Genomic DNA, 231,602 nt, shown 5'->3' with positions numbered 1-231,602 from the left:
AGGTTTTATCAAAGAAACCCTGGGTTTCTACCTGGCTCCGCCCACCTGAACACTTTAATAAACCTTAACACTTTTCTCTGAAACACATTAGTAACATCACACACCACAGACGTGTTCACATCATTAATAATGTTGTGTTGATTTATGTTTTTTTGTTTTTGTTTTTGTGCTAACAGTAGTTTTCTTTCTAACATTATAGATGTAGATCATTAAGTGAAAGTCACTGAGAGGTTGATCTACATTAAAACATCTACTGACGTCTGTAGTAAAGTTCACTGAATACAAACCTGTGGATAAAATAAAGGAGGAGATGATCATTTAAATAAATCAACTTTTAAGGCTCGATTATTATTTTATATTGTTATACAGTTAAATGTGTAGATCACGTATCTTTGAAGATATGATGTCACAGTGAATTGTGACGCTGCTCTTGGAAGCAATGGGTCGTGGGTTTGCTTCCCGCTTCAGTGATTTTTTATGACATTTTTTAGGACGTTGAGATGACTCTGGTGATAATATTACATTAAAATTCAATATAAATTATGTGATATCCAGTGTAACAGGAGGACTCTCTATGTAGACATCCTATGCTGCTGACACGTCTCCTCAGACACATTTTATTCATATTATTCACCACTCGTCACGTCACTGAAGCAATAAAGTGATGAAGCGACCAAAAAGTGTGACTAATTTTGTGTGATTTAAACCACTATAGTCACTGAAGACTGAACACATCTTTAGAACAGGCTCATATTCATCAAACACCGGCTTATTTCACCATCAGGGTGAATAAATCACTCTCTTCCTTTTGGTTGTCATGGCAGCTCAAGAAAATCTCTGATCCACTGATGATGGCTTTTTATCACGCGCGTGCACGTCAGTAACCCAAGGTTTACATACTCAGGGTTGATTGATCCACTTCATACCAGCTTTAATGAATCACTCCCATCACTGGGAAAGTCTGGGTCTATCTGAGTCTATCCATAAACTGAGTCTGAGACTCTGAGATAGACTCAGAGTTTGTTAAACCTCCTTTATGGAACACACCTCTGGTGGACTAGTGGTCCTCACAGTGGAATAAAGACAGAGAGAGGGTGGGAAGGAGTTCATGGAGGACTCAGAGATTAAACAGGAAGAGGAAGAAGAGGAGGCAGTGAGGAGGAAGAAAACATGTCTTCAGGCGACAGAACGTATGAGACGACCCCCAACAACAAGTAAACAAAGTGTGTGACGTGTTTAATCACTGAGCCTCTGATTGATTAGATTCATTTTATTACCACACACACACACACACACACACCCCTCTGTCATTGTTTCTGTGAATGAATGAATTCCAGTAGCTTCTAAAGGAGATATTTAATATAAATATAACCTGAAGCCTCTCTCTCTCTGACACTGAACCTCGCTCGCCCTCAGAGGTCAAAGGATCACAGTAACACAGAGAGAAAGAGTTTTATATATATATAGAGAGAGAGAGAGAGAGAGAGAGTGTACATTAACCAATGTAAAAATGTTTGTAATGCCAATAAAGCTGTTTTGAATTGAATTGAATTGAGAGAGATAGTGTGTTAGAGAGAGAGGTAGAGATAAAGAGAGAGAGAGAGAGATAGAGTGTGTGTTAGAGAGAGAGAGAGGGGGGCGCGCGCGGTCCTGAGGTGTCCTCGGAGCGCGCGTGTAGCTGGCTCCTTCAGTTAGCCTCTCGGTGCTAAAGCTAGCTAGCCATGTCTGTGGTGGAGGTGAGCCTCTGTTAACGGGCCGCCCTGGACTCCCTATCCACCCTGCGGTGCATCATGCCCGGCTGGAAGAAGACCATCCCGGCCTGTCTCCAACCGGACGAGGAGGGAGGTGAGAACCGGGAGCCACCGGTGTGTGTGTGTGTGTTCGTTAAAGACACCTGCCTCTGCGTGCGCGGTGTGTAGGTGTGTGTGTGCGCGCGCTAATTATCACCGGTGGAAGCGCTCGTGCTGCTGACTTGGGCGCCGCCGGTAGAGCTTGAGCTTTTCAGTGTCCGCCGGTAATAAACGAGTGAAAGTTACCCGATACCGTGTGTGTGTGTGTGTGTGTGCGCGCGCGCGCGCGCGTGTGTGTGACGCAGCCGTTCAGGTGACGTTACGGTTAATTATTTTTTTTCTACATGTCTGTTATCGTCACGAGCGATCAACGCTGACCGTTAACCGGGCGTTAGCAACAAACCGCGCTAACGGACGGCTACACCGTTGGTCGGCCCTTGTCCGTTAACGGTTCTAACGTCTCACCGTGAAAAATGAAGGTTTTCTAAAATTAAACACCAGATAGCTGTACCTCCACTGTGTTCATTACACCAGTCAGTTTACACAGGACAGTGCTGAGTAATGACTACCATCATGTGACCTTCTTCATTACGTTTAACATTACTATGTCCAATTTTATGACTAAAAACTGTCAAATTTGTCATTTTTATGTCAAAGAAATACATTTTCAAGTATTATCTGTGTTTAAAGAAACACATTAATTTAGAAAATTGGTGTCTTTTTGTTTTTTTTTTAAAAAAGGCACCAGGGAGCTCTACCTCCTCTGTTTTCATTACATCACTCACATTTACTGGCTTCAGGCTGAGTAATGAGTAACATGGGCTCCTTTACCAACCATGCCAACCAGTGACCTTTAATTCTAACATTACAATACTGTAATTATTGATTTTTTCCCCATTCAATCACCTCCACATCCACAAACAGTAGAAATTATTGCTTTCATTAAACACACACACTTAGTTAACTCTTTACTTTATTTGATTTTAATCAATGATTTAATTGTATTTCTTCCAGTGAAATGTAACTGTTGGCCTGCGAGTGGTAACGTTTGAATGTGAGTGGAACATTGAAGATTTTAGTGGCAAGATGCAGCTATACCTCCACTGTTTTCATTACACCTGTCCTTTTACACAGCCTGAGCATAACATGACTGTATTTTCATATTTCCCCTTATTTTTTATGACAGTGTGTATCCAGCATTGTTGAATCCTCTCTATGATATTAATTTATATTTAATGTAATATAATATATATATATATATATATATATATATATATATATATATATATATATATATATAATTATTAGGGATGCACAGAAATGAAAATTTGTGGCCGAAGCCGAATAAAATATAAACTCTTGGCTGAATACTGAATATCAAATACGGTTGTTAAGTTCTTCACTATTCTTTTAATAGTGCATAAATAGCCTAGAATACATTTTTAGACATGTTTTTTAAAGAAAGTAAATGTTTATTGAATATTCTGATGTTTTTTAAATATTCCAGTAACCTTTGCTTTTCAAAAAAGTACAACAAAATTTATCATTTATATTAACCCTTCAAATAAAACAAAACATGCATTACAAAAAAAACTAAAGTGCATTAAAGGTGAGGTATGATGAATAAATGACTTTCTAATGGTTTATCTACAGTAATAAACATAATTTAGCCTCATTCAGAGGAACAAAGTGTAAAAAGTTATGTTTCCTCTCTTGTTATTACATATTTTATATAAAGTCAGCTTTAAACAGGGCAGTTGGATTTTGCCCACGTTGGCAGGTGGCCTCATAGAACACGCCTCCTAGAATGTTAGCTCCTCCCTCTCCAACTATCTAACAGCTAAAACAAACACTGCTGTTTAATATAGAATATATATTATACTTTATTATCATATATGTAAATACAAACTGCACTACTTTTTCTGCTGCTGATCGTGTTGGGAGTCACTGCTTGGAGCCACGGACCCATTGTTTACTAGGAATGTAACGATTCACTCAACTCCCGATACGATTCGATTCACGATACTGGGTTCACGATATGATTCTCTCACGATTTATTTTACAAAATGGGACTGTAGACGCTAGCAGACAGAGCTAATAGAAAAACGTGACTTTTACAGATATTCACGTAATATTACAGATATTCTTTCGGTGTTAAAGGGGTAAGGAATCAGTTATGAACATGTTTAAGAGTAGAAGGCAAGGCAAGGCAAGGCAAATTTATTTATATAGCGCATTTCATACTCAAGGCAACTCAATGTGCTTTACATGATAAAACATTCAATTGTTTAAAATCAATAAGAACATTTAAATCAATAAGAACAATTAAAATCATCAGTAAAATCAATTAAAATCATCAGTAAAATCATCATTACATCAACAACATGACAAAAAATCTCTCTCTCAATCATATGCAGTAGAGAAAAAAAGTGCCTTTAGCTTTGATTTAAAAATGTTCACATTGGATGCTGACTTCAGCTCCGCTGGCAGTTTGTTCCACTTCTTTGCAGCATAACAACTAAAAGCAGCATCACCATGTTTACTGTGAACTCTGGGCTCCACTATCTGACCTGTGTCCATAGATCTGAGAGACCTGCTGGGTTCATACCTGACTAACATGTCACTGATGTATTCTGGACCAAACCCATTCACAGATTTATACACCAGCAGCAGAACTTTAAAGTCTATTCTGAGGCTGACTGGGAGCCAGTGTAAAGACTTTAAAACTGGACTAATGTGTTCTGACCTCTTTGTTCTGGTTAAGACCCGAGCTGCAGCGTTCTGAACCAGCTGTAGCTGTTTGATGCTCTTTTGGGGGATTCCTGTCAGAAGACCATTACAATAGTCCAGTCTGCTGGAGATAAAAGCATGGACCAGTTTCTCCTGATCTTTCTGAGCCATTAAACCTTTCACTCTGGAGATGTTCTTTAGGTGGTAGAAGATGTTTTTGTGATAGATTTGATCTGACTGCTGAATGTAAGATCTGAGTCAATCAGAACACCAAGGTTTTTGACTTGGTCTTTAGCTTTTAAAGATCGAGACTCAAGAAGGCAGCCAGAAAAAGTAGCAGTTTCCTGCCCGCCGCCTGAGCAGTTAGACAAGAGAAGGATAAATATATAGCGCCCCCTGCTGTTTAAAAAAAGTACTGCGATTCAATTTTCAGAAAATCGATGTCAACCGTGATACCTATGAATCGATTTTTAACTGCCTTACGATTAATCGTTACATCCCTAGTTTACACACATCGGCTGTTAGCACTAATGCTACACCAGTCTATGCAGTGACACCTGGTGTAGTTTGAGGAGGAAACAATGGGGATGTTTACGGATTCATGGCTCACAGCGCTAACAACGGACTCTGTTGTGGAATTGGACGGTTTCCAACTTTTACGCAGTGACGGAGAGCGTTAAGGAGAGATTCTGGATGTGTTTGTGTGCGTAAAGGAGGAGCTGCGCTGCTGGTTCTGCAGCAACGCGCACATACGCAAAATCACTGCACGTTGTTTGATTGCGTCATTGTGTCACACACTATTATTTGGCCTTGCTTTCAACTCACTAAACCGAATATATTTGGTGGCCGAATATTTGGTGAATCCCTAATAATTATAGTTTTAATGGCCTAGAATCAAACCCTGTGTTAAACTGTTAGAGGTTTTTAATTAAAAAGGTTTTTGTTTTTTGAAGCTTCATTTTTCTTTTCACCTCAATTTTTTGTGTTTGTGGTTTTTGTTCATCCTCATAGTGCTCGATGAAGATGAGACGGTGATTTCAGAGCTGTGTAGTGTGTGTGTGTGTTTCTGTGTGTGTGTGAGATTCTACAACTACATTCACGCCCAGGATCATGGGAGGCGTTGGAAGGCTCCAGAAACAGCGTTCTGAGAGTGTCGCCACTTTAGAAGAGACGTGACAGAGTGTGTGTGTGTGTCATTACATGACATCATCCACCACTTTAAGCTTTTCAACTAAGAAGCGGAGAAAATAGCTTTAACGTCACCACACACACAGTTACACACCACTATCACCACTGCCACACACACACACACACACACACACACACACACACACACACACACACTCATGCTGTGTCCTTTAAGAGGTGCTGATGTCACAACTCTGCACATCTTTGTCCTCAGGATTACTGAAGCAACACACATTGTGTGTGTGTGTGTGTGTGTGTGTGCGTCACTGTGTGTTTACATCCATTTTCCTCAGCTTAATGTATTTTTCCTCTCTGACACATTTTACAGGCCGCCCTCTCCCTCTCTCTCTTTTTTCCATTTCTCTTTCTGTGTCAGTGTCTCTCGCCCATCATGACCCTGAAGAACAAACTGCTGACTGTGTGTGCGTGTGTGTGTGTGTGTGTGTGTGTCTTCACCTGTGTGAGGCCCGCTCACAGCATCACGTTAGATTTGAAGTAAAAAACACTTTTTTAAAATGATTTTCCAGTATCTGAACATCACGTTTTAAACAAACAGGAAGTTGTTTGTGCAGTTAGTGTAGTTTGTGTTTTTCTGTGTTACGTTAAGACGTCAAACACGTCTGTCAAACCGTTTCCAGTCTCAGATAAAGAAGTACATTTACTGTCTCCAGAGGATTTATGACCATACAATAGTTACGCTAAAATCACGTGAAATTACAATGCAAGAGCTTCAAATGTCCGTTAGCCACAATGCTAACTTTTAGCGACTCATTTAACAGGAAAAATCCCACAGAAATGTGTTAGATGATCACAAAACATTATTTTTAACTTGTAATATTCTTTCCACCTGTGATTGGAGACGCTTCTGCCGAGAGGTGTCACCGGGTAAACTGGTCACCAGTTCAGCTAATACACCATCAGAAACTATGTCTTTGTAGCAGAGCTTTTTCACATTTGATTGCAGTCATAATAATGTGAACCAACACTTCAGATGAAGCTCTGCGTTCATTTTCAGTCACAGGATAACACGATCACCAGTCGAACTGTAACATAGTGAAGGATTGTCATATTCATCTTTTTGCAACACATGCTAGACATTCTGACAGTTTTCCAGGAAATATCTGTGTAATGTGTGATATTGTCTTAAAACATGCACGTGAGGCATTTGTGTGTTATATGATTTTAAATAAAGAGACGGAGCAAAAAAGAAAAATAGTTCAGGTTGATTTTTGTGTTTCAGAATGTAAATTCCGCATTTTCTGTTTGTTTTTTTTGGTCACGGAAAATTGAAGTCCCCACAAATGGTCCATTGGGCCTTAATCTGTGCCGGGAACCACAGTTTTACCACCTTGAGAAGAGGATGGCGTTAATCAGTTACACCATGAGGTGGAGCGTGGAGCCAAACACTCATTTTCTTCTCTGTGGAGCCCAGCGTGTAAAGGAGCGGCTCTAAACACTCACTAACACACAAACACACTCACACACACAGTGTCAGCCTGTGGAGAGCTCAGCGTTCCCGTCTGTCTGCTCTGATAAATGTTTCCTCTCTTGAAACAAAAGCCAAAAATCCACCTCCAGTCGACTCCAGCTCTGCTCGTTCAGTCTGTTCGTTTGCTTTCCCTGATTAACTCCACTGTTTTTAACTCCACTGTTTCCTGCTTTGGCAAAAATAAGCTTTTTTTTTAAAAATGTGCTGAAATATGAATCATAACCTGTCTGCACACAGAACTACAGTTGTGTGCGAAAGTCAGGGCACCCCTTTAAAAACAGCATATTTTATATATTTAAAAAGTTATATTCATATTTACTGTCTCTCTGGTATATGTGAAAAAAAAGACAATATTGTCAGGAAACATTAATGCATAGTTACATTTTATTTTATAAATTGAACAAAATTACAAAAATGAAAAACATAATTTTGGCATGTGCAAAAGTCAGGGCACCCTGAGAGTTTCAAAGTGTCATATTCTTTTTACAAACTCAGACCTCTACCAGCTCATTGGTCCTGAAGCATGTGTCAACAATTGTCATTAGGGAGTGCCAGCTGGTGCCAATTTGAGGGTTTCTTAAATACGGCGACTCCACAAACCTTGTACAAACACTCAGCAACCATGGGTTCCTCTAAGAAGCTGTGTAAGACAGAAAAAATGAAAGTAATTGATGCCCACAATGCCGGGGAGGGCTACAAGAAGATAGCAAAGCGTTTTCAGCTTGCAGTTTCCACAGTGCGAGGCATAATTAAGAGATGGCAGGTGAGGGGAACTGTGGAGGTCAAGAAGAGATCTGGAAGACCAAGGAAACTCTCGGAGAGAACAGCTCGTAGTCTGGTCAGAAAGGTAAACCAAAACCCACATTTGACTTCAAAAGACCTCCAGGAAGATTTAGCAGACTCAGGAGTGGTGGTGCACCCTTCCACTGTGCGCCGATACTTGCACAAACAAGACCTTCATGGAAGAGTCTGTAGAAAAAAACCTTATCTATGACCTCATCATAAAATACAACGTCAAAAATATGCAACAGAACATCTACAGAAGCCTGATGACTTTTGGAAACAAGTGCTGTGGACTGATGAAGTTAAAATAGAACTCTTTGGCCACAATAAGCAAAGGTATGTTTGGAGAAAAAAAGGAGCAGCATTTCATGAAAAGAACACCTTGCCAACTGTTAAATATGGGGGTGGATCCATCATGCTTTGGGGTTGTGTTGCAGCCAGTGGGACAGGAAACATTGCTCGGGTGGAGGGAAGAATGGATTCAATTAAATACCAGCAAATTCTGGAGGCAAATATCACAGCATCTGTAGAAAAGCTAAAGCTGAAAAGAGGATGGCTTCTACAACAGGATAATGATCCTAAACATACCTCCAAATCCACCATGGACTACTTCAAGAAACGCAAGCTGAAGGTTTTGGAATGGCCTTCACAGTCTCCCGACTTAAACATTATCGAAAATCTGTGGGTAGATCTTAAAAGAGCTGTGCATGCAAGACGTCCTAGGAATATTGCAGAACTGGAAGCCTTTTGCAAGGAAGAATGGGGAAAAATCACAAATAATAGAATCCAGAGACTTGTTGTTGGCTATAAGAAGCGTTTACAAGCTGTGATATCTGCCAGAGGGGGTGTTACTAAGTACTGAAGGTACTGATGCTGTAGGGTGCCCCGACTTTTGCACATGCCAAAATTATGTTTTTCATTTTTGTAATTTTGTTCAATTTATAAAATAAAATGTAACTATGCATTAATGTTTCCTGACAATATTGTCTTTTTTTCCCATATACCAGAGAGACAGTAAATATGAATATAACTTTTTAAATATATAAAATAGGCTGTTTTTAAAGGGGTGCCCTGACTTTCGCACACAACTGTATACATGTCTTAGGAATGTTCTGATTAGATCAGCTGTGTATGAGACAAGACTTTAATATAATATTTATTTCATTTATTTAGATTCATTCAATTTAACATTATTTTAATTCAAGATGTATTTACCTTATTTAATTCAATACATTTTCATTTTAAGAATTTCAGTCGTAATTATAACAATGATTTAATTTAATAATTACATTTAATGATTTAATTTAATAAGTTCATAATGTAATGGCAATGTTCCAATTTTTGTTCCTCTGTTCCACTGATTGACATTAACAGGTAGGAGTGAAGTCTTACGCAGATGCAATCAATGATATTCCATCAGGGCTGTACACTAACTTTTCCAGTTGAACACGCAGTGGCTGAAATAACAGGTCATTTACTTTAAATAATATTTAAAAAATGTTGCTGGTGGCGTTGGTGTGGGGTTGCGGTGCCTGGCTGGGGGTGCTTAGGTTTGCCTGCCTATTGGTCCGTGACTGGCGCGGTGGCCCTGCTTGGGCGGTTGGTGGCGTCCTCTCTCGTCAGGAGGGCCGGGGCCGCCTCCCTGTGGAGGGTGCTGTGCCGTGCAGGCCTGTGCTGGCCCTGGTGTGGGCGCTGGCCTCTCTCCCACTCGGCCACCCCCTGCTTTGGCGGGGCGGGCCGCTCTGGGGAGGCGGGGCTCTCTTTGCGGGGTCTCTCCGGGCGGTGCTGGCCTGGCGGGTCGTGGGGGTGCCTCTTCCCTTCGGGTGTGTCTTGGTGCTTGTTTTGTCTCCTGGTTGTCTTGGGGGTGCTCCCCACGGTGTGCGGGGGGTGGGGGTGGGTGCTGGTGTCTGCGCCGGGGTTGTTTGGCACTCAGGGATGATGCTCTTTGCTGGGGGGGGGGGGGCTCTAGCTGTTCCGGTGGTTGAGGTCATATCGGGCGCTTGGTAGGTCTGTCCTGCTATCTCCGGACTGGTGGGTGGGTCCGGGGCGCCTTTGGCTGGGGGCTGCTGCTCCGCACCGGTTATGTGCCGTTGGGGTGCCTCCTTTCCGCAGTGGCGGCCGCCGGTCGCTCGTGCCCCGGTGGGGGGCATTGCCCAGTGGCTTGCGCTGTCTGGTGGGGGCGGGGCCTGGGATGCTGTTCTTGCGCCGGCTGGAGCTGTGCAGTCCTGCTGGCGGGGGGCCCTTGGGTGGGGGGTTGGGGTCGGTAGCAGGATGCGCTGGGTGCTCGGATCCTTGGGGCTTTCTCGGATGTGTGGGGGGCGTGGGCTGCTTCACAGCCTGGGATCTCGGGGGCATCTGGGGGGCTGCTCGGCCATGGGGGGTGGCCTGCGGCTCCTTGGCCCCCACTTGTTTTTGCACATACACTGGTCTACGATGCACTGGCACGCCTTGGGATGTGGGATAAAACTCATACTGGGCTTAACTTTAGACACATTGATCCCAAATACATGCTTTAGGTACTACCACCATTCCTTCTGTCTCTCCACAGCCACCACCATTATAGCTAAGCTTCACACTTGTCACCAGTCTGGCTTGATTACACAACATAATAAGCACAATATGTTCTACTACAACTTCACATCTCACTCTCACTGTAAAATAATCTATTTTTCCCCACCCTGTATATTTCCTGCCTAGAGTCTCTCCTCCCAGCTCCCTGCTCCCTTCCCCCTCCCCCTAGGTGTAACACTGCTCTCCCTTTTTATATCCTCCCTATAATAAAATGTTTCTTACCCTTCCTTAGGGAGGGCTGGTGATGGTCACAATTAAGCAATAGAATAAATTAATTTATTTCATTGCAATAACAAAACATGCATTGCTGTCTCATAATGATTGCACTTCTTGTAGTGTTTACCTTTGACACCATGTGCAAAAAAAAAAAAAAAAGAGAGAGAGATGTGCACTCTGTTGGACGTGATGAAGCGTTCAGCCGCTTCGTCCAAAATAAGGTCACCCATACGTATGATTTGTCACGGCAAATTTGCGGTTGACCTCATTTGGAGACATGATTTATTGCTCTGGTTGAGTGATGGAGTCCAGGCGAGGCATTGATGATTTTATAAAAAAAGGTTTATTATAAAACTAAGTAAAAAAGAGGACAAAGATGGACAAAATTAGTGACCGCCCGGGCGGACGTCCGATGATCCAGTGGCACAGTTCTAACTCATCACGTATATTCCCCCTCAGTCCCCCTCCCTCCTCCCCCCAGGAGATAAAGAGGACAGGGTGGAGGTGAAAGAAGAGGGTGAAAAGAGACAGTTTCTTCTTTGGGTCAAAACAACCAGTTCTCTGGTATCTCCTGATTGTCGTGAGTGTTGGAGGTGTGTGCGTGTATGGTGTTTGTGTGTATGAATGGATGTGTATTGGGTGTGTATGTGTGACTATGTGAGTGTGTGTAGGCATGTGACTGTGTGATGCCTCCGTGTCCGAGGGATAAGATGTGTTTTGGGAAGCTGACCTCGAGAAGAGAGCAGAAAACATGAGACAGCAGAAATGAAAAGTCTCAACTTAAAGCCTTAAAAAGAATAAGGTCTATGAGTAAATATGTTAATAAACATAACTAACAATTTTGGCCCTGACAGTTTATTAAGGTGGAATTTATACATGAGATTTCAGACAAAGTTTTCGGTCACAAATCACATTCCCTGTCATTTTAACTCTAATAAATCCTGCTGAGGGCCACATGGGTTGCTCTAACAGGACATTTTTGGGCTCTGGGCCTCGAGCTGTGAAAGTAGCATATAAATTCATGTGATATTGTCTTAAAACATCCCATTTTTTAAATAATTAGAGAAAAGGTTGAGAATGCTTTTTCTGTTTCAGAACGTGAATTACATGGTTTCCCTCTGTTTTCTGTGGTTTTCTGTGTGAAAATCAGAGATCACCTGAGTGTGTGTGACTGTGAGATCATGAAGTGTCTTTAGTCATCTTTGGCGTGTTTCTGATCTCTCTGAACGTCTGTAGTTGAACACGGGTAGCTTGCATGTTCTCTGCAGCCTTGGTCCAATGTGTGACACATTATTGTCGTGTTCTGTTTAGGAGTTTGACAATATCTCGATATGACGATATTTTGCAATGTTTCGTCTAGCGATACGTTATCGATTCACTGGCGCCAAACATCGATATTTATTTATTTAAATAAAAAAAAATCCCTCCCCTTATTACACAAATTAAGCATATGGCCCTATAAAATCCACTTTAACGGAATCACGGACAAAATGAAATGGACAGAATCAGCATGAAATGCGTCTCTGTGAGAAGGAAGGAACTTTTTTATGGGGAATACGTGTTTTTGGGGAGCACTTATTAGGTGCGCCGCCCTCCCGTGACTCCTAAACACAGACAACACCAGTGCCTGCTTAACTTTAATGTGCCTCTGAAACTCACTCTGTTTCTCGTGTAGAGCAGAAGCTTCACCTGCTCAGTGTGTTAACATCTCATCAGAGCTACAGAAGATCTGTGGTAAAAGTTGTGTTGTTGTGGATGAGACCATCAATACCAGGTTAATGCACTTACTGAAATATTCATTTTTCATTTGCAGTGAAATATTCCAGTTTTCGTAAAACAAGTCCATTCAGCACTGAAATGATTATTTTCTGCATTATTTTGTATCAGTGTTCCCTTAAAGACTTAATCATAACACAAGGACATGTGACTTTTGTGGTCAGTGTGTGTTAAGAAGAGTCACTGTGGGGTGGTGTTTAGCTCAGTGGGTAGAGCGCCCACCCCATGTACAGAGGCTATAGTTCCTCACCTGCAGCGGGTCCAGGCTCGATTCCCGGCCTGGGACCCTTTCCTGCGTGTCATTCCCTGCTCTCTCTGACCCCCTTCCTGTCAAGCAACTGTCATATAAAGGCCACTAGAGCCAAAAAAATCCTTTAAAAAAAAAAAGAAAGAAGAGTCACTGTGCTGTACACACTGTGTTTTACTGTCATTCATGTGAAATTTATTGACAATGTTTTGTAATTCCTGTGAAATGAATTCAGTGCAGTAGATAAATTCTGAATTTCTTAAATGACAGATATTGTGATGTATCACGGATTGATTTCCCTGTAATATATCAATTATTGCCGTATCGCGATTTCATCATTATCGCAGGCAAAAATATTGTGATATTTTGTATCGCGATTTACCGGGTGATACCCAGCTCTAGTCCTGTTTGTGCATCTGTAGCTGTTCTAGTTTGTGATGTCATGACTGACTTTGTCTCAGATGTCATGGATTTCTTTGGCTCTGTGTTTGATGAAGTTCAGACGAGGCCGAGCCGTCAGGGACTGAGTGTGTGTGTGTGTGTGTGCGTGTGTGCGTGTGTGTGTCCATTAGGATTCAGGTCAGTCACTCAGCAGTCCATTACGGCCACAGTCTCTACTCTTTTGTTGTGTTTCTGGGTCCCTGTCCAACCTCAGGCTTCATCGATCACCGTCTGCTGCTGCTCACCTGACCCATTGCATCATGGGAAGTCTCATGCACTTTACAGCAGGGGTCTCACTAACATGTACGCATTTTAACCAATCAGAATGATCCAAAGTAATATTAGCATTGCTAGCATTGGTGCTAGCAGCTCAGCATAACCAAAGGAGGACAGTTAGCTGACTCACCCTAAATCACCCTCCCTTGTCTCTTTCTCTCTGTGTGGTTGACGTTTTACCATCAACATTTTCTCCGAGCAAACAACCCGAGCCCTCTGAGGTCAGAGGTCAAGTATTCCCATGAGCTGAGCAGAGGTCAGAGGTCACAGACTGTTCTCTGTCACTGGGAGACAGCAAAACATGCACGAATATAAGAGCGACAAAGACAGGAAGTGACATTTAATGTCCTGGTTTCCTTCCGCCCGTACCTCCTCATCTTTTCCACGCATTCTTGTTCTCTTCTTCACTTCCTTTTTCCCTTCCCCTCTTTGTTTCCTCATATACTCACTTCCTTGTTTCCTTTCCTTCCTCTATTGTTCCTTCATGTTTCCTCACCTTCTTGTTTCTCATCTCATTTTGTCCCCTCCTTGTTTCTCTTCCTCGTTTCCTTTCCTTTCCTCCCTTTGTCTTTACTTTTTTCTCTAACTTTGTTTCCTCGCCCACTTGTTTCCTCACCTTGTTTCATCACCCCCTCTCCCTCCTCCCTTCCCAGTGCGACGGTGATGATGATGATGGGAGGAGATAACAAAGGGAAAAGTATCGGATGAAGGAGAGGAGCAGGAGGAGGTGTTGGACACCTCTGATTGGCTGAGCTCTGTGAGATGGGGGGGGGGGGCTGCAGAGAGCGTACAAAGAGCAGGAGGAGGAAACCCATCCTGCTCCATTTGCTCGGCTCTGCCCGGTTCGGCCTGGTCTGTGAGTGTGTGTCTGAGTGTGCGTGTGTGTGTGTGTGTGTGTGTGTGTGTGTGTGTGTGTGTGTGTACTCGGACCGATGGAGCGTTTCACGGCTCTGCTGCGGCTCCTCAGCAGGAGGAGGAGGAGGAGATACCGGGCGGATGACGACTACCAGGAGGGATACGAGGAGGTTTACTACTACAGCACGCAGCTCCTCCGTGAGTGTGTGTGTGTGTCTTTGTGTGTCTGTGTGCGTTTATGCTGTTATATTATAGATGAATGTTTGCTTCTCAGTTACACACACACACACACACACACACACACACACACACTCTCTCTCAGGTATCCAGGTAACTGCTACCTGTGTGCGTGTGTGTGCGTGCGTGTGTGTGTGTGTAATGACAGAGCAGGAATTGTGAGGAATGTGAAACATGTGGGAACGTCCGGCTTCATTTCACCGACAAAACAACCAAAGTTCACAGAGACTCCACAGCTGTTCCCTCACTGCACTCATTCATTAATATTAGTATTATTAACGTGAACAGGAGTCGTAATAATTAATTAATGATGCTGTTAACAGTAGTTTATGAATCCCTGGCGCTGCACTGTTGCATCTACGGTCCATACATTTTCACTCCCTGATTTTTTTTTATTCCCAGAAACATTTTTGTGAAACTTTTGTAACGTAAAACTCAGATTTCCTTCAAAGGTCTGCTCAGGTGTAGTACGAGGAGGTTTTTTATTATAGTTGTGTGTCATATATGTTAAGGTTTCATTTATTCAGACAACTGTTCCTCAGGAAATCCACTTTGATCTCCTGACATGTTTCGACTGTCAACTGCCAGTCTTCGTCAGAGGCGTCTGCTGATCGCTATAAAGTTTCCATTGATGTTTTCTTTTGTAGTTTCTTTAACTTCCGCGTATAATTCCAGCAAGATTATTTTTGTCTTCTCTTTGAATAATATGTAAAGGTTTCATTTATTCAGACAAAAACAATCATGCTGGAATGACTTTGTGGATGTCAAGGAAATGTATGCACCCATTGTTTCACGTTGAGATTTGTTGTAAATCTTTTGTCTTTTGTAAAAGACTAAACTTATCTTGCTGGAGTGTGTGTGTGTGTGTGTGTGTGTGTGTGTGCGTGCATTACAGTCACAAATATAAATTAATGTTATTGGGATTAGTCGGGCCGCCTCCTAATTTTCTATTCAAAATAGGATTTTGTTTAATCGGCTTTCCCTCATTTGAGGGAATCACTGACAAACGATACGCCCCAAAATCATGCCCTAAAGTGCGTCATTGAAATCAATGAAGTCAAGCTTGAATTTCACCAAAACTCCCTCAAAGGAACGGTTTAACAAGATTTTCAGTTACATATGAAAAGTGCGTCTCCTTCAAACACATTGGAGCACACATTTAGTTTAAACTGGGAGAAGGACGGACGGACACACACACACACACACACACACACACACAGTGCTGTGCAATATGGACAAACTTTTATTATCACAATAGGAGTAATTTTATATCCTGATATAGTATTTTTTTCCCCTAAAATGACATGAAATTAATGGAATTTCATCTTATCTTTCTCCCGTTTATTTATAGAAACCATATTTTATATATCAAACACAATGAAATATCTAAAAGAGATGTTTTCTTTCTTGCATGTTGAATGTGGGGTTTTGTGTTTTGATCCTTCTTTTCCACAGTATAATCTGGGGTCATGTGTTGGTGTATGAATTTAGTGATGGAGTCTGTCTGCGAGACTGTTGAGCTGCTGAAAGATCCAAATTAAATGTGTTTTATCATTGAAACACAAAGTGCATTAAAGTTGTTGATGAAGAGCAGATTCTCTGCTTTATCACAGTCTCTCTAGCTGGGATTCATTACAGATTTTTGCAAAATGAAAGCAATATTTCTAAATGTCAATAAAGTATAATTGTGCTTTGAACGTGTTTCCACTGAAGGTTGTTTTGGAGCCTGGTAACTTTGGTGAATTCTCATCCCGTGAGATTTCTCTGCAGGAAGACAGACGCTCCTAACCTCTTTATAACACATTCCTTTGTTGTTTCACGTCTAATGTGGCACTAGTCATTTTTAAGTATAACATTAATACATGTTTGGATCTCTTCTTTTGTTTACACTGTCATGTTTACTCGAAGAGCAGTGGTCATGTGACCAGGTACGTCACGTCCTGTGACGTGTATTTGCGGGAAAGGTGTTTCCATAGCGCTATTGTGACACATTTCAATATGGAAACACCTGAAATTCCTTCTTGTGAAAGCGTACACACTTTTTTGCGATATTTGAGGGTTTTTTTTTCTAAATTTGGGTGTTTCCATTACTGGTTTTTATTGCGCTGCTGTCAGCTCTGAGCTCCGCCTCCTGCTCTTTGTACGTCTCCAACAGGTTTCTGTGCATCCATTGCAACGTGGATCATTTGTTTAATTGGGATTAAAACCTTGTTTTAATCCCAAATCCAAGTAATGATCTTTATAAAGTCATGGATCAAGTACAGTAGTGATGAAGTACCGAGAATCTCTGCAGCTACAGTGTCAACATGACACACAATCATGAATCTCACCTGAGAGAGAACTTTTCTTTGTTTTCAACCTCCTCTTAGAGGAGGCTTTAGTGCTCAGATGTTGTGAAACACAAATGCTCCGCAGACATGTTGGCTCGCATCCAGGCACTCACGTGCTGATCGTAGTCTTTTGTCCCGTCATCATATCCTGTTTTGGTGAGTGAAGTGTTTGGACTAAAAATTAGGGACCTATAAAATCCATTTTATTTTTTCCAAATTCCATGTTTTCCACATTTGTTTTTTTTATTTCGTTTTTTTTCAGAAAATATTTTTTAACTCCTGTGAGGAAACAAAATAATACTAATAAATAAAAAAAACCATAATTAAACAAAGATGCCAAAAATTAATTAAAAGGTAAATATATGTTGTACTGACATGGATTATTCTGACTAACCTTTTTAATTATTCATGTCAAATATGTATGAGAGCAGCATTAATGTCACCCAGCTCCCTTTCAGGGATCAATGGTTTACTAAATCTGAGCAGGTTTATTGATTAAGTTTGGATCAACTTAATTTCAATTAACTTTAGGTTATGTATATAATCCCAGTTCTATGAGTATTGTGAGTGAGATGTCTCACTATGGGATGAAACCTCTGTCTGCATTCCTCAGAAGCATTATTTCAATCTGCCAATCCTGATTGACCGGTGAAGCGCATCCGTCCGCTAGGGGAGACCCACCTCCTACGGGTGGTCCCCGGAAACATTTCCCCACATGGTTACAATGTGTTATGCCGATTCTGTCAATTTCAACAGTAGATTATGTTTTCATTGGTTGATTCCATGATTCCGTTCGCAATTCCGTTAACGTGGATTTTATAGGGCCCTACCAAAAATACATTTTTTGGCCATTTTTGGACGAAAATTTTTGGTGGCCGAATTTTTCGTGCATCACTCAAAATACAGATTGAACAATAGAGGGTTATGTTTTTATATCACACTACGACATATGCTGTATTGTTATATATCTCGCGCGCACACACACACACACACACACAGTGATACAGCACCAACCTGGGTGTCCTCATTTATGTCATTATTGTTTAATCACTTTAATTTAGGTACATACACATGCACACATTCACACGCATCTGTGTGTGTGTGTGTGTGTGTCCTTTCATCCTCTGACTCGCTCTTTGTGTGACGCTCGTCGCTCTTTTTCCCCTTTCAATTATTCATTAGCTTGTTTCCATGGTTACTGTTGCTGGCGTGCACATGTGGGCCGTGTGCGTGTGTATCACGTTGTCTCGTGCACACAGTCCAAGGAGTTTTTGGATTCAGGGACTGTAATGACAGTGTGGTGTAATGTCACATTTCTACCAGTAGGAGTTTTATCACAGTTCATTCATTCTGTGATCAGCTGCACTGACAGTAGCACATGTTGCTTCAGGTTCTAGTTTTGATAGTTTGAAGTGGAGAACGGCTGCAGTTGAGGTTTGGATCAGGATCAGTTCCACTCTAATGTGAGGTGTGCTGTGGCATGTGGTCCATCAGGGGGCGGTAGAGCTCAGACTGACTGTCACTGGAAACCAGAGACTATTTTGATTACAGCAGGAGCACAAACATGATTGTATCTGATCTGAGGGTCACATGATCAACATTCATGTCAGCATTAGAATAATGACCAATTATGACCAACCAATTTTTATTTTTTTTAATTGTATTTGTTGTTTTCTTCATTTTTGCGTAATTTTGTTATGTGCTTGGTATCATTTAGTGCATTTCTCTCATTTTGTGTTTAATGGACTAATCCTACAGACACACACACTAACCCTACAGACACACACACTAACCCTACAGACGAACACACTAACCCTACAGACACACACACTAACCCTACAGACGCACACACTGACCCTACAGACACACACACTAACCCTACAGACGCACACACTAACCCTACAGACGCACACACTGACCCTACAGACACACACACACTGATCCTACAGACACACACACTAACCCTACAGACGCACACACTGACCCTACAGACACACACACACTGATCCTACAGACACACACACTGACCCTACAGACGCACACACTGACCCTACAGACACACACACACTAACCCTACAGACACACACACTGACCCTACAGACACACACACTAACCCTACAGACGCACACACTAACCCTACAGACACACACACACTGATCCTACAGACAGACACACACTGACCCTACAGACGCACACACACTGACCCTACAGACACACACACACACTGACCCTACAGACGCGCACACTAACCCTACAGACGCACACACTGACCCTACAGACACACACACACTGATCCTACAGACACACACACTGACCCTACAGACACACACACACTGATCCTACAGACACACACACTGACCCTACAGACAGACACACACTGACCCTACAGACACACACACACTAAACCTACAGACGCACACACACTGACCCTACAGACACACACACACACACACACACTGATCCTACAGACACACACACTGACCCTACAGACACACACACACTGATCCTACAGACACACACACACTGATCCTACAGACAGACACAAACTGACCCTACAGACACACACACACTAACCCTACAGACGCACACACTGACCCTACAGACAGACACACACTGACCCTACAGACACACACACACTAACCCTACAGACGCACACACACTGACCCTACAGACACACACACACTGATCCTACAGACACACACTGACCCTACAGACACACACACACTGACCCTACAGACACACACACACTGATCCTACAGACACACACACACTGATCCTACAGACACACACACACTGACCCTACAGACACACACTGACCCTACAGACACACACACACTGACCCTACGGACACACACACACTGATCCTACAGACACACACACACTGATCCTACAGACACACACACACTGACCCTACAGACACACACACACTGATCCTACAGACACACACACTGATCCTACAGACACACACACTGATCCTACAGACACACACACACACACACACTGACCCTACAGACACTAACAAACACTAACCCTACAGACACACACACTGACCCTACAGACACACACACACACACACACACACTGATCCTACAGACACACACACACTGAGCCTACACACACACACACACATACACTGAGCCTACAGACACACACACATACACTGATCCTACAGACACACACACATACACTGAGCCTACACACACACACACATACACTGAGCCTACACACACTGATGCTACAGACACACACACACACTGATCCTACAGACAAACAAGCACACACACACACACACACACACACACACACACACACAGAGATCCTACAGGCACACACACACTGACGCTACACACACAGACACACACACACACACACAAGTTTAGAGTTCCTTTTTAGATTTTATTATTATTATTTATTTATAATGCTAACAGGTCAAAAATCAGCTGTAAAATACACTAAAATCTAATATCTATCATCTAATTTATTTCCTATTTATTGATTACCTTAGGCTTCATAATCACTGAAAATATGGGTTTTAATATTTATGGTGTGGGCGTCGGAGCCTTTTTTGTGTCATTATATCCTAGGGATGTAACGATTAATCGTATGGCAGTTAAAAATCGATTCATAGGTATCACGGTTGATATCGATTTTCTAAAAATTGAATCGCAGTACTTTTTTTAACCAGCAGAGGGCTATCCACAAGTGTAGGCGGCGGGCGGAGTCTGCTACTACTTTCTTTCTGGCTGCCTTCTACTCTTAAATATGTTAATAAATGATTCATTACCCCTTTAGCACCGAAGGAATATCTGTAATATTACTTGAATATCTGTAAAAGTCACGTTTTGCTATTAGCTCTGTCTGCTAGCATAGCTTCTCTTCTTCACTGCAAGATATCTGCATGCCAACCGACCACTGTGTTACCAGCGCCCTCTGCTGGTCCAAACAAATATGACGTAAATCAGTGTAATCACTGTTTTTTTTTTTTTTTAAAGTCCAATTGTTAAGGCACAAAATACATTTTCAGTTGCACTTTTAAAAGAAAAAGAACTATTATGCAGTTTTGCATTGTTTATTATAGAACCAGAATTTAAATTAATAGGCTTCATTTTCATTTGTATTATTCCTTTATTTATTTCATTCAAGATTTATTTTTAGTTAAATTGCATTGTTTTGAATAGTTTATCAAAGAATTCTTTTGACAATGAAAAATAAAAGGAAAATAATACAGTATTTTCTAGTTTTTTTCCCAAAAAAAAAATTTGTCTACAGTCCCATTTCCCAATCGTGAGAGAATCGTATCGTGAACCCAGTATCCTGAATCGAATCGTATCGGGAGTTGAGTGAATCGTTACATCCCTATTATATCCCTAGATTTATATATTTTTAAATGGTAAAATGTGTGAAAACTTGATAGGAAACATATTTTAATAATTAACTACACGTGTATAACTATCTATAACAGTTTAGAATTAAATTATAGTTGACATTTTTTATTGAGTTTTCATGACAATTACAAAGTCAATTATCTGAACTGTATGACATATTAATTACAATTACGAGAGTAACACATTTTTAAAATTATAATTACTGTATAATTATGCCATAATTGTAATTAATCATCAATGACGTGATTACATTTATAATGACTCAACCCTACCACTGACTCACACTGGCTCTCTCTGTGACTCCACCCATATTTCAAGTCATAATTCCCATAATGCCGCTCACTCTAATCCATTCCCGTTTGGTTCACTGACCTACATGTTCATCATTCTTTCTAATCTTTCATTTTTCCATCTCTCCTTCAGTTTGTTACACATTCTCTTTTATTTTTTCTTTCCCTTTGGTTCTAAATATATTTTCCCTCATCCTCACATTAACAAACGTTGATTATTAGCAGATTTCTTTATTTTAATTGTTTGATTATAAGATTTGAACCCATCGTAGCTCCGCCCCTTCACCCTTTGACCCTGGTCATCCAGCATGGCTACGTGCTAAGCTAACTATATGGACTGGTCTCTGACCACGTGCGTGAAACAGACGCTGCACAGAAAATGCCCTGAAACATCCATCCATCCTTCTCTTCATCCATCCATCCAAACTTACATCCTTCCCTCTTCCCTCTTCCTCCCTCCTTTCTTCTTTACTTCCATTTACTCCTTCATCCATCCTTCCCTAATTCCATCCATCCATCCATCTAAACTTACATCCCTCATCCCTCTGTCTTCCTCCTTTCATCCTAACCTCCATCCACTCCTTCATCCATCCTTCCCTAATTCCATCCATCCCTCCCTCCATCCCTCGCTCCATCTGCGCAGGCTCCTCCCCCTCCTGCTGCACATCTGCAGCCCCTCCTCCTCCTCCTCTCCTCCTCCGTCTGTATCCGTGCATCAGGAAGAGCCTCCATGGCCGACTCCGTCTAAGGAGGTCGTCCTCTGAGGAAGAGGAGCGCTCATACGGATGAACCGTGCGCCGGAGGGGGCGTCGGCTTCACCATGATTGCCGTGTCTTTTAAATGTCGCTGCCAAATCCTGCGCAGGGTGAACAAAGGTAGAGAGACTCTGTGACACAGAGAGAGAGAGAGAGAGATTGTGCAGTATTTCACCATTTAATGGATAAACCAGTGTGTGTGTGTGTCTGTTTATAGACAGACACACACACACACAGATTACATGTATACGTAGACAGTGTGTGAGAGCGAGCAATGTGGAGCAAAGTGTGTTTTCTGTGAACTGACGTGTGTGTGTGTGTGTTTGCGTGCGTGCGTGTGTGTGTAATTCAGAATTACGCAGTCTAAGACCTTGTTAGCATGTGTTACCAAATAAAGAACAGTCTGATTATTCATGAATGTAATATTCATGATGTGTGTTAACGTCGGAGAAACGAGAGCAGATGAAGAACAAGGAGGTGTGTGTGTGTGTGTGTGTGTGTGTGTGTGTGTGTGTGTGTGTGTGTGTGTGTGTGTGTGTGTGTGTGTGTGTGTGTGTGTGTGTGTGTGTGTGTGTGTGTGTGTGTGTGCGTGCGTGCGTGCGTGCGTGCGTGCGTGCGTGCGTGCGTGCGTGCGTGCGTGCGTGCGTGCGTGCGTGCGTGCGTGCGTGCGCGACACCTTCCAGTAGTTTTGTTGTTGTTTTTATGTGGGAAAATATCTAGAAACAAAGTAATTGTTTAAAACTTAGGAACCAGAAGCCCTCCTGCTCTATATTGTGTCTCTGTGTGGGTTATTGTTTCTTCTTGTGTGTATTTCACCTCCTGTATGATCTGTGCAGGGGTCTCGGGTGAATTAATTTTTGGGACTCATTTCCTTACATGCAACTCACTTCTCATTGGTGTGATTTTAGCGTTGAACATGTTAAATTTCCTTATGTACAACTCTCTCATTTCTATAATTGCACGATACCTACGATACCCCGCGGTGGCAAATTGTAGCGGTTCCTACTATACTAGAAATTCTACACGACGGTACTACCGTGGGTTACGATACTACCGGTACCAGTTTCCGCTACATAGCGGTTGCCTCTACTCTCCTCCTGGCTTCTCACTACACAGTCTAAGCTCACTGCACACTATTCACTTGAAAACACACCAACATGGCAACCGAACTCCACAGCTGCTGAATGATTGGCTGTTTGCCTGTTACTGGTGACGTACGGAGATATAGGCTGGGTCCGCCCGTCTGTAGCTGATTGGCTGTTTGTGTGTTTCTGCCGTTATGAAAGAACTGAAGACAGCTCCTCTTCAACAGGAACTCAAAACAAACAAAAAGCTAAAGTTCTGTCTCTCCTGGATGCGTGCACGGCGTACAGTCACAAACACCAGACAACACATGGCAGAAGCACCAGGCCTGAGCAGCGAGTCTGCCACGGCGTCGTCAGTAGCATCACTAATTTTGCTCAAAAAACCAACTTCAAAAGTCCCATTTGGAACTATTTTGGCTTTAAACGAGGCAGAGACGGTAAAGCAATAGGAGATCTACTGTACAGGCGCTGTCACCAGCTATAGGAGCCAAAGGAGGAACACTTTTTTTTTTCCCGCAGGGACTCAGAGCGATATTTTTTTTTTCTTTTTTCTTTTTCTTTTTTATTTGCAGAGATATTTACAATGTACAAACAATATTTACAAATTATATACATACAAAGGAGGGATCATATCCAATCTCATAAAACACCAGCGACGTCACCCAGAAAATACGCAAATCAATTCCTGTTTATTGTATTTTATCCTCTTTGATTTGTTATGTTGGAGAAGAAGAATTATTGTCAAATAGTTTTTTTTTTAAATACAGTGGATTTATTATCCTAAGTTGATTATTTATATTAATTAAACATAAATTGATGTGCAAAGGAAACTGAATGATTTTTTTTTTTTAATTTCAACAATATAAATTCTAACTTCATTATATGCTTTTGTTCATGTACTCTTCATGCACCAAACAACACTATAAGTAATTAATAAGTACTAGATTACATTCTAAATCAATGAAAATGGCATTACGTCAAGCAAAATCCCTTCAAGCGACGTGACTCACGATTCCAGCGACTCAGGATTAAGTCACAATACCGACTATAGTGAATAGTGAGCAATTACACGGACAGTTTAATGGTTTAAACCAGGGGTGTCAAACTCCAGTTCTCGAGGGCCGGATTCCTCAGACTTTTAGATGTGTCCCTGCTCCAACACACCTGAATCAAATGAATCGCTCGTTATCATGCTTCTGCAGAGCTTGATCACAACACATTGGTCTCCACCAGGAGTGTTTGAGTAGGGACACATCTAAAAGTCTCAGGAATCCGGCCCTCGAGGACTGGAGTTTATGATGATTTCAAATGACTTATTCAGAGAGCTCCCGTTTTTGAGACGCGACGACAGAGGAAGTGGACTCGGTGACCCGTGACTTAAAGGAAGTTTGGGATCATGGGGAAAATGAAATATTAACTTAAATAACTTTTATCAGTACAAAAATGTTTTTTAATATTGACTTTTTTTTTTTTTTTTTTTTTTGAACTTAAACACTGCGACACAGTGACGTCATGAACCCGGAACCGGAAGTAGCGCGCTCATTATTGTGAGGGCCGTAATCTTAAAATTAATGTTTTGAACGTTTTGCTACACCAAATTACTCCAAAATAACAGATGCACAAACTCGGGGTATTTGGAAGCCGTTGACAAAGTTTCAGGTTGAACAGGCACCGTATCGGGGAGATTTTTGCTCCACACACACACATGCACACAGACCTTTCTTGCATTATAGATAGATTTCTAACTTCTACAAATACATTGCAGATTATAAAAATAATAATTTAAAAAAGGCTTCAGTATAGCAATATTACCTGGAACCGTGATGCTTTGTCTGGTGTAGTATCGTGGTTACTCATTTTGGTATCGTGAAAACTCTACTCATTTCCTTACAGCAGGGTTTGAGACTGCGACCAAAATACTCATACAAAACTACGATAAGTTAGTTAAGTCAATTATTCATTAACATGTATGGCTATGCTGTACACTCCCCCCCTACATTCATGTATTTCCCAGCGTGAGTTAATGACCCTCATCTGTTCTAAAGTCCTATTGATTCATATTTTTTTTTTTTTTTTAAACGACCCTCTTGTCGTGCCTGTAGGTGGCGCTCTACTCTACTCCACTCTAATCTACTTTACTCTACTCTACTCTATCTGCTCTGTCTTTGCAGATGTTGGGAACGTTCCATTGTCCCGCTGGTTGTAAATCATCTGCTGGAGCCTGAAATCAATCGCTCGTGTGTGACCTTGCTTTGACAAATTTAGCTCAATGATATAAAATGATGAGCGTTATGTAACGTGCACTCTGTTTGTGTGTGCGTGTCTAAAACGTTGCTGTCCTACATCTGGAAGGCTTTCATCTTCCCTTGGTGTGTGAGTGGGGACTAGTGATGTTGTGAGGACCGGAAAAGTTCAGATTTAAATTGAAACGTCTCCATAAAGACAGAGGAACATGAATGAAGTGAGCGCTCTTATTTACTGATGTTCCTTAAAGCCCTCACAGTCACAACATGTTCCTTCACACTGGGATACATGTGTGTATGTTTGGTGTTGTTGGGGTCTTTGTGTTTATTGTGTTGTGCACCTCATATTGTGTGTTTTATTGTTGTGTATTTTTCAGGTGAGGAATAAGATTGATTAATCTTTGTATTGTGCAGATGGTTTTCATTTCTGATTTCTATAATTTATGTATAAATGACCTTAAAACTCTGTAACTTTGTTCAAACCACAGGAGAAAAACAAAAGCCAATTGTTCCAAACAGACACAGTTTGGCCAAAAAGACATGTGGCTCTGTCTGTGGATAATCATTTTTCTTACTATACTACTGTATCTTGGACTAATTATTAACTCAACTGAACTAAATACATAATGTATTAATAACAGATGTGATCATCGTTCTTCTCTATTAAATTTAGCTCCTAATTTAGGGCTCTATTCTCTCGTCTGACTGAAGCATTTTTTACGCACCTGCAGTTACGCTCCTCTCTCCTGCTTGTATTCTCTGGTCCAGGTTCCTGACACGCCCACCACGCGTAAGTAGAGCAAAAGCACGTAGTCTGTGAATGAAGGCGGTCTGAAACAAAGGAAGCGGACTGGGTCATGATGTCATTTATTTGGGGCTGTCTAGAAATCACGGAACATGGAGTTTTCCCAACGCTTGTAAATGTCATTGAAATCTGTGAAAATTATAAAGTTCACTTTTAATTTGAAACACGTGCTGTAATGATCGCTTTCTGAGGACTGTCCCTTTAAGGGAGCCATGGTAACGTGAGGTCAGAGTTGAGTCAGACCTGCCTACTTCCTGATTTGTAGTGAGCGCATGGACGGAGTTTAATGTTACTTTTCTGTTACCGTCTCGTCTGAAACGACATTAGAAGCAGTATTTCATCTTCCACTGCTTACAATAAACGTGCAGTGTGACGGTAATCAGTTGTTTTGAGTCCTGTTTATAATGTTATTGACCCACAGAGACCTCTGGATATATACAGCGCGTACACACACACACACTCACTCACACACAGTGACACTGAAGCAAACAATTTCCAAATTGTTTAACCATTATTTATTTTTTTTATCTCTTTGTTCGACTCTGTCTTTAATATTGTCGCTGCAGCTGCTGGGGTGAGTGAGAGGAGGAGGGAGGGTTTGGCCAGTGCGTGTGTTGAGTTTCACTCAGGGACAGAGCGGGAGAGAGGCGGGGTTAAGATAGACAGGAGAATAAAGCATAATGGCAGCTTTACAGAAAAAACTGTTAATGTTGCGTGAATTATATCAATATTACGATATAGTCCTGTGCTATATCTCTTAAATAAATATATCGATATTTATTAAAAACTCGATATATCGCCCAGCCTTAGCGCATCATCATCATCTGTCATCAATACGGTACCTGCTCTAAAGCATGACATAGTGTGATGTGCTGGAGGTTTAAGGAAATAATCCTGCAGAACGTCCTGCTTTAATCCAGAGGAGACAGAGATGTTTGCAGTGAAACAGAACCATGGCTTCCTACATGTCAATGTCAACTTTATTTATACAGCACATTTAAAAACAGCTACAACTGCCCAAAGTGCTGTACAGCGAACATTATAAAGTACAATGTAAAAACAGTCACAAAATATACAACATAAAACAATAATAATAAAATACATGGGATCTGCTCAACTTGTGTTGAAAGCCAAAGCAAAAAGATGGGTTTTCAGCAATGACTTAAAAACATGAATGGACTGGGCCATTTTGACATTCAGCGGAAGGCTGTTCCAGAGATTCGGAGCCGCTACGGCAAAAGCCCGGTCTCCTCTGGTTTTGCGCTTAGATTTTGGCACCACCAGAGTCATTTGTTTGGAGGATCTCAGTGTTCGACCTGGATCACGGATCAACATAATACACAGTTTTAAATATAAATAGTTTAAATCTTTATGGAGCTGATGTGAGCGAGTCTGAACTAAAGATGAGCCTCATTTAGATATACAGTATGTGAGAACAGTTTCTGGTCCATCCTCTCATGCTTATTTCACCTACCTCCGCATATGATGGCTTCACTCATTATTCACTCTGTAGCAGCAGCTGAGGCGCAACTCAGGTGATCACAGCTGATCAACTCCACGACGCACAACCCACCGCCTCTGCAAAAAAAAGAGTGGACGGCACGGATAAAATATAATGAAATGTAACACAATTTGTACCGTCTAGAACTCTACATATCTGTAATATTACGTGAATATCTGTAAAAGTCACGTTTTTCTATTAGCTCTGTCTGCTAGCATAGCATCTCTTCTTCACTGCAAGAATTTCTGCATGCCAACCGATCACTGGGTTACCAGCGCCCTCTGCTGGTCCAAACAAACATCTGATGAAAATTGAAATTACTGTTTTTTTTTGTTTTTTTTTAAAGTCCAATTGTTAAGGCACAAAATACATTTTCAGTTGCACTTTTAAAAAGAAAAAACTATTATGCAGTTTTGCATTGTTTACTATAGAACCAGAATTTAAATTAATAGGCTTCTTCTTCATTTGTATTATTCCTTTATTTATTTCATTCAAGATTTAATTTTAGTTAAATTGCATTGTTTTGAATAGTTTATCACGTAGCGGCACTGGCCGAGCAAGGTCAAAGGGTAAAGGGGCGTTGCCACATTAACAGATTCACACATGGCACGTCCCTCTGTGTTGCAGATGAAGGGCCGTACACCAAACACTCAGCCGGGTCCAGACCAGGGGACGGCACGCTCGCCATCAGGAGGCAGAGCATCCCAGGTAAACTTTAGCTCCGCCCATTTCAACACATAAGTTGATTCTTCACCTTTGAAAGTTCTGAAAACATTTGAAGCGAGAAAGTGACCAAGTACAATATCATGTGCTCATTTGATCCATAAAACTCATGTAAACACATTTCACACATTTTAAGAGACTCTACATTGGTCTACTGACTACACTTTCTTTTCACTTCAAAATAAGAGCCCTATTTACAAAACAGTTAAAAAAAACAAAACAAATGGAAGACAAGAAGAGATGCTTTTATTTTGAAAAGGGGATGTTAGATTTATAGCTTGGAAACCAGTCCCAGGACCATTTTACATTCAGCTTTCCAATGCATCATGGGACGGTTTAGTTTGACTTGTGTGCCCACCGTGCATGAAGTGTTACCCTATTAGGGCTTTGCATGGCCATCAATCTGACGATATGATATGATTCACAATTTGCATGTCACGATACAATATATCGGCATCTCGATAACTACAAATTTTACCTTTAAAAGTACAAAATGGTATGAAATTCAATTTATTTCATTTTTTTAACTAACTGTAATTCAATCCAATATCAAAAACAAGTGGTTTGTTTATCAAATTAAATACAAATTTTTTAAAAAAGTTTAACTTTTGCTTCTACAACAGATTCTGATTCTGTAAACTTCTTAATTTAAAAAAAAAAAAGTGACCACATACATCTGTTTTATGAAAATAAAGTGCAATCAACTTCCAAGAGGAGTGTGAAGTAGTTTAACAAGGTTTGATGTGGTTGAAAAACACGATTTAAAAAGTTGATTGGTAAATTTTTTGGATCGTTAATCGTGCGGTAAATTATCGCAGTATATTGCCTAATCAATTTTGGCTGTGGTTAGTGGACAGAAGGACCAATAGAACAGGATAGAGAGATAGAACATCAGAGTGTTCCAGACTAGTTGAGCCGTGAACCACAGATCAGGAAGTGACATCATCAGCTTCACGACACCTGAAACAGAGCAGAGGGAGAAGAACAAGGAGAAGACACTGACTGCAGAAAAACATGATACATTACTATCAAGTCAGCCTGTCTTGGCCTTGGGCCTCACTCCCAGTGCCTAGTCAGCACTTATTATAAAGGTGATCAATATCCTCCTGTTTATTGATAAGCTAACAGTGACTCTAAGGTCTGTAAATGTGACCGTTTACAGATGAGTCCATGTCGCTCTAGTGGTTAGGTTATGATTCAGTCCTGTTTACAGTTACAATACAGCGTGTGTCAGAAACCAGTCACAACATAACATGATTACTAGTTTAACCAAAACTCCAACAGGTAAAAAAGCTCACTGTGTCAGTGTGCAGTCATAACAGGGTCCTTCAGATCATGCTGATCATACAGACACACACACACAAAGAGAGCGACAAACGATCCATTAAACTGGTCCGTAGACGCTTTAAAACCTCTTCATCATGTGAGCAGAGCAGAGTGCTGCCTTCACTGCCTCCTCTAAGTGCTCATTTACTGCATTTATGGAAGGAAACCAATGAATTACTGTGTGTGCGTGTGCTTATGCGCGTGCGTGTGTGTGTGTGTAGACGAGTTCCGGGGCTGCACGGTGGTGGAGCTGATGAAGAAGGAGGGAACCACACTGGGACTCACCGTCTCAGGAGGCATCGACAAGGACGGGAAACCTCGCGTTTCAAACCTCAGACAGGGAGGCATCGCCGCCAGGTAACCATGGTTACCCTCCATCACAGCAACACACAGGACATGACCAGAGGGGTATTCCATAAAGTGGCTTATGTTCTTATTCTGAGTATGTTTGGGCTCAAATGAGGGAAACTCTGAAGGCGAGGTATGTTCTTCTGAGTCTGTTGCCATGGAAACATTATCCATGAACTAAACCTGCTCACTGGCAGGTTTAGTCTAAGAAACCCTGGGTTTCTCCCTGGCTCCGCCCACCTGACTACTGCTTCTGTAGGAACACTTTAATGAACCTTGACACACATTAGTGACATCACACACCTTTGTGACATCACACACATTAGTGACATCACACACCACAGACGTGTTCACATCATTACTAATGTTGTGTTGCTTTATATGTTTTTATCAAACTATAGTTTTCTTTATAACATTGTAGATGTAGATCATTTAGTGACAGACACTGAGGTTGATCTGCATTAAAACATCTACTGACGTCTGTAGTAAAGTTCCCTGAAAACAAACCTGTGGAGAATGTAAAGGAGGAGATGATCATTTAAATTAATACACATTTAAAGCTCGACGTTTACATTATTTATTACTGTAATACATCTGGATGTATAGTCATCACAGTTTGAAAGTTACGCGGGCGCAGTGGGTAAGAGGTGTGCTTGGGAGCGTAGAGTCGGGGTTCGAATCACGTCTTTTTTAGATGTGCAGACGACTTTGGTGACTACATCATATTAATAATCAATATACTGTAAATGATGCCATGTCTTTATAGCCACTATAGTGGGAGGGCTGTACACTTCCTCTACTTACTGGGGCCAAAGAAAGTTAATACTCCTTGAATAAACCTTTTAAATTATAATAACATTATGAGTGAACTCATCCTTTATAAACCCTGTGAGTTGATCATTTATACCTTAAGTTCAGGTGGAGCTGTCTATGATAAGAGCTGTAAACGCACGACAGCCCTCCCAGCGATGATGCCCCGCCTCCTCAGACATATTTTATTCATATTATTCCCCGGTCGTCACGTCATTAGAGCGATGAAGTGATGAAGCGACTAATCACAGGTGATTTAAGCGACTATAGTTGCTGAAGTGGCGCTCTGTGTGAACATCTTTAGAACAGGCTCATATTCCTCTATAAACACCTGATTATTTCACCATCAGGGTGAATAAATCACTCTCTTTCAGGTGGTTACGATGGTAGTTTGTGTAATCATTGATCCATTGATGATGGCTTTTTATCGTACACGTCAGTAACCCAAGGTTTACATACTCACTTGACCCACTTCATACCAGCTGTAATAGAATCAGATACCCAGAGTTTATCGCAGGGGGGTATGTTGACCCAGAGTTTATGGATAAACTCAGAGTTTGTTGAACCTCTTTTCTGGAATACACCTCTGTGCTGTTATCATTACAGAACTAACACTAGCCTCCCGACTCAGACATGGGAAAATACACACAACAAACACACGTTAATCAAAAAAAATACAAAACTACAGTGACAAAAAAATGTAGCGAATGAAAAACACACAACACAACAACAAAAAATTCACAACTGACTCCCAAAACACACAAAATGACCATAAATACACAAAACAACAAAATGAAACCACAATGACTTCAAAAAACACGAATGGCTCCTAAAACGCACACAAAAATGAATTCAAACACACACAAATGAGCAAAAAATATACAAAAGGAAAACAAAAATACACTAAATTACTTTAAAAACAGAAAACAACAACGAAAAATACACAAATGGCTTCAAAATCACACAAATGACTCCTAAAATAAACAAAACAAACACAGAAATACACTAAATGAATCCAAACACACAACAATGAGGGAAAAAAACACAAAAAGAAAAAAAAACACAAAAGAAAAACACAAATTACTTCAGAAATACAGAAATGACTAAAAAAAAAACAAAACAGAAATGACTCCTATAATAGACAAAAGAAACCACAAAAATACAAAAAATGAATCCAAAAAATTTACATAAAGAAAAAGAAAATACACCAAAGAATCTAAAAACACAAAAAACAACAACGAAAAATACACAAATGAGTCCTAAAACAGACAAAACAAACAAATACACAAAATGAATCCGTATTGGTCATTATTATTCTAATACTAACATGACCGTAGGTCATGTGATCCTCTGATCAGACACAGTCACATGTTTGTGGCCCCGCCCCCTGTGATAATAACAGTTGTGCGTGTATTCAGGAGCGATCAGCTGAACGTGGGCGACTACATCCGCTCAGTGAATGGAATCAACCTGTCAAAGTTCAGACATGATGAGATCATCAGTCTGTTGAAGAACGTGGGAGAACGTGTGGTGCTGGAGGTGGAGTTTGAGCTGCCACCTGTGTGTGAGTACCACACGCACACACTGAGTGTGTAGTACTGATCCTGTCATTAAGTTTTGTTTTGTTATGTATATATATTTTGCTCATTTTGTGTGTGTTTGGATTCATATTGTGTGTTTTGGGAGTCATTTGTGTATTTCTGAAGTCCTTTGTGTTTTTTTAGTTGTTTTGGATGTTATTTTTCTTTTTGTGGACTTTTGGGCTCATTTTGTGTGTGTTTTCTGTGTTTTTTAGGAGTTCAGTTGTGTATTTTTGATTTCTGTGTTTTCATTTTGTGAGTTTTTGGATTAATTGTGTGCGTGTGTGTGTGTGTTTTACAGCCGTGCAGGGCTCCGGCGTGCTCTTTAAGAACGTGGAGGTGACGCTGCACAAAGAGGGAAACAGCTTCGGCTTCGTCATCAGAGGTTGTTTGTTTGTTTGTTTGTTTCTGTAAATAAACAAAAACAAAATGAAGCTGGTGATGATGATGATGATGTCATCCTTTAGGTGGTACCAGTGAGGACAGAAATAAAACACGGCCCATTGTCGTGACGACCATCCGGCCGGGCGGACCAGCTGAGCGGTACGTTTGTCCATCTGAGGCTCCCCTAGCCGCAGCATTAGAATCATTGTTTTTTCTTTATGTTTGATTATTAATTATCGATCGGTAAACAGGGAGGGCACGGTGAAGCCCGGTGACCGCCTGCTCAGCATCGACGGTATCCGTCTCCATGGCAACACGCTGTCTGAGGCCATGAGCATCCTGAAGCAGTGTGGACAAGAAGCTACGCTGCTGCTGGAGTATGACGTCTCCGTCATGGGTCCGTTTATTATTTTATTATTATGGGTCCGACTTCAAATTTACGTCTCTTTTTTCAGCTTTATTTAAATATTATGTCATCGTTTAAAGCGGGTGTCAAGCTTACTTTAGTTGAGGTGTAAATACGGACCAGTTTCAGCGTAGGGGCCACAGATTATATGCAGGAAAAGCAGCAAATTTAACATTATTGGTTTGCACTTAATATAAATGATAAAGTTTGTAAATATATCAGTCCCTGCAGGATCTTCACTTACATTTCTCTGACTTTGGGAATTTGGGGAAATTTCTTGGAATAATTTGAGGAAAATTTGCCTAATTTTGGAAACAATTTGAGATTAAAAATTAAGGATGTCCCGATTCGAGAGTTAGACACAAGTTCTCAGACGTTTGTGAATAAAGGAGTTCAACATCAGGTAAATCACTACAACGTTTGTTCTGTTTGGAAGAGACCAAACGTATTGTTAGCCTCTCTGCTAACTAGCCTGATGCTAGTGTTTGTGCGCACTGATGTTTGAGGGCGTTTTTGTGTGCTCTGCACAAGTGTTGGTTTGCGTGTGCGTGTGTGTGTGAGAATAGACCATCTTAAGTCAATCTACTGCAGTATTTTCTAAATCAGCGTCTACAGCAGGACGTGCAGGTGTGTTCTAAATCAACCTCTATCTGCAGACCTCACACTTTATTTAATAATACTTTACATGATCTAAACCTGCAATACCAACAAAATGAAGTTGTCATACTTTTCATCATAAAAACATACATTTTAATGTGTGAAACTAAATGAGGAGATTAAACATTAAGAGTTCCTAAAAGTTCATTACTGGCCTTACTTTACAGCACTGTGGTACTTTTATTTTCTTATTTGTTAACATGTCTGTTGGGTATTTTAAGATGAGGCACTATTCATTTTATATTAGACATTTTTATTTAATATTATTTAATCTTACACTAAAGTCTGAAGTGAATTTTCTTTTTAATTTATTGTGTGATTGAAGCTACGTCACAGAAGTGTTCTGTTTAGGGTTGAATGTTAAAATAAGGTGAATAAAATAAATAAGGGACATCGTGTATTTTTGCTTTTCTTTATCTTTTTAATTTATTATAGAAGTATCCGATCGGGACTCGGTATCGGCCAATTCTCAAAATCAAAGGACTCGGGGGTCAAAAAAACCTGATCAGGACATTCCTATTAAAAATGGCTGCCGTCATGTGATATAGGAAGTGGAAGACTGAGTTCTGCAAATGTTGTAGATTTGACTCAGTCCGTTGAGGGTTTGGAACCAGAGTCCTTGTCCTTGTGAGACATCTCACTCATATTACTCATGGACCAGGGTTACGTAAATAACCTAAAGTTCTATTTCATAACATTCATTTCTATGTCTCACTATGAGATTATCGTAGCTCCCGTACTGCAGACAAGCTTATCGCACGCTACACCAGCCCGCAGGGCAGCAACATACCGATCAGGAAAGGAGACCCGCCCATGCCACACATGGATCGGAGACATCCAGACAAAAGTGCGGGGGCGAGGTCCAACTTGCCACAAATATCGTGAACAGACACTTCCATGAACATGGCCCAGGAAGTGACCAAACCCTGAGTCGAATGTGCACGCAAGCCCACAGGCGGCTGCAGACCCTGACTCAAATAAACCAAAGCAATCACCTCCACTACTCAGAGTGACAGGCTTTACTTAGTAACAGGCCTCCCCTTGGAGCCCAAGAGAGGAAGAGCTGATAGCTCACTCTGACGCCCGCTATCAAATCCATATACACACGCATAGCACGTACATGACACAGCAGATGAGACCCTTGCCCACCCTGTGGGGCAGGGAAAGCCGTGAGGTCAGTTGGAAAACACCAGCCCAAGTCCTTCGGCACAAAATTTCAGATGTCACTGACACGCTTTATCATAGTCAAAGCCAGTAGCAGCACCGCCTTCAGGGACACAAAGGTTAAGTTTGCACGTCCCAGCGGTTCAAAAGGGGGGCGTTTAATGCTGCGTTCACACCGTACGTGTCACGAAATGTCCGTATGTCTAGATTACAAAGTCAATGGATAGATGAGTCTCAGATTCAAAATATTTCCGGTGCTGCAGTGCAGTCTGATCCGCACGTCAAGTGCATTGGCCGTGCGAGCGCGCTCCTGATTTTACTCATATCTGCACATTCGCAAGAGTTGAAATCATTGAACTCCTGCGACTGTTTCGCATGCTAATCAGAGCCTTTGTTTACGATGACGTCAAGTCAACACTGACACCGGTCTTAACCCATTCAACCATGGAGTAGAAGCTGTGTGTGACTACCTGGAGCTGTAGGACACGCCTTTTATAACCGGGACCGGACTAGGAAGGATTAGGTGTGGAGGAGAATCAGTGAGTAGGTGGTAGTAGCAGGTTTAAAGTTCTCTCTGTAGCACTGAGCTAGCATAGCATTAGCCGCTAATCACATCGGCTTTTTTCACTGGCGATTTATGTTTATGAGAGGAGAAAAAGGAGCACAGCTCCTCGCTTCAGCAGGCAGTGAAAGTCACCGAGTTGGATGTGTCGCTGGTGGGCGGGGCTTTGCTTCAAAGTACTTATAAAATCATGTATAGAAATAATAATAATATAAATGTGGGTCACCTGCTTCCAGACTCGGTTGCCACGGCGTCCGGGCCCCTGCTGGTGGAGGTTGCCAAGGCGACGGGCTCCAGCCTGGGCGTGGCTCTGTCCACCTCCATGTTCTGCAGTAAACAGGTGATCGTTATCGAAAAGGTGAAACCAGCCAGCATTGCCGACAGGTGAGTTTATTTTTTATTTATTTACTTCTGTTCTCTTGTTTTTACATGGAAATGTTGAGTTTTTATTAATTCCTTATTAACTTCTAATTCTGTGAATGTTTTTTTGTGTTTGTCACATTTTGTGTTATGTTTTTTTTTGTGGTTTATCAGGTTTTTTGTTTTGTTTAACAATTTCTAAAATATATATATATATATATAAATAATTTAAAAATGAATATGAGTATTAAACATAGAAACAAGTATATTGTTTTGTGTGTTTTGTGTAGATGTGGCGCTCTTCATGCAGGCGATCACATCCTGTCGGTTGACGGGAAGTCGATGGAGTTTTGTTCTTTGGCCGAAGCCACTCAGCTTCTCTCTGCTTCCTGTCAGACGGTTCGCATGGAAATCCTCCCTCAGCACCAAACCAGACCGGCCCTGAATGCACCACAACAAGGTACGTACCCTGAACGCACCACAGAGGAGACCTGGCGTTCCAGGCTGCAGCCCCCAGACTCTGGAATGGTCTGCCCCAGTCTCTCCGGGAGATGAACTGCGTGGACACTTTTAAAAAACATTTGAAGACTTCGCTTTTCAAAAAAGCTTTTAGTTAACAAGATTTTATTTTTAATTTTTACTGCCCTTTTATGATGCTACACATGTGATGTAAATGTATGTTTATTGTTTCTGTGTACAGCACTTTGTGATTTTATCTGCGAAAAGCGCTTTATAAATAAATACTTACTTACTTACGTACCTTGAATGCATCACAGTACTGTGTCACGGTCTGAGTTTACCTTGTACTGAGATCGATTATGAGTATGCGCACTACCGGAAAATGAATTTATGCTACTTCCGCTTAGCTTTTTGCTACTTCCGCCGTGCTGAGATTAAAAATTAATTTCAAAGCTAATGTTATTTGACAAGTGCTAAATGGCTCCTTTTCTTGGGGAAAAATGTACAACTGCTCCATATACGAGGCAGGAGAGATTCCAACGCCACATAGAAAGGATAGACGGGTTAATCTTCATGGTGAAGGGCACGCCATCACCAGACACCATTGTGTTTGGATTGCAATATAAATATACATATGTATGTGTGTGTGTATATATATATATATATGTATGTTTTAAAATGTATACTACGCCGTTTTTTTATTATTACATGTGTTCTGTTTGAATTTTTAGAATTTATTCTTCCTTTCACTAATTTCCCATGGCAAGCTCAGTATGGCATTCTGAGTGATCTCAGTTAACAACTTGAGTCAGTAATGGTGTCTGATGCAGCAATCTCTATATGAATAGGAATAGTTTATTCTCCAAAAACAACATTATTATAATAAAACTCCATGCAAAAAGAAATAATTTATTTAAAAAAAAAAACATGATTATAATATACTGTACATTGCAGTAAATAACAGTTAACCTAATATAACTTTATTTTTTTAAATCAGTATAATCCAGCACGGGTACATCTCATTACGTAGCAGTCACGTACTGAGATTTTAAGAGAATCTCAGCACGGAGGTACAGTCAGACTGTGACAACGGTACGAACCCTGAACGCACCACAACACGGTAATCTGTGATATGAACACATTGACCTCTCCTCTTGTCATGACCTTAAAACCCTTTCGTGTGTGTGTGTGTGTGTGTGTGCGCTTGCGTAGCTAAGGTACAGCGTAGTCTCCGCCCCCTTCCCTGGGAGACTGGTGGCTCCACCCCTCTCCTCCCTCCTTACCACTACAACACCTACCATCCCGACCAATCAGGGGGCAGATCGCTTGGCCGCCACACTACCAACCCTCGTACGTCCCCCCTCTCTCTCTCTCTCTCTCTCTCTAACACTCTCTCTCTCTGTCTCTCTCTCTCTAACACTCTCTCTCTAACACTCTCTCTCTCTCTCTCTCTCTCTCTCTCTCTCTCTCTCTCTCTCACACTCTCTCTGTCTCTCTCTCTCTCTAACACTCTCTCTCTCTCTCTCTCTCTCTCTCTCTCTAACACTCTCTCTCTAACACACTCTCTGTCTCTCTCTCTCTAACACACTCTCTCTCTCTCTCTCTCTCTCTCACACTCTCTCTCTAGCACACTCTCTCTCTCTCTTTCTCTCTCTCTCTCTCTCTCACACTCTCTCTGTCTCTCTCTCTCTCTAACACTCTCTCTCTCTCTCTCTCTAACACTCTCTCTCTAACACACTCTCTGTCTCTCTCTCTAACACTCTCTCTCTCTCTCTCTAACACTCTCTCTCTAACACACTCTCTGTCTCTCTCTCTCTCTCTAACACTCTCTCTCTCTCTCACACTCTCTCTGTCTCTCTCTCTCTCTAACACTCTCTCTCTCTCTCACACTCTCTCTCTCTCTCTCTCTCTCTCTAACACTCTCTCTCTAACACTCTCTCTCTCTCTCTCTCTAACACTCTCTCTCTAACACACTCTCTCTCTCTCTCTCTCTCTCTAACACTCTCTCTCTAACACACTCTCTGTCTCTCTCTCTCTCTCTAACACTCTCTCTAACACACTCTCTGTCTCTCTCTCTCTCTAACACTCTCAATTTCAATTTCAAACAAGTTTGCATTATATATATGTAGAATATAATTCCTGGTTATAATTTAAGGTTATGTACAGGGTTTTACATATATCAATATACACACATGTACATCTGGTTATACAAGTACGTACACATATACATATACACAAACACTTACATATGTGTTTATATATATATACATACATGAATGGGCAGACTATCTATATATACATTGCTGGACTTCCCCGAGCAGGTAGAGGAGTTAGTGGATGTCGGATAGGTTCTGAAAGTCTCTCTCTCTCTCTCAGCTTTGGGTCAGTCATTCTCTCTCTCTCTATCTTTCTCTCTCTCTTTCTCGGCCCTGGGTCAGTCACTCTTTCTCTCTCTAACCGCCCCTCCTCTCTCTCTCTCCCTCTCTCTCTCTCTCAGCCCTGGGTCAATCATTCTCTCCAGGATCGATGTCAGCCTACAGCCTGTCATCTCTCAACGTGGGTTCTCTGCCCAGGACTGTGTTTCCCAGCAGCCCGAGGAGCTCCATGATGAGGAGGAAGAACAAGAAGAAGGAGTTCAAGAGCTCATGTGAGTCACAGACTCAATGTGACATCACCGTCCTGCTCTTATCACATATAATAACTCACTTGTGTGTGTGTGTGTGCGTGTCAGTGTCCCTGGCATCCAGCACGGTGGGCTTAGCAGGTCAAGTGGTTCACACAGAGACAACGGAGGTTTTGTTGCTCGGCGACGGCCTCGTGGGCTTTGGTCTGCAGCTGCAGGGCGGAGTCTTTGCGACGGAGACGTTGTCATCGCCGCCGCTCATCGCCTACATCGACCCCGACAGCCCAGCCGAGCGGTAAGACACAGACCCAAGCTGGACACCGTCGGGCAAAGCCCAGCCGTCTGACCCTCTCCTTTTCCTGTAGATGTGGAATCCTGCAGATTGGAGACCGGATCCTCTCTATCAACGGTGTTCCCACTGAGGACTCCACGCTGGAGGAAACCAACCAGCTGCTCCGAGATTCTTCCATCACCGCGCAGCTCACGCTAGAGATCGAGTTTGACGTGGCCGGTAAGGAAAACAACAACAGAACAAGTCACTTCAGGGTTCTCCTGATATTACTTTGATGTCTTAATAATGTTCTCCTTATGTTCTTTTGATGTTCTCCTGATGTTTCATTGATGCCCTCCTGATGTTCTCCTTGTGTTCCTTTGATGTTTTCCTGATGTCCTACTGATGTTCTCCTTATGTTCTTTTGATGTCTTCCTGATGTTCCCCTTATGTCCCTTTGATCTTCCCCTGTTGTTCCCCTGATGTTAACCTTATGTTCCTTTAATTTTCTTCTGATGTTCCTTTAATATTTTCCTGATGTTCTCTACTACCCAGAGTCGGTCATCCCCAGTTCAGGAACGTTCCACGTGAAGCTCCCTAAGAAGCCGGGCGTGGAGTTGGGAATCACCATCAGCTGTGAGTTTTTCACTTGTTGGCTCCGCCCACTCCTCACTTTGTGCTCACCTACAGTTGTTCCTGTTCTCTGTCTGCAGCTCCTTCCAACAGGAAACCAGGAGATCCTCTCATCATCTCTGACATTAAGAAAGGCAGCGTGGCACACCGGTAAAACACACACACACACGGCTATGTATTTTGATTCTCCTTTAATGGACATGACAAATGGTGAATGTGGTTAAATTGTCAAAAATTAAATATGGTGAAAAGAGGTTAAAAGTGATGGGTCAACATATGTGACATTAGGTGTAAAAGTGGTAGAAAGGGTTTATAAGTGATGAACATGTCTGGAAAGTGGAAAAAATGTGCAGAAAAGTCATTGAAATTTGATGTAGAAGTGTCAGAAATGGGAGAAATGTAGCAAAAATATATAAAAAGCAGCAAAAATATGGTTAAAAAAAAGTGATGAAAATAGGTTAAAATATAGTGAGTTTGGTTTAGTTGCAGAAAAATGGTAAAACTGGGCTCAAATTGTTCAAGGTTGAGAACCTCTGCATTAGCCTCTGCATTAGATAGTGGAAATTCATGTACATCACAAGGCAGATGTAGTTAAATGAGACGTTTGTTTTCTAAATTGCTGCTGCTTTTTAAATTATTTGCACATTTATTTATGATTGTTTACATTGTATTATGTTTTTTTTGTTTTATTCAATATTTGAAATATTATGCATGTGTATGTTTGTGAGTGTGGCTTCAGTACTTGTTTCAGTTTGTGTGTATGTGAGACCCACTAACGTACACGTTGATGTTTCCATAGTCGGGAAGTTTTTTTTTTATCTACTTCCGTGTGTGTGTGTGTGTGTGTGTGTGTGTGTGTGTGTGTGCTTGCGCGTGCGTGCAGGACCGGGACCCTGGAGCTTGGAGATAAGCTTCTGGCCATCGACAACATCCGAGTTGAGAACTGCTCTATGGAAGAAGCCGTTCAGATCCTCCAACAATGTGAAGAACTCGTTAAACTAAAGATACGCAAAGACGAGGACAACTCAGGTACGAGCTTCACCTTTAATGTTCTGTTGGAGAACTTTCTGAAACATCTGCTTTAGAACCACCGACAGACACTACAGGGTTCCTCACAGTGATCCACTGCTGAAACTCATTATTAATAATGTTATTAATATTATTGTTGTTATTAATCTATGTTCTCGTTACCAAACAGTACAGATAAACGTAAACAGCATTAAAGTTACCACTAAATATAATGGTCCTTACATGAACTGATACACCACACACTCATCTGATGATAGCTATGCATTTATTTTTAGTGTCAAACTTGGCCAGGGGGCCATATCTGGCTCTTTAGATCATCCAATTCTGCTCACAGGATAAAGTAAAAATAACAGCGAAAACATGAATCATTGCATAAATGACCAAATATTTAAGTTGTAGACATCTTTTTCCATTCAAATACACAATGTTTGGAGGGGCTTTTGTTCCTATTTCACAAATTAATTAGAAATAACTCAATTTTTCTGAATTCCAACATTTTTCCCACAAAACTCTTGTAAATTACTAAACATTCATCACAAAAGTTGATCTGATATCCGTCACTTATTGATTAGATATTGTCGGCGCCTTGCACACTGCATTGTTATACATGGCAGTTAAAACTATGGCACATTAAAATGTACAAATTTATTTTTGACTAATCTGCGGCCCACCTGAGCTCAAACTGCACTGTGTTTGGCCCCTGGCTTACAACAACTGTCTGTATAACCATGAACCAGTCACAAGATAACATGGTCACCAGTCTCTCCCTAACAGTGTTTGCTGGGGTTCTCAACATGGCACCCTGGGACCCACATTAGTCCATGGTCATTAAATCGCAACCCACTTTTTTTTAGAATTTAACCAAACAAATACATTTTTACAAAATATCTATAAATAATAATAAGAATATTATCTATATATAATATTTTTGAAAACATAACTCTGTATATTTTGCTGTGCATCAAGCATTTCACAGCATGCCTGTCAAAAAGAAAAGTTTTTTTCAAGTTAAACATGAGAGACATTAAGTATTTATTTATTTTTGACTAGCTGTCCACAACTCACCCAGTATAGGTCCATGACCCACCAGTTGAGAATCACTGTGCTCCAGTGTAGATGGTTGGTCTGTGTGCTGACCCTCTCTGATTCCTACAGATGAGCAGGAAGTGTCAGGCAGCATCATCTACACGGTGGAGCTGCAGCGGTACGGAGGTCCTCTAGGAATCACCATCTCTGGTACGGAGGAGCCGTTTGACCCCATCATCATCTCATCTCTGAGCAGAGGAGGACTGGCTGAGAGGTAGGAGGACGCCATGGTTGAAGTAGAACAAGATCATAAGGAAATGTTCAGTGCCCTCTGCTGGTGGTGGAGGATACTGCACTGAGTTTTGTGTGTAGTTCAGATCCTGGCTATTGTTGTGTAGTTATTGTGTTGTTGGTTTGTGTGTGTAGGACGGGAGCGATCCATGTGGGTGATCGTATCCTGGCTATAAACAGCAACAGTCTGAAGGGGAAACCTCTGAGTGAAGCCATTGTTCTGCTGCAGCAGGCTGGAGAAACGGTGACACTGAAGATTAAGAAGCAAGGAGAGCGTACGCACACTCTCTACACACACTGATCATCATACACACTGATCATCATACACACTACACACACTGATCATTATACACACTGATCATACACATTACACACACTGATCATTATACACACTACACACTGATCATCATACACACTACACACACTGATCATTATACACACTGATCATCATACACACTACACACACTGATCATTATACACACTGATCATACACACTACACACACTGATCATTATACACACTGATCATCATACACACTACACACACTGATCATTATACACACTGATCATACACACTACACACACTGATCATTATACACACTGATCATACACACTACACACACTGATCATTATACACACTGATCATCATACACACTGATCATCATACACACTACACACACTGATCATTATACACACTACACACTGATAATTATACACACTACACACTGATCATCATACACACTGATCATCATACACACTACACACACTGATCATTATACACACTGATCATACACATTACACACACTGATCATTATACACACTACACACTGATCATCATACACACTACACACACTGATCATTATACACACTGATCATACACATTACACACACTGATCATTATACACACTACACACTGATCATCATACACACTACACACACTGATCATTATACACACTGATCATACACACTACACACACTGATCATTATACACACTGATCATCATACACACTACACACACTGATCATTATACACACTGATCATACACACTACACACACTGATCATTATACACACTGATCATACACACTACACACACTGATCATTATACACACTGATCATCATACACACTGATCATCATACACACTACACACACTGATCATTATACACACTGATCATACACACTACACACACTGATCATTATACACACTACACACTGATAATTATACACACTACACACTGATCATCATACACACTGCACACACTGATCATTATACACACTGATCATCATACACACTACACACTGATCATCATACACGCTACACACACTGATCATTATACACACTACACACTGATCATCATACACACTACACACTGATCAGCATACGTGACTGCAGTGTGTGTGCGTGTGTGTGTGTGTGTAGAGTTACTAAAGGATGAGTTCACCCAGAATGTAGCCTTATTCAAGAAGTTCACAGCGTTAATTTAGCCTCGCTAAATGAGGAAGTGTAGGACAGTCCTCTGCTGCTGTCATCTCTTTGTAGCGGAGGAGGGGCTGCTGCCTCGGCTCTATAGGCAGCTTTTTTAATTTATTTTTTTATTGACACGTGCACTCCATTCAACTATTACAATATATACAATTCACACATTTACCCGTTTATATAAAGCATAAAAATTATTTACAGTCATATACAATTTACATATGTACATAAAGAAAAAAATTCTTAGGGTACTTTTACTTTAATCAACAGAATTAAGGATTAAAAAATATCCTAAGTTTCCACTGCTCTTTTGTCTTTTACTCCATGTAAAGACGTCTAATATTAGTCTATTTTCTTTATGCAAAACTCCATACCCACTTATCATCCTTAACCTTATACCGACTACATGACATTCAACACTTTATACACTCTAATCAGTCATAACATTATACACACTGAACATTTAAGTATTATACCCTTTTATCAAACACACACACTAATCATTCATGTACACACTGTTTATACAGAGCTTTATACACACTTATTACACACACACTGTTTATACAGAGCTTTATACACACTTATCATTCACACACTGTTTATACAGAGCTTTATACACAATTACTCTATTAAATAGAACATTGTATGCAATTATTTTCCCTGCAGTGTCCAGCCCAAAATCCTGCGTGATTGGTCCAAACATGGGCCTGGGGGTGGGACTTAACCCTGACGGTCCAGATGGAGAGGAGGAGCCTGTTGTCATGGTAGCACCACTGACCAATCAGAGGGTGTTCAGTACTCTGCCGTCAGTGGACAGCGCTGTGGAGTCATGGGATGGATCTAACATGGACTCCAGCTTCACCAGCCCCGGTACTCATGACTTCTAACCTCTAACGATGACCTCAGCAGAGGCGGAGCTAACAACAAGGTGTTTTTGTTGCCGTAGCGTTTCAGTCGTCTCCGTACACTTTCCATGAGTGGCGCAGCGCCAAAACCGCCAACAGCCAATCGTCTTCTTCAGCTCGGCAGAAAACCAATCCTCTGTCAGACCTGGGCCTGAGCGATGACGACTGGGACCGCCCACCGATGGGAGGGTAAGACCTGACCCCTGACCTCATTGGTTGAACTTTAACACATTGATGGGCTTAGTAATGTAGTCCATGAACATTACTAATTTTACTAATTGTGGTCCATGGTCCTCTTTTCTGATGAAAGTAAAGTGTGTCTTTCATTCTGGAATCAAGATCCAAGGGTTTGAAGGAAGACGTGTGAGGAACAGAACCCAAGCTGCTTGAGGTCCAGTGTGAAATATCCACTGTCAGTCATGATTTGGGGTGCAATGTTCTGTTCTGTTCCTCACCCGTCTTCCTCTAACCACTGGCCAACAGTCCAGTCCTTCGTCTTCTCTTTTTTTTCTGCAAAAACTGAAAAATAAATGGTGATTTCTTCACAGTATTCTAATTTTTTGAATTTCTGTGGGTTTTATGACCTGGAAGCCCAAATTATGTAACAATAAAGAAATAAATCATTTAAATTGTGGGCCCTGAAACTATAATCTATGACAGTTTAACTTTTTTAATGGAATTGTGGAAATTAAACAACTTTTCCATGACATTCTAATTTTCTGGAAAGGGTCTGTAGGCCGCACTCTATTGGCTGATGAGGGTGCCCTTCAGACGACTCGGCAAATCAGAACAGGCAGGTAGGCGGGTTGCTACACTCAAGTTAGGTTTAACACAGATTTCCGTGTTTCAACCAGTTTCAACTGATGAGTTTCCTTCTCCACCTAAACTCATCTCCTCGCTGCCCCACATTTACATATCAGTCCATTTACAGCTTTTTATGGTCACTTTTTACTGGAACCAGCCTGATACACCACTCCCCAAGTTCGGACTCTTCGGTCAGAATACGGACGTGACCGCTTCTGAACAAAATAAACGTGGTATTTGGCAATATTATGCTGTTAATCATTTCCTTTTCTGCAAGTGAGTATCGGATACGATACTCACTTGCAAAAGTATTAATACTAACAGCGCCGTGTTCATCTCTTAATATATCTATGGTTCATCTCTAGTTTTTTTTTCCTCGCCTGTTTCAATTGACACAACTTTATTCGCTGCTGCAGACACAAACAGACACATGTGTAGCCCCTCCCCTCAGCTGCAGCTGAACACACTACTAGGGCCCTATAAAATCCGCTTTAACGGAATTGACCAATAAAAACGGTTAAACCCTGAAATGGACAGAATCAATATGAAACACTCCGCCTACCCTACCAGCCCTTTTGAACCGGCAAAGAAATATGCAGCCAAGTCACTCGAAGCACAAAAATAAACAGGGCTGTAGTCGAATACTTAAGCATACTCATTTTTTAGCCTATTTAAATACTTTTCCTATGATCAGAACAGTTGTTTTTAAATTTGGCACATTGTTCTTAAAAAATATTTAATAGTATTTGTTTTGCACTATGTTCTTAAAAAACGTTATTTAAGTTTTTATTGCTGCTAAATTTTGCTATACTTTTTCAAAGAAGTGTAATAGTTTTTGTTGTTTACAAGTGTTGTTAAATATTGCACATTTCACTTAATTTAAAAATACTTTATATGTTGTTCATAGTTTGTATTCTCAACTTTATAAAAGGAAATTATGCTTCTAAATTTTGTCTTTTTTTTTTGCCCTGTGGTATCAAAAATGGTATCGAGTTTTAAGTTTTTTTCTGAGTATTGTTATTGAGTTTGAAATTCTAGTATCGCGAAAACTCTACTCCTGAACAAGACTATCGCGGTGATTTAACAACTTTAAGCAGTTTGTTTCCTTCTATTACAAACTCTTACTGAAAAAAAACTGAAAAAAGCCACAAATTAGCCATGTTACTGTTTAAGCCGCAGGGTTTAAAGTGTGGGAAAAAAATAGAGGCTTACAGACCGGAAATTACGGTAGTTGTGTGTCATCTGCATAGCTCTGATAATCAACCTTACAGTTCTGTCAAATTTGTCCTGGAGGAAGCATATAAAGGCTAAACAGAAGGGGTCCAAGAACAGAGCCCTGAGGAACCCCACAGGACATTGGTAATTTGTCAGATTCAGAGTTTCCAAGCTTAGGCTGAACGACTAACCTGGTCGGCACCAGGTTTTGTTCTGTATAGGAGTACTAAAGCCCCGCCTCCTGACCAATCAATTCTCTTAGAAAACGACCTGCCCATTGTTAGAAGATCCTGGTTGGTGCAGATCTTTTATATATTCATTTTAAACTAAACACCTAACCTGGTCGGGACCAAGTTATGAAGTAGATCAGATCTGAGCGATTATATAAGCCCCGCCTCCTGGTGCACTGCACTAACACTGTTGCTCTTTGTTGTCATTATGGATTTATTATCATTATATTTGTTTAAGATCATAAACTGTTCCTCCTGTAAAGACGGTCGCTCTGCCAGTTCTCTCCTTCATTGGTCAGACGCTGCAATCTCCACCCCTTTTATGTGAACACACACGTACCAAGGCTGAAATCAATTAGCTTAAGTTAGCATGTTGTTATCGACCGTCATAAGACAGCTTCTCACTGACAGGGAATGTTTGGTTTGTTGAAGCCCGCTAACAGGGATTAATCCAGGATATAATTCTCTAGATTCTTAGCATAGGGCCTTAATGACCTCTTTCTTACAGGCGTGTGTTTGTGTTTCAATCATGTTATTAATGATGTCTGAGGATCTCAGTCCACTGTTGTTTGGTTGTTATTGGTTTGACCTCTGACCTCTCCTCTAGGTTCTCTGTGGTTCCGGACGGGACAGAACCAGACCAGGAGGAGAACTTCTGGTCTCAGGCTCTGGAGGATCTGGAAACATGTGGACAGAGTGGAATCCTGAGAGAGCTGGAGGTCAGAGACTCTTCATCCTTTAACAGACAACTGGGTGTAAAGTAAAATATGGTAGTGGTTTAGTTAGTGACAGCACTTCCTGTTTTCTATCAGCTTTAATGAGTACAGAGGAAGTATTTCAGCTGATCGAGGAAAAAGCACTTTGCCTGTGGGTGTACCACTTCGAATGGTCATCATTATAACTGGTGACTCTTGTTTACATCACGCATTCATTCACACTTTCTACTATAAACCAATCGCAACATTAGACGAACACCAGTCAAACCATAACACCAAACAAAGTCACCAAGACTGTTGCTAGCTTAGCTCACGTTAGCATTAGTAATGACGTGGAAATGACTGCTTTTCTTCCAGGACTCTGAAGAAGAGAAAGAGGAGAGGAAGCTCCTCCCCCTGGTATCAACCTGCCTCCTCATTGGTCAATAACAACACGATCAGGGGTTGTTTGGTGACCTCTGATCAAAGTGTGACTCTAACATTTAACACACAGCATGAACATGTGACAGATTGAGCTCATGCAAGGCCTTATGGGTAGTTTGCTATGCTTGCTTCTGATTGGCTTTGAGCTGTGTGGGATGATTCTGGGCGGGGCTCCTCCCCCTGGGTCGGACCAGGACCAGAGGGTTTTCTGTTTGTACACGTCTGTTGAATCTGTCACTTGGTTTGGTCCTGTTTTAGTTCCTGACTCTCTGATTGGCTGTTCCCAGGCAACTATCATGTCAGGCTCCACCCTCAGCCTGAACCATGACCCCACCCCTCTACGCAGCACGCTGGGTCGACAGGCAAGTTTCCAGGAGCGCAGCGGCTCCAGGCCTCAGGTAGCCTCCGCCCACTCTCCCACAAGTGTGCAGGTGTAGTGTGAGTGTCTGACCGTGAGCTCCTTAGGTGACGGCGCGCTCCAATACGCTGCCCTCAGACCCTCAGCGCAGAGCCTTCGCCATGAAAAAGATGAGGCAGGAAGTCAATGAGATCCTCAACCAGAACCCAGTAGAGCTCCACAAGGTAACGTCTAGAACAGGGCGGGGCCACTGTTATCATTGGATCACATCCTGAGGGTCACATGATCAACATTCACATCAGCATTTAGAATAATGACCAATCAGAGCATTGGCAGAAAACAACATAGACTTTGTGTGTTTTTGTTGTCGTTTTGTATATTTTTGGAGTCTTTCTGTGTATTTTTGTTATTTTGTGTATTGTTTTTTTCTCATGTTTTTTTGTTGTCATTTTATATGTTTTTATGTTATTTTTATGTTTTTGTTGTCATTTTGTGTGTTTTTTGGAGGAATACTGTGTTATTGTTGTCATTTTGTCTTTTTGGGGTCATTTTTTTGTATTTTTGTTGTTATTGTATGTATTTTAGTTCTCATTTTGTGTGTTTTTCTGTTATTTTGTGGTTTTTGTTGTTATTTTGTGTATTTTTGGAGGCATACTGTGTGTTTTTGTTGTCTTTTTGGGGTCATTTTTGTGTTTTCTCTTTTGTCATTTTTGTTGTTATTTTATGTATTTTTGTTCTCTGTGCGTTTTTCTGCTATTTTTGTGGACTTTTTTGTTGTTGTTTTGGGAGTAATTTTATGTATTTGTGTTGTTTCTTTCGTGTATTTTTGCTATAGATTTTCAGACTCATTTTGTGTATTTTTTGAGGCAGTTTGTGCTTTAAATTTGGGGTGCTACACAAAATTTTTCTGATATATAGATATATACGTATTCAATAATAAATACGCTGCGACTGACAGACTGCATATTTTTCTAAAGGCGTATTTTTTTATTTGGTGAAACTGATCTTTCTCGTGGATTTCCAACTTGTGACGTTTGTTGTAACCATTTGTTGCATCTTCAGCTAACTCTGGAGAAAGACTCGGATCTGGAGGACTTTGGCTTCAGTGTCTCTGACGGGATGTTGGATCGTGGTGTTTATGTCAACAACATCCGTCCTGGAGGGCCGGCGGAGAGATACGGTCTCCAAGCCTTCGACCGAATACTGCAGGTAAGAACCGAACGATGACCTCGACGAATGCGCCATAACGCATCACATTCTTCATTCCTTTTTTAACCCGCAGATCAACCACGTTCGGACCAGAGACTTCGACTGCTGCCTTGTGGTCCCGCTAATCGCAGAGTCTCCGAACCGCTTGGAGCTCGTCATCAGCAGAAACCCGTCCTCCATGACGTCCCTGCTGGCTAATCACAATGACAGCACAACCAACAATGGCCACGTACCTCAGCCAATCAGCAGCGAGCTGGGACCCTCCGAGGACGGCACTCCCATCAAGTGGACCCAACCGGGAGACGGACTGGTTCCCCTCAAGGGTGTGGTCACTAACACCTCTTTATAGCAGGAAATGAACTGGTTTACTCTGAATTTAACTGGTTCTAACCAGGCTGGACCAGATATGTCGGCAAACTGATTTAGGTCCATTAAAACTGGTTCTGAGTGCTACACGACCTCTGGAGAACCTTTGATGCCGACAAGTTTGAAAGCACACTGATAGTCCTGAACCAGCTCTGTATACTGGAACCACACTACTGATCCCACTGGAACCACTACTGAAGGTACTGACTGGACCAGTTTAATATTTATGGTTACTGTACCCCAAGAGCCACTAACAAAAGCCACCACCGAGAACTGGGTTCTACCAGTCCTGCTGAATCCCAGAGCCACATCCAGTGGTCCAGTTGTTCTCGGACCACTGGTCCCTGTTAAAGATATGAAAACAGGGCTCTACAGGGACTTGAACCATAAGAGAAGCACTCGGCCGCTCGATCGAAGTCTTTACTGACTGAGACATGGTTCTAGTTCAAGCAAGGGAAACAGGTAATAGTCTTACTGGTTGTCAAGACCATTGGGTTATACCAGTCCTGTTAAATCCCAGAGCCACAACCAATGGTCGTGTTCTTTTCGGACCATTTGTACTGGTTCTAGCGGGAACTAGAACCATGTTTGGAGGTCTTTACCGCTGTACAGTAGATCCATCAGTTTTTTTTCTGGTTTTAGGATAATGTGGTTTTTATCCAAAGCAGCACGAATGCTAGCGGTCTGACTGAATCATGGTTCTAGGTTTTGGCCTCAGGGTACCGGAACTGGTCCTACTCAAGCCAGGTAAACGGTCAATGGTCTCACTGGTCCTTAAGGCTAGAACTGGGTTGTACCAGTCCTGCTGAATCCCAGAGCCACTGCCAATGGTCCTGTTGTTCTTGGACACCTTGATACTGGTCGTAGAAGCTGAGAAATGGAAATGGTGGACTACAGGAATTAGAACCAGGACCAAAGGTCATGAATGCTCTACATCCAGTATTTTAGGGTCTTTGTTTCCGAGCCACTACAAGAGGTCTGAGACATGGTTCTACTTTTTGGTCTCATGGTGACAAAGCCTTCAGCACTGGCAATGGTCTTACAGGTCCTAAAGACTAGAATGGGTCTTTAGTGGTAGCAGAACTCTGCCATCTGCTTTACTGACATTAGAGCCACAACTAGTGGTGTTTGTGGTTCTTGTTTATGGTCAATAAAACCATATTCACTAAGCCTGAGCAATAGCCACTGGACTCACGGTTCCTGAGCTATAGGAGTCTCAGCCGCACAAAAGACAGAAGGGAATCAGATCCAGAATCTACTAGGAGAAAATAAAGTCTTGTAAGGATCTAGGGATGCTCCAATCGAACATGCACAAGCTACCAATTGATATTCGACAGTCTTCCTCTTCGTGCTCAAATCACCGGTCTAGGAATGAGTCTTCTATGCTGCTATTGAGGTAACCACAAGTTCACACCACAGTGGAGGTCAGTTTTGTTTTTCTTTGAAAAGAAATATTTTTAAAGTTGATGCGTTGGTTTCTAAGGGTGCACTCACATAGACGGACCCTGATGTGTTTAAATAGCTTTAGGATTTGTTTGGTCTGATAGTCCTCTTCATTTGGTTGGTGTGAACACGCAAACACAGTCTAGAGTGGATCAAACAGGAAAATTCTAGAGCGATTGTTTCTGCCAGTCTTGTAGCATTTCCAATCGAAGTCTAGAGCGATTAGGTTTGCTGTGAACACTAGTGCACTTGTGGACTTAAAACAGGAAGTATCAGAGATGACGTTGACCGCACAGCATTTTTGGTGGACAGGAAGAACTGGCGACGGCCCAAAACAGGCAACAACTGGAGAAGGAAGAAGTTTGTGAGCACTTTACAGCACTGGCTTTGACCCATAGACCAGAGCCTCTTCTTCAGGTTTCTGTTTCTCTGCCTAGAGAAGTCTCTACTCCTGTAACTAGTTACAGTAACTGTTTAGCTCATAGAACTGTTTACAGTAACTAGTTACAGTAACTGGTTAGCTCATAGAACCAAAGGCTGTTTGGAGCAGATCAGAAGTTGTTCTCTGAACGCCAACCCAGACAAAATTATCAACTGTTATCCACCCATTCAGACCTAGTCCACCACTAAACCGGTGGTAAAGCGGCCTTAGAAAGTGGTTGGATATTTCTAATGAGAGTTATTGTACCGATACTCTACAAAAGGGTTAAAAACATAAGCTGGTTTTCCAGGTTTCATTCAATAAAACATGAAGAAGAAACTCTTTAACTTGATTAACAACTCATAGTTCAACACATTACATTGTTCTTTAACAGTTTCTCACTGCTGGCTATTCTTAACCACACACTGTTGCACTCTTTCCAAAATGTTTTGCCAGAACAGAACCAGGGTTCCAATGCCAAAACCCAAGACCCACGTCTGTGAGAAAAATGCTTATTTCAGGCCTACCTTAAACCAGGTGATCCGTACCCGGCCCAAGCTTTTTAGTCACCTAAAGTCGGGGTTATTTAGTTGGTGTCAGTGGAACTGTTCTCGAGTGAGTATGTGGTGAGGTCATGTGCGCCGCAACTGTCCATCCACAACAACGATAGCGCAGACAGCATGATAGAAGTGGAGAATCAGCTCAACGACCATCTGTAGAAATCCATGTCAAACTAAAGGAGCAGAAATGAGAACCAGTTTGTAAATATTTTCGTGTTCACACCAAACCTATGTAGCAAAAACCATTGCAAGAAACTAATTCTGGTTTGTTTAACTTAGACCAACCAGAACTGGAGTTAAAATCAAAGACACAATGGGCCGGTCAAACAATCTCTGACATCCAGGATTTTATTTTGAAAATCAAAAAGGGAAAAGTTTCAGTTTCTTTACTTTCTTTGACTTACTTTACAATATTTATCAGCTCTTAGCGACTGGAGCATCCCTATAGGAGCAAAAACTAGGATTTTAAAGTTCAGATTTTGGTTGTGCCATAACCTCGATGATGATGAAGATGATGAAGAAGACCGCAGTTCTTCTTTTTTCTACTGTTTACACTTGTCCGACTGGCCACACTGTGTACATGTGTGTGTGCGTTTCTGTGTGTAACGTGTATGTCCAACAAAAGGCCAGTTAAGCCCCACCTACATCCCATATTTTCTTTTTGCCTTGACCCCGCCCCCTTTCCTATATATTTTTTTCCCCTGCGACCAATTTGCAGCCAAGTTCTGAGCGATTTAGCTGATTGGCTGGAACCAATCGGAACGAAAACTATCCTTACTACTTTGTGATTGGTTCTCCAAGACACGCCCACACACACACAAAACAACCAATCAGAAGCCAAGCATGATGCCTCTACTTCCTATGACACTAAACATGCTAACAGTTGTTGTTTTTGACTGTTGTCAATTTGTTTGTTTGTTACCATGGCAACTGAAACTTGAAAAATGTCAAATGTTTAAAAAAAAAAAAAAAGCGAAGCGGTTCGTGAAATGTTCAGTTTTTTTAAAAAAAGCATCCTGATCATAACCCTGCCCCTAAAAAACAACATCTGAATGGAGTCATGTGATGTGTGTTTGTGGTGTGTGTGTGTGTGTCTGTGTGTGTGTGTAATGATGTCAACATATTCCCGCTCTCTCCTCAGTCTGAACTTACGTTTCAAACCGGCCAATCAGAACCCTCTGCAGCAATGACCAATTAGGAGCTCTGTGATTGGTTTGGAGCCAACTTCAAAAATTGCAATTTGGGGTTTTAAGCACAGAAATGAGGCTAACTATGCTAACAATTAGCCAGCACACTGCTACGTTAGCACAAAGCCCCAAGGTAAAGCGGGTTAGCACCAAACGCACAAAGCTAACGTTGAATTGTTTACTTACAGGAAACACAAGATAAATGCTAAGCTAACCAGGGCTGCAGCTATCCTTTTTTTTTTATAATCAATTAATCTTTAGATTATCTGTTGAATTCAATTAAACAACTATTGTAATAGTGAAAAAGTAATTCATAAAACAATGAAAATGATAAATATCTTTGTATCATTCTGGAATATTCTGGAATGAGCTAGAACGACAAAATGTATGAAATTAAAATAAAATCAGGGCTAACAAACAGATGCACATTTAGTCGTGACGTTAAACTCAGGGCTAACACTGGGTCAGAACCCGATTAGCACAAACAACGTAAATAATACCTAGAAATAATTCTTAGTTAGCACGCAGCACATTTCCTGTTTATATTAGCCTGCCTAGCACGACGCTAATGCCTGGAAGTAGATTTATTTGTTAAACCTGAACTAACAGGTAGCACCAGGTTAATTTTCCTCTATTGTTAGCATAGCACGAAACGGGCCAAAGGAGGAGGCTTATGACCCTGACAGGAAGCTAGCTTGGCTAATTAGCTTCATTAGTATACCTCACAAAGCTAACTGGTTTTGTACAAAACATCTAGCTAACACAAACACATGAACCAGTTATAAGAGCAGTGACTACAGGGCTAATGAGTAGTTATCATTTATCAATGTGATGCTAATATTAGCTACACAGCTGCTATTTATGAGGCTAGCACACAGAAAACAAAGGGCAATACTAGGTTAGAGTGTGGGGGCGTGGCCTCTATAGAATGGAGGGCGTGGCTTCATTGAGACTGAGGGGCGTGGACTTGTTTATGTTAAATAGGGGCGTGGCTTTCGAAGGGGATATATACTGTAGATGAGGGTTTGATGAGGGGGTGGAAACTCGTCAGGGTTTGACAAGGGGGCGTGGCCTTGTTAGTGTTTCTGACTGAGATTTAAAGCCATACACACTGTTTTGTGTTTTCTGCCTGTGTGAAACAATGCAGGGATTTCCACTGTAATTATCCAGCATCACACACACACACACAGCATATGCACACACACACACACCTTTATGCAGACACACACACACACACACACACTGCCATTGGTTTCCATGTAGCCTCCAACCAATCAAACTGTATTTTCTTTAAAGGAACAGGGATGTCGTAAAGTATTTTTGTACAAATTTAATACGTTGGTAGCATGATGACGTTCCTGCTGTTTGTCAAATCAGGCTCCAACACACACACACACACACACACACACACACACATGCCTCCCCTTTGTATGGACAATTACTGAGCAACAATAAACACCACAAAGACCTGAGCATGTGTGTCTGTCATTACTTCACTCAGGATTTACAAAAGTGTCTGCAGAACGTGATCCTTTATTAAATATTTACACATTAATTAATCATCTCTATTGTTTATTCACCATCATCTTTACAACAAAATGACATGTTTGTAAGTACGAGCAGCTCCTCCAACTTTCTACTGTGATTAAACATTCATAGCTTTAGCTTTGTTAGTAAATAACTACATTTACATTGCAGTTAAACAGATTTGTTTGTGGAAAAATGGGATTTTTAAGATTAAAATGGGGGGGGGGGGGGCACTGTGTACATGGTGGTGGTGAACCAAGATGGCAGCATGTCTCATGTCTCTTAAGTGTTTGTCTATGTTTTATTATTTTAAAAAAATATTCCATAGTTCTTTGACAGGATTTTATTGTCTTTTATCCTACTTAAACATGGCAGTCGGTTATATTTAATCTGTGCACATTGGATTTGGAGGTCTGAGCCTGAGCCTGCTACTGTGAGTTCCCTTCTACTGCTGCAGCTAAGATTCATGACACTGCCATTGCCACTCAGGTCTGTAATCCTCATTACTTCATCATTACCTGTTGTGGATGATGGCGAAAGTTCTTACTTTTATTTGCTTTATGGGATCTAACTACAAACTGTTGTCTCTGCGCACACTGGAAAGACACTGACAATCACCTCAATGTGAAAAGTGTTTTATTCAAAAGCACATGCCCTATAGCTTCTCTTTATCCAGGGACACCTCCTGTACAATTGGAAAGTGATATAAACGTGTCTCCAGCCCTGCCCAGAGACCAACCTAAACTCAAGTGTATATTTTCTTTGTATAACTATCTTATCAATCCATTAAATGGAGGGGCTTCAACATATCAAAGAATTGAAAGTAAATCTATTGCTAAGCAGAGGTTGTTGATTGCTTTGCTTCTACTTTTGTCTGGAAATGTGCAACCAAATCCTGGAGCTGAGCTTCTCTGCTCCCAGACACCCGCTGATTTTAAATCATTGCCTGGTCTTAAATATGTTCATCTTAATGTACGGAGCTTACTACCAAAGATGGACATGGTCAGAGTTTGGGTGAAATCAACAGGTGCAGATGTTATGATCTCAGAAACTTGGCTTACTAAGTCAATTACAAATGAAGACATTAACATTCTTGGGTACAATGTTTACCGCACCGATAGGCCCAAAAAAGGTGGGGGTGTGGCTATTTATGTTAAATCCAGATTTAATGCTTCAATTGTTCTTTCCCAGTCAATCCGTAAACAAATGGAATTTTTGGCCTTAGATATAGAAATAGTTAAATCGCTACATATTACTGTGGTTGGGTGTTACAGACCTCCATCTGCTTCAAAGGAGGCGCTAGATTCACTAAAACTGCTTTTGAATCAGATAAATTACACTGAATTACTCATGGCAGGTGATTTCAACTGGGACTGATTAAATGCAACTTCTGATGAATTTAAAAGGTTTTGTGATTCTGTTAATCTCACCCAGTTAGTCAACTTTCCCACAAGGCCTAATCCCAGAAGTCCTGATAAATCTACTTTGATTGATTTGATTTTAACTAATGTGCCTCATAAGTTCTCTTCCTTGGGTGTCTTCTGTAATGATTTAAGTGATCATTGTGTTGTTGCTGCTTGTAGAAACACTAGGATTCCAAAGTGCAAACCCCGTATTGTTTGTAGAAGGAATCAAACATTTGAATGAACAAGCCTTTCATCACGATTTGTCGATGGTGAACTGGAAATATATAAATCTAATCCCTGATGTAGAGCTAGCGTGGACTTTTTTCAAAGACACTTTCATGCAAATTATAAATAAACATGCACCTCTGAAGAAATACAGGGTGAAGGGGCGAGAAAATCCTTGGTTTTCTCCAGAACTGGCCGACAGCCTTCATGAGCGTAATAAGGCCTGGGACAAGGCACTGATTGGTCCTTCTTCAGACAGCTTAGAAATAAATGCACTTCGCTTATCAAAAAGGCCAAATCAGGATACTTTTTGTCGGTCACCACTGAGAACCTCAACAATCCACAGAAATTCTGGAAAGTGATCAAGTCCCTGTCTTTGAACAAAAACACAGAGACTTTTCCTACATTTGTACTTAATGACTCAGTCCCAGTTTATGATAGAACTGAAGTCTTGAACTGCTTTAACCAGCATTTTTTAACATCTGGTTCTATTTGATTCAAAAGGAATAACGACAATCTTCCATGTTTTCTGGAGATCTTTTTAATTTTAATCCTTTTACTTGTCACGAAGTGCACAAAGCTCTAAAAACATTAGACCACAGAAAGCCCCCTGGACCTGACTTGATTGAGCCTTACTTTTTAAAGCTGGCAGCTGATTTTATAGCAGAGCCACTTTCAATTTTTTTTAATCTTTCAATTAGAAACAAAGATATTCCATCTGTTTGGAAATCAGCTTTTGTGCTCCCTTTATTAAAAGGAGGTGACCCAGCAGTTCTTACCAATTATCAGCCAATTTCAAATTTATGTGTTTTATCAAAAATCCTGGAGTCGCTTGTCTGTGATCAGTTGAAAGAGTTTCTTTATTCTAATGAAATCCTCTCTAAATTGCAATCAGGCTTCAGAAAAAAGCACAGCACTATCACTGCTACTATGAAGGTGATAAATGACATTATTGATAAAAAACAGTTCTGTGCTTCACTCTTTATTGATCTCTCTAAAGCGTTTGACACTGTAGACCATGCTATTTTAAAACACAGGCTACATCTCATTGGACTGTCAGAGCACACTGTCGCTTGGTTTTCAAATTATTTAGAAAACAGGACCCAGTGTATTAAATACGAGGGCCATTGTTCTGAATTTGTTACTGTTCACAAGGGGGTGCCGCAGGGATCTGTTTTGGGGCCCCTCTTATTTATCTTGTACATTAACAATGTCGAACAAAATGTTTCTGGTGCTAATATGCATTTTTATGCCGATGATATAATTATTTATTGCTTCGGATCATCTCTTGAACAAGCTGTTAATTCCCTGCAGAAAGCCTTTGTTTGTCCAGCATTCGCTGATTAATGTAAAACTGGTTCTCAATGCTGAGAAGACCAAGCTAATGTTGTTCTCTAACCAGGTGCCTCTAACTCCCCCAGTCGTGTCCACTCTTGAAGGAAATGTCATAGAAGTGGTACATGAATATAAATACCTTGGTGTCGTAATTGATGATTCCCTCACTTTTAAACTTTTCATTGACAAACTTGTGAGGAAATTAAAACTTAAATTGCGTTTCTTCTTCTGCAATAAGACGTGTTTTTCTTTTGGTGTAAAGAAGCGCCTTGTCTCTGCCACATTCTTATCTGTGTTAGATTATGGTGACCTTTTTTATATGAATGCTTCTTGTACATGTCTTCTGATGGTGGACTCTGTTTAACATTCTGCTCTGAGGTTCATCACAAACTGTAGAGCCATGACACATCACTGTGAGCTGTACTCTAGGGTGGGATGGCCATCCCTGTACACTAGGAGGCAGTGTCATTGGTTTACTTTTATTTATAAGGCTCTCCTTGGATTACTGCCCTCTTACATCTGTACATTACTTACAAAGAGAAGCACGAACACTTATGCGCTAAGATCCAATGATTTTTTTCCTGGTTAAATAAAGGTGAAATAAAAAATAAAAATAAAAAGTTCATGTGACAATAAAAAACATTTATTTCTCATTTTAAAATGAATACAAGTTTTAATTATGACTAGTGCAGTGCCCATAGGAAGTATGTGTTGCTATAGAAAAGTGGGAGGGTAGGAAGCTTTTTCATGGATGGTCAAATGAGGTTGTGTTTGAAGGCGGGACTTCATCACTGTAGAGGTAGGACCAATGTTCTAACTGATGACATCATCACTGTAGAGCTAGGACTGATGACATCATCACTGAGACCATAGACTCAGGAGGTGCGGCGTCCAAACAAATCCTATGTTGCACACCCTTGAACCAAGCAGCAGCCATGTTGAAACTCTCAGATCAGTCCGATCCCGATCTGATATTTGAGGAACACACACACAGAGATTCCTTGCTTTGATAGAGAATTTTTTTTTACATAAGAAGAAAAAGTTGTTTTTATTAAAATCTTAATAAAAGGTAATAAAAATAAATGCACATTAAATTAAAACAAAAAATGACAAGCACTAAAAATCAAAGGTAAGGCTTAAAAGTGAAAGAATATAGGTGTGTATATAGTCGAGACTGTCAGAATGTGGAAGAAACTGAGGAAATGCTTACAATTATAGTAAAATTATATGTAAGGCAAAGAAAATTGAAAAATGGGGAAATCTATATAAGTTCCTAAAACTAGTAAAATGTTGAGACACACACTAAAATGGAAGTCATGCTATGTTCCAGAGTACACAGAACTCTGGATTGTCAGACCTCCGACCCGGAAAAAGTTCATTTGAACGTCACCTGAAGTCGAAGCTTCTTCAGTAAAGTCGGGAAAAAACTTTTTCTCGACTTCTTCTATCAAACGTCAAATGTCAACGTCAAACATTGATTAGAAGAATTTTAATGCCAAAAAACATTAGTAAATAATATACAGTTGTTAACATTTACAGATAATTCAGGCTGTATTTATATCCTTTAAATGAGCTGTTTACATTAAATTGTGGGCATTTTCTGTTGGGCCAAAAAGTAAAATAATCGTAGTTTTAATCACACAAACATTTCCTTTATTGTAAATACTGTCAGATGTGTTTTGAGATATTTCGACGTGCTGCTTTTGGAACGATTTGAAGACGAAAAACCAATGTCCGAGTTTCATCGAACGCAGCACCAGTGCTCGAGAGTTCTGTTCCGTGTTTGATTGGAAAGCCTGTCGTTAGCATTAAGCGCAGCTTTGCTCCGTGAATCCGCCCGGTGGGATTTCTTACCGACTTCCTCCGCTGGAACCCGAAGCTTTGAACCGGGACGAAAGATGTCCACCGCCCTGGAGAGCTACATCAACCGTATCCTTCTGTACAACATGCTAATAGGCTAACAAGCTAACCTCACGTCCAAATGAATGGAGTCATGCTAGGTAGCTTAGCTAAGCCTAAAACTAGCCGCTTTTTAAATCACTAACATCATTAAAAACGAATTTTACTGCAGCCAAAGACACGCTACACTTTATTGTTAATATTTAAACGTTTTAATCGTTTCCTGAAGTTTTAAAGGAACGTTTTGATTGAAGAAATCGATGACTTTCAGAGTAAAAGTCGAGCAGCTTCAGACTAAACCACAGGGATAATATGTTCTTAGTGACTTTTTAACAGACGAACTGGATCGAATAGATTCAAAACGGACTTTTAAAGCAGTTTAACATGGAATCGGCATCATTTTAAGCTTCAGCTGAGGCTGTTTTAGGAAAAGAAATCTATTTAATCTCTGATTTATTATCGCCTTATTACTCTTTCACATTATTGTATCGGTGCTGAAGTAACTGCACAGTTCACATCGGCTTCTTCTCACTCAATTTATTTAATAAATATCTTTTGTTTGGTTAATATTTTGCAAGAAAGTGATTTAATGTAAACCCTAGCATGAACATTTCAAAATAAGAGCCTAACAGTGCTGTCCTATTGGTTTGATTAATTTGTGTCTGAAATGCATATTTTGTTGTTTATTGTTTATTGTTGACGCGTCTTTAACCGATGCTACTTCAGGGACCGTCGCCATTGTCACCTCAGACGGCAGGATGATCGTGGTGAGTTCAGGGACCGTTGGAGAAAACTGTTAATGTTCCTCTGGCTTCCTTTACAGGATGTTGTTTGTTCAGGGCACCCTGAAGGGCTTCGATCAGACCATTAATCTGATTCTGGATGAAAGTCACGAGCGCGTCTTCAGCTCGTCTCAGGGAGTAGAACAGGTTGTCCTCGGCCTCTACATCGTCAGAGGAGACAACGTGTGAGTGACATATTTGTTGTTGTTTATGATCCACTCTATAACTGATGTCGCTGTCATTTTTTTTACCTTGATTGTGTGTTTTATTCCAGTTGACATTAACCTTTTTGTTGTTTACATCTTGTTTTTTTCATGTTGTTGTTTACATTGATTCTTTGTGTTTTATTTTGTAATTGTACATCTCAGTGTTTTACCTTTCTCTTTTTTTTTGTTTAGTCAAATTTTCTCATTTTGTGTTTGTGTTAATGTTTTTGTTTGCCTTCTTTTTTTTGTTTATATCCCCTATTGTTGTTTACAGATGCTCTGTTGTTGTTGTTGTTTGCCTAATTGTTGTCGTTTATTCTGTTGACGCTCTTGTTTTCTTTACCTTTCTTACAAGTTTTTGTTTCAGTTATTTTTACCTTTTTGTTATTTACATCCTGTTTTTATTGTTGTTCATGTTGTTGTTGTTTACATTGATTCTTTGTGATTATTTTTGTAATTGTACATTTTTGTTTGTTAGGGGGTATACTACTAAACTAAATAATTATATCTTGGATTTATCTCCGTTAGTTTCACCTATCCAAACATTGTCCGTCAGACAGAAGCTGTCCTAATCTAGATTATAACTCTCTACGTTAACCTGAGGGGTATTTCATCAAAGTGTTCTCAGTAGAGCCAGGCTTATTGTTTAAACCTAAGCCGTCCGTGACCACGCCCCCTTTTACCATTTCATCAAACTCTTCTCAGCTTGAATTTCCCCAGCTCAGCCAATCAGCTGACGTTTTAAGCTTAAGTGAACGTCTTCATAAGACCCACGAGATTGATCACAGATGTAATGATTAGGGAGTGACGGATAGGGTTGGGCATCGTTTGGATTTTACCGATTCTGATTCCGATTCCAATTCTCACTTTCGATTCCTGTTCTAGACGATTCTCGGTTCCGATTCTTTGAGTTGTACAGGTCACAGATTTCACAGGATAATTTTTTAATTTGAAAAAGCCTTTAAACAGGTATTTTTTTTATTAATTCACTTAGTTGATATAGTTTAATTTGGTTACTGTAATGTAATTAGGATATTCAATTACAAAGGTCCCCAGCTATAACTGTAAAAGTGAAACTTTCTGAAATAAAACTACAAACAAGTTGTCATCAGTGTAAAAAAACATAGATCTACAGGTAGATGTGAAACTAAATAAAACAAACTCAAACCCTGGAACAGTCATGTGACAAATTAATCAATAGTTATTGTTGAGAATTATTATGATTATTTTGGATACAGTGGAAACAGAAACTATAAAAATAATTATATTGTGAACCTGTTTATTTGGGTCATTCTGCGCTTGTGCGACTTGCGGCGATGACGCGCTGGTGACGACATAATCCAAGATGGCGGCGGCCCGGACTACAGCCGATACTATGTAATAAAAGCCTAAAAAGACATGGATATAATGAAAAGAGTGGATGGACAGAGACATAAACATGCTGACTTTCACATGGACACACACAGACTTATTAAACACACACAGACTTATTAAACACACATGGACCTCGGTAAACACGGTAAACAGAACAGGCTTCACCAGACGGCTAGCACTAGGACCCAGAAGCAGAGTAAGTGCGTCCCCTATCCAGCCTTCACAGGCTGTAATATCATCAGTTTATCATTTTACCAGTTGTTAGAGCTACTGTCTTTACCAGGGAGATAATATTTATTACTGGTGATGGTTTTCTGGAGTTTTACTGAGATTTTTTACCAGTGATTAGTTCATATCTCCTTCTGCTCCACGGTCCAAACTGACAGCGTGTGTTATTGTTGAGCTGCTGATTCAAAATAAAGGTGAAAACAGTTCTCATGTGTGGTGTTCTGTGTTAAGTCATAAACATGCAGACTTTCACACGGACATATTAAACACACACGGACCTCGGTAAACACGGTAAACGGAACAGGCGTCATCGACTGGCAGGCACTAGGACCTGGAGGTGGAGTAAATGCATCCCCTGTGCTGCATTCACAGGCTGTAATATCACCAGTTTATCATTTTACCAGTTGTTAGAGCTACTGTCTTTACCAGGGAGATAGTTTTTTTTATTGATTAGCTTCTATCTCCTTTCCGCTCCGCCGGACCAAACTGAAACTGTAGCCAGACACACACACACACACACACACGCCAGAGACACACACACACACAGCAGTCGTGTTCTGAACGCATCTTATACAAACCCTGTGTAAACAAACAGATCAAGCCGCGGAAACAAACTAGTGCAGGTATTCAGGAATCGAAAAAAAGAATCAAAATGAAAACTTCTTCGTAACTGTTCTGGAACCGGACGTTAGGAACGGAACCGGTTCTCGGTGCCCAACCCTAGTGACGGAGCATGTGCTGCAGCTTTTACGATGAATGAGAAGCCAATAGGAAACAATGCTGAGACCAACAGGATGTGACATCATCTGTTACTGAGCAGTGAAAATAAATGACGGACACATTAAAAAAAAAAAAAAAAGGTCTGTGGTTTGAACATTTTAAAAGTAGTAAACGGTTAAAGAATGTATTTAGTTAATATATCATATAAAGAACAACTGATCATGTGCGTTTGAGAAGTTTTTTTAACATCTGTCAGCGTTTAATAAAAGAGATGATGTAACACAATTAAATAATATGTAATTAATGACACTAGTGAGTGTTTGATGAATAGTTTGTTGAACTCAGCCCTAAGGGCTCTATTCTCCCATGTGTGTAAGTCCAAAAAGCCACACAGCAGTGCTGTTTCTGGCCCCCATACGGTCAAACATTATATTTTACTAGAAATATGGACTTAGTTACATTTGAAGCCACACAGACTCGTGCGTCGTGCAGCAGCAGCTCTGATCACTCAGCTGCTGCTGCACGATTAATTAAAACTGTGACAAACACGGACTTCTGTCCACGTTGGTCACAGTGATTCAACTATTTTCATACTACGTCCAACGTATAGTCACAGTTTGATCCACTACAGAGTGAAACATGCTGTCATATGCAGATGAGGATGGAACACAAACTGTTCCCACAGCAAAACCTAATCCTGACCAGGCTAGTCGTTCTGCCTGTTACCATGGTGATTTAGTCCCATAAAACATTAGCCAGCTTCATAGTCCAGCAAACACTGATTGAATCCAGGAAGTTAGCGTGATGAGAGGAAATCTAGCTTTGTAGTACAGTGGTGTATTCCATAAAACAGGTTATGTTCAAACTCTGAGTATGTTCAGGCTCAAATGATGAAACTCTGAGTATCTCATTCCTAAACGTGAGGGATGTTCTTCTCTGAGTATGTTACCATGGTAACATTGTCCATGAACTAAACCTGGTCCCTGGCAGGTTTTATCAAAGAAACCCTGGGTTTCTACCTGGCTCCGCCCACCTGAACACTTTAATGAACCTTAACACTTTTCTCTGAAACACATTAGTAACATCACACACCACAGACGTGTTCACATCATTAATAATGTTGTGTTGATTTATGGGTTTTTTTTTGTGATAAAGGTAATTTTCTTTCTAACATTGTAGATGTAGATCATTAAGTGAAAGTCACTGAGAGGTTGATCTGCATTAAAACATCTACTGACGTCTGTAGTAAAGTTCACTGAATAAAAACCTGTAGATAATATAAAGGAGGAGATGATCATTTAAATTAATACACTTTTAATGCTCGATTATTATTTTATATTGTTATACAGTTAAATCTGTAAATCATACATCTTTGAAGATATGATGGAGCAGTGAACTGTGACGCTGCGCTTGGAAGCGATGGGTTGCAGGTTCGCTTCCCGCTTCAGTGTTTTTTATGACATTTTTTGGGAGGTTGAGATGACTCTGGTGATAATATTACATTAAAAATCAATATAAATGATGTGATATCAAGCAGCATTTACTGTGTTTATATCCAGTGTAACAGGAGGACTCTCTATGTAGACATCCTATGATGCTGACACGTCTCCTCAGACACATTTTATTTATAATATTCACCGCTTGTCACGTCACTAAAGCAATAAAGTGATGAAGTGACCAAAAAGTGTGACTAATTACGTGTGATTTGAACCACTATAGTCACTGAAGACTGAACACACCTTTAGAACAGGCTCATATTCATCAAACACCGGCTTGTTTCACCATCAGGGTGAATAAATCACTCTTCCTTTTGGTTGTCATGGCAGCTCGAGTAAATCTCTGATCCCTTGATGATGGCTTTTTATCGCGCGCGCACGTCAGTAACCCAAGGTTTACATACTCAGGGTTGATTGATCCACTTCATACCAGCTGTAATGAATCAGTTACACAGAGTTTCCCATGGAGGGTATGTTGACCCAGAGTTTATGGATAGACTCAGAGTTTGTTAACCCTCCTTTATGGAACACACCTCTGGCCTTTGGAGTGTTTGTGTTAATGTTTTTGTTTGATTTCTTTGGTTTTGTTTACATCCCCCTATTGTTGTTTACAGATGCTCTGTTGTTGTTGTTTGTTTACAGGGCCGTCATCGGGGAGATCGACGAGGAAACGGACTCTACTCTGGATCTGGGAAACATTCGAGCAGAGCCGTTGAACTCTGTCGTTCACTGACCTTCGACCGCGTGTCCATGGCAACAGAGGCAGGAAGTTCCACCGTTGGTTGACAAAATAAAAGCCTGTCAGTTCAGCTCCTGTTGTTTGTTTTTGTTTTGATAAAAGTTGTTCATATTGACTTTTTTATGCCAATTGTTTTTGTGAAGATGGTTTAATAAACGTGTTCTGACCTTTGACCTCTGTGTCCATTGTCTGGATGTTTTTCTCGTTTCTACGGCAACAACAAGAGCCAATCACGTGGCTGCTGCTGTGAGGTTTCTCTTCCTTCAAACGATCATTTCTTAATTTTTCGACGTATGGGTATGTTTCAGAAAACAACTTTGACTTTTTTCTAAAATTTCAAACTTTTTCTTAAACTTGGAACATTTTTCTAAAATAAAAAATCAAATAAATCTTTGAAAATTTTCTAAAATTTGAAATTTTTCTAAAATGTAAAAAAATTCTAAAATTATTGTTTTTTTTCCCCTAAAATTTGAAATATTTTCTCAAATTTGGAAATTTTTCTAAAACAAAGTTATACTTTTTCTAAACGTTTAATTTGTTTTCAAATGTCATGTTTTTCTATAATTCTGACTTTTAAAGAAAAAAAACATTTCCGATTTACAATTTTTTCATGATTAAGTTTTACTTTACCTTTTTGTTTCTGCGGCAACAACAGATGTTTGGTTCAGAAAGGGCGGGACATCCCTTCAAGAGCCAATCAGGTTGCTGCTGCTGTGAGGTTTCTTTGTTAATGTTGACTTCTTTCAAACGACCATTTCTTAATTTTTAGTTTTTAACACTTTAGAAACATTACAAAGTTCAGCTTTACACACACACAGGTTTGGTGTGAAAGTGTTTGTATTATTTCTGAGGCAGCAGCAGCTCCTTCACCACAGTGTGTGTGTTGTGTGTGTGTGTGTCTGCTCGCACACACACGGCGTCCTGGAGGCATCTGATCTGCTCGTCTGTGGGAACGCGATCATCGTGATGAAGACGAAGCCAAGGAACGCCTGGAAATACACCATCATCAGTTCATTCTGTTTAAATCAAAGTGAACATCATCATCCTCACCTTCCTCCACCTGCTGTCCAATAGAAACCAGTAGCTCCGCCCCCACGCTGTGATTGATTGACTCTCCTGCTTTGGAACGCCCCGCCCCCAATTTATGGAGAATCTTTGCCAACACCAAACCATCCACGTCCCCCACCGTCCCTGCGTGTGTGTGAGACACAAAAGTCATTTTAATTGTCTACATCAGGCATAAGCAACTGCCGGCCCAGGGGCCACATGCGGCCCTCAGTCTAATTTTGTGTGGCTCCCAAAAATAAACACACAAAATGACAGAAAAATAGCCTATAGAGAGTTTTAACACCGCATCATCAACCTGGAAGTCGCCATTTTGGAGATAAAGCAGCAGGTCTACAAACAGCACGTAGACAAGAAAATCCAGAATTTTGAGAGAAAATGGTGAAGAATTGCTGTGTTTTAGGCTGTACCAATCGATCAAATGGTGAGACATATTTGGAATTTTCTAGATTGCCAAAAATCATTACAAATCAGGGAGAACAATCTCAAGTTATCAGAGGAAAGGAGGAGCTTGTGACTAGCAAAGCTATTTGTTCGGCCCGTTTCTTGTCAGGTAAGTAAATTATTGTTTGCAGCTGCTCTTAACTAATTTACTAGTGTGATGATATAATATGTCTCTAATGAACGCTAAACAGTCAAATAGTGTCAGACCTGTTGGTGTGAAATAACCCTGGAACTAAACTGTAACTGAATGTATCCACGCACACTCGTTAATGTAATTACTAAATAAAGATAATCACGTTTACATCATCCTTTTGCACTACTCACCACTGCAGGTTAGTTTTTATTCTGCTGATCAGCGATATTCGGATGTTGTCCAGATTTTTGCCTCGTAGATCCTGGTTTAGCTTTGCTAGTCACAAGCTCCTCCTTTCCTCTGATAACTTGTGAGATTGTTCTCCCTGATTTGTGATGATTTTTGCCAATCAATGAAACTCCAAATGTGTCTCACTGTTTGACCGATTGGTACAGCCAAAAACACAGCAATAGTTCACCGTTTCCTCTCAAAAACTTGTGTGCGTGCTGTTTGTAGACCTGTTTTATCTCCAAAATGGCGACTTCCGGGTTGATGACGCGCCATGAAAACCCTCTTCATTTAAGTCAAAAACTCAGAGGACGACCACAAAAATACTGAAAAAGTATAGAAAACACCAAAAATTACACACACACGACTCACGGGCAGCCTGTTCTTTTAGCAGGCTGCCCAAGCAAGTCGCTTAAGACACTTCAGCTGGTTCAAAATGCTGCAGCACGTGTACTGACTAAAACTAGGAGAAGAGATCACATTACTCCTGTATTAGCCTCTCTGCATTGGCTTCCCATAAAATATAGAATAGAATTCAAGATTCTTCTTCTCACTTATAAAGCCCTAAATGGACAGGCACCAGTCTATCTCAAGGAGCTTGTAGTGCCATACAATCCCCCCAGAACACTACGCTCTCAAAATGCTGGACTACTCGTTGTTCCATTTGTCTCTAAAAGTAGTATAGGAGGAAGAGCTTTCAGTTATCAGGCCCCACTTCTCTGGAACCATCTACCAACCACGGTTCGGGGGGCAGACACCCTCTCTACCTTTAAGGTTAGGCTCAAAACATTCCTCTTTGGTAAAGCTTTTAGTTAGGAACCAGCTCATAGCTCATAGTTAAGATGCAATAGGCATAGACTGCCGGGGGGGGGGGGGGGGGGGGTCTGGCATGCTCGGTTGGAGAGAGGTTGGAGAGGGCGTTAAGAGAGAGGTCATTTAGGTTAGAGAGGGACCGGAGAGGGTCCCATTCCTCTCTCTAACACTCCCTCTATGTCTGCTTCTTCCCTTGTGTGTTTGCTCCTGTTCTCCTTCTGGCTTTTGTCTTGCAGGTCCGTGGGATCCTCAGTGTGGAGTTACAGAGTCTCAACAACTCTGTCTCCACCCTTTCCTCTGCACACACCCAACACAGCATAACGTGGATGGCTGTTCATCATAGGAATGGGATCCACACAAGGTTCCTGCTGCTTAACAGAAGGTTTTCCTTGCCGCCATGATGAATTCATGTTGGGTGTGGGATACATATGTATGTGTATATACGTATATATGCATATGTGTGGATCCATAAAATGAAGAGTCCGTCCTTAAGACTGCTCTACTGTAAAGTGTCTTGAGATACCATTGGTTATGATTTGGCGCTATACAAATAAAAGATTGATTGATTGATTGATTGACTCATACAACACAGATTGATTCAAAAAACAGAGAAAAGCATAAAAAATGACAAGAATGACAGAAAACTTTACAAAACTACGACATATTACATAAAATGACTTGCACAAAAACACAGAAATGACAATAATAACAGAAAAACAACAACAAATATACACAAAACGACTCCAAAAACACATGAGGATCACAAAAATAACAATAAAAACATTTAAAGACACAAACCCCTTTTTTATCTTAATAAAATAATAATAATAATAATAATAATAATAATAATAATAATAATACAGGTACATCAATTTTATATAGCGTTTTTTTGGACTCTCAAAGTCGCTTTACATATTTAAGGGATTATTCTTTCACTCCACACTTAGTGGTGGAAAGCTACTATTGTAGCCACAGCTGCCCTGGGGCAGACTGATGGAAGCTACCATAGTGAACCATTAGCCCCTCCCACCACCACCAACACTCATTCACATACTACATTCATACTAGGCAATGTGGGTGAAGTGCCTTGCCCAAGGACACAATGACCGATACCACTGGGGTGACTGTCACCCCATCTTGTAGATTGGTCATTATTCTAAATTACCCTCAGATCTGAAAGTCACATTTTTGTGGCCCCGCTGCAATTAAACTACACTCTCAGGACCCTAAACGCATCGTCATGTTTTACCTCCTGATGTAGTTTTCAGTTCCAGCTGATGCTCAGATTTCCTGAGGACAGTGAAGTAATCATTGTGGGCGGAGCACAGGGATCGAGCCGTCTGATTGGCCACGCCCTGCGCCTCCAGCATGGCCTGGAACTTTGAGAGTGCGGCTCCTCCAATCACAGCATCGTATATCTTCCTCCTGCCCTCTGATAGGTCGGACACCAAGTCAGTCATCGTTAGCAATAGGCCTCCTACAAAATAAAATACCCACAATGTTAGAATAAATAAAACATCCAATCTGACGTTGAAACCTGACAAGTTACATTTATTTGACATTTTTTATCAAGCATTGTTTGTAGACAGTGAAATCCCTCCTTCAGAATAAAACTCCACTCATTATGAAGGTACTTTATTGTGAAGGGGAGTGTCACCCAGGGTGGAGACAAGCTCCATCAAGTCCTCAGGTCCTCGTCCCTTCAGCGTCTCCAGACTCTCCATCACCTCCAGACTGTTCCCCACGCACCGACCAATCACTGCGTCCATACAGCTGAGGGCGGCGCCCGTACGGATCCCCAGGGCATTTCCTGTTTCCACCTGGAAGCACAATGATGTCATCATCATCCTACTCGTCCTCCTGTGCTCAGGGTCATGTGACTCACTAGCAGCATCGCTAGCTCTTTAGCACTACGCAGGTCTTTATAAAGAGCAGCACGTCCAAACTTCACATCCAGAACCAGAGCGCTCAGAGACTCCGCCCCCTTTTTAGAGAGGATTGACCCTGAACACAACACAGAATCAGTCAGTGAGTTAATGAGTTAATGAGTCATTGAGTCATTGAGTTAGTGAGTAATTTACCTGCGATTAGCGCTAAGCTATCTACGGTGCTAGTTGCGTCTCTGATGGCGTAAAGAACTCGATCTGCAGGAACTAAAGTCTTGGTTTGACCCACGATACAACATCCTACTGAGTCCAACATCTGCAGGATCTGCAACATCATCATCATCATCATCATCTATAAAAACTATCGAATGATTTATCGACGTTAAAACAAACCCTGTCTGCTGATTGGTTGATGTTGAATCCAGGAATCGATTCCATTTTGTCCAGAGTTCCTCCAGTGTGAGCCAAGCCCCGCCCACTGATCATTGGGACCTATAAAAACACAGAAGCCCCGCCCTCTCAGTGAATCAACAACCAATTAGAATTTAAACCATAAAAATGTTGTATTGATTTTTCTGAATATTTTTGTCTAAAATTTTCAACTTAAAATAGATATATATAATAAAATTAGAAAAAAAATTAGAAATTTGAAACATTTCCTGAAATTTTCTGAAATTTTTCTGAAATTTGAAGAATTTTCTGAAATTACATTTTTTTCTGAAATTTGAAAAGAAAAGGAAATTCTTCTCAAATTTGAAAATTGTTCTGCATTTGTTCTGCATTTTGAATTTTTTTTTTACTGTTTCTGAAATTCATAAATTTTTCTGAAATTTGTAAATTTTTCTGAAATTGTAATTTTTTGGAAATTTGAAAAAAAAATTCTGAACTTTTTTAAAATTTAAATGTTACCTTACAACCGCAGGCTGCTAGCGCCGGTGCCAACACAAGGCTTACTTTGTCGCCCACCCCTCCTGTGGAGTGTTTGTCTACCACCCGCCCGCTCCACTCGTCTGGCCACGTCATCACGTCTCCTGACAGCATCATCTGTCGGGTTAGAGTCTGGGTCTCCGTGGTAACCATTCCTCTCTGCCAAATGGCCATCAGCATAGCACCTTAAAAACACCAACGTTAGCGTACAGAGCTAACTGACGCCCCATGCTGTTGCTCTGTACCTATCTGACTTTCCTGGATCGTCTTCTCGGTGACGGCGTCAACGAAGGCTTTGACTTCATCGTCCGTCAGAGTTTCTCCGTCTCGTTTCTTCCTGATCAGCTCTGGGAAGGACAACATGGCCGACAAGATGGCCGCCTGCAGAAAGGAAGAAAAACTAATGAAAACTGTCCTCAGATTGAAACTATCGTATATTTATTCACTGAGGGCCTTTAGTCTAATCATGAGACGTACACTAGTTAGTAAGTAGTAAGTACATTTTATTTCTATAGCTTTTCACAGATAAAATCACAAAGTGCTGTACAAATAAAGGTGAAACTAAAACAGCAGCAACATTACAAAAGGATAATAAAACACAAGATAATAAAAGTTAAAAGCTATAAAACATAAATCTTTCTGAAAAGCGTGATCTTCAAGATGTTTTTTAAAAGATTTGACACAGACAAGCTCACAGAGGGACTGGTGTAGGTTATTCCAGAGTCTTGGTGCCACCGCCTGGAACACTGTCACCCCGGGTTTTAAAATATGTTTTTGGGATCATGAGGAGACCCTGGCCTGACTGAAGGGTGTGTCTTGAAGTGTAGGGGTACAACAAGTCAGTGATGTATTGAGGGGTCTGACCATGCATAGCACGGAAACTAAGGACGAGAATTATGACAATTTGAAAATGAACTGGAAGCCAATGAAGAGTAGAAAGAATGTGGGTAATGTGGGAGGTTCTGGGAGAACCGGTCAAAAGTCTGTCAGCAGCGTTCTGAACAATCTGAAGTTTCTTTAGAGTCGATTTGTTAAAACTGGAGAAAACCGAATGACAGTAATCAATGCGTGACGAAATGAACGCGTGTATGATCAATCCCAGATCTGATTTGGAAAATAAATTCCTCACTTTAGAGATATTTCTCAGATGATAAAAACAGTTTTTGATCAATTGTGACCTTCTAATGACATTGATTTATCAAAAACAAGAGACTGAGACAGTTTTTCACAGATGAGCCCAGTGCACCAAGGGAGTTCTTCATCAAAGGGATCTTTTTTATCCGGAGCAATGATCAGAGTTTCTGTTTTGTTAGAATTATTGAGAACCAGTTTTTAATAGCAGAATTCAGATGAGAAGTGAAACTCAGACTCATTGAAAGAGAAATACAGCTGAATATCATCTGCATAGAAATGATGAGACACATTTTTAAAACCATGGATCCACCAAACATAAAGATCCATTTTTTTTATTTCGACATGAAATTAAGCTGATGCTCGTGACCAGCAGGTGGCACTGTGGGGATATGCTTCTTCTTTGCAGGCATGACTTCATGAATGTTCACGTGTAAAAAAATACAGTAAACACATGAGATGGAGATTGTGTTTTTATGAACCATATGGTTTACCCAGCGATGTAATTTTGGAGCTTTTAAATGAGCTCAGAACAGGCTTGGTTTATTTGTTATTATTCTTATTATTTTATTTTATCAGCTTGTATTTAAATTTGTATTTATAATTACTAAATAATTACAAGATCAGACACTATATGATACCATAAGGCAAATCTATACAATATAAAAAGTCCAGTGTGTTACCAGGAAGAAAACATGGGCACAATGAACATCGTAGTAAAAGGTCAGAGTTACTGTAAATATCTATAAGTTAAAAAATGAGATAAGTTTCTCCTTTTTGTCATTATTATTATTATTATTATTATTATTATTATTATTATTATTATTATTATTTTATTATTTATTTATTTATTATTATTATTATTATTATTATTATTATTATTTTTATTATTATTTTTTTTTTATTATTATTTTTATTATTATTATTATTATTATTATTATTATTATTATTATTGTTGGACAGGCGTTGACCAGAAAATCTTGTTCTAAACATTTGTCTTTACAACCCAATAAACATTTAGATTTAGATTAAACATTTAGGGCCTGTACTACAAAGTGAGATAATTGAAGCCTGGATTTATCTCCATTAGCTGGATTCACCTAACCAAACATTCTCCGTCATACGAAGCACATTATAAACTTGAAAATTGTGAGATTATCCAATATTAATCTATGAGATGATAAACAGACAGCGCTATTACAGCACACACATGTTTTATTCACTTAGTTTTTCACACACACACTGGGATGAGAGCACAATGTTAGTTCCTGTTGTCAGTGTCACTATAGGATGTAGTGTATGTAGGAATGAATGATCAGGATGCAGCTCATTCCTGGTCCATGATCATTCCTTCATCTACAGCTGACTGTAGATCAGTCCATCAGATGTAAATCTTTTCTTAACGGAAGTCAACAGTAAACAAAAACATTGCATTTAATGATTAATAATCTTTCTTTCCTAAACACAGCTGTCGGATCTGCACCAACCAGGATCTTCTAACAATGGACAGCTCATTTTACAGGAGAACTGATTGGTCAGGAGGCGGGACTTTAGTACATGCTCAGATCTTTTCCAGCACTGAAACTGGTCCCGACCAGATTAGGTGTTCACCCTAAGTTACCATGGTGATTTAGCCTGGAAGGAAGCATCATAGTATAGGACACGCCGAATAAATTCCGTAAATTAGTGCGATAAGAGGGAATCCAGATTCGTAGTACAGGCCCTTAGATTTAGATTTAACATTTACATTTAGATTTACCATTTATATTCAACTTTTATGTTTACACATTATTAACAATGATATAAAACATTCTGTTTTATATGAATTTGTCTCAAATGAATGAAAAATGAGTTAAATGTTCAGCATATATCAGCTAAGTTTCCGTGTCTAAGTTTTTACATTCTGTGTCTATCCAGCAGGAATTTCACTGCCTTACACCCTATGACTGCTGGGATTGGCTCCAGCAACCCCTGTGGCTCTGTACAGGAAAAAGCAGGAGAAATCAGCCTATCACACTCCACGCAGCATTGACAGCAGGGCTGTAGAGGTGATCAACATGGTGCAGTTAGCAGATCATCTGGACTGGTCACTACACACTTCATCTATGGTCTAGTAAACATCTGAACCTGATGTGTGGGATGTCCACCACATTCTACTGAACCATCAAGCTGTATGTTTCTCTGCTTCAGCAGCTTCAGACAGAAGGTCTACAGTGAGTGGTGATGATGTCACAGTGAGTGGTGATGATGTCACAGTGAGTGGTGATGATGTCAGAGAAGCTCTTTCATCATGTGGTTCTTTTATCTAAGAAGAGGTTCCACAGCAGGGGTGTCATAGTTTAGTTCAGGGACCAAACATGGACCAGTTTGATCTCTAGTGGGCCACAAATTTTAGGAAATTTTAACATTATTCTGCCTTATAAATTTAATATAAAGTAATGGAAGTTATAAACAATATCTAATCTTTCAATTTCCTTCAGTTTGTAACTATCTTTTATTCAATTTAAAGGAAAAATGTCAAATAATTTTAATACATTTTGGAAAAGATAAAGCTTTGTTTTTCAACAATTTGTGATTAAAAATGACTGCCACCATGTGATATAAGCGTGGGAAAACTGTGAGCCGTGGCAAATTTTGTGGATATTCATTGAATTTATGTATTTGGAAGGTCTGAGATATCTACAACTGAATGACTTACAGTAGTTCTACACAATGATTCATGCTTGAGTTTGACACGTGTTCCACAGCATCAGACCCAGAATTAGTCGGTCCTGCAATAGTTTTATGTCCCAGGTCATCACAATTCTGACCTCACAATAAAGACTTCAAACTGTCTTTACAAACTGTAAAAATGCCCTTTATTAGGGCAACTTTCAGTTAGTCCAGGTATAAAAATGTAAATAATAATAATAATAATAATGATCCTGACAAATGTTCTATAGTCAGGAGATGAAAGAACTATTACTAAGCACAGTGGAATCTATGAAAATGTATATAATGTGTTGTAAATGTACCAGATATGATCATACATTTGATTAATGATTGCCATTATATAATGACCTTGTGACGTATGAACATGTGACCATTCATGAAATCATGTTTGCAAAGCAGAAACACATCCCACAGTGGAATATTTTCAATTCTAAAAAGGAGAAATGAGAATAGAAAACTGCTGTTTCTCAGTTTTTAATTCTAAAAGGAGAAAGAACACATGACCATCGAAAAAACGGGTCAATATTAGTTTGTTTTATGGTTTTTTGTTTTTTTTTTAATTAAAACGGTTTTCTTGTTTTTTGTTTTAAAATGAAAGGAAGAAAAAACGTTCTTTTATTTTGGTTCACAGATTAATTACGGATCATCCAATGACGCCCAGACCGTGGACGAGCTTGTTTATGTTGATCCCTCTCGATTTATGACCCCCCACCCCACAAAACACCCCGACCCCCACCCCCAGGTCGCGCATGCGCAGTTCCAGAGTGTGAAAAGGCTTATCTCCGTAAATATCCAGACGTCACAGAAATAGAACAAGTTTAAAATAATAAAAACAAAAGAGAGAAAATCGCTGCTTATCTGGTTTTTGTTTTTTCTGTTTTCATTTTAAATCAATAAAACAAAAAACCACACTGTGTACTTGAAACGGAAAAACCAAAGAACGATTGTTGTGTCCGTTACTCACCGATTCGTCTGTTGCTGCAGTTTCTAAACTTCACCTGAAAAAGAAACAAACTTTATGACGAACTTCAGCAGCTCAGACGGACTCTCAGCCAGTGGGAGGAGCCAAGGAGGAGCCAGCCAATGAGAGGCTGAGCTGGGAGCATTTCTTCATCACTTCATGAACTTTGTTGATTTTTATGTTGACATTTGAGCTGCTAGTAATGATGATGATAATAATAATATTACTACTAATAATAATAATAATATTAATAATAACAAAAATAATGACAAATAAAACATAAGAATCTGGTGGGATAAAAACTATATTTTAAAAGCGTGATGTGCATTCAGATCAGAAAACGTGTTATTGATTATAAACAATTGTCATTATCAGTCATTACAATTGACAATTATTCTTTGTATTAGCAAGAAAATTACTTAGAAAATAAAATTGATACATGAAAATAAAAAATAATTAATAAAATAATAAAAATACTACTACTACTACTACTACCACTACTACTATTACTACTACTACTAGTACTAATAATAATAATAATAATAATAATAATAATAATAATAATAATAATAATAATAATAAATAAATAAATAAATAAAACAAAACATAAGAATCTTGTGGGATTAAAAACCATATTTTAAAAGCGTGATGTACATTCAGATCAGAAAAACGTGTTATTGAGAATAAACAATTATTAACAATTATTCTTTGTATTTGCAAGAAAATTATTTAGATAAATCAAATTAAATACAAAATATAATACAAAATTAAAATTAAGAAACATGTGGGATTTAAAAACATATTTTCCAAGCTTGATGTATATTCCGATTTTTGCTGTTATTTGAAAACAAGTCTTCGTTTTTATCATAAAGTGTTTTTTATGGTGAAGTTGTGTCAATGTTTGCCTTTAACAGTGGTTCACTGTGTGTGAGATAAACATCCAACTGTCAGTGATTAACCAGTGCAGGTCCATCCTGAGCTCTTATTGTGAAAGAACCACAGGGGTCAAGGCCAGGCTTGGTTATAAATCTTTATTAGAAAGGTTACACTTGGTGTCACCTCTCGTAGTTTTTGAGTAAAAAGAGGATTAAACTACACGTCACTCACGTCACTCACTCACTCAGGAAGAAACCATCAACAAACCGTGAGAAGAAGTAAACAATGAAAGTATGTTTCAGTAAATATCAGGAGGAGAACAGTTTCACACATTTAAAAGGAGAAAACCTACACCGGCGGCCATTTTGGCTCCCACTCACCCACTCAGTTTCCTGATTGTAGCTCATTTTTGTACAAACTGAGCGTTGTTCAGGAAAACACGGAAATAAAAGTGAAACACTAACGTAGGTTCATTTAAACACACACATCTAAAGTGTTGGCGGCCAAAAAAAAAAAAGCGTTGGCGGCCATTTTGGCTCTGGTCAGTTTCCTAATTTTAGGTTATTTTTGTGGAAACTGTGTTTGATTCCAGAAAACTTTATTTTGAACATACAGAAATTGGTTTAAAACAGCAAATAAAAGTTGTAGTGTTGTTAAAACTTGTAAATCCAGCAGTGTTTATTGATTAAAAGTGACCTGAAGTACACTTTATGTTGGTAGCATTGTATGTCGCCTGCTGTTGGTTCAGCCTAACAAAGCGTCTTAATGGTTGATTGTAGCAACAAAAAGAAAACAGTAAATAAACTTTCTGAAACAGCTTTTTACAAAATAATATTGATTGTATGTAACGTGAAAAGTCTCGGTTAGCTACTTTATTTCTACCATCGCACTGATGCTCCCGAATAAAATCCTGAAGCTTTGCACAATAATCGCGATTATATCTCGTACACCGTCGCCATGGAAATAGGCACCGATGTTTGATTGTGCTTCCAGTGTTTTTAAAAAAAAAAAAAAAAACGAAACATCAGCGCTAAGCTAACATCACTGCTAAGCTAAAAGTCACTGCTAATGTATGCGCTAAGCTAACTGATTGTTGAAAACGTGGAGGAAAACGCGCTTGTGCTTTTTTTTCTTTCGACGGATTTGTGCAGTTCTCTTTTTTCTGTCGGTGACTTTAGTTTTTGTCCCAAACAGAAAAGTCTTTTTCAAACACATTAAACCAGTTTAAGACCCATTTTAAAACTGGTTTAATGTGTTTTTTTCTAACCAGTTTCAAGCAATTTTTTTAATGTTAAGGACAGTTTTTGACCTTTTTTTTGGATAGATTTTTGAGAAATTGTTTGAAGGCATCTTTGTATGAGTTTTAAGCTAATTTTCAAACTGGTTTGAATCTAAAATATATTTTTAAAGGAATGGAAAAAAGAAGAGAAAAATCCCAAAAAAGTGATGTTTTAAAGTGTGTTTAAAACACTTTTTGGATCCATTGAAAGCAGTTTGTGTCACTGGTTTAATAACATTTGTTTTTTTTTAACTGCTTTGAAGCAGTTTTAGGACCAGTAGATCTAGTTAGAGTGGTTGTTAGTGGTTGAAGGAAACAGCAGAAGGTGAACTATGAACTATGAACTATGAACTATGAACTATGAACTATGTGACATCCTGCACTGAAGCTGGTTCTCGCTGGTCTGGAAGAAGAAGCTCCACGTATGGCGAGGAATACCTTTCCAATATGGCAGCAGGAAGCTCCTGATTGACCTTTGACCTTGATGGTTTCCTTCCTCACATGTAGATAAATTTATATTTATATATATATATATAATTCTTTATAAGGGGCTCTGTACAGATGGCTTTAGGCAGGTAGCACCGAGTACAGTCAGCCCTCAAACACACACACATCAAACTCTGAACTAACACAAACTCTAAACCACAGCTTCTCAACTCGTGGTACCAGACCCAAACCAGGCTCATGTTCACAAAACAAAACAAATATAATGTGCTTTTATTTTGAAGGGGATTTAAATGTGCTGAATTATAAATATTAAAAAATCCGTGCTGCCCCCTGTTGGTTGGATGGCATTCTTTATCCAAACATTTAATCACATCTTTGGGCAGAACGTGTCTGATATTTGGACAGTTTATCACACAATTTTGAAAACCACTAAATTACACTAAACACAGCTGGTTTTTTAATATGTAAAAAGTTTGTTAATGTGATACGTCAAAGAACGACACGAGAACATCGAACTGTTCCTCAGTAGCAGAGAAAGCTGTTAATCACACGTAGAATAGCGACACAAATTACACAAAATTAAAAGAAAAATACACAAAAGACAACATAAAAACACACAATGACAAAAAAAAATAAACAAAATGACAAAAAAAAAATTCTAAATAGCAAAAAAATATGCAAAATGAAAACAATATAAAATATACAAAATGACAACAAAGAAACAAAAATTGACAGAATAAATGCACAAAATGACAAAACAAACATACTGTCGGAAAATAACCATATTGCATGTGATTGATCATTCCTCTCATTTACAATTCAACTGAGGTGATTTTCTACACATACACAAAATGACTCAAAAACACAGAAAATAACCAAAAATGACAAAAACACACAAACCATTTGTTCTTCCCTGTGTTAAAGCTCAGATTGGTCATTATTGATCATGTGACCCTTGGATACAAAGACATATGTAGTCAAAGTTGCCCAAACCTTCATAATAAAAGCACATTTTCTTGACCTTCTTTGTCTGTTGCTCATTTTGAGGTTTTGTTTTTGGAGGAAACTTCTTCCCTAAGTTAAGCTGAGATACTGAGAGTAAATGGAAACGTCTCGTTATGCAGCACAAATGTTGGTTTGAAGGTAAACCTGTGGTTTAAACATTTTTCCGCTGATGTTGTTGTTTTGCTCTATGAATGTGATCATGTTAAGGTTTTTCTTCAGATGATGAGACCTCAGCAGGCGATGATCAGTAACACAAAGTGTGAAGGAAAGTGTCTCCAATAATAATCCACCCAGACGCCAGACGCTCAAACCAGTCTGTTGTTCCAGTGGACTGGGCCACCACAAGGAAAACCAGTAAACCACAGTAAACCACGCTCAGAGCGGAGCTGAGTGCTAACAACACGAGTCAGAAACTAAGCAGAGTCTATTTAAATATAAAACAAAAAGTCAAAAACTGAAAATGCTAATAATAAAAAAATATTACTGTGTTCTCAAAGTTTTAAAAAAATGTCTGGTAAACATAAACAATTAAGTTATGAATATCAACGTAAAGTTAATGAACAAAAAAGAGACTGCAAAAAATAAAAGTGGAAAAATGTCCAGTTTTTCGCTCTAACGTGAATCTTTAATTCTTGTGGTAAATCTTTATTAAGTTTGTGCCTTAAAACTTTACGTAAGTGTACATTACATTTGCTTCATCACGTAAGTTTTAGGCAGCGTGTTTTACCATTACTCATTTCAAGTTTTGCGCAAATGCTTATTGTTTTTACAAACAAACTTAAAACCTTTACACAAATGCGTTTTGTCTCTACGCGCTCATTCTAAAATCTACAACCAAACACGTATTCCCATTTCAGTTAAGTTTAATGCAAACGTTCACTTTTACAGTTTCACACAACTGTAACCCCTGTAAAGGTTTCCCACTCATTTAACGATAGACGCACGCATGCAATACCAGTTTACGCAGTCACATTAACAAATGATCTTCACTGAAATGTTGCTCATGGGCGTAAACATTTCACGGTTTTACATAAAGCTCATTAAACTTGTGCTTCGAATTAAAACGCTAACATAACCAAAACAGTAAAGGTTTTTACGTTTATATATAAACTTTGCTATTAAATAACATCTACAGCTCAGGATATACATCTGGATTGATTCATTAAAGTTTTTAGGAGAATGCTAGCTAATGCTAATGCTAAGATAGGTGAATAACCAGGATTACTTACGGTAAACTCAAAGCGAGACAAACGGGTCAACGCATGGACAAAGAGGCAAACTCGTGATTGGAGGATTGTCAGTTTGAATCCCTGGATTGGCTGAAGAGCGGCTAAAGTTATTATACACCACTGCCACGAGCCCTAGAGCAAGGCACTTAACCACAACACGCTATGGAAAATGGCTGCAATTTAACACAATTTAACAAATATTTTTAAAAACAACAACGGGCTGTAAACGCTGCAAAAGGTGGAATGTCAAACATCATAAATACCAATAAAAAGTAAAAATTCATTAAAATGTGTCAAATAGGGAACTCTAACATACTGTGGGGTTTAAAATAATTTTAAAAATGTGAATAGAAAGAAAAATAGACAAAGCTACGATGCTCAATATCAAGCACAGATGAAAGTCTATAAAACGAAAAGATGAACTAAATAAAGAAAGGATGGGCTAAAAATGTGGGAATAATCTCAGATTGTAACGTTTATACTGAGTGTCCTGATTTACACGTGCATGTGTGGAAAAATAGGGGGAGGGGCATATTAGTAATGAGGTAGTTAGGGTTTAGCTAGCGTAAAGACCGGGTATCAAAGGGTGTAGGAACATAGACAAAAGGTTAATCAATAGTATTAAATCAAATGTGTACTACGTGTGATAAAAAACAGAAACATTTTGGCTAAAATCAGTAGTTATAGATATTTGTGGCAGAAAACAAAAGCTGGAATTTTGTCCACTTTTTTAATGAAAGGTTTGAATTGTGATGGAATCTTATGTTGGGAAAAAAAACGTTTCGTAGACGCTAAAAACTTTGAGTGTCGTAAAAATAAAACCTTCTACAGTTGAGTGAGTACAAAACGTGACGCTAACGTCTCAAACTAAATTACTGTAACAAAACGTCAGACACCAAAATACAACAATAACTGACAAATTAGTTCAGTTTGTTGACAATGAAGACAAAATGTCCACAAACTGCAGACAGCGTCCAAATCTGAATTAGTACGTCAAAGAATTCGGGAAAAGATCAAAGTTGTGAATGAAAGACAGTTGAGAATCATAAATAAGAGAAAAAGCATTACCAAGACAAAGACGTCTGTGCTAATGCTAATGACAAAGACTAAACACTGTCGCTGATCGTAGGTTTAAAACTCAACCCTGCTCGTGTAGTTTTCCTTATTGTGGCCCAAAATACGTCCAATCAGCTCTTTGATTGAGTCAAGAACCAGAACTCGCTCAGCGTTTGGATCAAGCAGAGAAAAAACGTGGCGAATCCTCGAGGACAAAACATGTTGAATATTACAAAGATCTGATTGCCGTACACCAAAGAAATCCTGAAAGATAACGACAATTTGGAGAACTTTGCCAAAATCTTTGAGTGTTGTAACAACTCTTTTAAACTACTTTTAAAGGAAAAACTGATTTCCTAATTTGTTGAGTTTATGGTTACGTTTGTCTTTAAGCTGGTTTAAATTTCCCTCGAGGCGTCCTGGATCAAAGATGGACGAACCATGAAGATAAAGATCTCAAACTTTTGACCTAATGTGATCAAGATCGTAGAAATAGAAGAAGAGGAAATGCGCAGCTGAAGGTCGTATCTTACAAGACTATCAAACGCATTTCCAAGACTTTGCATCATTCGTGAACTGTTTCGTATTGAACTGTATCTGAGTAAAGTAACATATTGATCTGGATCAGGTTTTTTAGAACTTGTTTTAAAATAATTGAGATTGCTTGCGTACTCGAGCTCGGAGCGTAAAATGTGAACGGAGGTTTCACTTTAAGTCGAACTCGTTGAAAGTGGAATATTTGGCAGCAAAGTTTATAATCCACCATTCCCTTCGGTTCCATTCTGGTTCTGGTTCTGGAGATCAAAGTGCCGACCTACCGGAAAGATGAAGAACTCTAAAGTTTCAGCTTTCCGGTTTGTTCTCGAGCTCGCAGGGTTCAGCGTTGGAGTCTACGGGTGGGGTCGAAGGTCAGGTGGGTCCATCCAGAAGCTGCCTGAGCGCCCTCTCGATGTTGATGCGGTGTCCCAGGCGAGTAACGCCAAGCTCCACATAGTCTTCCTTGGTGAGTGCCGGGAGGTGAGAGCCCTCAATTTCGTGGTCCTGGAAGCGCTGCCGGTGCTCGGCCAGGCCAACGCTCTCGAGCCAGTCGCCCACGTCGTACTTGTTCCACAGGTTTAGTGGCCTCTGCCTCCATGGCCGCAGGGCAAGCAGCGGTCCACTGAGGACGGGCGACGGGCATGGCGAGGCATGCGGCGATGGCGAGGGGGAGCGTGATCGTGTTCGAGCGCTCGCGCTGCGCATGACAAAGCGGACCTCCTTGGGTTCGGAGGGCAGGCTGAGACTGGACGACTTCAGGATGGGTAGACCACGACCGGAGCTCAGGTCGGGCCTTTCGGGACAAGAAGTGGGCGATGATGCCAACGCCCCGGACCTGTCAGAGGGAGACGGCGAAGGGGAGGGGCTTCTGCGGGTGACGGGGTATCGGCTGCCGGGTCGGACGGTGTAGCTCGCTCCGAATCCTCGTTGGGAGATGGTATGAAGTTCACCGAGACTGGAGAACAACCTGAGCAAAAACAGACGACATCGCAGTTAGGACTACAAACCTGAAACTACAAACATGGTCGACCAAAAACAAAATCAGCATGCAGCGACCTATGAAACTTTTAACCTACTTGCACTGACTTTGAAAAGCCTTTCACATTTCAATGTTTTTGCTAACTGTCGAAATAATTCACATTGGATCAAATTATATCAATAATTTATTGATTATTAGATTCTAGTGTTTCTCATCAGAAACCAGTGAGATCTTTGTATTTTTAAAATAATAGTCTATAGTTACTAAGAAATGGCAAATTTAGAAAAGGGCTTTTAATTTGAAACTAAAATATTATCTTAAGCTTCGCCTCCGATTGGTTAGATTTGACTTGACGAAGCTTTAATTGAATGTTCTCGGCTCTTCAGGCGAGATGTTGTTACTGTTAGTTTTTGTTGTCAGTGAAGTCGTTGTTGGTTGGATGCTCGTTAGTTGGATGCTCATTAATAAATTAGTTAATTAATCGTAGCAATAACAAGAAATGTTTACCAGAGATAAAAACCTACGATTTACGTTCTCCACTGAGAGAACATCTGAAACAACACAAACACAAAGAGTTAACTACAAAAAACACACAAAAAAACACAAACAAACAGACACACACCTGGCCCCGCCCACTGGTGATCTCCGTCCAGGGTCCAGAGGACTTGGCTCTTCCCCCAATGAGTGGCTGTCCTTGTTTAGCAGCTGCAGCCGATTGGCCAGATCCAAGCCTGACCCCGCCCTCCCGCTGAGCTCCAGCGCCGACGCCGACCGAGCCGTCAGATCTGCAACCGACGCTGAACTTTGACCTCCGAGGGCAGCAGGGCGCCCCTCCTCCGGTGCTCGCCGCTCCTCATCCCCTCCCCCCCACAGCTTGGATCGCCTCTGGAACAGATAGCGAGGTTGCCGGCCCCCACCACAGGGAGTGAAGCCGAGTGGCGAGGGGGGCGTAAATGAGGATGGGAGGAGTTCGCTGTCCGACGACTGCTTCAGCAGCGGGTCACGCAGCGCCGAGCGGCCACGGCCAATAGGGGAGCGGAGGCGGGGTTTCAGGGCAGACGGGGAGGTGGCAGTGGACGACGGGGGGCCGTTCGGTGAGGTTGGGCCGGGTGGGGACACCAAGGTGATGGAAGGGGGGGAGCGAGCTGGGGGAGGAGCCATCACCAACTTCGCTGACCTCGCTGAAAGACTCAGGGACACCCTCCCCTCCCCCTCCTTCCCCTAGTCGCCGTGGCAACATGCCGAGTGTGGGGGGGGCGGCAAAGGCAGGGGGCGGAGCCACAAGGCCGATCCGGCGTAGCTCCTCCCTTGTCTCCTCATCACTGGATGACAACAACGCCGGTGGCAGCGTCACAGTATAAGCCCCACCCTCCTCCTCCGAGCTGCCCACTGTGAGGCTCCTGCGCCGGTCGATCAGGGCGGCGTGGCTCTCATTGGTCAGTGTCGGCCTCCACTGACGTTCAGGTGAGGGGCCTGCAGGCGAGGTCATGCCCCCCTCCGTCTCCGGGCGCTCCACCTGTCCATCTGGGAAAAGGGGTGGAGTCACACGTTTGTGCCTGAGCTCCGGACTGGTCTGAGGAGTGGTACGCTTAGTTCGCTGCTCCGGGCTCGTCTGAGGGGTGGCGCGCTTCGTCCGTGGCTCTGGGCTGCCCTGAGGGGTGGGGATAGGGGTGCGCTTGTGTCGGCCCTCTGGGCTGGCGGCCGGGGTGGGGATAGGTGTGGTGGAGCCGGAGGCGTGTTTGGTTCGTGGTTCGGGGCTCGGCGTTCGGGCAGTGAGCGCTCGTTCTCGTGCAGCAAGAGCCAGAGCCAGTGGCGACGACGGGTCTGTGGACCAGAAAAGAAGTTAAAATAAACAGCACACTGCTGGTGTATCAGTTCAACTGGTGATCATTATATTTGGTGACACATCATGGCAGAAAGCAGCTCCTTCTGATTTCTCACCTAAAGGTTTCCCCGTCAGCGGGTGGAGGAAGGTATGAGGTGTCGGTGATGGTGACAGAACCGGCGCCGGAGGAGGAAGCTCTCCGAGGTCATCCATTGAATGGCTCTGAGTCAGAAGGGGGGTGGCATGATTGTCAGACCCCGCCCCCTCCACTGACAGAAAGAGAGAGGAGCGACGGCCCTGAACCCGAGCGCGCTCAGACAGAACCTGCTGCTGGTAGAGCTCCGCCCTGCTGGGGCTGCTGGGCCCGCCTCCGTCTGCTTTCCATGAATCGTGTTCTTTCATCCCCAGACCTGAAGCAAAAACAGCCAATAAGTTAGAAGACGTCTTTTCTACCTGATGCTATGCTATGCTATGCTATGCTATGCTATGCTATGCTATGCTATGCTATGCTATGCTATGCTATGCTATGCTATGTCACGTATTGTGTTGTTAACATCTGGATCCTGATTGGTTCTCACCCTGCTCCTCGACAGGAAGCTGCTTCAACAGAGGAGACTTCCTCCTCTGAGGCTTGGTGGGCGGTGCTTGTTGTCCCACGTTGGCGTAAGGGTTTTCTATTGCTCGCCCTCGGCGCCGTGACCCCGGAGAGAGTCCGAGGGCAGGGCTTGTGCTGTGGAGGGACAGAGTGGAGGTGTGCGTCGCCGTGTGGGGAGTGTGCGTCGTGGCTTGCGAAGAGTGCGGCGTGTGCATGGCCGAGTGGGCGGAGCTGTGTGGCGTGTGCGTGGCCGAGTGGGCGGAGCTGTGAGGCGTGTGCGAGGCATCAGGCTGCAGAGAAGGGGAAGTGTCCTGCAGGATAATCATGGACCGGGCTTTCCTCTGCCGCTCGGCGTGGGCGTGGCTGCGGGTCGGGGAGTCGCACAGCTCCTGCAGTCGAGGCTCCGCCCCCGGTTTGAAGCTAGAGCGGGTCAGGCCCTCCCCCCGAGCAGGAGGAGGTGGGGGCAAAAAGGAAGGCGGGGGGCCAGAGTCGAGGAGGAAGAGCGGTGATGGTGGAGGGGGCGGAGCTGTCTGCGGAGGGGGCGGGATGAAGCTGTCCGTCAGAGAGGAGCTTCGTGGAAACCGACTCTCGTTAATTAGCGCCGAAATCCTGTCGTCCTCCGGGGTACCTGGTGACCATGGAAACGGATTTTACACTTATAACTAAAGTTACTCCACCTGTAACTGCAGTTACTACCGCTGTAACTTAAGTTACTATACTTGTAACTAGTTACTACATCTGTAACTAGTCACTAAAGTTATTACACCTGTAACAACAGTAACTCAATTTAATTCACCTGTAACTAAAGTTAATTCACCTGTAATTAAAGTTAATTCACCTGTAACTAAAGTTAATTCACCTGTAATTAAAGTTAATTCACCTGTAATGACAGTAACTGAAGTTACTTCATCTGTAACTAAAGGTTACCATGGAAACGTTTTTAAACACTGTAACATACAATTGTGATGATCCTATCACAGTGACTGTTCCTGACATGTCAACCTATATTGTTATCATCATAATAATTACAATCTTTTAGTACAATCATGAGCTCATCTGATTGGTTGAGCCGTCATACCAAAGCTCTTGGTGCGAGACATTCCTCTTGGTAAAGCCATGGTGCTTTTCTCTGGCAGTGAAGGAGGAACCAAACCCTGACGCTCAAAGAGCGACTTCACAAACACACAAACACAGCATGTCAGCTTGTCACAGCGTGGGAACAAAAGCTCATGTTTGGACTTGTGACTCCGCCTCACGTTGATCTCGGCCTGTGTGATTCGACGACTCGTCGGTCGCTGCTTCACCGTCGCCACCCTGAAGTCGTCCGTGGGGCGTCCCCTCAGGACCACCTCCTGCTGACCACCGGCCAACATCTCGTCCAGTTTCTCTGAAGGAGCAATGCCAACAGTGATGATGGAGTAAAGAAAATGACATCACAAGTCACATCACAACAGCACACTGACATCATAACCACAATGATCGCAGCAAACAAACGGCACGACACGATCACAGCCCGTCAGTAGGTTCAGCCTGTCAGCACGTTAAAAACAGTTTGATTTATTATTTCTGTTGTAATGTGCGTTGTGTGTCATGTTGTGTATTCCAGGTGAAGAAAAATAACAGTGTTTCACGTGTTGGAGGTGCTAAATGTACTTCTACCTCCCCATACAGAAGTTAGCTTAGCACATAGTAACCAGTCCTACATGTTTGGTTCGCTTAGTACGTAGCAACCAGTCTCACATGTTTGGTTAACTTAGCACATAGCAACCAGTCTCACATGTTTGGTTAGCTTAGCAGGTAGCAACCAGTCCCACATGTTTGGTTAGCATAGCATGTAGCAACTAGTCTTAAATGTTTGGTGGTTAGCTTAGCATGTAGCAACCAGCCCCACATGTTTGGTTAGCTTAGCAGGTAGCAACCAGTCCCACATGTTTGGTTAGCATAGCATGTAGCAACTAGTCTTAAATGTTTGGTGGTTAGCTTAGCATGTAGCAACCAGCCCCACATGTTTGGTTAGCTTAGCATGTAGCAACCAGTCCCACTTGTTTGGTTAGCTTAGTATGTAGCATTGCTGGCTAAACAGGGTCAAAGGGTAACGAGACGGCCTTAAAAGTAATCAGCTGATACGTGATCAGAGCGATCATTGTCATGCATCTCTTATTTGAATGATCCATGATATTGATCAGTGATTGGTTGACAGTGGCTGAGAGGAGTCCGGGCTTCATGACATATTGAAGGGTTTCAAATGTTCCTGTTACTGTAACAACTCAACAACACATGTAGAAGCAGGGGAGAATGATCCCCATGACATCACAGTGACATCATGCTCCACTCAGCCAATGAGGCGTCAGCACACGACACAAATGAACCATGTGACTCACCGTAACGTCTCCTCCGAGCTGCAGACAGAACAAAGGTTAGCTACGCGTACTGTGTGCGTGTGCGTGTGCGTGTGCGTGTGTGTGTGTGTGTGTGTGGGTTACCTATCTCTTCCAGGTCTGCGGTCATGGATTTTGAGCGTAGCGTCAGGGAGGTGCTCGGGGCTCTCTTGGGAGGGGGCGGAGCTACAAGGAGGGGGCGGGACATTGTCAACAGGTAAACAAGACTATGTTTGTTTGTTGTTTCCTGTCAGGTGTGCTCGTACCTTTCTTCCTGATCAGGTTGGACTCAGACTTCCTGGAAACGGAGACAACCTTCATCAGCAGACGACTTCCTCCCTGTCTGATCAGACCCACCACCTGTCTGTGACCCACCTTCACCACGTCAGCCCCGTTCACCTGGAACACGTCACCATGGTGATTGGGACAGGGGGTGGGGCCTCACCCAAATGTTTTAAAAAAGGATTCATAGTGACATTTTGAAGAACCATTTACTAATCACTGTGTTTACCTCGATCAGGAAGTCTCCAGTCCTTAGCCCCGCCCTCCAGGCCACGCCCCCCTGGTCCACCGACTCTAGGTACTGAAGGGCAGGAAACGCTGGCGTGGGAGCGAACTCCTCTATGGGAGTTTCAGCTGTGAGACAAAAACAAATGCACAGTTCATATTTCATGTTATTTAGAGAAAAAGAAAGATGTGATTATGGGGCACCATGTGATCACATCCATTATATTTATAGCTCAAATTAGAGCTACCTGCATCACCCTGTCTGTTACCATAGTAACAAACACATGGTGATGCACTGGTTTTTTTCCTGTTTTAATGTTATTATTTATAATCATTACTTTACAATTACCTTTTAAAAATATATTATTTTTATTTGTTTTGAAAAAGAACTGTCACAACTGTTTTTAAAATAAATAAAAAAATCTGTTGGGATGGGGGGGCGTGAACATTTTTCATTTTTCAAATGAGGGTGCAACACAACCACTGAGTTAAACAGACACTACTGTCAGTAACCACTAAGGGTGTAAGAAAAAAATATTTCGACATGTGATTATCATATAAATCCAAAAAATGTCCAAATCGATTTTTTTAATCATGTTTTTTAACGCATTTAATTGCCCACTCACTAGGTGTCAGTGAACACACCATCAGACCTTGTTAATCTACAGTACATTTAGCTTTATTTTCATAAACCATACTGGACACTTTGATAGATGGTTGTAGTTACTTTTTTTAAATTCATAAACTTAACTGTCAGAATCTGTTGTTGAAGAAAAATGGAATTTGACATTTTGATAAACATACCACTTGTTTTTTACATTTGTGCTTGAATTACAGTTAGTTACCATTTACTTGTTCTCACAAGTTTTTAAAAAAAATAAATAAATTGTATTTCATACCATTTTGTACTAGTAAAGGTGACATTTGCAATTAATGATATTGGAATATAGCGTATTGTGACATGCAAATCTTGGATCGTATTGTGTCATCAGATTCATGGCCATGCACGAGCTAATAACCAGTGATTAAAAGTTCAATGAGAAATAGTGTTCCAGTACTAAGTGATGACTCCCAACACAGTGAAAGTCTGACCTTTGGCCCCTCGCAGGACGAAGCCGAAGCCTTCGCTTTCTCTCTTCTGCAGAACGGCCGTCTTCTCCTCGATCACATAGTCACTGCACACACGCACACACACACGCACACGCTGGTAACCATGCTGTGGTTCAGTATGTGAACAAGGCGGTGCGTCTCTACCTGTAGGAGGTGTAGTTGTCATAGGATCCCACAGTGTAGTGTCTGAACAGTCTCTTAGTGCGGTCCTCTCTGGTCTCTGGAACACAACAACACACAACACTATTACACAACAATACACAACAACACACAACACTATTACACAACAATACACAAGTGCACACGTCCTTTACTTATGTAGAAAGTTACAGATCACTCTAGTGTTCCTGTCCTCTGTGTGAGTTAAAGTAAAGTAAGGAATACAATAATGGAGGACGTATCGTAAACACTAGTGGACTACAGTAATGGAGGAAGTATGGTAAACATTAGTAAACTACAGTAATGGAGGACATTGTAGTTCTTACCCAGGCGGGGGTCGTACTGTCTCATCTGAACCTCCTCCACACAGTCGGCAGGGAACCATCCAGTACGGCCCTTCACACTGCCCTCCCAGAATCCTCCCTCTCCAATGGACAGGACTGGAACAAGGACACGCCCCCGTCACCTCACCTCAGAGCCTTCACCATCAACACCCCCCCACACACACACACTCAGACTAACCTTTGACCCTCTCCCCGCGGTGCAGCTGGATCTCGCCTGGTCCCTGAGGGACGTGGGACCGCGTGGCGATGAAAGTGCGACCAGGGACGGCACTGTAGAGTCTCCTCTTCCTCATCTGTGGGGTCAGCGGGGGGGAGGAGGGGGGGCTGATTTCTACTGGACCAGGACCCCCTCCACCACTGGGACTGGAAAAAAGACCAGGACCAGCAAGACCAGTGAGAAGACAGTGTGAGGTAACTACACCTGTAACTAAAGTTGGTACATCTGTAATTATCGTTATTTCACCTGCAACTAAAGTAACTTCACCTGTAACTATCGTTATTTCACCTGTATCTGACTGTAACTATACATGTGAGGTCTGGTTGTAAAATGTGTGTTGATTTGTGTCAGTGTGTACCTGAGGCGGCGTGTGTGACGTCGTAGCGAGTGTGTGTGCGTGTCGTGGTATGTCTCGAGGCTCTGAAGGGAGGGGCCAGGGGAGGAGGCGGGGCTTTCCAGAGCATTGTCACTGGCTGAGCGAATCAGAGAGCGAGGTGACGACAGCCCGTTTCCCGCCAACATCCTTAAAGCGCCACTTCGTCTCCGTTTGGTGTAGGACGGAGTTTCTCTGAAGGGAACTACTTATGGATGTGTACACACACACACACACACACACACACACACACACACAGTGAGTTCAACCCCTGTTAAAACACACACACATTAACGTAATATGTGATTAAACTCACCCACATCCGACGCTTTGTGGATCTTAATGATTTCTGCCAGATCAAAGTTTCCAGCGATGATCGCCACCTACACACACACACACACACACACACGCACACACACACACACACACACACACACACACACACACACACACACACACACACACACACACGCGCACACACACACGCACACACACACACACACACACATTTATTTAATAAAATCCAAAATAATAATAGTAAAACCTTTTTAAATGTGCTGCTACTCTTCTAGCCAAAAACATTTTTCCTGTTATTTCAAACATTTATTTTTGGTTTGTAGAAATAGTGTAAATTAATTTTTCAAGAAAAAAAAAATATTGTAGTTGTGTAGTTGCTACAGTAATTAAAGATACTATACCTGTAACTGACTGTAACTATACGTGTGAGGTATGGTTGTAAAATGTGTATTGATTTGTGTCAGTGTGTACCTGAGGCAACGTGTGTGACGTTTTAGCGCGTTGTGTGCGTGTCGTGGTAAGTGAAATATTTTAGTTTAGTCAGAGTTTTATTTTTGATTATATTAAGTTAAATGTGTTTTTACTTAATCATAATATTAACTATAAAATACATATTTATCCAACCAAACTATATTAAATCACATTAAGTGTGTTGTACCTGGAAGGCGGTCTGGTTGTTGTAGTTTTTCACGTCCTTGTTGGCTCCTCTGAACAGCAGAACGCGAGCACAGCCATCCTTCAGGAACCAAACCAACACATTTAGGGACGTAGACAGCCAAGCTGGTTAACGTCACCATGGCAACGTACGGCCAGACATATGTATCCAGCTTCATAGTACAGGCCCAAAGTGTATTTGTTTGTTTGTTGTTGTTTACCTGGTTGTACAACGCACAGAGGTGCAGTGCGGTGTTTCCTGATGCATTCTGGGAAGTCATGTCAGCGCCGTAGAACAGCAGGTGCTCCAAGTGCTGCACATTACCATAGCGACAGGCCTGCACGCACAAACACAAGCGTCATAACCATGAACCTTGTCTGTGTGTCTGTGTGTGTGTGTGTGTGTGTGTGCGTGTGTGTGTGTGTGTGTGTATCACCTGGTGGATTTCCTGCCACCCATTCTCGTCAGTCATCCCTGTAACCATGACAACAAGGACTAAACACATATTTCTTCAACAAACAAACAGCGCACACCCACAAATGAGGGAGTGCTGTGTCGTACCGATGATGGCGTGGTCCTGCAGCAGCAGCTCACAGCAGTACGGGGCTCCGCCCACCATGGACGAGTGGTAGAGCGGCGTCAGGCCTCGACTGTCTTTGTAGTCTGGAGATGCTCCAAGGTCCAGCAATGTCTGCGGGGGGCGAAGTCAGAGGAGGAGGGCGGAGTTAGAGGATGAGTGCGGAATTAGAGGAATGAGGGTGGAGTCAGAGGAGAAAGACAGAGTCAGAGGATGACGGTGGAGTCAGAGGAGGAGGGCGGAGTCTAACTAAAGTTACACCACCTGTAACTGACTGTAACTACACAAGGTCTGGTTGTAAAATGTGTGTTGATTCGTGTGAGTGTGTACCTGAGGTGACGTGTGTGTGTGTCATCGTAGTGAGCTCGTGTGAACGTGTCGTGGAATCGGAACTATTTTAGTTTTCCTCAGTTTTTTTTTTAATTGAATTAGATTAAATGTGTTGTACCTGGAAGGCGGTCTGGTTGTTGTAGTTTTTCACATCAGAGGAGAAGGGCGGAGTCAGAGGATGAGGGTGGAGTCAGAGCGATAGAGTGGAGATAATGAGGTGAGGAATGAAGGAAGAGGTATAAATGGGGCGTGGCCTCACAGTGAGGGCGGAGCTGTTCCTGCAGAGCACGGCTCGATGCAGCGCAGTGATTCCATCTCTGGTTCTAAAGTCTAGGTGAGCGCCGCCGCTACGCAGCACCTTGATGAGGTCACAGCTCTCCTCCAGCTGTACGGCGAGTGTTAGCGGACACTCTGAGGACGCAGACGGACCGTGGTCACATGACATCACCTGGTGGCTTTGTTTATGTTTATGTTTGTTTGTGTTTGTTTGGGCGCTCACCTCCGCTGTCTGAGTCGTGGAAGTTTGGGTCCAAACCTTTCTCCAGCCATTTAGAAACTTTCTCTACGTTCTTCTGGTGAACGTGTTCCATGAAGCGCTTCAGATTGGCCTGTAAACAAACAAACAAACAAACAGTCCTATTTTAACACTCTTCTCTGTGTGATCTATGTTAGCGATGCTAGCGTTGCTTAGCGATGTTTACCTTAGTGTGCAGCTTGGCCAGCTGCTTGTCGTCTACGTAGCTTTGTGTATAAACTCTTCTCTTGTAACGAAACTGCAGAAAAAAGACGTAAAAGGCTCAGTTTTTCACAAGAATCACATTTGTTATTGTAGCTTGTTAGCTCAAATGAAGATAACTAGTTTCCCACGGTTCACTACCTTTGGTTTCTCTACCTGAGCATCATGTTAAACTTTAGAGTTCTTTTTGATGCCACCAGAGTGGTATTCCATAAAGAGTGTTATGTTCAAACTCTGAGTATGTTCAGGCTCAAATGAGACTCTGAGTATCTCATTCCAAAAAGCGAGGTATGTTCTCTGAGTATGTTACCATGGCAACATTGTCCGTGAACTAAACTTGGTCCCTGGCAGGTTTTATCAAAGAAACCCTGGGTTTCTACCTGGCTCCGCCCACCTGAACACTTTAATAAACCTGAACACTTTTCTCTGAAACACATTAGTAACATCACACACCACAGACGTGTTCACATCATTATTAATGTTGTGTTGATTTACGTCTTTTTTTTGTGCTAAAGGTAGTTTTCTTTCTAACATTATAGATGTAGATCATTAAGTGAAAGTCACTGAGAGGTTGATCTACATTAAAACATCTACTGACGTCTGTAGTAAAGTTCACTGAATAAAAACCTGTGGATAATATAAAGGAGGAGATGATCATTTAAATAAATCAACTTTTAAGGCTCGATTATTATTTTATATTGTTATACAGTTAAATCTGTAGATCATACATCTTTGAAGATATGATGGAGCAGTGAAGTGTGACACTGCTCTTGAAAGCGATGGGTCGTGGGTTCGCGTCCCGCTTCAGTGTTTTTTTAGGACGTATAGATGACTCTGGTGATAATATTACATTAAGAATCAATATAAATGATTAGATATGAAGCAGCAGTCACTGTGTTTATATCCAGTGTAACAGGAGGACTCTCTATGTAGACATCCTATGCTGCTGACACGTCTCCTCAGACACACTTTATTTATATTATTCACCACTCCTCACATCACTGAAGCAATAAAGTGATGAAGTGACCAAAAAGTGTGACTAATTACAGGTGATTTAATCCACTATAGTCACTGAAGACTGAACACACCTTTAGAACAGGCTCATATTCCTCAAACAATGGCTTATTTCACCATCAGGGTGAATAAATCACTCTCTTCCTTTTGGTTGTCATGGCAGTTTGAGTATTCTTTGATCCATTGATGATGGCTTTTCATCACGCGTGTGCACGTCAGTAACCCAAGGTTTACATACTCAGGGTTAATTAACCCACTTCATACCAGCTTTAATGGAATCCGATATCCAGAGTTTCCCATCGCGGGGTATGTTGACCCAGAGTTTATGGATAGACTCAGAGTTTGTTAACCCGCCTTTATGGAATACCCCTCTGTAGTTTATGTTGAGTACAACACTTACATATTTGTACAAATAATTTCATTCAAAGGCCTAACAAATACGTGTAATTTACATACAGTTTGTGTATATTTACGTTTATTTTGTGATTCATTAACATGACAGTAATTTATTTATATTTATTATGGATGATATGAAAGTAATTCTTATACTTTCTTGTGTTTTTAATTCAAACTAATACATTTCTATTAGGGTAATAATAATAATAATAATAATAATAATAATAATAATAATAATAATAATAATAATAATAATAATAATAATAATAAAAATAAAAATAATAATAATAATAATAATAATAATAAATCTAACTAAATAGAATAATAATTTCATATGAAGCCTTTACTAAATAAATCCCTGTTTAACTAAAAATCAAATCATAGCAATTTCTACATGCGTAATATTTTCTCTAACTAAACAAAAACAAATGAGTGATGGACATAAAAAGTAAACACAACACAAACAAACATTCACTGACCGCCTGCTCTCCAAACTGAAACAACAACTACTAACGCTGGCTCACACAAGGAATGGAAGTTTTCATTACAGCTTTCCACAAATTCATTAAAAAAAATACAATTCTTAATATAATGTACATAATATACAAATATTTTAAGTGACATAAAATACACTGACTGTACAAAATACATATGAATTAAGTTTTTGTTCTTTTAAAAAATACTAGTATAAGTTTTCAGTGAAACGGTCCCAAACTTTTGAGACTTTAGGTTGGTTCTTCTTCTGTTGCACAATTCTTCTTCACAATGAAAACGGTGAAGCGACACTGCTCCTAGCAGTTCATCTATGGTACTGCAGCAAAAATGAAGCAGAAAGATTGTAACATGAATTTACAACACTGAACGACGCGTAGACGCAATTTTTGTCGTCAACATTATCAATTATGTACCAATAAATTTTAGCATTATTGAATATGTTACACACATTGTGGTTGACGCAAATCTCGAGAGAGTCTAGGTATTTATTTCTATTTTTTCTTATGTTCCCCATGGCATGAATCTCTAACTCCGCCTATGGTTCAGCCCAGCCCCTTTACTCTTTGACCCTGCTCAGCCAGCGCCGCTTCCTGCTAAGCTAAGCAACCAAAGTATGTGGGATAGGATTATTTTTATGGATCTGAGTCACTCATAAAATTGAGTTTTAGAAGGGATCTGATGACAGGTTAGCATTAGCATTAGCATGGCAGTGTTTACCTCCAGGTATGGGATGGGCGTGATCTGGGGGAGCGGATATTCCTTCAGCAGTCGCTCCTCGTCCAGAAACTTTCCGGCTCGGCCGTTGAACGCCGGCTGGAAGAGACCATAGTTCAAAACATCCGACAGAGACTGAGTCAACGTCACCAGAACCCTCTGCTTACTGGTCCAAACTGGCAACTCTGGGTCCAACCGCAAACACTTCTGAGAGAGCCAGAGACAGAAACAGACAGACGGACGGACAGAGAGCGAGACAGACGCACAGACAGACAGGTTTGTGCCAGGCCTTGGGTTTGCAGGAACACAGGAGCACAGACGCCTGTGTGCCTGTTACCGTCTGCTGGAGGTCCGGGATCCCGATCCGGACCACCATGCTGCTTCCAGGGGGTCCGTCCTCCATGTCGTCGTCCCTGGCAACAGCAGAGCCTGTCGGGTTGCCATTAGTAACCGCCTGTTGCCGTTGGCGATCATGTTTAGTGTCGGCAGCCGGACTCAGAGGCATGTGTCTGAAACAGAGAGGCGACCAATCAGAGAGCAGATACAGATGGTCAGTTGTTTTGTTTTTATGTGGCACTATAAGTTTTTTGGAGGGGAAGATGCAGGTCCTGGACAGGAATTGGCCGCCTTCCACCCAATGACAGCTGGAGATGAACACCAGCAGAGCCCTGGGACCCCGACAGCTGAACATGTTTGTTTGTTTGTTTGTTTATTTGTTTGTTGTGACTCTGTGAAGATCACTGAGGTGTTGAACGTGTCCTCGTGTTGCGCTCCATTCTCTGACTGGGACCTGACCTCCAACGTCCTGGGGATGTGACATCACTTCCTGTTTTTCATACACAGCCTCTAATTGTTTCAGAGTCTGCAAAGAGAGGATGGAGGTCTGAAGGAGCTCAAACACGACCTCTGACCTTTCCTCTGAGAATGAGCTGAGCTGCTGCTGGAGGTGACGAATGCAAACACGCCAGAAAACACAGAATAAAACATTAAAAACAAATAAAGCCGATAAAGTTAACGCATTATCACGTTAATGCATTATCTTTTTAACGCAGATCATGATTTTAATCTGCATTAATCGCATTTTTTTTTTTCTTTTAATGTGTCTGGTTCATCGAGGTTATTTCGTACTGTTGTAAGCTTTGTGTTACCTTAAATAATGATGCATTATGGGAAGTTGAGGCCTAACATGTTTGAGAAGTGTAGTAAATGTTGCTGTTTCCCGCGCAATGCAAAGTGTGTGCGCTGTGAGTTTACTAGTTGGCTAGCTAGCTAGTTTTGTTTACACTGCCATATTGGCGGGAGAATCCGACCCTTATAATACTGCATCTGGTGTGTGTTTTACATCTATGGAGTTAGCCGCAAACAATGAGAAAGTTTCAGATGTTCAGATCCATTTGCAATGACTTCATTAACTTTCCGTCGTCCCACTCAGTGAATCTTTGAGAACCAACAAAAGTCTAGAGGCAAACAAATGGACATGTGGATTGGTAATGAACCTTCAGCTTAGCTACCTGCTAATGATAGCATCATCATCATCATCATCATCATCATCATCATCATCATCATCATCATCATCATCATCGTCACTCAGTAACAAAGGGAGTTATCAGCTGACAGAAGCTAACAACACACATGTGTCACAGAGGGAGGGGCCATGATAAATACTGAGATTGTTTCCACTCCAGTCTCACTTTTGGTCTCAGTCATTAGCAGCTTTTTACTGCTGATTGAACTAGTTTAGCACTGAGCTAGCAAAGGCGAGCAATGACTTGGTTTAATTCCAGTTCAGATTTACAAGGAGAAAAAAACCTAGAGTTATTGTAAAGGAAATATTGATTTAAAAGAAGAACTTTGAACAAATACATATATATAACAAATGAATACAAATCAATTGGACATGATTACACAATTACAAATGAATAGGAGAATGCTGAGGAAATAAAGCATAAAAAGGAGAAAATTTCCAAAAAATGTGACGAAAGCAACCACAAAGTGGGAAAAAATAGAAAAGTGACAAATTTATTTCTACAAAAATGAATAATAAAATAAATGATGATCATCATCATCTTCATCATCATCTTCATCATGGTGGTTTAAAGCTGGTCGGAGAAGAAAATGAGGATGAGCTGTGCGTTGTCATAGAAACTGGGATAGCAGGGAATCCTGTGCTAACCTAAGTGTGTGTGTGTGTGTGTGTGTGTGTGTGTGTGTGTGTGTGTGTGTGTGTGTGTGTGTGTGTGTGTGTGTGTGTGCTGATACACACACTCACTGTTGCTATGGTAACACAGTTCAGCAATTCTCAGAGTTTGGTGAGACTGATTCTCGTGTGTGTGCGTGTGTGTGTGTGTGTGTGTGTGTGTGTGTGTGTGTGTGTGTGTGATGGATTCATGTCCCCTGAGACACTTTCAGATGAACACACACCCACTTCCTTTAACTCGTCATCTGCAGAGAGCTTTTCAAAATAAAGTGTTAACCTGACCCAGTGAATGAGTTATGAGGAAGGTTTTTATACATCAGTCAATCAAACACTGACACTCACTCATCGTCCATTAAAAACCATAAAATATTTATTATGTTTTACTTCACCCTGATAAAATAGTATCTATGTTTTTAATTGGTGCTGAAGTGGAGCTGATAACATAGCCCCGCCCCTTTAACCTTTGACCCTGGTATAGGAGAAACGCAAATATTGATATTCAACTTTCCTTCTCCCTCACCTGGAAAGATACACAACATGTTTGGAAGGAATCTGAAATGAACGCTGCACTGAAAAACATCAAAGCAACATCAAAGAGTTATTTACTAAAATGATTTCGTTTGTTTCTCCTTCATTAACGACTCTTCTTGGATTGTGTGAAAGGATGTCAGAATGTCTGTGAGCCCACTTAGCACACGCTCTGTGGAGTGAATCACTTCCTGTCACCCGCCACAGTAAAAGCTGGGTCACTGAGGCATTATTTACCAGTGACATGTCACTGTGTGGAGGAGTTTCACATGATTCTGCTGCTCCTCAGACTCACTTTACAGCTAAAACATTTATTTACACTTGAATGTGAACATGCTAGCTCTGAGCAGGGTTGGAATCAATTACATTTTTCAGCAACAATTAAGTTTTCAATTACCCATGTTCAATTACAATTCACCTACGAATACAGTGACCATCATTTTTACTAATTAAAATAAATCACAATTACTGTGTCTGAAATAAATAATCTAATAAAAGTGAACTTTCTTCTTGTGTTAGCATCTCTAATGCTAACGGTTCCTAAATCAGTTGTAAAACACACAAAAAACAAATATCTATCATCTAATTTCTTTACTATCTATTGGTTACCTTGTTAGGCTTCATAATCACTGAAAATATAGGTATTAATACTTTTGGTATGAGCATCAAGCCTTTTTTGTGTTCATCAGGAAAATTCTTGAAAAACCAGTCGCCAGCAAACTTCACTCTCACATATCCCACAACAACCTCTATGAACACTTCCAGTCTGGTTTTCGCCCCCTCCATAGCACTGGAGCCGCTCTGCTCCCGACTCTGGAACTCACCACCTCTGGATCTTAGGAACATGGACTCACTCTCACAGTTCAAAGCCGGACTCAAAACACACCTATTCACAACAGCCCCCCCCCCTCACCCGCTGCTCTGTCCCTGATCGAGAGGTTGGGGATTTGATCCCAGTCTATACTTGTCTATGTGTCAAAGTGTCCTTGGGCAAGACACTGAACCCTAAGTTGTTCCCAGTGGTCGACTAGCGACTCAATTACAATTTAATTATGATTACAACAGCAATACATTTTTTTAAATTACAAATACAATTATAATTGACAACAAGCCTGGCTGTGAGGTTGGGACGGGACGTGATGTTGCCATGGAAACGGCTGTGTCAGCAGGTGATTGGCTGATTAGTGGTTCCAGGCTTTTGTCTCCCTGACAGAGCGACTCCACGCCTCCGTCTTTGCTTTTCTCTCCATTGTCTCTCACAGGATTCACACACTTCCTGTTTTGACAGATTTTCACAATAAACACCCGAGATATTATGTAATATCACAGAACACTGAGTGACGGAACGCATGTGAGACGTTTAACAAAACCACTGAGAGGAACTCTACTGGGAAACCAGTGAAACCAGTTCAGCAGTACAGACTGTTCTGATGGTTTGGATTTCTTCTTCGGTGGTTTGTGAGTTGATCTGTGGGTTCCCATGGTTACGGAGTGGAGTCACTGGTTAAGATGAGCTTCCTGTTGCGTGTGACTCTCAGGTTTTCAATGGTTCCCACTTTAGTCCACCCACACTCTCCAGTGAGTCTACTAGAAACCAGTGAGTCTACATGAAACCAGTGAGTCTACTAGAAACCAGTGAGTCTACTAGAAACTAGTGAGTCTACTAGAAACCAGTGAGTCTACTAGAAACCAGTGAGTCTACTAGAAACCAGTGAGTCTACTAGAAACCAGTGAGTCTACTAGAAACTAGTGAGTCTACTAGAAACCAGTGAGTCTACTAGAAACTAGAGTCTACATGAAACCAGTGAGTCTACTAGAAACCAGTGAGTCCACTAGAAACCAGTGAGTCTACTAGAAACTAGAGTCTACTAGAAACCAGTGAGTCTACTAGAAACCAGTGAGTCTACTAGAAACCAGTGAGTCTACTAGAAACTAGTGAGTCTACTAGAAACCAGTGAGTCTACTAGAAACTAGAGTCTACATGAAACCAGTGAGTCTACTAGAAACCAGTGAGTCTACTAGAAACTAGTGAGTCTACTAGAAACTAGAGTCTACATGAAACCAGTGAGTCTACTAGAAACCAGTGAGTCTACTAGAAACTAGTGAGTCTACTAGAAACTAGAGTCTACATGAAACCAGTGAGTCTACTAGAAACTAGTGAGTCTACTAGAAACTAGAGTCTACTAGAAACTAGTGAGTCTACTAGAAACCAGTGAGTCTACTAGAAACCAGTGAGTCTACTAGAAACTAGTGAGTCTACTAGAAACTAGAGTCTACATGAAACCAGTGAGTCTACTAGAAACCAGTGAGTCTACTAGAAACTAGTGAGTCTACTAGAAACTAGAGTCTACATGAAACCAGTGAGTCTACTAGAAACTAGTGAGTCTACTAGAAACTAGAGTCTACTAGAAACTAGTGAGTCTACTAGAAACCAGTGAGTCTACTAGAAACCAGTGAGTCTACTAGAAACTAGAGTCTACATGAAACCAGTGAGTCTACTAGAAACCAGTGAGTCTACTAGAAACTAGTGAGTCTACTAGAAACTAGAGTCTACTAGAAACCAGTGAGTACTAGAAACCAGTGAGTCTACTAGAAACCAGTGAGTCTACTAGAAACCAGTGAGTACTAGAAACCAGTGAGTCTACTAGAAACCAGTGAGTCTACTAGAAACCAGTGAGTCTACTAGAAACCAGTGAGTCTACTAGAAACCAGTGAGTCTACATGAAACCAGTGAGTCTACATGAAACCAGTGAGTCCACTAGAAACCAGTGAGTCTACTAGAAACCAGTGAGTCTACTAGAAACCAGTGAGTCTACTAGAAACCAGTGAGTCTACATGAAACCAGTGAGTCTACATGAAACCAGTGAGTCCACTAGAAACCAGTGAGTCTACTAGAAACCAGTGAGTCTACATGAAACCAGTGAGTTTACTAGAAACCAGTGAGTCTACTAGAAACCAGTGAGTCTACTAGAAACCAGTGAGTCTACTAGAAACCAGTGAGTCTACATGAAACCAGTGAGTCTACATGAAACCAGTGAGTCCACTAGAAACCAGTGAGTCTACTAGAAACCAGTGAGTCTACTAGAAACCAGTGAGTCTACTAGAAACTAGAGTCTACATGAAACCAGTGAGTCCACTAGAAACCAGTGAGTCTACTAGAAACCAGTGAGTCTACTAGAAACCAGTGAGTCTACTAGAAACCAGTGAGTCTACATGAAACCAGTGAGTCTACTAGAAACCAGTGGGTCTACTAGAAACCAGTGAGTCTACTAGAAACTAGAGTCTACATGAAACCAGTGAGTCCACTAGAAACTAGAGTCTACTAGAAACCAGTGAGTCCACTAGAAACTAGAGTCTACATGAAACCAGTGAGTCCACTAGAAACCAGTAAGTCTACTAGAAACCAGTGAGTCTACTAGAAACCAGTGAGTCTACTAGAAACCAGTGAGTCTACTAGAAACCAGTGAGTCTACTAGAAACCAGTGAGTCTACATGAAACCAGTGAGTCCACTAGAAACCAGTGAGTCTACTAGAAACCAGTGAGTCTACATGAAACCAGTGAGTCTACATGAAACCAGTGAGTCCACTAGAAACCAGTGAATCTACTAGAAACCAGTGAGTACTAGAAACCAGTGAGTCTACTAGAAACCAGTGAGTCTACTAGAAACTAGAGTCTACATGAAACCAGTGAGTCCACTAGAAACTAGAGTCTACATGAAACCAGTGAGTCTACTAGAAACCAGTGAGTCTACATGAAACCAGTGAGTCTACTAGAAACTAGTGAGTCTACTAGAAACCAGTGAGTCTACATGAAACCAGTGAGTCCACTAGAAACCAGTGAGTCTACATGAAACCAGTGAGTCTACTAGAAACTAGTGAGTCTACTAGAAACCAGTGAGTCTACTAGAAACCAGAGTCTACATGAAACCAGTGAGTCTACTAGAAACCAGTGAGTCTACTAGAAACTATTGAGTCTACTAGAAACTAGTGAGTCTACTAGAAACCAGTGAGTCTACATGAAACCAGTGAGTCCACTAGAAACCAGTGAGTCTACATGAAACCAGTGAGTCTACTAGAAACTAGTGAGTCTACTAGAAACCAGTGAGTCTACTAGAAACCAGAGTCTACATGAAACCAGTGAGTCTACATGAAACCAGTGAGTCTACATGAAACCAGTGAGTCTACATGAAACCAGTGAGTCTACTAGAAACTAGTGAGTCTACTAGAAACCAGTGAGTCTACATGAAACCAGTGAGTCCACTAGAAACCAGTGAGTCTACATGAAACCAGTGAGTCTACTAGAAACTAGTGAGTCTACTAGAAACCAGTGAGTCTACTAGAAACCAGAGTCTACATGAAACCAGTGAGTCTACATGAAACCAGTGAGTCTACATGAAACCAGTGAGTCTACATGAAACCAGTGAGTCTACATGAAACCAGTGAGTCTACTAGAAACTAGTGAGTCTACATGAAACCAGTGAGTCTACATGAAACCAGTGAGTCTACATGAAACCAGTGAGTCCACTAGAAACCAGTGAGTCTACATGAAACCAGTGAGTCTACATGAAACCAGTGAGTCTACTAGAAACTAGTGAGTCTACTAGAAACCAGTGAGTCTACTAGAAACTAGAGTCTACATGAAACCAGTGAGTCCACTAGAAACTAGAGTCTACATGAAACCAGTGAGTCTACTAGAAACCAGTGAGTCTACTAGAAACCAGTGAGTCTACTAGAAACCAGTGAGTCTACTAGAAACTAGTGAGTCTACTAGAAACTAGTGAGTCTACTAGAAACCAGTGAGTCTACATGAAACCAGTGAGTCCACTAGAAACCAGTGAGTCTACTAGAAACCAGTGAGTCTACTAGAAACCAGAGTCTACATGAAACCAGTGAGTCTACTAGAAACTAGAGTCTACATGAAACCAGTGAGTCCACTAGAAACTAGAGTCTACATGAAACCAGTGAGTCTACATGAAACCAGTGAGTCTACATGAAACCAGTGAGTCTACTAGAAACCAGTGAGTACTAGAAACCAGTGAGTCTACTAGAAACCAGAGTCTACATGAAACCAGTGAGTCTACTAGAAACTAGTGAGTCTACTAGAAACCAGTGAGTCTACATGAAACCAGTGAGTCTACATGAAACCAGTGAGTCTACTAGAAACCAGTGAGTACTAGAAACCAGTGAGTCTACTAGAAACTAGTGAGTCTACTAGAAACCAGTGAGTCTACATGAAACCAGTGAGTCTACTAGAAACCAGAGTCTACATGAAACCAGTGAGTCTACTAGAAACTAGTGAGTCTACTAGAAACCAGTGAGTCTACATGAAACCAGTGAGTCTACTAGAAACCAGTGAGTACTAGAAACCAGTGAGTCTACATGAAACCAGTGAGTACTAGAAACCAGTGAGTACTAGAAACCAGTGAGTCTACTAGAAACTAGTGAGTCTACTTGAAACCAGTGAGTCTACTAGAAACCAGTGAGTCTACTAGAAACTAGTGAGTCTACTTGAAACCAGTGAGTCTACTAGAAACCAGTGCGTCCACTAGAAACTAGTGAGTCTACATGAAACCAGTGAGTCCACTAGAAACCAGTGAGTCTACATGAAACCAGTGAGTCTACTAGAAACTAGTGAGTCTACTAGAAACCAGTGAGTCTACTAGAAACCAGAGTCTACATGAAACCAGTGAGTCTACATGAAACCAGTGAGTCTACATGAAACCAGTGAGTCTACATGAAACCAGTGAGTCTACTAGAAACTAGTGAGTCTACTAGAAACCAGTGAGTCTACATGAAACCAGTGAGTCCACTAGAAACCAGTGAGTCTACATGAAACCAGTGAGTCTACTAGAAACTAGTGAGTCTACTAGAAACCAGTGAGTCTACTAGAAACCAGAGTCTACATGAAACCAGTGAGTCTACATGAAACCAGTGAGTCTACATGAAACCAGTGAGTCTACATGAAACCAGTGAGTCTACTAGAAACTAGTGAGTCTACATGAAACCAGTGAGTCTACATGAAACCAGTGAGTCTACATGAAACCAGTGAGTCCACTAGAAACCAGTGAGTCTACATGAAACCAGTGAGTCTACATGAAACCAGTGAGTCTACTAGAAACTAGTGAGTCTACTAGAAACCAGTGAGTCTACTAGAAACTAGAGTCTACATGAAACCAGTGAGTCCACTAGAAACTAGAGTCTACATGAAACCAGTGAGTCTACTAGAAACCAGTGAGTCTACTAGAAACCAGTGAGTCTACTAGAAACCAGTGAGTCTACTAGAAACTAGTGAGTCTACTAGAAACTAGTGAGTCTACTAGAAACCAGTGAGTCTACATGAAACCAGTGAGTCCACTAGAAACCAGTGAGTCTACTAGAAACCAGTGAGTCTACTAGAAACCAGAGTCTACATGAAACCAGTGAGTCTACTAGAAACTAGAGTCTACATGAAACCAGTGAGTCCACTAGAAACTAGAGTCTACATGAAACCAGTGAGTCTACATGAAACCAGTGAGTCTACATGAAACCAGTGAGTCTACTAGAAACCAGTGAGTACTAGAAACCAGTGAGTCTACTAGAAACCAGAGTCTACATGAAACCAGTGAGTCTACTAGAAACTAGTGAGTCTACTAGAAACCAGTGAGTCTACATGAAACCAGTGAGTCTACATGAAACCAGTGAGTCTACTAGAAACCAGTGAGTACTAGAAACCAGTGAGTCTACTAGAAACCAGAGTCTACATGAAACCAGTGAGTCTACTAGAAACTAGTGAGTCTACTAGAAACCAGAGTCTACATGAAACCAGTGAGTCTACATGAAACCAGTGAGTCTACTAGAAACCAGTGAGTACTAGAAACCAGTGAGTCTACTAGAAACCAGAGTCTACATGAAACCAGTGAGTCTACTAGAAACTAGTGAGTCTACTAGAAACCAGAGTCTACATGAAACCAGTGAGTCTACTAGAAACTAGTGAGTCTACTAGAAACCAGTGAGTCTACATGAAACCAGTGAGTCTACTAGAAACCAGTGAGTACTAGAAACCAGTGAGTCTACATGAAACCAGTGAGTACTAGAAACCAGTGAGTACTAGAAACCAGTGAGTCTACTAGAAACTAGTGAGTCTACTTGAAACCAGTGAGTCTACTAGAAACCAGTGAGTCTACTAGAAACTAGTGAGTCTACTTGAAACCAGTGAGTCTACTAGAAACCAGTGCGTCCACTAGAAACTAGTGAGTCTACATGAAACCAGTGAGTCTACTAGAAACCAGTGCGTCCACTAGAAACTAGTGAGTCTACTAGAAACCAGTGAGTACTAGAAACCAGTGAGTCTACTAGAAACCAGTGAGTCTACTAGAAACCAGTGAGTCTACTAGAAACCAGTGCGTCCACTAGAAACTAGTGAGTCTACTAGAAACCAGTGAGTACTAGAAACTAGTGAGTCTACATGAAACCAGTGAGTACTAGAAACCAGTGAGTACTAGAAACCAGTGAGTCTACTAGAAACCAGTGAGTCTACATGAAACCAGTGAGTCTACTAGAAACCAGTGAGTCTACTAGAAACCAGTGAGTCTACTAGAAACTAGTGAGTCTACATGAAACCAGTGAGTACTAGAAACCAGTGAGTCTACATGAAACCAGTGAGTCTACTAGAAACCAGTGAGTCTACTAGAAACTAGTGAGTCTACTAGAAACCAGTGAGTCTACTAGAAACCAGTGAGTCTACTAGAAACCAGTGAGTCCACTAGAAACTAGTGAGTCTACTAGAAACCAGTGAGTACTAGAAACCAGTGAGTCTACTAGAAACTAGAGTCTACATGAAACCAGTGAGTCTACTAGAAACTAGTGAGTCTACTAGAAACCAGTGAGTCTACATGAAACTAGTGAGTCTACTAGAAACTAGTGAGTCTACTAGAAACCAGTGAGTCCACTAGAAACTAGTGAGTACTAGAAACCAGTGAGTCTACTAGAAACTAGAGTCTACATGAAACCAGTGAGTATACTAGAAACTAGTGAGTCTACTAGAAACCAGTGAGTCTACTAGAAACTAGTGAGTCTACTAGAAACCAGTGAGTCTACTAGAAACTAGAGTCTACATGAAACCAGTGAGTCTACTAGAAACTAGAGTCTACATGAAACCAGTGAGTCTACTAGAAACTAGTGAGTCTACTAGAAACCAGTGAGTCTACATGAAACTAGTGAGTCTACTAGAAACTAGTGAGTCTACTAGAAACCAGTGAGTCCACTAGAAACTAGTGAGTCTACTAGAAACCAGTGAGTACTAGAAACCAGTGAGTCTACTAGAAACTAGTGAGTCTACATGAAACCAGTGAGTCTACTAGAAACTAGTGAGTCTACTAGAAACCAGTGAGTCTACTAGAAACCAGAGTCTACATGAAACCAGTGAGTCTACTAGAAACTAGTGAGTCTACTAGAAACCAGTGAGTCTACTAGAAACCAGAGTCTACTAGAAACCAGTGAGTCTACTAGAAACCAGTGAGTCTACTAGAAACTAGTGAGTCTACTAGAAACCAGTGAGTCTACATGAAACCAGTGAGTACTAGAAACCAGTGAGTACTAGAAACCAGTGAGTCTACTAGAAACTAGTGAGTCTACTTGAAACCAGTGAGTCTACTAGAAACCAGTGAGTCTACTAGAAACTAGTGAGTCTACTTGAAACCAGTGAGTCTACTAGAAACCAGTGCGTCCACTAGAAACTAGTGAGTCTACATGAAACCAGTGAGTCTACTAGAAACCAGTGCGTCCACTAGAAACTAGTGAGTCTACTAGAAACCAGTGAGTACTAGAAACCAGTGAGTCTACTAGAAACCAGTGAGTCTACTAGAAACCAGTGCGTCCACTAGAAACTAGTGAGTCTACTAGAAACCAGTGAGTACTAGAAACTAGTGAGTCTACATGAAACCAGTGAGTACTAGAAACCAGTGAGTCTACTAGAAACTAGTGAGTCTACTAGAAACCAGTGAGTCTACTAGAAACTAGTGAGTCTACATGAAACCAGTGAGTACTAGAAACCAGTGAGTCTACATGAAACCAGTGAGTCTACTAGAAACCAGTGAGTCTACTAGAAACTAGAGTCTACATGAAACCAGTGAGTCCACTAGAAACTAGAGTCTACATGAAACCAGTGAGTCTACATGAAACCAGTGAGTCTACATGAAACCAGTGAGTCTACTAGAAACCAGTGAGTACTAGAAACCAGTGAGTCTACTTGAAACTAGAGTCTACATGAAACCAGTGAGTCCAGTAGAAACTAGAGTCTACATGAAACCAGTGAGTCTACTAGAAACTAGTGAGTCTACTAGAAACCAGTGAGTCTACTAGAAACCAGAGTCTACATGAAACCAGTGAGTCTACTAGAAACTAGTGAGTCTACATGAAACCAGTGAGTACTAGAAACCAGTGAGTACTAGAAACCAGTGAGTCTACTAGAAACTAGTGAGTCTACTTGAAACCAGTGAGTCTACTAGAAACCAGTGAGTCTACTAGAAACTAGTGAGTCTACTTGAAACCAGTGAGTCTACTAGAAACCAGTGCGTCCACTAGAAACCAGTGAGTCTACTAGAAACCAGTGAGTCTACTAGAAACCAGTGAGTCTACTAGAAACCAGTGCGTCCACTAGAAACTAGTGAGTCTACTAGAAACCAGTGAGTCTACTAGAAACTAGTGAGTCTACTAGAAACTAGTGAGTCTACATGAAACCAGTGAGTACTAGAAACCAGTGAGTCTACTAGAAACCAGTGAGTCTACTAGAAACCAGTGAGTCTACTAGAAACTAGTGAGTCTACATGAAACCAGTGAGTACTAGAAACCAGTGAGTCTACATGAAACCAGTGAGTCTACTAGAAACCAGTGAGTCTACTAGAAACCAGTGAGTCTACTAGAAACCAGTGAGTCTACTAGAAACTAGTGAGTCTACATGAAACCAGTCAGTCTACTAGAAACCAGTGAGTCTACTAGAAACTAGTGAGTCTACTAGAAACCAGTGAGTCTACTAGAAACCAGTGAGTCTACTAGAAACTAGTGAGTCTACTAGAAACCAGTGAGTCCACTAGAAACTAGTGAGTCTACTAGAAACCAGTGAGTACTAGAAACCAGTGAGTCTACTAGAAACTAGAGTCTACATGAAACCAGTGAGTCTACTAGAAACTAGTGAGTCTACTAGAAACCAGTGAGTCTACATGAAACTAGTGAGTCTACTAGAAACTAGTGAGTCTACTAGAAACCAGTGAGTACTAGAAACCAGTGAGTCTACTAGAAACTAGAGTCTACATGAAACCAGTGAGTCTACTAGAAACTAGTGAGTCTACTAGAAACCAGTGAGTCTACATGAAACTAGTGAGTCTACTAGAAACTAGTGAGTCTACTAGAAACCAGTGAGTACTAGAAACCAGTGAGTCCACTAGAAACTAGTGAGTCTACTAGAAACCAGTGAGTACTAGAAACCAGTGAGTCTACTAGAAACTAGTGAGTCTACTAGAAACCAGTGAGTCTACTAGAAACCAGAGTCTACATGAAACCAGTGAGTCTACTAGAAACCAGTGAGTCTACTAGAAACCAGAGTCTACATGAAACCAGTGAGTCTACTAGAAACTAGTGAGTCTACTAGAAACCAGTGAGTCTACATGAAACCAGTGAGTCTACTAGAAACCAGTGAGTACTAGAAACCAGTGAGTCTACATGAAACCAGTGAGTACTAGAAACCAGTGAGTACTAGAAACCAGTGAGTCTACTAGAAACTAGTGAGTCTACTTGAAACCAGTGAGTCTACTAGAAACCAGTGAGTCTACTAGAAACTAGTGAGTCTACTTGAAACCAGTGAGTCTACTAGAAACCAGTGCGTCCACTAGAAACTAGTGAGTCTACATGAAACCAGTGAGTCTACTAGAAACCAGTGCGTCCACTAGAAACTAGTGAGTCTACTAGAAACCAGTGAGTACTAGAAACCAGTGAGTCTACTAGAAACCAGTGAGTCTACTAGAAACCAGTGAGTCTACTAGAAACCAGTGCGTCCACTAGAAACTAGTGAGTCTACTAGAAACCAGTGAGTACTAGAAACTAGTGAGTCTACATGAAACCAGTGAGTACTAGAAACCAGTGAGTACTAGAAACCAGTGAGTCTACTAGAAACTAGTGAGTCTACATGAAACCAGTGAGTACTAGAAACCAGTGAGTCTACATGAAACCAGTGAGTACTAGAAACCAGTGAGTCTACATGAAACCAGTGAGTCCACTAGAAACTAGTGAGTCTACATGAAACCAGTGAGTCTACTAGAAACCAGTGCGTCCACTAGAAACTAGTGAGTCTACTAGAAACCAGTGAGTCTACTAGAAACCAGTGAGTCTACTAGAAACCAGTGAGTCTACTAGAAACCAGTGCGTCCACTAGAAACTAGTGAGTCTACTAGAAACCAGTGAGTACTAGAAACTAGTGAGTCTACATGAAACCAGTGAGTCTACATGAAACCAGTGAGTACTAGAAACCAGTGAGTCTACATGAAACCAGTGAGTCCACTAGAAACTAGTGAGTCTACATGAAACCAGTGAGTCTACTAGAAACCAGTGAGTCTACTAGAAACCAGTGAGTCTACTAGAAACCAGTGAGTCTACTAGAAACCAGTGCGTCCACTAGAAACTAGTGAGTCTACTAGAAACCAGTGAGTCTACTAGAAACTAGTGAGTCTACATGAAACCAGTGAGTACTAGAAACCAGTGAGTCTACTAGAAACCAGTGAGTCTACATGAAACCAGTGAGTACTAGAAACCAGTGAGTCTACTAGAAACTAGTGAGTCTACATGAAACCAGTGAGTCTACTAGAAACCAGTGAGTCTACTAGAAACCAGTGAGTCTACATGAAACCAGTGAGTACTAGAAACCAGTGAGTCTACTAGAAACTAGTGAGTCTACTAGAAACTAGTGAGTCTACATGAAACCAGTGAGTACTAGAAACCAGTGAGTCTACTAGAAACTAGTGAGTCTAAATGAAACCAGTGAGTACTAGAAACCAGTGAGTCTACATGAAACCAGTGAGTCCACTAGAAACTAGTGAGTCTACTAGAAACCAGTGAGTCTACTAGAAACTAGTGAGTCTACATGAAACCAGTGAGTCTACTAGAAACCAGTGAGTCTACATGAAACCAGTGAGTACTAGAAACCAGTGAGTCTACTAGAAACTAGTGAGTCTACTAGAAACCAGTGAGTCCACTAGAAACCAGTGAGTCTACTAGAAACCAGCGAGTACTAGAAACCAGTGAGTCTACATGAAACCAGTGAGTCTACTAGAAACCAGTGAGTCTACATGAAACCAGTGAGTACTAGAAACCAGTGAGTCTACTAGAAACTAGTGAGTCTACTAGAAACCAGTGAGTCCACTAGAAACTAGTGAGTCTACTAGAAACCAGTGAGTACTAGAAACCAGTGAGTCTACATGAAACCAGTGAGTATACATGAAACCAGTGAGTACTAGAAACCAGTGAGTCCACTAGAAACTAGTGAGTCTACTAGAAACCAGTGAGTCTACATGAAACCAGTGAGTACTAGAAACCAGTGAGTCTACTAGAAACTAGTGAGTCTACTAGAAACTAGTGAGTCTACTAGAAACCAGTGAGTACTAGAAACTAGTGAGTCTACTAGAAACTAGTGAGTCTACTAGAAACCAGTGAGTCCACTAGAAACTAGTGAGTCTACATGAAACCAGTGAGTACTAGAAACCAGTGAGTCTACTAGAAACTAGTGAGTCTACTAGAAACCAGTGAGTCCACTAGAAACTAGTGAGTCTACATGAAACCAGTGAGTACTAGAAACTAGTGAGTCTACTAGAAACCAGCGAGTACTAGAAACCAGTGAGTCTACTAGAAACCAGTGAGTCTACTAGAAACCAGTGCGTCCACTAGAAACTAGTGAGTCTACTAGAAACCAGTGAGTCTACTAGAAACTAGTGAGTCTACATGAAACCAGTGAGTACTAGAAACCAGTGAGTCTACTAGAAACCAGTGAGTCTACATGAAACCAGTGAGTACTAGAAACCAGTGAGTCTACTAGAAACTAGTGAGTCTACATGAAACCAGTGAGTCTACTAGAAACCAGTGAGTCTACTAGAAACCAGTGAGTCTACATGAAACCAGTGAGTACTAGAAACCAGTGAGTCTACTAGAAACTAGTGAGTCTACTAGAAACTAGTGAGTCTACATGAAACCAGTGAGTACTAGAAACCAGTGAGTCTACTAGAAACTAGTGAGTCTAAATGAAACCAGTGAGTACTAGAAACCAGTGAGTCTACATGAAACCAGTGAGTCCACTAGAAACTAGTGAGTCTACTAGAAACCAGTGAGTCTACTAGAAACTAGTGAGTCTACATGAAACCAGTGAGTCTACTAGAAACCAGTGAGTCTACATGAAACCAGTGAGTACTAGAAACCAGTGAGTCTACTAGAAACTAGTGAGTCTACTAGAAACCAGTGAGTCCACTAGAAACCAGTGAGTCTACTAGAAACCAGCGAGTACTAGAAACCAGTGAGTCTACATGAAACCAGTGAGTCTACTAGAAACCAGTGAGTCTACATGAAACCAGTGAGTACTAGAAACCAGTGAGTCTACTAGAAACTAGTGAGTCTACTAGAAACCAGTGAGTCCACTAGAAACTAGTGAGTCTACTAGAAACCAGTGAGTACTAGAAACCAGTGAGTCTACATGAAACCAGTGAGTATACATGAAACCAGTGAGTACTAGAAACCAGTGAGTCCACTAGAAACTAGTGAGTCTACTAGAAACCAGTGAGTCTACATGAAACCAGTGAGTACTAGAAACCAGTGAGTCTACTAGAAACTAGTGAGTCTACTAGAAACTAGTGAGTCTACTAGAAACCAGTGAGTACTAGAAACTAGTGAGTCTACATGAAACCAGTGAGTACTAGAAACCAGTGAGTCTACTAGAAACTAGTGAGTCTACTAGAAACCAGTGAGTCCACTAGAAACTAGTGAGTCTACATGAAACCAGTGAGTACTAGAAACTAGTGAGTCTACTAGAAACCAGCGAGTACTAGAAACCAGTGAGTCTACATGAAACCAGTGAGTCTACTAGAAACCAGTGAGTCTACTAGAAACCAGTGAGTCCACTAGAAACCAGTGAGTCTACTAGAAACCAGTGAGTCTACATGAAACCAGTGAGTCTACTAGAAACCAGTGAGTCTACATGAAACCAGTGAGTACTAGAAACCAGTGAGTCTACATGAAACCAGTGAGTACTAGAAACCAGTGAGTCTACTAGAAACCAGTGAGTCTACTAGAAACCAGTGAGTCTACTAGAAACCAGTGAGTCTACTAGAAACCAGTGAGTCTACTAGAAACCAGTGAGTCCACTAGAAACCAGTGAGTCTACTAGAAACCAGTGAGTCTACATGAAACCAGTGAGTACTAGAAACCAGTGAGTCTACATGAAACCAGTGAGTACTAGAAACCAGTGAGTCTACTAGAAACTAGTGAGTCTACTAGAAACTAGTGAGTCTACATGAAACCAGTGAGTACTAGAAACCAGTGAGTACTAGAAACCAGTGAGTCTACTAGAAACTAGTGAGTCTACATGAAACCAGTGAGTACTAGAAACCAGTGAGTCTACATGAAACCAGTGAGTCTACTAGAAACCAGTGAGTCTACTAGAAACCAGTGAGTCTACTAGAAACCAGTGAGTCTACTAGAAACTAGTGAGTCTACATGAAACCAGTGAGTACTAGAAACCAGTGAGTCTACATGAAACCAGTGAGTACTAGAAACCAGTGAGTCTACTAGAAACTAGTGAGTCTACATGAAACCAGTGAGTACTAGAAACCAGTGAGTCTACATGAAACCAGTGAGTCCACTAGAAACTAGTGAGTCTACTAGAAACCAGTGAGTCTACTAGAAACCAGTGAGTCTACTAGAAACCAGTGAGTCTACATGAAACCAGTGAGTCCACTAGAAACTAGTGAGTCTACTAGAAACCAGTGAGTCTACTAGAAACCAGTGAGTCTACTAGAAACCAGTGAGTCTACTAGAAACCAGTGAGTCTACATGAAACCAGTGAGTCCACTAGAAACTAGTGAGTCTACTAGAAACCAGTGAGTCTACTAGAAACCAGTGAGTCTACTAGAAACCAGTGAGTCTACATGAAACCAGTGAGTACTAGAAACCAGTGAGTCTACATGAAACCAGTGAGTCTACTAGAAACTAGTGAGTCTACTAGAAACCAGTGAGTCTACATGAAACCAGTGAGTCTACATGAAACCAGTGTGTAAACTCTCTGATCCATTTTAAATTGTCCGGATTTCTGCTGTGTTGACATTTTATCATACACTGAGAATGCGTATTTTCGGTTATTGTGAAAAAGGTCTATTGTCCTCCATCTTTGCTTTCATGCCTTGTTCGTCTTTGTACTTCTGTCTCCCCCATCTTAGTAGTCCTGTCGTCATATTTTTAGTCCCTCTCCTCCATATTTGTAGTCCTCTATCCTTATTCTTTGTAGTCCAGTCTCTGACAGCTTCATAGTAAAACAACTGTTACTTTAGGACTTTCTGTCCTTGACTCGTCTATCCCAGTTTCTCTCTGACATCACCATGGCAACCACTCCTGTCTCACGGTAAGATAAACGCTAGCTTTGTGTGACAATGTTTCCATCTCGCTGACGTCAGCAGCGTTTATTTCTCTTTCCTTTGTGAAGTCCCTCCAAGGTCTGAGCTCTGGGTGACCGACGTGAGTCACCGCACAATAAAATGGTTAAATAAAAACAGCCTGTGACGACACGGAGCGACGACGACGACGACTGCAGCTTCACACCGTGACCATGACGTGAGTTTAAAGGCACGACCCTGGCTCCAGAGTGAAAAAGCAAGAAATGTTCATCATAAACGCAGAGGAAACACAAAGCTTTACATCAGAGATGGGCCACAAACATGTGCATATTAGCTATATATTTAGTTAATCCATGACATTAAGATTTAGCATTTAACACTTAGTATTAGATTCCAGGTGCTAGAATGTTATTCCCACCAGAGTAACTCAGCAAAATGTATTGCTAACTGCTAATTGACCAGGCAGCCCTCATGGACGATGTGGAGGTCCTCAGGAGCCAATGGGCTCCATCTAAAATTTGATTTATTTTCCAGGATTCAAACTCACTAAGATAGATGTAGTTAATTACTGCTGATAAAGTTTTAGTATTAAATTAACCATCTCTAAATGTTGCAGATGTATGGTGTATGGTCAGTGGTATGTTATATATAATATATATGATATCTATCTATAAAGTAAGTTATCTCTGCGGTTCAGGAACAGACAGAGCTGAGACTTTCAACATGGCTGCTGCTTGGTTCAAAGATGTGCAACATCGGATCTATTTGGACTGCAATGACACCGTAAATAAATTATTTCATAAATTTGTCCACCAGGAGCGGACAGTTGTGTGTGTGTATGTTTAATTCAGAATTAAACTTGCATTAGGAATCAAGCGTTTACGAGGTCAGTTTAAGAGGATTTTACTTTTATTCTGAATTAAAGAGGAATTAAAGCTCCCATGGAAACCATCCATGAAAAAGCTACTTAACCTCCAACTTTTCTATAGCAACACAAACTTCCTACGGGCACTGCACTAGTATTTTTAAAAACAAAGGTAGATTTTCTATCAAATGAAAATGAAACAATTGCATAAATTAGGAGAAATAAATTGTTTTATGTCAAAACCTCAACATTTTCTACCTTTAATGTTATAGATTTATTAATTCAGACAACTGTTTTTCAGGAAATTTACTTTGATCTCCTAACATGTTTTGACTGTCAACTGCCAGTCTTCTTCAGAGGTGTCTGCTGATTGCTTCAATTTAACTTTTAGATTTAGCTTTAGATTTAACATTCAGCTTTAGATTCATCATTTAGCTTTAGATTTAACATACAGCTTTAGATTTATCATTTAGCTTTAGATTTAACATACAGCTTTAGATTTATCATTTAGCTTTAGATTTAACATACAACTTTAGATTTATCATTTAGCTTTAGATTTAACATACAGCTTTAGATTTATCATTTAGCTTTAGATTTAACATACAACTTTAGATTTATCATTTAGCTTTAGATTTAACATTTAGCTTTAGATTTATCATTTAGCTTTAGATTTAACATTCAGCTTTAGAATTGTCATTTAGCTTAAGATTAAACATACAACTTTAGATTTAACATACAGCTTTAGATTCAACATACAGCTTTAGATTTATCATTTAGCTTTAGATTTAACATACAACTTTAAATTTATCATTTAGCTTTAGATTTAACATTTAGCTTTAGATTTATCATTTAGCTTTAGATTTAACATTTAGCTTTAGATTTATCATTTAGCTTTAGATTTAACATACAGCTTTAGATTTATCATTTAGCTTTAGATTTAACATACAGCTTTAGATTTATCATTTAGCTTTACCATTTATATTTAACATTTAGCTTTAGATTTAACATTGACATTGTATTTTTACCAGAAAAAAAATATCACAAATTTCTCAATTGTTGCTGTAAATCTGGTCATAGGTAACATTTAAAAAATGCACATACGTTTTTGTTGCTAAATGTGGCAAACAGTTGCTGTTTATTTTAGCATGCACAACTTTACAATACATATCTGTATCTAGGCTGGATGCATGTATGAATATATGATTATTCAGAGATGGGATCACAACCTGTGATAGCTTTGTGTGACTTTAATGCTATTTTCTCATTTTTTGTATATGTTTCTTTCATTTTGTGAGTTTCCTTTTAGTGTGTGTGCTCTGTTAAATAACTGTAAATGTTATTAATCAGCCTCACCTGTTGAAACAAGTCCCATCCAACTGTTCCACTGGCCTCTGGGAGCTGTGCTGGAGTGGATGGGCCTGGTGGAGGGTTGGAGCTCTGCTGTGGATCAACACGGACACTTCACAGGAGACCACCAAGCTTCAGGCCGTCCTCAGAGCCGCCCATCCTGTAGGACGCAGGAAGAGGAAAGAGGGAGGAGGTGTTTGAGCAGCCCACGGAGAGGAAATACAGAACATATAAAGCAGAAGAAAAAAAACACTGAGCAAGAGGGAAACCTCACAGAAAGAAAAAAGTAGGAAACAAATGAGAAAACTGGTTAAAAACTGCAATAAACCCTGAAAAAACCCCAAAATAAACCATCAAACAAGATTAAATCAACACAGAAACACAAAAACTAAAACAAAAAAATGAGGAAGCTTTAAAACAAAGCAAAGAATAAAGACATTATTCAGTTAATAAAGGCAAAAAAAAGTCAAAGTTATTTTGGAATTAAAGTGGGGTCACCTGATATGTCTAGTAATTGGTCAAAATGGATTAAAATTATATTTTCAAATGTTTTGAATTATTTTCCAACACACATCACACAATAAACATCAAATAACTGTATTCTATACTTATTTACTTAAATGTAAAATCGAGTTCAAATAAAATGCAGTATAAACATATATATTGTCACTATTGTGCATTAATTACTTACTATAACACAGTTTAAAAAACATGATCAAAAAAACAATTTTAGAGAAAAAAAGTGTCTGGGGTCTCCAAAAAAAGGTTTAAAATGTTCACAAAATGACAACAAACTAAACAAAATGACACAAAGATCCACAAAAGGCAAACATTTAATAGTAAAAAGATGCAGAAAAACAATACAAAAAATAAAATTAAATATATATATATACACACAGTAATAGCTTTAACACAGCGTGTGTAACTCATGGAATCATCACTGAGTCAGCGCATGTGACCTCTGACCTCTGAGGCTATCAAAGCGTAACCTGGTAACGCTGCGTCTCCATGGCAACCAGCCAGACACCATAGACCAGTAGCTTTATTCTAAAAGTTTTAAAAGAGTTTAAGAAACTTCCCCTGATTCAACGAAGGAAACGGATGTTGGACAGGAAAACAGAGGAGCTGGACACAGCTGATAACACACACACACACACACACACACACACACACACACACACACATACACGCACGCACGCACGCACACACACACATACACGCACGCACGCACGCACACACACACATACACACACACACACACACACACATACACGCACGCACACACACACATACACACTCACCCGCACACACACATACACACACACAGACACGCACGCACGCACACACACACATACACACACACACACTCACCCGCACACACACACATACACGCACGCACACACACACACACACACACACACTCACCCGCACACACACTCACACACACACATACACACACACAGACACGCACGCACGCACACACACACACACATACACACACACACACATACACACACACACACTCACCCGCACACACACGCACCCACACACACACACTCACACATACACACACGCACACATACACACACACTCACACATACACACACACACGCACACACATACACACACACACATACACACTCACCCGCACACACACACAGACAAGCACGCACGCACATACACACACACACACTCACCCGCACACACACACACCCACACACACACACATACACACACACACACATACACACACACACACTCACCCGCACACACACGCACACACACACACACACACACACACACACACACAGACAGACAAAGGCAAACAGTGATACACAGTTATACATAGAACATGCTAAAATATAAAGAATTTACAATATTTTAGTGATGGCAGGTTTGGTTTTAACTTTAACCAGCGCTGTTGAACGGGTTCAGATCTGTGGGCATTTTACTGTGAAGGCGCTTTGACCCAAAGTCAAGCTGGTTACAGTCACCTCGCACCTTGCAGCACCTCTAGTGGTGACACCATTTAAATACAATGTCAGGCACAAGATTAAGAATGTACACACATTTGAAAGTTAATTTTAAGAACGCATATTTTATAAAACTATCAAAACTTTAAAAATGTTATTTTTCTAAAATTGTACAGTAGCACCACCTCATGGGCTTTTTGTCCATCACTTTTAATGCCTGTTTTATACGAGAGAGGTGACACTTTTCATTGCCGACTGGGTAGCTTGTCCCCACACAGTGATACAGTATGAAAATGGGAGAATCATTCAGTGGAAGTACAATTTAGCAGCATTCGTGGATATACAAGGTCTTATTAAACGGAAGCAATTCAAGTTGGTCTTAATCGTCTTTGATATTTTCTTTATATGTGCGTCAAATTTTAAGTGACGTCCAAGACAACTCCAAGATATTCTGTGCTCTCAACATTATTACTGGATTTTTGTTTATCAGTATTTGTAAGTTCTTTAGTGATTTTTTGTACATAGCAACTGTCTTTAAATGATTCAAACACAGACAGTTTTACTCTAACCACTGAAAGACAAAGACCAACTGTTTTCTTGTTTTTTATCTCTGCAGCTTTTTCTGGAGTCTCAGCTGAGACATAAATAACAGTGTCATCAGCATGAAACGGGCAGTCTTTGCAGATGTTTGGCAGTTCATTGATGTAGAGGCAGAACAGCAAGGGGACCACTATAGAGCCTTGAGGAATCCCTGTTTTGTATTCCAGAGAGGCTGAAAGTGTGACATTTATCTGTACACTCTTGTACTCTTGACTCCAGACAAGATGTAAACCAACTGAGAGCCTGCTGGGAAAAATTTTGTTTTTTAAATTTGTGTATCAAAATGTTGTGGTTGACTGTGTCAAAGGCCTTACGCAGGTCCAAAAACACTCCCCCAACCACGTTACCTCGGTCTAAACTTTTCTTAACTCATTGACTGCCAAAGACAATTGTGTTTTTCAGCTGGGGTTGCTAGGAGACAGTGTGATGAAGCTCTCCCGTGAATATCTAACTTGTACAATGATGTAATGACCAACTGGTGCCCTGTAGGTGGCAGCAGAGCACCTTTGGATGACAGATCATTCATGATGGGCAGAGCTCAGAGGGAAAGGAAAGGAGTTTACAAGACAGAAAATGGCGCTACGAGAGTTAATGCTGAAGTTCCCACCAGCTCACAGCAGCGCAGACTCAACCAGAGCATGTGTGGAACTCAGACCTGTCAAGTTTTTAATTTGAAAATAAGGGAAATTTTCTGCCACCCACTACGAGTCGTCCCACCCGCTCAACCAAGCAGTATCCCTAATATTTTAAGACAAGTGTACAATAAATCTAAAATACCCACTTATCAACCACTTACTAAATACAATGATGTGATTATAATCTGGTAGGTCGACCTTTATTAACATTAAAATGCTGTGAACATTCCTACTAGGGCTGGTGATATGAACCAAAACTCATATCTCAACAGTGTTGGGGCAGTAACGCGTTACTTGTAACGCGTTACTGCCCCAACGTCACTTTTAACAGTAACTAGTACCGTAACGCAATATTTTTCTAAAGTAATAACGCCGTTACCGTTACAATATGGTGCGTTTGTCCATTACTTTGCTAGCTGCAGTGTACTTCCTGTTTACAGTGGCGCTACATTTTTTTGAGGGATGCCGTGCCACACAAAGTAAAACAGTAGAAGAAGAAGCATTGTCAGCGTGTTTCTGTTTACATCACGTGCGCCAATCATGGCGAGTCAATGCGAGAGCAGGACGAGCTTCTCAGAGTGGAAATACGCATATTATTTTGTCTCCAAAAGATGCATCAGTGAAGCTAAGCTAACGCTGCGACTGGATTTTAACGAACTGTGACTGTTATCCAGGAACAGATCAGCCAAACTATTGTACGGTATGTTGTTGTACATATGAAGCCTGTCGCTGCTGCTGAGTCACTGCTAACAGCAGCTCATTAGCATGATATGTTTAGCATTGTGTAGCTGAGAAAAAGGCTGTGAATTTATTTTTCCACATTTATTTTCATAAGCATTTTCAACAGCAGAATGTGCACCTGGAATATGCACAGCTTACTGTACATTACTGTGCTAAGGCTGAAAAATTACTGTTTTAATATTGGAGAAGCTGTTTTGTGCTTTATATGCACATAATTTATGGTTGTTTTATAGCAGTTGATCAAGAGTGGATTATTATATTATTACAGCACTAATATGAAGCTGTATGAACACAAATGACCCAAAATAAATAATACATTCTTTAATTCTAAGTAACTCAAAAGTTACTTTTTCCAGTAACGCATTACTTTTTGGTGTAAGTAATAAAAATAGTAACTGAGTTACTTTGTGAATGAAGAAACTAGTAACGGTAACTAGTTACTTTTTTTCAGTAACTGGCACAACACTGTATCTCAATATATTTTCTCAAAATGGTGATTTATGATATAAATCCAGATAATTTTATTAAATAAAGTCTGAACAGAAAAACAATTCTGGGTTAAATTTGCTGATGCTAAATGTTACACAGAGACATTTATTAATAAACAGCTGATCAATATGTGACACTTATTAATCATCTAACTGATCTTTACATGTTGTTCTGAGAAGTAAAAGCAGCGACTCATAAAACTAGTATTTTAATACATAATAAGCTATTATGTATATATAAAGCTATGTATATATAAATTATAAAACAGCCTAAATAAAAACATAATGTGTTTATGAATCACATGTGTTTATTTAATATACTTACAGTTTATATACAAGTCAACACGTTGTATATTTACTGTTAATTTCACATTGTTTGTCTTTAAGTTAAACATTAACATTTTATTTTATTATATATTTTATTATAATTTCTCATACTCACTCATGTGGTTCTCTGATATTCACTAATGACTTATTAGACACATTTATTACAGACTTTACATTATTTAACACTTTATAAACAGTGTATATTTGTGGAGCTTGTGATTGGATGATTTTTCATGGTGACTTACGTGGTTCCTTCTGCTGTGGTAGACGTTAAAATATCAGTTATTAATCTAACAGAACGTGTAACTGTGTCACATCCTGATGGTCTTTATGAAGATAAACTCTGTTATATTTTACAACATATTTACACCAGTTCTTAGTTTTTATCACCAGAACGTTTTCATTCATCATCTCTGTTCTGTTGTTTCTGGGTTTGTTGCTGATGTCAGCACTAATCTAATGAGAACTGTCACTCAGGTCATTTCAGGTGGAAGTTCTCGCGAGGCTAGTGACGGCGTTCAGTTTAGTGAGACATCTTTGAATTATTATTACATTAAAATACGGGATATTTACGGGAAAATAATAATACGGGAAGATGGCGGGAAAGAGGGTAAAATACGGGAGTTTCCCGGCCAAAACGGGATACTTGACAGGTGTGGTGGAACTAAGTGGACTATTGAGAGTGTGGTGATGGTGAGAGAAAATTGTGAAAAAACGAGGCAAGCGGTGACACTCGGCATGTCCGGTAGGAGGAGGAAGTTGGGTGTGTGGAGAATGACGGGGGGAGAGACTTGGAGGAACACCAAAATACGGTAAGAAATCCATTCAACTCTGACATAAATAGCATAATAATAATAATAATGTTGTCATCAAAAGCCTGGTCTCAGTGTTGTTTTTGTAGTTTTATAGAAGGTTTTCACTGCGCATCATCAACCTGGAAGTCGCCATTTTGGAGATAAAGCAGCAGGTCTACAAACAGCACGCAGATATGAAAATCCAAAATTTTGAGACGAAATCGTGAACAATTGCTGTGTTTTTGGCTGTACCAATCGGTCAAACAGTGAGACATATTTGGAATTTTATAGATTGCCAAAAATCATCACAAATCAGGGAGAACAATCTCACAAGTTATCGGAGGAAAGGAGGAGCTTGTGACTAGCAAAGCTAAACCAGGATCTACGAGGCAAAAATCTGGACTATTATGTATCCTGTTATCATCAACTACCTGGATTTCACCAAGCCCTACACAGCAGAACATCTTACATCTTATAGAAGTCTGGAGGTTGGCTGAGGCTGCAGAGGCTCACGTTAGCAACAGATAAATCAGTCAGTTCTAATAATTTCACAGTGAACCTGCAGCGTAGTTACTCTAAAATAGTATACCACCACCAGGAAATCTTAGATTCAGGCAAATCAAACACTCACAGTCCGTTAGATGACACTACTCTATACCTCAAGCCTTGTATTGCTACGCAGGCTACATCCAGAGACCTGTGGAGCAGCGTAGCCTCGTACCAGAGGTGTCCGCCAGGAGAGGAGACGGGGCTAGCAACCAAGCTAAAAGCTAATCGTCAGAGAACGCCGCTTCCTTCCATCCTGTGTTCTAATGTCTGTTCCCTGGAGAACAAACTGGACCTGAAGCTGGATTTAAATGTCAGACAGGAGGTGATGGTGGTGGTGTTTCCATAAACATCAATAACAACTGGTGTAACAACGGTGAGTTAGTCTCATGTCACTGCTCTCCTGATGTAGAACTACTGACTATAAAATACAGACTTTGTTCTTCCTGATCTGTTAGAACTTTTGTCTATAAACTCCACATGTTTTTCATGTTCTGACTGATTATTACAGCCAGAAACACAGCAATATTTCACCATTTCCTCTCAAATATCAGGATTTACTCATTCGTGGGCTGTTTGTAAACCTGCTGCTTTTTTCAAAAATGGCGACTTCCAGGTTGATGACGCGCTGTGAAAACTCTCTATAGAAGGAAACTAATGTTGAGGTGTCACTAAAGCAAAAAAAAAAAAAAAAAGCTTCAAAGTAACTAACAGATTTTTTCAGAAAAAGACGTTTTTCTCAGCTTTTTGTCACAAACTGGCGATTTGTGTGAAACTTGCCTCTATTCAACTGCTGATTACAGAAGAACAAAACAAGCTAGAAATAATTATTTTTTTTCTGATGAAAGTAGAGTCTAATCTTTCAGAAACTGGTTTCAGAATTCAGATATAGTATAAAATATTATGTGGGTCTTGAAATATCAGTGAAAATGATCTAAAACACCTGACCATATAGAGTTGGCTGCTCTGAAAATGGCTGGCAGTGAATGAGTTAACAGTGTCTGTCAGGTTGCAGGTTTCCAATTCTGTTGAATATTTTGTTCCGTAGCTAATCAGTTTTGGATGAAGAACTTTGTTTTGCTCGATATAATCAATTTTTCTTGATTTTTCTACCACTTTAGAGATCACAGGGAGAAATTGAACATGGCCTGTAATTGTAAACATGGTGAGAGTCTCCAGATTTAAAGATTGGGCAGAAATGACCTTCTTTCATTTCTTGAGGGAATTCCCCTTTAGTTATGGGCCCTGTTAGAGAATCTTTGTGTTTCTTTAAAAAGTCAGTATCTAAACCAATTATATCTTTGACTTTGGAATGTTTGAGTTTGTTGATTTTTTGTTTAATGTTAATTTTATTGTTTTGCTCTAAGAAAATACAGTTCCTGTTTGAGTCTCTGTCATTTTTTTAACACCTATTGATATAAAATCTTTCGCTAGTTGTTCAACTGAGGTCACAAAATATTTGTTGAAGGGGACATATCATGGTTTTAAATCCTTTCTTTTTACATATAAATCATACAGTTGTGGTCTATATAAAGCAGAACTGCACTGCTTTCGTCTGAATTCCTCATTATTATAGCTCCACCCCTTTTCTACCCCTTTTCTGATGTGCTCCTGAGAGCAACTCGTTTTGGTGCTGTCTCTTTAAATGCAAATGAGACACTCCATACCCCGCCCCCTCTTCAGGTGACACTCGGTTCAACTCCACCATTTTTGTAGTTTGATAGAAGAGATACGGTTATGTAGCGGCAAATAAACTTTTTATTCAGAGGTTATTTACAAAATGTCAACAACGTTAGAATTGTCCATCCAGCCTTACATGTTCCAGCCAGAGTCTGACCCAGTGGAGCGAGATGAAAATGAAGATGATGAACCTGCAGAACCCTAACAAGTGAGCTAACACAAGCACCGAGCTAACGCTAGCGCCATCGTCTCCAAAGATAGAAGGAATTGAACCCTCAATCAGACAAAGTCTTTCTGTAAATCCTTCTTTATACTGGTGGAGGTTGATGAAGCAGTCATCATTGAAGTGCTTCACACACACAAAAATGACCTTATCCACAGATGTGGTACATTTCTATAAAAAATAAAACTCAACCAGACACTTTGAAAAGGTTCTGATGCTGGGAGACGGTGTAATGAAGCGTGTGGGTTACTACATCCAACAACCCAACATTTAGACTTATCCTCTCGTAACTTCTGCATCCTGGAGCTTGGACTACAAAATAAAAGCCTGAAATAAAAATGGCGGATTGCTCGAAGTGTTGGACCTGGAGTTGATGAACTAATTTGGCAGTTCTGCTGCAAATACTGTGATGTAATAGTTCAAAAAACGTAATAGAGAATAGAAAAATCAAAACAGATTGAAAAATATGACCAAAACAGAAAATAAAGATATCTACGGAGCATCTGAAGAGACTAATTTGATTTTTTCTGTACTTCTAAACACTGTAAATATACAACAAAATGCATTTAAGGGCTAAAAAAGTGGATTTAACATGATATGTCCCCTTTAAATGAATTTACAATGTCTATAGGGTCATTAAATATCTCCCCATCATTATATAGTTGTATTTTTTCCTTTCTTGGAGTCTTGTTTGGTCAGTTTATATAAGAGCTGTTTCTCTTGCATCAGGTACATAAAGTTTGAGCTTTTCTCATTTCATTGACCACTTTGTTCCTAAGGCTTCTAAATATTGCATTATCACTATTTAGTTTAGACTTTTTAAATGCAACATTCCTTTTTTTCACAAGTTGACGTATATTAATTGGTTTTGTGTATTTCTGAATTACTTGTATTACATTTTTGTCAATAGAATACAACACTCATTTAGGTTTTGCTTTTGTAAAACTGGATTCCAGTAAATATTACACATACTATACAATTTGCAATTTGAGGCAAATAATTTTTCCGAATACATTTTACCGATTTATTTTTTGCACCCTGTACAAAATACTGCAACAGCTTCTGTGTCAGTTTTCTCAATACCAATGTTAAGTTGTGGTCGGATAAGGTTATAACTTATAAGTTTTTGTTATACGCTTATTTGTAAATATCAAAGTTTGACTTGTTCTTGTTAGTGTAGTTGGCCCAGCAATTTGTTGATGTAACTTAAATTTTGTGGTTATTATTTTCAGTTTTTGTTTAACATGTTTGTCCAATATTAAAATCTCCTAGCACAATGGTTTCACTATCATATTTAAACATTTGTAGCAGTTCATCCAGGTTACATTAAAGATACATTAAAAGTTAAAAAAAATAAATAATTCTAGGTGATAAAACATAGGGATTAACTTTGATTTCAGTACATTTAAGTATGTTTCAAACATACATGTGCACCACCTCATTTGTCTGTCCTTGTGAAAACAAGAATATCCTGGAAAAGTAACGATAGTAACAGGTCAGTAACATCACTACAAGTAATAAAACACTGCTAATGCTAAATGTCACGAAACTGTATCATAAATTAACTCCTAATTACTAATGCTGGTGCTAGAAGAAAATCTAAATGTATTGCTAACTGCTAATTAAACTGCCAACCGCTAATCATAAAACAACCACTAAGTAACTAAGCACAGTGACTCATCACAATGTTTTAACTCGTATTGCTAAATGAGCTAGGAACTGCTAATGCTAATGTTAGCATCTCAATTAAAACCCCATGACTCATCAAAATGTGTTAATGCTTACTGAACTGAATAGCTCCTCTGTGTAGAACACTACTAATGCTAACAGGTCAGTAACATTCCTACACGTAATAAAACTGTTAAATGTCACGTAGCATAAAAGAACCCGTAATTGCTAATGCAGGTGCTAGAACGGCCCCAAACTTATTACCACAAGAGTGACTCAGCAAAATGTATTGCTTACTGCTAATTGACCAGGCAGCCCTCATGGACCATATGAGGGGCCCTCATGGACCATATGAGGGGCCCTCATGGACCATATGAGGGGCCCTCAGGAGCCAATGAGCTCCACTTAAAATTTGATTTATTTTCCAGGATTCAAACTCACTAAGATAGATGTAGTTATAAAGTTTTAGTATTAAATTAACCATCAATAAATGTTGCAGATCTGGTGTATGGTCAGTGCGTGGTATGTTATATATAATATATGATAAATATACAATACATTTTTAGAAACACGAGGTGGATTTTTTTAATAAAATGAAACAATTACATAAATTAGGAGAAATAAAGTGTTTTATGCTGATCCACAACATTTTCTACCTTTACTATGTTATAGTTTCATTCATTCAGTGTTTTTCATGAAATTTACTTTGATGTCCTGGCAAGTTTCAACTGTCAACTGCCAGTCTTCTTCAGAGGCTTGCTTTGATGTGAAAAACAGAAGTCTGAATGAATGAAATCTTAACATAATATTCAAAAAGAAAAGGAAAAGCTTGCTGGAATTATTATTATGAAGTCAAAGAAACATCAAAGCATCAAAGTGAAAAATAGTCGTCTGAATGAATGAAAATATAACATTATTCAAAAAGATGTGCTGTAATTATTTCCGAGCTTTTTAAGTTACTGCTAGTTTATCTTATTCTCTAATTATGGGGAAACCGTGAAAATGTAGCATCTAAGAAGTGTTTTTCTAACTGGTTTCAGTTTCAGAAAGGTTGGTGACCCCTGGTCTACGTTAACTGTTAACATAGTAACGCCAACATCCTTTTGTTAGCGTTGAAACGAGTAGGATAGATCAGATACTAATGCACACATCTATAGCATAAACATCTATACTATACGTATACTGTACCACTCACTGTAGGCCAAACACTTCATAAATTACAGGTAAAAAGGTCTGAACTAAAATCTCTATAAATTTTGGCCTCAGGTCGTCAACGGCTCAGCTGATGCTGTCGCCATGACAACAGCTGGATGCTGAAACCTGCCACTGACACTTCCTCAACGTTTCCAGTTTAAAGTCGGATTTTCCTCTCAGAGGAAGTGTATTATCTGTGGAGAGTAGGTCTGAGAGGACAGCCTACACACTGATTACATAACACACACACACACACACACACACACACACACACACACACACACACACACACACACACACACACACACAGGTAGGATGCTGACAGATAGAGAAGCTGGAAAAATGACGAGGGAGAAGTAACGGAGCTGAAAAAAACAAATTCAATAATGAGGGTGAGAAAAGGAAACAAGCATTTAGGGAAAGGAAATGGATGAGGAAACGAACGATGAGAAAAGGAAGGAAAAAGGAAAGGAATAATTAGGAAATGCACAATAAGATAAGAATGGAACAAATGGAGAATAGGAGATGAAAAATAGAAGATTTGAAAAAGAAAAATAATGAAAGAGAAGGAAACGACAGAATAAAGAAAGGAAATATTACGAAGTGAATGTGAAAAGAGGGAAAAAGAAGGAAGTGATCAGGAAGAAAGATTTAGATGAAAAAAATCAGCAAATGAAAGATGAGAAAATGAGAGAGTGATGATGGCAGGGCGTGTGTGTGTGTGTGTGTGTGTGTGCGTGTGTGTGTGTGTGTGTGTGTGTGTGTGTGTGTGTGTGTGTGTGTGTGTGTGTGTGTGTGTGTGTGTGTGTGTGTGTGTGTGTGTGTTGCCCTGCGATGGACTGGTGCCCTGTCCAGGGTGTACCCCCAACTATCGCCTAATGAGAGCTGGAGATAAACACCAGCAGAGCCCTGAGACCCTAAAAAGGAGGAAAATGGATGGATGGATGGATGGATGGATGGATGGATGGATGGATGGATGGATGGATGGATGGAGGAATGAGAAAAAAATTAGAAAAAAAATTGGAAAAAAAATTTGGGAAAGAAAGGATGAGATAAATGAGAAAAGAGAGGATGAGAAAGGGAACAATTAATAAAAGATGAGAAAAGAAAGATGGAGAAGATGGAAATAAAAATGAGAAAAAAATGAAATAAATGATGGGACACATGAAGGAGCAGGAAATGGAAAAACAACAGAAGAAAATTGTGAAATTGTTCAAAAGGAGCGACAGAAAAAAAGTGGATGAAAATCTTTAAAAAAATGTGTGAAAGAAATCTGAAGTTAGAGAAAAAACACACACATGTACACACTTAATAACATGTACGTACACACACACACACATTAAGATGTACACACACACTCACCTGTACTAACACACACACACATACATTATAACATGTACACACACCTGAACTAACACACACACACACATTATAACATGTACACACACCTGAACTAACACACACACACACATTATAACATGTACATACACACACACGCACACGTACACACTTAATAACATGTACACACACACATTCACCTGTACTAACACACACACATACATTATAACATGCACACACACACACACACACACCTGAACTAACACACACACACACACACCTGAACTAACACACTCTCACACACACACGTACACACTTAATAACATGTACACACACATACATTCACCTGTACTAACACACACACATACATTATAACATGCACACACACACACATTATAACATGTACACACACACACACTCACCTGAACTAACACACACACACACATTATAACATGTACACACGCACACACACACACACACACCTGAACAAACACACACACACACACACATACATTATAACATGCACACACACACACACATTATAACATGTACACACACACACACCTGAACTAACACACATTATAACATATACACACACACACCCGAACTAACACTCACACACGCACACACACCTGGACTAACACACACACACATTATAACATGTACACACGCACACACACACACACACACCTGAACAAACACACATACATTATAACATGCACACACACACACACATTATAACATGTACACACACACACACCTGAACTAACACACATTATAACATATATACACACACACACACACCCGAACTAACACTCACACACACACACACACCTGGACTAACACACACACACACATTATAACATGTACACACACACACACTCACCTGAACTAACACACACACACACACCTGAACAAACACTCACACACACATACATTATAACATGTACACACACACCTGAACTAACACACTCACACACACACACACACACACACTTACCTGTGAGATCAGCTGCTGTTCCTTCCATGCAGACGAGGAGAGAAGAAGAAGGGATGATGATGATGATGATGGTGATGATGATGATGATGGAGAGAAGAGGAAGAGGAGGATGAAGGATGGAGAGAGAGAGGCAGCTTCAGCCCACACACTGACAGGCATGACACACACTCTCTGCTCAGTGTGTGTGTGTGTGTGTGTGTGTTCTCCCACTCCACTGCGTGGGTTACAACACACACACCTCTCTCTCTCTCTGTGAGTGTGTGAGAGAAAAAGAGAGAGAGAGAGTTCGCAGCGTGGGCGTGGAGGAGCGGCCCCATCACCATGGCAACCACGCAACCGCAATGGTGGCAACTTTTAAAGGAGGGGGCGGGATTTATCAATATTAACATATAATCAATAAATATATAACTAATGTAGAAATGTTCATTATCAGTCGTTATATTTAAATAATAAATGAATGTGTGATTGATCTTCATCATCATCATCATCATCATCATCATCACTCCCAGGCTTCCTGCAGAGCTGTGTGATGACACGTGACTGGGTTCAGCTGAAACATGCAGAACACGAGCCCTCCAGGACCTGCTGTTAGGTGTGTGTGTGGTAGAGGGAGTTAGCATTAGCCACAGGAGCTAAGCTAAGCTAAAGGGTGCCAGAGTCAAAACCAGGAGCTGCCTGCACCGGCCCCTGGTGGAGGGAGGGGGTATTACATCATATAGGGGTTCTCAACCTTTTCCTGTTCCCACACTTTTTTCACAATGATTTCCATTACTTAGGCTGCCTTCTAATATTCCCTCTTATTTCCTTTCCTATCCACTGTTCCTTCACCCCCGGAAGTGTTTACAATGGCAGCCATGATAAAGAGCGTTCAAGTTCTCTTTAAGCTCAGGAAAAGAGGCTCAAAGCTTCCTTTATAACCTCCTTTGGCCTAGGAAACACTGATACATCCTTTACTAAAGGAGACGAGATAATGCTGAACCACAATTAATTGAGGTGACATTTAAAGGGAAATGCACATCAGAGCGCTGACAAGTAATGGCAGAGCTGCCAAGCCTCACGCTTTGAGTGTGACAGTCACTCAATTTGACGCATTCTCACACAACACTTGACATTTCTAACACTTATATTTCCCCATTCAATACTCCTTTTATTTTTTTCATGATAATTAACTTTGGTCCTCATGGCTTGCCGTAGTTCAAGTAACTCTAATTGACTGACCGAGATAACCAATCCCAGACCAGAAACAACGTAAGGTGGGTCTTGATGAGCCATCACACAACATACACCGACATGCTTTCAGAAAGAAAGTGTTTCTAGAGGACAGACGTCGTCCTGGGAAATAATGGACATGACAAACTGTGAAATATGTTGAAAAGAGGTTAAAAGTGACAATAATGGGTCAACATATGTGACATTAGGTGGAAAAGTGGTGGAAAGGGTTTATAAGTGCTGAACATGTCTGGAAAGTGGAGAAAATGTGCAGTCATTGAAATGTGTTAGAAAGAGGAGTAATGTAGCAAAAATACACCGGACCCAAGGTTGAGAACCACTGTTATAAGGACTAAAGTCAGCTCCCTCTGCTGGACAGGAACAGGAAACACAGGTTCAACTTATTTAATGATTCAAAAAACATATTTCTCATAATTAAAAAACAATAAACGATATTTGTAAACATCACCTACTTTATTTGTGTGTACAGTAAAACAACATTTACAACTGTTAGAACTTCAGTTTAGTCTCGTCTTCAAATTCAGTAAAGCTGTAAAATATGGTTTCTGTTTGTTACCCCGGCAACCACGGCTAACATGGTAACTATGGCAACAGCCTGTGATCCACAAAGAGACAAAGCTGAACCAAACAAACCAAAACTTTATTTAAAAAACAAAACAAAAATAACTGAAAAACTACATCCCCGAGGTAATGTGATTACAGTCTGCATTACAGTTATTTTCAATCACTAAAATTTGCTTTTACTTTGAAATCATAACCTCTGTTTGGTACAATCTGATTACTAGCTTCTGATTATTATACTATCATTTGATAACTGTACTATAATCTGATTATTGAATAAACCCCTGATCAGCAAAACAATCTGATCTGACATGTGAACACTATACATTAATCTGATTCTTCAATCAAATTACACAACTAATATGTTTACTGTAATCTGATTTCAGATAAATTACACAAAATATATGACTGTAATCAGATTACAGTTTACACTCTAGTCTGATTGCATTCAGAATTAAACAATACTGCTATTTATGTAATCTGGTTACTGTGTCACACTGTGAAACAAACCAGAATAAAGTAATCAGATCACAGTGGTGCATTTGTTTTCTGGTTGTTCAGCAGCAGGTCGACGTACGCACCCTCCACCAAACTGTCCTTAGACACGCCCAGCTGCTCCATCAGAGCCTCAGCCACCTCACACACACACACACACACACACACACACACACACACACACACACACACACACACACACACACACACACACACACTTAATTTAAAAACAAAGAGCAGACATGAGTGAATGACTTGATGAAGGTTAGACTCACCTGTTGCCCTTCCTCCACGCTCTGCTCCGCCCTCATCACAACCTGAACAACAACAACACAATAAACACAACAACATTCACAGCATGTGCAGGTTTCTGAGGGGTTGTGTAGTAAATTGTTGTTTTGTGTAGTTTGTGTGTAGTTTACTGTCGGTGTGACGGTGTGTAGTTTGAATCTTTATTTGTCATTGCACACGTTACAGAGCAACAACATTTCATTTCAGTGGTGGTGGTGGGTCTGAGGGAGGGGTGTTGGGGGCGGAGCAGGCATGCAGCCTCTCTGGGCGCTCCTCGGACACCTTCCCTGAGCTCAGTGTGTGTGTGTGTGTGTGTGTGTGTGTGTGTGTGTGTGTGTGTGGGGGGGGGGGGGGGGGGGGAATGGAGCGTCAGATCTGCCAACACCCATTGTGAGATTGAGACAACCTTGAGCTGGTGTGTGGGAGGAGGCCAATGGGTGATAATAATTTGTTGATAATAATTTGTTTTCATTTCAGGCTAGCACTGTTTCGGTAATCTTCAGTCTTTGGTCCCCAGCAGTAAAATCCAATAATGTGGTATAAAACCATCGGCCGAGCATTCATCCTTTCCAAGATCGATTCAATTCCACGCACACACCGCTTACTTTAGAGTTTCTTCATCATAATAGTCTGAGAGTTCAGTACCCTGCCCCATCCTGCAGAAATGACTGGCAGCCTTCTCCAAATAGCTGCCAACGTAATACAATAGATCAAAAAACTGCCAGCTCCAATCAGCAGCATCCCTGCTACCATAAATCCAATCATGTAAATATCCTCCACGAAAAGCATGGACAGACACATAACCTTCCACTTATTCCTGGAATCCATCATGTATCCGGCCGCAAACGATCTGTCCGGACACGCGGACTCACCCCTGGTCTTTTTGTTGAAAAAATTTGGTTGATGGCATTAAGAGACCAGCTGTCCAATTGCATGATTTTGGTTTTTGAATGAATGCAGAGAGAGTCTCCAATTAGATCCACAAGACAGAAGACAAAACAAGCAGCAGATAGGGAGAAGAGTGGGAGCAAGTAAAGAGTGTAGTTTACTGTCACTGTGCAGTTTTTAGTCACTTTGTGTAGTTTTCTTTGTGTGTGTGTGTGTGTTACCTCCAGCTCCATGTAATGTCCGAGGCCATCCACCTCATCCAGGTGAACTCTGGTCTGACCAATCAGGAAAAGCCGTCGCTCCTTTTTTACCTGACCTTTGACCCCAAGAGCATCAGACAGCACAGTCTGTACACACACACGCACACACGTTGTTAGTGTATTCTTTTTGTTTACACTGTGGTTGTAGCAGTGGGCGGGGCACCTGCAGGCTCTGCGGCTCATTGGTCGGGCTGATGGAGTATTGGGACAGTTTTGGTCCTTCAGTGTCCGGCCGCACGTAATAGATCAGCTGACCAGAACCGTCCTATCAGGGAGAAGGAAGAATCATTCAATGAAACATGTTATTATGTATCGGCCATATTTACATTTGATTTATTACATTTAAATAAAGCTGATCTGTTTTAATCAATATTTATGATTAATATGTACATATTAACTAATAGATCTTTGTAATAATTTATTTCTATATAAATCAACGTGTTTCTATCGTCACTCTGCTCTGTGACATGGTTCTATTACCATGAAGTCTCGGAGCTTCAGTCGACCGCTGTTGCAGTTAAAAAAGGTGTCGAGCTGTCTGATGACCGTCCCCTGTGATTGGCTGAGCTCAGCGGCCTTCTGAGCAAACTGAGTGACGTCTTTTATTGTAGCTTTGATTTCCACGTTGGACGGCATGACGCTGAAATGTATTATTAAAAAAGTCGATAATCAATGTATTTACCATAGCAGCTATATCGTATAAACACGTTACATTCATAAAAATTAAGTAGTTCTTAAAGTTGATGAAAAATGTATATATTACTCATAAAATGAGTATATAAAAGGTATTAAGTTATTTCAAGAATTAAAGCTGCAAATAAAATCTCCATTATTGTAAAATTTAAAGATTATTTAAATCACCTTTACTGTTTAATAAAAACTACTATTGATTTAAACGTATTTAAATCTGACTGCTTCAAAAAGCTTCTGTTTCTTCATCATTCATCAAAACAAAGACAACTTATAACACGAGCTCAAATTAAACCAATAATCATCATTATACAGTATAATCTTTAATAAAAGCATTACATTTCTTCTTTAATGTAATCCATTGTTTAAAGAACAATTATTTCTCACCGTTTCGGTCTAAAGCTGCTTGAGTTTGCCGCCAAATCCCACTTCCGGGGTGGAGGCTCAGCAGCTTCCGGTAAAAGCTGGTTCCAAAGATGTCCAATGAAATCCGAATTTTTTCGATCTTTTCTCGAAGAGCCGAAGGGACGAGTGAGAGATCTCCGGAAAAGGCCGAGTGCCATGGAGCTAATGTTCATAAATAACCGAGGATTTACGAAACGAGCTAACGGAAACTCCGTCAACGAATTTCTGACGTCACAGTAACTATGGCGACCGTTTCTTAAAGGCACAGACTACCTGAACTAAATGATTCGTTTTTAAAAGTTAAATGTTTATTTAAAAAATTATTTTGTAAATGTATTATTGTTATTATCATCATAATTATATACAATTTTTTGTTTGTTTAATGTTTCTTTAACTAAAAACATTTTCCATCTAAAGATATAAAAAGACAAAATAAATTAAGTAAAGATTAAATAAGAAAATAAGTATGAAGAGAACTAATGAGGGAAATGTTTTTAAGCAATTAGTTTTATTTTAAAACTCATGATGTTACGAATAAAAATTAGTTTAGAATTATTTTGTTGTGTTTCAGTGTCACTTTGTGAGTAGTTTACTGTGGGTTTGTGTAGTTTACTGTGGGTTTGTGTAGTTTACTGTAGGTTTGTGTAGTTTACTGTGGGTTTGTGTAGTTTACTGTGGGTTTGTGTAGTTTACTGTGGCTTTGTGTAGTTTACTGTGGGTTTGTGTAGTTTACTGTAGGTTTGTGTAGTTTACTGTGGGTTTGTGTAGTTTACTGTGGGCTTGTGTAGTTTACTGTGGCTTTGTGTAGTTTACTGTGGGTTTGTGTAGTTTACTGTGGGTTTGTGTAGTTTACTGTGGGTTTGTGTAGTTTACTGTAGGTTTGTGTAGTTTACTGTGGGTTTGTGTAGTTTACTGTGGCTTTGTGTAGTTTACTGTAGGTTTGTGTAGTTTACTGTATGTTTGTGTAGTTTACTGTGGGTTTGTGTAGTTTACTGTGGGTTTGTGTAGTTTACTGTGGCTTTGTGTAGTTTACTGTAGGTTTGTGTAGTTTACTGTATGTTTGTGTAGTTTACTGTGGGTTTGTGTAGTTTACTGTGGGTTTGTGTAGTTTACTGTGGGTTTGTGTAGTTTACTGTAGCTTTGTGTAGTTTACTGTAGGTTTGTGTAGTTTACTGTATGTTTGTGTAGTTTACTGTGGGTTTGTGTAGTTTACTGTGGGTTTGTGTAGTTAACTGTAGGTTTGTATAGTTTACTGTATGTTTGTGTAGTTTACTGTGGGTTTGTGTAGTTTACTGTAGGTTTGTGTAGTTTACTGTAGCTTTGTGTAGTTTACTGTGGGTTTGTGTAGTTTACTGTAGCTTTGTGTAGTTTACTGTAGCTTTGTGTAGTTTACTGTAGGTTTGTGTAGTTTACTGTATGTTTGTGTAGTTTACTGTGGCTTTGTGTAGTTTACTGTGGGTTTGTGTAGTTTACTGTGGGTTTGTGTAGTTTACTGTAGCTTTGTGTAGTTTACTGTAGGTTTGTGTAGTTTACTGTAGCTTTGTGTAGTTTACTGTAGGTTTGTGTAGTTTACTGTGGGTTTGTGTAGTTTACTGTGGGTTTGTGTAGTTTACTGTGGGTTTGTGTAGTTTACTGTAGGTTTGTGTAGTTTACTGTAGGTTTGTGTAGTTTACTGTGGCTTTGTGTAGTTTACTGTGGGTTTGTGTAGTTTACTGTGGCTTTGTGTAGTTTACTGTAGGTTTGTGTAGTTTACTGTGGCTTTGTGTAGTTTACTGTAGGTTTGTGTAGTTTACTGTGGCTTTGTGTAGTTTACTGTAGGTTTGTGTAGTTTACTGTGGCTTTGTGTAGTTTACTGTAGGTTTGTGTAGTTTACTGTATGTTTGTGTAGTTTACTGTGGGTTTGTGTAGTTTACTGTGGCTTTGTGTAGTTTACTGTAGGTTTGTGTAGTTTACTGTGGGTTTGTGTAGTTTACTGTATGTTTGTGTAGTTTACTGTAGGTTTGTGTAGTTTACTGTAGGTTTGTGTAGTTTACTGTGGCTTTGTGTAGTTTACTGTGGCTTTGTGTAGTTTACTGTAGGTTTGTGTAGTTTACTGTATGTTTGTGTAGTTTACTGTGGGTTTGTGTAGTTTACTGTGGCTTTGTGTATTTTACTGTAGGTTTGTGTAGTTTACTGTGGCTTTGTGTAGTTTACTGTAGGTTTGTGTAGTTTACTGTGGGTTTGTGTAGTTTACTGTAGGTTTGTGTAGTTTACTGTGGCTTTGTGTAGTTTACTGTAGGTTTGTGTAGTTTACTGTGGCTTTGTGTAGTTTACTGTAGCTTTGTGTAGTTTACTGTATGTTTGTGTAGTTTACTGTGGGTTTGTGTAGTTTACTGTGGGTTTGTGTAGTTTACTGTAGGTTTGTGTAGTTTACTGTGGGTTTGTGTAGTTTACTGTATGTTTGTGTAGTTTACTGTATGTTTGTGTAGTTTACTGTAGGTTTGTGTGGTTTACTGTGGCTTTGTGTAGTTTACTGTGGCTTTGTGTAGTTTACTGTATGTTTGTGTAGTTTACTGTGGGTTTGTGTAGTTTACTGTGGGTTTGTGTAGTTTACTGTAGGTTTGTGTAGTTTACTGTGGGTTTGTGTAGTTTACTGTATGTTTGTGTAGTTTACTGTATGTTTGTGTAGTTTACTGTAGGTTTGTGTAGTTTACTGTGGGTTTGTGTAGTTTACTGTGGCTTTGTGTAGTTTACTGTGGCTTTGTGTAGTTTACTGTATGTTTGTGTAGTTTACTGTGGGTTTGTGTAGTTTACTGTAGGTTTGTGTAGTTTACTGTATGTTTGTGTAGTTTACTGTGGCTTTGTGTAGTTTACTGTAGGTTTGTGTAGTTTACTGTATGTTTGTGTAGTTTACTGTGGGTTTGTGTAGTTTACTGTGGGTTTGTGTAGTTTACTGTAGGTTTGTGTAGTTTACTGTAGCTTTGTGTAGTTTACTGTGGGTTTGTGTAGTTTACTGTAGCTTTGTGTAGTTTACTGTAGCTTTGTGTAGTTTACTGTATGTTTGTGTAGTTTACTGTGGGTTTGTGTAGTTTACTGTGGGTTTGTGTAGTTTACTGTGGGTTTGTGTAGTTTACTGTAGGTTTGTGTAGTTTACTGTGGCTTTGTGTAGTTTACTGTATGTTTGTGTAGTTTACTGTGGCTTTGTGTAGTTTACTGTGGCTTTGTGTAGTTTACTGTAGGTTTGTGTAGTTTACTGTGGCTTTGTGTAGTTTACTGTAGGTTTGTGTAGTTTACTGTGGGTTTGTGTAGTTTACTGTAGGTTTGTGTAGTTTACTGTGGCTTTGTGTAGTTTACTGTAGGTTTGTGTAGTTTACTGTATGTTTGTGTAGTTTACTGTGGGTTTGTGTAGTTTACTGTGGCTTTGTGTAGTTTACTGTAGGTTTGTGTAGTTTACTGTGGGTTTGTGTAGTTTACTGTATGTTTGTGTAGTTTACTGTAGGTTTGTGTAGTTTACTGTAGGTTTGTGTAGTTTACTGTGGCTTTGTGTATTTTACTGTAGGTTTGTGTAGTTTACTGTGGCTTTGTGTAGTTTACTGTAGGTTTGTGTAGTTTACTGTGGCTTTGTGTAGTTTACTGTAGGTTTGTGTAGTTTACTGTGGGTTTGTGTAGTTTACTGTAGGTTTGTGTAGTTTACTGTGGCTTTGTGTAGTTTACTGTGGCTTTGTGTAGTTTACTGTGGGTTTGTGTAGTTTACTGTAGCTTTGTCAGAATCAGAATCAGAATCAGAATCAACTTTATTGGCCAGGGGTGAATGAATACACACGAGGAATTTCTTTTGGTGACCTGTTTGTGTAGTTTACTGTAGCTTTGTGTAGTTTACTGTAGCTTTGTGTAGTTTACTGTGGGTTTGTGTAGTTTACTGTAGCTTTGTGTAGTTTACTGTAGCTTTGTGTAGTTTACTGTAGCTTTGTGTAGTTTACTGTGGGTTTGTGTAGTTTACTGTAGCTTTGTGTAGTTTACTGTAGCTTTGTGTAGTTTACTGTAGCTTTGTGTAGTTTGACTTTAAATGTTTAGCAGAGACTCGACTATAAGAAATGTTCATGTTTGGTGTTATAAAAAGTTGCGTTGCTTTCCAAAGACTTTATTTCTTCCTCATTAATAAGTCAGAGCGTTGTTATGGTTGCTTAGCGACAGCCAATCCGACGCGTTCCTGTCCTCTGTCGAAGACGCTGTAGAAACGTCTGAGGAAAACGTCTCCGAGGATCCACAGAGGACCTTCAGGGGTGACGATGTCCACAGCCTGGAAACCACTGAAGCACAGTTCTCTGTCCCCGAGCATCTCCTGAGACACAGAGGTCAGAGGTCAGAGGTCAGAGGTCAGAGGAGCTAGAGACATGTGATACCCACCCTCCTGACGTAGTGCTCAGCCGTCAGTGTGTAGTCGACTCCGCCCAGAGCGAAGGTGACGTGAGGCAGACTGGACACTCTGGAGCAGTCGATGAGGAACTGAAAACACAACGAAGTCATTAACAAACTGATATTCAACATAAGGTGAGGGGTCAAAGGTCATTGTTAATCTGGTAACAGTAGCTGCTGCGCACGTGTCCACTCACACTGACCAGCAGCACATTATTATTGTTTATGGTTATGATGCTACGCTAACGCTCCTCACTAACAAACGTGACTGTCCAACGTTCTGCGTTTCCTGTTTGATCAGCTGACCTCTCCGATGTTCGTGGGCGTGGCTCCGATCAGCTGCTGCAGTAGAAAGCTGTCATTGGTCGGACCAGCGATGAGGGAGGTTCCAGTGTCAACGATGGCCTGACATCCACGAGGACAGAAGGAGCTCACGCCCTGCACGGACACGCTGCAACACAGAGACCACAACGTCCACTACACTGACCTCACACACCTCATGGTAGTTGATACCTGTCCATCTTTATCTGCCAGTATCCTTTGGAAGTGAGAGGGATCCAGTTTATTGGTCCGTTGTACAGAGATTCATCTATTCCTCCTAACAGCAGCTCTCCATCAGGACTGGAACCTCCTGCTGCCCTACAGACACAGACACAGACACAGACACAGACAGACAGACAGACACATAGACAGACAGACAGACAGACAGACAGACAGACAGACAGACAGACAGACAGACAGACAGACAGACAGACAGACAGACAGACACATAGATATACATACAGACAGACAGACACAGACAGACACAGACAGGTTTAAACAGCTTCTTCTCTCAAGCCTTGATGACAACTGAAGCTCTGAGTGCTTGTGACTCTGCTGAGATGAAGTTCCCCAAATATTTGGATATTGTTAAGAACCCAAACCAAAGTCCTTTTAGATCTTCAACTTTTACTGATTAGTTTGTTTCAAAAACGAACTGAAACATTGAAGGATTTTCTGGAAACTCTTTTAGTTCTAATGACTTTCAAGGTCTTTGTGTCCCTGAGTTTGTATCGGACTCTCTAAGTCTTCTCTAGTCTCTACAGGAACCTTCTCAGTCCTTGGTTTTTCACTGGTCACACCTGGAGAGGTAGAAGGAAAACACTGGTTTGTCCACGATCTTCTGCGCCATCATGTTGTCGAAAACAGGGTTTCCTAGAATTTCTGCCAGCGAAGGGAAACCTAGACCCAAGACACCATCAAACTTGGCCAGGACGAAGGTGGCGCCGGGTTCGTAGACAGACTCTCCAAACTCCTGGTTAATGGCGGTCAAACCTCCGATCTGTAAGAGGCAGTGAGCGTTTACAGACAATGTTTGTTAATCACATACAGTAAAGTTTTGGTTTCAGAGGCCGAGAGAAAAGGTTGAAGCAGTGATGGTTCAAAGGTCGAGCCTTTCCTGACCTCTGAGGGTTAATTAATGGGTAAACTGGAAGTTGACCAACCTTCAGCGTGTCCCGGCCCATCACTCCCAGCAGGTGTCCCGACCCGTAGTGGATCCCAAACATCCGACCATCATGATGAAAGGAGGAGGACTCGAAGGCCTTGAATCGTCTGTGGAGCGCTGCCACAACACACCACAATTTAACAACTGTATTCATAACCAATTTAACCAGTTCATACCTCACAGATAGAATACAGGTTGAAATATTACAGATGGTCACTGACACACACACACAAACACTTACCGCAGGCCTGACTCACGCAGTAGGACGACGGCACCCACAGGTCAGCTGATCCAGTGTCAAGAACCACAGAGAAGTTCTGTTCAGGGATTCCTAGACTGATCTCCCCAAAGTACTGAGCCTGATACACAACGCAGAAGCAGAAATATAATATTTAAGGTTTAGATAAGATTATTTATTTAATTTTTAAACTCTTTTCTTTTTAATTTCACTTTATGTTGAAATTTACTTTCCACGGTCACCTCAAGATCACTTGGTTTGTTCTAAAGCTCCTGTAAAGCTAATGTAAAACTTGTGTAAAGCTCATGTAAAGCTAGCATGAAGTTAGTGTAAAGCTAAGCGTAACGTAAGAGCTCCTGCCCCCAGAGGAGCGTTCAGGAAGTGCACCAAAATAAGAGCCCGCTTCTGCTTACGTCCATGAAGTTGTAAACTCTCTCGCTGGAACGTCCCAGCCTCAGCGATGGCGTTCCCGGTGGGAAGCACTGAGCGTAGCGTCTGTTGAACATGTCTGGACGGTGGTCCTTCAGGAACTCCTCCAGCACGCCATCGGCACGGAGCTGCGTTCGAATGGATCGCAGACGCCGAAGAGGAACCCTGACAGCATTTAACGTTAAACAGTTCATAAAATCAGACTGTGTTACAACATATGGGAAAAAAGTGACAATTAACGTTAACTGAAATCTTTAGACATATGAAGAATAGATCTGTTCCTGTACGTTGTCACAGATGTATATAGAATAGATCTGTTCATGTCTTTTGTCACAGGCATATTAAGAATAGATCTGTTCCTAAATGTACAAACATGAAGTCACATTAACATTCAGCACCAGTTAAATATGGTTAATTCATATTTTCTTTCTAACGCCCCCTGGTGGCAGTCTGAAGATTACATGAATTTAAAAGTGTTAAACATTTTGTAATTAGTTTATTAAATATAATTAATATATTGATGTGACAAGAGTAAATTTAAGCGTTTTATCTGACCTGATCAATGCAGAGCTTGTCCAGCTCCAAACCAGGAGAACGAGGAGCAGCTTCAACATCTCTGACTAGAAACAGACTGAACGATGGGGAGACAATAGTAACACACACACACACACACACACACAGAGCTGAGATAGTCCTTCCCAGCAGCTCTAACTCCATGCATGTGAATTCAAAGCAGAATGAATGTTTGCTTATTTACTAATGAAAAACAATCATTTGAAAACATGTTGCTGAAACTAATTAAATTCTATTTTAAATATAAATGCAGATGCATATCACTTTTACACATAAACACCTCATCTTTATCTCAGATGTAAATATTAAAAAAACCCAAAGCGTTTTTTGTATAATTCATCTTTTTATAGAATCCTTTTCCTGCTGCACTGTATATATATATTATCCTTTATTCTCTATCTATCCTTTATATTTATCATTATTATTGTTGTTGCTGGCTTGTTTCATTGTTTCACGCACCGACTACCAAGTCAAATTCCTTGTACTGTCCTAAAAACTGTACTTGGCCATGAAAACATTTCTGATTCTGAAATAAAAGCTTAAAGTTGTGCAAACCACTGGATTGATAAATGTGTTTACTCTTTAAGGACTAAGTCACTCTGACATGTCACACACACACACCAGGTCAGAAAAAAAACACTAAAGCACACATAAATAAACACAAAGTAACACAAACACACACAAAGTGAGACAAAACCACACAGGGTTTGTTTGTTGTGTATTTAACGTTTAATTCAATAACAAAAACATGGCTGATCTTCAGTGCGGTCGTTCCAACGAGCAGAGAAACACAAACAGGGCTTTTATTTTGGTAGGTGATAAATAAGACGAGCTCTTCCTCTAGCAGGGATGATGGTCGGGGACTCGCTTCCTGTAAACACACACACACACACACGGGGTAAAGATGGCGTGGTGGCTAATGTGCTACGCTAACATGCTAAAGTGCTAAGTGACCTGGGAGCAGCTTTGATGATGTTGTCCACTCTGAGGATCATCTCAGCTGCCTCTGAGGCACTGAGCAGCACCTGACGCTTCACCTGGAACGACTCGGTCACGCCCAGGTCACACATGTTCCCCACGGTGCCCTCGGACATGTCTGCAAGGAAGTCACATGATCAGTTAATACGGCCCGTCACCAGAAAACACGGTCACCAGTGAGAGCGTGACATCTCACCCAGTCCAAAGCTGCTCTTGTTGTCCTGATGAGCAGCTCTGAGCTGAGACACCAGGTCAGCGCTGTCGTAGCCCGCGTTGTCTGCAATGATGGTCGGCAACTAAGCGTCGACAACAAGAACATTAAGATATAAAAATAAACACAAAAAACTTTACATATACATTTTTAATGAAAAATAACATTTTAAAAGTCTCAGACTTTTATGACAAAAACAAATAAAATATACATTTTTTATTCTAAATCCTGGTATTACGGGAAGTAAACTAGGAATCAACCATTGAAAATATAACGCACCATCCTCAGCGCTTTGGCAAACGACTCCATAGCGACCGCCTCCTTTCCTGGCGTCCTATTGGCCAGATCTGTCACCACTTTAGCCATTAGCATCTCAGAGCAGCCTGAGGAAGACATATTGCATTATTAAATGGTAAATGGATTTGATTTATATAGAGCTTTATCACCACATCAGCTCATTCACCCAATCACACACCAGTGGAACAGGACTGCCATGCAAGGCGCTAGTCGACCACTGGGAGCAACATAGGGTTCAGTGTCTTGCCCAGGGACACTTCAACAGTCAGGTACTGGGATCGAACCCCCAACCTCTCGATCAGAAGACGACCCTCTACCACCTGAGCCACGGTCGCCCCGATCTCATTATTAGTCATTGATCTCTAAGCCAATCAGAGCTCTCCTCCCTCTGAGCTGTTGTTTTTTTTCCCCTTTTTATTTAGTTTCACATCTACCTGTAGCTCTTTGTTTTTTAGACTCCTGACAACTTGTTTGTTGTGTTATTTAAGAAACTTTTACAGTTACAGTTGGGCACCTTTGTAATTGAATACCCTACATTACAGCAACCAGATAAAACTGTATCAACTAAGTGAATTAATAAAAAATGGCCGATGTAAAGGCTTTTTCCAAAAGAAAATATTCTCCTGTGAAAATCTGTGACCTGTTGAACTTAAAGAATCAGGACTGAGAATCGTTTAGAACTGGAATCTAAATTGAGAACCAGAATCTTTAAAATCCAAACGATGCTCAACCTTACTGACAACAGTATTGAGCATATCGTCAATGGTAAAAATAATAAAATTAAACAATTATTTTTATTAATATAAAAATTCTTTTTTTTAAGGAATTTTATATTTCGATAAGTGCTTCGAAATTACTATTGTTGTAATTTGCGCTATATAAAGTTGAAGTAAGCCAATCAGAGCCCTCCTCTCTCTCCTCCCTGTGAGCCAATCACCTCCTCCGTAGACGGTGCGTGGCTCCTTCACAGTCTGAGCTAAAACACACAGAGCGTCGTGTAGGGAACGTTCAGCCTCATCCAGAATCTGCTGAGTCGCTCCTCGCAGCACCACGGTGCACGCCTCACCTGAGGGGGAGGAGCCACAGTCAGCCAATGGTTTACTTCAAACCTGAGCCAATGAGAGCAGAGGGAGCGTACCCATGGCAACGCCAGAGAAGTGAATGAGCATGTCTTCACCGATCATCACCTCCTCAATGAGTTTACAGTGACCGAGTTTCACCAGCTCAGGGTGGTCGAAGGTAGAGGTGATGTCACCGCCTGATCACACGCACACGCACACACACACACACACACACACACACACACAAAAACAGTGATTAAAAAACCAAAACATACTGTAGAGAAACAAATATTGTATAAAAAAAAAAAGTGGTGTGAATAAACACAAAAATACTGATTAAAAAAACATACAAAAATACAGTGAAAAAACCACAAAAAATACTGTAATAAAACACACACTGAAGTATAGCAAATAAGCAATAAAGTAAATGTAGTGTGTGTGTGTGTATTACACACCAGTAACGAGGGCGAGGCGTTCCACTCCAGCAAAGTCGGCGTGTTCTATGGCCATGACTCCAGCCTGAGCAAAAAGCTGCTCTGGATAATTATAGATCAGCTGCCTGTGATAGAGAGTCACCAGGTAACACGGTCACCACCTGGTTCCAAACACCTGCTACTAACTAGTCAGCACTCAAAGGTTCGTACCTGTTGATGAAACAGTTGATGCCGTGGTTTATGATACGTTCCACCTTCTCCTTCATCTTCTCTTTCTCTGCCAACTCGATCTCAGCAACTTTAGCTGTAGAGTCAACGCGCACCCTGGAGCCGAAGATCTGACACACGGCAACAGACGGCAACAGACGGTTAACACGTGACAACAGTCAGCAACACACAATTAACATATGGTTAACAGACAGCAACACATGGCAACGGTCAGCAACAGCCAACGTTCATTACTGTGACCACATACCCTCCCCTTTTGGTCAATAAACAAATCAATACAATAATATTTAAAAACAAATTAATAAAAAAATAAGAAAAATAAAAATACGTGTTTTTCTCTGTCTTTGTGTATCTGTGTGTGTATCTAACCTTAATCTTGTGTGTGTGTATTTGTGTGTATCTAGCCTTAATCTTGTGTGTGTGTATCTGTGTGTGTAACTAACCTTTACCTTGTGTGTGTGTGTGTGTGTATCTAACTTTAATCTTGTGTGTGTGTATCTGTGTGTGTATCTAACCTCAACCTTGTGTGTGTGTGTGTGTATCTAACTTTAATCTTGTGTGTGTATCTACTCCTAACCTTGTGTGTGTGTGTGTGTGTGTGTATCTAACCTTAATCTTGTGTGTGTGTATATCTGTGTGTGTATCTACCCCTAACCTTGTGTGTGTGTGTGTGTGTATCTAACCTTAACCTTGTGTGTGTGTATCTGTGTGTATCTAACTTTAATCTTGTGTGTGTATATCTGTGTGTGTATCTACCCCTAACCTTGTGTGTGTGTGTGTATCTGAGTGTGTATCTAACCTTAACCTTGTGTGTGTGTGTGTATCTGTGTGTGTATCTAACCTTAACCTTGTGTGTGTGTATCTGTGTGTGTATCTAACCTTAATCTTGTGTGTGTGTATCTGTGTGTGTATCTAACCTTAATCGTGTGTGTGTGTATCTGTGTGTGTATCTAACCTTAATCGTGTGTGTGTGTATCTGTGTGTGTATCTAACCTTAATCGTGTGTGTGTGTGTATCTGTGTGTGTATCTAACCTTAATCGTGTGTGTATCTGTGTGTGTATCTAACTTTAATCTTGTGTGTGTATCTAACCTTAATCTTGTGTGTGTATCTGTGTGTGTATCTAACCTTAATCGTGTGTGTGTGTATCTGTGTGTGTATCTCGCCTTAATCGTGTGTGTGTGTGTGTATCTGTGTGTGTATCTAACCTTAATCGTGTGTGTGTGTGTATCTGTGTGTGTATCTAACCTTAATCGTGTGTGTGTATCTAACTTTAATCTTGTGTGTGTGTATCTGTGTGTGTATCTAACCTTAATCTTGTGTGTGTATCTAACCTTAATCATGTGTGTGTATCTGTGTGTGTATCTAACCTTAATCGTGTGTGTGTATCTGTGTGTGTATCTCACCTTAATCGTGTGTGTGTGTATCTGTGTGTGTATCTAACCTTAATCGTGTGTGTGTGTGTATCTGTGTGTGTATCTAACTTTAATCTTGTGTGTGTGTATCTGTGTGTGTATCTAACCTTAATCGTGTGTGTGTGTGTATCTGTGTGTGTATCTAACCTTAATCGTGTGTGTATCTAACTTTAATCTTGTGTGTGTGTATCTAACCTTAATCTTGTGTGTGTATCTAACCTTAATCGTGTGTGTGTGTATCTGTGTGTGTATCTAACCTTAATCTTGTGTGTGTATCTAACCTGAACCTTGTGTGTGTGTATCTGTGTGTGTATCTAACCATAATCTTGTGTGTGTGTATCTGTGTGTGTATCTAACCATAATCTTGTGTGTGTGTATCTGTGTGTGTATCTAACCATAATCTTGTGTGTGTGTATCTAACCATAATCTTGTGTGTGTGTATCTAACCATAATCTTGTGTGTGTGTATCTGTGTGTGTATCTAACCTTAATCTTGTCCGTGTCCATCCCAGTGTTTGCGATCAGGATGTTTGCGTTCTCCAGCCTCTTCGGTTGATTCACACCGATACGTTTGTCAAGCAGAAACCCTAAAAAAACAAACATTGCTTGTTTTTCCTAATCAACGTCACGATGAGACGCATTGACCGTCGGCCAATCAGAGCGCGGTGCCCTCGTCCTCACCTTCGTCCAGGTAGGAGTCGATGAGGCTCCCCCCCAGCTTCTTGATGACGTGGATGGCCTCCAGGTTCCCAGAGCCTTTGAGCCTGAGGACGGCGTCCACGGCCAGCTGAGCAAAGTGCTCCTTATGATGAGTCAGCAGTTTGGAAGAGAGTGTGGTGCGGGCGATGTTCATCAGGTCGTCCCGGAAACGGGCCGGCTCGTTGCTACGGAGAACACAGAAGCAGGAGACATTAATGCTTTTAAAGAGATGGAACGCTCTGGTCATGTGACCGCCTACGCACATCAAAACCCAGTTTCCAAGCCACACCCACACCTCAATTCTTGCGCATCACTTTTTGTAATTGTGTGTCGCAATTCTTCCTGTTTTCCCACCATGTCCCTTTACTTCTTGCAGGCCACACCCCCAAGCCACGCCTCTTTGTTCCTCGCCTCGTTCATAAAACATGAAATCTGTTTCCAAAGCTTCATCATATAATAATCACGTTTACTGAATTAGCTCCGTTGACGTAAAGTAACACATTCAACATCCAGTCAACAGATAAACCAGACACCAGTGTGACTGAAACAAATGTTTTAAATCAACTTCTGCAGCGTCTGAAGCTCACGAACATCTTTGTTTACAGTTTTTTAACCTCTTCTCCAAAAATCACATACCTATAACAAATGACGTTTTTCTAAGCTTCTACATGACCTACATGGCTGATTTTTGTTCAAATATAAGTAGGGCCCTTAGTGGTTACAGATAAAAAAAATCCAGAAAATCACATTGTAGGATTTTTAATGAATTAATTGTTAAATCCCTCAGTATAATAAGTATTTGGTCATCTACAAACAAGCCAGATTTGTGTCTCTCACAGACCTGTAACTTCTTCTTTAAGAGGCTCCTCCTCCACTCGTTACCTGTATTAATGGAACCTGTTTGAACTGGTTATCAGTATAAAACACACCTGTCCACAACCTCAAACAGTCAGACTCCAAACTCCACTATGGCCAAGACCAAAGAGCTGTCAAAGGACACCAGAAACTAAACTGTAGACCTGCACCAGGCTGGGTAGACTGAATCTGCAATACGTAAACAGCTTGGTGTGAAGAAATCAACTATTAGAAAATGGAAGACATACAAGACACTGATAATCTCCCTCCATCTGGGGCCCCATCAGCAAGGGCAATGAAGATTAAACATGGCTGGGTCTTTCAGCACGACAATGATCACAAACACATCGCCCGGGCAACAAAGGGGTTCAAGGTCCTGGAGTGGCCTAGCCAGTCTCCAGATCTCAACCCCAGAGAAAATCTTTGGAGGGAGTTGAAAGTCTGTTGCCCAGCAACAGCCCCAAAACATCACTGCTGTAGAGGAGATCTGCATGGAGGAAAGGACCAAAATACCAGCAACAGTGTGTGAAAACCTTGTGAAGACTTCCAGAAAACATTTGACCTCTGTCATTGTCAACAAAGGGTACATTACAAAGTATTGAGATGAACTTTTGTTATTGACCAAATACTTATTTTCCACCATAATTTGCAAATAAATTCATTAAAAATCCTACAATGTGATTTTCTGGATTTTTTTTCTCATTTTGTCTCTCATAGTTGAGGTTTATCTATGATGAAAATTACAAGACTCATCTTTTTTAATGGGAGAACTTGTACAATTGATGGCTGACTAAATACTTTTTTGCCCCACTGTATGGACATCAAAGATACACGTTTTTGTACAAAAAAGTTCAGGTGGAAGCCCACTTTGCCAAAGTTTTCCACAAGTATAGGAAAAAGTTTGTGACTGTAATATGTCAAATTGATTAATTAAAATCAATTCAACTGTATTCTGGACTTGTAGTCCAATAAAAATAAAATAAAAGGACTAGACAAACAATTAAGATGGCATTTTAATCATGCTGATGTCTCCACAAGTCAGGCCGATAACGTGTCGCACTTCATTTTATATTGGTGAGGGACACAATTATTTCATTTTCAGACAGGTTTAGTCGACACAAAGCTGTACATCAAAGTTCATAGCATGGCCTGTAACGTATTCACACTGGCATTGACAAACATTTCTTTAGCACTTGATCATCTCGGCTTCTTCAAACAACAAAAAAAAACAAACATGCAAAGCATCATTATAGGGCCACCAATCAGAATGTTTGACACAGTTGTAAAGCTCAGAGCCTGTAGAAATTGGTGATATTAAATACTATGTGGGCGGGCTTTAGCCCTGGCCAATCAGAGCCGGGTAAATGAGGAACTGGCCATTTTACGCACGAGCACTAAGTGCTTTTTGGACGAATTTCTTGACTGTGAAATGGCTGGATACGGTATGTGTAATAATGGCATTTGTCTGACAACACAATTAAGATTAATCAAAATATGGTGTTTTATGCACATGGGGACAACTTTTGTTAAGAAACAACAAAGGTAAGACTATTTGTCATCATTGCTGACTTTTTCCGTAGTGTATTTTCTGATTTTATGGCAATGTTTTAGTACGTAACATACCCGACCTGTATACTAGTGATTCAGCTTGGCCTGTAGTTTCACGTAGACTCTTGTTATCGAGCTCTGTGTTTATTTTGTGACACAGCAGTGAGAAAACACAGAGTTTGCAGAGTTGTCGATTTTTCCCACTTTGAACATAATTGCCTGGTGTGTGTACTGTGAATGTGGGTGTGGGTTAGCTACAGTTTTAGCTTCTATAGTTGCTGAAGATTACATAGAGGTATAGAATGTGTGATTTCAGTCATTCTTTACAACATTTAGACCTGTGAGAGCAACGGAAGCTGCCCCCGCCTGCGGGTCCGTTGGGATTGAAGAGGTTAAAAGGCGTGGTTTTGTGGTTCTTCACCTGTGGTCAATGGCCGCCTCCCTCAGCGCGTCGCGGGCTGCCTGCGTGGCCTTCCTCCAGCCGGAAATGATGGTCTGTGGGTGGATCTTCTTGGCGATCAGAAGCTCCGCCTCCTAAGAAGGTGGACACATCTGTTAGCACAGTTGGTCGCTTACATTCTGAGTCTGAAATTAGCTCGGAGGCGTTTTTACCCGCAGCAGCTCAGCGGCCAGCACAGTGACCGAGGTCGTCCCATCTCCCACTTCATCGTCCTGAACCTTCGACATGTCTGAGAGGAGAGAGAACACGCTTTGAGGAACACGAACCAGGGAGAACATGCAACATGTTGCTTGAAGTCACTTCATTTACATTGATTTTGAATGTAATCTAGTGACATCAGTCGTGTTCGATGTGAACGCAGCTTTAGAGGAGAGACTGGCAGACAAGCTACGACAGTGGCAACACCTTAAAAACACGTCCAGGAGAACAAGGACTACAGAGAAGTGCTAAGAATCACGGGACATGTCCAAGTATGGAAGGTCTGAGGAGAGCGCCCAGTCGGCGCCGAGTCCGTTGTGCACGGGGTCCGCCCGAGTATGTATGAGCCTTAAAGCGCAGCATATATACATATATAGTTGCACTTTAATCATTGTAATCCATTCTCTCTCTCTCTCTACGTTGCATCTTTCATATCTACAATGACCACCAGAGGGCGACAGGTTTTTCTTGTTCACAGTAATAAACACGTCCACTCACCGACCAGCACTTTAGCAGCTGGATTATCGACTCCGATGGCTTTGAGGATGGTAGCTCCATCGTTGGTTACTGTCACTGTGCCGCCTTTTCCACCGCTAAGCAAGATCTTATCCTGGAGACGAGAAGGACACACAACATGACAACACAATACACACAACGAGCCTAAACACAAAAAACAACCTTAACAACTCAGAAGTACATTTTTAATACATATTATGCTGTTATTAAATATCAAAAAAAAAAAAAAAAAGTCTTTAATGTTTCTCTGTCGTTGAAGGTCAAAGTGACTTGCGATTGGTCGGTTGGACTCACCATTCCTTTGGGTCCTAGAGTGCTTTTCACCAGATCTCCGATAGCAATGGCTCCGATAAAGGAGGACTGAGGAAAAAACAAGTCAAAATAAAACATCAAGTGGGAAACTGGCACAAAGTATGGAACAAACAAAGTATCAATCAATGAAAGTAAAAATCAATCAAAGACGAGGATGAACCGACCATTCGGGCCGTCTCCGCCTTCTCTTCATCCGCTCCATGTTTGAAGATGTTGACGGGAGCCATCGATAGAGACGCCTGGAGACACCAGCATTATGTTAGAGACAAACCCTTCACAATAAAAGCATCACGCTCCACCTTTACATTAGAAGTATTTAAAGTGTTCACTTTCTTTTTAACCCTTTCATTCATACAGTTAACTTTCTTAAACAATTCACGTATCTTTTTTATTATTACTTTATATATAAATACACAGCTTGGTATATTTCTATATTAAATTAAAAGATATTAGCCAACAAACTTAAGTTGTTTAACGTTTCTATAAGTTTCACAACACGCACTACATCATGTTTAGTATCGTACAAAAAATAACTAATTTAACTATTGGCAGAATGTGTATTACGTAAGGCCGAACAATTAATCGTATTTGCGATATTCTCGCGATATCATAAAACAAAGGCTGCAATTTTTTGGGACCGACAAACTAGTGTGTTCAAGACCACACTATCCGAGACCAAGACTTCCCCGAGACCAGAATGCACCGAGACCAAGACAAGACCCAGACTTCCGGGAGCCGAGACCGAGACAAGACCAAGACCAAACACATTTTTTTTTAAAAATATATAAATAAATAAAATTTTGACAAGGTTCTTCAGTTAAATAACATTCTCTCTTTAATTCTAGTTTATTTAAAATACATTTGACGGACAAAAAAGGTCCCTGCAAAAAAATTAACTAAAATATTAAAACTACTACTGCTACTGATAAATTCACAATTATTCTACATATTTGAAAACAAGATTTTTTTTTTCTCAGCTTTTTGCTCTGAAACTGAAGATTTGTGTAAAACTTGCTCTATTCAACGGCTGATTACAAAAGAACGAAAAGAGCCAGAAACAAATTTTTGCTTCAATCTTTCAAAATCTGGTGTCAGATTTCAGGTAGTCATAGCAGAACATATTCTGTGGGTCTTTAAATGCAGTCAAAATGTTCAAAAACAGCTGATACTGAGGGAGAGGAGAAAATCTGAAAATGGCTGGCACTGAATGAGTTAAGAACCCACATGTGGAGCTGACTGATGAGAGGGGCTACAGTAGACAGTGCTCGCCTCTTCGCCTCGCTTCACAAGTAGGCATGTCTATAGACACTATCCACACATTTGTTATTGTTTTCAGCCAAAAAACTGCTCACTACAGTAAAACACATGGATATTTAAGTGGCTATTGTGATTTTGAGTCAGAAAAGTGTGTCGCTGCAGAACTAGATGAGTTGTGTGTGCGCGCCGTGCGGAGTTCTCCACGGCTTTAGCCTAACTGATAGTCCTCCGTGGCAGCCTCGCTTCTGCCGTCTGTCGTGCTGCCTCCGTCTGCTCCAGTGGCGGCGAGCGCTGGCAGGAAAACCCGCTGCTTCGTGGGCCGCCTCGGCGTAGCAGTCAAAGGCTGCGTAGGTTTCCCCGCACATCGGCCGCTACGTGCCTCGGCTGCCGGCAACATTTAGTTGGAGTAGTGACTTACGATCACATATTATCTTACAGCTAAAACGTTGTGAGTTATTATGGTAAAACAGGGATAAATCAACATAGTTAGCCTTGCTGTCATGAGCCAGTGCAGCAGCAGCATCAGAGGAACAGCTCACTAATTCACCTTTAGCACAATTTTTCATTGTTTAGTTATGTTTGATATGTTGATTTGAATATTTGTATTGTTTAGTGTATAATTAATATAAAAAGTTATTTATACTATCTAATTTATACATAGTGTTTTATTTAGAATTATTTTGTATTTTTCATTTATTTTGTGTGCCATATTGTTAAAAATGTTCATTATTTGTTTTGTTGATGTTATTTTGTGTTTTTCCATTGATTTTCAAAAAGTAAGGTATTGATAAAGTACTGGATTGATAAGAGTAAGAGTAGTAGTATACCCATCCCTAATGTTGAAGAGGTTAAGCCACAGATTTGTGTGTCTTATTGTTGTAATCTGTGCTTTAAAATTGACATTTGATATTTATTTAAAGTCTAAATAAATCTGAAATTGCTTATTATGAAACAGATTGATTTATTGCTTGTGTTCATTGAAAAATACATGACAAAAGGCCCTTGAAAAAAATAATTGCATATTAAATCCCAATCGCAATATTGAGGAAAAAAAATCGCAATTAGATTATTTTCCAAAATCATTCATCCCTAGTATTGTTATTGTTGTTTTGTGCCAAGTTCTGCTTGCGACGCATATTTCTGTTTGCCAAATACTGCTGTTTTTCCATTAAAGGACAATTAGATTTTATACTGTAAAAATCACGTTTCAAAATTACATTAAGTCCATTAAGTGTCTTATTTTATTTTAATTAACACTTGAGTGTAATTTCATTGTTTTTATCTCACGGTTTCTTAATTACTCTCACTAGATATGATTAGGAAGCAGAGATGTCTACTTAATAATAATTAGAAACGTAATATAAACCAGGTGCTGGATTAAGCTATTTTTAACGAGGGACCCCAAACGCAGCAGAGGTAAAGCCCCGCCCAGTACATCCTAGAAACCGCTAGAAGCAAAAAAAAATTACAACAGAAACTTTAATAAATTCAATATTAACAACGTCAACAGTAAAATATTACGTAAATTACAGATTCCGGTACAAAAATACAACGAACACGTAAATAAATAAATATTACACAACAACTATATACACCCAGGAGATTGAATGACAGATAACAGGGAACAAAGACTCTTTAACATTTGCTTTAAGGCTACAAATAATACACTGTTATCAAGTTACTATACTTCAAACAGCAGTGCATTTTATTGAAAATGTTATTTAGCTGATAGCTTAGCCGCTAACACGGTCTCCATGTGCTTATTCATTGGCTCGGGCCGCTAGGCTAACACCGGAGCTAACGAGCAGAAAACGTTCCTAAAAGCACAGATTAAAAGTCTCTGCATCATCTGGAGAAGACGAATGGACTTAATGATTAGAAACGACTCAGTCTGAGTATCCATATGCTGCTAAACACCGAGAAAAAAGGTTAAAAACTCACCATGATGACGGAGATAAAAGGATAAAGCTGAGCACGCACACAGAAGAAAGGCTGGGTTCGCGTAAGAACGCTGTGACGTCAGCACGTAATGTTGCATTCAGGAAAGTGACGAAAAATCGAGCTTTCACTGTTAATTGTTAATGTTTTGTTTGGATTTTTCACTCAATCATCATCAAAAATCAAACATCATTAAATAATTAAGTTAACCACAATTAGTGGCAAATTCTATATGAACATTTATTGCTCCAAATAGATAAATGTGATTTTATACCGAACCTATTGGGTGTTTATTCACAGTACTTTAGTGTATGTTTTATTACAGTATTCTTGTGTGATTTCTCACAGTACTCATTGCCGAAAATCGAAAGAAATGCTATTTATTAGTTCTGCATTTATGGCTCTGAATGTTACTAACCACTAAAATGAAAACAATTGCATACATGACTATTAATGCTTCGATGTTTATATTTTTTTAAAGTGACATTCCATCAATGCACAATATAAAATAAAATACTAACTATGTTTAACTTGACCCATTCATGTACAGATTAAATACATCAGGAGGAAGTTTGACAATTTAGTCAAAAACATTAAAACAGTCTCAACTTAAGAAGGAAATGTATTGATTTATTTCCATATGTTTTTAAATATACATGTTATCAAATGAAATCCAAAGATCATTGGTTCTTCTTTAAGTCCCGCCTCCTGCTTCTGTGATTGACAGCCTGAATGGGCAGACAGTAGATGTGCATTGGAATCTTCCTGAAGTAGCTGCTCACCCACGGCCTGAGGGACGACATATTAACACACCTAAATAATGCAACAAGTGTGTGTGTGTGTGTGTGTGTGTGTGTGTGTGTGTATACCTAGCTATCCTCTGGCTCAGACTGAGGTCGTTCAGGTTTTGTTGTAAAACTTTATTTTCTTGAAGTTGAAGGAATTCCGACTCTCGCTGTCGTTCAACATCCAATTGTAACGACTCCCTAAGCTCCGCCTCTATGTGACTCAGCTGAGGGAAAAACATTAAGAAAAGCTTTATTATTAATCTGCCAATAAAAGACCTAAAGATGCAGCCACGCCCCTTTGCCCTTTGACCCCACTAAGCTAACTTAAACCAGTTTTATTTACTCCACCTCCTCCAGCAGACTGCGGTTCTCCTCCTGTTTCTTCTGCTGCTCCCAAACATCAGGACCTTCTTCAATTGGTTGAGCTGCAGCATTCGTGGGCGGGGCTAAAGAAGTGGAACCAATCCTGTGAGAAGAGAGACCGGAGGGGTCAAAGTTCACCTTTTGCTATTTTAAAAACACTTTTTATCTTCTTGTCTCACCTCTGGTCTCTGTCTGACTCCTCCCTGATCTGTGAGAGATACCGAGCTCTCATCCTGATCCTGACATTTAAAATCAGCAATAAAAACATTTAAAATCAGCAATAAAAACATTTAAAATCGGCAGTAAAAACATTTAAAATCAGCAGTAAAAACATTTAAAATCAGCAGTAAAAACATTTAAAATCAGCAGTAAAAACATTTAAAATCAGCAGTAAAAACATTTAAAATCAGCAGTAAAAATATTTAAATCAGTAGTAAAAACATTTAAATCAGTAGTAAAAACATTTAAATCAGCAGTAAAAACATTTAAATTAGCAGTAAAAACATTTAAATTAGCAGTAAAAACATTTAAATCAGTAGTAAAAACATTTAAATCAGTAGTAAAAACATTTAAATCAGCAGTAAAAACATTTAAATCAGTAGTAAAAACATTTAAATCAGTAGTAAAAACATTTAAATCAGTAGTAAAAACATTTAAATCAGCAGTAAAAACATTTAAATTAGCAGTAAAAACATTTAAATCAGTAGTAAAAACATTTAAATCAGTAGTAAAAACATTTAAATCAGTAGTAAAAACATTTAAATCAGCAGTAAAAACATTTAAATCAGCAGTAAAAACATTTAAATTAGCAGTAAAAACATTTAAATCAGTAGTAAAAACATTTAAATCAGTAGTAAAAACATTTAAATCAGCAGTAAAAACATTTAAATTAGCAGTAAAAACATTTAAATCAGTAGTAAAAACATTTAAATCAGCAGTAAAAACATTTAAATCAGCAGTAAAAACATTTAAATTAGCAGTAAAAACATTTAAATCAGCAGTAAAAACATTTAAATCAGCAGTAAAAACATTTAAATCAGTAGTAAAAACATTTAAATCAGTAGTAAAAACATTTAAATCAGCAGTAAAAACATTTAAATCAGTAGTAAAAACATTTAAATCAGCAGTAAAAACATTTAAATCAGCAGTAAAAACATTTAAATTAGCAGTAAAAACATTTAAATCAGTAGTAAAAACATTTAAATCAGCAGTAAAAACATTTAAATTAGCAGTAAAAACATTTAAATCAGTAGTAAAAACATTTAAATTAGCAGTAAAAACATTTAAATCAGTAGTAAAAACATTTAAATCAGCAGTAAAAACATTTAAATCAGCAATAAAAAATGTCAACAATTAACAATTACAACTAGTGAGAATTACATTATGGCTATGTGGACTTGGAATTACAACATGTCAAAATTAAATTATAGATATCTATAATTACAAGTATACTGCAACTGATTAAACGGCTCGGCTCGGCGCGCACACACACACACACACACACACACACACACACACACACACAGTATCAGTATCAGGTAATTACAGGTGCTCCGAGCAGCAGGAGAACAACAGTTACTGTGGCGACAGGATGGAGATTAGTTACTGAAACGTTACGTCTGATTAACCTTCAACGCTTACACGCTGCAATTTTAATGAAGCTAAATAAACAAAAACCTAAAAGGCCAAATATAGAGAAGTAATAATTAATAAATGGATCATGATATTTAAATAATACAGATGTTATTAGGTTTTTAAATTGATAAATCTTAGTTGATGGGTCAGAAAAATGACTCGTTTCTTTTGTGACACCAGACTTGTTTTACCAACTTACTTTTTAGTGAAAAAATGCGAAAAAAAATATTGTTATAGCTTATTTGTTACCTGACAAATAAATGCTGTTAATTAAATTTTTGTAATTAATTTCACTTTTTTAATATTGAAGTTAATCTGCTAAAAATATAAAGTTTCAGGTAGAAAAATGATGGTTCTCTGCTGTCTAAACAATAAACAGTTAAAATAAAGTTAAAAGCTAAGGTTTGAAACCTGTGTTACTTTAACTTTGAAAGTATTTCAGAAATGAAAAACAAATGCTTAAAAAAGAATAAAACAATTTAAAAAGTTGTAATGTGGCAAAATCCTTCACACGCAGTCTTTGAAATTTAAATTAAGATTCAAAATCTAGAGTTTGGAGCTTTTTTCTTTTTATGACTCACTGTGATCAACGCGTCGTCTCCGTCCTGCAGTTCTTTTCCTTTTTAAAAATAATAATCAGTAGATGAGATCGTTCACATTAACAATTACTCTGTGACTTAAAAACAACAAAGACGTTAATTTTAGAATGAAAAACATAAAGAATAAAGAAAGAGGAGAGACTCACTGTTAAATCCTGACTTTGGCGTCTCTTCTCCTTTTCTTCCTCCTTTAAATTAATAATCAACACGTTTGGAAACCAGAGTGTGAGCTTTGAGAGGACGACGGATCCCTTTAGCATTAGCTTTAACTTTAGCACAGCAAGATAATGGAATCATCAACAAACTCAGACTTTTTCTAATCAGGTTTATTCTTTAATTCACTCCACAGACAAAAACTCACCAGATTCAAATGTTTCTAAGTCAATAGTAATCCTTTGAAGAAGATTAAAACAAGCAAACTAAAATAAAACCTTTGATAAAACGACTGCAGTCGTGTAACAATGAGCACAATTTAATATATAAAATATTCCAAAATTTGGTTAAATTTGAATAAGTTTCAACGTGGCTCCAATTTTTAATCTTTTCTTTTAGTTAAATAACTTCACAGATTAAAACTCAAATCAACTCATCTGTGAAAAATGTAAATCTGACAAAGATGATTTATTGATTCATATTTTAAAACACAAACAACAACGAAGACGACTTCTTGATTGGAGCAGAAAGAAACTCTAGAAGGTCTGTCAAAGTCAGGGGCCAAATACGGGTTCGTTTGTGAGCTACAGATTTTACACTGGAAAATAGCAAATTTCACAATAAGGTTTTCTGATTTGCACGTATAAATGATATTATAAATGATAATGTGCAAGTATATCAGTCCCTGCAGAATATTCACTTAAATTTGCCTGATTTTAGGAAGTTGGTGAAATTTCATGAAACAATTGGAGGAAAATTTGGTCTTTCGTCAATTTCAGATTTTAAAAAAAACTGCCGTCATGTGATATAAGAACTGGAAAACTGAGCTCTGCAAATATTGCAGATTTTGATTGAATTTTTATATTTGAAGGGACTGAGATATCTGAATTAGTTGGTCTTTTACACTATGTTACATGTTCTTTCTATCATTTTTACTTCCTTGGGCGGGCTGAATTGGATGCTCTAAAGCAGGGGTTCTCAACTGGTCTCACCCTGGGACCCACATTTTTCCACACCCATTAAATCGCAACCCACATTTTTCAAAAAATTGCTGTTGAAAACATACTCTTTTTTAAAAACATAAATCTATATATTTTCCTGTGCAACATGCACTTCACAGCATGACTGTCAAAAGAAAAGTTTCTTTCAAAATAAAAGACAAGTCCAACATGAGAGAGTTTAAGTATTTATTTACTTTTGACCAGCTGTTCGCAACCCACTCAGTATAGGTCCGCGACCCACTTTTGGGTCCCGACCCACCAGTTGAGAATCACTGCTCTAAAGAGCCGAATTTGGCCCCTCGACCTTAAGTTTGACACGGGCTCTATAGCGTTGCTTTCTTGTGTTTTGTGTTCAGGAGGCGGAGCATCGTCTGTAGAAGTGAAAGTGGTAATCAGTGAACAGCGCCCCCGCGTAGTTACGGTCGGTACTACAGTCAGCCTGACCCTGGAAAACACACACACACACACACACACAAACCAACAAGTCAACGTAGAGATTTAGTCTGTGTTTCAAAAAGTCTTAATGATATAATAACACTAAAATGTGAAAGTTAATTTATTTATTTTCTCACAGCCACAGCCGAGCGGAAGTGATACGAGGCTTGATGGAGACGAGCGACGTGGAGCGGCCAGGAGTGATCACCCTACACACACACACACACACACGCATGCACACACACACATTTATCCTTTATTTACCATGACACCCTATAGGAAACATAGAGATTTATATCTGATGCACTGATCTACATTAGACAGCTGATAAAACCTGCGTGTGTCGGGCACAATATCCTGCTTCGTAGAACAGCTGCTCTCTGACGGAGAATGTTTGGTTAGGTGAAGCTAACAGAGATTAATCAGGATATACTGATCCAGCTTCAGAGGACACAGAGCAGCTGTACTACAAAGCTGGCTATCAACACGTCACCTTTTGGTCAGAAATATGGATTTTAATTCTTCATATTTTCTCATATTGCTCTCCACAGTTTCTCTGTGATTGGTCTGACGCTGCTAACTCCGCCCTCTGTCATAGAAGCACGCATGTAGCCAAGCTGAAATCAACTTGCTTAAAGCTGCAGTATGTAGAATGGTGAGACTTGTATAGAAACAGCCACGCTGCCCCCTCTCCTCCATGTTTATAAACCTATCCTGGTGAACGCTCACACTGTGGAGGCTTTTTTCACCATAGACACTAGTGACAGATGTAAAGACTTTATCTGGTGTTTATGGAGAGTTTTCTGGTGTTTTAGAGACGTGAAAACACGCATCACTCTCTCGTTACTGCCCTGAGCAGAGCCTGCTGCTGTAAACAGATCTCTGATTGTCTCAAAGGTCGCGTCACACTCCTTGTTTTCTAAAGCTCAAATATAGAACCAAGAGAAGATGTGAAATTACACTGTCCTTCCAGAACACTTTGAATTACAATGTTCTCTATTCTACATGTGTGAAAGCCAAAAAATCCGCACAGCGACGCTGTTTTTGGCTGCGTGCTATTCGCCCCCTGTACTTAAAGGGGACATATCATGTTAAATCCACTTTTTTCGCCCGTAAATGCATTTTGTTGTATATTTAGAGTGTTTAAAAGTACAGAAAAAATCAAATCAATCTCTTCAGATGCTCCGTAGATATCTTTATTTTCTGTTTTGGTCATATTTTTCAATCTGTTTTGATTTTTCTATTCTCTATTACGTTTTTTGAACTATTACATCACAGTATTTGCAGCAGAACTGCCAAATTAGTTCATCAACTCCAGGTCCAACACTTCGAGCAATCCGCCATTTTTATTTCTGGCTTTTATTTTGTAGTCCAAGCTCCAGGATGCAGAAGTTACAAGAGGATAAGTCTAAATGTTGGGTTGTTGGATGTAGTAACCCACACGCTTCATTACACCGTCTCCCAGCATCAGAACCTTTTCAAAGTGTCTGGTTGAGTTTTATTTTTTATAGAAATGTACCACATCTGTGGATAAGGTCATTTTTGTGTGTGTGAAGCACTTCAATGATGACTGCTTCATCAACCTCCACCAGTATAAAGAAGGATTTACAGAAAGACTTTGTCTGGTTGAGGGTTCAATTCCTTCTATCTTTGGAGACGATGAACAGAGCACTTCGGTAAGCTGTAAATAACGCTAAAAAGTGTGATGATAAGACGTCCCTGTCATTGTTTTGTTAGCATTAGCATTAGCACCGTCTTCATATGTTAGCGCTGTGTGCTCGTTTTAGATCCTTGATGATATGGCCTACGTGATTTAATTTAAGTCTAAAGTTTTCATTAGTCATTTCATTTTACCGTTTTTGTCTTTGAAAAGACTGTATTAAAATGCATTTCGTGACGTTAGCTTGGCGCTAGCGTTAGCTCGGTGCTTGTGTTAGCTCACTTGTTAGGGTTCTGGAGGTTCATCATCTTCATTTTCATCTCACTCCACTGGGTCAGACTCTGGCTGGAACATGTAAGGCTGGATGGACAAGTCTAACGTTGTTGACATTTTGTAAATAACCTCTGAATAAAAAGTTTATGCGCCGCTACATAGCCGTATCTCTTCTATCAAACTACAAAAATGGCCGAAAAGGGTGGAGTTGAACCGAGAGGGGGCGGGGTATGAAGTGTCTCATTTGCATTTAAAGAGACAGCACCAAAACGAGTTGCTCTCAGAAGCACATCAGAAAAGGGGTAGAAAAGGGGTGGAGCTATAATAATGAGGAATTCAGACCAAAGCAGTGCAGTTCTGCTTTATATAGACCACAACTGTATGATTTATATGTAAAAAAGGAAGGATTTAAATGCATGATATGTCTGCTTTAAGTCAGTTGCTGCACGCCTCCATCCCAGTTACGCACTATGGGTGGAGCCTCCCTGAAATGTGGGCGTTCCCATTCAAATCTGGCTTTACGCCCATTCTTCCATCTGCTTAAGTTTTTACGTTCTTCTGAACCTGGAATAAGTGCAGCGCCACCATAAGGTGAAACATTAGATTGCACTAGAAATATGGACTAAGTTACAATTTAAGCCACACCCACTCATAATATTGCAGAAGTGACTCCCAGAAAGAATCGATCCAAACTGATACCGTCACGCTGTCACGGGGGTGGGAGGAGTCACACAGGCGTGTGTGCGGAGCTGTTTTAACATTTATTCAGTAGCAGTACTTGTAATTGTAGATATCTATAATTCAATTTTGACATGTTGTAATTCCACGTCTACATATTCATAATATTGCAATTCTGATTATTGAAATCTACAATTTACTAGTGGAAATCACCTTTATAGATATCTGAAACTTTACTGCAACTTCCATTCAAATTTAATTTCAGATATTTATAATACAATAATACAAAGTTGACATTACAATTTAAAGTCCACAAATCCATCCTATAATTTTGTAATTGTAATTATTGATATCTACAATTCTATTCCCACTAAATGTTTTACTGCTGATTTGATTGTTTGTACTGCTGATGTGTGTGTACCTGTGTGTTTGATGGGTATCTACTTCCTGTCACGCTGCTGCTGACGTCCAGCAGAGCTGAACAAGCAGCTGATTCATCTACATCACAGAGATGAAGAACCAGGAGCTCAGTGGAACTGTAGAGGACAACAAACATCTATCAGTGATCAATGATGTTCACACACGTACTGGTTAGTGATATTAAACTCACTTCATAAACAGTGTGACTCTCATGTTGAGAGAAACAAACTGGCTGATGGGAACTCTGAAGATGAACCGATCTGGCCTGAGAACACACAAAGATCAATAATTATCTGTAAACACACAAGAAAACCTCTTATTCAGAATTAACACGATCAATTTAATTAATTCATTATTTTCAGTGAGAAACAATGTTTTTTTGGGGGGGGGGGGTCTACCAAACATTTGTTGACTGAACATATATCAGTAATATTGATCAGCCTGAAACAGGGCAGGTGTGAGAGGAAGAACAGATTGTTTCTCTGTCTGTGGCGTGATGAGGTCATTTGTGGCAGTGCATGGAGGCTCCTGACTGCTGGTTGATTTATATTCTAGTTTCTATTGTTGTTTTTATTCCTCTACAAACTGTACTAAGGTCTGAATCTACATGATCAATAATGTCATGAATCCACTTGTTTGATGCTTTAGGTCAGAGGGTTGATCCAATACACACACACACACACACACACACGTACCCACACTGGTCTCTGAGGCAGTATTTGCTGTCAATCACCTGCTGGTTTTCTTTGATCATGATCGTGTGAACGCTCGTGTTCGTCCCTGAACAACAAAAAATACTTTCGTCACTTCCTTCACCTCCTCACTAGATCATTCAGAGGTTTTTAAGTTGGAACTACCGTCACCATAGCAACCTGGCCAAAGCTCGGTGTCCCCTTTTTAAAATAAAAGCATCTCTTCTTGTCTTTCATTAGTTTGTTTTAAACTGTAACTAAGGCTCTTGTTTTGAAGTTGACAACAATTTTATTCAGTAGCACAATGAAGGGAGTCTGAAAATGTATAAAAAGGGATCCTTCCTGCTCCGCTCTGCATCAAAAACTATGTTTATCATAACTACAAACAAAGACGCATCGACTCACAATCTTCGGAACTTTTCAGTTTGTGATTTTCGTCTTCGTCTGCGAGGCCAGAGAAGGAAAAACGTTACTTTTCACTCGTTCAGCTTCAACAACACAATTAGCACATGTATCGTCAGGCTAACATGTTAGCTTGGTCTGTGGGGAGCTGTTGGCGCTGTCGTTGCCCTCTGCTGGTGACGGACAGCAGTACACCTGATCACAGTACAGCAGGTCACAGAAGTCTACGTCTGGAGGCCAAGGACCAGGAGGAGAAGTGGCTGGAACTGAAAGGTGAGAAGTTAACTGTTGGTGATGAAGATGATGAAGATGATGAAGATGATGTTACCTGTGCTGGTCCAGGCTGTCGTCGGCTGAGGAAGCAGGCTACTGTTACTGAACAACACAATCACTGGTTAATCCAGATATATACACACATATATATCAATCAAAGCAGCCTGTTGCCCTTTCACAATAAAAGACTCCTCACGTGTGGTCAGGGAAGTCAATGACGCCTTCATCCGTCAGGTTGAGCAGGTATAGAGCAGTGATGGAGATCACACTGTGGACACACACAATGATCTCATCCCACTGACCTCTGACCTCTGACTTGTGACGTAATAACTGACGCAGAGTAACGCACCTGAACGCCATGGTGGCGAGCAGAGCGAAGACGCTGGCCTGGAACACTTTGTACTGCATGCAGTGGTTGTTGCTCCTTGTAGGGGCGCCGTCTTCGCTCTTACAGGGCGCCGTGGTCAACGTGTCGCTGTGTTTCTGAGGCCTCCTGATGGAAAACACCAAACAATCCTCGCTCTTATTGTGAAAAGCTGATGTTGTTCACCACATTCTTTTTTCTAACAGTCTGTGCAGCGGCTGTTTCATTTTCATGGCATTTATTTAGGGCACGGGTAAGGACATTTGAAGATATTTTCCATCCTGTTGACACATTTTGTGTGTTTTTGTTGTTGTTTATAATGTGTAGGTTATAAAAACATCAGATTATGATGATATTTGTTCATGAAGTGGTTTTCTTTATTCTTCTGTAGTAATACCATCAGTCGCCATGAGGGGAGGAGACATATTTTTGCCTTTGTTTTGCTCTATGCATGTGAATAAAAGCGGTTCCTGTGTGGGCGTGGCCTACCTGTTGGAGCGCAGACTTCCTGTCAGACTCTTGAGTTTGGCGAGTCGTCGGTTCCACACCTCCAGCTCTTTGATTCGAGTCTCCAGGTTGTCTGTGAGCTTAGAAAGCTGTTGCACCGCGCCCACGTTCTCCATGAAGATCTGCTCCTGGAGAACCAAAGATTTCAAATGTGATGTGAGCCATCATGACAGAAAATGTCCCCACTTCAGGATTAATAAAGCTATCTATCTATCTATCTATCTATCTATCTATCTAAACTCTCTAATCAGACTGTGGCGCATTAGCATAGCATAGCATAGCATAGCATAGCATAGCATAGCATAGCATAGCATAGCATAGCATAGCATAGCATAGCATAGCATTATTTGACTGCAGTAATTATTTACTTTGTCCACCATGAGGAAGTTGTGTATCTGTTGTCCATCTGAACATGTGACGTCTCCCACTTCTTTGACGGCGGTCGGCAGCAGTTCTTTGACCTCCTGAGCGATTATTCCTAAAAAAATAATACATACAGAGGTGTTATTTCATCCTGTTTCAGTGGTTTTGATGCGTGAGTGGTCAGCGCACGCCGCTCAATCAGCGTACACACAAACACTAAAGAACCTATTAGAACTCACCCGTCTGGTGTGTGTGATCGATGCCCGCTGTGGAGGCAAATTCTGGTTTGTAGTCGAACTCAACGAGTCTCATCTGAGTGATTCTCCTCAACTGCTGCTCAGAGTCCACCTGATACACACACACACACACACACACACACACACACACACACACACACACACACACACACACACACACACACACACACACACACACACACACACACACACACACACACACACACACACACACACACACACACACACACACACACACACACACTCTATAGCACGTGTCAAACTCAAGGCCTGGAGGCCAAATCTGGCATCATATTCATCCTGCTTGACAAAGTAAAAATGACAGAAGAAACATTTTGTAAATTAAAATCCACAATGTTTTGCAGTCATTTTCAATTGAAATTGTTGATAGGACTCTAAATTTGACCAAAATCTGGCTAATTTTTCATAAATTATTCCACAAAAGTTCCCCAAATTCTCAAAATTAGGGAAATGTGTAAACCAGGTCACATTAAGGTTGAATTTGCTCTTTTTCTACCTTAAATCAGTGGCCCACTTGAGCTCAAACTGGTCCGTATTTGGCCCCTGAACAAAAATGAGTTTGACACCACTGCTCTATAGGATCAACCTGGAGGCTCCACCCACCTCCTGGATGTTGGTCTTGGCGCGGCGGTCCGATGGCTGCATGATGGTTCCCATCACCTTGGCGTTCCCACAGACGACCAGAGCCTCGTCTGGAGCGTCTGTGTTGATGCCGACCAGACCCTGGCACACCACGGCCTCCTGCACCGCTCCCCTCTGCCACACCGGGTCACTGTCCGTCTCAAACTGCCCCGGGTTAGAGGCCTGAGGACACGCCCACACACATCCCATCACATAATATAATAATAACCAATCATTTCATCGCCTCCAAGGACAAGAACTGATGAAATATATCTATACAGTATATTTGACAAAACCTCTGTAACGACACAAATGTGTTATAAGAAAAACATTCTCCAGTCAAATAGTGTCAATAAGAGCTCAGAGCGAACAAACAAACACATGAAGTTTAAAGGAATATGTGAAAAAAAACAGAACTTAAATTGTTTTCTCACCCTGACGATGATCGGCTCAGACACTAAAGCTGTGAGAAGAAACGACTCATCACTGACGTCAGCATAAAGACCCACTACCATCTGAAAATACCTGCACACACACACACACACACACACAGTATTAACACTGTATAATAATAATGGCTTGGATTTACTGTATATAACGCTTTTTTCAAGGACACTCAAAGCGCGTACAGAAACCATTATTCATTTACACCAGTCACTCACATCGGTCATACCAGTGGTGGTAAGCTACTATTGTAGCTACCCCTCTGACCACCACCAACATTCATACACAATTCATACGAGGCAATGTGGGTAAAGTGCCTTGCCCAAGGACACAACGACAATGACTCGGTGACAGCGGGATTGGAACCCCCATCCTTCGGTTATTGGACGATCCACGCACGCACGCACGCACGCACACACGCACACACGCACACACGCACACACACACACACACACACACACACACACACACACGCACACACACACACACACCTCTGGTCAGGGTTGGGTCGTCCTTTCTTCCTCATGTTATTGGCCGTTGTCTCGCTGAAGTGAAGACGACCGAGAGTTACTTTAGTTACTTTACCTCCAGGAAGATCAACTCTGTGACAAATAAAATTACAAATAAAGCGATAAATGAAGTTTAGAATAAAGGTATAAATAAAGTCATGAATAACGTTATAATTAAAGTTATGAATAAAATTATAAGGACAAAGAGGCTGTAGTTTAGTAAACCCTCAGTCTGACCTGACAGGCTGGAATGGTTTCTTGGTCCTGTCAGGCTGAGACTGTTCGATCGTCACCATCTGTCCAGGAGAATCCAGCTGTGGGAGAACCAGCACCAATAATGAACTGTATTAACGTCATGGTGTTATTACAGGAAGTGCTACTGGGTATCAGCACTACAGACACCAGTACAAACCAGTATAAACTAGTACAAACTAGTACAAACTAGTACAAACTAGTACAAACTGGTGCAAACCAGAATAACAAATAGAATCATTATAAACCAATATAAACCTATAGATGGGTTTTCATTTATCTAATTACCCATGATCCCCTGCGCGCGTTGCCAACTTGTGTGTCACTGTAACCTTTACAGGTAACCCAAGTCATCGATTTTAGCTGATTTTAGCCGATTTTAGTGGTGTGTCATATATGCGTTGCTCAAACGGAGCGAAGTCATGGGAAAATACAAGACTTTTATTGCATTCCTAAAATAATAACTAAGGACAACAAACAGAATGTTTATCCACAGAACAGAGAAACCAATGGCCACCCATCATCAACAGGAAAGCTTTCAGACCTGACCCAGAAAAGCGACACTATAAAGTCTGTAGTAGGGATACACGACATAGATTATTAGGGCCGATGCCTTCAGCCTTAGCTGATGACCGATACGAACTGCCGATTTTCTTGAGCCGATTCTACTTTTGCTCCCTCAATTTACATCATAAAAATTACACAATGACCTCGTACAGATCTTTGTTGTCGATTTCACTCAACTTCTGTAAATACCTTGCTTTGTAGATTGTTTGTCCCTTTTGACTCTTTTTATTCGGTTTTGACTTCATTTTGAAAGCTTTGGAAACCCATCTATACCAGGCAGTATAAACAAGTATATACAAGTGTAACCAGTATTCACAAATATAAACAGTTTAAACCAGTATAACCAGTATAACCAGTATAACCAGTGTAAACCAATATAAACAGTTTAAAACAGTATAACCAGTAATAACCAGTATAACCAGTGTAAACCAATATAAACAGTTTAAACCAGTATAACCAGTATAACCAGTATAACCAATGTAAACCAATATAAACAGTTTAAACCAGTATAACCAGTAATAACCAGTATAACCAGTATAACCAGTATAACCAGTGTAAACCAATATAAACAGTTTAAAACAGTATAACCAGTAATAACCAGTATAACCAGTATAACCAATGTAAACCAATATAAACAGTTTAAACCAGTATAACCAATGTAAACCAATATAAACAGTTTAAACCAGTATAACCAGTAATAACCAGTGTAAACCAATATAAACAGTGTAAACCAATATAAACAGTTTAAACCAATATAAACAGTTTAAACCAGTATAACCAGTGTATAATATAACCCCTCTGTTAAACTCCTGAAGTTTGCAGATGACACCACCGTCATCGGTCTCATCAGGGATGGGGACGAGTCTGCCTTCAGACAGAGGTGGAACAGCTGGATCTCTGGTGCAGTCAGAAACACCTGGAACTGAACCCGCTCAAGACCGTGGAGATGACAGTGGACTTCAGAAGAAATCCCCCCCCACTCACCCCCCTTACCATTCTGAATAGCACAGTGTCTACCGTGGACTCCTTCAGGTTCCTGGGATCCACAATCTCACAGGACCTGAAGTGGACCTCCCACATAGACTCAACCAGGAAAAAGGCACAGCAGAGGAAGTACTTCCTGCATCAGCTGAGGAAGTTCAACCTGCCCCAGGAGCTGCTGATCATGTTCTACACCTCCATCATTCAGTCTGTTCTGTGCACCTCCATCACTGTCTGGTTTGGATCTACAACCAAACTAGACAAACACAGACTACAAAGGATAGTCAGGACTGTAGAAAAGATCATTGGTGTTGATCTGCCCTCCATCCAAGACTTATACCTGTCCAGGGTCAGGAAACGTGGGAGGTAACATCACTGCAGACCCCTCACACCTCTGTTTAAACTCCTCCCCTCCGGTAGATGCTACAGATCACTGTACGCCAAAACTACCCGCCATAAAAACAGTTTGTTCCCCCAGGCTGTCACTGTGATCAACACTATACAGTCATAGAGAGTCAGACCTGTTTCTGTTACTGTGAAATAACCTGGAACTAACATAACAACCCTGGATCAACCTGTCACTGAGAATGTTCATGGACATAATATTTTCATTTAAATGTTCACCTGCACTACTCATCAATGCACTACTGCACTATTATCTTATTATTATTGTATTTTTATTTTATTTCGTTATTGTTATTATAATAATTATTATTATTATTATTATTATCATCTTGTTATTTTATTTAGTTTGCACATATTAGTCTAACTACTCTTATATTTATGTTTATACTTCTTTTTTTATTTATTTTTATTTATTCTAGTTGATTGTTATTATTTAATGTTTACACTATCTGAGAGAGCACAGGTCACCAAGACAAATTCCTCGTGTGTATTCATACACTCTTGGTCAATAAAGTTGATTCTGATAACCAGTAATAACTAGTGTATAAACTAATATAAACCAGTTTAAACCAGTATAAACCAGTATAACCAGTAATGACCAGTGTATAAATATATATATCATCACCAGCTGGTTTCAAACACTACTGCTAACTAGTCAGTACTCAACAATGAGTGTTTCAGCTTTTCCTGTTATTCTCTTTTTTGTCACTTTATTGTGTAATGTAGTTTAATTGCTGTGTTTTTGTGTGTATTATTTGTGTATTGTCTATGATAGTGTGTATTTGTGCGATTGTGTTATTATTTGTGGCTCCTGAGCTCTCACACAAACCTTGACCCCAAACACTTTGATGAGGAAGTGTTTGATGTGCTGCAGCCCCCCACTGCCCCCCCCGCTCCTCAAGCAGTGGGGCGGGGCCGACACCCCGATGTGGACCGTGACCTGGAAGTGGTTCTTCTTCTGACACACGAACGCATCGTCAGCAGCAGAGAAGGAGAAGCCTTTGTCTGTTTCTACGTGGAAGGCTGGAGGAGCGCTGCAGAGACACGCCCACATCACAGACACGCCCATAGGCAGAGACACACCCATTGCACGTCACCTTCACTTCCTGTTTGGGCTTTAAATCATCTCCACATACGTCGTCAAATGTCCACACTAATAATGGTTTTTGTGACATGTTTTATTTCTGCTCACTTTTCAAGTGAGCAAAATTATTGGAACATGTGACTGATGGTGTTTGTAGATGCTCAGGTGTTTCCTTTTACATTGATTGCTTAAACATTAAATAAATTAAAGTTTTTGGGTTTCACCTGTGAAAACTGGATTTGTTGTTAAACAAATATGAAGACCATAGAGCTGTTTATGGGAGAAAAACAAACCATTTTGAAGATGAGAGAAGAAGGAAAATCCATTAGAGCTACTACACAAACATTGGGCATAGACAATACAACAATTTGGAATGTCCTGAAAAAGAAAGAAACTACTGGTGTACTGAGCAACAGACATGGAACAAGTCGACCAATGGTATCAACAGCAGTTGATGACAGAAACATTGTGAGAACTGTGAAGAAACAACCAAAGACAACAGTCAGTGACATCACTGCCAACCTCCACAGGGCAGGGGTGAAGGTATCACAACCCACTGTTCTAAGAAGACTTGGAGAGAAGAAATATAGAGACCATACCACTAGATGCAAACCACTCATCAGCAAAAAGAATCAGAAGACCAGATTGAATTTTGATGAGACCAAGATGAACCTCTACCAAAGTGATGGAAAGGCCAAAGTATGGAGAAAGAAAAGATCTGCTTATGATTCAAAAAACACAAGCTCATCAGTGAAGCATGGTGGAGGTAATATCATGGCTTGGGCTTGTATGGCTGCATCTGGAACAGGCTCACTAGTTTAATTGATGATGTCACTCATGATGGTAGCAGCAGAATTAATTCTGAATTTTACAAAATCATTTTGTCTGGAAATTTACAGAAAACTGTATCCAAACTAATCAGGAGAAGCTTCATCATGAAACAAGACAAAGACCCAAAACACACACAACAAAGGTCTTCATCAGAGGGAAAAGTAGAAGGTCTAACCCCCAATTTCCACTGGATGCGGCTCTGCTGCGGAACGTCACCGCCGCATCACCAGAGCTGATAGGTTTCCATTTTAGTCTAAGTGTTAATTTCCACCGTGTCGCTGTGGTGCGTGTCTGCTCCTTCCAGATGTGGTAGTCCGGTGTCCTCCACCAGGTATACACAGGACTTCTATTTCTGGCGGAGCACGACGCATCAATCAGCACAGAGCAAATGAATCTAAACAGGAAATTAAGCACGTACTCCGCAATAAAATATCGGGTTACTTTTCAAAATAAAACACTTCAGATTATATCTTAAGTAAATACATCACCAAAACGTCATATCGTGTAAAAACAAATTCACATCCACTATATTGATTCCTCTCATACTGTAACTCACTGTAAACTGCAGCAACTTTGATTTAGTTCATGTTTTACTGGTTTTACAGTTTTATCTCTTCTCTGTTGATAAAAAATGTGTCTATGACAAATCCAGAGTCCAACCTTCTAGTTCTCCTTCGTGAGGAACACTGAGCTGTTTATCTGTTTATTGTTTAGAACACATACATTTAACTGCGTTCTCGCGCAATTATATAAATATCGTGAGAACTGATCTGTCTCGTGACGTCACAGTCGTTCAACCGGAGAGCACCGCGGCGCACTCAAAACGCAACCGGTGTGAATTACCGGACGGCGGACAGTGGTGAAATACCGGATAGGTGCCGTGGCGCAGCGGAGACGTATCCAGTGGAAACCCCGGGTTAGACTGACCAAGTCAATCACTGGACCTTCACCCAATAGAACATTTTAGCTCCTGAAGAGGAGAAACCTCCAGAAACAAACAGGAAGTGAAAGAAGCTGCAGTGAAGGTCTGGAAAACATTTCACATGAAGAATGCAACAGTCTGGTGAACTCAATGTGTCACAGGTTTGATGCACTTACTGTAAGTAAAGGTTTTGTCACCAAATATCAAATGTTATTCACTTTAAGTTTATTTAATAATGTCTGTTCCAATAATTTTGCTTTTGTCTCATATTCATGTTTTGATCTGAAACCCAAACGTCTACAGTATAGAACACAAACAAAGGAAGTGACCTTGTTGTTCTAATACTTTTGGAGGAGATTATTTGAGTAAGAAAACAAAGACAATATGACAAAACAAAGAGTGTGTGACTCACAGCGTGTGTAGCTGTGTGTCGTACGTGTGGATCCACTGGGAAACTTGGTACAACTTCCAGTTCAACAACTGGTTGGAAATAAAGGATTCACACACTGGGTCATCACACACTGAACGCCTCCTCTTCCTGCTGCTGTCTGCACAACTGACACACACACACACACACACACACACACACACACACACACACACACACTTTTAATATACTATATATATATTATATGTATATATAGTATATACTTTGCACCTTTTCAAGAAAAACTGATGTTTTCTCACGCCTTCGTTCTCCTTCTGTGTGTTTTTGTAGTCGTGTGTAAAGTTGATCTATTGTGTGTTTTTATGAAATAAGTTGATCTTAACATTTACAGATAGAAGGCTTTCGCTCTCACCTGGGATTCAGTGAGGGGGCGGAGCCAATCAGACATGCTGAGGGGGGCGTGACCACTGGTGGAGAAGGAGGAGTGGGAGGAGCATAGAGTTGTAGACAGGGTGCTGCGGTGTGATAGGCCGAGGAGGGCGGAGTCACAGGTTTAACAGGAGTGTTGGTGAGGCCGAGGAGGCGGAGCTGATCGAAGGTCAGCAGGTCAGGACAGGACGAGACATGTGACCAATCTGACCAATCAGGATGGAGATCTGTATGCAGAAGATGACATATGATGTAAAAATCATAATAAAAAATTAATAATAACAATAATAATAATAAAAATAAAAATTACAACAATAAAAATTATAATAGTAACAATAATAATAATGAATAAAAATTATAATAGTAACAATAATAATAATGAATAAAAAAATCATTACAATGATTACAATAATGATCATAATTAAAATAAATAAAATTAAAAGCATTATAAAAATTATAACAATAATACATTAACATTAAAAGTAATTAATAGAAATAAAATTATAACCAAAAATTACAATAATAATAATAATTTAAAAATGTTTTAAACATTATTTCATTTTATTGAGAGCCCCATTAGCCCCATTCTGGAGCTATTCTGCCTGGGATCTCCTTCATTTTCATTACAAATATTTACAATATTACATAAAAAGCAACATAAACACACACACATGAATTATATCAATAAAAATTCTCAGAAAAATAATAAATAATAAAAGTCATAACAATAAAAAAAAATTAAAAAATTGCTGGGAGTAGTGATGCCCAATATTATCTGCCCGTTATTGGTCAGTTTAAAAATTAAGTATCGGATATTGTCCATTACGCCGATATTATAAACTGATAAAATACCAGTCTTTTCTTCCTTAATCAACTGAAAACAAATGTAAACAAATGGAAATAAGAGACACACAAATCTCAAAGTACAATATTGGTATCGGTTACTGGCCAAATGAGACAAAAATCCGATACAGTTCATCTCTAGCTGTATGTTTACCTTTATTCAGATTTAGAATACTTTATTCATCCCCGAGGGGACATTCAGTTCCAGTTACATCCCGTCCAAAAAAACATGAAAAGACAATCACATATAACATGGGAGGACAGCAGCGGGAATACTGTGGGCCACAAGCCACGAGGCAGCGCCCCGTATCTTAGATGAGAAGTGGAGAACAGAAGAGGAGAAAAAGTCAGGTCCCAAACTATGCTCTTTTAGTGAGGGGCACAGTGTTGATTAGGAAAAAAAACTCAGCACATAGAAGCAAAAAACACACAACAAAATCCTATGACATAGCACATATGGGCGGGGGGACTTAGAGGGAAGGATGGCAGCCAGCTGCTGGTGGGGCGTTCAGTCCATGCAATGGAGCCTCTACAAACTTTTAATCTTACCTGCCTGTCCAAACACGCAGAAACAACAACAAACACATCGTTCTCCTATGAAACAACTAGGGTGAGTTAATTCTTCCGTGATGTTTTACATTTAATATTTATTGTCTGATTATTGGAAGGTGAAAGCGTGGCTGTCAGGTGTTGAATAGGTCACTTTTGCTCATTTATTTTTTTGTTGCCATTGCCTTGTGGTCACTTGTATTATGCTTAACTTGACTATTAACCAAAGAAGGCGTTGAGTCATGATCCCGTTCACTTCATCACTACATAGTCCGTCGTCTGAGGACGTGAAATGACCTTGGATAGATCTGATTCAGAAACAAAGTTCCCAGGTGGTGGTGGTGGTGGTGATGGGGAGAGGAGGAGGAGAAGGGGACGGTGCGTCATTCTGCACAAACATCCAGGAGAATAGAGATAAACTAGCCTTGAACGACTGGCTGTCTGGGGGAGCCAATGAAGGTAAGGATTGATTTCAGCCAGGCTGAGCACAATCTCCGTCAGCTTTGAGTCTGGGTCTAGGAGTAATATATCCAATATGGTGGTCTTTAACTTCCAAGCTAAGCTGTCAACTTCACCAAGTTAAATTCCATCTCGCGTAGATGTTCAAAAGTAGCATCCTGCTTACTTTTGAGTTCATTTATCGCATAAGTCTGAGTGTTAAAAGCTCTGCACAGTTCATCAGTAATCACTGGCAGTCTTCACAAAACAGCTGCCATCGTTAACCAAACTTTGTGATAAATCAGAAACCTGCCAGCTCCAATCAGCAGAATACCTGTTATCATAATTCCAATTACATAGACAGGCACACGATCCTCCTCTTGTCCCATGAGTCCATTGTGTTTGTGGCCGCAAACTCTCAGTCAGGACAGGCGGGCTCTCCTCTGCCCATTCTTTTTGTCAAAAAAATGTGTTTGATTGCATTGAGAGATCAGCTGATCAATTCCATAATGTTGGTTTTGGATATAGATGCAAAGAGAAAGTCTGACAGAAGAAAGTACAAGACAGGGAGGGAGCGAGAGAAAAAGTGTCCGCCTTTGTTGAGACCAAGTTTAGACATTTTACCTGGAATCTGAGGAGGAGAACAGGCCTCAGAGCAGGAGTCAGGAGGAGAATCAGGGAGCATGCTGGGAAAAAAACACACAGACACAGTAAATAACCTCAGTGTGTGTGTGCGTGTGTGTGTGTGTGTGTGTGTGTGTGTGTGTGTGTGTGTTGATCTCACATGTCAGGGTCCACATCAGCGCTCAGGTAATGCTCCAGGATGCTGGTATCCACAGCAACGGAGCTGTCCATCACATCCTGACCTGTTTGTTTACATTCAGACATAAAGAAGTTTAACACGTGTTTAGAATCTCCTATAGACCTTGAACGTATCACAGGTGAGTCGTTTTATTCTTTACACAAGGTTGTTTCATCTTTTCACTTTGTCATTAAATTCATGTTAGAGTTTGTTTCATCATCAGCTGTGGATTCATGTGTCTTTTATAAAGTGTGTTTTTGTCAGATGATAAAGTGAAAACATTATAAATCATGTTAAATAATGTTTGAATGTTTGCTGACCGATGAAGAACTGCTGCAGAGCTTCTTTCTCTCCATGAACCTGAAGATGGAGCCGACCTGCGTCCATGACGATCCACAGCCTTCAAAATAAAAGAACAGAGACTCAAATCAATCAACACAATAATGGTATTTAACATTTATATAAACATATTTTTAGTTTATTTTTAAGTTTATTGATCCAGATCTCCTTCAAATCTCCATCAGACCCTGACCTTCAGAGTCCATTATTCTCGACTGGGTTGGAGATGAGCTTCTGTCCCAAGTGGAGGAGTTCAAGTACCTCAGGGTCTGGTTCATGGTCTGGTTCATGGTCTGGTTCATGGTCTGGTTCATGGTCTGGTTCATGATCTGGTTCAGGGTCTGGTTCATGGTCTGGTTCATGATCTGGTTCAGGGTCTGGTTCAGGGTCTGGTTCATGGTCTGGTTCATGGTCTGCACCGATCAGTGGTGGTGAAGAGGAGCTGAGCCGAAAGACGAAGCTCTAGATTTCCCAGTGGATCTACGTTCCTACCCTCACCTTTGGTATGAACTTTGGGTCACGACCCAAAGAACCAGATTTCAGGTACAAGCGTCTGAAATGAGTTTCCTCCGTAGGGTAGGGGGGCTCTCCCTTAGAGATAGGGTGAGAAGCTCAGTCATCAGGAGGAGCTCAGAGTAGAGCTGCTGCTCCTCCACATTGAGAAGAGCCAAATGAGGTGGCTCTGACACCTGATTAAGATGCCCCCCCCCCAGGACGCCTTCAGGGTATGTACCACCAGTAGGAAACCCAGGACAATCTGGAGGGACTATGCCTCTGAGCTGGTCTGTGAATGCCTCAGGATCCCCCGGGAAGAGCTGGGGGAAGTGGGCGGGGCTAAGGAAGTCTGGGCCTCACTGCTGAGGATGGTTCCAATACAACCTGGCAACGGATAAACGGCACAGTATGGATGGATGGATAATAGATGGATGGATGGATGGATGGATGGATGGATAATAGATGCATGATTGAATAATCACAATCTAACACCAACTACTCAGTATTATCTCGTATGAACACACACAGATGAACTACACAACTAACACACACCCACAAACCCAGTGAGTTGACCGAGCTGGGATTTAACCACACACACAGACACACACAGACAAACACACAGACACAGACACACACACACACCTGTGATCTTCAGTCCATTAGAAGTAAAGAAGTCCTCAAGAGATTCTTCATATCAAACACACGCACACTTTAATGTTCCTCTCCGTGTGTCTCACTGTGTGTGTGTGTGTGTGTGTAAGCTGGACTTTGAGCTTTGAACAGGAAACAGATGAAGTGAAGTGCACACACCTGACTCATGCACACACACACATACACACACAGGTTTCTCGTCTCTCATTGGTCGAGGTGATAAAGGCCTTCTTCTTCTTCTTCGCTGCTTTCTTTCCCCAGTTCTCTCTTTAATGCTGGATGTGCTCGTACACACACAGTTGTAGAGAAAATCAGAAACCATCAGGATCTGATTCTGATTCCTTCTCTCTGTTCAACCTTTAATGTTGGATGTTGTTTTTCAGTGTGTCCAGCAGAGAGGCGCACACACACACACACACACACACACACACACACACACACACACACACACACACACACACACACACACACACACACACACACACACACACACACACACACACAGCAGCTGTCATACCTGCTCTCACCACGAGAGGGTGACATTTTACTTTTTCATTCATCCTAAATCCTCTATAATGTGTGCGGCTACATCCATAGCTACAGTAATAAAGAGATTATTCATTTGTTAGAAACATTGTCAGAATCATCTTCTCTTAAGCTATTTTAATTTCTTCCTAAAATATGAAGCATTTTTCAGAGGTTAACATTACACTTTCAGGGGTTAAATTAACACTTTGTTCAGGGGTTAAATTAACACTTTGTTCAGGGGTTAAATTAACACTTTGTTCAGGGGTTAAATTAACACTACTATTCTGAGGTAAATTTGACTATTTTTAGGTGTTAAATGTGGGTGTGTATTAAAAGGTTAAATTAACACTTTTTCAGGGGTTAAATTAATACTTTTCAAAATAAATTTTACTCTTTTTCAGTATTAAATGTAACACTCCGTCTGTGACTAACTTTCCAACGCTAAAACATTCAGGTTTTCCCAAAGCGACACAGAGATCGCGCTGACGATGACCTCAGGTCGACCCGAACACGACCCGACGGTTGTTTTACAGCGTCTGTCTGTGTGAGGTATTCATCACCGCAGCGTGAAAAACATCACCCGGGTGAGAGGGAACCGCAGTGATGCATGATGGGAACTCTGCTGAACTCTGCCTGGCCTCAGACCACATGCTGAAACCTGCGGTGATCGTAGCTTCAATTACTTGTAATGTTTTTAAAAGAGAATCATGAGAAAAGATAAGATTATTAAAACATGACATCATCCAACATCGTCCTCTAGTGGTGAACGTAAGAACGACAGCAGCAAAGCAACGAGACAAAGAACACAAAATGTCTCAATAGTTACAATTATTAACACTGACAGTGTTAATAAGTCAAAAAATACACAAAACACAACAAAAATAGACAAAAAAACATTTTGTATCTATTTCTATTATTTTGTAATACGCAGTAATTTCTGTGTTTTTAGTCGTTTGGTGTGTTTAAAAGTTATCTATTTGTAGTCGTCTTGTGTCGTTTGGTGTGTTTTTCTGCTGTTAATTTTTGTGTGTATTTACTGTCATTTTGTCTATTATTGGAGTTTCGGGGTCACACGAAGCTCAAGTTGGATCTAAAAAGTGAAAATGAGTGGGTGTTAAAGTTTTTACACTTTAGTGTTGAACAAACACCACAGCATGTTTACATAAATAAAGAAAAAGTGTTCAATTCACCTTTTTTCAGGGGCTAAATTAACACTTTTTCAGAGGTTAACGCTACACTTTCTCCAGTTAAATCAACACTTTTTCAGTGGCTAAATTATTACTTTTCAGGGTAAATTTGGGTAAACTTTAGGTGTTAAATGGAATTCTTTTTAGTGGCTAAATTAGATACTTCCTGTTTTATTGGAGCACTTGTCAGGGGTTAATCTCACCACTCAGAGTTAAAACAACCCTGGAGGGTTCTGGATATGAATGTAAACTCACAGACTGTGAGGTTCTGTATCTGTAACTGTTCAGGTTCTGATGGTGATAGTGGTGATGAGGATGGTGGTGATGGTGATGATAACGTGTGGTCATGTGACTCACAGCTCCTCCAGGAAGTGCAGGTTGGCGAGTGCTCGCTCTGACAGGTGTGTGAGGTTGTTCATGCTCAGGTCTCTGAAAGGAGGAGGAGTTAAGGCTGGGATACACTGTGCGATTTTTTCAATCGTTGTTCTCAGCTCCAGCTCAAACGCAGAGCCTGAATGTTCTCAGCTCACGATTCATGTTCTCACACTGTACGGACCGACACTGACGCCATCTGACTGCACACACTGTACATTCATACACGACACGTCGGGGTCTTGTTTTAGGAAATGCAACGTACAAATTAGAAGAAGAAGAAGAAGAACACTGAAGCGTCACCATTAAAACAGACGAAGAACAAAAACACAGAAGTGGAGAGACACTCGCAAATCTCAGTAAAAAGAGCTTTAAAAAGAAAAGATGGCGATGTGATGGACCAGGAACTGGATGGACAGATGTGAACAGTACAGTCTGTCAATTTTACAGCTGTCCTACGGTGTTCACGCATGTCCAGTGTGAACGTTTACGGTAAGCCGGTCCGTGGCACTGCTTCAACTGTGAGATACCCTCACGAGGAGCGACTTACGATTGCTGATCGGGAGCTGGTCGAGAGGTGTTAATCGCTTCGCGTGACCCCATGTATACTACACCGTAGTCCGCGTATACTACACCGCGTATACTACACCGTAGTCCGCGTATACTACACCGTAGTCCGCGTATACTACACCGCGTATACTACACCATAGTCCGCGTATACTACACCGCGTATACTACACCGTAGTCCGCGTATACTACACCGCGTATACTACACGATGCACGACACACGATCTAGCAGAGACTCGCACGATCCCACAAAATAGTCGCACAAGTCAAAAATCGGCTCAAAATGGGCCAAAAATCGTACAGTGTATGCCTGCCTTTAGAGGTTGTGGGTTCCACTCCCGCCCTGACTCTGAGGTTTTGTCTGTCAGAGTGTGAATGAAGCTCAGCTCAGGTTAATGATGACGAAACACAAAGAACTAGATGTTCATCACCTTTGTCTTCTTCTTTGGTTTATTCTCTTTCCTTTACAAACATGTAAAAAAACAACACAAGCTCTGAAGTACCACACACACACACACACACACACGGTCAAATATATTAACTCTATAAAAACATTAAAAACAAAACAAACAAAAGAGATAAACCCGGGGTGTGGACTTACAGGTAGGATGTGAACACGCTCAGGTTTCCCGGGACGTGCACGAGTCCTCGGTCCGAGCAGTCCACCCGCTGCTGCCGCCGGTCCACCTCACACCGGGACTGTAGTAGTGGGGAGCCAGAGGACAGGACGGTCAGTAGAACCAGAGGAACCAGCATGGTCTATGTCTATATGTCTATGGTCTGAGGATTAGTGACTCACTACAGGTGAGAGTCTGCACGAGGGGCTCCACTCACGGTGCGTGCTCTGGCGTGCACGTTGGATCACGTGATCTCACAGGTTTAGTGATTAAAACATTTATCATTTAATTTATCGAATCGTCATCATCAAAGTGTTTTATGTGTAATTCTCTGTCATTAACAATCTGTTTCTAGTCTAATCCAGTGTTTTTTAACCTTGGGGTCGTGACCCCATGTGAGGTCGCCTGGAATGTCTAGTAATTGATAAAAAAAAGAAATACTGATTAAAGTTATATTTTTGTTTTTTAAATTATTAAAATAGTATTATGTAAATATTATTATATACTATTCTTGATTGTTATTCAAAACTATTCTGTACTTTCACTTTCTCAAATATAAATCTAGTATAAACAGTATAAAAATATCTGAGCTGGAAAATCTTGTAACTTTAATCCTGGCTACTCTAGTTATAAATTACTTCATTAAACATGATCAAAAACTAATTTTACAACATCAACAACAACAAAATGTCTCTGGAGTCACCAGATATTTGTGATATGAAAGTAAAAGGTTGGGAACCACTGATCTAATTTAATAATCTGATTTAAACCATCGTCTCAAACACTAAACTATAGACCTACTATAAACCTAAACTATGAACTCAGTGAGGAAGATGAAGTTTGACTTTGATTTAAAAGTATTAACAACAGTTAATGAATGAAAACCTCATAAACTCTGTAATTATTTAGATGCTAAACTGGAAATATGGATCATATTTTAATTATATATATATATATATAGTATGTTGACACTCACCTGCAGATCGTGTAAACTAGTGAACCGCATCAATCAGGCAAATTACCCTCTTACAAATTAAATAAATGAATTTAAGAATAAACAAATCAAAGATGGTTTAATCATGGAGTACGTCAAACACTGACATCTAGTGGCATAAAAGTAGAAGTGCACAAAACTGCTTTAATGACGCATGAAAACATTTCGACATGACGACTTATTTTTCTCAAGAAGGATAATTTAAATGAAAAATGATCATTGGAAATGCTAAGGATTTAAAAAGTTTAATAAAGTATTTATCAGAATTGTTTTTGGTTTAATAAAGTTTTATTTGAGGATATGTCATCATTACGTTTGATCACGTTTTAATCAGTAGTCTATTTATTTACCAGATTTTATTCAGGTTTCATTTGGGAGGCCTTTTATGGGATGATTCAAATGTTTCCAAATTCAAAACGATTTAAAATCAAATTTTAGAACTTTTGTTTTGTGACGTCAGGAGTGTGTTTGTCTGGCTGTCTTTGCGCACATAGTGTTAGTTTTAACAGTATTTCATGGTCAAATATTATATTATATCAACCATCGTTATCAAGTTAGTTAACTAATAAACATTTTGTTTGTAAATTAATTACAGTAATTATTGATGGAACAAAACTATTTTATAGACTTCATATATGTTTAAATAATAATCTCTGGAATTTTAACCAATCCATTTATTTTGGTTTTGATCTGTTACTATCTCTGTTTGGATCGTTAATTATTACGGTGTTAATTGTTAATTATTCATTTTTTATCATTAATTATTCCGTTATGATTGTTAGTTATTCGGTTTTCGATATTTAATTATTCAGTTTAAATCATTTGTTAATGGTTTAATATATTCGGTTTTGATTGTTATTTATTAGGATTTAATCGTTAATTATTCCGTTTAATCATTTTTTATTTCGGTTTTGATTGTTAGTTATTATGCTTTAATTGTTTATTTAGTTTGAATCATTAATTATTCCATTTTGATCCTTAAATATTAATTTAATTATTTATTTATTAGGCTAATTATTCTGTTTTAATAGTTAAATATTACGCTTTGATCATTTATTATTCGGTTTTGATCGTTAATTATTCGGTTTTAATCGTTAATTATTTTGTTTTGATCGTTAATTATTCTGTTTTAATCGTTAATTATTCGATTGTAATCGTTAATTATTCTGTTTGAACAGCGCTGACGGATTTTCATCATGTGAGGGCACAGATATGTTGATCAGATGATGTCTCACTCTGTTTAAAAAAAAAAAAATCTGTTAAAATGCTCCACTTCCAGATGACAAATAGACTTGTTTTTTTTACTCCTTTCAAATAATTCATTTTATAATATTAACAATGTTATGTTGCAGTATTTTTGAATGTGTTTAATTCGATTTTAGAATATATATATATATATTTTTTTTTTTTTACAACTTTTGATCTCATAAATGATTTTAAGTGAATTTGTTGGGGCAGTTTTTATTTGTCCTGAATATTTTTCCTCTCTTAGTTGAACAGTTTTACTCCATTAGTTTGCTTTCGTTTGGACATAATGTTGCATTCCTCCATATAAATAAATATAATCCTCACCTTATCCAAGTAATTCATCTGGTAACATAAATTTGTCCCAATGAGATTTTGTTCAAAACTTCATAAAGTTTGTGAGAAAAGACAAACAAAGAATAACAGTTGATTATTTTTGTTGGAGTTTTTCTAATTTTATTTAAAGGTTAAAATAGTTCAAGACCTTAAAGTCAGGAGTCAGAAAATATTTGGTCTGACTTATTTCTAGCTTTAGGACTGTCACATCTTTTCATACAGATGTTGTTAAATGCTGAATAAATCACATCTGTGATGTTTGTTTGTCAAGTCTTTAAATTACATTTCTCCTTACTGAAACAAAAATACACCGATATTATGAAACATTTGTAACTGTTTCGAAGTGTTTATGGTCTTTGTGTGTTTTTAATGTTAATGTTTCCATGTGAGACACTTGTACCAAATTAAGCTTTTTTAATAATTTTATAAACTGAAATACTCAGTGATCTATCTTCGCTGAAATAGACGATCTGTGGCTAATGTAGCCAGCTAACTGCTAACTCCAACAGACGCCATTAATCCGGAGAAAAACTACCGAAAAACAGCTCCTTCCCCGCGGTCAGAGTCCGCGGTCACACCCGCTACCAACGCCCACAGCAGCGGACACAAACCGGGACAAAGGCCCGGTTCTGGTGAGCTGTCAGGCCGCCCTCCTCATGATCCCGGCCCCCTGCGGTGGAGGGAAGCCGACGTGAGGAGCGCAGAAGTGTGATCAGAGGGAGCAGTTGATCCTCCGACCGGAGCTCTGCGACGGGACCGGAGATGGCGGCGACGGGCGGCGGGAAGACGTATTCGTTCAAAGTGGTGCTGCTTGGGGAAGGCTGTGTGGGGAAGACGTCGCTGGTGCTGCGGTACTGCGAGAACAAGTTCAACGACAAACACATCACAACCCTGCAGGTGAGTGCGGGGCGTGGAGCGTCAAGGGCCGGGGAGAGGAGAGCTGTGGGCCGGGGACAGAGCAGCTAAAGGCCGGGGAGAGGGACCGAGGGCCTAAGAGAAGTTTATCCCGGAAGCTGGGGTCGAGGGCCCGCTGTCACTGCGCCCCGTGTGGGGCGTGTGTTTCACTGCCCGCGGTGTCCCGGTGGAGCCGCGGATTACGACACGTTCAGGTGAAAGCTGAGCCGCCCGCCTGACGGACAAACAGGAGGTTAAATCAGGCCAACAAATTCCACAAAACCTGCTCTGTTTATCTTTTTTTTTTTTGTTTGTCATTTTATCAAAATTTAAAGTTTAAACTAGTTCATTTTCTCATTTATGTTTATTAAAGCATTTTCACAGTGATGTTGTGTATCAATGTTTGCAACTATTGATCTAAAATCATGTATATAATAATGATTTAGTCAATATTTTAAAAAATAAATATTTATTTCTTTATTTTCTTTATTTATGTTTGTCTTATGTAAAGCGGTCCCAAAAAACACTATATTAAATTGATGCATTATTATTATTAATAATAATAAAAAGAAACTATCAGGTAAAACAAGCAATATAACACTTTAAGTTATAAAACTATATTTTCAATTCATGTTATAATTACTCATAAAAACATATTTTTAAGAATCTTATTCCTTTTCAAAGTGATGTTTCAAAGACAATTTTAAAATCATCAGCCATAATATTACAGATGTTTATGGTCATATTTGTACTGATTTACAGCGTGCATGAGGAAATTCCAAATATTAAATATGAAAGTGTTGTCGTTAATCTAGAACTGATGAAGTCTAAACGCAGACGACAATATTTATCAGTACAAACATGAGCTGTGATTGGCTGCTGGGGTCACATGACCTGGAAACATGTGGATTAAAACGCATGAATGTAATTTTTTGTTCAGAAATGAATAAAGTGAGATCAGAGAGGACGAGTGGTGCATTGTGGGAAATGTAGTCCAGCTCATGGTGGAGGATTCATGCTCCTTGGGGCTGAGAGGATGATCTGGTGACCTATGAGTGTTGGTCATGTGACTGCGTGTGATGTCTGAGCGTATCATTAATAACATTATGACCATCTGCCTGTTCTACATGTGATACATTAGCTTAAAGCAGGGGTGTCCAACTCCTTTTATTTCAGGGGCCAAATACGGATACGTTTGACCTGAAGTGGGCCGCAGAGGTTGGGAATCGAACCATTTCGTCATTAATGCTGCTTTGTATTTCCATATATACATTATATAAATGATAAGTATGTAGAATATCAGGTACTGACAATATCCAATCAATATGTGACAGGTAAGGACTGTATTTATTTAATTTAGGGAAATTTTGTTAAATAATTTGAAGATTAAGCAGGATTTTAGAAAAATTTGCTTTTTTTTTTCAACAATTTAAGATTAAAAATGACTTCTATCTTGTTCTACAAACATGGGAAAACTGAACCCCTGCAAATATTGTAGTTTTATTGAATTTGTGACAAATTCAGTGAAACTCCACTTAAATAATTGTAACGTTTTACTTCCAAAAAATCTATTGAAATGTGTTTTTTAAGTGTAATTTTTTGCATGGAAGTCAATATTAATGTTGGATATGATACAGTGATATAAAATAACTCCCAATTTCTGCTACATTTCAATAAATAATTCTCATGAAAAGTTTATATCTATTTTTTTAATATTTCCATAATTTCCAAGCTGAAGTTTTTGTGAAAATTTGCCAGATATTTTACAGCTCTTTGTTATCCTACTGAGATACCCACGACTACATTATGTGGTCGTTTACAGCGTTTTCTCAGCCATTTTTACTTCCCCTGTGGGCAGATTTGGATGTTCTAAAGCAGTGGTTCTCAAACCCTTTAGGCTCTAATCCCCCTCTCTCTCTTATTTCTGAATCCAAGCCTCTTTGTCCGACTACAACATTTATCTTATAAATAAAACTATTTAAAAACATCTATAGATCATAATGATGGAATGAATGAGTGATAACAGTTTAAATAATCTTATTTTGTAAATAAGTTGAAATAAACAGTATTTAATGCAGTGGTTCACAACCTGTTATGGTATCAATAATTTCTGGTGACCTCAAAGACGTTTTAGTTTTCTGAATTAGTTATTGATCATGTTTGAGCTCAGATATTTATTATTTTTTACTGCATTTTAGTTGAACTGTATTTATATTTTACAAAGTGAAAGTATATAAATACAGTTGTTTAATATTGTGTGTTGTTTTAATAAAAATAATAATTAAAAATTTTAAAAATCTGTTTGAATTTTTCAGAAATTGAATGTGACCCCATTTAAATTTAAGGCGACCCTAAGGTTGAAGCCTGAGGTGGGACCACGACTCTCTCTAGGACCCCCTGTAGTGCCATCACGTACCCCCGTTTGAGAAACACTGTTTTAAAGTGCTGGATTTTGCCCCCAGGCTTTGAGTTTGACACGTGTGTCTTAGAGCAGCCAAGCTTTGGGTCGGGACCTCGTGTCGGGTCGCCCAAAATCTTTTAAAAATAAAAAAATATTCTTGAATTTTTAAAGACATTTTAATTAAAACAACCCACAATCTTAAATGACTGTATTTCTGTATTTTTACTTTGTGAAATATAAATGTAGTTCAACTAAATATCTGAGCTCAAACTTGATCAGAAACTAATTCTAGAAAAAAATGTCTTGGTGGTCACAATAAATACTTTATCAAAACAGGTTGAGAACCACTGCACTAAATATTGCTTATTTTCACTTATTTACAAAATAGGATTCTTTAAAATGTGTTCTCACTCGTTCAGTCCATCATTATGATCTACTAGTACAGTGCCCGTTGGAAGTATGACTTCATATAGTGGGAGGAGCTTAAGTAGAATTGTTAATTATGGCCTAATGAGTATGTGTACATTCTCTGGATTCATCATGGACGTCGACAGATGAACTGAGATTAAGATGGATGCTTGTTTACGTCCTAAACCTGTGTCACGGTCTGAGTTTACCTCCGTACTGAGATTATCGTCCAATCTCAGTACGTGACTGCTACGTACTCACTGTACCCGTACTGTATTAGTCATGCACACAGATTACTGTACTGATTTATAAAATGCTTAAAACATCACATCAGTCGATCATCTATAATAAAAAAAATTGACCAATGATAAAAAAATATGATTGTCATAATGAGATTTATATGAATACAACAGTTTATTATTGTAACGTTACATTAGGTTAACTGTTAATTATAGCAATGTATATTATAATCATGTTTTTTGGGAAGTAGTTGACCGTTCACCATGAAGAAGATGAACTTCTTTCCTTTCTTTGTGGCGTTGAACGTCTCCTGCCTCGTTTATTGAACAGGATCCATTCAGCACTTGTCAAGTAACATTAGCTTTGAAATTGAATTTTTAATCTCAGCTCGGCGGAGCTAGCAAAACTCAGCGAAACTAGCAACAATTCATTTTGCGGTAGCGTGCATGCTCATAATGGATCTCAGTATGACTCAGACTGTAACACCAGAACCAGAAGTATTGTGAACAAAACCGGGAGCCGTAAAATGAAAATAAACGTTTTGAAACGTAACCAGTTGTGTGTGTGTGTGTGTGTGTGTGTGTGTGTGTGTGTGTGTGTGTGTGTGTGTGTGTGTGTGTGTGTGTGTGTGTGTGTGTGTGTGTGTGTGTGTGTGTGTGTGTGTGTGTGTGTGTGTGTGTGTGTGTCGTCTGTCTGTTCCTCTACAGGCTTCGTTTCTCACTAAGAAGCTGAACATCACAGGACGACGAGTCAACCTGGCGATCTGGGTCAGTTACTGTCTGACAGACTGACTGATGACTACTGACACACCACTGATGTGTGTGTGTGTGTGTGTGTGTGTGTGTGTGTGTGTAGGACACAGCGGGTCAGGAGAGGTTTCACGCTTTAGGTCCGATTTACTACAGAGACTCTAACGGAGCCGTGCTCGTCTATGACATCACAGACATGGACTCCTTCCAGAAGGTAAACAACAACAAACATCATCAAACACTACAAAGCTGGATCAGTGAAGCCTGGATTTATCTCCGTTAGCTTCAGCTAACCAAACATTATCTGTACTATGAAGCAGGATATAAACACGTGCACTAACCCAGGTGATTCCAGCCTGGCTACGTGCACGCTCCTGTGACAGGGGCGGAGTTAGCAACGTCACACCAATCACAATCACAGAGTAACTGTAGAGAGTAACTTACGTCACAATTGAAGAATAATTCTATAATAATATGACGAATTAAAATCCATAATTCAGACTAAAAACAGGAAGAAAAGAATACAGACAGGAAGTGATGTCACTGTTCATGATGATCAATATTAGTTCATAGGATGTTAAATTGACAGTTATACTTTATTACAGCACATACGTGTTTCTGTTCAATTTAACACACACACTGCCTCACTATAGAGTGTGGATGGATGGATGGATGGATGGATGAGTGAATGATTGAGTTGATGCTTCATCAGCTGACTGAAAGGATTCATTAATCCATTAATAATCTTTTTTTCTCAAACTCAGCATCAGATCTGCACCAACCAGGATCTAATAACAATGGGCAGCTCATTTTACAAGAGATCTGATTGGTCAGGAGGCGGGGCTTTAGCACTGCTCAGATCTAATCCACTTCATAACCTGGTCCAGACAGGTTACATGTTCAGCCTAAGTTACCATGGTGATTTACTGTAGCCTAAGTTACCATGGTGATTTATCCTGGTAATAAGTTATCCAGTGTCGTAGTATAGCTCACACTGATTAAATCCAGCTTCATAGTACAGAGCGGTATTCCATAAAGTGAGTTATGTTCAATCTCTGAGTATGTTTGGGCTCAAATGAGGGAAACTCTGAATGTGAGGTATGTTCTTCTGAGTATGTTACCATGGCAACATTGTCCGTGAACTAAACCTGGTCACTGGCAGGTTTCATCAAAGAAACCCTGGGTTTCTACCTGGCTCCGCCCACCTGAACACCGTTTCTGAACACTTTAATGAACCTTAACACTTTTCTCTGAAACACATTAGTAACATCACACACCACAGACGTGTTCACATCATTAATAATGTTTTTTTCTTTCTAACATTGTGGAAACAGAACATTTAGTGAAAGTCACTGTGAGGTTGATCTGCATTGAAACATCTACTGAGAATATAAAGGAGGAGATGACAATTTAAATAAATCCACTTTTAAGACTCAATTGTTGTTTTATATTGTAATACAGTTTGATCTATAGATCATACAACTTTGAAGTTATGATGGAGCAGTGAATTATGACATCACTTTTCAAAGCGATGGGTCGCAGGTTCGCATCCAGTTTTTTTTTTTAATGACATTTTTTTTGGACGTTGAGATGACTCTGGCAACAATATTACATTAAAAATCAATATAAATGATTAGATATGAAGCAGCAGTCACTGTCTTTACATCCAGTGTAACAGGAGGACTCTCTATGTAGACATCCTATGATGCTGACACGTCTCCTCAGACACATTTTATTCATATTATTCACCACTCGTCACGTCACTGAAGCAATAAAGTGATGAAGTGACCAAAAAGTGTGACTAATTTTGTGTGATTTGAACCACTATAATCACTGAAGACTGAACACACCTTTAGAACAGGATCATATTCATCAAACACCGGCTTATTTCACCATCAGGGTGAATAAATCGCTCTCTTCCTTTTGGTTGTCATGGCAGCTCGAGTAAATCTCTGATTCATTGATGATGGCTTTTTATCGCGCGTGCACGTAAATAACTCAAGGTTTACATACTCAGGGTTGATTGATCCACTTCATACCAGCTGTAATGAATCAGATACAGAGTTTACCATTGTGGGGTATGTTGACCCAGAGTTTATGGATAGACTGAGTTTGTTAACCCTCCTTTATGGAACACACCTCTGGTCTATAAAGATAAACGTGTGTGTGTGTGCGTGTGCGTGTGTGTGTGTGTGTTTTGCAGGTGAAGAACTGGGTGAAGGAGCTGAGGAAGATGTTGGGAAACGACATTTGTTTGTGTATAGTGGGTAAGATCTTGTTATTGTTGTTTACAAACATTGGTGTGTGGCTTTATTCTGTGTGTGTGTGCGTGTGCGTGTGTGTGTGTAGGAAATAAAATAGATTTGGACAAAGACAGACACGTTTCTCTGGAGGAGGCCGAGAGGTAAGACCTCCATCTTTGTTTTTGTTTGTTTTTATTTGTTTGTTTACAGCTATTGTTGTTGTTTACAGCTATGCTGAGTCAGTGGGAGCCAAACATTATCACACATCAGCAAAGTTAAATAAAGGCATTGAGGAGATGTTTCTGGACCTGTGCAAACGTAAGACACACAAAACACACTCTACTACACACGTGTGTTTGTGTTGTTTTGTTGTGCGTGTTGATGATGATGATGTTGATGTTTCAGGCATGATGGAAACAGCTCAGGCCGAGGAACGGTTGAAGGGCAACGGTGCCAGCCAATCAGCATCAAGTAGGCGTGGCGTCCAGATTGTGGATGACGAACCCCAGGCCACGCCCACTGGAGGCTGCTGCTCATCTGGCTAACGCTAACACACACACGCTTGCAGTCATAATTTTCTGGTTTCCTCATCTGTCAAAGGAGCATGGGACGCTTCTAATCCCTCCAAAATAAAAGTCTGCGTGGGTTAAAAAAATAAAAGAATCGCCTTTTTAGCACTTTCTGCTCGCTGTTGTTGTTCTGCAGCTGTTTATGTTTCTGATGAAAACATTGTTAATAAAAGAGATTTTATCGCTAACACATGCTAGCTTCATTTTTACTTCCCATATTACTGCTTCCTGTAAAGCATCTTTGAGGGTTTTTTTAAAAAAGTGTTTTATAAAATTGATGTATTACTTTGTTTCACAGTGAAAAGACAACACACGCATTAAACACACACATAATGCTCATGACCTGCTTTCTAATGAGGAGCAGCGATAAAAAAAAAAGTACAGTGAGACCAATAAATCAAACACGCAAAAACAGACTGGGAACAATAACACAATTGAACACTGTAAACGACAATACACAAACAATTAGACCATGTGTGCATGTAAACAACCCATTTAAAGTAAATGAGAAAGTGTACGTATCTTTGTGTATACTAGTGAGCTAAGAGCACAGCTAGAAATGAATTGGTGCTAATAATTAGCCAAATCAATTATTTCAGTTTTCAGGGCTTGGTTTCAACCAAGAATTTTCATTTCGGTGCATACCTAGTATATATATTAAATTATATCAAAATGTATTCAAAATTGTTTAAGTGTTTGTAGAAATCTATACATATATAGTAACATATTCAACATACAGAGTATATATGTATATAACAGCTGTGAATCAGTTTTAAAAATGTAACTAATTAATTGCAAATCTGACCATAATTAATCAAAATCACATCTTGTAAACGACTCACCAAACTATCAATTTATGTTTATTAAGAAACTGAGATTTTCAAAGGTTTAATGTATACATTGTTCTCGTAGGAGTTCTTATGATTTTTCTTCCTCAACTCCTTTGTCCTAGAACTCCTCCTACTCTATTAATGCAGTACTAATGGCACGTATGTCATCTCATAGGTACAATGTCAAAGATGTGAAGTCGACCACTTTTGGAGCCAAAATGTCAAGGTCAAGGTTGCGTCAAGTGTCAAAAACCATTTTTCAAAATACAAAATTTTCCATATCTCTACGAAGTTCAAGTTCAATGTTTACATTTATGAAAAGCTCGTCTCAAATGGAGTATTTTATTTCATTGGACCAAAGCTGTACGACCTACCAGCAAAAACATTGGTAGGGGTCAAAGTTCACGACGTCACAAAAAAAAAAAAAATACTTTTGGCCACTGGTACCATTGAACAACATTTCCTTTCAATGTGTGACCTTGACTTTCATTCAAGGTAATATTTAAGGTCAAGCTTCTGTTTATCTCCTTTAATTTCAAAGATTCTTGAGAAAGTTGTGGCGGCTCAGCTCTGTGAATTTCTTCAAAACAACAGCCTGTTCGAGGACTTCCAGTCAGGCTTTAGAGCTGAACACAGCACAGAGACTGCTTTAGTTAAAGTAACTAATGATCTACTCTGGGCTTCAGATGAAGGACGACTCTCAGTGCTGGTTTTATTAGATCTTAGTGCAGGTTTTGACACTATAGATCACTATATTCTACTAGAGAGATTAGAGAAATTACTTGGAATCACAGGGACTGCCCTAAACTGGTTTAAGTCCTACCTATCTGATAGGTACCAGTTTGTACACGTGAATAATAAGTCTTCTGTGTACACTAAAGTAAGCTACGGGGTTCTTCAGGGCTCTGTGCTAGGTCCAATCCTCTTCTGTATCTATATGATCCCCCTTGGTAATGTTATGAGAAAATACTCTGTTAACTTTCACTGCTATGCTGATGATACCCAACTGTATGTATCAATGAAGCCAGGTGAGACAAATCAGCTATCTAAACTTGAGGCCTGTCTAAAGGACATTAGGGCCTGGATGGACCAAAATTTTCTTCTTCTTAACTCAGACAAGACTGAGGTCATTGTACTGGGCCCACGACACCTTAGAGAAACCTATGCTAGCCTAACTGCCCTAGATGGCATTACTCTGGCACAAAGCACAACTGTTAGAAACCTTGGGGTTCTATTTGATCAGGATTTATCCTTCAACTCTCACATAAAACAAACTTCAAGAACTGCCTTCTTTCATCTCCGTAACATTGCTAAAATCAGATCTATCCTGTCTCAGGGCGACGCCGAAAAGCTAGTCCATGCTTTTGTTACCTCTAGACTGGATTATTGTAATTCTCTTTTAGCAGGCTGCCCGAGCAAGTCGCTTAAGACACTTCAGCTGGTTCAAAATGCTGCAGCACGTGTACTGACTAAAACTAGGAGAAGAGATCACATTACTCCTGTATTAGCCTCTCTGCATTGGCTTCCCATAAAATATAGAATAGAATTCAAGATTCTTCTTCTCACTTATAAAGCCCTAAATGGACAGGCACCAGTCTATCTCAAGGAGCTTGTAGTGCCATACAATCCCCCCAGAACACTACGCTCTCAAAATGCTGGACTACTCGTTGTTCCATTCATCTCTAAAAGTAGTATAGGAGGAAGAGCTTTCAGTTATCAGGCCCCACTTCTCTGGAACCATCTACCAACCATGGTTCGGGGGGCAGACACCCTCTCTACCTTTAAGGTTAGGCTCAAAACATTCCTCTTTGGTAAAGCTTTTAGTTAGGAACCAGCTCATAGCTCATAGTTAAGATGCAATAGGCATAGACTGCCGGGGGGGGGGGGGGCTGGCCTGCTCGGTTGGAGAGAGGTTGGAGAGGGCGTTAAGAGAGAGGTCATTTAGGTTAGAGAGGGACCGGAGAGGGTCCCATTCCTCTCTCAAACACTCCCTCTATGTCTGCTTCTTCCCTTGTGTGTTTGCTCCTGTACTCCTTCTGGCTTTTGTCTTGCAGGTCCGTGGGATCCTCAGTGTGGAGTTACAGAGTCTCATCAACTCTGTCTCCACCCTTTCCTCTGCACACACCCAACACAGCATAACGTGGATGGCTGTTCATCATAGGAATGTGATCCACACAAGGTTCCTGCTGCTTAACAGAAGGTTTTCCTTGCCGCCATGATGAATTCATGTTGGGTGTGGGATACATATGTATGTGTATATACGTATATATGCATATGTGTGTATCCATAAAATGAAGAGTCCGTCCTTAAGACTGCTCTACTGTAAAGTGCCTTGAGATACCATTGGGTATGATTTGGCGCTATACAAATAAAAGATTGATTGATTGATTGATTGATTTTTGCTGCAATATTACTTTCAATTTCATTAGTAAAAACAACAAACTTGTCAACAAATCCAGAAACAGGTTGTCATTTTTGCCAATTTTCAATTGGCAAATACGTATTAGCCTTGTGAATACAGGTCTTGTTTAGTTACATTTGTTTTATGAAAAATGTGCAGTGTGAACCAAGGTTTGCAGGTCAGTCAGTTTTTACCAAAAATATAAGTGATTTGAAAAATAAAATCCATTAAATAAAGATTGTAACGCAACTATTGTTATTATTGACACTGTGTAGCTTACAGGCTTCTGTAGATTCACTCACACTCAGACTCTGTCCTCAGAGGTGAAGTGACAGCTGTCACATGTTCGCGCCACAGGCGGAAACTCACATCCTCCTCCACATTTATAGAGGGTTTTCACAGCGCATCATCAACCGAGTCATCAACCCAGAAGTCGCCATTTTGGCGATATTGCAGCAGCAAAACAAAGCGCACGTACACAAGTAATTACACAGACAGTTATATGGTTTAAACAATGGGAAACTTTTTGGCAAAAAACTCACCAGTGGCTGAAAGCTCCATGAAATGTTTGAGATGCTGATGACCAAAATCCATAGCCATTGTGTCACGTGCAGGTGCAGACCCAAATGCAGGGATGGAGGTGGAGCTCAGGTGCATTAAACCAATATTTATTGTTCTCTTAGGCATGGTCAGGTAAGAGGGATTCAGCACACAGGTGGTCAGTCACTTGTCGATCCAGGAATTACTGGCATGAAACTGAGCACAGGTCACAAGTGATAACTGAGGCAAAACCTCCACATTTATACACAGAGCAGTTCATTGCAGCTGGTGACCAATCACCAGCTGATGGTGCCCAGCAGGAGACAGCTAGTGGAGGGAGGCCAAGAGTTCCTGTCTGCCCTACTAAATAAAACCCCATCCTGACATAGCCCCCAGGATTTGGGTTCCAAATCCTCCTTGTCACGGCAAATTTGCGGTGGACCTCATTTGGAGACATGATTTACTGCTCTGGTTGAATGATGGAGTCCAGTCGAAAGATGATGTGTAATGAAGCAAGTCCATTACTTGTTTACAAAAGACGCATGTGTGGCAAGAGGGAGTTACTCTCCCTACCACAGGGGGGCAGTGCGGCCATTCAGTAATTAGTGCACTGCATATAAACGCACCCAGCTGGCCTCTTCTTCTGTCTCCCTCCTCCTCCTTCACGGATTTGACGTGTGTGTGTGCGGGGAATCTGACGCTGTGCCGGTGCGGAGCTGCGTGCATAGCAAGGTATGCATGCACTGTTTTTGATCCTTGGGGCGCTGTGTTTACCCCGGTTTTCCTCCGTTGTAGTGGTGTGGCTGGGAGCGGAGCTGCTTCCCGGAGCTCGTGTGTGTGCGCAGTACTAATCCTGCAGGTAGGGCGCTGGATTGTCTGCCTTATGGGGAGCGGAGGATGGTCTGGAGAAGTTAATTTAAAACTCTTTTTCAGCCCTCCTTTGTGGAGTCTGAGCCGTATGTTTACCTCCTCCTGCAGCGCGATTACTCAACCTGACAGCCGGGTTGTAAGTTCAATTTCAGCCCAAACTTGTATTTGTTCTTTTAAGATTAGTTCTTGATTTATTGATATATTTATTTTACAGTATGTGGTCATCAGCTGCCGGTTTCTGAGTCCACGCTGCTGTTTTGGTTCTCCTCTTTATCCCATTCACATCACTGTGGCATCCTCCAGTTGGTGTCTGTGGCTGCTGTGACTCTGTCCTTCTGTGCCTGGGACAGTAGCTGGCCTCTGCTGCTTAAAGCCGCAGATTCAACGTTTTATCATTTACTTCCATTATAATTTGTGTTTTCATAACCCAATGTGTTGAGTTTTTGCTAATTTGTTTTTTCGTATTTTCCATTTGTGCTGTTTTATGGTTTATTTGGGTTGTGCTCATTTGTTTTTTTTTTATGGTATGAGGGCTGCCATTTCTGTATGTTTGATGGTGTTTTCTTCTTGTTTGCCAGGTGCTGGGAGCCTGTAGGCGAGAGCGGTTCCGTGGTGGTGGTTCCGTGTGTTTCACTTTGTCTGGTTGCTGTCTCACGGGTGTTGTTGAGTTTGGATCCTCCCCTTTTGTTACCGCTGTTGTGGTAAGCCCCAGCCCTGTCTGTTGTTTTTCCTTTGCAGGTCCTCGTACCATCTGGTTTCCTGTGTTTAGTTTGTTTTTTTAATTATTGTTAATAAAGTAGTTTTAATTGAGTGGAACCACGTTCTCTGCCTGTGGGTTTTATCCTGAACGTTGTGCCCATCTTGTCAAGGGTTATATCCTGGGGTGCAGGCCCCCAGGTGGCGTTGTCCTCCAGCATTGCTACAATCTGGCGTTTGTCGACAGGACCCACAATTAAATGGCAGAGACGTGATTTCTTTTATTTAATTTCTTATGTTTTTAGGTTGTTTATTGAGTTAGCTACCCGAGAGCCAAGACAGCAGTATTGCCTTAGAACTTACACTAGTTAACCTATTTTTTGTATGAAAATAATTTTTTTACTAGTGCTGTAGAGTGGTTGTTTTCAGTATGGAGGAGGAATTGCATCGTCTCAAGGAGCATGTGCTGCGCCTGACGGCAGACAATGAGCGCCTGAATCGGGAGCGTGCTGTGTCGCAGGTGGGCGCCGGTGGGGTGGCTTCAGGCTCCCCTGCCCCAGCTGCTGTAACGGAGCGGCTGGTGGTTATTCCTAGAGAACGCAGATGTCCCATGTTTAATGGTAAAACAGGCATTGGGGTAGCCGAATGGCTTGAGGAGATACAGGCATGCATACGGGCCCGCCACCTCACGGCTTCAGATCAAGTCCTCTTTATCATAGATCATTTGGAGGGAGAGGCACGGGAGGAGATCAGGTTTCGGCCGGGTGTAGATAGGGATGACCCTACTCGCATTTTCTCCATCTTACGAGAGCTCTACGGTCATACTCACTCCTATGTCACTCTACAGCAGGCTTTCTTTGCCAGACAACAGCAGGAGGGCGAGACACTGCAGGAGTTCTCCTTAGCCTTGCTGGCTTTAATGCAGGACATCCAGCAGTGTGCACCTGATGGGATACCCAATGCCGCACAGCGCTGCTACGCGATCAGTTTGTGGAGCATGTTCTCGATAGTTCTCTGCGCCATGAACTAAAGCAAATGGTTCGACGCCAGCCGACAGCTTCGTTGCTTGATGTGCGTAGTGAGGCTATAAGATGGGAGAGGGAGGGTCTTCCCAGCGGTTCTCGTGAGAGAAGCTATTCTCTTCCTTCCGCTCATGGTCATCAGTTTAGTGTTCGGGGCAACCCCCGTCCAGCTCCTATGGTTGCTTCCCAGGGGCCGGATTTGACTGAACTGATGGACCTCTTGAGACGTCAACAAGAACAGCTTAATGATCTCACCCGGACAGTAGCTTCCTTGCAGGCTCCCTGTCCCCAAGGGCGGATGTCACGCAACAATACGGTGATTTGTCGTAGATGTCAGCAGCCTGGACATTTTGCCCGTGATTGTGATGGGGAGCGTATACCTTTTCGGTCTCGTGCTCACTCTGCCACCGATTTATCCCCTAGCCTTCCCAGGCCGCCTTTCTCCACTCAGGGGGCGGAAAACTGAATCCCGCTGAGTTTAGGAGCCACAGCTCAGAAGGGAAATTTTCGGGCTCTGTAGAAGGTAATCTGGTTGGTCTCATGTCATCTTGCCCAACTGTTGAGGTTTTCATGGGTGATGTGTCTGTGTCATGCTTGGTGGATACTGGCTCAATGGTGTCCACCATAACGGAAAGCTTTTTCCTGAAGCATTTCGGTACATGGGGCCAGGACCGCCTCCAGTCTTGTCATTGGCTACGATTACAGGCGGCTAATGGCCTAGCCATTCCATATGTGGGTTATCTGGAGCTGGATGTGTCCCTTTGTGACAAAACAATGCCAAGATGTGGAATTTTGGTTGTTAAAGACCACCTTGGAACGGTGGCGTCGGTCCCTAGAGTTTTGGGGATGAATGTAATTCGACGTTGCTATCGTGATCTTTTTGGGGCATACGGCCTCTCTTTGTTTGATTCATCCCCCGTGTTGCAGGCTCCTTCCCCAGTCGTGGAGGCCCTTCAAAAGTGCCACGAGGCCGCAGCCCAAGTACAGAGAGACCCCACCAATATAGTTAAAGTGCATGGTAAACGGGCACTTCGAGTCCCGGGTGGAGTGATGCAGTTTGTCGCCAGCACATGCTCCTCACACTTAACTGATCTACCGGTGCTGTTTGAGCCCCGGGACTCTGGACTGCCAGCGGGATTGTTGGTGTCTCCTTGTTTGGTCCAAGTTGTGCAGGGAATGGCTTATATTCCTGTGGTTAACGTAGGTAGTACTAACCTTCTCTTGTACCCACGGACCTGGCTAGGTGCACCTGTTGGAGCACAGGTTATTAGCTTACCCAGAGGGGTAACTGAAGTGAGGCCTACTATGGCTACAGTTGCTGCACAGTCAGCAACTAGTTCCACCTTGGAAGTGGCCCCACCTGTTGATCTGTCAATGTTGACTGAAGAAGAGCAGGGGGAGGCGAGGTCTGTGTTGCAAAAATACAGTTCAGTCTTTGCAACCCATGAGGGAGACCTGGGCTGTACAAATCTTATTGCACATGACATTCCACTTCTTGACGACATCCCTGTTCGCCAGAGGTATCGTCGTATTCCACCTTCGGAGTATGAAGCTGTTAAAGCTCATATCAATCAGCTTCTGAAATCACAGGTGATTAAAGAGAGTAGCAGCCCCTATGCTTTGCCCATTGTCTTGGTCCAAAAGAAAGATGGGAGTCTACGCTTGTGCGTTGACTACCGTCTTTTGAATAGTAAGACAAGAAAAGACGCTTTTCCACTACCTCGCATCAAGGAGAGTTTGGATGCATTCTGTGGTGCCCGCTGGTTCTCAACCATTGATCTTGCTAGTGGGTACAACCAGGTGCCAGTGTCAGAACCAGACAGGCCTAAAACAGCTTTTTGTACCCCTTTTGGACTCTTTGAGTTTAATAGGATGCTTTTTGGGCTATGTAACGCCCCCAGTACTTTCCAGCGGCTGATGCAGAGGATGTTCGGAGATCAGCAAGGTCAGTCCCTTCTCCTGTACCTTGATGATATTGTCATCTTCTCCTCCTCTGTGTCCCAGCATCTACAGCGGCTGGAGGTAGTACTGGGACGCCTCCAAAACCAAGGTCTAAAGGTTAAACTGGAGAAATGCACCTTCTTCCAGGAAGAGGTTAGGTATCTGGGCCATGTTATTTCAAGTAAGGGAGTATCTACAGACCCGGAAAAGATTGAGGCTGTGTCTAACTGGCAGCGTCCCTGCCATGTTTCCGAGCTGCGCTCCTTTTTGGGGTTTGCCAGCTATTATCGGCGTTTCGTTGAGGGCTTTGCCCAACTGGCCAGTCCTTTGCACCAGTTAGTGGTTGCAGTTACAGGTAAAAGGTCTAAGAAAAGTGCTCGGCTTGACCTGGGTTCAGCTTGGACACCACAGTGCGAGTCCAGCTTTGAGGCCTTGAAAGCAAAATTGGTCTCGGCCCCGGTGCTTGCGTACGCCAACTTTTCTCGTCCTTTTGTGTTGGAAGTAGATGCTAGCCTTAGTGGCCTTGGGGCAGTGCTCACGCAGGAGACGGACAAAGGACTTAAACCTGTAGCTTATGCCAGCCGTGGTCTTTGACCAACCGAGCGTAACATGGACAAGTACAGCTCTATGAAGCTGGAGTTTCTGGCACTCAAGTGGGCCATGACAGAGAAATTCCGTGAATACCTGCTTGGGCAAAAGTGCGTAGTGTTTACAGACAACAACTTACTGAGCTATTTGCAGTCTGCCAAGCTCGGCGCCACAGAGCATTGTTGGGCTGCTCAGCTGGCTGCATTTGACTTTGATATAAAGTATCGGTCAGTTCGCAGTAACAGAAATGCCGATGCACTCTCCCGGCAATATCTGTCTGCCACTAGCCTGGAGGAGGCTATTGTTCCAGGTACCTTGGTCCCCAAGGCCCTCCAGCGTGTAGCATGTCCAGACCCTAAGACGGTGGCCACCCAGGAGACAATGTCTGTTTTCCCATCTTTTACTCCTACTGACATGTGTGCCCTGCAGGAGGCTGATCCTCTGTTAAAAGAGGTTCTGGTATTTTGGAGAAGGCAGGCTCGGCCAACGCAGGAAGAGAGACGTCAGGTTTCTAAGCTAGCAATAGCAATGTTGCGCCAGTGGGACCGCTTGGTTGAACAGGAAGGTGTTCTTTACCGGCGTGTCTTCCAACCCTCCAGCTAGTCTTGCTTGCAGCCCTCAGACAAGAGACTTTGAGTGCTTTGCATCAAAACCATGGCCACCAAGGCATTGACCGAACAGCTGGCTTGATAAGACAATGCTGTTACTGGCCAGGGATGTCAGCAGACATCAAAAGGTGGGTCCAGGAATGCGAGAGGTGCCAAGTCGCTAAAGACTCTGATTCAGTGCCTCACAGCTTCATGGGCCATCTGCTTGCTTCAGAGCCCAATGAGATATTGGCCATTGATTTCACTCTGCTGGAGCCCTCCAGTAGTGGTATTGAAAATGTACTTATAATGACTGATGTTTTTAGCAAATACTCGGTCGCTGTCCCTACTCGAGACCAACAGGCCTCTACAGTGGCCCAGGTGCTGCTGACAGAGTGGTTTTATAAGTTTGGTGTCCCGACCCGGCTCCATTCAGACCAGGGTAGGAGCTTTGAAAGTGCTTTACTCCACCAGCTCTGCTGTTTGTACCAGGTGGCGAAGTCTCGCACAACCCCATACCATCCTGCCGGTAATGGCCAGTGCGAACGGTTCAACAGAACGCTTCATAACCTCCTGCGCACTGTTCCAGTCTCTAGGAAACGGGATTGGGTCTCCTGTTTGCCTCAACTATTATTTTCATATAATACTACATCACATCAAGGGACAGGAGAGTCACCGTTCTACCTAATGTTTGGTAGAGAGCCCCGTCTTCCTATTGACTTCCTTTTAGGGCGAGTTCAAGATCCTGTGCGTGGAGAGGTAAAGGATTGGGTTGTTGAGCATCAAGCCAGGCTTCAGGTGGCTTTTAAGGATGCTCGGGAACATTTGTTGGCCGCGGCTAGCCGGCGGAAGGGTTTTCATGACCAGCGGGTTCGTGACGCACCGTTCCAGACAGGCCAGTTGGTGTACTTAAGAGATCATAGTGCTCGCGGTCGTCACAAAATCCAGGATATCTGGAGCACAGTAGTCCATCAGGTGTTAAAAGCTCCAGAAATTAACGGGGCTGTATATACAGTTGCTCCAGAGAATGACCTGCAGAAGGCACGAACAGTACATCGGGACATGCTAAAACCTGTCCTCAGACCGGAGTCTCTTCCTGTTCCCCCGAGGATTCCCTCACCATGTGGCTCGGGACAGGTGGAGAGGGACTCCCTCGGTGATGGAGATTTGTGGCTTTTGATTCCCGACACATCTGCGCCACCAGCTACAGTACCTAGTTGTAGAGGTCAGAAAACTTCCTATGCTGTAGCTCAGCGGGAGTTCCCGGACAATTCAGAAGCTTCTCCTGTATCAAGGAGCGACACGTTGCCCCCATCAGAGCAACCCGGCCCGAGCCAGCAGGGCTTACGGCGGACTGCTCGCTCCACAGCTGGACACCATTCTAATGTTTACCATCTCCCCTCAGCTGTGGGCACGGATAGTAGGCCAACGCAGCCTGTGTTTAATTTCCAAATAGCCGTTTTTCGACCCTGGTGCTAGTGTCTGACCTGCAGGTCATCGTCGGGACGACGATGCAAAACCTGGGGGTAGATGTGGCAAGAGGGAGTTACTCTCCCTACCACAGGGGGGCAGTGCGGCCATTCAGTAATTAGTGCACTGCATATAAACGCACCCAGCTGGCCTCTTCTTCTGTCTCCCTCTTCCTCCTTCACGGATTTGACGTGTGTGTGTGCGGGGAATCTGACGCTGTGCCGGTGCGGAGCTGCGTGCATAGCAAGGTATGCATGCACTGTTTTTGATCCTTGGGGCGCTGTGTTTACCCAGGTTTTCCTCTGTTGTAGTGGTGTGGCTGGGAGCGGAGCTGCTTCCCGGAGCTCGTGTGTGTGCGCAGTACTAATCCTGCAGGTAGGGCGCTGGATTGTCTGCCTTATGGGGAGCGGAGGATGGTCTGGAGAAGTTAATTTAAAACTCTTTTTCAGCCCTCCTTTGTGGAGTCTGAGCCGTATGTTTACCTCCTCCTGCAGCGCGATTACTCAACCTGACAGCCGGGTTGTAAGTTCAATTTCAGCCCAAACTTGTATTTGTTCTTTTAAGATTAGTTCTTGATTTATTGATATGTTTATTTTACAGTATGTGGTCATCAGCTGCCGGTTTCTGAGTCCACGCTGCTGTTTTGGTTCTCCTCGTTATCCCATTCACATCACTGTGGCATCCTCCAGTTGGTGTCTGTGGCTGCTGTGACTCTGTCCTTCTGTGCCTGGGACAGTAGCTGGCCTCTGCTGCTTAAAGCCGCAGATTCAACGTTTTATCATTTACTTCCATTATAATTTGTGTTTTCATAACCCAATGTGTTGAGTTTTTGCTAATTTGTTTATTCGTATTTTCCATTTGTGCTGTTTTATGGTTTATTTGGGTTGTGCTCATTTGTTTTTTTTTTATGGTATGAGGGCTGCCATTTCTGTATGTTTGATGGTGTTTTCTTCTTGTTTGCCAGGTGCTGGGAGCCTGTAGGCGAGAGCGGTTCCATGGTGGTGGTTCCGTGTGTTTCACTTTGTCTGGTTGCTGTCCCACGGGTGTTGTTGAGTTTGGATCCTCCCCTTTTGTTACCGCTGTCGTGGTAAGCCCCAGCCCTGTCTGTTGTTTTTCCTTTGCAGGTCCTCGTACCATCTGGTTTCCTGTGTTTAGTTTGTTCCTCGTACCATCTGGTTTCCTGTGTTTAGTTTGTTTTTTTAATAATTGTTAATAAAGTAGTTTTAATTGAGCGGAACCACGTTCTCTGCCTGTGGGTTTTATCCTGAACATTGTGCCTATTTTGTCAAGGGTTATATCCTGGGATGCAGGCCCCCAGGTGGCGTTGTCCTCCAGCATTGCTACACTTTAAACAATCTCTAGCATCTTTGATTCTAGAACGTGTTGGTTAAACTACCCATCAACGCCCAGGAGTCGTACCATGTGAGAAGGAGAACCAGAACCCACCCAAGCTGACAGCATCCCTGCGGGCCCGTATACAGTGGATAAATGAAAACATTCTCGGAAAAGCTTTTTCCCCACTCGCTGCTGGTTACACAGAAGGAGCTGTCGTCATCACGCCTGTTCGAGAAAAGGTAAAACTGCACGCACACACAATTCTGGCAAAAAGGTGGTTTATAACTTAAATTCTCTCAATCAAAAGTTCTAGATTCATAGTCCATAATTTTAATTTTGGTAAAGTTTTATTAATTTCATTACTTTAACTTTCCATTTTTCCTTCTTCCTCTTCCTCAGAGCGTTTGAAAACCCATATAAAACCTCTCCACAAATCAAGATACATTTTATAATATATATACTGTATATACCAGCGCCTGTGTACAAATGCACATTTTATGGATGGGTCAAAATAACTGAATACCTGTGAAACTGCCTATTATTTATCATCATCATATGTGTAACCTATGTGAATAGCTGCTTGTAAAACAAACATGTACATATTGTAAATGCTGCTTTTGTTATTGATATTTAAACTTTTATTAAACCTCTATTCTGACGTCAAGAACCCACTACAAAACAGGTAACTGTAACAATTAATTAGAATAAAGTGATCTAGAACACTTAAAACTCAATTCTAGATGACACCTCTGGCAACAAACATATTAAAATTAATAATTAATATTTTTGAATATGAATTAATTTACACTTTGTTCCCCTACAACTTCATCAACAATAGTAGGAATTTTTATCCTGTCTAGTAATGGATTTCATCATGTACAGTATATTAATATCCAAAGCTTGAACATGTCTGAGGGCTCATAAACCAGAACACAAAAAACCCTTGTTTCCAAGTCCACCAGTTTATCCTCCAAGGCTTTATTCTTCTTCTCTAACCTTGATATGTTACATATATGGTGAATATTCCTAAAGTTTTTACCATTAAAATGCTTATAATCACTGTTTTACCACCAACATATGGCTCTACACAGGTGCCATCATTATGAGATGCCAAAGAAATTATTTTTAGAGTAAGTTTGACTTTACAGTATAGAAGCTCCGCCTCCAGGTAGCGACCCCGAGTCCATAAAGCCAGAATCCTGAGTGTCATTGAACACAGCATGAGAACAGTGACTTCCTCGTGCAGACGCAACTTGTAGGTGGGGCTTAAGAGTCCATGTGGGATGCAAGCCGTTGATTGGCTGAAACACTTTCACTCAAAGCTTTCCTTGGGCTTGTTATTGGATGAACAGTATCTGGGCGGGCCTTGATTAAAATGAGTGGGCCCATTCAAACCCATATCAAAACAAATGTCAAATTTCATTCAAACAGTCGTCTTTGACATATTTAGTACATCTTTGCACCTTAATGGAAATGTCAGTTTTCTTCATTAAAGTTTAAGATTTTTTTCTTCTTCTTAAAAAAAAACACAAAAAGTGAAAATGATTCCATTCACAGACCTAATATATATGTATATATTTATGTAGGTGTGAGAAAGGAAAATATAAACAAAGCAGACGAGTCAGTGAGTTATTTATCACATTATTACAAAAGTCAAAGTTCATCCAACATTGGGCCTCCACTTCCTTCTACTTCCACACGGTTTCCAGTATAAAAGCTCAGCTAAAAAATTAAGTAGTTTTGTGCGATTGTCAAAAATAAAGATAAAGACGAGAAAACAGTGGTTTTTCCTACATATATTTTTAAACTTTAGGGAAAACAAACAAGATAAAACAGCAGCCAAAAAACATGAGAAAATAAAATAAATCATCAACAGAGAAAATTAACTGATTAGGGAGAGTGGGCGGAGCCTGGACATAAAGCCCCACCTCCTTCAGTAACATGCCAGGTAGTGCAGCTCCTAGTGATGGTGGGGTCACCTTAGCACTAAGCACCGCCCCTTCAGTAGCCAGGTGGGTTGTGCAGCTCCTGGTATTTTGGTGGAGACGGAGTGAAAATGGCGGGAACGGAGAGGACGACAGGGGGGGCGGGGCGTCGCATCTGATGGATCATCAGGGACGAGAGGATCATACCGAGGAGCTGAAGGAGGAGGTGACGCGTTTAAAACTCAAAGATTCCCATTCAATTACAATTACAACTCAATTATGATTGCATTACAATGACTGGCATTTTTCTAATTACAATTAAAATGAAAGTAATAACAGTTTTATACAATTTCCATGCCAATTACAATTAAAAATTAATTATGTGACCTCAATTACGATTACAACAGTAACAGATTTTTCCAATTATGTCATATGTAATTAATTATCAATTACAATTGACCCCAACTCTGATTCCTACAATTATATTGTTTTTATTTAATTCAGAAACTACTTTAAAAATGTAGTTTATAATTATTTTAAGTTAAAATTCTTTAATGTATTTTCATATTCATTCAAATACATAAATATAAGTTTATTTGAATCAGCTGATGGGAAAGTTGTGCCCCCTGTTGGTGAGCTCTGGTTCTGTTTCACTGAAACACTGCGACCCCCAGTGGACACACGAGAAACAGCAGCTACTGTAACGGAATAAATAGGTTGAACTCACCGCGAGAACGCCCAGCGTGAGGAAGACTGCCAGCGAGATGTCGGTCACCAGCAAGATGACGTACTGGATGATGGGGTAGCAGGTTTTAGTGTATACCGACGCAGACAGCATCATTTCCTGTGGGACGGCCAAAAGTTAAAGGTCACAGTGAGCCGTGAAGGTCAGTGATTGATTACCTGAGTGAATACTCACGCCGTATCGGACCTTCTGACACTGGTACAATTCGTCGTCACAGAGACACGAGTTGGGAATGTTGCTCCTCCAGTCTGTGTAGCTGAACAGGCCACAGCAGTGCAGCTGCAACACAAGAGTTAGCATTAGCATTAGCCTTGCCATCTGATCACACGGTCACCAAAACCACTGAAACACTTCAAATGGTTTCCCTCGTCCTAAGCCCGTGTCTTTATGAGCAACACGCTGTTAGGTCACCATGCTCCTACCATGGGTGTTATGGTTCAACTAGTGATCAGATTATCTCATGACTGCTCATCACATTAACAAATAACGTTGTTACAGTTGGATTGGTCATGTTATCCTGAGACTGCCTGGTTTCTGACACTGAGCACTTCAATGTCCTCGTTCACATTGCTCACATCTCTTCCTGATTCTGATCCTCTGGCCTATGATTGGCCGATCAAAGGGCCACACTGACCTGTGATTGGAGTTTGTCGGCCATGTCCTTCACATCGTAGGCGGCCTCGTCCAGAGGAAGCAGAGCCTTGAACTTCATCTCCAGAGTGTCGGGAAGCTGTGAACATTAATATGTGATGATTAATAACAGCCCGTGTGTGTGTGTGTCGTCGTTGCCCGTGTGTGTGTCGTCGTTGCCTCACCGTTGGACGAATGATGGCGGCGGTGAATCCTCCTCTCAGCATTCCCAGAGTCCCGATCACCATGCACACCAGGAACTACAGGAAGCATCACACGCGTCTTTAACGAATTTTAAAACACTACACTCCAGAGACTTTTATTTTGAAGGCCTTACCACGATCAGCGCGGCCCGGCTCTCCTTGTGCGCACCGTATGCTCCCAGAATGGAGATCACCATGGTAACGCCGCCAAAGATGTAGAGTGCGATGATGCCTATGGTGCGGCCTTCAACCTGACAAACAATTAATGTTATGATCCATATCAATCTATGATCATCTAACGGTTAAAATATGCAAAAAAACCCATGGAAACATCATTGAAGTCTCAGTTTGAACTAAGGGTGTAAGAAAATAACATGGATTATCCTTATATTTGATACGTGGATCATGTAAATAGATCCACTGTCTCTGGTGCAGCGGGCACACACTGTACACCTGTGTTTGATGTGCATTTGTTTCCCTGTGCGCTGATCTGATGTTGACATCATCAGTTTAATAATAAAAACAGGTTTACCATTAAAACTAATGTAAATATGTCATTTGTATGAGGGAAATATATAATGATATAAATATATAATGTTTATCAGACCTGTAGGTTTCACTTTTGCTTTGTCAGGTTCTGGTTAAAGCTTGAATAAGGTTCATATTATAAATGGTCTGTGTTTAAAAGTAAATCTACACCACAAAACACCAAAACAGAATATATGTCTCTCTTTCTTTCTCCTTGTTCTCCTCTGCACCTGATCATTCTACGGTTTTTTTTTTTTTTTGCTCGACCAATCGCTACGTGTGCCATAGTCTTGGTCGAACAACCATTTCCTAGGTTGACTATAGTCCTAATCTTTTGGTCTTTAGGCGTAACGTGTAACTCACATTTTGTCCACCGATGCTGGTGAGTATCTGAGAGAGCAGAGCGAGGGCGATGATGATCCCACCGATGATCTGCAACACACAAAAACACACACACATAAGCACACACGCACAGGTATTTGCATGTGTTCAGCATGTAAATCTGTTCATCGGTTTCACTGAAACCTGAGATATCAGCCGCCATTTTATAATAAACCAGATGACTTCCTCACAAGTGGAGATATTGTGTGTGTGTGTGTGTGGTTCAGTTCAGGGTCATTTAATGCTAAACAAACACTGAAGGTGTGTGTGTGTGTTCAGTTCATCTGATGACACGTGAGTTAAAAACACACACCTAGCTCACATTTAACCTGGTTTCATCCATCCAACCTGGCAACCCGTCCCTCCTCTTATGCAACATTAATAAACAATTTTTTTAATGTAAACCAGAGGAACCAGTTCAACCCACCACAATAAAAGCTGCTTTTGATTAGAGGCCAGCTGCTGTGAAACCAAACACGGGACAGTAAAAATAACAACCTCGCCCTCTTTTATTGTGGAAAGTCTTATTTTGAAGGAACGAGGCTCGGTCACTTTTAAAGAAAACTGTTTTTTGAAGACGTATACGTTTTTAAAGTGTTTCTTAAGTGATTATCGACTGATTAAGCTGCAATTTAATTAAAAGATAATCTGGAAGTGAAAAATAAAGTTTTTTTTGAGGGAAAAAGGTAAAAATATTACAATAAGTGCCTTGAGACTTTTGGATTCACAGCCACGCGCCCAGTGCGCACACACGTCAACTACACACAAGTTACACGAAAAACGCACAAAAACGATACATATCACGATTATTGATCGATTAGACAGTTTTTAGGAGTCAAACATGTTTTAAAAAACTCACCGCAAAGAAAATGTTGAAGATGATAAAGACCCGTTTAAGGGTCGAGTTGATCAGCGTCATCTGTGCTGCGTTCAAAGACCTGTAACAACTGTTTAAAGACAACCTCACGATAACCGAAGGCTCACCGGCGGAGAGGGGCTTTATACACAGGGGGCGTGGTTTCCTGGAAGGGGCGTGGTTTTGCCTATTTGTCGGCCCATATACGGAGTTGCCTGGGCGGAAAGTGGAGCAGGAGGGCGGGAATGCTGGGAAATGGAAAGTGGGAACACTGGTGGAAATTTACAGGAAACCAGAGCTGGAGAGATTCAGTGTGATGTCTGAACACGATCCGTTATTATAATTCAACATATTTACAGTTACTTACACTGACTGAATATCTCAATAGTTTGAGAATAATCCTTTGTTTTCCCTCAGTGAGGACTGTCAGGTAGTTACAGCAGGAAAAACCCCAAAAATAAACAAGAGCAAATAAACACAGAATATATATATATATATACACATATCAATAATTACGGGAGCCCTAAAGGGCCATGCTTTCATACATTTTATTTTCTCCGTTTTCCCGTGATAATGGGATAATTATCTCGAGATAACTAAACAATAGTGTAGTATAATAAATCAGGATAATATAGATCACCACATCAGGACTTCAGTAAAGTTATAAATATGAGATAGCCAATGAGCTACAAGCTGCAACGAGCTGATCTTCAATACAATTATTGATCATTTCATCAGGAAATATCTCATTGTTTTCTATGAACAGCTGACACTGAGATGTTGCGCAGGGACCGTCAACAAAGTGCAACCACCGACACAATAAATATAGAATATTCAATAAGTCTGTGATCATGCATAGTAACATGATCGAATTTACTGCGGATGTTGACGTTCTTTATTTAGTCATACTACAACTCTTATTTAGCTAAAATACCCTTTTGTATATTTTTTATTATAAGTATATTATAGTGATTATTTTTTGTTAATTTTAGCTTTTTTTAATGTTCAATAACTATTGAAAGAAATAATGCAAAATTGAGTAAAAACCGACTTGTAAAATGTAAATAAAAATCACCAGTGTTTTTTTATTTTTAATTATTTCTTTCCTGCCAAACGTAAGGTAGATGTGGTACAGACACGGCCCAGTCTCTCTTTGTTATCTGCGCTAACATTAGCTACAATCAGTTAACATCGGCTACCATTAGCTAACATTAACTACAATCAGTTAACATTAGCTAACGTCAGCTACCATTAGCTAATATTAGCTAACATCAGCTACCATTAGCTAATATTAGCTAACATCAGCTACCATTAGCTAATATTAGCTAACATCAGCTACCATTAGCTAATATTAGCTAACATCAGCTACCATTAACTAATATTAGCTAACATTAGCTACAATCAGTTAACATTAGCTAACGTCAGCTACCATTAGCTAATATTAGCTAACATCAGCTACCATTAGCTAATATTAGCTAACATCAGCTACAGCAAACTCACATCAGCTAACATAAACTAACATCAGCTACAATCAGCTAACATGAGTGTGGCTCCGAAATGACGACACAGGCACGGCTTCTCAAAGACGGGCGCTTTACTTTGGTGAATGAACGCCGTGAAAACTACAGGACATGAAGTACATACAAACTTTAGACACATAACTTGGTCACAGGTAACACATGTACTAAACAAAATGAACTACCTCGTGGCCGCCTGTCACTTCGGAGGTTCTTGGGCAGATAGTCTTAACAGTCTGGTGCGTTCTAAATTGACATACAATAATTAGAACAGTAGCTTACACATTTACAGAAAAATTCAAAACAATAATCTCAAAATACCATGTGCAGCTGGCCTCGCTGCTGCAGGTCGCTCAATCAAAGTCTCTTGCATTTCCGGGTGAATGCAGGTCTCTCAGCCTCTTATACTAAACTAAAACCTCGCAATAATAAGGGTGTATCACAAAATAAATAAAATTTCACATCATAGCTAAATAAATGTATCTTATTTAGAAAATACAACATATTGTTACAGTATAAACTATAATAATTTTCAACAAAAAATATTTAGCCTTTGAAACAAAAATGATTAATGTCTTTAAGTGCAAAGTAATTTCAATGACACTTACAATTAGCTAACATCAGCAAAAATCAGCTAACATCAGTTACCATTAGCTAATATTAGCTAACATCAGCTACAATCAGTTAAGATTAGCTAACATCAGCTACCATTAGCTAATATTAGCTAACATCAGCTACAATCAGTTAACATTGGCTACCATTAGCAAACATCAGCTACAATCAGTTAACATCGGCTACCATTAGCTAACATCAGCTACAATCAGTTAACATTAGCTAACGTCAGCTTCCATTAACTAATATTAGCTAACATCAGCTACCTATAGCTAATATTAGCTAACATCAGCTACAATCAGTTAACATTAGCTAACATCAACAACCATTAGCTAATATTAGCTAACATCAGTTAACATTAGCTAACGTCAGCTACCATTAACTAATATTAGCTAACATCAGCTACCTATAGCTAATATTAGCTAACATCAGCTACAGCAAACTCACATCAGCTAACATAAACTAACATCAGCTAACATTAGCTAACATCAGCTACCATTAGCTAATATTAGCTAACATCAGCTACAATCAGTTAACATTAACTAACATGTTAGTTAATGTTAATGATAATGGCTGTGTTGACGTGCTGACGTGGTGACGTATCGATCATTTCCTGTTTACACTCTACCGCTGCTTGCAGCGCTCTACTACTGTGTTCTGCTAACTCTAATCAAACTTGTTGTCATTGATATTTTAGCCTTGAAAACACTTGTTTTAATTTTTTACCGTACAGTTAAACGTACGAAGGTTAAGTAAAAAGCAATCTCGCCTCTTATAGGCAGTACAATCTCCTTTAAACTTCCTTTTGTCCTTAGCTTAGCTTAGCTTAAATTTAGCACCTATGGCTTCTCTCTCCTCCCCTCCGCTCTCCTGCCCGGTGTGTCAGATGTTTAGTTACTCCTCGTCCTCCTTTAGGGACAATGGTAGTTGCATAAAGTGTAGCGTACTGTTAGATATGGAGGCGAGGATCAATAATCTGGAGAAGCGGTTCCGCACCCCTGATACCAAAACTGAAGCTAGCAAGCAGGACCTAGCCGGTGCGGACCGTGCTAGCGCTAGCTTAGCCTCCCCCCCGGCCAGCAATGAGTGGGTTACTGTCCGTGGTAAGCATAGTCGAAGGTCAAAAAGCCGCTCGGGACACCACCATGTTCACGTCTCAAACAGGTTCTCCCCCCTCTGTGAGGACATCACACTCACCGGGGAACAAACTCTGATAATTGGCGACTCCATAGTGAGAAACGTGAAGCTAGCGAAGTCAGCGGGCATCGTGAGGTGCATCCCAGGGGCCAGAGCGGGCGACATAGAATCAAATCTAAAGTTGCAAAGAGTAATCGTAAGTTTGATAGGATAGTCCTCCATGTCGGCACTAATGACTCCCGACGTCGTCAGTCGGAAGCAACCAAAGTGAACATTGAATCAGTTTGTGCTTATGCTAAAACAATGTCGGACTCCGTAATTTTCTCTGGTCCCTTACCAAATCTGACCAGTGATGACATGTATAGCCGCATGTCATCATTTAACCGCTGGCTATCGAGGTGGTGTCCAGAAAACGAGGTGGGCTTCATTGATAATTGGAGATCCTTCTGGGGAAAACCGAACCTGATAGGAAGAGATGGAATCCATCCTACTTTGGAGGGAGCATCTCTACTATCAGAAAACATGGCACATTTATGACATCTCATGAATGAGACCATGTTACAGAGGCGGAGTCCTCCACGCCCCTCTGCGCTTGCCTTAGGACAGTTTCCCTCCCATTGCTATTATGATAGCTGTGTTCATCGCCATGACAACTGTTGTGATGGTGATGAATATTATTTTATAGAGACGGTGTCAGTCCCCCGACCCATATTTCACAATGATTTTAACATAAAATCAAATAAAAGAGCTATCAATTATAAAAATCTGAACAAAATTAAAATCTCAAATCTAGAAACACCAAAACATAAAAGCATTAGATGTGCTCTATTAAATATTAGATCACTGAGATCCAAATCTCTACTAGTAAATGACCTTATCTCAGAAAATAACTTTGATTTATTCTGTTTAACTGAAACATGGCTGTATCAAGATGAATATGTTAGTTTAAATGAAGCCACTCCTCCCAGTCATTTAAATACTCATATGCCACGAGACACAGGCCGTGGAGGTGGTGTAGCAGCTATTTATCATTCCTCTCTCCTAATCTATCCTAAACCAAAGGCCAGTTACACTTCCTTTGAAAGCCTGGTTCTAAATTTATCTCATATCGAATCAAAAACCTGCCAGCCAGTCTTATTTGCGATAATTTACCGTCCTCCAGGCCCTTATTCTGAATTTCTATCAGAATTCTCTGAGTTTATATCAAACTTAGTCCTCAGTTCTGATAAAATACTGATAGTAGGAGATTTTAATATCTTTTAACATTATCCTAGAGGATCTCGCACTGTGCAATAAAATAGTTAGGAGTAGAAATCTGTCCAATAGTGCTGTGGCTAAATTTAAAGAGGCCATTCCTGCTGCCTTAAACTCAGTGCACCATCCAATAAATAACTATGATATTAATTATAACCCCTCTCAACTGGATCTGCTTGTCGATAGCTCTGCTAGTCTACTAAAATCCACCTTGGACTCAATTGCCCCATTGAGGGAAAAAACTATTAAACGTCAGAGGAAAGCTCCGTGGTTTAGCTCTGAAACTCACTCACTCAAACAAACAACCCGTAAATTAGAGAGAATGTGGCGCTCCAATAAAACAGAGGAGTCACGAATACTTTGGCAAGAAAGCCATAGTAAATACATGACAGCCTTACGACATAGTCGATCTACATACTATTCCTCACTAATTGAAGAAAATAAAAATAATCCGAGGTACCTTTTCAGCACTGTAGCCAGGCTAACACAAAGTCAGAGCTCTATTGAGCCCATGATTCCTCTAGCCCTCAATGTGAGGACTTTATGACATTTTTTAACGATAAAATTCACAAGATTAGAGATAAAATTAGCCACTCCCTGCCTTCACCTGGGCCTGCTGTACCATTAAATGTAAATAGGCCTAACCTAAACTGTTTCACACATATAGGACTTCAGGAACTTAACTCTATTATTTCATCCTCCAAACCATCGACCTGCCTTTCAGATCCGATCCCAACTAAGCTGTTTAAAGAAGTTATTCCCCTAGTCTGCCCATCTTTGTTGGAGACAATAAATATATCCCTATCAATAGGCTACGTGCCACAGTCCTTTAAAGTAGCTGTAATCAAACCCCTTCTCAAAAAACCTACTCTTGATTCCAGCACTTTAGCAAACTACAGGCCTATATCTAATCTTCCTTTTATTTCAAAGATTCTTGAGAAAGTTGTGGCGGCTCAGCTCTGTGAATTTCTTCAAAACAACAGCCTGTTCGAGGACTTCCAGTCAGGCTTTAGAGCTCAACACAGCACAGAGACTGCTTTAGTTAAAGTAACTAATGATCTACTCTGGGCTTCAGATGAAGGACGACTCTCAGTGCTGGTTTTATTAGATCTTAGTGCAGCTTTTGACACTATAGATCACTATATTCTACTAGAGAGATTAGAGAAATTACTTGGAATCACAGGGACTGCCCTAAACTGGTTTAAGTCCTACCTATCTGATAGGTACCAGTTTGTACACGTGAATAATAGGTCTTCTGTGTACACTAAAGTAAGCTACGGGGTTCCTCAGGGCTCTGTGCTAGGTCCAATCCTCTTCTGTATCTATATGATCCCCCTTGGTAATGTTATGAGAAAATACTCTGTTAACTTCCACTGCTATGCTGATGATACCCAACTGTATGTATCAATGAAGCCAGGTGAGACAAATCAGCTATCTAAACTTGAGGCCTGTCTAAAGGACATTAGGGCCTGGATGGACCAAAATTTTCTTCTTCTTAACTCAGACAAGACTGAGGTCATTGTACTGGGCCCGCGACACCTTAGAGAAACCTATGCTAGCCTAACTGCCCTAGATGGCATTACTCTGGCACAAAGCACAACTGTTAGAAACCTTGGGGTTCTATTTGATCAGGATTTATCCTTCAACTCTCACATAAAACAAACTTCAAGAACTGCCTTCTTTCATCTCCGTAACATTGCTAAAATCAGATCTATCCTGTCTCAGGGCGACGCCGAAAAACTAGTCCATGCTTTTGTTACCTCTAGACTGGATTATTGTAATTCTCTTTTAGCAGGCTGCCCGAGCAAGTCGCTTAAGACACTTCAGCTGGTTCAAAATGCTGCAGCACGTGTACTGACTAAAACTAGGAGAAGAGATCACATTACTCCTGTATTAGCCTCTCTGCATTGGCTTCCCATAAAATATAGAATAGAATTCAAGATTCTTCTTCTCACTTATAAAGCCCTAAATGGACAGGCACCAGTCTATCTCAAGGAGCTTGTAGTGCCATACAATCCCCCCAGAACACTACGCTCTCAAAATGCTGGACTACTCGTTGTTCCATTCGTCTCTAAAAGTAGTATAGGAGGAAGAGCTTTCAGTTATCAGGCCCCACTTCTCTGGAACCATCTACCAACCACGGTTCGGGGGGCAGACACCCTCTCTACCTTTAAGGTTAGGCTCAAAACATTCCTCTTTGATAAAGCTTTTAGTTAGGAACCAGCTCATAGCTCATAGTTAAGATGCAATAGGCATAGACTGCCGGGGGGGGGGGTCTGGCATGCTCGGTTGGAGAGAGGTTGGAGAGGGCGTTAAGAGAGAGGTCATTTAGGTTAGAGAGGGACCGGAGAGGGTCCCATTCCTCTTTCAAACACTCCCTCTATGTCTGCTTCTTCCCTTGTGTGTTTGCTCCTGTACTCCTTCTGGTTTTTGTCTTGCAGGTCCGTGGGATCCTCAGTGTGGAGTTACAGAGTCTCAACAACTCTGTCTCCACCCTTTCCTCTGCACACACCCAACACAGCATAACGTGGATGGCTGTTCATCATAGGAATGTGATCCACACAAGGTTCCTGCTGCTTAACAGAAGGTTTTCCTTGCCTCCATGATGAATTCATGTTGGGTGTGGGATACATATGTATGTGTATATACGTATATATGCACATGTGTGTATCCATAAAATGAAGAGTCCGTCCTTAAGACTGCTCTACTGTAAAGTGCCTTGAGATACCATTGGTTATGATTTGGCGCTATACAAATAAAGATTGATTGATTGATTGATTGAACATCAGTAATAAAGTAACTGTGTAAAGTATTACAGACAGTGTAGGAGTCGTATGATGTCTGTCATTGATGAAACGTTCTCATTCTTTCATTTGAATTTTTGGTAACAAAGTTGTTCCAATAGTTCACTGAGAAATATTGTTCCAGGACTAACTAATGACTGGTTTCTAACAAACCGTGAGATATGATAATAAAATAATCTGATTAAAGCAGCTTTAATCTCTACATGTTCTAAGAGTTGACTGTGTTTCAACTTTACTGAGTCATAGTTTGAGAGAAAAGGAAGGATTTACCCAGGAATGTGGAGGAGGAAGAGGAGGAGGAGGAAGAGGAGGAGGAGGAAGAGGAGGAGGAGGAGAAGTGAGTCACTTGTACAAGAACGCAGCTCAAACCTTCTCTGATCCCAACAAAACAAACCCTGTGGTGTAGTGAATAAAGAGGTAGTGGTTTAGTTGGTGACACTCATTTTGCGTCAACAGGGCGGCCATCTTGGACAGGTGACAATCCACTCTTACAGTGTATTACATCTATAGAGGAATGATGTGTTTATACTATTAAAGTTGCCAAAAATCACTCAATTCTCAAACAATTCTCACAGTAACAAACGTCAGACATGATAGATTTGATAGATAGATAGATAGATAGATAGATTGATAGACACAAATAGAACAAAAGGAACCTAGAAAACGTGCTCAGGTTGTTATTAACAACATTGTTTAAACTATACATTGCATTTGACAATTATTATTATTGTATAATTGTACAACGACTGTATTATTGTTATTGCTATTCTTATAATTGTCATTATAGTCTCATATTATTGTTTTTTTAATTAATACTTAATATTATAGTTAGTGGTATTCTCGCTGCATTATTATTAATATTATTATTGCTATTATTATTATTACATTATTATCATCATTAATGAATATTGTTTATTATTAATGTTATTGTTTTTATTGTTGTATTATAGTTACTGGATTCTTATATTATTTTTTTATTATTATTATCATTATTACAAATAATAATAAAAATAATAATAATAATAATGTAACCACGAATATTATTTCTATCACTATTACTATTATATCATCATCATTAATTATTGTAGCCAAAGAACTGAAATATTGAAGGTTGTGGGTGTAGAGATTAAGTGTTGAGTGGTAAAACCAGCATTTTAAATATATCCAAACACCTTGTATCATAGCTACATTTGTGACGTTTTTTTAAAAAAATTAACAGTTTGGAAATCGGTTAAAAATTCAACGAATATTTCTACTTAGAGATTGAGAAATACCTCTTTCTGTCATAATGTCTATGCACTGCTGCCTCCATCACCACCTGTCCAAGATGGCGGCGCTTGTTGACGTGTTCCTCCTCAGTCTTCTTCCTTTTCTTGAGTTTCCGGCAGACTAGACGCATCAGAGTTTATTACATCTACCATGAATGTTCTTATCCACGATTAATGTTTCTTCCTTTATCTGTTTGTAACCTTTGCACTCCTCTATTTTCCTCACTGTTTGTCCCTCCACAGTCGATGCGGCGTCTATGTATATAATGTCTATGGCTTCAATGCGCACGAAGCGGTTTTTCAGGAAATAACTCTTGACCTGTCGCACGTGCAGTGACAAGATAATACAGTCACCAGGTGAACCATAACACCAACTGGTTCAATCACGTGATGTGTCAAAGACTAGCTTTAAGATGACATGGTAACCAGTCAAGCTATAACACCCCTAACACACATCTACCTTTGTTTGTTACATTTAAACATCGTTTGTTTCAAATAAAGCATAAAAAAGGAACAATTGTCCTAAAATGAGGGGAAAACAGGATACTCCGACACTTTGTTTGGTCCGTGAAGGCAACGTCGCTGTGTGTTGTTGATAAAGTTTGTTCAAAGCGATGACGTCATTTATTCCGCGTTGGCCTGGACGTGGCACTGAGCCGGGCTGTAGTCTGATTCTCGACCCGTTTGTGGTCTGTAATCCGATTCCTGACCTGGGCCCCCGTCAGTAATCCGGTCAGTGTGAAATGGGTCTGACCATCTCTTCGTTGTTCTCGCGCTTCTTCGGGAAGAAGCAGATGAGGATCCTGATGGGTGAGTTAAAGTAACTAGTTACCATCACTAGTCCTAACCACTAACTAACCCGCTCTGACTAAACCAGACTCAGGACCATTTAGCAGTGCTAAAGCTAACCTAGCTTACTTAGCTAACCACACAGAGAACCAGGAGGTTTACTGGTTATCTGTTACTTAACCAACCCATCTGTCAACTAATCCTACTAACCTGTGTGCGCATGCCTAGTGTTATTTAGTTAACCCAACCTGTCAATAATCAACTAATAATCTGATGATTAACTCCATAGACCTGTCATTAGTAGACTTACTAATTACTAATACTATTCCCACTAACTCAGTGGTTCTCAACCTTGGGTCCAGGACTCTATTTGGGGTCGCGAGACACTGGGAGGGGGTCACCAGATGCCTTCAAGAAACTAGTGGTGTGCCAAAATATTGATACAATATATCGCAATATTTTGTCTTGCCGTATGTTATCGATATACTGGCACCAAATATATATATGTGTTACACACAGATAATGCAGTACATACACAGTACAACGTGTGTGTGTGTGTGTTATACTTGATTGTGAAATAAATTAATTGCAATCAATAAATTCTGAATTTCTTCATTGACACAGATATTGTAATCTATCGTGGATGAAATTTCTTCCAATATATCGATTATGGCAGAATCACTGTATGGTGACTTTTGCTACATCACTTCTATTTCTGACACTTCTACATCACATTTTAATACCTTTTTCCCACTTTTAAGACATGTTCAACACTTATAAACCCTTTCCACTACTTTTACACCTAACGTTGCACATACGTTGACCTATTATTGTCACTTTTAACCTCTGTTCATCCCATTTTATGTTTATTTTTTTTTACCAATTTAACTACATTTATGATTTATTATGTTCATTATTTATCAGTGTAAACTAATTGTTCCAAAATTGACACTTTGAACCCATTTTATTAGTGATTAAACCAGGATTTCCATCTTTAAGATGACTATAATAATAATAATAATAATAATAAACGTTCCTGGATAACAGTGGATATTATTCAGATGAATAAATAAATGTGTTCATCACAGATTCATAGAACAATGGACCATCATTTTACTGACTATAGATGGACCCTGATCTCTGGAACCTTTAATTTAATCTTTAATCTTAATCTTTTTAATAGTAAATAGTTGATAATTGACTAGTTAACTAATTTAACTGATGACTATAGCAAATTGACAGTTAACTATAGACTGGTTAGGTGTTGTTAACTAATTATTATAACTTAATCGTTAATAATAAACTAAAGGTCATCGGTAGTAACCAGGTTAGCGTGGTGTGTTCAGTAGGGGTGGGAACCTCTGTGTACCTCACGATACGATACGCGATACAAGGCTCACAGTAACGATTATCTCACGATATGGCGATTCTGCGATTATCGATATATTGGTCAGAAATCAATCTATGATAATCTATGATAAGTAAAAGATTAAGTGAAAAAATACAATTTTTATTTTGTATCTCTGAAAAACGATAAATAGAAAGTGTTCTATGAACAGTGACATTATTTTAGTGCAACATTTCTGTAAATAAGTGTCAACATACCAATGTAAACTAATAAGTATCTCTAATAGTGATTTATCTAAACAATAAATAGGGTCTTTATTAATAGTGACATCATTATAGTGAAATATTACAGTAAACAATATATTGGTTCCTTCAACAAACACTGACAACATGTTCCTGCACATTTTAGTGAAAAAAACAGAAAAGGTTTTTTTTTTTAAAAAAAAAAAAAAATCAATACTTAGCGGGAGCATATCGATAATCGATCGTGCGGAAAAATATCGTGATATATCGCCGTATTTAGATATCGTCACACTCCTAGTGTTCAGGGTCCCTGTGTAACTCTGTGCTCTGGTCAGTGTGGTGCGTTCAGGGTCCCTGTGTAACTCTGTACTCTGCTTGCAGTGGGTCTGGATGCGGCCGGTAAAACCACTATCCTCTACAAACTGAAACTGGGAGAGATCGTCACCACCATCCCAACCATTGGTTAGTCAACGTCGGCCCTTGACCAATCAGATGCCTCCGCTCACCGTGGTGTGTTTACTGTCTGTGTTCCAGGGTTCAACGTGGAGACGGTCGAGTACAAAAACATCTGTTTCACCGTCTGGGACGTGGGCGGACAGGACAAGATCAGACCTCTGTGGAGACACTACTTCCAGAATACACAGGTACTGGTTCATACTGGTCCTAAACCAGTGCCTTTGTGTTTTATGAACCAGTAAACATAGGGGCTGGTCCTGGTGCAGTAGTATCTGGTATGTGATGCGTTCAGGTACTGGCTCAGTGTGGGTGACCACAGTGTCTGTGCAGGGCCTGATCTTCGTGGTGGACAGTAACGACAGAGAGAGGGTCGTAGAGGCCAAGGACGAGCTGCACAAGATGGTGAGTCACCATCCATCTATCATCCGATCCATCATTAACAAACGACCTTTGACCTCTCTCTCTAGCTGCAGGAGGACGAGCTGAGAGACGCGGTGCTGCTGGTCTTCGCTAACAAACAGGATCTACCAAACGCGATGGCGAGCAGTGAGCTGACGGAGACGCTGGGGCTGAACGCTCTGCGTAACAAGACAGTGAGTCACATGACTAACAGAGGAGAAAGCAGTGATTGGTTGCTGTCAGTGATGTGGGTGTGTCCTCTCTTTCAGTGGTTCATCCAGGCCACGTGTGCCACGCAGGGGAACGGTCTGTACGAGGGCCTGGATTGGCTGTCCAATGAGCTGTGCAAGTCATAGGTCACATGACCAAGGGCAGTGATGTCATGGAGGAGGGGGAGGGGTGTTGTGTCACAAACTGTTTTAAGTTATCTGATGACAGGAAGTCTGGGACTCTGAGCTGTTTCTGTTTTATTCAGCATGTTTTATCCAGTCACGGATGTGGGCGGAGCAAACCGCAGGTGATGGTTCTAAAGGGGCAGGGCTTGTTTTTTGGGGGTGGGGCTTATCCTAGGTGACTACTCATTCCGTGAAGCCGTGTCGTCACTGAAGGAATGTCGTCACGGCGACGATGCAATAAAAACCTGTTTTCTTCTGATGACACTTCCTGTTTCCGTAGAAACCAGTGGGTGTAACACTTCAGCTGGTCATTATTGTAAGTGCTGACTCATTCTTAGCAGGAATCTAACCAACACGATGCACTTCTACTGCTCTATATTCACGTGTCATGAAATGTCACAAAATCCTGGCTGATGTGTTCAAGTGCTGCTGTAAAAACAAGTTTCTCACAGAAAGGAAATAAAAATCTTTAATGAAATAAGTCTTTATTTACATGAAAGTCACACAAACAGGAAGTGGTGTGCTCCTCATCCTCACACACTGATTGGCTCCTGCTGGTTGTGTTGACGTTTCACCACAAACACTTTCTGGCCAGAAACCGTCACCGCGTAGACAAAGTCCTCCAGGATCACTGACAGAGCACAGACACCGAGGGTCAGTGAACGCAGCACTGACTTCTGAGCACATTTATTATCCAGTCACCAGATAACACGATCACCACATTTTACTGTGTGCTACCTGACATGCGTTTGAAGGGCGGGTCAGCTGACCCCGGTAACGTGAAGCGATTGGCTGTTCGGACCATCTGCATCATCACACCTGCAGTGTGCTCATCGTTCTCCAGCTCACCTGCTGACTGAGGTCAAAGGTCATCAGCATGATTCAGAGGAATGTGTGTCAGCCAAAGTAGACAGGCACAATGGGGGCGGGGCTACAAATCTGTCTATAACACGTTGGCTTACATCCTCTAGGAAGAGATTGAAATGGAAGATACACTAGACTCCTATCTCTACGCAGGAGATCATCAGCATATATGATAGATATAGATAGATAGAATGGTTCTTTTACAAATTCACAAGCTGAAACCAAACGTTTCTCACCATGAAATGTGATGACTCATAGTTCTAAACTATGGAGGTTGTTAGTGATGGTAATACAGAGATGTACCGGTGTCTGTACGTACTGAGATTATAAGCCTAATTCTAACATAATCAAATAAATGTGTCTGTTCACTTTGAAAACAAGAACACACACAAAAAAAAAATGTATTCTTTTTTTTTTTAAAGCAAAAATTCATTATTTGGACGTTTCATATCGTTTTGTCCCTGAACTCTGAGCCAATCATCTGTCAGTTCTCTGCTGACAGATGGGCGTTTTCCCGCCATGCACGGGGCCAAGAAGCCCCTGCAGAAGCTGAACCAGACGGCTGGTCTCACGAGCTTTCCGTACCCCACGTGCCCGTGACATCAGAGCAAGTCGGCCAGAAACCTAACGTGTGTGTGTGTGTGTGTGTGTGTGTGTCACTCACAGCCAACACTCCGTCCTCGCTAATAACCAGATATCCTAACTGATCTGGGATTCGATCCAAACCCGCGGTGAGGGCAGCGATGCTCTGAAACACAGCAGTACGGTCCGTGAACGCAGCACGGATCAAACTCACTAAAAAGATAAAAACAGAATTAGAACACACACACACTCACCATCCTTCTTCTTCTTCTTCTGTCGATGTTTTCACTAAGCGCTTCACTTCCGGTCTGACGAGAAAATCATGTGACCACTGAGGCGTTCAAGGTCCTTCGTACAGACTATTTATGGTCCTAAATGTAAAAGAAAACGAACAAAAAAATAATAATAATATTACATTGTATTTAGTTGTATCATATATTATGGTATTTTAAGTTGTATTTGATCTTATATTATGTTGTGTTTTACTATATTATATTTTACTAATTTTCCACATTAGTTAGTAAATGTAGCATTAATGATGTAATAGTTTGTTATTATTCCCACTATTAAAAACATTGAGTTGACAGGCACGTGAAGGCAGCCTTCAGTGACGTCATCGTGGGCGGTCAGCTGACTCGGTCAGGTGACCACAGACCGTGACAGACGGATCGTCGGTAGCACCATGGCAGGCCGCGGGAAGCTGATCGCGGTGATCGGGGACGAGGACACATGCACCGGCTTTCTGCTGGGCGGGGTCGGAGAGCTCAACAAGAACCGGAAACCGAATTTCTTGGTCGTGGAGAAGGACACGAGCGTCACCGAAATCGAGGAGACCTTCAAGTAAGGCCCAGACCAGAGTCAGCTTAGATAAAGGTTGATTTAAGGCGGTCCTTAGCCGCTCTGTCAGGTGGGACTAAAGCACAAAAACACCTGAATCTGCAGATATTAAATCTTAGAACAGAGCCGAACACGGCCGCACGGATCATTGGACCGTAACAAAGTGATGGTGTTGTGTATAGCGCCAGGGCTGCTACAGAACCGATGGAGAGGCTGATTACTAACAAGTGAAGTGAGTCTGGTCATGTGACTTTAGGCCCTCGTGCTAGAGCGGATAAATCCTGTGTTCGCATGTGACGTCACACACTGATGTTCAACGATCAGCACTATCATTAGGACCAGCTGTTTGTCACATGGTTACCAGAGTCTTTTAAGAAAACCTTCCATCTAAGGCTGGACCTCTGTCTGCAGCAGGTTCATGACCAAAATGACCCATATCTGCAGATATGAAACCTCAGGACATCACTGAATAGAACAAAGTGATGCTATTAAATACACAGTCAGTATTGTTAGGTAACAATTATTTAAGTTCATGTATAAAGAAAGAGACGGGGATCTGGTTACGTGCTTTTCTATTATATCATTTTTTAATTGCCTCATGGATATTTTTTTAATTCGTATTGATATGTAATACGTTTATTTAGATGTATTTAACTAGTTTATAATACTGTATTTATCTATACCGTATGTGTCAAACTCAAGGCCAGGGACCAAATCCGGCCCTTTAGAGGCCATCCAATTCAGCTCGCAGGAGAACGTAAAATAAATAATTATTGTGTAAATTACGAAATAATGCGGTTATAGATACCTCAGCATTTTTAAATAAACACATGAAATTAAACTCCACAATATATTTTCCCACACTTTTATCATGACTGCAGTCATTTTAAAACCTGAAATTGTTCAGAGAATTAAATTTTAATCAAATTATTTCATATAATTTCCCCAAATTGAATAACAAATTTGTCACAAAATCCATGAAATTTAAAAAAGGTAGGGACTGAAATCTGTCACTTATTACTTATATATATTATCATAGTGCAAACTTAGGGAAATTATTGTTAAAATTGCTAATTTTTCCTCTTAAAATCTGTGGCTTTTCTGTGCTGACTTTATATTTCATAGCTGAACTAAAATGAGTTTGACGCCCTTGATCAATACTGTGAGCAGCCTGAAAAACAACATGTCCTTTATTGTGAAATCCTGTGATATTAGGTGTGCTTCCTGTTATCTGACGACAGTGTAATAACTCATAATAATTAATTTTCTGTGCAGGAGTTTTTTGGCTCGTAGCGACATCGGCATCGTCCTCATTAACCAGTTCATCGCTGAGATGATCCGTCACGCCATCGACGCCCACCTCCAATCCATCCCCGCCGTGCTGGAGATCCCGTCCAAGGAGCACCCGTACGACGCCTCCAAGGACTCCATCCTGCGCCGTGCTAAGGGAATGTTCTCCGCAGAGGACTTTCGCTGACCCCGCCCCCTCGTCGACCCACCGTCATTCCTCTGACCTGCTGTTTGTTCCACATGTTGTAACTTATTATTAATAAACATGATGTTGTGATGATTGTCATTTGGCTTTGTCATCATTAGAAACGCGCGTGTGTGTGTTTTTCAACCCTTTTTCAGTTTTTTAAAAAACAACTATTTCAATTGTTTCAGATCCCTCATCCTATTTCAACAATATTCATCATACTGTGTCTTCAGCATTATTTCACAGAGGCAAGGCTAATACTGGGCTAGTGCTAATTCTGGGCAAATGCTAGATTAATGTTTTGTTAAAGCTAATGCTAGCAAATGCTAATGTTAGTTAATGCTTTGTTAATGTTAATACTAGCTAATATAAATGTAGTTAAGCTAATGTAATGCTAGCTGATGATAATATTAGGTTAATGCTAAGCAAATACTAAAGTTAATGCTAGGCTAGTGCTAATGCTAGGTAAATGCTAATGCAGTGTTCAGTGACACAGTTCTGCACCTCCATCATCACTTGCACTTTCTTCAGGAAATGCAAATATTCTAGTTTTTGCTACAGTTTGTGTGTTGTTATAAATTGTATGTGTTTTTGTTAATAACTGTTGCTGTGAAGTTGTGTAAGTTGATGAACCATCAAAGCCGTTGAAACCAGTTGAACTCAGACTGGAAGTGTGTTCGAGGTCGTGGAGGACGAAGAGCAAACATTGACTTGACATTGAGCGTCTTCATCACTCACTCCATGACCTTCAGCTGTCCTTGGGGCGAGGACGGCGCCGCCCTGCTGGGTGATATAAAGTCAGCAGGAGGAGAGACGGAGGGTGAAACCAGGATGAAGCTTTCAGCTGCTCCCATGGCGACGAAGACCACGGTGATGATGATGGTGGTCGTCTGTGTCTGTGCTGCTCCTCTTCCTCTATACAGGTGTGTGTGTGTGTGTTATTTTTGTGTGAGTAAGGGGAAATCATGCTTTTATTTTGTAAGACACTGATTCTTAAACAATGTGCCGTGGAATTTTGTGACAACCATACATTAGTACTGCAATATACTGTACCACTATACAAAAATAATTATTTTTTATTTTATTACTTTGTATGCATTCATTTTATAATACAGAGGAAAACTCTATATCTATTATATATATATATATATATATGTTTTTTTTTTTTTTTTTTTTTTTTTTTCACGAGTAATATAGTTGTCTTTGTCATATTTTATTTGGCATTAGTAAATTATTATGCACATTTACAAATATTGTACATAATATGAGTGATAACACATATTATAAAGGATATTTTACACAATAGGTGTGGCTTCAGATTTATACTTTGGTGTACCATGGGCACAGAAAGTTTGGGAACCAGTGATGTAGGGGACTGTATAAATGAATAAGCTTTTAATGTTTATTTTAACATTAATGATAATAATCTGACTTGTGTTGTTGTTTTGTCCTCAGTGAGATCAACAACACAACACAAAGGCTGAACAACAACGGCAGTGATTTCCCAGGATTCCCTCTAATGTGAGTGACCCTCAGTGACCTTTGACCTCTGACCCCGTCCTCACACTGTGTTTGTTTGTTTGTTTCAGCTCCCCCCTGCTTCAGGAACGTCCGTGAGTCTCTTTGTTTGTTTGTGGATCCTTTATGGTCCTGTACTATGAGGTGCCAAGTGTAAAAATGTAGTATAAAAGTTGTCATTATTTATCTCACTTTTCTCATATTTAGCACATTTATCCACATATATAGAGGTAAAAAAGCATTCAATCTAAATCTAAATGTTATATGTTATATCTAAATGTTAAATCTATATCTAAATTTTAAAACTAAATCTAAATGTTACATGTTGTATCTAAATGTTAAATCTTATACACAAATGTTAAATCTTATATATATATGTTAAATCTAAATCTAAATGTTTAAAACTAAATATTAAATCTAAATCTAAATGTTTAAATCTAAATCTAAATGTTTAAATCTAAATTTAAATATTAAATCTAAATCTAAATGTTTAAATCTAAATCTAAATAATATATGTTAAATCTAAATATTTAAATCTAAATGTTATATATCATATCTAAATGTTTAATCTTATATCTAAATGTTAAATGCTAAATCTAAATGTTAAATGTTAAATCTAAATGTTAAATCTAAATCCAAATGTTAACTGTTAAATCTAAATCTAAATATTAAATGTTAAATCTAAATCCAAATGTTAAATGCTAAATCTAAATATTAAATCTAAATGTTAAATTTAAATCTAAATGTTAAATGTTAAATTTAAATCTAAATGTTAAATCTAAATCTAAATGTTAAATGTTAAATTTAAATCTAAATGTTAAATGTTAAATCTCAATCTAAATGTTAAATCTCAATCTAAATGTTAAATCTAAATCTAAATGTTAAATTTAAATCTAAATGTTAAATGTTAAATGTTAAATCTCAATCTAAATGTTAAACTGAAATGTTTCGCCTATATGCTAATTGACCCCGCCCCTTGTAACCTCAACAAATACACAAGCAGAGACACACAAAACCTCTCCCACCCACCTCTTCACCGGTGCTTGCCTGGGTGACATGTATTAGGCTGGTTCTCTTCGTGCGCCGGAGATCGAGCGCGCGGTCATGGCAGGTGGACGAGCTGCACTTCACATTACACTCCCAACACAGTGCAACACAGTTATTAAAATGTATTTTAAAGATTTAGATTTAAAATTTAGATATAGAGTTAACATTTAGATATAACATACCATTTAGATTTAGATTTAAATTTTTACTTCTATACTGTATATGTGGTTCAATGTTGTGTTAAATGTAGGAAAATGTGCTAAATATGAAAAGATAAATAAAGAAAATGTTTTAGCTACAACTTTTATACTAAATTTTTACACTTGGCATCTCATACTGTACTATGAAGCTGGATTTACTCTTCTCTCTCTCTTTCTAACTTCCTGAATTTATTTGGTGTGTACTGTACTACAACGCTTCTTACCGGGCTAAATCACCATGGCAACTTAGCCTAAATCACCTGTAACCATGGTGATTTAGCCTCTACAGCCAACCTGTAACCATGGTGATTTAGCCTCTACAGCTAACCTGTAACCATGGTGATTTAGCCTCTACAGCTAACCTGTAACCATGGTGATTTAGCCTCTACAGCTAACCTGTAACCATGGTGATTTAGCCTCTACAGCTAACCTGTAACCATGGTGACCATACTGTTGGATCTGAAGGGTTTCACATTATTCCAACGTCACTTTTTAACTTCACAATAACTTTATTCATTTCATTTATTTTTCTGTCAGACCTCTGGATATTTAGTAATACTGATACATCTGCTTGTGCTGTCAGAGGTTTGATTTAAATGGATTATTGAAGTTATATATTTATATATATAAGTTTGGGAACCACTGATGTAAGGGGACTGTATAAAATAATGAGCTTTTAATGTTTATTTTCACATTAATAATAATAATAATAATAATAATCTGACTTGTGTTGTTGTTTTGTCCTCAGTGAGATCAACAACACAACACAAAGTCTGAACAACAACGGCAGTGATTTCGCAGGATTCCCTCTAAAGTGAGTGACCCTCAGTGACCTTTGACCTCTGACACGACAAAAAGTGCTCAGATCAGCAGAAAGCCATGGTCTCCCTGAGTCCGAAAATGTGCTCCGTTCCCAGTGTTTGGTATAACGACGTTTAAAATAACGGCGTTAGATTTTCAGTAACGGGGTAATCTAAATAAATACTTTTTATGTCGTTACAACGCCGTTATCGTTATTGAATGATAAATGTGGTGCGTTACATGCATTGATTAAATAAACTGATCTGAAAGCATACTCAGCTGTAGTGAGGAGGCGGGTTAAAAACAAGATGAGCGATTATGATTGGCTAAGGCGGCGTCATGTTTCATGGTAGCCAATCAGAGCTAGTGTTTTTACTCGTGCCAACACACACACACACGCACGCACGCACGCACGCACGCACGCACGCACGCACGCACGCACGCACGCACGCACGCACGCACACACACACACACACACACACACACACACACACACACACACACACGCACACACACACACACACACACACACACACACACACACACACACACACACACACACACACACACACACTACAGATTTGATGAATCAGCAGAGATGGTGAGCGTGGAACAATCTGATGAAAAGTTGTCATTTTTAAGGTAACGATACAAACACTACTTTATATTAATTATGGTCAAAAACAAGAACGTACATGTGAAGTGTTCATTATGTCCAGGAGTGAAAACATCTGTTGTAAACAACTATAATTTAATGAAACACCTCACAACGACACACATCTAAAAAATATGAATTATTTGACATAGAGCAACTTTTTTTTTTTAACATTGGTAATGAGTTACTTTTATTATAGAGTAAAAAGTAAATTAGTTATAATTACTCACTACTTGTTCCAAAAAGTAACTGAGTTAGAAACTGAATTCTACGGTGGCTGGGAAGTGTCAGGTAAATGCAAAATGGTCACAATGGAAGTGTTTGCGACGGACGGGTATTATGATATGATAGCCTGATATGACAAATATAAGAATATCCTAATCAACTTTCACTTACTTTCATACGTGTTTCGATGTCTTCTTCTCTGTTCTGGTGGGTTAAAAACATCCACCAGAAACGTGTCAGAAACACTTCCGTTGTGACCTTTTGGCATTCGTGTTTTTCTGTAAATGCATTCACCTGACACTTCCCAGCCACCGTATAATTCAGTTACTAACTAAGTTACTTTTTGGAACAAGTAGTGAGTAATTAGAACTAACTACTTTTTTAAAGTAACGTTCCCAACGTTGTCCGTTCCTGGGTAGAGTCTGCTGGAGACCATGGAAGTCTGGGCTTGTCGTTCAGAGTTCCATCAATGGTAGAGGAATGTGGAAGCAGAGGAGGTCTGTTACTCTGATACGGTTTCTAACATCGGTTTTACAAACGTGCTGAGATACATGCATCATTCCTGAGTAGACTCTTAATTCACCCGCTGGAGACCCAGGTAGTCGGTGTTTTCATTCAGAAAGTGTCTATAGGTTCAGTTGCCGAACAGACAACCCCCAGTGCTATTGGTACGTTTACCAAAGTACACGTACGTAGCGTTTTAGGGTTAGGGTTAGGTTAGGTTCATGGTTAGGTTTAGTCTTAGTTACGTGACCTAAACTGGCCAATGAGGGCGCTGCGTACGGATAGAATGTCTATGGTACACTGATACGGCAACCGTACGAATAACCACTGCCTTTCATTTATCATTGGTGGTAGTGAGGGTACTGCCCTCGCTACCACACTGTTGTTCTCATCGGTTTTTAAAAGTGCTTGAATCGGCATCAGCAAAAAACTCTGGACACCTCCTCTAATCTGAATATGTGTAATATAATATAAACACTATTAAAATACTAACGATCTCTGGAATAACAAATACTGATAGGTTGGAAATAACAGCATGAACGAGCTTGTTTACGTTTATATCCCTCTGACCTTTGACCCCCAGGTTGAGCATGTGAAAAGGGTTCCACCCCCAGGCCTGTGTTGTACTGTGTGTATCTGATCACATGTTGTTGTTTTGTCCTCAGTGATACAAACAACAGCAGTGAAATCCGAAGATTCGTTCCGAAGTGAGTGACCTTTAGTGACCTTTGACCCCTGACCTCGTCCTCACACTGTTTGTTTCAGCTCCATCCTTCCTTAGGAACCTTTGTTCTTTATCTGCTTTGTTTGTTTATTTTTTACCTTCATTTTTCATTCTGTATTTTTTTATCTAGTTTTCTTGCCCTTTGTGTCTTTTACTGCTGTAACACGTGGGAAATGATGAAATATAATATATCATCATCTTTGTTTGAGGAATCTTCTGTGAGTCTGTTTATCTTTGGTTTGTTTTTACAATTCTATTTAGAAATGACATCTTTGTTTGTTTACCTCATCTTTCTAACATTGTTTACTTCTGTGTGTCTCAGGGGATCTGGGTACGTATCACTAGAGCTGTGAGTGTGTGTGTGTCTTACCTGAGTGTGTGTGTGTATATGTGTGTCTCACCTGTGTGTGTGTGTGTATATGTGTGTCTCACTTGTGTGTGTGTGTGTATATGCGTGTTTCACCTGAGCGTGTGTGTGTATATGTGTCTCACCTGTGTGTGTGTGTGTGTGTGTCTCACCTGTGTGTGTGTGTGTATATGTGTGTCTCACCTGTGTGTGTGTGTGTGTCTTACCTGAGTGTGTGTGTGTATATGTGTGTCTCACCTGTGTGTGTGTGTGTGTCTTACCTGAGTGTGTGTGTGTATATGTGTGTCTCACCTGTGTGTGTGTGTGTATATGTGTGTCTCACCTGTGTGTGTGTGTATATGTGTGTCTCACCTGTGTGTGTGTGTGTATATGTGTGTCTCACCTGTGTGTGTGTGTGTCTTACCTGAGTGTGTGTGTGTATATGTGTGTCTCACCTGTGTGTGTGTGTGTGTGTGTGTGTGTCTTACCTGAGTGTGTGTGTGTATATGCGTGTCTCACTTGTGTGTGTGTGTGTGTGTGTATATGCGTGTTTCACCTGAGCGTGTGTGTGTGTGTGTGTCTTACCTGAGTGTGTGTGTGTATATGTGTGTCTCACCTGTGTGTGTGTGTGTGTGTCTCATCTGTGTGTGTATATGTGTGTCTCACCTGAGTGTGTGTGTGTATATGCGTGTCTCACTTGTGTGTGTGTGTGTGTGTATATGCGTGTTTCACCTGAGTGTGTGTGTGTATATGTGTGTCTCACCTGTGTGTGTGTGTGTGTGTCTTACCTGAGTGTGTGTGTGTATATGTGTGTCTCACCTGTGTGTGTGTGTGTGTCTTACCTGAGTGTGTGTGTGTATATGCGTGTCTCACTTGTGTGTGTGTGTGTGTATATGCGTGTTTCACCTGAGCGTGTGTGTGTATATGTGTGTCTCACCTGTGTGTGTATATGTGTGTCTCACTTGTGTGTGTGTGTGTGTGTCTTACCTGTGTGTGTGTGTATATGTGTGTCTCACTTGTGTGTGTGTGTGTGTGTGTGTCTTACCTGTGTGTGTGTCAGGGTGCCGTGGTCAGGCTGCTCCTTGCCCACCTGTGGGATGGCTGACCTACTCAACAAACTCCAGGGAGGAGATGAGATAGCAGATCACCTGACGAGGGACGCTTTTGGAAATGGAAGGAAATGACATCATCATTAATCTTTAACTTCATCTTCATGTTGTCTCCTTCCTGTAATGTTGCCAGTTTCAGAATAAAAGCTCTGAATTGAGACCATGTGATGATTGCCTCCACATTAATGGACTACATTACCCATGAGCCTAATACAGACCAATCCAAAAATACTTTTTACATCTTCTCAACCTTGGGGTAGCGAGACACTACGAGATGGTCACAAGATGCCTTCAAGAAACTAAGAATATTTTATGGACAATTTGACCCCATTTTTGCTTATTTTTACCATTTCTTTACAACTCCACCAAACTCACCATATTTTAAACTATTTTCATCACTTTTTCTTGCCAAATTTTTGCTCCTTTTAATGTATTTTTGCTACATTATTCTCATTTCTGACACATTTTTTCCACTTCCCAGACATGTTCAGCACTTATAAACGCTTTCCACCTACTGTCACATATGTTGACCCATTATTGTCACTTTAAACCTCTTTTCACCATATTTATTGTTTATTTTTTTGTAAATTCAACCACATTCACAATTTATCATCCCCAGTTGTTCCAATATTGACACTTTTAATTCCTTTTTTTTAACCAATTTCTATGGTTTTTAAAATCTCATTTCACCTCCTTTTCCACCATTTTTGGTCACATTGAACCATTTTAT

General features: G+C 40.4%; 13 protein-coding genes across 27 annotated transcripts; 5 read left to right on the top strand and 8 right to left on the bottom strand.

Annotated features, from left to right (window-relative positions):
- Positions 1-1,626: 1,626 nt before the first annotated feature.
- On the top strand, positions 1,627-55,428 carry grip1 (glutamate receptor interacting protein 1). 7 transcript variants are annotated; one of them, XM_028449250.1, is made up of 26 exons: positions 1,627-1,845; positions 28,621-28,701; positions 30,264-30,399; positions 32,619-32,764; positions 33,082-33,165; positions 33,248-33,323; positions 33,416-33,561; positions 36,190-36,337; positions 36,604-36,773; positions 37,985-38,122; positions 39,270-39,419; positions 39,504-39,690; positions 39,761-39,906; positions 40,222-40,302; positions 40,380-40,449; positions 41,183-41,328; positions 42,484-42,628; positions 42,781-42,920; positions 44,786-44,989; positions 45,066-45,213; positions 47,881-47,992; positions 48,347-48,388; positions 48,700-48,810; positions 48,878-48,994; positions 49,833-49,979; positions 50,053-55,428. In XM_028449250.1, the coding sequence occupies exons 1-26, from the start codon at positions 1,791-1,793 to the stop codon at positions 50,326-50,328; spliced, it is 3,402 nt and encodes a 1,133-aa protein (XP_028305051.1). In that variant the 5' UTR covers positions 1,627-1,790; the 3' UTR covers positions 50,329-55,428. The 7 variants fall into 7 exon arrangements, with proteins under 7 accessions (XP_028305051.1, XP_028305049.1, XP_028305053.1 ...); XM_028449248.1 differs by lacking the exon at positions 1,627-1,845 and adding an exon at positions 14,352-14,560; XM_028449251.1 differs by lacking the exon at positions 1,627-1,845 and adding an exon at positions 22,321-22,479.
- Positions 55,429-60,200: 4,772 nt separating this feature from the next.
- Positions 60,201-66,066, top strand: lsm8 (LSM8 homolog, U6 small nuclear RNA associated). Its single transcript, XM_028449636.1, has 4 exons — positions 60,201-60,378; positions 61,075-61,115; positions 61,188-61,315; positions 65,797-66,066. Exons 1-4 carry the CDS (start codon positions 60,348-60,350, stop codon positions 65,885-65,887), a joined length of 291 nt encoding a protein of 96 aa, XP_028305437.1. The 5' UTR covers positions 60,201-60,347; the 3' UTR covers positions 65,888-66,066.
- A 646-nt stretch (positions 66,067-66,712) lies between these two features.
- On the bottom strand, positions 66,713-76,342 carry tymp (thymidine phosphorylase). 4 transcript variants are annotated; one of them, XM_028449633.1, is made up of 12 exons: positions 76,193-76,313; positions 75,693-75,712; positions 74,227-74,233; positions 71,635-71,771; positions 71,372-71,574; positions 70,856-70,954; positions 70,658-70,787; positions 70,462-70,580; positions 70,234-70,396; positions 69,826-70,053; positions 66,944-67,084; positions 66,713-66,882 (listed from the first exon to the last, which is right to left on the bottom strand). In XM_028449633.1, the coding sequence occupies exons 4-12, from the start codon at positions 71,750-71,752 to the stop codon at positions 66,734-66,736; spliced, it is 1,350 nt and encodes a 449-aa protein (XP_028305434.1). In that variant the 5' UTR covers positions 71,753-71,771; positions 74,227-74,233; positions 75,693-75,712; positions 76,193-76,313; the 3' UTR covers positions 66,713-66,733. The 4 variants fall into 4 exon arrangements, with proteins under 4 accessions (XP_028305434.1, XP_028305433.1, XP_028305435.1 ...); XM_028449632.1 differs by lacking the exons at positions 74,227-74,233; positions 75,693-75,712 and having other exon boundaries at positions 71,635-71,770; positions 76,197-76,342; XM_028449634.1 differs by lacking the exons at positions 74,227-74,233; positions 75,693-75,712 and having other exon boundaries at positions 70,658-70,778; positions 71,635-71,770; positions 76,197-76,342.
- Positions 76,343-77,210: 868 nt separating this feature from the next.
- shank3b (SH3 and multiple ankyrin repeat domains 3b) lies at positions 77,211-130,305 on the bottom strand. The gene is given in 28 exon segments (XM_028450172.1): positions 77,211-83,589; positions 84,224-84,738; positions 84,740-85,425; positions 85,543-85,836; positions 86,005-86,649; positions 87,100-87,193; positions 87,278-87,408; positions 88,403-88,420; positions 88,505-88,585; positions 88,666-88,798; positions 88,911-89,035; positions 89,999-90,081; positions 90,161-90,236; positions 90,502-90,615; positions 90,698-90,882; positions 91,095-91,314; positions 91,426-91,492; positions 92,065-92,142; positions 92,282-92,398; positions 92,498-92,535; positions 92,623-92,752; positions 93,228-93,379; positions 93,468-93,576; positions 93,670-93,741; positions 96,327-96,530; positions 96,661-96,832; positions 116,884-117,037; positions 130,085-130,305. Coding segments are annotated over 26 exon segments (5,130 nt in total). The 5' UTR covers positions 96,829-96,832; positions 116,884-117,037; positions 130,085-130,305; the 3' UTR covers positions 77,211-82,994.
- A 1,570-nt stretch (positions 130,306-131,875) lies between these two features.
- On the bottom strand, positions 131,876-135,135 carry LOC114465273 (uncharacterized). Of its 2 annotated transcripts, none has more exons than XM_028450180.1 (6): positions 134,887-135,135; positions 134,290-134,449; positions 133,973-134,074; positions 133,771-133,896; positions 132,646-132,687; positions 131,876-132,511 (listed from the first exon to the last, which is right to left on the bottom strand). In XM_028450180.1, the coding sequence occupies exons 1-6, from the start codon at positions 135,075-135,077 to the stop codon at positions 132,404-132,406; spliced, it is 729 nt and encodes a 242-aa protein (XP_028305981.1). In that variant the 5' UTR covers positions 135,078-135,135; the 3' UTR covers positions 131,876-132,403. The 2 variants fall into 2 exon arrangements, with proteins under 2 accessions (XP_028305981.1, XP_028305982.1); XM_028450181.1 differs by having other exon boundaries at positions 131,876-132,487.
- Positions 135,136-139,057: 3,922 nt separating this feature from the next.
- Positions 139,058-142,066, bottom strand: nots (nothepsin). Its single transcript, XM_028450058.1, has 9 exons — positions 142,008-142,066; positions 141,437-141,617; positions 141,027-141,144; positions 140,784-140,902; positions 140,421-140,620; positions 139,813-139,938; positions 139,606-139,750; positions 139,291-139,389; positions 139,058-139,225 (listed from the first exon to the last, which is right to left on the bottom strand). The coding sequence occupies exons 1-9, from the start codon at positions 142,064-142,066 to the stop codon at positions 139,058-139,060; spliced, it is 1,215 nt and encodes a 404-aa protein (XP_028305859.1).
- Positions 142,067-142,731: 665 nt separating this feature from the next.
- Positions 142,732-154,528, bottom strand: cct2 (chaperonin containing TCP1, subunit 2 (beta)). Its single transcript, XM_028450179.1, has 16 exons — positions 154,434-154,528; positions 151,400-151,474; positions 151,218-151,283; positions 150,906-151,017; positions 150,362-150,438; positions 150,171-150,283; positions 147,329-147,531; positions 147,134-147,234; positions 145,217-145,344; positions 145,028-145,131; positions 144,650-144,769; positions 144,449-144,577; positions 143,494-143,597; positions 143,200-143,299; positions 142,980-143,121; positions 142,732-142,896 (listed from the first exon to the last, which is right to left on the bottom strand). Exons 1-16 carry the CDS (start codon positions 154,434-154,436, stop codon positions 142,866-142,868), a joined length of 1,608 nt encoding a protein of 535 aa, XP_028305980.1. The 5' UTR covers positions 154,437-154,528; the 3' UTR covers positions 142,732-142,865.
- A 515-nt stretch (positions 154,529-155,043) lies between these two features.
- myrfl (myelin regulatory factor like) lies at positions 155,044-180,609 on the bottom strand. 5 transcript variants are annotated; one of them, XM_028450175.1, is made up of 26 exons: positions 180,120-180,608; positions 175,700-175,779; positions 175,362-175,443; positions 175,202-175,263; positions 172,731-172,974; positions 172,343-172,486; positions 169,923-170,127; positions 167,126-167,202; positions 166,871-166,981; positions 166,370-166,460; positions 165,918-166,118; positions 165,276-165,384; positions 165,042-165,151; positions 164,656-164,801; positions 164,152-164,295; positions 163,999-164,070; positions 163,858-163,904; positions 163,655-163,795; positions 163,533-163,571; positions 163,131-163,215; positions 162,626-162,700; positions 162,437-162,551; positions 155,761-155,820; positions 155,567-155,684; positions 155,300-155,442; positions 155,044-155,219 (listed from the first exon to the last, which is right to left on the bottom strand). In XM_028450175.1, exons 1-24 carry the CDS (start codon positions 180,272-180,274, stop codon positions 155,631-155,633), a joined length of 2,649 nt encoding a protein of 882 aa, XP_028305976.1. In that variant the 5' UTR covers positions 180,275-180,608; the 3' UTR covers positions 155,044-155,219; positions 155,300-155,442; positions 155,567-155,630. The 5 variants fall into 5 exon arrangements, with proteins under 5 accessions (XP_028305976.1, XP_028305978.1, XP_028305975.1 ...); XM_028450177.1 differs by lacking the exons at positions 155,044-155,219; positions 155,300-155,442; positions 155,567-155,684; positions 155,761-155,820 and adding exons at positions 159,200-159,414; positions 159,542-159,613 and having other exon boundaries at positions 180,120-180,217; positions 180,318-180,385; XM_028450174.1 differs by lacking the exons at positions 155,044-155,219; positions 155,300-155,442; positions 155,567-155,684; positions 155,761-155,820 and adding exons at positions 159,200-159,414; positions 159,542-159,613 and having other exon boundaries at positions 163,858-163,898; positions 180,120-180,609.
- Positions 180,610-183,167: 2,558 nt separating this feature from the next.
- On the top strand, positions 183,168-190,402 carry rab21 (RAB21, member RAS oncogene family). The gene is made up of 7 exons (XM_028450928.1): positions 183,168-183,607; positions 187,361-187,420; positions 187,509-187,616; positions 189,606-189,669; positions 189,752-189,806; positions 189,875-189,963; positions 190,051-190,402. The coding sequence occupies exons 1-7, from the start codon at positions 183,473-183,475 to the stop codon at positions 190,188-190,190; spliced, it is 651 nt and encodes a 216-aa protein (XP_028306729.1). The 5' UTR covers positions 183,168-183,472; the 3' UTR covers positions 190,191-190,402.
- Positions 190,403-204,059: 13,657 nt separating this feature from the next.
- Positions 204,060-207,886, bottom strand: LOC114465154 (23 kDa integral membrane protein-like). The gene is made up of 8 exons (XM_028449977.1): positions 207,766-207,886; positions 206,889-206,957; positions 206,132-206,248; positions 205,980-206,054; positions 205,799-205,894; positions 205,339-205,443; positions 205,147-205,263; positions 204,060-204,633 (listed from the first exon to the last, which is right to left on the bottom strand). The coding sequence occupies exons 1-8, from the start codon at positions 207,823-207,825 to the stop codon at positions 204,496-204,498; spliced, it is 777 nt and encodes a 258-aa protein (XP_028305778.1). The 5' UTR covers positions 207,826-207,886; the 3' UTR covers positions 204,060-204,495.
- A 9,072-nt stretch (positions 207,887-216,958) lies between these two features.
- LOC114464754 (ADP-ribosylation factor 4) lies at positions 216,959-220,461 on the top strand. The gene is made up of 6 exons (XM_028449267.1): positions 216,959-217,164; positions 219,115-219,195; positions 219,268-219,377; positions 219,520-219,591; positions 219,657-219,782; positions 219,858-220,461. Exons 1-6 carry the CDS (start codon positions 217,098-217,100, stop codon positions 219,942-219,944), a joined length of 543 nt encoding a protein of 180 aa, XP_028305068.1. The 5' UTR covers positions 216,959-217,097; the 3' UTR covers positions 219,945-220,461.
- On the bottom strand, positions 220,435-221,933 carry lamtor4 (late endosomal/lysosomal adaptor, MAPK and MTOR activator 4). Its single transcript, XM_028449269.1, has 4 exons — positions 221,684-221,933; positions 221,512-221,595; positions 220,722-220,839; positions 220,435-220,614 (listed from the first exon to the last, which is right to left on the bottom strand). Exons 1-4 carry the CDS (start codon positions 221,684-221,686, stop codon positions 220,517-220,519), a joined length of 303 nt encoding a protein of 100 aa, XP_028305070.1. The 5' UTR covers positions 221,687-221,933; the 3' UTR covers positions 220,435-220,516.
- Positions 221,934-222,045: 112 nt separating this feature from the next.
- On the top strand, positions 222,046-223,842 carry atp6v1f (ATPase H+ transporting V1 subunit F). Its single transcript, XM_028449268.1, has 2 exons — positions 222,046-222,269; positions 223,542-223,842. Exons 1-2 carry the CDS (start codon positions 222,112-222,114, stop codon positions 223,741-223,743), a joined length of 360 nt encoding a protein of 119 aa, XP_028305069.1. The 5' UTR covers positions 222,046-222,111; the 3' UTR covers positions 223,744-223,842.
- Positions 223,843-231,602: the final 7,760 nt, after the last annotated feature.

This window comes from Gouania willdenowi, chromosome 6 (genome assembly GCF_900634775.1).
Source record: "Gouania willdenowi chromosome 6, fGouWil2.1, whole genome shotgun sequence".
Lineage (NCBI taxonomy): Eukaryota > Metazoa > Chordata > Actinopteri > Blenniiformes > Gobiesocidae > Gouania > Gouania willdenowi.
The sequence above is the reverse complement of the archived record's forward strand: the minus strand, read 5'-3'. Positions and strand labels throughout refer to the sequence as shown.

Bases quoted from the DNA above. Each gene is read 5' to 3' on its own strand.
- myrfl (XM_028450173.1), bottom strand. From the start codon at position 180,274: ATGCTGGTTCCTCTGGTTCTACTGACCGTCCTGTCCTCTGGCTCCCCA. The intron at 165,385-165,917 runs GTGGGTGGAGCC...TGTGTGTATCAG, and splicing joins CCAAGACCAACATCCAGGAG to GTGGACTCTGAGCAGCAGTT. The intron at 162,701-163,130 runs GTACGTGTGTGT...GTGTGTTCTCAG, and splicing joins TGCCTCAGAGACCAGTGTGG to GCCAGATCGGTTCATCTTCA.
- tymp (XM_028449632.1), bottom strand. From the start codon at position 71,752: ATGTTGTCCTTCCCAGAGCTGATCAGGAAGAAACGAGACGGAGAAACT. The intron at 67,085-69,825 runs GTAAAACATGAC...ACACACACGCAG, and splicing joins ACTGAAAACTACATCAGGAG to GGACGGTGGGGGACGTGGAT. The intron at 66,883-66,943 runs GTGAGGATGATG...GTGTATTTCCAG, and splicing joins TGGACAGCAGGTGGAGGAAG to GCGTTCCTTGGCTTCGTCTT.
- LOC114465154 (XM_028449977.1), bottom strand. From the start codon at position 207,825: ATGACGCTGATCAACTCGACCCTTAAACGGGTCTTTATCATCTTCAAC. The intron at 206,958-207,765 runs GTGAGTTTTTTA...TGTGTGTTGCAG, and splicing joins TCTTCAACATTTTCTTTGCG to ATCATCGGTGGGATCATCAT. The intron at 205,444-205,798 runs GTCAGTGTGGCC...CTTGTGTTGCAG, and splicing joins CCGACAAACTCCAATCACAG to CTGCACTGCTGTGGCCTGTT.
- atp6v1f (XM_028449268.1), top strand. From the start codon at position 222,112: ATGGCAGGCCGCGGGAAGCTGATCGCGGTGATCGGGGACGAGGACACA. The intron at 222,270-223,541 runs GTAAGGCCCAGA...TTTTCTGTGCAG, and splicing joins GAAATCGAGGAGACCTTCAA to GAGTTTTTTGGCTCGTAGCG.
- LOC114464754 (XM_028449267.1), top strand. From the start codon at position 217,098: ATGGGTCTGACCATCTCTTCGTTGTTCTCGCGCTTCTTCGGGAAGAAG. The intron at 217,165-219,114 runs GTGAGTTAAAGT...CTCTGCTTGCAG, and splicing joins GCAGATGAGGATCCTGATGG to TGGGTCTGGATGCGGCCGGT. The intron at 219,196-219,267 runs GTTAGTCAACGT...TCTGTGTTCCAG, and splicing joins CACCACCATCCCAACCATTG to GGTTCAACGTGGAGACGGTC.
- LOC114465273 (XM_028450180.1), bottom strand. From the start codon at position 135,077: ATGAACATTAGCTCCATGGCACTCGGCCTTTTCCGGAGATCTCTCACT. The intron at 134,450-134,886 runs GTGAGAAATAAT...AATACATTTCAG, and splicing joins AGCAGCTTTAGACCGAAACG to CGTCATGCCGTCCAACGTGG. The intron at 134,075-134,289 runs GTAATAGAACCA...TCTCCCTGATAG, and splicing joins TGAAGCTCCGAGACTTCATG to GACGGTTCTGGTCAGCTGAT.
- rab21 (XM_028450928.1), top strand. From the start codon at position 183,473: ATGGCGGCGACGGGCGGCGGGAAGACGTATTCGTTCAAAGTGGTGCTG. The intron at 189,670-189,751 runs GTAAGATCTTGT...GTGTGTGTGTAG, and splicing joins CATTTGTTTGTGTATAGTGG to GAAATAAAATAGATTTGGAC. The intron at 189,807-189,874 runs GTAAGACCTCCA...TGTTGTTTACAG, and splicing joins TCTCTGGAGGAGGCCGAGAG to CTATGCTGAGTCAGTGGGAG.
- lsm8 (XM_028449636.1), top strand. From the start codon at position 60,348: ATGTCCACCGCCCTGGAGAGCTACATCAACC. The intron at 61,116-61,187 runs GTGAGTTCAGGG...TTGTTTGTTCAG, and splicing joins CAGACGGCAGGATGATCGTG to GGCACCCTGAAGGGCTTCGA. The intron at 61,316-65,796 runs GTGAGTGACATA...GTTTGTTTACAG, and splicing joins ATCGTCAGAGGAGACAACGT to GGCCGTCATCGGGGAGATCG.
- grip1 (XM_028449248.1), top strand. From the start codon at position 14,440: ATGGAGCGTTTCACGGCTCTGCTGCGGCTCCTCAGCAGGAGGAGGAGG. The intron at 45,214-47,880 runs GTAAGACCTGAC...CCTCTCCTCTAG, and splicing joins GACCGCCCACCGATGGGAGG to GTTCTCTGTGGTTCCGGACG. The intron at 48,811-48,877 runs GTAGCCTCCGCC...TGAGCTCCTTAG, and splicing joins GCAGCGGCTCCAGGCCTCAG to GTGACGGCGCGCTCCAATAC.
- cct2 (XM_028450179.1), bottom strand. The intron at 151,284-151,399 runs GTCGGTTCATCC...TTTTTTCCTCAG, and splicing joins AGGCGGAGACGGCCCGAATG to TCCTCCTTTATCGGAGCCAT. The intron at 143,300-143,493 runs GTGCGTTATATT...GTCGACGCTTAG, and splicing joins TTGCCAAAGCGCTGAGGATG to TTGCCGACCATCATTGCAGA.
- nots (XM_028450058.1), bottom strand. From the start codon at position 142,066: ATGTTGAAGCTGCTCCTCGTTCTCCTGGTTTGGAGCTGGACAAGCTCT. The intron at 140,903-141,026 runs GTAAGTGTTTGT...GTGTTGTGGCAG, and splicing joins CTGCGTGAGTCAGGCCTGCG to CGCTCCACAGACGATTCAAG. The intron at 139,226-139,290 runs GTGGGTATCACA...TCTGTGTCTCAG, and splicing joins CTGAGCACTACGTCAGGAGG to GAGATGCTCGGGGACAGAGA.
- lamtor4 (XM_028449269.1), bottom strand. The intron at 220,840-221,511 runs GTGAGTGACACA...CTTTGACCTCAG, and splicing joins GCGAGGACGGAGTGTTGGCT to TCAGCAGGTGAGCTGGAGAA. The intron at 220,615-220,721 runs GTAGCACACAGT...GTGCTCTGTCAG, and splicing joins GCCCTTCAAACGCATGTCAG to TGATCCTGGAGGACTTTGTC.